This window comes from Gouania willdenowi, chromosome 6 (assembly GCF_900634775.1).
Source record: "Gouania willdenowi chromosome 6, fGouWil2.1, whole genome shotgun sequence".
NCBI classification, from domain to species: Eukaryota; Metazoa; Chordata; class Actinopteri; order Blenniiformes; family Gobiesocidae; genus Gouania; species Gouania willdenowi.
The window spans coordinates 18,235,717-18,524,074 of NC_041049.1; the positions used below are offsets into that span (position 1 = coordinate 18,235,717).

General features: G+C 38.1%; 1 protein-coding gene across 3 annotated transcripts; it reads right to left on the minus strand.

Moving 5' to 3' along the window:
* Positions 1 to 5,665: 5,665 nt before the first annotated feature.
* LOC114466100 (protein FAM19A5-like) lies at positions 5,666 to 238,101 on the minus strand. 3 transcript variants are annotated; one of them, XM_028451567.1, is made up of 6 exons: positions 237,428 to 238,101; positions 107,752 to 107,901; positions 39,068 to 39,195; positions 23,404 to 23,611; positions 15,888 to 16,398; positions 5,666 to 5,676 (listed from the first exon to the last, which is right to left on the minus strand). In XM_028451567.1, exons 1-4 carry the CDS (start codon positions 237,537 to 237,539, stop codon positions 23,603 to 23,605), a joined length of 399 nt encoding a protein of 132 aa, XP_028307368.1. In that variant the 5' UTR covers positions 237,540 to 238,101; the 3' UTR covers positions 5,666 to 5,676; positions 15,888 to 16,398; positions 23,404 to 23,602. The 3 variants fall into 3 exon arrangements, with proteins under 3 accessions (XP_028307368.1, XP_028307367.1, XP_028307369.1); XM_028451566.1 differs by lacking the exon at positions 5,666 to 5,676 and having other exon boundaries at positions 15,062 to 16,398; XM_028451568.1 differs by lacking the exons at positions 5,666 to 5,676; positions 237,428 to 238,101 and adding an exon at positions 160,414 to 161,009 and having other exon boundaries at positions 15,062 to 16,398.
* Between the last annotated feature and the right edge of the window lie 50,257 nt (positions 238,102 to 288,358).

A 288,358-nucleotide genomic window follows, 5' to 3' on the forward strand; every position in this document is an offset into this window, starting at 1 on the left:
GCTGATGCATTTTGCTCTGACAGTTGAACTAAAAATTGTCTACCAGTGAGAACATCCTTTATTCCCACATTCATCACAAACAGCCAGGCTTTGAAAGAGTGTAAGAAAGTGATCAAGAAGTGACTGAGCAGAGAAAAGAATGTCAAATACGACCACTTTAAGCAATTCTGCAACTTGTTTGTCCTCTGAACTGAATGAACAAAATGGTCATAATGATTTAACAATCGTTTGACATCATGGCCCAGTCCGCCTCCTTTGCTTCAGACCACCATCATTGACAGACTACGTGCTTTTGGTTGATTTACGCACGGTGAGCGTGTCAGGAACCTGGACTGGAGAATACGCGCAGGAGAGAGGCGCGTAACTGCATGTCCTTAAAAAAGCGCTTACGTCCAGACAGGAGAACGGGGCCCTAGATGAATACATGGCCTCATTGATCTTCAATATAACCACTCAATTTATTGATGATGATTAGCTTGACACCATTTTTATCCTAGTTCATCCCCTTGTATTCCACATGTTATCACACCGCCCCCAAATAAACATCCACCATTGTTTTGCCCCAACTTTCATTCCGTCAAAACACCAGAAATGTATTGGAAAGTCACTTTGGCAGGGAAATCACTATGCAACCGTGTACGAGACTCCACATCCCACAATGCAATGCGCAGAATTTTTCTGACGATGTAAGAAAGAGAGTGTTTACAGTGTAGAACAAAACAAACTCTCGAGTTGTAAATTTAACCTTTTACATATTTTGTCCGAGCAAATGATCTTCCATTAATTGATCTACGAGGCCTACACTGTGGATGAATATGATTTTAAAAATGGTTTCTTGCAGCTTTACGATACTTGAAATTTTCCTACCAATGTCATTATATCATAGCTTAACGAAGACCATTGTATGATGCATTTACTAATGGGTTACATTTCGCTTCCATTAAGAACATAAAGCTACATTTATCCTGGAAGGACCTTCCGATGAAACAAACACCAATTCAGAATTGTTTTTTTTTTTTAATCGTTTTTATGATGCAATGGCAAAATTGTTGACTTGTTGTTGTACCTTAACTAACATTAGCGGTAAAACGCATTCAGGTACTGATAATGAGAAGTATTTGGCTGCTTTTCCAAAGTGTCAAACCAGGACCAAACGAAACAAAACAAAAATACCCCTAGGGTGGTGCACATAATCTGCATGTGAACTGCTTTAAATATATTGAACAATAAAAATAACTAAACTGACATTACACTACTGAGTCTGATTTCAATTTCAGTATATTTGTCTTGGGAAAAATGCAATTAGATACATAACTCATGTAATGCAACAGGGTTTTATAACTGCTTTTTATAATAGAGCTTAACCTTTTCAATAACTGTGCATTACTATTTTTAATTAAATAATATATAAACAATTCAACTACTGGCAGATCTTCACATATTTACTGTAAGAAAAAGTCTTGTCCTGGGTTTGTTTTTTTAATGTTTTTGACACCAATACGATTAAAACATGGCCAAAGTTAAAGACTGCAGTAAAGTTGCACTAATATTTGGGTGAAAAGATGCTGACTCTGCAGACAATTGATTTTTTTAAAACCCAGGGGCCTTTAGAAATACAAAGAGAAATGCTGAATCACATCATGACATCATGCCCCATCATTTCCTGCATTTTTTACAAACAGACACAGTTACATTCACAGTTCCCCGATACAGCTCAATAAAAGGACATCCCACCTGTGTTTTAAATCTGTATCTGTTGTTTTTGAGCGTCATTGCCAAATGATCTTTAAAGAACTGGAGATTTAAAAGGCCAGGCACCGACACATCAGTAAATCCATCACAATATGACAACCATTTTTCGGATGTGACAGAGTTGACAAACTTTTCCTGTTTGAATCATGTGTGTTCTTTAGATTAATTAATTTAAACTTATACATTTTAGATAATTTCAGGGGTGGACTGGCCATCTGACATACCGGGTCCGATCTGATCCGCTACGTTTTGTTTTGTTTTTTTGACGAGCGAGCGGAGGCAGATATGGTAACAGGTGGCCAAAAACGGGCCAAAAGTGGCAAAAAGTGAGTGAAAAGTGACTAAAGTGGGCCAAAAGCAGTCAAGAGTGGCCAAATAGAAAGGAACCAGGTATTATGTAATGGCAAAGGGTTGCTTAAATGGGCAAAATGTGGCAAGCAATAGTGAAAAAGGGAAAAAATGTGGAACAAAAAAGGAAATAAAAAAGGAAACAAGTTGTATGTATTTGTCAAAAATGTGCTTATTTTGATGAAAAGTGGCCAAAAAATTAAAGAATGGCCAAAATTCGATGAAAGTGTCAAAAAGAACTTGCAAAAATGGACAAAAATAGGAAAAAGGGGATATTTATTTGCAAAAGGTAGTTAAAGTCTGAAGAAAGTGTTGGACAAAATGGCCAAAGGAAATAGGTAAAAAGAGGTTAAAAAGTTTCCTCCTTTTAAGGTTTTCTGGGAGAATAATAATTCAAATGAAGACATAAAGAGCCACATGATATCATTACTGACTTAATAACGCCAGGAATGAATTTTTGTTTATATCAAGTTGATGTGTAATCTTACAATGATGTGCAACTCTGGAACCTACAAACACAGTTAAAGGCCCATCTAAATGTATAACAGGACTTGTGTGGAAAAAAGAAAACACTCGTTGGGAGGTTAGGATAGTTACTCCATCTGGAGGGTCCCTCAGGGACAGAAAGAAGTATCACCAATGCGCGCTCGCCCCATGTAGCCCATTGTTAGTCTAATAAACAGACAGAAGTTGATTAAAACATTTCAAACATCATTTGGCCGCTACGCGAAGCCAGGCGACCCCCTACCAAGCACACTTAACACCCTGATGATCTGAGGCGAGAGTCTTCTTAGCCCCGCTCAAAGGTGATCCCACAAATCAGCGTAATGCATTCAGCAGGGGTCTCTCGTCGTCTCGGTTTCCCACCCTTCTTCTCCTCACCACTTGCAACGCTCATCGTTAAAAATTCATTAGACGCTGTTTGTATCGCCTCCTCAAGGATGTCACCCCGATGGCCGACTGTGTTGGAGGAGAAAGCTTCGGTAGGCCGGAGGGAATTGATGAAGCTCCTGGTGAGCGCTGAGGTACTCCTGTTGACTTTGATGTATGTGTTGGATCACAATGGTACAGACATGCTCTGATTGGGAATGAGCCGGGAGGGAGATTTAGCGCACGGCCAACGACTGTGACCCCCTGCGAGCTCAGAGCTATGAAAACATTTGTGATCTGTTCCATCTATTAATGAGTTACAATATATTGATGGCTGTTGAAAAATGAATTTTAAATGAGAAAGGAAATCTAGTAAGAAACAAGGTATACAGGAGGAGGAAGAGCCTTTAAATAACTGTGTTAACAAACCAAGTGATGCAATGTGTGCATATAGGTTGCAGGCAGGCAGTGTTTTTTTTAAGTCTGGCACTTACCTTCATACTTTCTGGCTTTGCTCACCGGTGCAATGTTTTTAAATTATGGTCATAGAAAATCTCTCATCCGTTTTAGACTGCAAGATTCCACACTACCTAAATGTATGAATTTAGGGAAATATATACAAGATCCCAGATAATTACAACTAACCAACACCACCAGTGCTTTTCATAAAATATTTGCAAAATATGGTCACCTTTCCTAAACTCATTAAACTTAAACTTTTATTAGGAAAGCTCAAACAACACTCTGCCTGTTAGCATGTACACATCTAGTGGTAATCAAATATAGTTATAGGTCTTGAGCATGTCTGGATACCGAGTCTTTATGCACGTTTTTGGTTATTTACACTTCCTTTGTCTAATTGTTGGTTTCATGTCAGGCATGGGCGAGCCTCTCTGCTGACTGGCCTTCTTGTGTTAGGGGCCGCGGCTGCTCTGGAGGGCCTTGGTCTATGATGCATTCTTGCCGCTGAACCCGCATGGACTCCAACAATGCTGGTGGGGCAGTCCACTGGACCTTTCCCTATACTCCTCCCTGTCCATCCCCCTTCCTGCCCTCCTGCCTTGTTTCTGTAGGGTTGGTGATGAATTCACCTGCATGGTGTAAAGGTTGCAGCATTGAGAGAGCTCATCTATAGGTACACGTTTCTACTAAAAGGTGGTAAAAATTAACGATATATGGTGGAGTTTTTTTTTTATCCCCGAAAGGTTCTATGTTCCGCCAGATTTATTTCTAAGTGAGCCTAGGTTTTGTTCTTTTTGGACCTGATGCGTACAGTGATTGTAGTTAGGAAGAAAAGTAGGGTTTCATTATTTAATAACCACCGCTAAAGCACACTAAAGGTAAAGCAAAAAAGATGAGGAAAAGCAGGAACAGAGTAGCCAGAAACCTTGACACCGGAGAATCAGGAGTCCATTGGACCGGTGAGCTGGGTCAGGCTGATAACAGGTTGGCCGCCACGGCCTTTGCTCACGGACTCAGTCCTGTCCTCTAGCCGTGGTGGAGGTCCCCGACCGTAATGGAAACTGACAGAATGTAAATGAGTTTTTAAAAGAGCTGGTTAAAGCCAGTCATTTTTCTCATTTAGGGGTCCCCAGCTGTCACCATGCTTCCCTGCCTTTCCGCAGCTACACTAAGAGGCAGCCGAAGACTTGGACCATGTAAGGTGGGTGATACAATTCACAATCACCAAGACCTCTTTTTAACTTCATTCTGCTGCTGCATTTTGTTCAAATTTGACCAAGCTAATTAAAATTATTTTGTAAAATTTCTGCTTATTTATGGAACTTTTTAACAGTTTTTAACAAAGAGCATCGTCATCTCCACCAAGAACTTAAACTTAGATAGTTAGCACTAACCCGGGGTTTCCACTGGATACGTCTCCGCTGCGCCACGGCACGATCCGGTTTTTCACCGCTGTCCGTTAATCCACACCGGTTGCGTTTTGAGTGCGCCGCAGTGGACTCCGGTTGAACGACTGTGACGTGCGAGAACGCAGTTAAATGTATGTGTTATAAACGCAACAATAAACAGATAAACAGGTCAGTGTTCCTAAAGGAGAACAAAAAGGTTGGACTCTCTAGATTTGTCAAAGCCACATTTTTTAGCAACAGCCAACAGAGAAGAGATAAAGCTGCACCATTAAAACATGAACTAAATCAAAGTTGCTGCAGTTTACAGTGTAGTTACAGTATGAGAGGAATCAATATAGTGGATGTGAATTTGTTTTTAAACATTATGACGTTTTGGTGATGTAGTTACTTGAAATATAATCTGAAGTGTTTTATTTTGAAAAGTAACCCGATATTTTATTGCGGAGTACGTTCTTAATTTCCTGTTTAGCGTCATTTGCTCTGTGCTGATTGATGCGTCGTGCTCCGGTGTCCGCCAGAAATTGAAGCCCTGCGTATATCTGGCGGAGGGCACCAGACTACCACATCTGGGAAGGAGCAAACACGCACCGCAGTGGACCCGGTGGAAATTAACGCATAGAATAAAGTGGAAACCTATCAGCTCCGGTGATGCGGTGGTGACGTAACGCAGCGGAGCCGCATCCAGTGGAAATTGGGGGTCAGACTCACAGCAATTATTTAAGTTGACAACTGGAATCATTCTATGTGGCGACTGCCCACATAGATTGATTTAGTTTTAGTTATAGTTTGTTGACTAAAATGCAACTTCATTATAGTAAAAATGTAGTCATCAGGACTATTTTAGTAATAGTCTTGTTTTAGTCCTATAAATGACATTTAGATTTTAGTCGACTAAAATATAAAACATAAAAGTTTATGCATTTTTCAAAGATTCAATTACAATTTATCAACCTCATATGGAATGGTTTTAACATTTGTTAATACACACAGATTTGATGTCATCAATGGAGTCATCTCCTGTCCGTTTACTTTGTTTTTGATCACTTACCGGCTTGTTCCGCTTTACACGCAAAAAAAGTAGTTTTTATTGGATATGTTGAGGTTTCGTTGTCTTAATAAACGAAACTTCAAATTAACATACTGTTCAAAAAGTAGACAAAATGAATCTCGCTGGAACTATTACATGAAAGTCAAGTGAAACTTCAAAGGAACCATCATAGGCGATCAACAGAACTCCTCTGACGAAGACTAGCAGTTGACAGTTGAAACATGTCGGGAGATAAAAATTCCTGAAGAACCTTATCTGAATAATTGAAACCTCAACTTAACATACTTTTAAAAAAAAAAAAGACAAAATTAATTCACTGGAACTATTTGATTGGATACAGTATCTTCCAAAAAAACAAACTGAATTCGAATTGGATTTCATTCCATGTGAACGAGTTTCATTATCATACTTTCACATGTATTTAGTCTCATTACTGTCACTGGAGACTACCTGTTCTTCTGTTCGGTTTCCTCGGGTACTCTTGCTTGTATGTACTGTATATTGTCTATAGAAGTTAATTTGTGTGTCTCTATATTGATGGACTGGTGTCTGGTCCAGGGTTAACAACAAAGCTCTGGACAGGCTGAAATCCAAGGGTTCTCACCTGCACCAAAGTCTGGCAGCTCATCAAACCCCCCTCGTCCATCTCCACTGGCTCCCGCTCTCAGGTCTCAAATCAAATACAAATGTCTCCTCATTACCTACAACTTACAAGTCCATCAACACCCATGCCATTCGGTGCGTGTCCAATCTTCTCCCCCCCTACACTTCATCCTGAACCCTACACTCATCTGATTCTGGTCTTCTCTTGATCCTACACCTTTCATCTCCTTTGCTTCGCAAGACTGTGCTTTCTCTTTCGCTGCCCCCACACTCTGGACCTGTCTCCTTGCATTATCTGTAAGGCTGCTTGACTGTACACATTTAAAACCTCCCTGAATACTCATGTAGTCAAACTGGCCTTTGATCTTTAACTTCGCCACATCTCCCGCTCTCATTATTACTGCCTTTTACTGTATGTGTTTGTGTGGTTCTGTTCGGTCTGTGTTGCGGTTGCGTTTGCTATAGCTGTTAAGTGGCCATCAGCTCCCTGAAGAGCTCTTTATTATTAATATCAAAGCTTCGATACGTAGAATCATTCTACTAGGGTTGGTGTCAATTTTTTTTGTACTAGCGTAATTGATAATTAATTACAATTAGGGCAAAATTATAATGTAATTGTAATTTTAAAAATATGTTGCTGCCGTAATTGTAATTAAATTGTAATTGAGTTATGAAAATGTATTTTGAAATTGTAATTGTCATGAAAATTCTCTGAAAATTGTCAAATATAATTTAACGCTAAACAGGGTTACCATGTTACAGTTCTATGTACAGTTCTACACATGTGTAGTTTAATTATTAAAATATATCTAGGAGTATACTGGCAGACAAAAGATTCATTGATAAGGAATCCTAACAATGTAATCAATAGATAAGAAATACATTAGATGATATATATTGTTTTTAGTGTTTTTTACAGCTGATTTATGATCCGCTATCATAAGAGACGCTAACAGAAAGCTAACACAAGAGGAAGGTTAACTTTTATTTGGTTATTTATTTCAGGCTTAATATTTGCAATTAATTGTAATTGAACTTTAGTAATTGATAACATAATTGTAATTGAACTTTAGTAATTGATAACATAATTGTAATTGACTTTCTGAGGATAAAAAATAATTGTAATTTAATTGTAATTGAAAAAATGCTAGTCGCTGTAATCGTAATTGAACATGGGTAATTAAAAACATAATTGTAACTGAAAAGCCACAACTCTGGTAGAATTTAGCGATCTAAATGTCAGTGTGAGCTTTCATTGTAACGGATTAGCTTTTTCAATGAAAGGATCAATTAAAATGGTGAGTTCTTTTTCACTGATTTGTTAAACCTAAATTCCCTAAAGTCCCTCTAAGCTGGAGGCGTTAATTGTCAGGCTGTGAACATTTTCTTTACAGTGTTCTGTTAAGATAAAAGAAAAAGCCACAGCTCTTAAAGATGAATACAGGTGTGTGTATTATATTTTAGGAATAGGCTTATACTATTCATTACATAACAATAGAAGATCCGTGGTAAGTATGTAGCACCTGTATGGTTCTTACACTTGCTTTAACGTGGTGCAGACACCACACTGTGGGCTTCTCAGCAGCAACACTGCAGGATTAATTAGCAGCCATGATGGCTAAAGGCAGTTAGTCTGTGTTAAATGGAGCTTTAACACCCAACTGACAACGGAGCTTCTACCATGCCGAGGTTGGAGGCTGTAAAGGCAGAGCTCTCAGGCCTGAAGCTCTGGAGCTTAACCTCAGACTTCACCTGTCAAACTGCAAGCAGTGGAAACACAGAGCATGGTGCTACTACAGTAAGATACAGGCTAATTAAGGCAAAGAGTTTGTGCTGGTACGCTGCAGATGAAGCTAACTGCATAGCTCACCCTATCTATACATACACCACCCATATATTTTAAAGGTCCAGTATTATGCTCTTTTTTCACACGTTTGTTCTAAGAGCCCCAACAACATAGTGTTTGAGGTTTATTTTCCCAAACTCGCCTGTTTTCTGGAGCTTTAGCCCTCTAAAAAGTCCCTTTCATGACGCTTCTAAAAACAGGCTGTTTTGAGGCCTTCAGCATATGCATGAGTAGACGTGTTTGTAGACACAATCTTAATGCCTTGCTCTTGGAAAGGGTGATCACTATAGCAATTTTCTTTTGCGATTCACACGCTCTTGTTATTGTTTTCAGCCAAAAAATTGCACATTATAGTAAAACGCATGGCTATTTAAGTGGCTATTGTGATTGTGACAAATGCCGCTTCAGCGTGTGTGTTTATCACGGCAGCAGCGACGTCAGTCAGCTGTTTCAAACACTCAGCGGAGCTGCTACGTCACTTCCTTCTCCTCCTCACCTGTGATAGTCCACTGTTTTGTCCAATCGCTGCGTCACATTGGGTCACAAACACGTCAGATCATGTCAAAGGCGATACAAGGCGATATAACGGCTACTAAAAATGAAACTGATTGTGAGCGCTCACACTGTGCTTGGGATTTTCAAAATAGTGTATGATATATATAATGAACGTAAATGTTATCTGTGGATAAAGGGACTAGTGGTTAAGGGAGCTTGTAATCATAGGCTCACTGGTTCTAATCTCCCTGGTCCATCACCTTATATTAACCCTAACTGCTCCCTGGGTGCTACACCGTGGCTGCCCACTGCTCCTCAGGGAGGGGTTAAACGCAGAGAACACATTTCGTGTATGTAGTTTTATACATATCACAATAAAGTACAACATTGTATATTTTGTATTAAACCGCAGTTTGTTCTACCTGTGAGGTAGTTTGAGAGGGAGGAGCTCACATTCTTAAGTAGGGTAGGAGGAGCCAGGACTGTTAGGAGGAGGAATTTCCACCTTATGACGTATTATTGGGGGGAAAATCCAACTCGCCGGTTTGGAGCTGACTTTTTACAAAATGACGAATAACAAGGGAGGGAGGAAACAGAACTTTTCCAACTCTGGCCCTCTGTAGCTAAACCATTATAAAGTGATTTTTTCATAATACTGCCCCTTTAATAGTTCTGTTAAAAAATGTTTGCAGGACTTCTACATTAAAGTATTAAACCTAGTAAAATCTCCTCACACTGAGAGAAATAAATTCCTGATAAGGTCTAGCCACGAGGTCAAGGTGCTGATTCAATCTTTTTCCCACATCGCCAACATGTCACCCACTGAGGTAATGTTTTGTCTCTTGTTGCTCCAACCTTGACAGATTATTGGTCGTGCTGAGAAAGCCCAAACCGTTTTATAGTTTGAAATATGTGCGCGATGGCAAGCATCCCTGTGCAGTGAGCAGCTGTGCTGGCCATATTGTGTATCGATCCAGCTTGTGCAATGATGGCTACACTTGATTAGATTTATATTGTAAACAAAGACTCACAGTATGAAATCTGAATTAGCAGGTATGATATCCATCAAAGCAAGTTCTGATATTTTGTGCTGTGTGATGCATTATTGGTATTTGGAATGCAAAATGAAGCTGAATCTTCCTTCTTCAGGGTGTCGCTGCAGGATGCAAAGCACCATAAAGCTTGCACGCTCCATAGCTTGGCATGGATGGAGGCGCTTGCTGGGAGACCCGTTAACTGACAATTAAACAGAAATATGCAGAAATGCAAACATGCTGGCATGTGTTCCCGATTTATCCCTTTGAATGAGCAAAATGTGGATAGAAATTTGGTGCAACAAGAAAACAGAGAAAGGAAAGGGTTGGGTCTAATCACCTCACGCTATAACGTTACCCTTAATTGGACTCCCAAATTACATTTTTATATTTCCTACTCAGCAGGGCTTCTTTAGTGTCACTGCTGCAGGAAAGCCCATGTTGCTTTGTTCTAATCAAATTAAAACATGTCGAGGCATGACTCCGAATACTGTCAGAGAAAGCTCAAGGATATGCAGCAGATTATTGGAATTCAATCTCATATAATTGAAACCCACCCCTCAATCCCCACCCCGCACACGTACACAAGCAAACAATGAATTGGAAGAAGACAAATCTTCAAGGTTTCATCTCCAGCCTCACATATTCCTTTGTGCGGTGACTCATGGTGGGAGGTGCAGAGGATGATCCTCCATGGATCCCCATGTTAGCTCTAGGAATAAAAGTCAAGTACGGAGGAGTAAATTGGTTCAAACTGCGGTTTTACCAGTGAAGCGAGGGTTAAGACCTTTGTTTCTGTGTTTATCTTGGAATCGAAGACTTGGTTTCCTGCGTTGGGCTTCAACCAATTCCAGTGGGTAGCAACTATGTGTTAGAAGAGGATCACGTATGGTGTTGATTTCTAAAGAATGGGAACTGTAGGCTCTAATGCGTACCTGGAGGAACACTGTCTCTGGGAGTAGCTGTCGTCACCCCTTTTTCCTCAAGCGTGTATGTCCAAACATCAGATATGGCTCTGACTAGGGTTTGGGTCAATTCATTGTAATTGTAATCGCGTAATGAATTACAATTATGACATCATTTTAACTGTAATTTTGAAAATCTGTTGCTGTCGTAATGGTAATGAAATTGTAATTGAGTTTAGATAATTGATTTCATAATTGTATTTGCCATGAAAATACTATAAAAAATTATCAATTATAATTTATTGCAAAACTGGGGAACCATGTTGCAGTTCTACACATATGTATTTAACCTTTATCAAAATATATTCATTATCAAGTTTTCCCACATTTTACCATTAAAAAAAAAATAAAATTGACCCTAAAAAGGCTCAGATGTCTACGCCGAAAATAATAAAACCTATATATTAATTGATTAGGAAGCCTAACAAGGTAACCAAGGCATAGGAAAGAAATTAAATGACATAAATATTTGTTTTCATGTATTTTACAGCTGATTTAGGACCCAAATATATGTATATATATATTTACACACACATAAAAGATGCTAAGAGAAAGCTAACACAAGAGGAAGGTTAACTTTCAATAGGTTATTTATGTCAGGCTCAGTAATTCTGATGAATTTTAATTGAAATCTAGTCATTGAGAGCGTAATTTTGTAATTGACTTTCTGAGGATAATAAAACAATTGAAATTTAATTGGAATTGTAAAAAAGGCTGGTTACTGTAATCGTAATTGAACATGGGTAATTGAGAACGTAATTGTAACTGAAAAATGTAAATGTTGACCCCAACCCTGGCTCTGACGTGTTATCAGCTTCTTCATTTGGTTGATAAAAAAGACGTCCTGTGCACAGCAGGGTTTGTCTTTAGGTGATGTGTTAATCACAGGGGGGCAAAAGGTTAGCTGCACATTATTAAACCCAATAAGCTCAATACTAACCCCTGTAAAAAATTGACTATTTTTATATTTTATACACTTTTTTGTGTTTTGACCATGTGAGAATCCAAGCAACATCTTCTTATTAAAGTGTACGTGAAAGAGCAAGAAACCGCACAAGACAGAAATATCAGCATAGTAGTTTTTCAGTCCTAAAGAGACGATTACACTAAGAAATCGTAGCAGACTTTGTCCTGCAAAGCTCTAGCCCTTTTTATTTTTATCATAAATGCTTTTGGTTGTTAGAGCTTCTATAACAGCATCGCTATTCATAACACAGAAGCCTGGACAGCATTACTGACAAGCACCACTTCACACAGTGCTATCAGTTATAGAGTAGTATGATACAGAAAAGCTGCATCAGAGCACTGCTCTGAATCCGTTCATGTAACGTCAATGCCTATTATAGAAATAAAAAATCTACATTTTATGTTCTTAAATTGAAGTTAATCAATGCAAGGCATGAGTTGAAATGCACAACACTCACTAAAAATCAGAGTTGGTTACCCTTAAAACCTTAATCGGCTTTGTAGGTTTTTTTTTTTTTTTTTAAACTGACTTTCACTATGTTTGAATACAAGTTTTAAATGAAGTGGTATAATTTCATTTTTCAGTTCCGTCAGCCGCCTTTAAAACCATATAAAAATTGCTGTGCTCAGAGTTCAGAGTCATTTACGAGTCAATCTTTCAAAATCCTAACCTTTTCAAACATAACTTCACCAAGCCATTTCTTAGTCTAATCTTTTTCTATTACTTCATTTTTCTGGCCTTCATAAGGCATTTATTCCCTCAATATTTCAGAGAAGACATTAACCTTTTGTGTTGTATATGACTTATAATCAATAATTTTTGTAGAAGAACTCAGCAGTTTTTTTTTTTAAAGTTCTATATGCATTGTTCCAAAATTACACTTAAAAGCACACCGTAGACTGTTTGAGCTAAAGAGTTGACCCATGTGAGTTATGTTAAATGATACCTCAGGCCAATATACAGCGCTTGACAGTATCAATGCTCTGAGCAGGGTTTCCCTTTGAAATACAGACTATGTAAGTTTGAAGGAGATGGACCGTCTGTCACCAGGTCATGTGAACTGAAGAATGTTTCACTTTACAGCAGTCACGTGACCACAGGCTTGGAAATACATAGTTCCCATGTAACGTCACAACATATGGGCATTTCCCGACCCGACGCCATTGTTGTGGACAGCTGAAACAAGTTAGTCTCTGTTTATGGCCAAAAGAGCACAATATGGTAGTTTCATGTAATGGTGCACTAATCGCTGAGATAGTTCAGTTAAAAGTGGATTATTTAGTAAGGGAAGTTGGCAAGTCAGATCTGTAACTTCAGGATAAGGATTGGCTCTAAGGGCTAGGGTGCGAACGCCTCACTCTTCTCCCCACTGCCGGAGACTCGGAACTTGGCCTGCCTCGCCGCATTAGTGGTGCTCCCCCCCACTCCCTGGTCTCGCGGACGTTGTCGGCCCCCTTCGCCGGGGTTCGAAGGGGATGGTTACAGGTGAACTACTGTCTGCATACACAATGAAAAGACAAGGCAGGCTGGCCCGACTGACTGTTTGTTGATTTTTGCTACAGTGCTGTGGCGCTTGTGGCCACTGGGGGCGCATGCGTGAAAGTTACCATTCTAGCGCTCCGAGTGGCCAAAAGTTACACAGTGTGCCTTTAAATGTTAGCAATTACATTGAAACAATAAAATCAAACTTTCTATCGTTGACTTTCTGGAGTATTATATCCCTTAAACCCAACCATTTTTACAGTTCCATTTTGTTTTGATTAGTGTAATTACACATATGAGGATTTGAAATTATCCATTTCAAACCAAGTCATTCCCAGCAGTTACTTCCTGACAGGTTTCATAATGTAATGTTACTTGTGTAGTTTTACCTTTGGCCACTTGAACAGTAACAGTCTGTCACTGTGCTGTGCAATAATAGACTAGAAGTTTGTATCATTATAATGGGTTTATCTTTTCCACTATTATACTGCCTCATCAATATAATAGAGCTCTGTCTTTGTGCAACAGGTACATTTTGTCACAATGCTCCCCCTTCCCGACAAAGGACAACAAACTTATTTTATCTCATCTGTTTTATGAGATTATTCTGTGGTTTGAGGTGTGTTAAAAGTCAATTTTTCTCCCACAATAATCATCTCAGAAATGGATAACTAGAAAAACCCTTATGTGTGTACCCTGCTTGAGCATGAACACTGCTGTTAGAATCTAATCACCTTCTGCAGTTTAGAAATTGGTGGTATTTTAATCCATTGGATCCTTGTAGGAAGGATGTAGCCTCCAGCTAGGTAAAAATACAAGTCAAGTGAGATGTTAACCAAAACAGTGAAAAATGGTCTGATGCTACAATTATATTTCATGAACATTAATGTGCAGCAAAAAAAGTTAAGTTTAGATTCTTGATCTGAGCCCAACCCGAGTTTAGGCCGGGCTCGGCCTCATTTTCCCGCTCAGCTGTCGGGCTTTTTTTTTTAAAAATCTCTATTACATTAATATTATATTTTAATGAACACAAAACACTTCTATGTTGTTGGATTTTTTGGGCCCGATCTAACCTCTAATGCTATACTCACCTGTCGGTGCTAACATTTGTTAGAAAGATTAATAATTAACAGTTTAATGGTAAATCTACCTAATTTAGATGATTTGACTGTGTTGTTTGTTGTTTTTTTACTGAAGTGATTGAATCAGTTTTAACAGTCTTTTGTGTTCATATACATATTTTACTCTGTTTATCCACTTATCGTGAACAAGACAGGTTAGTTTTCCCAACAAACAATGCATTGTTGCAATAGTGAGCCATTCGCTAGTTGCGTTCAAACCTTCTTTATCCACATTGGGTGGCGGTGGCTGGAGATCCAGGTTGTCTGACAGCTATTCCAAGTCGTACTGGGGATCTTTAGTTTTTTTTTTTAATTGACCATCCTAACCAGACTGCTGATCCAACTCCACTGTTTTCTTTTTATTTGTTATTTTGTTGCTTTGTGGCAAACTAAATCTGCTTCTTTAAAACACTTTTATATATAAATCCCACCTCAATAGCTGTGAAAAAACAGAAAAACTCTCTTATTTACTGTTAGAAACAACAAGTATTAAGGTACTGTAAGACTGGAATATGGTTATATTAAATTCACCGTCAGATGACTTTGTACTCCCAAACTGTCTACATTTTCACGGGACGTTTCTTTTCATGTATTTAATTTATTCTTAAAATATTTCATGATAAAAAAGTATGTCAATGACTCTAAAGACTTCTGCCATTTTTCCTCTTCACTTTCTCCTTGCCCATATTCATCCCCACAGGACAGAGGCTGGATTTGTGCAAACAGACACAAGCACAAAAATAAATTAGGAGATCAAAAACCAATAGAGAGGAAATGAGTCAGTATTCCACACTGTGTACATTACAATACCATAGCAAATTAGCAGGTTTCAATGGCTTCCACTGACTACCATAGATTTACAATGTTTAGTTGGCTGCAGATCAGTCCTTTATAAATCATGTCACTCTCCTTTGTTCACATTAATGACCGTGTTTTGTAGATGACTATGAAAAAAATGCGGATACAGGGGTGAGAAAGAAAAACCGGCAACTGCAAGCCAGCAGTAATGGGAACAACAGCGTTTGTTCACACACTACTAAACTCCCACAATTTAAGTCCAATAAGCTTCTCTACAAAGCTACAACATATAAAAATGTTAAATATATAACTTTTTCGGGCCTTTCAAAATACAATTAACGTCATTTCATTCACACTCAAAAGCATTTACACTCCATAGATCATTTCTTTGATATGATTTGAACTTCGTATCCTTGACACACCCCAAAATGTCTTCCTGCAAGCCGTCCTAACTGAAGCTACTGAAAAATGCAAATCATTTTTTCTTTTTTTGATACACAGTAATACATATGTAGTACCTATATCTCTAGTTCCAAAATACAGTGGTGGGCTTAGTCTGGAAAAAAAAAAAAAAAAAACATGTTGAAGTTTTTAAAAGTACTTCTTTGATTGTGTTCGTATACGTATGCCACCAGTTCCAAAGACTTTGTGTCCCATGTCTGTGAGCAGTTCTTAGTGTCCAATGACACAATAGGAGTTTTGTAGTTTTTGCTCTTTGGTCTATAAAAATTTGGGAGCATTACTCCAGCGGTAGGCCTATTCACAGCAGAGAGCATTCAGTACGGTTGGTGCGGCCTCGACATGATGCAAGAAGCAAAGGTTATGTCTGCAAAGACCTCCGTCGGTGCTCTGGAGCTCCTGCACTGGAAATGTGGGAGATCCTGTGTTGTATGCAGTTTTCAGACTTCCAATGAAGCAACCAGCAATCCTTTGAGGGATTCCAATGGAGTTGGATCCTCCCCTTGCACGAGCGATGCTGCTTTTTTTGTCGTGGACCAGGCGGACGCAGAGGAGAGGTCGACAAAACAAGTTGACCCGATGACAGGCAGCAGGAGGGAGCAGTGAGGAACCTGGAGGGTCACAGAGTGTCACAGCAGATATGGAGGCGTTTAATACGAGTGGTCCAGTTTTCAGCAGGAGAGCTCACTCCTTCAACAGTCACTCCTTGGTTGGATCATCTGTGAGTGCGTTATGAGACCTGTGAATTAAAAACACAACAACAAAGCGATTATGAGATGAAATGAACAAAGATAATTGGAAAATGTGACTTACAGTGTTCAGTGAATAATTATAATTAAACACATTTGATCACAACCTTTTTTCTGTCTTTTCAGTTTTCAGTTGTTAAGACCGTAATATACCATTACTTTGTTACATCAGCTATTGTCCTAAAGCGTCTACTACAGATGTACTTTACTGTCTGTGCTTTCTGTCAGTAGCTCAACTATGACACCTTCAACAATTTGAGGCAAAAGGTAACACCTAAACATTCTTAGTCCAGTCCCTCTGCCGCTAATTTCTATTGATTCACTCATAGAAAACTGATTTTCAATCATAATTAATTAATTAAAATCAAAAAGTTGCAATATTGATTTTTGTGTTGAGAATCTATGTACCCATCGTTCTTTGGTTATTTCGTTTCAAAACCAAATGAAAAAAAATATATATTTTTTTTAATTAATTTAAAACCAGAAACAGGAAAACGGAAAAACCAAAAATCAAACAAGCAGCGTTTTGCTGTTCAATTAAAGTTTGTGTGATATTTAGATATTTATGGGGAAACAAGGGCGAGAGGTTCATGTTTTAATCTCACCACACAGAGGGGACACACAGACGGACTTTTACAGTACTGCGTTTGATAAAAAATTATCTTGTAGCATGTTTTCTACCTCACACCGATGGCAGAGGTGTAATTTGTGTGCTGATGATGTTTCGTTAAAGAGTTATTGATTCTGGAAGTACGAACATTGTTCGTCCAAATGGTATCCAGATAAAATAGTGACTGGGCGGACTTTTGCTCCCATTACTGGTGAATTGAAACGTTATTAATACATAAATAAATCAAAACCAATAAATGGATGTTATGTAAAACATGCACATGATCTGTGGAACCAGAGGTGGTGTAATGAATCTACTGGTGCTCCTCGTTTCTTATCTATCAACTTCCATGTGTGTTGACGGCTGCTGTTAGCGGTATTTATAACGTGCAAAATAAACATTTTCCTGCCCTCAAAAAAGCTTTAATTGTTTTTGCAAAAGTGTCAAATCGTAGAAGTTCTAACATCTTTTGTTCTAAATCAGCAAAACTAAAAATTCACACTGTTTATTAATGGAATAACCAAAGAACAAAGGGTACATGGATTGTTGAGGTTAAAAAGGCATTAAATACAACACCCTACAACAAAGGTAAGGCATTATTAGTAAGGCATAAAATAAATTCTAGTGCAAATACTGTATAATGAACACACTTAAACAGAGGTGAGACTACATAAAGGATAAAAAAAAAAAGACATATCTGATTAACACCTAAAATTGGAAGTAAGGATTTAGTAAGGCTATAGTACAGCATAAAAATGGAAAAGAAAAAAGATAAGGCTATAGTAATACCCTAAAGTCTAGTGCAAATATGATAAACACACTTAAAATGGGGCGAGACTACAGTAAGGCATAAAAATGGCAAAAGTTGTACAAAAATGTTTTTTAAGTAAGACTATAGTAGCATATAAAGTCTCTTTAAATCACAGTAACTATGACAAGCACCCTATAACAGAGTTAAGGCTATATAGTAAGGCATAAAAATGTCAAGATCGGGAGATCATGTTTTTTTATTTAAGAAAAAGGCCAAGGGTGATGTTAAGGAATTCATAGTTGTGGTCATGCAATTCTGGTAGATTCGAACCTCAACCATCAAGCTCCCCATTTCTCTTCACTAAGCACTAGGCAGTAGGCCATAAAAAATGCAGTGTGACAAAATTAGAGGTATGGCATAAAAAAAAGCAGAATTTGGAAAACAAATAGGGGGTTGTTCAGGGACCCATGGTGGTGGCAATGCTTACAGTCTAGGAGATTCAAATCTAAACCGTCACACTCTTTAGTAGGTAAGACTACTGTAAGGCATAAGAAATGACAATTAGAAATTGTTAGTACTGTAATCATGATGAACACCCTAGAACAAGTTGTCCTATAGTAAGTCAGAAAAAAATTGTAAAACGATGATTAACACCCTAAAATGAATGTATGAAAACATTGTGAGTTGAGTCTACATCTGACAAGACACTAAAAACCAGTTTTTCAGTTTTCAGGTAGGTTTTTTTTTAAGCCTACAACACACCAGTACTTTGTTACATCTGATGTTCTAAAACATCCACTATGGATGTACTCTACTGATTGTACCCTCTGTCAGCATCTCGACTATGGCACCTTCAAAAGTTTAGGGCATAAGGAAGCACCCATTTAATTTTCTTTGATATCTTTGATCATTTTTAATTCATTTTCCCAATCAAACATAATCCCTAAAATCCATAATCCACTTTTGTATTTTAGCCCCACTTGTTATGTACCTTAGGATACAACATTTTCAAAATGACAGCCCTTAGCAGAAAAAGAAGATTAGTTCTGCATTCGGGTTCTATTGTAATTCTTCAATACATGTCACACTTTTTTTAGGTTATTATTTGGTGTTATCCAATATGAAAGCCAGTCTATTCGAGCACAGAGTGACAGTCTTCCTCACCTGCAGGGCCTTCCGATTCACACTTATCCTTACAACGGAGCTACCACCTTCAGAGATTTGTCGTTGAAGCTGAACTCATGATAATAAGAGTGCAAATTACCATGAAAGGGGCAGGTGTTGGGAACACTACTATCTTGTAACGCAGATGACAATGCCTAATGCTCTGGGAATAATAAACATATCAATGTTTTCAGGCTTTATTAGACATAATGTTGTGGTTTTCTTGGAGGCAAGCGTGAAATGACCCAAAGGAGGAACAGCTCAGTGCAGAAGCTGTGACCGTGACCTACCAGCTTGACTGTGACCACTGCCCAAACAGGTGTTAAATCCCTGCGAGAACATGGGTTTCCATTCTTATTACTCCCTCTACTGGTCGCGACTGCACTGTAATAGCAGAGGATGATTATAAGCCACGTAACTCGAAACAGATTTTAGAAATAGTTGCAAAGAATCACTGCTGCCAAAGAATGAAAATGCAAAGTATAAACAGCCACCATCTTTCTACCATGTCAATTTCCTTTTATTCACTTGATGTTCTTTCGCTTTCCCTCCCCCTCCTCCTACACTGTGTCAAATGATCCTCCATAAATCTCACATACAAATCTCATCTCAGGGAATCACAAGCCTCTTATTAAAAAAAAGGAACAAATGTCAGACGTGAATAAGATGAATTTTCCCTATGAAAATAATTTACTGGATTTAGGTGATGATTACCTTGAGATTTTCAGAAAACGACAGCATGACTCTATATGTTATACGAGTAGGCAAATATTCTACATTCAAGAGACTGAGGAATCCAAAGGGAAATCCACTTTCAAGGCCTCCAACAGACGAAGAATTAGACCTTTCAGTGAGACCGATAACCGCTGGAGGTGTGGCAGTAACAGGAGGGAACGTCATGTACAGAATCAATCTGCGTTGATGTGTAAATTGCACAGGCTTTTCTTGTTATGGAGCAAGCACGCAAACCACTCAATGCATATCAATAAGTACCCAGCAGCATTCGATCGAGAACAAGGAAAACATTTGGTTTTTTGTGGCGTTAAGCAGAGCTTCCTGCCTCCGGGCCAACATGAAGCGCTTTGATGTATTAATAAGCAGGCGCATGCATTTGTGTTTGCTTCCCATTTGCATTTGGTGTGTTCATTCAAGTGATGGGACATGCATCTGTTCAAGCTAAAGAACACTATATTTACAATACATATGGACTTTCTATCCAGCTGGGAGTTAGAGGCGTGAAAGCAAATGCACCCGAACATATGGTCCCGGCGTGACATTTCCTCTCCGTGTGAACTCACTCAGACTCCCCTTCAAAATGTCACAATGTGACCCACGGTGAACGTGTGAATGACTCGCATGAAAGACTGTTGTTCCACTTTACCTCTCCACACTCCTAATGGTACATACAGAACAAGCATATTCCCAATAATTTTTATAAGCACTTTTTTCCTAAAATGTATGCCTCTAATTAGATCCAGCCAGCTGGTAAATTTCTAAACAACCACTAAAAAGACAAAAACCAATAACCATATTTCTGGATAAAAAAAAGGGGTGAATGGCTTTAGTTACAGTTGCTCTACACACAGGAAAGAGTTCTGTAGCGCTTGCAGACACATATAAGCTACCCGTTCCACACATGGTTTAATTGCACAACAAAAGGCTGATTGGGAACACAAAAGCAGAGCCTTTTCTAGCTTTGTGGGGGCTCTATTTAAGATACTGTTTGGGGGGGCCCTAATTCATAAAACCGTATGGAGAGATTCCTAGTCCATTAACTCATTTAGTGCCATTGACGAGATATCTCATCATTTCAAATCCAAACGCTCAGTGCCATTGACGAGATATCTCGTCATTTGCATTTTTTCATGGGGATTACTAGAAAACACCCTGGTGGAGGTCCCTCATCAATACCTAAGCTGTGGGGTGTTGTAGTGACCAACTGTGTCCAGAAGATGGCAGCAGTGCACCTTTAGATGAGAGATTAGCCACTGATGCTACCCAGCAAAGCAGGAAGAAGCAGGAAGGAGTGAGATTATGGCGCTACGGAGTGATATTGATAATGGATTCATGGATAATGTGGCAATTGTGAGATAAAACCATAAAAAACAGCGCAAGCAGTGACACTCTGTATGTCCGGGAGGAAGAGGAAGTTATGTGTGTGCTGACTGACGGGAGAGAAAGTTGGAGGAATGCCAAAATACAGTAAGAAATCAATTCAACTCTGACCCAGATAGATAAATAATAATAATTTTGCCATCAAAAGCCCGGTCTGTGGTTTTTTTTTTTTGTTTTATATCAGGAAACAATGTTCAGATGTTAGAGTTGTCATTAAAGCAAAAAAATAGCTTTAAAGTCACTGACAGGGTTTTTTTTACAAAAAGGCTTTTTTCTCAGCTTTTTGCTCTGAAACTGAAGATTTGTGTAAAACTTGCTCTATTCAACGGCTGATTACAAAAGAATGAAACGAGCCAGAAACAAATGTTTTTTTTTTTGATGAAAGTAGAGACTTCAATCTTTCAAAATCTTGTGTCAGATTTCGGATAGTCATAGTAGAAAATATTCTGTGGGTCTTTAAAATCAAAGTCAAAATGCTCAAAAATGGCTGGCACTGAGGGGGGTAGAAAATCTGAGACTGGCTGGCACCGAATGAGTTAAATGGTCCATAAAGTGCTAAATCATCGGGTTGTAGCCAACCCCCTACTTCTGAACCTTATTGTATACCCATCACATTGCTCACACTGCTTACACACTATTTACACCGCTATCCACCCCAAACTCATACTCATTCTCATTCTACTGTATTCCTGTATTATGTTTTTCTTCAGTCTGTGCCTTCTCCTTCTCTCTCTGCTCTGTTTCAGGTGTCGTGAAGATGGAGTTGACAGTTCCTGATCTGTGGTTCACAGCTCAACTAGTCTGGGACACTCTGATGTTCTATCTCTCTATCCTGTTCTGTTGGTCCTCCTGTTCACCCCAACCCCAACCAGTCAAAGCATGGCTGCCACCTTTAAACCTCGTTCTGCTGGAGATTTCTTCTTGGGAGTTGTTTCTTCCCGCTGTCGCTAAAAGCCTGTTCATTTGGATCTTGTTGGGTTTTTTCCTTCTTATAATGAATTTTATATTTTGACTTTGACTTTGTTGTAATTTGCGCTACATAAATAAAGTTGAATTGAATTGAATTGAACAAGGTGTGACGTGGCTCAAAAATCAATGCTATTTTTTGTTTGAGATCGTGTAATCGAGCAGGGAATAGATGATTATTCATGAGTCAACTAGTCGGTTAGAAATAATCCAACGGTTAATAGAAGATGGGAAATTGCTCATTACATGCAGTGAAGTTGGATAAGGCCTGAAGCAGATGCTGAGATCAAAATACATGAACATGTATGCATGGGCCTCCAGACAGTCGGCCCCATTGCACTGTAAGAGTGAGTTCAAAGCTATCTTGGGTGTTAAGTCGTTATCAGTCTTTAAAAAGGCATTTCTTCACAACATCAAAGCCAACATAATTCACTATCTGCATCCTACAATATGATCAGAACCCAATGCTCAGGAGGGAACATTAGAGCCGATTTAACCACTATGGCGTCAGATGGAGAGCAGAATGTCCCTGATTTGTTTTAGATGTAAGTATCTTGTCTACAATGTTGTCAGCCATATCTCTCCATACACTGTAAAGCAAAGATAAGATCTGCACATGCTGTATTGCATTCCAAAGTATGAAATCAAATAACCGCACGCAATTTGGTATAGTCTCTCTCCTATATACTTACTTTAGGGGATCATATGTCTGAATCCAATCTGGGAATGTCTTCTCTTGGGGTAAATTGATAATAATCCTCAATTTGATGCACTGTGTGTGGCTTTGAGTTCATTGTTTGCATTCCCTCCTGTGTCTATTTATAGTTTCAAATCTACTGAAGACTTGCTGTCTGTGCTGAAGAGCCTTAAATGCTGAAAATATTGAGCGACTGAAGGACCCTGGTTTTAGAAATCTCTATGAGAGAGGGCATTTTATGACACTGGCCTCATCCCTTTTATTGCACTGTACGTTAAATTTACTACATGGCTACTGTCTGTTTCCTTATAACATGCCATAAAATTGGAGCCTGTCTGGCGCCGTGATTCTCTTAAGCGCAAAGACACCATCGAGCATGTGCCTTTAAAGACAAGGGATGCCGATAAAGCAGGCTGAGGATGAACTGAAGGGTTTTACTGGTTTCCAGCACACATTGACTTTTCCTGTTTAAACACACTAGGTAAATGGTGGGCTTGTAAAAATATGAGCATATACCAAATAAATAAATCAAACAAGCCATACAATTGTTTCCGTGTATGTCAATTGATTCCTAGACAATATTGCTGTTGTAAATCTTCTTTTGTTCACTTTGAAAGACAATTGGACATGAGTAATGCAAGGTGTATCAATTCCTCATTGTGGAACATCCTTTGGGGGCCCTTGTGTTGTACCTTGCTGCTTCTGCGAGGCCCTTGGTGCTCTGCTTGTGATGATTCCTGCCTTTGTGGGACCAAGGTGTGGGTGGGATGAGCCTTTCATGGTGGGAAAAGTGGTGAAGGTGGTTGTGGTGGTGGTAGTGGGTGGACTTTCTGTCAAGGGGTCATCATTGTTCTCCATATTGCAAGAATGTCGAGGGGGATCCTTGTCGCGTCATAGAGCCTGAGGGGAGAGAGGGGTATAGTCATCATATAGTCATTATTCATTTTCAGGTTGGTCATCCCGATTTAGACACAGTCACACCACTACCACCATTATTATTAGAAAGGTCTTGTTTGTGTGTCTTGGAAACAAGTGCATTTACTGTGACTAGCAAAGTTATGTTTCGAGTGTCGCTGTGAAATTGAATGTTTCCTGTAATAACTGTGTAGAACGGTGAGTGGGAATGTGTTAACAGCAGAACACAAAGAGCTCCGTATCAAACATTTCTAAGTGTTATGAGATGAATAACATGTTATTTAAATAATTTGCTGTTCCATAATAAATGAATAATAATTACATCCTACATTAAGGTCATTTTCAAGTGAAATATGTATTTTTGCTTGGCATACTGTTGTTTAGTCAGTTTGCTGCTGACAGTATAGCAGAATGTCAGTCTCCAGAGGGCAGAACCTGCTGACCTTATAAAGTTAATGAAATGTAACTTGGCTTAATTTTAACCAGTGTTGATAAATGAGTAATATAGATGAACAATTTCTGAAATCAAGACTTAATAATAGCCAACAAAATTCACAGTTTTTTTAAATTTATTTAAAAACATGATCATAAATAGAAAGATCACATGTATTACTTTTATAACCCCCTTCTGGGTAATACGGTAAGCACAGTTCATTTTGGTTTATTGGTGTCGCTATCTTGGCCTAAATTTTGTGGATATTGCTATTGTTCTATTGAGTAACAATGGAGTATTTTGTTTCGATTTGCAAGGCATAACACATTACCTTTCAGGTTGATGTCCTACTAGGTTGTACCCTTGAAAATGCAGACCCAATCATTCATTCATTTTGGAACAGGGTTGTACAAAGTGCCTATCCAAGCTCACATTGAGATACACCTTGGATAGGACACCATTTAGTGGCATGGGGTAACAGAAACACAGGTGCACTTAAAAAAAACTATTTACTTCAAAGGGCAATATAGAGGGAACCAGAGTATATAATAAAACTCAGGCAAGCACAGGGATGGCAAGTAATGTCAACACTGAAAAGTCCCAGGTTCTATAAGGAACTATATTATAAGGATAACTAAATAATAATTTTTCAACCTGCATTTCATGAACAAACAGTGCAGAAACATCTTCACTAAAAGCATACAGAGAAGCAAACATATTTAATCTTAACACTATAATTATGTAATAAATGTTGTGGATCGAACATTTTTACTGTTTGAATCACCATTGAATAGCACTGATGTTAGTTCTCCCTTTAAAATCAGTGACAACATAATTCGCAAGGTATAATATTTAGCAACCAAGGAAGGTCCTGGAAAATTACATTTTGGGTAAATATAATCTATCTATAAAGCAAATAATTTATCTCTGTCTTTGTGTGTGTCTGTGGCTCAAATATATCTGCTGTTCAGGGATAGTCAGAGCTGATACTGTCAACATGGTTGCAGCTTGGTTCAAAGGTGTGCAACATCGAATTTGTTTGGAATGCAATGGTACTGTTAATAAATGATTTCATAAAAACTGTTGTTCATCATCCGCCAGAGCCATTACAGTCATGTGCACCACATCCAATCACTGCTCACCGTAGTCACATGTGTGCACCACATCCAATCACTGACGAGCTGGAGTAGCCATGTGCCACGTGTAGAGCCGCGGACCGAGACGGACTAGAACCTAGACGGACTAAAAGTGCCAGAGTTTTATTTCCTTTCATGGCTGCAGCACACGTGAAGCACCGAACGGAGTCAAAAGGTGTGTGTTTTCTGTTATTAACACAACCCAGTGCTCCAGCAGGCAGCACACACACACAAATATCCATCCATCTATCTATCCATCCATTAATCCATTGTCAGACTCGCTTTGTCAGCACACAAGCACACGTCACAAAGATTTCCTCACTCTCTTCCGTATTACTCCCACATCATTCGTCTATTTCACTCCTCTCTCTTCCTCAAACTGTTCACATGGCCAGCCAGGACCGCACATCCATGACTGCTCTATGTTTCACCTGCTCATACATTTACATTTTTACACATGATACATCCTGACCAGAAAGTTACCGGTGACATGAGGCCTCTGAGCACTGACAGGTGTGAGAAAGCAAAACATAGGAAGAAGGACCAAATATTTGACGTGACGACGCAACTATCAGTGACGGGCAGCGGAGCAGTCAAACAACGAGCAACAAGCACACGCACACATGAACACACACAGTGCTCATCCACATGTACAGTACATACACGTCACAAACATTTCCACACTGATTGTGTTCATGGGTCATTTTTAATCATTATTAATTACGTTTCTGGGGGGATTGTTTGAGGATTTCCTTTGGAAAATGCATTTTTCTGACAGAAGTCGATGGAGGCTGAAGAATTCTGTCCAATAGGCGACCGACAGTTTGGTGCGCTTGGTAAAGAGCATGTGTGACTGGACCAAATTAAAATGCGACAATGTTGCAGATTTACCGCCTGAACCGCACCGAGTCCACCGGACTATATGTGTGAAAGCACTCTTAACGTGTCAGAGTTTTATCATTTCCATTCATGGCTGCAGCACATGTGAAGCACCACCAAACGGAGTCAAAAAGTGTGTGTTTTCTGTTAATATCTCTACTCTGCCTCATCTCTGTACCTACTGTGTGTGTGTGTGTGTTTCATTAACAGTAAACAATGACCAACATGCTGTGGGGCTGCCAGAGGAGCAGACGTGACGTTATGTTTAAAGCGATCTTTACAGTGCTGTTAAACCCCCTCCCACAATTCAGAGGCTGACTATTCATTTATCCACCTTTACTAAACCTGCCAGCCCCTATAATAGAAAGATATGAATGAGCAGATGGAGGAGGTGAGAGAGGGGAAGACAGGGTCTCATAACCACCAGAGAAGTCCCATACCCACCCCCCCACCCCGCTGCCCAAGGCAGCGTGGCGCCACACCAAATTGCGGCCAGTTTCTGAGCAGACGGTAGGAGAGCACGCCCCGAGAGGCCCAACCTAAAGATCCAACCCTGAGACATCCCAGCCCCGGCATGGCGCCCACGGGGCCTGGCGCACCCAGCCACTCCCGACGCGGATCAGCCAGGCCAAAAGCCACAGGCCGCACCCCCACACACCGCGACCCTAGGGGAGGCCCCGGCACAGACAAGGTCCCAAAGTACCGCCAACGACGTTGCACACGCCACACATTGGCCCACGAGGTCCCCCATGTGAACCCGATCTGATCCACCACGCCATCGACATCCCCTATGAAGGTGCGCCCCAGGGGACAAAGCCAAAGCACCTAGACGAGCCGGCGGAGCAATCCACAGCAACCCCCGGCTACCCAGGACACAAGTGCCGCCCCCGAGCAGCAGCTTCCCCCAGAGCCACCCTCATCCACAACTCCCCTGGCCCCGAGCCACGAACCCCACCACCCCAGCAGTGCCTGCACCCCAATCGAGAGCCACAGCCACCCCACCAGCACCCTGGACTGAGAGGAGCCCCCACCACCCAACCCACCAGGAGAGCAAGAGCAAACGAGGAGGGGGGAGGACGTGACAGGGAGACAGAGAGCAAGAGGAAAGAGCGGCAGAGAAACACGCAGACCACCAGCCCCAGGGACCACCCACATCTGCACGGAGGGGGCAGGATTGATGTAGTTGTATTGTAGAAATACTAATCTCTGCATGGATCTAATGGATGAATCGATACATCCTTAGTTATAATGGTTAATATAGCTGGTTGACTATTCTCTCTTTCCCCTCTGTTGCAAGTACCACACAATTTTTTTACTTCCCAAAGTGCAAAGGCTAATGTTTTTCAAGCTAACTAAGGTGGTGACTTTGTTCTCACTTGAAGGGAGTTAACAGACAGAACCAATGATAACCAATACAAATGTTTATTTCTCTTTTTTTCAGCCTATCAGGGGTAGCCAAACAGCTGTCCTCTTACTGGTGATTCTGTTCAACCCGATGCTGGATGTATGTGGAGGACCCAGAGGGATCAATTACTTTAGCCGATATCTACCCGGAACCACAGGGGTGGGGGATTGGGGGGGGGGGGCATAGTTTGGTTGGGACCACTGGGGGAATGTCTTCAAGCTCAGCATGAGCTAAATCCACAGAGAAATAGAGAAGAAGAAAGACAAAAGGAAGCACTAGTAGTGGGGGGGATCAGAACACTGGTTTACAGACCCCTGATCAAACTAGCACAGACACATGCTGTCACTGGCACAAGTATTAATGTGCAGATACAGTAGAAGCTTAAAGGGAGTTGCATGGGAACAGTCTACATCTAACTGCCTCCTTTGTGGAAAAAGCAATGTTTACAGGGGATGGAGGGCAGCCATTATCACCATGCATGTGCAGATAAATCACACTATCTACAACACAGCTGCTGCAGAAACATGTATATACTGTGAATCAACTCATTATATCCTAGCTGCTGTTATTTTACATGGACAGGTTATTTTAGGACTTGAGTTTGATCAGAAACTCTCTTAAAACTGCTGGAGATGATCCTTTTTTTTCCCCAAATATCAGATGAAGACAAAAGATGGTCTAGGCCTCATTGATCCATCAATCAAAGATCATTTAAGATAACCTTTATTATTACCACAAAGAGGACATTTGCATTGTTTTAGACTAAACAGTGGATACAAAAAAGGATCAAAAAGTAAAGAAACATTGGCAACACTGTACTTGAAGTTTTATACACAAGGCTGACATTACGCTGTCACTGTCTGTCATCAGCATGAATAAGGTGCCATGAAGGCTGTATCGTTGATGATGACACCCTTGGAGCTATGTTGTCATTTTTAGGGTTAGATGGAGGAATCTAGTAGGGTTAGGGGTTACATTAACGAACGACAATTACCGACAGCCTTCATGAAACCTTAGTTCTGCTAATGACAGGTGTAATGTCAGCCTCATGGATAAAATTTCAAGTAAAGTGTTACCAAAATATAAATAAGAAATAACAGCATGGAAAATATAGAGACCTGCATACAGTACAGAGGAAAAAGAGGGAAGACATTGGTGCAAAAAGCACATTGCATGAAATAATAAAACATAATATATTATACAGTTGCAATAAAATAGTTGACTGTTGTCTGTGAATAAACTATGCAATGTTCTGGTTAAAAATTCTGACAGCTGCAGGCAGGAAGGAGCAGCAGAATCGCTCTTTCACACAGCGCGGGTGTAAAAGTCTGTCACAGTGCTGTCAGGGTGTCCTGTAGGGGGTGGGCAGGAAAGCCCAGCATGGGTGACAGCTTAGCCACCATCCGCCTGTCGCCCACTGTATCTATGGAGTCCAGGGAGCAGCACAGGACAGAGCTGGCCCTCCTTACCAGTTTGTCAGCCTCTTTTTGTTCCAGGCAAACGCCTCCAACCCAGCAGACCACTTCACAGAAAATGACAGATAAAAGAAGTTCTTAAGGGGTATCCCATTTTCACAGAAGGACCTCAGCCTCCAGAGCAGGAAGTGTATTGTTTATGTGGACACCCAGGTATTTGTAGTTCTTGGTTTTCCCAATGTTGATCTGGAGTTGGTTTAGCTGGCACCATTTCACAAAGTCCTACGTCAGTTCTCTGTACTCCTGGACCTCTACATCAGTGATGAGGCAGACAAACGTCAGAGAACTTCTACAGGTGACCGGTAGTGGTGCTGTAGCCAAAGTCCACTGTGTAGAGTGTGAACCAGAAAGGATTCAGAACAGTTCCATGTGGTTCCCCGGTGCTGAGGAGAAACATGTCAAACTTAGTCTTGTGTTCTTAAGTACTGTAGTAGGTATGTGAGGTAATATGTAATCCAAGATGTAAGGGGATGGGCCACTCCAGCATAATCCATTTTGTTCTTGAGTAGATTGGGCTGGAACGTGTTGAAAGCACTGGAGAAATAAAAAAATGTGATCCTCCTCTACACACCAGTGATGTGTGGAGGAGGTGGATGATGGCGTCCTCCACTCCGATGCCAGGCTGATAAACAAACTAAAGTAGGTCCATTGAGGTCCATAGCCTATAACTGTTGAGCTCCTTGGGGTGGGGGTCTGGCACAGGGACCAGGCAAGACGTTTTGCATAGCTTCAGGTTCATGGTTGAACATGTGCATAAAGATATAAAAGGTTGAAATTGCCACTTGGATGTTTGTTCCAATCTCTACTGCAAACACTTGGTTAATAGACATAGTCCGAAAGGTTTCACCCATTGCATTGTGGGCTGTGCAGTCCCCTAAACTGATTATATAAAGGTTTTTAAGTTATTCTCATGGTTATTTCTTGTTTGCCCACCAAAATCCTGCCAATGTGACTTCCAAACACATTTCTGATGTTTTATGGACTGAATGTTTTGGCAAACAATGGCAGATGTTTATTTTGGGGGTTAAGCGAAAAGATCCAAATCCAACCAAAATTAAATGTCTCGCAAATGAGGTGATATCACGGGGAATACTGGGAACAAACTAGAACAAAAGTAGTGTCAGGCGGATCACTGTCCTCCTTGTTTGGCAAAGAAAAAATAAATCACGATAAGAATGAAGTAAAAACATTCGGTATCCGTCTACGGGACTCCACATCCTAGCTACAATGCAATGTGCGTGAAACGTTTCCGACAATGTCAATAAGAGAATATTTTTGAGCAGAAATTTTTTTTTCCAGCAAATAATCTTTGATGTATTGCTGATTTGACTGTTTGAAACCTGCTCACGTACTTTCCTTCACATGCTCTTGTTTCCTCGTGCAGAGCACCTTCTCCCTGTGTTTTGAATTGTCCATTTTATCAGGCTGTCAAAAAAGCTGCAAGGATAACCTAAAGTGATTCTGCTTTTAGCCTGTGTAAGATCGCACTCACTCTTGTGCTTACTCTCTCTCTTCTAACTGAGCTCCATGCATCGGCACACAGAAAGAAAGAGAGAGAGGGAGAGATGGATCCTTGAGCTTTTTCATCTGCCAGTCTAAAATGGTGGAGGGCACAAAGCAGAGCATCCTCCTCTCTGGAGAGACAGCACTAAGCCTTTCAGTGAGAGGAAGAGCAGTAGGAGATGACTGCTGAGACTACATGTTCAGCTAAAAACATGCACCTTTTAGAGCTGAAAAAGAAGCATTAGACTAGTGTAACCATAATATGTGGTAGGTTTAGCTTTAGATATATTGCGGTATCAAAGTATTTTTTGCCTGCGGGTTTTTGCTGTAGGACTTTCCACAGATTAAGGTTAAACTCTTTCCAGATGCTTCTGACACCTCACAACAACTATGTTTTTGCAGCTTTGTATTCAATTTACATTATTTTCTCTTAGTGGTTTGAAACAATGGTTTTACATTAGGTCAAAGTGAATTTCCTGGACAAAAGAAAAGGAAATTAGTTTTTTATTTTGAAAGGCAGTCGTTGCGGTAAAAAAATTGTTATCTAATTAGTTAAAAACAATGTTTTACATTTTAACATGACTAGAAAATATTTATTGAGGGCATGGGTATAGGAATATGACTCATTCAAAGAAAAAATGTAAGCATTTATTCTAAAAGTATTAAGTAAATACATGAAGTATTTTATTTCATGTAAAGAATAATTATGCTAGGGCTTTCTAAGGCGTTGGTCCGAAACCCTTGGCAGTGGACCAGTAACGGTCTGTGGACCATTTGATGTCCGAATACAAAGAAAGAAAATATTTTTTTTTAAATTAAGTGGATTTTATCCAATTTAGAATATTACGGGTATTTCACTCAAAAGAATTGTCAATCCAATTAACTTCGTGACTAAAACCTTTAAGTACATTTTTTCAATTTTTGTGTTTTATTATCACTTTGAGACCCTGTGTGACCCAAGTAATAGGTTCCAGTAGACCTAACTGAGATAAGTCGGTATAAAAGTTCGATAAACATGTGGATGGGAGATCACTAATGTCTGCTTTGGATGAACAGAATCTTAACTAATGTGGAAATATATCAAAAGGTAAGAAAGTAAGTTAAAAAAAAAAGGCTAAATATATACATCAACTATTGTCTATTGTCTCATATACCAATAAGATACAATCTTAACGGCACCATCATTATTATTATTATTATTGTTGCTGGCTTGTTTCTTTGTTTTTTGTTCCGCGCACCGACAACCAAGTCAAATTCCTTGTGCTGACTCTAAAACTGTACTTGGCAAATAAAATATTTCTGATTTCTGATTTATGGATGCTAGAGCCAATCCCAGCTATAGGACACCAGTCCGTCACTGGGTTATTACACAAAGGCAGAAAAGTTGGTGCCATTGGCATGTACTAAACCCAGAGGCTCTACACAAAAAGGCTTGGCCATTGACATGATTATTGCACTACCAAGTGCTAATATTTGTGTGAACTGTTAGGACCCAAAATACAACAAAATGTATTCCTTGGCACTTTACTGTGCATTCTGAGTTTTTATCCAACGTACTAGTGAGTAAGGAACAACCCAACCAACTAAAATGTATTTAGTTGCCATGAATATAAGAATGACGTCCCACAGATCCATATTCTTTCTAATGAAGCTTCACTAGAGAAAACAATTGCCAATAAACAGATGACATATGGTGAACAGAGTGAGATTGAATGTTTGTACACCCTGGGCATTACTGCTCAGGTTTAATTAGAAAATGACTGTTTATCTAGAGGATGTGAGTTGAATCTGTAAGCATGGACTCAACTGCATGATTACCCAGTTTTATTTTAATTACCACCTTCATACAGATTGGTGTACGTGTCAAGCAATCAGCCAATGAAGAGAAATTCTAATGTGGTTCTTATATTTGCAGTTAAGTTTTGCACTGCCTTTTTTAGTTCCAATGATTCAGATAAGAAGCAAACAGCCGTTGGGTAATTTTTCAAGTTAGAAATTGTTATGGCTCATTTAAAGACTTTAATCTTGTATTAGGTTAATCCCTCAGAGGACGTGTCTAACTTTCAGTGAGCCAGACACTAAATCAAATCAAAAGCTTTGGCGTCACTTTTGCAAAAATATGCGTCCTTTAAAGCTGTAGCTGTTGTGAGCTCCTACTAACAGTAACCTTACTCAAAAGATCCCTGTCAACATTAGGCAATGGACATATCAGTCTTCATTTATTTCTCCTGGAGCTGGCCTTGAAGAAATCTATACTGTGCTTTTCTATTGACAGGAACAACTATTCTCTCCTGAAAGTAGGGTCAGACTAAGATAAATGCCCTGAGAGAAAAAAAGTGAGAGACAAGGAGATGGAGAAGGAGAAAATGTGAGAAAATGACGGACAGGAAAGGTCTAAAGATGAAAGAAAACAAGTATGCAAAAAAAAAGTCATTTCTTGCAGAGGAAGCATTAAAGCAGGAACCATGACATTGGGGGACACTCTGTAGGTTGATGGAGGCTGCAATGGGTACGTCTAATCTGTTTCAATACTCTCACTGAGCTCTGTTGCCAAATAGACAAAAGGTCAGTGGTGTCATCCTGAACAATCTCATCTCCTTTGGACAGACAGAACACAAACTCTGAAGCCTTTGACCAACACACGCAAAGCACCTCTGACATTTGTCCAAAATAACCCTTTATGGAGCAATGGGCCTGAGTCAAATTGGCTTTGCTTAGTTAAACGGCCCGAGGGGCATCTCTGTTTGTCCGCATTGATGTTTTCTCGCAAACACCTGACAGACAGGTCGGGCATGCTTACTGGAGTGTGCATAGCCAGCAGTCATCCTTAGGCGAATAAAGAGGAGACTGCAGTCTGGTCTTAACCTTGAAAGGCCTGAGGGAAGAGGCCCTTTACTTAAAGTTAACCAGAGGTTGTTTGGATTGTGGTGGTTGTTTCTTCTTTAGATCTGCAAATAAAAAAGGATTTGTGTCATTTTTACTCACAGGGATCATCCTTGACTCTTAGGGGCGGATTCACTAAAGGTTTAGGGCAGGGGTGCCGGACTCCAGTCCTCAAAGGCCTGATTCCTGAGACTTTTAGATGTGTCCCTGCTCCAACACATCTGGTTGACACCAATGTGTTGTCATCAAGCTCTGCAGAAGCATGATAACGAGCCGTTCATTTGATTCAGGTGTGTTGGAGCAGGGACACATCTAAAAGTCTCAGGAATCCGGCACCCCCGGTTTAGGGGCATTAAAACATGTACAAACTTAGCCGTACAAACCCCAGGGAAACAGAGGTTCGTGGCTGCTGCGCGTCGCAATGCGCTCTTAATCCCTGTAGCGCGTTCGCCTCTAATGAATATGTATAGTAGGCGGAGCTCACAAGGGGAGCAAAAAAATGGGAGGAAAAAATGCAAATAAACGAATGCAGGGGAAACAATACAATTCATCAAAGCTGGACTTCCATGCTGCCTCTGTTTTTCCGTAAACATTTAGCACGGCCCACAACCAGGTGGTAACTGTCAAAGCTTTTTGCGCAGTGATGGCAGCAGCAATAGCTCACTCTCACACACACGCGCGCACATCAGCCGTGCGCATGCACCCACTCCATCACTCACATCCACGCACATTTCCCCACTGGGGGATGAATTAAGAATCTATCTATCTATCTATCTATCTATCTATCTATCTATCTATCTATCTATCTATCTATCTATCTATCTATCTATCTATCTATCTACTGTATCTATCTATCTATGTCTTTGCTTTAACTCATCCATTTTTTATTGGCTTCCTCTACTAACACCTCCAATTCTTCTGCTTAAAATTCATTTTTTTGCTTCCGTGCACATAGCTCTCCTTCACGCTCCATGTTCAACATAACACGTACAAAACGCTCATTTAAATAGGGCGGTCTCCACCACTTCTGCACTTGCACTAATTATTGCTGCAATCTTAGTGAATTCCTTGTAGCAGGTGAGAAAACTGTCATTAAAGGATTTAGGGAAGCAACTGGTTTACCATCCTTTATTTCAGATATTAGTGAATCCACCCCTTAATGCATTCTGGTGATTTTACAGTTTTTATGAATTTCTTTAACTTTGCAGTCAAATTATGCGAAATCATCCATCAAATAAACGACTCATTAAAAAGACCATTAAACAGTGAATAGACTACATATGGTTGCCACTTATTAGGCACTTTGATAGTGAAAGCTCCTTAAACAGACACATACCACACTCCTGGACATATACAGATAAGCGCACCTTACCATTTGACTGCCTGTCATTTAGAAATACTTGTCATAGCCAATGTGTTGTCACTGTGGCTACACTCACTAGCGTCCTTGGCAAGGTATTAATGTACATGAAGGCCACAGCGTACAAGGCCACAGTTGTAATAATGCAAACACTAGGAATACATACCAACTTTTACATGTCGGAACACACAGGCATTAAATCTTTTCGCCTATAAATGCCCAACATATATTAGATTTGCTCAACAGCTGGGAACACACATTCTAGCTTCTAACTCCCATCAGGTGTAATAAAGGAGTCCAGCCACAAGCAATGGTTCTAAAGAGTACATGTAAGGGGTTTATTGTTTTGTTTTGGGGATTTTTTTAATGACTGGAGCTCAGATTAGATAAAACATATAGTGGGTCTCACCATCACCAGGTTTAAATTCAGGTTTGTACATCAGATTCAAATAAGATTTTTATAATATATTTAAATGATATTTGCAAAGTGTCCCAAATTTTGAAGTTAATCATGTTTGCTGATGACACAAATGTATTTTGTTTTGAAAACAAATTGATGAAATTAGAAAAATGGATTAAGGAAAAACAAACTTTCTTTAAACGAAAAGAAAACAAAAGGGATGTGTTTTGGATTGTGTAAGACAGATTGTACTTTAAAATTGGGTCTAAACGGAACAGAAATTGATTGTGTCTATGAGACCAAGTTCTTGGCCATCATCATAGATCATGAGCTTTGCTGGAAGAAAAAAAAAAAAAAAAAACTAAAACTATTGTTACTCTACATAGAACAAAAAGGATATTAAATAGAGATTGTCTGAAGTTGCTTTATTCATCACTTATATTGCCTTACCTGGCCTATGGCTCAGAAAGCTGGGGTAATACATCCATTAATCCATTAATCAAATAAAAAAAAGAAATCATTAAGATTAATACGTAAAGTGGAATTCTGGGCACCTACTAACAAACTGTTTTAAAAAAATCTAGAACATAGAGCATAGAACATAGAATGTCTGATTTTTTAAAGAAATATTTGAATTTCAATTTGATTTGCAATTTTTTTTTTTTTTTAAAGCACTTAAAAAAGACTGCGGACATCAGATATATTGTCAACATTTTCAAGCTTTAACCCAGGTTTAAGGAAAAAAAAAAAAAAAAAATAAGCACACTTCACTGTAGCTTTAATTATCTAATTAAGAAATCAGATAACTACATATTTTATAACATATAACATTACAATTAAAACAATTATAAACTCTTCCCTCAACATAGTGCCAATAAAAAATTGCACATGCCTGTGGCGCACATGTAGCCTACTCAAAGGGTAAAACACATGTAAACAAAGAGCTGGCTGGCTCACATTGGAACGCGAAAAAGTCAGAAAAAACTGTCGTGAAAAAAAAAAAAGAAAAAAGTCTTTTTTTTTTGTTGTTTTTTAAACTCAAATTTGCAAAATAAAAATCGTTGTTATCTACAAATTTGATTAATCGATGAAATCGATTTTTTTGCCCAACCCTACTAGAACTAAACTTCTGGATTTAGTCAAGTTAAAAGTGTTAGAGAATTTATTCTGAGTGAATAATAAAAGCCATCCTTTGGGTATTATATCACTTCTTAAACAAAGAAAAGGATTTAAGAGGGATTTTTGGTTGTAAAAACAAATGTTTATTCTTTGTATTGTATGGCATATGTTGAAAAACAGCCAAGAACAAATCAATCAATCAATCAATGAAATGGTGAGAACATGGACGCAGACGTTACCACGTAAGAAACCGTATCACCTGGGTTCAGTGTATCTGCAGTGTGTTTTTTCCGCAGTCTATTTTTGTGTATTTGTCTTTCAGCAGAAAGCAAAAACAAGTTAGTCAGCTGATGACTACATGATGACAGCTGTGTTAATGATGCCCCACTGGTCTTTAGCGCTCACCCCTTGACATTCACAGATAGGGCAGGGTGTGTGTGTGTGTTTTGTGTAGCAGATTTCCTGACCAATATATCTTACAATGCTACAGTGTAGGGTCTTTGTGTACAAGGCTGAGAGCAACAGTGTGTTTACGTCGTGTAGAGTGGACACGGTGGTGGAGTTAACATGGGGATTGAAACTGTCTTGGTAAAGAGCGAACAGGGAGAATGGAAAAGGCTTTGTTGGTGAGCAGTGGGGTTACGTGAGGTTTTCTAGCCAATATAAACCATAGATTGCTCTCTGCAGGCATTATTAGCAAAAATAGTATCTTTTAAATTTTAGATAATTTCTTGTTTGATGAGGAAGCAAACAAAAAAGCAATCAACAACCTCCTATTTTGGAGATGGAGAGGCAGTTTAGCTTGCTACTTGCACAAGGATTTGCATGTATAAAGCATTCATAGAGCTGCACTGAAATGCTCAATTGGAAAGACTTTGTTATTCGAGAAGAAAATGTGCAACAAAATGAACCCCCAGTTTAGCTTAGCTAATAGCCTATAAGCTAACACTAGCTATCGCTGTGGTATTAACTGAAAGTAGCAGTAGCTAGGTTTCCGTTACAGATTTTCGCAAAATAAAAGCGATATTTCTAAATATCTAAATGTCCATTGAACGTTGTTTTGGGCAGGAGCCTCGTAACTCCTGTGAAATCTCATCCCGCGAGACTTCGCTGCAGAAAGATGGACGCTCCGAACCTCCTTATAACAGTATTCTTTTGTTGTTTCACCTCTAATGTGGCAGTAATAATTTTAAAGTATACCGCTAAGAAATCTTCTGTTTACACATACTGCGCCATGTATTCTCGGAGAGAAGTGGTCATGTGACCATGTACCTCACGTCATGTGATCAGGTATGTCCCGTTCTGTGACGTGTATTTGCGGGAAAAGTGTTTCCATGGCGCTTTTGCGACACATTTCAATATCGAAACGTCTGAAATTCCTCCTCATGAAAGCGTTAAAACCTTTTAGTGATATTTGAGTATTTTTTCAAAAATCAGGCGTTTCCATCACCAGTTTTTATTGGGCTTTTTAGATTTTGCGCATTTCCAAGGGTAATGGAAACCCAGCAATTGACAGCATTTTTCTATTTAATTTGAATCTACTGCTAGGATATATTAGCACATTTAACAATGAGACTGACTATCTTTTTCATGATGGCAATGAAATACTACTAAAATACATTGGCCAGCAAGAGTTCACTTTGTTCTTAAAGTTAACTCAGGGAAAAATGGGCTACTTTTGTGATTTTGACAGTTTGGAAAGAGTCAAATTGTGATGTCTTGATAAATGGGTCAGAGCATCAGTGTGGGGTGTTACTGGTCTGCTGTAGCCAGTATGGATCAATAGAGATCCAAGGAAGGAAAAGCAGTGACCCAGAGACAAAGATCAAGAGCAGTCATGAATCATCAAAGTGGCGTCATCGATGGCGAGCATGATTCCACAGACAAACTATCAAACTATCGCATACAATTCTGCGACATTTTTGCCTGTTCCTATAGGAATACACAGAATATCACTCTTTGTGTCATTCGAGCCTGTTGATCCCTGGGCTCTGTTTTAAACTTCAACAATGAACGTACGCATTTCATTCGGTACTGCAAAACATTTTAGAAAATGACCTTGTGTGGTACAAAACAAATGGTCGCAAATATAATATATACAGTATAACCGATATAAGGTAGAAATAATATACCATATAACACTATCTACTACCTATACCAGGTGTGTCAAATCCCATTTTAGCTCATGCACAAAATCTAAAGTAGTTTGATCGTAAGTAGGCCACTAATTTTAGGCAAATTTGCACTTTGACGTATAAATGATAAATAAGGTATGTAAGGCGCCAACAATATCCAAGGAATAAGTGACAGATATCAGTCCCTGTAGAAGTTTTTCTTTTTCATTTCATTGATTTTGTGATTTTGTTAATTTTGGGAAACTATGAAAAATAAAGGTGATTTTGTTGTCGTTTTTGCGTGTTTTTGGTGTCATTTGGTTGTTTCTTATGTCGTTTCTCTGTTATTTATGTGTATTTTATAGTGATCTTGTGTGTTTTTCTATCAGTTAGTGTGTCTTTGTTGTTGTTAGGTGTGTTGCAGGCAAAAGTACTTTTCTCTCTTAGAGTGTGTGTTTTTGGTATGATTTTGTTGTTTCTCTAATCTTTTAATTATTCTGTATATTTTTGTCTTAATTTGTGTGTTTTTGTTGTCATTTTGTGAGTTGAGAAGCACTGGTCTAAGGGGCCGGATTTGGCCACATTGCCTTAAGTTTGACACGTGACTTACGAAATCAACTAAATTGTTATCTTTGGATTTAAAATAGGTTGAAATACACTTATTTCTGTAATCCCCTAACATCAGATAGTTATTACTCATTGGCTCAAGATGGTATAAGTGATCCTAAACTCACCGTGGTAGTTTTGACTCGGCCTCCAGGCTGTGTACAAGTCCAGCCAGATTTATTGACTAACAGGTCGCAGCCTTCATCCTCCAAACATGGCACCATCTCACACCACTGCTTTTTCCGAACAATGCCAGCTGCAGAAGAGACAGACAGAAAGGGGGGAAAAAAAAAAAATGATTTGAGAGGCTGGTGAAAAAATTAGATAAGATAGAGGACGATGCTGTGATCGAACGATTAAAATGATTAATCTTGGTCGGAGGCAGATAATAAAAGGCACGAAACGATGGCAAAAAAAAGAGAAAAATATGATCAATGTGCAGCGAAGGCACATAAACTAGGTAAAAAAGGATGGCGTGATGGAGAGCGAAGGTTTGAAAGAGTTATGGATTATGCAGGTAGATGAAGAGCAATGGAGTAACAAAACAATGAAGAAGTTGGACAGCGGGGAGGGACAGTGAGATATGAGAGAAAGATGAGGACAATCAGACAGATGGGTAGAAATATGGATGTATGTGAGTCAATTAAATGAAAACGAACATCACAGCATCCATTTGGAGAAATATACGCCCGTGTTTAACATTCTAAACAAAATGCAAGAAATTGTTAAAGCAGTCAATGAGAATTAACAACATGGGAGGCCATTTACATGGAGAAATTACACTTGAATGCAGGTAAAAAATCTGCATTTTACATAGTTTTTTACTCAATGCGTGCTGAAATACACTGTATTTGTATTTCTCTGTGTTGTTGCATATAACCTGCTCGACTTTATTAAAGCCTTACATTTTTGTGCCATGTCCCCTGAAAGCCCCAGGCTTCATCGCATCACACTGCACTGACAGTGTAACCTTCACATATAGCTGGAGATATAACAGCCCTGCTAATAGTGACAGCCAAACTGGTTTCTGTCAATTCAAATAAAGTGCTGCAACTGTAGCGTCATCTCGCTTTGTTTCTGTTGTTGTTGTCAGCCTTTTCCAGGCGGTAAACTGTTTCTCTGAGTTTTTAGCTCCATTTCTGACATCCAAATGCTGTTACAGGAAACCTATTGCATTCTTGTTGGTGATGCTTTCAGATGGGTCCCCATTCTCACCATCAAATACAAAAACATATTACACATTGTTACGGGTCTACCATTGAAATATTTTAGTTTAGGCATGAGATAGCTGGCAGTTCTGTTATCGTCGTAATGCATAAAGATACAAAATGTGTAAAAACTTAGTAGGTGTGTATGCACTCACTCTGATTTCTTTTTTTAAAATACTATTTACTGAATTACTTCTGTCACTAAACTTTTTCAACCCATTTTAACTTTTTTCAACCTTATTGCCAATGTTCAGCTATGACTAGGTTAATGTTTAGCTAATACTAGGTTCGTTCTAATGCTAGGTTAGTGCTAATGCTCGGTTAATGCCAATGTTAGGCCAATGCTATTGCTAGGTGAATGCTAATGCTAGTCTATTGCTAATGCTAGGTTAATGATATTTCTAGGTTAATGCTAACACTATGCTAATACTAAAGTTATTGCCAGCTACTGCTCGATAATGCGAATGTTAGTTAATGCTAATGCTAGCTAATGCTAATGCAAATTCATGTTAATGCTCAGCTCATGCTAAGTTAATGCTAATGCTAGTTTAGTGCTAATGCTAGGTTAATGCCAATGTTAGGCCAATGCTATTGCTAGGTTACTGCTATGCTAATGCTAGTTTAATGTTCATGCCAGGGTTATGATATATATATATATATATAGGATATTTATTTATTTATTTATTTGTTTTTAAAGCAATTACTAGACTTTTCAGGCAATGCCAATGAAACTCCAGGCGGCTCCAAGGTTGAAAAACACTGCTGTAGGGTTACAGTTTTGTCTTTTTGCAGTTTAATCAAAGTTTACCAATAAGAAAAAACGACAGCAGCTGAAAGTGTGGGACCATTACACACTGAACAAATTCATAACAATGTGTGGTAAGTTTATTGCAATTGCATTTTCACAGCAGCACTTCATGTAACAGCAGCTCGACAGGAGGATCTATTTAAAGCAACGGACTTGTCAAAAGGTAACCACAGGTCAGGTTTGATACTTTTCTATGCAAAACACTTTTATTCTAACTTATGGCAGAGATATACCCGTACATATTGGTTGAAAACCGTAAGTCTGTAATTTTAATTGCTTATAAAAATTAAATTCAATTAAATTCAGTTTAATTTATATGGCGCAAATTACAACAAAGTCATCTCAGTGCGTTTAACAAAATATAAAGTCCATAGTAGGAAAGAAAAAACCCAACAAGATCCACATGAACAAGCATTTAGCAACAGTGGGAAGAAACAACTCCCTTTTAACAGGAAGAAATCTCCAGCAGAACCAGGTTCAGAGGTGGCAGCCATCTGCCTCAACTGGTTGGGGTTAGTGGACAGAAGGACCAACAGAATAGGATAGAGAGATAGAACATCAGAGTGTCCCAGACTAATTGAGCCGCAAACCACTGATTAGGAACTGCCAGTTTTAGCATCAAGACACCTGAAACAGAAAAGAGAGAAAAGGGCGAGGAGAAGGCACAGACTGCAGAAAAACATGATACAGCACTAGCAGGTCTGCCTGCATGGTTTTGGGCTTAGTTCCTTGTGGTTAGGTTAAGGTCCAACGTCTTGCAACATCTGCCATGGTCTGAAACGCTACCACGACAGTGCACGAAATAATCTAAGCAATAATTACAGACAAGACCCTGTCCGCTTTAAGTTAACGCTATTATCCGGTACTGTATATGCTTTAGCAAATAAGTAGGTTTTGAGTTTAACGGTCACACGTAATGGTCTGAGGTGTTGACTACTGTGCGTAATGATCAGTGACTACTACAAACGAGACCACGTCCGTTTCAGGTTAATGCTATTATACGATACGCTTTAGCAAATAAAGCTCTCCGAGGCATAGAATCACGTGTAACATCATGTAATTTAAAACATTTCTCAATACAATATTTTATATATTGATATGTTAACACATTGACTGCATTGATGTCTATAGACGTTATTTGGTTTAGTAACGGTGACTGCAGATGACGTCTGGTAATGCACTTTTTGATTCTAAACTGTATAAACTGTATAAATTGTGCACTTTTTGATTTTAAGCTGTGTTGTGAAGCACTTACTTACTATAGACGTCAATTATGTTTTTCAGTGGGAGCGGGTGCAGTAAAGCCTTTTACAACTTCCATGGAAAGATCTTACTTGTAGACAATATTTCACTGAGCCAGCAGATGGCAACAGTGCTCTTTGGATGCCCGATCACAGGTAGCAAAAGTCGAAACCGCGGCTACTTCCTACTTCCTACCATATTCCAGGAGAAGATCAAGAGAGAATGGCGAAACGTGGAAAATCAGATAAGTAAACATACAGGCAACTTACACTTGAACAGGTTTTGGTTAGCGGTGGTTCTTGTAGTAAGAGTGTTGGAGGAGGTGATGGTGATCGTGGTGAAGTAGGAGTATCAAGGAAGCAGACAGGTGTTCCACCTCAAAAAGCCAAGGACAAGCACGCTAAGGATGCTAACCCCCCGACAGAGCTGCTGGTTGCAGGTAACAATGAATGTTTTGCCATCAAATGCCCTTTCTCAGTGTTGTTTTTGCTGTTTTATAGAAGGGAACCACTGCTCAGTTGTTTGAGGTGTCACTATAGCAAAAAATATTAGCGTCAAAGTCACTGTTCTGCTTGACAAAAAGTAATACCTATTTAGAATGTTGTGTAAGAATATTTTTTCACATTGTTGTACGTTTGTTTTAATAGTAAAAACTCATCACATAAATCTGTTAGCTTTGGAATAAGATCATGAAGTACTAAAATTGCAAAACGTGATTTTCTTTTCTTATATGATTAATCGATTAATTGTTTAAAAAATTATTATACTGATCTGTTACTAAAATAATCATTTACTGCAGTTCTAAAATAGATATTAAACATTGAAACTCACAGTGTTGGTGTTTAATGGGGAAAAACAGTCTCAAAAAAAATACATAAACAAGTTTTCGAAACAGACAAAAAAATGTGATATGTGTGATTACCTTGCACATCAAGCCCTCTGCCAGGAAAATAGAAACCATCATTTCCAGTCACATCTCTGTGACCAAATGTAAGGTTATATTTTCACAAAACGCTCAGAACAGTTTGCAAATCTCAGGTTTAAATTCAATCAACTCATGTCAGAGTGTGACAAGCTCAGAATGTGAATAAAAACAACCAAGAGATCAGAGATTGAGATGAAAGTGAGCAGTGTGAAAGTTTAGATAACTTTGCTGTGCAGCATGGAATATGGGTCATACAACCATAGGGGCAACCATCAACTCATGTGCATATATATGCATTTATGAATTTTGCATAGCACTCTGTAGTGCTTAGAATTGATTATGAGACGCATCCCCTTTGGCCTCTGCTTTATGTCTTGTAAAACATCTGGGAATCATGCTTAATGTCATATCAATGTATACATTTCAACTCAAGGCAGCTGCTACCAGCAAGTTCATAAGATCACCGTTAATAACTGAACACTGAACATTAATAATCATATTGTACCTTAAGCTAGGGCACTAGCATCATCTTCATACAAAAAAAAAATGTAAAAAAGGTATTAGCTTAATGCTGATAGTAGGGGTTGAACAGACTAGTTGACTAGTCGACTTTAGTGTTGTCTCGCTACTCTGTCTACGTGACCTTGACTAGTCGCAGTACCTCACTTTTGTCCAAGATGGTGGTGCAACACAGCAAACAAGGGTCCTAGTACCCCTGCATGGCAAGGCAGCACAACATCAAGTGTTTCTCGCTCCTTCCTGGTTTGTGCTCAAACTGCAGCTGGTAGGCAGCTACTACAGCTAATATACATGCTAACGTTAGCTGTAGTGGTAACATGTCTGTGTATTAAAGAGCTCTGGAAAACATCAGCAGCAGGAGAGAGGCTCCGTTAGCGTGGGAAAACCACTGCTGTGCCAAAATCTGTGACCCGAAAAAATCTGTGGCCGGAGGTGGCGACAGTTCCAACCCCTGCAGCTTCTGGGCGGACATTTACTCCCCCTTAAACACGTTTGTAATTCTTCTCCAGTCTGCATTTACTTCACCCACCGGAGCATCATAAGAAGGAGTATATAGCTCCTTAATAGCTACGAAGAGGTTTAGCACTCTTCTTCTCTACCGCCGAGAAGCAGCAACGGTCACAGATTTTTTCGGGTCACAAACTTTGACATAAAACCAGCTTCGGTGAAGGAAGCCGAAGCTACCGTAAAAACAGCCCAAACAAAGTCTAAACGCCCGGCTGTGCGGAAGCGTCGGGGCTTAACAGTTACCGTAGACTCACAGTAGGCAAAGCAGCAGTGTTCCTGGGTTTACATAGCTTCTTTGGCATGTCCCGTGTCCCAGGGGCTGGCGGTGTTGTGCCAAAGTCTGTCACCCGAAAAAATCTGTGACCGCTGCGGTAGAGAAGAAGAGTACTAAAAATCTTTGTAGCAATTAAGGAGGTATTTACTCCCCCTTAAACGTGATGCTCCAGTGGGTGAAGTAAATGCAGACTGGAGAAGAATTAAAAACGTATTTAAGGGGGAGTAAATGTCCTCCGAGAAGCCGCAGGGGTTGGAACTGTCGCCACCTGTGGTCACAGATTTTTTTGGGTGACAGATCTTGGCACAACACCGGCACATGGCTAGGCTTCGGCTCTTGGTGACGTCTTCGACTAGTCGACGTCGACTGGACTAGTGTGCACATAAAGTTGACCTTTAAAATTATGTAGTCATTCAACCCCTAGCTGTAAGTATTAAATGTGTTTTATGCCTGTTTGAGTGACTTCCTGTAGTTACTGCAATCAAGCAGAACACAACACGATCACAATTTGTATGCTATATTGCGCATGCAATATTTTTCATAGTGCTTTACCTAAATAAATAAAATATGCAGTTTATTATAGCTTTAAATAACTATGTGACTGCTTTACTGCTTATCCAAAGATCAGTTGGATAAGCAGTCAAATTATTAAGTTATTACAGCAAGAGAAGTGAGTATTTTTCATTGTCATTTATCTTGTAAAGTATGTTGTTTAGGGTGACCATATTTTGATTTCCAAAAAACAGGATACTTGGGCTGACCTCAGCATACTCAAAAAGTACTCAACGTTTACTTGAATCTACCTTGTAACGGCGATATAGTAGATAAATTAGTTGTATTGCAACTCCATAGCTTTGAAAAACTGTGTTTTAAACTTACGTGTTCCCCGAGATGCGTTCAGGGTCCCTAGGAAACCTGGACAAATTGATTAATTTATAAAAGATCCCAGAGTAAAACCGGACATGGTCACCCTGCCTTGTTGGCATCGCAGATGGTGGCAAATACAGAGCTTTTTTTGCTCCGTTGTAAACAAGGGGCATTCAACAACCGTCAAAATATTGATTTTTATTTTTTATTTTTTTTTAATTAAATTTAGGGCTAATTAAACAATATGTGGGGCTTTACCCCCGAATTGGAACTGCCTCGTGACACCACTGGTGAATACTAATTTTTGTTACAAATTTGAGTAATTTATATACATTTTTAGCCTTTCAATACAAGTAATAGCCATTTATATGCAGGGATCAATAATGATACTCTCCTCTACTCTATTATCCTCAAATATTACTAACACATTTTACCCTTAGGGTCAATCTGACCCCAGGGATATTTGCCTCCAAATGATTTTCAGAAAATTGATGAGCAGGTTTTTGTGTAACACCAATGGGTGCAATGAGTTCAGCACATTGAAAAAAAAAAAATCATCATCATAGTTTTATGATTAATCAATTGTACCCATCAAATTAGGAAAAATCATGAAATATGAAAAATAAAAACAAAGTCAACTATATATTTTTTGAATGGTAAACATTGAATGGGGTCAAATTGACCCCAAGGATGATAGGAGGGTTAATACAAATCATTGTTTTTCTACCACTGTGACCCAGTGACGTGCAGTCAGGGTAGGCAAGGTAGGCAGTGCCTACCCAAGGGTGAATTGATATTTTGATTATTTGTTCTAATTCTAATATAATTATACATTTTCTATTTTTCCATTTACGATAGCCTACAGTACCTATAAGTTTGAAAGTGTCAGCATTTTGTGCTTTTCATAGCCCAAATGACTAAACATCACTATTTCCTGGTACGGCTGCACAGTCTCACTCTGCTGTAAGGCAGGAGGAGGCCACACCCCCTCTCAAAAGCACATTGCTGCTCTGCCTCTGTTTCCATAGCGTGTTTTTATGTGTTTGTGCATGCACAGTCAGTTCCCCAAGATAACAACCATTTACGTGAAAAGGCAGCTCTCTACGCTGCCTTTGGACGTAACCGTGCTATGCTAAATACTATACGTAAGTTCACAGTGCATTAGTGAATTGTTAGAGCGTGGTCGCTGCTACGTTCTCTAGTTAGTGGACGGGATAACACTACAGGCAGTATGACAGCGCTAGAGATGACAAAAAGAAACTTTCTTTTGAGAAAACACAACAACTTTTAAAAGATGGGAGACCAACACCTGAGCTACCAGACCTTCAGCAAAGGTAAGGTCAGAATATTGTTTGTATTTTCTACAGTGAATGGTACAAAAGGAAGGATTAGCTTTGTGGATGCGCCTCACTGAGTCTGTTCCGAGTTGTTGTTGTTGTCATTTTCTCCGTGTTTCTGTGTTTCCAACACAAACAACAGATGCACTGCCATGTCATAAGATAAATTATGTTGGGAGAGTATGGAGGCTATATTGAATAATTGTTTATGTTTCTTTAATGGTGCTTAACGACACTGATTTTGTTAGATTAACACTTGCCAGCAGAAACATATGGAATTGTCATTGGTGTTGACATTGGTGGTCTCGATTTGCAACGTCCTGCCTACCCAAGCCTAGTGTTCACGGCACGTCACTGCTGTGACCAGTGTGGTAATATAATTGCAATTATTCTACTGGATACAAATTATATTATATTATTAACATTGATAAGGTGGCTAATACTCTTCAAGATCAGTAAGTGTCAGTATATGGTAGGTGTATGGTGTAAAGTGCGGTAAAGTTGCATTGTTGTGTGAAAATGACATTATTATTCAAATTAATAATTCTATTGAACTTTAAATCTAATTTAAAACAATATTTGAAACCTGAACAGGGTTTATGAAATAGGACGCTCATATGCTTATAAACAGTGTGCTCGTCTGGATAGGTTTAACTTAGGTATGTTTGTCACTGAATAAGAGAACTGTAGTACTTTATTTAAATTTTTATACAGAAGACTGACATTACACTGTCCTTATCTGTCATTAGCATGAATAAGGTGTCATGAAGGCTGTCATTAAGTCTCGCTAAATTATGACACCTTTCACTAAAGTATGACACCTTTAGAGCTATGTTGGCATTTTTTGGGTTAGGTGGAGGGATCTAGTGGGGTTAGGTATAGGGTTAGAGGTAAGGTTATCAAGTAAAGTGTTACCAAAAAAACAATAGTGCAGTTTATGGTATGTCAAAAAAAACAACAAAACAACAAAAAAACAAAACAATAATGACATTTTGTACAATTTACATTAAACAAAGGATTTTTTTAGAATGCATTTTCAAACTGTGAATGCACATGTGCCTGATGCAAATACAACGAGTGAACTTGCACTCTCTAAACAAGATCAACATCAAAATGTATTTATGCGATATGTATCTGTAGTGAAGCCCTGCTTGGGCAGATAATGTATGTACCCTGAACACTGTGTCAGCACAGGACAAAGCCAGCCTGAAATTGACACCAAAGTGAAGCATTATTATTGTTAGGTGCATTTTGCTGACATGTTATTTGGGCCTGAATTACTGAGTGCTGCTGCAGTTTGCCTCCAGGCCAGCTGCATCCAAACACAATAAAGGCGTTTTAACTTGAATATTCTCCGTCTTCGGGGACAAAGCCACACAAGGGGAAGAAGGCAATTTCAAACAGCTCAACAATATGAAAACTATTAAGAGCTGTCAGCATATATACATAACCATATTCCCTCGCTGCTTCCTGGCAGATACATTTCAAAAGTTATTGTCGCAGGTTGCCCATTAAACAGCTTACAGACCAACCATTACTACATGCTAAGTGAGTGTCTGATCAGACCTTTAGCTCCATTTTTGCTCTTCTCGAGACCCCCTGAGTTTGCATCCCTCAGGAGTTTTGCTTTTACCATAAACTGCTTGTCACTTTGTTGAATTGTATTGAATTCCCACTTGCCCAACACTTCTCTGATCTCCTAAACTGTCATCAGAACTGTTAGTATTTTATACTTGGTGGTAAAAACACAAATGAAAAGTCACATCGATTGTTGGTTCAAAATTATCAAAGGAAGATAATTTTAATAGAAGTGAAATAAACCTTCAGATAAAATATATCATGTGTTACATAATTTGAGTTTGAACAGTAGTTTATTTAGCCTTCCCCCTGGGTGTTGTCTTTCTTTTTTAAATGCGGCCTCTTTTATGTTTTTATGTTCTGATTTGAGAATTAGGCTATAAAAAAAGAAAACATCAAAATGAGTTTAATTCAACGTTGGCAGACTAAACTTAAAAAATATATGAGGTATTTTACTTTCATAGTTGGTTTTTCACCATTAGATCCCCGAGTCCCTGTGCAGAATAAATCAGCTACAGACCTATGAGTGAATAATAATAATAATAATAATAATAATAATAATAATAATAATAATAATAATGTATTGAATTTTATATAGTGCTTTTTCCTAGAAACAAAGCAATTTACATTGATTGCATTATTCTTTCACAACACACAGTGGTGGTAAGCTACTATTGGAGCCACAGCTGCCCTGGGGCAGACTGACAGAAGCGAGGCAGCCATTGTGCGCCATATATATATATATATATAGTAATATTGTAATTGTCTATAGCACTGATTATCAATTACTATGTTTGAATGACGATGCATCGTCTAGTCTTAACTAATACAAAAACCAAAGTATTTTCAAACGCAAGCTCTAAAGGATGGTGGAGGCACTCCGATTTCAGGTATATTTAGGGCATTAGCCATGTTGCAACGAGTTAACTTTGCAGTCCCACTGAATATGGGAGGCGCAGCTTAGTGGATCTGAGCTCGATGATGCAGCCTGAGGCAGATTAGTCGAGCGCAGAATCACTGAGTTTTAAGCACAGAGCGTGTGGTCAGAAAAAGAAGAAAAAAAAACTGCGTATTGTTTAATTCAAAGCGTAACAAACCGAGAGCACGAGAGTCACATATTTTTGCACCCTTACACTTAATAAGAGATTTAACACCATAATAGCAGTGTGAGTTGACCAATATGAGATGAGCTTGTATCTTTTAGAAATAATGAAATTGTCCCATTATTGTACATGTGCTATATTACACTACAATGTGTTATAGACGTTTTTTGGTTCTTTTTTCAGACAGAAGGTAAAGAGCAACATCTACTCTTCCCCTAATGTCTGAAAAAAGAACCAAAAAACATCTACAGTAGTAAGGAGACATAATGAACGCAATTGAGCTACAATGTGTTATTTTGCAGCTTTTGTTACCGGTCTCAAATAGAATGTGTACGAGCTTATCTCCTGTTTTCATTATGTAAATCTAATCCTTGATTTGTCCTGCACTGCACATTTGAGAAGGAACTTCAATCAAGTTTGGGAACATTTGAAGCGTCGCAGGTCCCATATTATTTGTACACAACAAGTTACACCAAAGTCAAATGTATTTGATTTATTGTAATGTATTTCCAAAGTTTGCAAATAAAAGTCACACAAAAATGTGTCGTAACTCACTTTAACCTTTGCAGCTTTTTTCTAAAATACTTGTCGGAACATTTTTCAATGTGTTACTGCTAATTTATTTATCAGGGCCACACACACACACACACACACACACAAAATCTCCATTATATGCAAATTGAAAGAAAAATAAATGGTTTCCTCTCCTGCATCTTTAAACAGATCTACCTCTGCAGTGGTAAGTGCAGCAGAGCAAGACAGCAGAAGTGAAAATTAAGGGACTTTTTTTTTTTTTTTTGCAAATGAACTAGTTTGTGAGGAGAGAAAGAAACTGTTTTTATTGTTATTCTTCCTCTTTTTTTAAAAAAAAATTCCAAGGCTTTAAATGTACATAATGAATATTGTCAGCTAGTTAACCTCCATAATTCCCACTTTGGGTATTTGTTTGAAGCAGGATTACTGTAGATTGAGGGGACTTATTTCTCATAGAGCCATACAAAGATGGGTCTTTTCCACATGTGTGTTACAAATGTCCATTTTCACAGAGAATGTGATAAACCAGTCTCATAAATGATGACATTTGAGGGATATGTTATTACGGTTGTGTCAGAGGAATGATGTAACATTTAATAATGGAGGACTACAGATGTTTCAGGTTGACATAACAGGTTTCTGAAACAGGGAAGATTAATGGGTTCATTTTTAACAGAGTACCAAAGATTGTATTGAAATGTTGATTTTAGCGATGGCTTTGACAATACTATGATGTGTCATTTGGATTTAGATACTATAGGAAGTTGTATAAAATGACCAGAAGTCAGTGCAGGTTAGGGCTAGGCCACATGTCAATATAGCCATATACGTACACACAGTTTCGTTATTTTGTTTTTTTTTTTAATAATTGTTGAACCACAATTCAAAAGCAATGTCTGATCCTAATTAGTACATTTTCAGTAATTAAAAAAAAACAAAATATATATATTATTATTACATTTGTCAGATTTAACTTTCAGTGACCATCGTGTGTTTTTCTTTGCTTTTTTTAAAGCTTATTTTGTGCTAAAATAATATTTGTCCAAATGATTTATAAAGCACTTCCAAAAGGGTTGCAGAAAAGATTTTTAGAGAGAGAAGGGGAATATTGATTAAGAGAAAAACTATATTTCATGATCCAATATGCTAGAACAACATTGAAAAAGATGAGTATAACAATAGCAGGGGTTAAATTATGGAACTGCCTACAGGATGAAATAAAAGTAAACACCGACATGAACCAGTTTAAGAAGCTTTTTAAATTATATATTGTTAGTAAGTATATGAAACAATTTTACATAGGACAGCAATAATATATAATACTGTATGTATATAATGGTATAAAATATATTAATATTTAAACATAACAAAAGGTTTTTTTAATTCATTTATGTATTGCCACTCTAAATTGAATTGATGTAATTGGTGTCGTAAATATGAAATAGTATAATATTAATATTATGTACATTCCATTTACATTCATGTGTATGTATGTATATGTGTGTACGTAAGTATATATGTTTAATGTGAACATATAAACTGTATATATAAAACGTGTGCATATTTATTATTAATTGTTTTTATATTCCTACATTTTTATTATTGATTCCCTTCATATTTCCACATGTATTTCCTTTTAATTTTGGCACTCCTGTGATTCCATACAAGCACCACTAATGTCCTCCACCTGCAACAGAACAACACAAATAGTGAGTTCAACTGAGTGCTTCAACCCAAAATGTGAAATCTATCCAGGGTCACTCACACATGCTGTCCCTTTTCAAGAGAAAAAAGTCAAAAGTAGGAACACATAAGGGTCTGTGTGTCATTTTGCACTACTGACATTGCCACAAAAATGTCTTTCTGTTAAGACTGCATTAGGAAAATGTATTGATATACACTATTCTACTCATAAGTTTTAATACACCCATATAGTCCTACTGGTGTTACCATTTAGTTTGAAAACAAAAGGCTTTAAATAAAATGTTCAGTGGAAAACATAAGCTAATTGAACCAAATGATAGTACCATCACATTTATTTATAGTAAATGGTTCACGTGATTGTACAGTAGTTGGTTTTCTACCAACTAAACTCACAACAAAATCTCTAGCTATTTATGCAAAAAAAAAAAAATCTTACTAATAGCCAACACATAATTATAATGAAATTTACAATAGCGTCCACAGGAATGAGGCGAACACCCTTAATGTTAAGTTTTTCCTGGAATTGCAAAAAAAATGTAAATAAACAAAACGAAAAAAAAATCAAGGATATTAAAAAAGACAGGAGAACATTTTTAATTCAAACTTTTTACTCTTTCATTTTCTAAAAGATTGATTGGTTTTCTTAACATCTCTTCAGATGGTATAGCCAACCACGTCATTGGCTCTACATCACTATACATCACTATATATGGAAACCAATTCCATAACCCCATAATGACTCAAAAAAGATGATTGTATTTAATGTTGTGGTTATTCACTGTTGACGAGCTCAATAACAGCAATTTATCGTAAAAAAGCAATCAAAAACTGTACAGATGAGTTAGAGCCCCCCTGATCCGTCACATTTGGACTCGCATCACTAACCAAACTCATCTCCCTGCAACATCTCAGCTCTCAGGGACACTATCCCTTACTATTTGACCATATCACAGCTTTGCTGCTGGTGCGAGGGCAGTGGCTTATGTTGAAACTTATTAGATTAGAGGGTGATATGAGATGAAAAGCCAAGCATAGACGGGGCAAACACACACTCTCACACACACACACACACACACACACAAGTTGAAAGCTATGAGAGAGTATCAGTCTTGGTTTCATCTACAGAAGATAAGGAGCAGAGAGGGAGAGAACATTATTAAACCCTCCATGGTACACTTATCTTCCCACCAAATGGTAGATCCCACTCATCTCTTGTCAACAACCTGCATCTTGGCCTAATAAATTCAGTCTAATGCCATGCCAAGCCAGGGATGGCAGGAGAAAGATGAACCTGTGTGTGTGTAGTGGCGGTGGTGGGGTGTGAAAAATAGATGAGTGAAGGAATGAAAACCAGTAGAAATTCGACCCAATGACAAAACAGTGTGAGGATAACGAATGCACTACCTCCGCATTTAAAGCTGAGATAAAAAGTCGTGCTAAGATAATTACAAAATCTCACATGTGACCTGAGCTGGAAATAGAATCAGCAGCAGTAAAAAAATAAAAACATAAAACATGCTAATGTTGGGACTTGCAAATCTGACGTCATTTGGAGCCAGAGTCTGCGCAGTAGGGTCCGGTGGGTGGAGCCCTGGTAACAAGCGCCGCCCATTTAGGGTACTGCCCTAATGAGTAACACAACCCAGCTACACCAAGAACTTAAGTATCTTTCCCACTGGAAATTCTACCAACGGCTTGTTCAGATGATCAGATCACAGAGGTTAGCACTAGTAGCTCAAAAAACTGAACGTAAAAGTTTAATGGCGTCTCAGCTTTCCTTCACAACGTAACTGCTATTCATAAAGAGAGCTATGCAAGACCCGCATCTGTCCATCATCGTCATATATGACATAAAATCCTGTTTTTCAACCTCAAATAACTCATTTAAAACAAACTTCACGGAAAAATGAGCACTTGGACACAATGTAGGGTGATAATAACTAATGATCACAGCAGAGTTTAGGTTTAGAAAAAAATTATGTGGCGAGTATTTTAACTTTACAGTTTGGCAAACATCCCATCTGTTATCATTGAGGAGGTGGGGTTTATGACCTATACTGCAGCCAGTCAGCAGGGGGAGCTCTAAAAATAAAAGCTTCACTTCCCCGTGAGCGTGCGTCATTCATTCTTTTTACAGTCTATGGTTGGGATTCAGGTACAGCTGGTACCCGTTGTTACGTTAGACCACCAGTAGACCACCACTAAGTCACTGGTAGAAATGTCTGTTGCTTGTGCTTCGAGGTCAGCCCCTCTGTCATGTGGTGTCCCTCAAGGATCAGTATGAGGTACAATTCTGTTCACCCATGCTACCTCTCGGAAACATGACCAGCGGCTAAAACCAGGGCTTCTCAACCTGGGGGTCGTGAGACACTGGGAAGAGGTTGTCAGATGCCCTTAAGAAACTAAGAATATTTTCTCAACAATTTGAGCTCGTTTCTGCTTATTTTTACCCTATTCCTGCAATTACACCAAACTTGCCATATTTGAACCTGTTTCCATCACTTTTTCTTGCCATATTGTTGCTCCTTTTCATGCATTTTTGCTACATTACTCCCATTTCTGCCACTTCTTCACTTATAAACTCTTTCCACCACTTTTCCCACTTAATGTCACATGTGTTGACTCATTATTGTCACTTTTAACCTCTTTTCACCATATTTCATGCTTAATTTTGTAAATTTAACCACATTCACAATTTTTCATGCCCATTGTTTGCTAGTTTAAACTTATTGTTTCAATATTGACACTTTGAACCCTTTTTACTACTTTTTCTCTCTATTTGGCCACTCTAAATCTTCCCATTTTAACCAATGTTTTTGTAATAAATATGAATTTTGTGAGATTGTTTGTGAGAAATTGCAGGAATCTAGAAATATCTAGAGCACTTTCAACAATTATTGGTTAGAAATGACTGCAGTCATGTGATACAGCCATAGGAAAACTACGAGCCCCTGCAAATATGAATATATATATATATAATTTTTTTTTTTTTGAAAGGACTTAAATATCTACTACAATTTATTTTGTAATTTATAAAGTTTTTATTTTCTCCAGCAGGCCAAATTGGATGCTCGAAAAGGCCGATTTTGTCCTCCGGGCCTTAAGTTTGACACACGTGTTCTATGACATCACTTGTTTCGGTATTTTTCTGTAGCTGAGGTTACAAATTGTTCACATATTTAGATTGGTTCTATACGTAACTATCATGTGCACAGTTTTAGCTTAAAAATATATTACAGTAAAAAGGTTGAAATGATGCTCACATCTGTTTGTTTCATCATCAAAATGCACAGTTTTGTTATTTTGTGTCAGACTAATCCACTGTCTTCCCTAAACAACTGTGTGAATGTGTGACAGAAACAAACACACATCACTCCTGATTCGCTACAATGAGCAATCTGCAAACGTGTTTGCGCACAAGCACACACAAACATACCAACACTCATTTCCAGTCTGCTATTTTGTCAACTCATGCTGCTCCTGCTGCCCAGTGTCCAGTGATCATGAGTCAAAAAATCAAATTCACCGTGTCTTCATTTCACAGGGGAATGATCAAAAACACTGATTTGTCTCTGAAAGTGTGCTGGCACCATCACTTGGCACCGACCTTAATGTAGGATATGGAAGACCAAACCTGCTAAAAATAGAAACAAATGAATAACTAAATAAACGGGAAAAATAACAAAAAGAAAAATTGAAAGTTAATAAATAAACATAAGTGGAAAAAAATCCAAATGTTAAAAAATGCAATTACACAGACCTACCTAATCGTGCTCTGCACTCACATTTCGATCAACCAATATAATAGGCGAACAGTTTAACTCACAGACACACTTAGGACAGCCCCCTCATTTACATTTATATTTTGTTGAGACCCAAACCTAAAAATAATGAATAAAAGTAAATACAAAAACACAACAAAACTAAAAAGATTTACTGTTTTACTTGAATAATTAAATTAATGAATAAAAGTAAATAAATACAATAAAAATAAATCATATTTGTATTTCCTTTTTTATTTCCACTTTATTTATCAATCTATATTTCATTTTTGGACAGTACATTTAATCTTTGGACAATACATTTAATTTTTGGACAACATATTTAATTTTTGCATTTTTTTAACAATGTATTCATATTTTTATTTTGTCTTTTGATTTTTTTTTTACCACTTATATTTATTTATTTATGTTAAATTTGCAGTTTTGCTTTTTTCCCCCACGTTTATTTATTTATTTAGTCATTCATTTCATTTCGGCAGGTTTTGGCCCTCCATAGTAGGAGGGTGGGAATTGAACACACACGCACACACACAGACAAAATGTCATTAAGTCTGTAAGATTTGCTGTCATCATGGACATCCCCTCCTATGTCTGCTTTTACAGTGGATCTGCTATCTGGATAATTAACTGTACTATGTGACCTGCCGCAGTTGTCAAGCCAAGCAGGAATTAGGCAGAGGCTCAGTGGAATGAGATGGGAAAAAAATCCAACCCAAAGAAATAAATCCCTGTGCTTTGTAATTAGTCGCCACCCTTCTGTCCACGCTCTCCCACCCTGGGCTCATCTCCTCTCAGCTAATTTTCTCATCTTTTTTTTTTTCCTCTCTCTCGCATGAGTTTCTTCCTCACAACATTCCCCACACACTTTTATTTCTCATCTCCTCTGTTTCTCTCTCTGTGTGACGTTCGCTCTTCTCCAGCCTTTCTGATTCTCCACTCGTTTGCTGGCCTGGATCAGTATCTGCACACTAAAGGCTATCAAGACCCTTATAGAAAATTTTCTCCATTTTTTTTTTCTCGTCCCAAATAGCTCCTCCACCCCCTCATGAAAGTTCCAGAGGCAGAAATAATGAGTAATGAGACAGCATGCTGACTGACATTTGCAGACCTCGACCCTGCGTCTGTAGTTATGTGTGTGTGTGCTTGTGTGGGTGTCTGGATGTGTGCATGCATCCCTTAATAACCTAAATACTACGACTAATTGAACATCTGCATTGCAGTCACCGTAAATTAATTATGTGTAATTTGGGGATTCACCTTCTTGATATTTCAAGCTAATCAATTCTTACTTAAGAAAGAAAGAAAAAAGCAAAGCACATGTGACAGTTCATGCTACATTACGCAGCTCTATCTTGCATGATGAGAGGTGTACTGATAGGTTCTTTTGTAAATGGTAACCTTTTAAACCTTTGATGTGCTGTTTTGTCAAGCATAGTTTGTGTGAACTCCATTTGAGCCAGGATGGGACGTGTGAATGTTGTTGAGTTTAATTTGTGTTTAATTATTGTTTGTTGTTCTTATTGTTGTATTTTTTTCTTCTGTTTTTCTTTTGTGTATGTTTAAAAGAAAGAAAAAAGATGGAAAACTGCAATGTATGATCGTATTTTGTCAACTGATATATCTTCCAATAAACATATTTTGCAAAAAAAAAAAAAAAAAAATCAAGCCCTTGGATGAATATGGTTGCACAGTGTCTCTTGATTTGATTAATTCTTACTTGGTGTGAAAACCTATCATAGAGCAACAGTGAACACAATAATCACACAAACATTTACTCCTACACCTAATTCATGTTCTGACTCCAAAATTAAAATTAAAATTAAAAAATATATATCCCATTCATTTTCACATCCACATTGTGGAACTTTCAGAGTCAACAGCTCAATGTTGACAGGTAGTCATGGTAACACAGCTCAATGTTGACAGGTAGTCATGGTAATCCTGAGTTTACCACGTCACGGCTGAGGAGCTTTAGCTAAGCTTGAGCTGCTTGGCGGAGGTCTGCGCTCTCAGTTATTTTCTAGTTATTATTATTATTATTATTATTAATTAATTTTTTCTCTCATAGAAAGGTGAGGTATAAGCCTGTATAAACCTGATGGCTTCTAATTGAATTTTGTTTAATTCTTCAATGTCTGTTAAACAAAAAAAAAATAAAACTGACTAAAAATTACAAATACATTCAATTAAAAAACAGTAAATTGAATAGTAAAACATTCATAAACTGAATGTAATACAAAATATCACAATTTTGCCAATGTATTTTCATAATAAATACATTGTGTTGATAGGTAAAAAGGTTTCCAGAGAACGTTAAAACCTTGGTTACTGGTGTCAACATGTCCCATTGTTGACACGCTGCTGCTTGCTGGTACATCCTTGTATCTCCGCTCACTGTTCCCATGCATTGGGTTGTGTAACTGGCAGGTTTCATTGTGAGCCACCGCTCCAGGCCTGTTTTCTGCAGTGTTTGCAGCGGTTGTGTAGGTGAGTGCACACTGGCCACCAGGTACTGCTGATATCGTTTTTTCACAGATGTGCCCTGACATTTCCTCACAGCACAACGCCAGCAGCTACCTCTATTTGTGGACATGCGCACAAGCATGTGTGCATTCAGCAAACACACAGGCAGACAGACAAAGGAAAGGAGCCCAAAGGCCTCGTAAGCCAGAGGAGGAAATGTCACTGTGAACAGGAGTCTGTGGGAAAGATCCTTTAAAGTCTGTGTAAAGCCAATTCAGCCATTTCCTTCTAAACACATTAAATAGGCCATAAATGTATTCCTTAAAGGTGCAGTCCGCAACTCTTATAAAAGTGACTTTTTGTCATATTTGCTAAAGCTGTCACTATGTAAGGACAGTTTTACATCAAACTAGTAGTTTGTGTAAAAAAAACAGGCTCATTGAGTCCCCTGCATTATTTTGCACCATATTCATTTTATTAACTTTTAAAACTGGGACTGAAATGATGTCATCGGTGATGTGATTTGCCCCTTTTAATCCATTAAGTTCTATGGGAGGTAAAGCATTTAGGATCATTTAGCAGCTTTAAGTTGATGTAAACCTCTGTTGTTTACTGAGAGATGATAAATTAAAACCGAGACCCAAAAGAATCTGTGGCCACAGAGGGCGGCAATTTCCACTCTGTTGTTTCGTAGACGCTATTAGGGAGAGAAGAAGAGCTTGTGTACATGTAAATAAAGGCAACCAGGATTCACTGCTGCTCATTAGAATCAGCAGTGAATCCACTGCTGTGTTGAGCAGCAGTGGGATGGAGCTCTTCTTCTCTCCTTAATGGCGTCTACGCCCAGTGGTCGAGTAGCGCTTTGCATGGCAGCTCAGTCCCATTGGTATGTGAGTGTGAATGGTTGAATTAACTGATATGTAAAGCGCTTTGGGACTACTTCAGTGTAGGGATACATTTAGTGGGTGGAAAAACAGCAGCAAATGACTGCACAGTATTAAACACTGTAGCAGTTTTTTTCATGCATGAGCATTAATCTGTACAAGCATATTATAAGAAACATTTAACAATCAACATTTTATATTGTGTGAATGATCAATTTATACATGTTTTAATTTTTTTTTTTCAATTATTATTTTTTGCAGGAATAAAGTAAATGAGACAAACAAAAGAGTAGTTGCAGTTACTAGTGACAGGCCAACAATTGATATACATCACTTTGTTTAAGTGTAGTTGTTATGATGATCTTAAATGTAGTTATTAGTACATGTAAGTGCTAAAGCTTTTGAATTCATTTGTTCATCGTCTGACCTGCTTATTCATGTTGAGTGTTGTGGTGGTCTACTAATGCCCATTTCCAGCTCCCAATGGGCCCTAGGTTCGGGGTCAGGTGGAGAGCGTGCCAGGGCAAACACAAATAGACAGACATCCACTTACTCCTATGGACATGATTCATTTAACCTAACCCAAAGACGTGCAGAAAGGACCCAAATGTCCACCAACAGACTTAAACGCAAAAGCTTCATGCTAACCTCACCACAATGTCACCATACTACTGCTTAGCTACCTAGCACATGTAGGGGTGAGTATTGGCTAGGATGTGGCTTATATATGTTCATCAGAAGATATTGATCATTCAGAAGACAAATTGAGTCAAAACTATTTATTATTAGTGTTTTTGCACATTTTCATTTAAAAAAAAGAAAACAGTGTTACACACTGCCATCATAGAATAAAGTGCAACAAGTTTCTTTTCACTGAAACTACTGTGTAGAAGTCTCAAAGTAACCATGACAACATAATGACGGCATTGTAACAACTGTAAGTGAGAACATTAAGGATGAATCACCCTGAGTTACTGACAATGCACAAAAATAAGAAAAAAATAATGTATCCTATTGATCTGAACAGATTATATGAAAATAAAATGTCTGTGCATACATAAATATTGCAGGCATTACACACTGCCATCAAGTGCATCAAATAACCATTGCAACACATTGAAAGCTTTGTAACCACTGAAATATTGCACAAATACACAAAAGTATTGATTAAATATTAAAAAATAAATAAATAAATAAATAAATTTTAAAATCGGCACCCAAAAAATCGCGATATATCGTGTAATCAATTTTTTTTCACACCCCTAATCATATGTTAGAATTTTAGATGACATATTCACAACTGAATGAAACAGGGTCGACAGATACAAAGTATGCTGCTAAAAATCTGTTATTGAATGTTGTGACTACTCTTACCAGGTTTTGCTAATCCATTTATTAGCACAGTACAGTTGACACACAAGCTTGTTACACGGCTTAAATAGATTTCCCCACCATATCAAACAGACAATGAAGCAATAGCGATTAGCAATACATATTGTCTGCTATCTTAATTTTTTGGTTTTTACAATTCATTCCTTGCCTGCTGATTCAAAGCCAACCATGAACTGCTGTCTGCAAGACTAAACCCAACACTTGGTGGAAGTAAATACCACTGTTTGCCTTTCCGAACATTAGCAGCAGCTGAGTGAACAAGTCATAAACAATGCTCGGAGCAGAAAGGTGTGACAAATATGGAACAACGGGGTTTTATACTGTCATAATGATGGGTTACAGTGACGGTTGTGATCACAATGTAGCTAAAGGTAATGACAGTGACGAGAATGATGAAGGTGATAACGATTGGCACGGTGACACATATAGCTATAGATTAAAGTAGAACAACGGCTTGAGGCTGCAAACAGAAATAAACACAGTGGTATAATTAGCTTCTACGCATATAGCACACCTTCTGTTCATCGCTTAATGTATGAATAATGTGCGCTAGAGTGTGTTATTTTAAGTTTCCGAACACTATAAGAAGCATGTGAAAACCACTTAGAGCCAGTTGATATGAGTTCGTACAGCTGCTGGAGGGCTAGACCCTCAAACCCCTCCTTCCCTCATTCTACTTTCATGGATGTTGATGATTCTTGTCTATTTAGCCTTATTGACCTCTACATCCAAACTAATCCGCCTTCAATTATGCATAACCTTTTACTTGGCAGAGCTCCCCATAAATCTGCTTATTCCCTATTTGCTGCCTTACAACGCATGCTAAACAAATTCCAATTAAGCGAAACAGCGATACAGCATGCATGATAATTCAAATTAGGAAAGTCCCCAAAGCGGATAAAAGCATAATTATGGCTGTTTAGTGTAGGGCATCTCAGGAAGGACCGTTAGATTTCCCATGAATCTGGTTATTTCTTAATAGTTTAAGGTCATTTGGTGGTTGTGCAATGGTATACACTTTTTGTGCCGTTATGCCAGTGATTGAATACTTGCATTGCATGCTGTTTCGTACTGTACATAAGTGCACACTGAAGTAGATGCCAGTCAATTGTAGAAATAACACACAGAGAAAAAAGGGTCTTAGCCTCTCCTTTCATAACAGAATGAAAAACCCAAATTATAATCAATTGAAGTCAATGCTGACAAATAATACATTTATTTTCCATTTTTATTCTATCATTTTCATTATTTCTTTGTTAAAATGTGTGGAAATTTAATATTTCTTGTTTAAATAGAAATCCATGCACTGTGAGGCAGTTCACAGCAATCCTTAATGAGCTTTGCTGCATGATATGAAGTTGGCCCAAGTTACTGTGTATGTCTCTGTTTTAAACACATTTATTATAGAAAGAGTCTATTTGTACGATTGCCGTACAAACAACCCACAGTGCTATTGGTACAATTATCAAAATACAAGCACGTAGCGTCTTAGGGTTAGGTAACTAGGGGTATCCCAATGCTATATCTATATCGGCCCGATATTAGTCTGAAAACGAATATCGGATATCGGATTGAAATTTCCAAATTTTGCAAATTTTTTAAAATTTTTTATTCAATTCATTTTTTATTTATTTTATTCAATTGTAGAAAACTGTAGATGTTATGTTCAAGGTTAAAATGTATGTAACCAATTGTTTAATAATAAATAGGTCAGTTTTTCTCATACCTACTGTTGCTGACTATTGTTCTCTGTTTGAGTGACATCACTTGATCAAACCTTTTCTAACATTCCACACTACAAAATAGGTCATTATTATTTTTTTTATTAAAGAAAAGAGAGAGAGAAAAAAATAAATAAATAAAAAGTATGTATGATTCACGCTGATATTGGATCAATATCAGTATCGGCCGATACGCAAGGCTGCAATATCGTATCAGAAATTAAAGAGTTGGGGACATCCCTATAGGTTATTACCCAATATCGCAACAATTTTCAGGGTTATGTTTAGGGTAAGGTTTAGTCTTAGTCACGTGACCTAAACTGGCCAATGACTGACCTATTACGTGACCTAAACTGGGCAAATAGGGGCGCTGCGTACGGCTAGAATGTCGGTGTATTGATACTGTAACCATACGGATAGCCACTGCCTTTAATACTGTATATGCACTGTTTTCAAAGTCTAGCTCAGGGGTCTCCTACCTTTCTGAAACTGTGAGCTACTTCATAGGTACTGTAATAGTCCAAAGAGCTAGCAGTTAAATGCTACATTTTCACAGTTTCACTTTAACTAGAGGGTAAGATAATAATAAAGGCCAGCAGGCACTTAAAAAGGTAAAAAATGTTTAAGTTTCAACATGTAACACTTTATTTAACCAAAGGTATTCAATTGTTTCATTTTCTACATTAAAAAGAAAATCCCCATGTCACTATTTTACTAACATACAACTTTTAACTAATCGTAAAACATGTGAAATTTGTAAAATCCACCTTGCATTTAAAAAAATATATATATATTTTATTTATATCATATTATTATATATAACATACCACAACCCATACTCAAATCTGCAGCATTTAAAACATTTGTCACAATGTTTCAGTGAAAATAAATACATTTAAAGAAACTTGATCACGTGCAGCAGTATTGAACTTTACTAAGTAATAACTACATCTGTATTTATCTCTGTGAGTGTGAATCCTGATCAGATTTTAGATTGAGCTCATTGGTGACTAGAGCTCCTGAGGGGCCCTGACATGGTCCACGAGGGCTACCTGGTGTCCACGGGCACCATGTTGGTGACCATTGATCTAGCTGATTTATAAGATACATGTCTGTATTGTGTTTAGTCTCACTGATCAATCATAAAGCTGCAGTGAAAAGGCACAATGTGAGGCAGCCTGCACTCCTAAAGGGGGCGCTCATCAGCCCAAAACATACTTTTAATACAGCCCAGTCTCACTGGGATCACGAAACTGTCACAAAAATGAATTATGAATGTGTCAACATTTCCTAAAAATGTTTTGTGCTGCTGGGAATTGTTTTTTTTTGTTTTTTTTTTTACTGAAGCTTGGCACAAATTTACATGATTTATCTCTGTGCTGCGTGGCACAAATTTGTGCCGAGCTGCTTGGAATGAATTGCAAGCGAAAGTACGTCAAAGGGATTTATCGCCATAACCCGAACCCTAACCCTGAATAAAATGTTCTGACAAGTTGTAAATGCACGAGTTAGAAAGTCGTGTTCAGCAGCACGATAAAAATGCGAAAATCGTGTTGGCACGCACAGAAATAGAAGCATTTATTTTCGTTACAGTGTTATATATATCCCCGTGAGATCATGTTGTTTAATACTGTACAGCCTCTCATTAAAGGACAGCGAGCAAGTGCTTGGTCAAGTGCAGCCATCCATCCATCCATTTTCAGACACGTTTTGTCCTATTTCAGGGTCACGGTGGTCTGCCGGTGCCTATTTCCGGCCCACACTGGGTGCTAGGCGGGGGTACACCCTGGACACGGCGCCAGTTCCACCTACACTCACATTCACTCCTACGGGCAATTTAAACACTCCAATTAACCTATCAGTCATGTTTTTGGATTGCGGGAGGAAACCGGAGTACCCGGAGGGAACCCACGCAGCATGGGGAGAACATGCAAAGGACACAGAGAAAGGACCTAAGTGTGCACCCCAGAGCTTATACCCAGGACTTTCTTTCTAGGAGCCGGACATGCTAACCAGTAATCCACCGCGCGCCCTCAAGTGCAGCCATTCATTTATCTTTCAATTACAAGAAACGACTGAAAACGTTTTTTTTATTTATTTTTTATTTAACCAATGAAAAGGTGAATAAGCTATGGTACTCTGTTGGGTTCATAAATTTGTACGTCTGATTCTGAAAAAGTCAGTGACTCAACTTCACCAAACAACACAATACTCTATCAATGACTTGTAATAAATAGCTACTTCAGACTTATTCAGAACATGACGAGTTCCTCTATCTGCACTTATGATTTGTATGAAGACTTCTTCTGTTTTCTTGATCCGAAGATGCAAAAGCACAAGAATCGCAAGAAAAATTGTCAATGCGAGTCAGATATTTGTACGATACATTTTATGCTGATATTAAAGGTGCAGTCCGCAATGTTGGAAATCTAGCATGATTTAAGCTATAGCAAGACCACCTCTAAGCTTTGTTTATTGATCTATTTTTCAAGAATAGAATGAGTGTGAAGATCGCAAATGACAGTTCCATCAAAACATTCAATAATTTAGTCGGTGAGGTCTGAACAAGGAAAGAAGAAGTACTTTTAATACTCTACAGACAGATAAATATAGTCATTACATCACCTTAAAAAAGCTTATTTCTTTAAAATACTTCACAAATATAAAATTCCATTAAATATGTGAATGCCAGTAAATGTGTAGCGGCACAGAGACTACATGTGCAAAGTATTTACTCTACCATTGAAAATGAGTTAGTCTATGGTTGATATTTTGCCATTGTTTTTTCTTGATAATTCAGCTTATCCAGGGCACAGGATTTTAACAATTCCAGTAAGAAAACAAAATGAAATTATAATGAAAGAGTTCATATTTGATGCCTAAAAACTCTCCTGGTTAAGATAAAGGGAACTTTTCAATCTCAAGGCTTAGAGAAATGCCAAAAGGAGCAATGAATTTTATCTGGGTGATAATAATGAAACTGTAACTGCTTGAGAAAGGCATTTTACATCTCAAATGTGTTTGCCTGATGAAGAAAGATCACATCATAAGATATTTTTTCTGTCTATTTTTTTACGTGTATACAAAGAGTTTTTCTCTTATTTTACTGATTGCTGATTTATTGTCAAAGAGCATTTGCTGCCATGATTTTATATCCTCCTTAACCTTTTCCATTTTTTTTTTGTTCTTTTTTGAGGATGGTAAATTACCTGTATTATCCAAAACTCGCTGCTTTAGAGAAAAACACTTTTTCTGAGCTTCTGCAATGGTTATCCGATTTATTTAACGATGCCTCAGTGAGTATTCTTTCATGTTGTTTCGATGATTAATTCCTTTTTCTTCAAAGGTGCTTCTCCTCTTTTAACAACAAAGACTAATCAGACTGTTTTATTCAAACTGTCTTTAGATATTTCTTTCCTCTATTTATCTTTTCAGTGCAGTGAAAAAGTTGTTTTATTTAGACAAAAACGGGATCATTTAAGGACTTCTGTTTGCACCATTTGGTTTATATTTCAATGAAGGACCTGTCCTCTACTATCTGCCAGATCATTTTAAAGGTGTTGCACAAAATGTTTGTTAATGGATGTGGAAAATCAATTATAAGGCAAAGAGTGACAAAACAAAATCCCAATGAACAAAATCCCAACCGATTTTAGTTCAAAATGCTTATTTTGTACATTGTGATTCTTTTACATTGGGGTTTGTTGCGATTTTTGTCTGTTGAGATTCTTGTCCATCGGGATTCCATTGGCATTTTTTGGTTGGTAGAATTTTTGGACATCGGGGTATTTATATGTTAATATTATTGTTCGTTGGGAACTTTGCTTGTTAGGATTTCTGTATGATTGAATTATTGTACATTGGGGTTTAGTTTGTTGAGATTCTTATCCATTCCTGCCCCTGCCTCCATCCCCCCTCCGCCTCCTTCCACCCTCTGTCCTCAGTTCTCTACCCTCCTTCACCCCTCTGCCCCCTCTGCCCTCCTCCCCCCCCCCTTCATCCTGCCACAGTCTGCCCCTACAGGCCCTGGCATTACCCCCCTCCACCTCCACCCCCCGCGTGCTCCACTAATTCACGCACCCTAAACTCTGCACAGCCGTCATTGTATTGTTATGCTATTTGTACTATTTGCACACTACCTCACTTTTTAACTTCGTAATTTAATCTGCACTCTGTTTATATTATTAATACTGTAATTTATTTATATTCTACCTCATAGTAATTTATCCACATTCTACCTCATAGGGGAACACTCACAAGTGCCTTGTCTGTCGATTGTCTGTTGTTCGTTATTTGTTGTCCGAATGTCTTTAGTTAAGTTATTTGTTGTATAGTATTGCTAGTTGTTTTTTTGTGTGTTTGTTGTGTGTTTTTGTGTTTTAAGTGCTCTTTTTATGCACTGCAGGTTTGCACTGGGGGTTGGGGGGGGATTGCAATTTCATCTGTGCTGTATGTTTAACATGGTGCATATTTGACAATAAAGAACCTTGAACTTGAACTTGAACTTGAATTTTTGTTTAATATACTTCATGTACATTGTGATTTTTCTTTGTTGAGATTTCTGTATGTGTGAATTAGAGATGTAACAATTCACTGAACTCTCACGATACGGTTCTCTCACAATTTATTTTACAAAATGGTACTGTAAACAAATGATGACTGAAAAATATTCCCTTTTTTATTGGGAAAAAAACTAGAAAATACTGTACTATTTTCCTTTTATTTTTCATTGTCAAAATAATCCTCTGATAAACTATTCAAAACAATGCAATTTAACTAAAAATAAATCTTGAATAAAATAAATAAAGGGATAATACAAATGAAGACGAAGCCTATTAATTTAAATTATGGTTCTATAGTAAACAATGCAAAATTTCATGATAGTTCCTTTTCTTTTTAAAAGTGCAACTAAAAATGTTTTTTGTGCCTTAACAATTGGACTTGGAAAAAAAAACAGTCATTGCATTGTATTTACGTCAGATATTTGTTTGGACCAGCAGAGGGCGCTGGTAACCCAGTGGTCGTTGGCATGCAGCTATTCTGTGCAGTGAAGAAAAGATGCTCTGCTAGCAGACAGAGCTAATAGAAAAACGTGACTTTTACAGATATTCATGTAATATTACAGATATTCTTTCAGTGCTAAAGGGGTAAGGAATCATTCATGAACTTGTTTAAGAGTAGAAGGCAGCCAGAAAGAGAGTAGTAGCAGATTCCGCCCGCCGCCAACACTTTTAAACAAGAGAATGATAAATATTGTTTAAAAAAAGTACTGCGATTAAATTTTCAGAATATCGATGTGAACCGTGATACCTATGAATCGATTTTTAACTGCCTTACAATTAATCGTTACATCCCTAGTGATAATTCTTGTCCACTGGGATATCAGTTTGTTGTCCATTGGGATTTTTTGTACTTTGGGATATTTATATATTAATATTATTGTTCATTGGGATCTTAGCTTGTTTGGATTTCTGTATGTTTGGATTATTGTACATTGTGGTTTCAGTTTGTTGCGATTTTTGTCCGTTGAGATTCTTGTCCATTGGGATTCCATTGGGATTTTTTGGTTGGGAGAATTTTTGTACATTGGGGTATTTGTATGTTAATTTTATTGTTTGTTGGGATTTTTTTTCATCTGGAATTTGTCATGGATTGCTTCAAAAAGAGCATGTTGACCACAGCTGGTCTAACATGCACTGTTCTTCTCTCAGCTGCATGTTGATCATTTCAAAGGATAAATACACCATCCCGGTACTCTAAAACAGCGCTGTCCATTAAGTGTGAGTGATGGCAAGGCCCCAGCTGTGCTTTTTTAGCCACCGCTGCTCTTCCCAAGACAGCACAAGATAAAAAGGAGGAATGGTTAGACCTTCTCCCCTAGCCTAGTGGTTCTGACCTAGTTAAAACTATTCTGTGATTGATAACTGATGGAGATCCATCAGGCAGGCTTTATTGAGCCAATGAATTGGCCGTGACTCTGATAGCACCACTAGGAACATTAACAATGTACGTTAGAAAGCTGCCTGGCTGAGCCCTGTGTCCATCCTTCCTTATCATTTCCTTTATCTGTCCATTCATCCCATTCTTTTGTCTTTGCTGATGTCATTTCCTCTCTACCTGGCATCACAGCTACGCCGTGAAGCAATCTGCTTTCCACTCCCACGCTAAACCTCCACCCCCTCTCGCTCTCATCATTCTATGCCAAAAAAGTGCTGAGTTTCCGGATCAAAATCAGACCAATCTGCCTCCCGCTTGATTCAATCTTTCTTTCTGTCGTTTTTTCTGTATATTAAACTGCCAAGTTTAGATTAACACACTCTTTCCCATTTCAACTTCTTATTGTTTCTGTCATTGTTTCTGTGCTGCAGGTAGGTTCAAGGTAGAAAGTGATAACTGTGATGATCCATGTTTGGGACACAAACTTTATATTAGATGCCAAACATGAGTGGCCAACGTTCCTGAATAAATTATTAAACAGAAAACACACAATCCTGCATCCACTGGGTTATGTTTGGGGGATTTTGGGTTCATTTTGGGACAAAAACATGGGTGATATTTATAAATAGATTTCTCTATTAAATCAATAATCAATAGGTGGACCGTGGCTCAGGTGGGTCGTCTTCTGATCGAGAGGTTGGGGGTTCGATCCCAGTACCTGACTATGTGTCGAAGTGTCCTTGGGAAAGACACTGAACTAAGTTGCTCCCAGTGGTCGACTAGCACCTTGCATGGCAGTCCTGTCCCATTGGTGTGTGAATGTGAGAGTGATTGGGTGAATGAGCTGATATGTAAAGCGCTTTGAGACTGCTTCAGTGTGGTGATAAAGCGCTATATAAATTAAGTCCAAGTCCAATATTTTATAGTACAGAATTTACAAAGAACAAAATAACAAAACCAGTTCAAAATCAAATCTACATGAGCTAAAGTCAAAGTGACTCATGGCATTAACGTGGACATAAATAGTAACAAAATATTAGCTGCTAAAACACATCAAGAATTCCCATTTAGACCTGATATTAAAAAAAATAAAAAAATAATAATAATAATGTTCTCAATGAGCTTAATACTGTTTCAGTTTCCTTCTGTAATTCTGTAAAATATGTTTTCTCAGTATTAGAACTGGCTTCTGTCTTTCTCAAACTCACAAACCCATTCTGCCACTTTAGCAATAACACCTTACCTATTATCTGAAAATACTGTAAGTCACCGTCTCTGAAACGCAATATATTGACCAGCCGTAGACATACACACATACCCTATTTCAGTGACCTAAAGCTCAGCTTTGTGCTACGTTCTGATCACTGCGCCTCATTTCAGAAAACACTTTTGCTCCCTGCACTGTTGTAGGAGATTTTAAGGCCCAGTTTTGTTGGAGCACAGCACGGCGCGCCATGCGTTATGATGCAAAAGTCCCAGTATGGTCCATGTGCTGGAAAAAAACTTCCAGTACACTGTGGGGTAAAATTTAAAAGTGCCGTTACTGTGTGATATGTGATAAAGAGATTCTTTAATCACATATCACTGTGCACTTAAGCCCACTTAGCACTGGCTGCAGGTGAAAGCTAGAGACGGCGTGGACGAGAGAATGTCTGCATGTTCACTTTAAGAGACTTACAACTATTTAATGAAAGAAATGCATTGCACACAAGCTGCTGGGAATTGTGCAGATGTCTGTTTATTAGACCAAAACATATCAATATTTTTTTTTAAATTTTATAGCTTATTTTGTATCAAAATACTTGTTTTAGGAGTCGCTGCTTTTGCTACTTCTCAGAACAGCATGGAAAGGACAGTTAGATGGATTGCATAGTGCGTCCTAACCCAGACCCTCCTCTTAACAAGCAACACTACAGAACTCACTCACACGTGCTGTCTCTTAAAGGAGAAAAAGCCAAAAGTGGCACATAATGTACAGCTGTTTGTTAATAAATGTGCCCCGGTGGTTTTTTTAATCAGCAAATTTAACCCAGAATTGTCTTTCTGTTTTATTGAGTTAAAAAATATTGAGATTTACATAGTATATCGCCATTGTGAGAAGAAATATTGAGATATGAGTTTTGGTCCATAACGCCCAGCCCTAGCCTCACCAGTCATAAATTGTAGGAAAATAAAGTGATACTGCAAAATTGCAAGCCATTTGTTTTGCATGTAAAACAAAACATCTTTTAGGAGGCTCTGCAGTTTAGGTATGAGCTGATTCTAAATCACAGTTCCTTTCCAATTTTTACATTGAAATATATTCAATGTTGCTCTGAAGCTTGAAATTAGTAGATAAACCCTTTGTCTATCCTCCACGACTCACACACACTGAATCTGTCTTTCTGTAGTGTTGATCTGCACACACACACACACACAAACACTCAACACAACTATTTAAGCTGTCCTATTGTGCAGCGGTTAATAAAGTTCTTTCCAAAAAGCTCACTGATGATGATGAAGTGCAGTTTGAAGACATGGAAGAATACCCGGCTGATTGCGAGGCCTGTGCATTCATTTAAGCAGATACACAATATACCATTAACTACGTTAATCAAAAACACTTGACACAAAATTACACCCTAAAATCATATTTCACTGTGAGGCTAAGTTAAAAGTCTCTTGTGTTTTCTTTCTGCTGTAATAGCACACGCTTCGTGTCATGTTTGTGAGTGGGTGATGTGCTTAGTGAGCAAGGGCTGTGTGGAGGTTTTTTTTTATTTGACATTTCCAAGGATCAGTAAGGATCAATAGGAAAGGTCATGAAAACAATAACCTCCAAAGCTCAGAACAGGAAGTCAGCCTACGAATGGAATGTTGATCGCCTGATGCTTTTACAGTACATCCTCCATCTGGATCGATCGCGGATCGGCTACATTTGGCAGCAACAGATGCGAGTGAGGACAGGTTGAGTCGGACATCTATGTTGTTTTATTTAAAAAGGAGGTCAGTAAGCAGCACCACAGGGTTTCTCAGGCACGTTGATGAGCCTAATTAGACTCAAGTCACATATTTTAAGTGATTTTCCTCCCTTCATCTATTGGCTATTGCCCATCTCTCCCCTAGTATCTTCTGTCAACACATTCCTGCTTACAGAAAAATATGTCAGTGGAAAAAAAAAAAAGACATAGCCATATATATACACCGATATGTAAAAAGTAAAATACATTTTAAAAAAAAAATATCCAAGTAGCATTAAAACCAGATTTAATCTCTACCACAAATAGCATGTAATTGTTGTTCTGATTTTGTTTCAGTTTAATTTGAGTCTGAATTTACAAATCACTTAAAATTGGTTTAATTTACATTTACTGAACAATTTTCTTTTCCATTAAGCCCAACAAAGAATGATCACATATTACCTTGAATTAGCTTATTTAAATTCATTCCGCAACACTAAAATGTAAATGTGATAGGATAAGAATTTGGCGTCAGTTTGGCTCACACACATTATTTAAAAATGGCTGATGTGGAAATTAAAACTATTTAGATCACCTAGGTCTCAAACTGGATATTACAAATCATTACTTAAATAATTTTGTATTTTATTTATCAGTGGGCTACACACTGTTTAAAATGTATTTTAAGAAAAACATTTTAAAAATGTGTCGTTTGGCGGATTATTTGGAATAGTCAGAGCAAACAAGACTAATGGATAGCGTAGCCCCTCACCCTGTGTGTCGCTATAAACATCTCAAAACACCCCAATGTTAAGTCTTGTTCCAACAAAAAGAAGAAAAAAAAACAAGGTGTCTGCAACTCTTTCAAAACACAACATGCAAAAATCTCAAATCTTGACAAATTTCTTTATCCAAAAAATGAACCCTTGTATGTATTTAAAAGCCACTGATAAGTAGGGATGGGAATTGATAAGAATTTAGCGGTTCTGATTCCATTATCAATACTGCTTATCAATTTGATTCCTTACCTATTCTCTTATCGATTCTCATTGGGTGAGGAAATTAAATAATACAAATGGATTTGTTTGCTTTAACTCTTTATTATATTATTTTTGTTTTTTTAATTTCCTGCAAGGACGTCAGCTCTCTTTTAATCCACCAGATTGTTTTCACTGGATAATATTATATACAAAAGCGCTATATAAAATTGATGAATTATTATTATTATTATTATTATTATTATTATTATTATTATTATTATTACAACATATAACACATTTTGGCTACAAACATTTGAGAATATTTACAGTGCTGCTTTTGAAGTTGAACAACTTGATCTAAAACTAATTCAGATGAGAAACTAATAATTATTCTGTAAAAAAGAACATATTAACCATAAGTACAGCTGCACATATTGTTATGTATTTAAATGGTAAAGCTTTAGTTTAGCCTTTGTTTACATTTCTATAAATGGACCTTCAGAGACGCCGTCCCCGTTGTTACATGTGATGTCATTAGCCGGTGTGTGTGTGTGTGTGTGTGTGTGTGTGTGTGTGTGTGTGTGTGTGTGTGTGTGTGTGAACGTGTGAACGTGTGAAAGAGCATGAGGACAAACTGGTGATGAGGTGTGTGTTCTTGTGGAAGTTTGTTGTTTTCGGAAGAAAAGTCCGTGCAAGAAGCAACTTTAGCGCGGGTGTACAGAAACCAGAAGTGAGTAGCGTAGCAACAGAGACGCTACAAACACAGCACGGAGGACAGTACAGCTGCGGGTGGAGGAAGTGGATTGTCCGCGATGGACAGCAAACAACTATATGGTGGAAGGAGCTCTACTTGGTGCTAGCATAAACACAATATACAGGACCTGGAGGAGTTTATCGTTACGCATTTGCAACGTAAGAGGAACCGATAAGCGGAATTGACAGGCAAGCAAACAATTCCTAGGAATTACATTACTCCAGCATGCCGGAGCTCTCTGCAGCAAATATGTAGCCCTTATATTTTTGCCGGATGCCAGAGCTGTGCTGCAGCAACTCAACAAAGATAAGCCTGTGCGGGATAGGAAGTAGTGCACAGTCACAGAATAATACATCTGGTTTATTTTCTAAATAAAATGTGTTCAAGGCGGATCGTATTTCTATCCATTTACTGACCTGCTTGCTCCTTCAGGGTTACGGGGTTTTGCTGCATTTTGCTACGGTTGGACCACAATAATATCCACAAAAGTGGAAGATCTAGAGGGCAGGACTGAGTGGATTTCCTTTTGCTCCTCTCCAGGGACACAGGAACTGTTTGTTTGGCTTTGTGGTTCTATTTGTATTGACTAGAACTCGCGCAATTACATACAAATTAGCAGGATCAGTCCTTGCAGCAAAAACGGATCCGGTAGGGATTGAAGGATTGCAAATTGCGCAGCAGTTTGGGAGCAGTTACGGATCCTGTGTAAGAACCACGATCGACACCCAATGCCTCCGGTCAATCTTGGATGACATATAGGGCAACCCTGGTTTTGAGAAAAGTTATTGTTAGATATATGTGCGTCTGTTATTGTATGTGGAGATGATTGAGTGTTGAGTTCTTGTCCTAACAATAGGCTTTCACATACAGTACGATGGTGAGCGTTTTGTTGCTTGGAGAACTGCTGGTTAAAGGAAAGTGACTGCTGTAAGCCTCAGAGACCTGGCCATTATGAGGTTCATCATGCCCGCTGAGGGGCCTTCATGCACCCCAGATTGTAAACAACAAATCAATAGCTCATTTGTCATTTGGGTTGGAAGGAAACAAGTTTTTTGGAGGTGGAGAGATCCACTTTTCCAATCCAAATGAACCAATCAATCTGTGCTTTCTCCTGGGGCCTCCTCCGCCAGTGAGCCAGGTGGTGAAAGCGCGGCTCTGTTTTCTCACTCATTTCTTCCCCCGACATCTTATTTCCTTTCTTTGCTCATCTCTCTTCCACTCTCACTAATACCCAGCCAGCCTCTGAAGCATCTTTCTGTCTGTTTTCCCTCTCACAGTGCGCCTGTTTCACCCGTCTTTCTTTGCAACCACCCACGTTCTCGTGGTGCATTTGTAATCTAGAGAGGCGAAGAAGAGGTGGAGACAAAAGGAGTGAAGGGAAAGCGTTCTACCGTTCCGCACTGATTGTATTTTGTGTTTAAGTGGGGGGGCAGAATGTTCCTGCCAGAGTGCTGCTGATGCTGAACGGGACTGGCAGGTGGATTATACCTTATGTTGCTTTGTCCCTGGACAAATTTACCGGCGCCCTACAACCACGCACCATGGGAGAAGGACGGAACAATGGAGGCATACCGTGTCTTTTTCTCTTCCTCTCTTTTCTTTCACTTTTTCCCAAAGCTGTTCAACTTCTAGTACATGTCCTGTAGTGGTTATATTTTCTCCCACACAGCATAAAAGAAATAATTTCACTTGAAACTTTTAGTTACTTTAATTATTCAAGCAAAATTGCTGACATGAAACCAAACAGCGTTTCCCTCTCAACCCTGTTCTGAGCTGCTATTGCCTGTCTACACAAGAGCTTGTGGGGGGCAAGATCAAGTGGGTGAGTGTGAACATGATAGTGACTGCAAAGATAAGCCGAAACGCTCTCAACGCTCTTCAGACAAAACGGCCGCTCTCCAACAATTACAATGATACTCAGGAACGCTGGCAGATGGATTAAACCACAGCTGTTTTGCCACTGGGTTTTTAGTGATAAGTATGTGAGTCTTCTATCGAAGTATCCGAGAAAAACTGACCTTTCATTTGCAACACACATGAATAGTTTTCATTTCTTTCATTTAATGAATATGGGAATTCACTTTAATGATCCGAGACAAACAACAGTTGCAACAGTTATTGTTTTCCTGACTTCAATAACCAGTTGCACTACTGCCCCCATCGTTCTGAGGCTGTTCTTTGCTGGAGGCAGTAAAACAGACGTCACCATGGTAACCACAGGTAGAAATCTTTAATCCTAATCACTTTTGAAACAAACCTAAAAAGTATTTAACGTTTTTTTATTCGTATATTTTTCCACTACTTTTCTTTTGTGACTTGGTAGAAAATTGCAATACAGTAATGTGAATACCTGCAGTTTGTCTGTAATGCCTTTCCAAAATCTCGTCAACTAACCACATCACGCCACCATCAGCTCTAATGGCTCCTGCTCAACCCTAAAATGAACCCCGATATTGTCCTTCTCATATTCAAAATCATCCACAACCTTCTCACAAATGACACTACCTCCTCTCACTTTGATCCTCTGCTTCTTTTCATGCCTCTGATTTCTACAGAGCAGAATATTCTACCCATTACCCAACTCTATAACGTGTTAACAGATGGTCATCATGTTTAGATATATTTTCACACAGTTATATTCCTTTATATCAATCTATCCTATACCTTCCTATCCTGTAAACCCTAGGTTCCCAAAGTAGGGTACGCGTACCCCTGGGGTTACGTGGATAAAAAAATTAAAACAACCTCCATGCTTTTGCGTTTGTAATACTGTTCTCTAGTGGAGAGCAAATTCATTACATGGCCAGTCGCCCTGCTCTCGCAAACATTTACGTAAATCTAATTGATTGATTTACACCTGTGAGTGACTTGTGCTCATTTCATAGTGCGCGGCGAACGGTTGAAAATGAAGAAGTGGTTTAAAGACATCAATTGTCCTTCCATGTCAACTATCACTACTTCAACTAGTCGGCCGACAGTTAGGCGTCACCTGACAGCGATAGAAAGACCAAATATTCACAGTGTCCAGCGGACCAAGATGTTAGCAGCAGTACACCTGTGGTCTGTGGCTAGCTCAGCTAGCATGGATATGGAGAAGGGTGAGGAGTCGGAGGCTGAGCCCCTTCATGCAGCCTCAGACGGAGACGCAATCACAGCAACAAAAAAAATGCAAATTCGATGAGAGCTACATTGCTATGGGGTTCATATATATATATAATTGTACAGGTGGAGTTACTCGGCCACAGTGTGTTGCGCTAAAGTTGGAAAAGATACTAAAACCAGGAAACGTCCGGAAACATTTCGAAGACAGAGAAAACTCTGCCCTGTACTACAAGCACAAGCTGTAATATCAACACGTTTATCATTGTACCAGTTGCTAGAGCTACTATCTTTACCAGGGAGCAAATATTTATTCCTGGTTGATGATTTACACAGTTTAATAGGGCTTTATTTAATGGTGAGTAGTTTCTACTGCATATTTACAAATATTATTTCATTATTGTGCATGGTTCCTGTTTAAATGAGGTGACCATTGAAATAATAATCTAAAAAAAAAAATAAAAAAATAAAAAATAAAAAATAAAATAAAAAAAATAATAATAATAATAATAATAATAATAATAATGATACAACTGGTTTATAAGGGTTGACGAGCAGTGGGAATTAAGTTGTTTGCATCCCATCAACCTCACCCTTCCCATTAAAGTTGCATTTCAGAGTTTCATGATGATAAATATTTTTCATTACTGTTATATGTTAAATAAATGAAAACATTCTGGAGATTTATTTTTCTGAAAAGAGAGCATTGTTTCAATGCCAGTTGGCTAAAAATTTTAATAAATCGAAAAGTTATAAATCTGAATAAATTATTTTCTTGTGTATTTACAGATTATTATTTTTTTTTCTTATATATTATTCCTCAACAGGATAGGTACAATTCAGGGACACATTTCATAGTAGGACTATGTTGGATATGACTGTTTTATGAGTGTGCAGGAGTAGGGGGGGTACATGGCTTCAGGTTGAAGGTCTGAATCGGTACGGGACTGTGAATGGTTTATGGTAGGTCGTGACACTGGGTACACCAGTCACATAATGCCTGGGAAACACACACATATGTACAAACACACACACAAACACAGATATGGTTAACTTGAACAATTCCATGTCATATTTCAAAAATGCATGCAGAAGAAACAATGTATTTATATAGTATCTCAAATTTCCTCTAAATGTCAGTGACCTCAAAACAACAATACATTTACAAAATTTCAAAAATACATATTAATCATAATTAATTTTTTTTTAATAAATAAATAAATAAAATAAAATCTAAAATAACTTGTTTTCCTATAGGTTATCTAAATATTGTATTTCCTGATAAATTATCTAAATATTTAAAATTTTTGTTATTAAAATATTTAACCCACATAGAGCTGTTTTGTGGTACACCCTTTTTCTCTCTTTAAAAAAAATAAATAAAAAATAGCTTCAAACACTGATTCAATATATGACAAGTATAAACACCTGAAAATAGTAAAGCAGAAACAAAGGAGCAAAGGCCACAGGTGTTAGAGCCAGCACATCTCTCTGCCTTCTACCACATACACACACCTACACACACTTGCTGTGAATCTTTATCATTCACTGTACGTCTGGCCTCTAGTGGCTCGCTCCCAGCAGACTTTGTATAAGTCCCCATATTGACTTTGTCCTCTCTCAGGAGATGATCGCATATCCCCGAGGAATCACACTTCCTCTACACGTGCACATTTTCCCCACATATGACAAAAGAGATTATTTTATGTATTGTACCTACTGTACAGTGATAACCCTCAATGATAATTTTTTGATTAAATTATATGAGAATAAATGTATAAGTTAATGATCCCACACAGAGCAATAGTCTGGGTAATAGTTTTCAGTTTGAGACGCATTTTCTTGGGTGAAGTCCGACTAGAATGCAGCATTCTAGAAATGTGAGATTTTATTTGAGTTGAGCTCTCCATTGACACATTTAATGATGTATAGAGAGAACCGGAAGTTGGTTGCAGTGTGGGTTGCAGTTAAAAAAAAGCCCATAAAATGTTTATGTGGCCCAGGGGTTGTGATCTAAAAATCACATGGTGATAAAGCTTGCCATTTAAAGTGCTCGTACGACCTGAGAATTAAATTCAAGTATGAATTCCAGCTCTTAAACCAAATGCTATGCACCAACGATGAGAGACGGTGCCAGTGTTTATGTTGCATTCGATTGCACTAGCAACCCGGAAAGATCCAGGTTGTCAATTTAAACTCCGAGGTAAATGCGTCTAATTCAGAAAACGTGACTGATCAGTGGTCACACTGGGATGACGTTCGTTTTTATATTTTTTGAGAAATACAGTATGTTAGCTCCTTGAGAGTAAGAGAGAGAGAGAAACATTATTATGTATGACTTGAACGCAGCAGCGAGGGGAATCCTGCATGTGTCACTGAACCATAGAAAAGAATGAACTATACGGGTATCACTACTTATGCAAAGCAATGTTCAAATGAACAGAGTGGGAATGGAAATGCCACTACATAGATATTCTGCCCTTTTATTAACACACATGCTAAAATAGACGTCACGTAGTGAAAGTTGAGGAGAAAGTGACTATTTACAGCGAACAGTGTGTGTTTTGCTAAAACGTCATTCCGATCGATTCGGGCTGCTTTTTATTGCACTTTTCGGATTCATTCCGAGTGCAATCGAATGCAGCATAAGACCCAAACATACTTGGGTGGAATGTAAAGGATTGTGAGAAATGTAGGATTTCATTGAAAACTACGTGGCAGTGCGCTCTAATGAGCGTGATGGACATTCCGCACGGACTGCGCTTCCCCAACGTTTCCCTCCAATGATGTTTGGGCTTTTAAGCTATCTGGTCATTTCACGAAGGCTTATGGAAGCCACTATCACAAGCCTTTTTAAGAACACTCCTGGCATTTAAATTTAAATGAAAACTGCACATACATTTGGAGCATCATTACTGAAATGGGAGATCAGCACTGTTTCCTTTAACTGCAGGGTTCCAATCCTTAAAAAAAAAAATCTGATTTCTAGCTATAGTGCTTTCTGTAGTGTATCAAATTGGGTTTTCTCATAATCTATAGAAGTCTCTATTTCTATTCTGTATGACTGTGTTTTCCGCTAGCCGGTCTCTTTTTTGCAAGCCTTGTGATTGACCCTGCGTACAGCATGAAAAAAAATTAGTCCGCTGGGCTTACTTCCTGCTCCCTGTGGCTGTAGTCAGACTGATGAAGGTGAAAAAGCTGTATCGAATTGCAATGACTTCATTTACACTTGAAGGAAGCATTGTTTCAGTGATTTGCAAATAGACAACGGTTGCCTGAGCTTAAGCTAGGCTGGAGTATATCAGGGGTGGTCTGTCACCTATCACTAGTGCAAGAGAGTCTATCTAAAAGCCATCGTGGATATGCTCATTAAGTGGTTTGGGAAAAGCTAGCAAGCAACTTGCTAATAGACACAGGAAAGCCCAGCAACGTTATTGTCAATCACAATCATCCTGTCTCCTCTCAGCTGTTTGGCAGATTTCCTCCTTCCATTTGTGCACCATTCTATTCAACACACTGTTAAGGGTAAAATAAATTACTTCGAACATTCAAACTTAGTAACCATCATGTGATAATCCTTTGTCTGAAGCAGCTTTTATGCTGACAGAAGAAGCTAAGTGAAAGTGACTGGTGCTACAAAGCCAAAAACACCAACAGCACAATTTAGATGACTATGAATATCCTTTAAGGCTAGCACAGCTCAATCAAAAAAACTTTATTTAAAAAAAAAAAATAAAATAAAATGCCATCTTAAAGATCTGTAACTTAACTGTAAAATACAATTGTGTGTATTTTTGAGATAGTATTTGCACAATTTCCCTATCTCAAAGAAATGCAGCAGAAGTGAAACTACTTATTGTCATTCAAATGAAGCCGTGCAACTAGTGTATTTTGGAGTAGAAGCTACTTATCGCATCCTTGTTTGGTATTTGGCTGTACTCAGGTTTCTTTAAGAATGTATGACCTATAAACCAACATATCTTTGAGTTTGTTATTGGTAATAAACAATAATTGCTAATAACAAAGGAAAAATGGTTTAAACCATGTGGCGCAAACCGTAAATTATTTCTGCGTTCATAATAGGAGTGTAAAAAGAAACAAATGGTCCAGAACAAAGGTTAGTTTTGCCATTGGCTAGTTGGCTATTGCCACAATCATGTCCAATGTTTCTCCAAATAATGAGATAAACAATTCTAAAGAACGTCTTCAAGCATCAAACTTAAAGTCCAGTTGCATCAACTATGCAATGAGAATCAATATGACGGACTCTAATTATAATTCTTAGAATAGTTCAATTCTAATCGTTTCCATGTTACTGGTTAATCGTCATATTTAACTAATTTGATTACCTTGTTACCACTAAATAGAAGAAGAGTTTATGCACAGCCATGTTTTAATGAGAGGTTTCAAGATGTGCGATCCTTACATTTCAGTCTGTTTTTCCCCTGACATTCCAAGGCACTGAAAATGTGGACAGATTCTATATTGGCAAGTAAATTTACTGTCCTGCCACCTTAGTTTTATGATAATAACAACATTTTATTCATCCTTGAGTACTAGAAATGTTTACATCAATTGTGGTTTATGTATTACCAATAAACCAAAGATGTGCACTTTAAAAAAAAATAATGCTAAAACTAAACACATTTAAAGTAACATTTTTGTAATAGAAAATAAAATCCATGAGAAGTAGCCCTTTTAGGCTTCATGTGAGAAACATTTTCTGGCTAAACCTCAAGTAACATCACCTTTTGTTTGGGCTTGCAGTTAAAATTCACTACAGGTACCTTTTAATGGATTCAAACATAATAAAAATTAAAAACACATGCTTGAAGACGTTTTAAGGTCAGGAAGTTCGAGATATTTTCCGAAGAAGTCTGCACTCTTGAACAAATAGCATGTTGTATGGTAACAGTCCTACAAAAGTCCACACAGGAAAACACATTAAAACCATGAATAAACTGGATTCAAATATAAAAAGAAAGTATTTCAATAAATATTCAGTTGCACACATCAATATATTGTTTCTCTGATCATTTCTTATCCAACAAAGAACATCAAAATAAGCATTTAGTGAAAACTTATCTTTGACAACTATGTGTTTGAACAAAAATGGCCTTTAAGTGCTAGATAATAAATACAAAGTGCCACTCAAGACCAAACCTCTGGCCTTGGTTTATACTCAGAGAAATTTGCCACTCAGTTCCCTTTAGGGTGCACGTTCAATAGCAACTCGCTCCCTGAAATCAGTCCAACCTGCTCCCATTACAACCCAGTTCAGCCATTCCATAGAGCAGGGGTGAGCAACTCCAGTCCTCGAAGGCCGGATTCCTGAGACTTTTCAATAGTATCAAGCTACAGCTCCTGATTGGAGGCCCCTGATGAGACACAAGCCTCTGGCTGGACAGAACCCTAACCCTAGCTATTTTTTAATGCAACAAACCTCAAATTTAGCCAAAAAGTGGAGGCGGTAGCAGTTAGTATTAGGGTTTGAGGTTAGGGTTAGTAAAAAAAGAAAGGTAAGTATACCCAGGAGGTGGTAGCGGTTAGGGTTAGGGTTTGGGGTTAGGGTTAGTAAAAAAAGAAAGGTAAGTATACCCAGGAAGCGGAGGCGGTAGCAGTTAGTATTAGGGTTTGAGGTTAGGGTTAGTAAAAAAAGAAAGGTAAGTATACCCAGGAGGTGGTAGCGGTTAGGGTTAGGGTTTAGGGTTAGGGTTAGTAAAAAAGAAAGGTAGCATAGCCAGGAGGAGGTAGCGGTTAGGGTTAATAAAAAAGGAAGGTAAGTATAGCCAGGAGGCGGTAGCGGTTAGGGTTAGGGTTTGGGGTTAGGGTTAGTAAAAAAGAAAGGTAGTATAGCCAGGAGGAGGTAGCGGTTAGGGTTAATAAAAAAGGAAGGTAAGTATAGCCAGGAAGTGGAGGCAGTAGCGGTTAGGTTTAGGGTTTGTAAAAAAGAAAGGTAAGTATAGCCAGGAAGCGGAGGCGGTAGCGGTTAGGGTTAGGGGATAGGGTTAATAAAAATGGAGGATAAGTATAGCCAGGAAGCGGAGGGGGTAGCGGTTAGGGTTAGGGTTGGGGTTAGTAAAAAAGAAAGGTAAGTATTGCAAAGTTGCCAGAACAGTGGATAGGGTTACTGGTATTCTACATCACTTCCGCCCAGCCAGAGGCTTGTGTCCCGTCAGAGGCTTCCGCTCTGGGGCTGTAGCTGGATACTACTCAGACTTTTAGATGTGTCTCTGCTCCAACACACCTGAATCAAATGAATGGCTCATTATCATGTTTCTGCAGAACTCGATGACAACACATTGGTTTCAACCAGGTGTGTTGGAGCAGGGAGAGCTCTAAAAGTCTCAGGAATCCGGCCCTCGAGGACTGGAGTTGCCCACCCCTGCTATAGAGGGAGGTAAATAACAGTTGCAGTTTTTATGTATTTTGGATGAAATAGTTCAAAACTTTGTTTGTTATTCCAAACCTTGGGGAGGAAAAAAATATTTGAATATTTGAGTCTTAGGGTTAGGGTGCCTGTCAGTAGGCAAAGTGCTCCATCTGTTATCAACACCATCTCAGTTGATCTCTACTACGTGTACGAGCGAGCTCGGCTTCACGACCACATGTTGTTCATGGCCTTTCTTGCCTTTCCTTTTATGGCCGTTTCAAAAGTTATCACACTTTTTGAAATACTCTATGGTAAAAACCAATGTTCATTTCAAAACGTTTCAAAAGGTCATTTTTCCTAATTGTTTTTACTGCCTACTAGAGAGTGCTCTGAAAATGAAACTTCCTCAGCACATTAAAGTGTTCTGAAGTTGAAGTTGTTCTGGGACCTTTCTGTGCGGAGTTTACATCTTCTCCCTGTAATTGCCTCGGAAATTGCCAGTAGGACTGGATGACCGTGTAAATGATTGTTTGTCTAAATGTGTCACTGCTACAGACTGACATTTAGTAGACCCTCACAACTCTTAGTGCCAAAAGAAGAATTATAGACTAGAGTACTCAGAAAGTGCAAATCGCCACCATATATCCGCTTGGCCAGATATGTACAGTTATCTAGATCAGTGATCCTAATCATGGTACCATTAAATGTACCAAGAATCTGTGAAGAAATTAGTGTAGTATAACTGCAAGCTTCCGAAAAAACTAAATATTTTTGTGTCAAAATTAACCCAAACTTCATCTGAATCCAGCTCCTTGGGTATTAGAAATATAGCAAATATGTTAACATACTACAGATGTGACAACAACTCAGCTATCAAATGGTGTTTGTTAAAAATGTGTATCCCCATTTTGCATTGAAATCTGCCATCCAGATTCCATATGGATGAAAGTCAAAGAGGAACCAACCTTAAAGCTGATATCCGGAGTTTCTGAGATATCTACAGTATGTTTATAAATGATTCTTTTGAAATGCGAAGAAAATACCAAACTAGTCTTTTACTATGGTCTACTGCTGGTGATCAGTAATATAATTAATGTATATAAGCCCCTCCTTAGTCCTATAAACCCCTATACATATGGAAACGATCGTCGAGTGCGTCCAGCCAATAGACTTCGACTTCCTGTTTTTGAGACTGTCAATCAAAGTGAATGTGGAACTGTGCACGAAACATGGCCACGCAAACAGGTAAATATGATTTTGGCTCTTACCTGACCCATAGACCTATATCAATGCAACCTGATGTAACCTTGCTATGTTCCGCGATGCGCGTGCAGAAGAGTAGAGGCGTGGCTTCTGGTAGATTGGGAGAGGCAGTGGGAGGAAGTGGAACTGTTTAGGGTGGGACATTGAGACATTTCTCAGAAACTTTGAATAGCAGCTTTAAGTCAAATTTAATAAAGATTTAGTCAATAACAAACCAAGATATGAATTTTATGAAATTTTGATTATGTCTTTATCATTGGAACTGAATCTAGAATCAGTAGATTGATCTGAACCCCTCCAAAATGTAATGGAGTCTTCCATGGCATAAGGTCTATCTTTGGTTAAAATTTTGTCAAAATTCATTTGGTAATTTTAGCAATCCTGCTGAAATACAAATAAAGAAACCTTGGTGAAAACAGAAATTGGTTTCAATTAAACAGAAAAGCACTACTTTACAAGTGTAAATGCACTGCTTTAGCTTGAGGGCTCTTCAGCAGGTGCTTAAGTTTGGAGAGGCTTATCGGTGTGTTTTTCTCTCAGCCTTCTGCATTTCTTCACTGGAACACACACACTGGCTGTAGTTCAGCGTGTAAATACCTCTGCACTCCCCTCTCACCTCTGAGCGACTTATTAATACAGAAGGACACTTTGTGGCAAACTTAATCAGATGGAGTGAGAGAGAGAGTGAGTGAGAGAGAGAGGGGAAGATGAGAGTGTGTCTGGGCAAATGGTGAAAGTAACCATTGGAGCTGAGAGAGAGCACACTGCATTAGTGCCTGTATGATGTATTTGCCCCTCTAGGTGAAGGAGACACTATTTGTATTCATTTGGCTTCATTTTTTTTATTTTTTTTTATCCCAGATTCATCTTTCCCTCACATGCCTGTCACCGCCATACTAATATTATTTTGGCCTTGTGATGTCCAATAACTGGCTCTTATAAAAATTGCTCCATGACAGCAGGGAAAGACACAGAGGGACAGGACGGTAGAGGATTTATTCTTACTCCATTTTTATGATTGTGCTGCATAGTGTTTAGTGTAGGGTTAACTTCAATAGGAAGCTGATATCAGAGGTGAAAGTAATGAATTACAAATACTTGTGTTACTGTAACTGAGTTGCTTTCATGGGTACTTGTACTTTTTTGAGTATATTTCTAAATCAGAATCAAAAAATACTTTATTAAACCCCGAAGGGTAATTAGAACGACAAAGAGCGTTCTAATCAGTAGTTTTACTTGTACTTAAGTATATTTTAAAAGAAGTAAAGTAATTCATTACATTTCTAAACCCAACCGTTACTGAGTAAATTATTATTTTTTTCTTTTAAAAATGATCAACGGACATTGTGAAACTACAAAAAATGAAATGACCAGACAAAATTCAAATGCATAACATCATAGCCGACCAACCAGATTAAACATAATGCACCGCGCCAAAACAGCAACGGTTATTTCAGCCTGATACAGTATATATGTTTTTGTTTTGAACTGAATTCATTATTGTTATTTTATTTGAAAAACCTTTTATGTCACACAAATGCCTGTGTGGAAAAAATAAATGAAGTTCCAGTTGTGCATGATTAAATCTCTTCCTTTTTAAGTTTAAACATGAGTTGTTGTATGCAAATGAACAGTGGCAAGATTTATTACAAAAAAGAAACATTGGAGTGTGAAAGTAACCATTAACTTTTACTTTGAGTACCTTTTAATTGAGCTACTTTTTACTTGTACTACAATTTAAATCAAGTAACAGTACTCCTACTTTAGTAGAAACAGGACTGAATCACAACATAACCAAGGCCAAGACAGGCTGACTTGATAATAATGTATTATGTATTTCTGCAGTCAGTGCCTTCTCCTCTCCCTTCTCTGTCTTCTCCGTTTCAGGTGTCGTGAAGCTGATGATGGCAGTTCCTGATCTGTGGTTCAACTATTCTGGGACACTCTGATGTTCCATCTCTCTATCCTGTTCTGTTGGTCCTTCTGTCCACTAACCCCAACCAGTCACAGCAGATGGATGTCACCTCTGAACCTGGTTCTGCTGGAGATTTCTTCCTGTTAAAAGGGAGTTGTTTCTTCCCACTGTCGCTAAATGCTTGTTCATGTGGATCTTGTTGGGTTTTTTCTTTCTTATTATGAATTTTATATTGTGATAAGCACATTGAAATTACTTTGTTGTAAATTGCGCTATACAAATAAAGTTGAAATGAATTGAAGTTGAATTAAAGTAGGATATATCCTCTTTAAACCTTTGGTTGAGACTAAAGAAGCAAGTCCTTATTTTCAGGGTAAAATCCAAAAACCTGTGTATTTGCATCTGCACTTATTTGTATGCCTGGGCTTTTTTGTTTTTCATTGTCACCAAGGTGAGTCAGTGGTGCTCCATCCCAAGGACAAAGACAAATGTCACCAACATCATCCTCACGGGCTTTGCAGAAGTATTAGATGAAAGTGTACAACAACTGCAGTTTGGTCTCATGGTGGAAGAAAAAACAAGGGCTACAATCAAATCCAAAGAAAGCATACATTTGCATTCTTTTCATGGAGTTTAGCACTATACTTGAAGTGCAGTGCAAGAAGTAATATGCCTTTAAACTTTTATTGTGTGTGTGTGTGTGTTTGTAAGCCACAACCAATCAGGAAACCAGCAGGGACTCTGGGATGTTAACGGTCCGCACCAAAAAGTTGTCAGAGCCACAACCCTCCTGTGACACAATATGTTGCAATTTTTATAAAGTGACTCAGTATAAATGATACAAACAAGATATAATGTGTTTATTAGTGGGCTTAAGAGGGGAAGGTAGCCAGTTTTTTTATTTTTTATTACTATTGTTCAGGACAAGGCTTGCATGCTGGGAGAAGTTGGCTGCCTTGGAAATGTTACCTTTGTGGGTAGAAATTTATTCATCCACAGCTACATTTTCTCCTAGACTGGTTACAAGTTGGTCCCTATTTATCGTACCACTTACAATACATCAGTATAAAATGCTGTGGCTGGTGTTTATACATAAACAGTAACTCCCGTGTGGAGCAGGTAATTTGTTTTGTCTGAGTTATGGGGGGATTTATCCAAATTCTAGTTAAATAAAGCAACCTAAAGCTGCCACAAGATCCCATTCAGACAAAGGGAGCAGCATTGGCATGCAGAATGGTTATGGTCCAGGTTTAAACATTAGACAAGAGAATTTGGAGAAGCACCGGGTTCATCTCGAGAACATTTTCAGAAGAAATGAAAAAAGAAAAGACCCAAAAACTTCCCACAAAATCTATGTAACATCTAGTCTGTCCCTATTCCAGCAACAGAAAGTCAAATCAAGAATAATGTCCATGGTCTTGGAACCAGCTAAACCAACACATCCACGCTGGTTGACTCATGATATACCTCAAGGTTGATAAAACCACTTAGGAAAATACTGTGACATCCGACACTATAGTGTACGTATAGTCTGACACTAAAACTGGGTTTCAGAAAGTAGTTGAAACACTAAGCTGTGGTAGCCTATCTGAGGTTGGATTGGACACTACAGAGTGTAACTATTGCTAGTGGAAAACATGTCTCCCTTGAAATGGTGTTATAGTATTCTAAATTCATGCGTAGCAGTCCATCCCACGTATACCTGCCTGCCTAACTTTCATTAAACTTCCCTAATTTAGGTAGTTAAGTGTAGTGGCAGGTGTGGCGTGAGTGAAGCTGCAGTAATCAGGCACACTTCACTATGTAGCACCGTCTGCGTGACATGTAAACACTTGGAAAAAATTGTTAGGCGCTTACGTGCACAGGCGTGTACACGCGCACACGTCTGTAAGTGTGTGTGAGTGTTGAGTGTTGTATCCTGTCCAATCATAGCAACGATCTAACTCAGAGCGTAACACTACAGTCACTACCACTCTATGGACGGGTGTCGTGAGACGGTAACCGGACTAAATGGTGGAATATACCTGCACGCGCGTACACACCTGAGTGCGTAACAATTTTTTTTTAGTGTTTACATGTCACGTAGACGGTGATCGATAGTGAAGGGCACCTGATAGCTATAGCTTCATACACGCCACACCTGCATCGACGTGTGACTATTTATGTTTGTTAGGTGCACATCCAGGTGTTGGGTATGTGTGCAGACACTTTAATGTCTATGCAAACGTGTTAACACACATGCGGACTTGACTTGTGCATCGTGCCCGTGTATCCATTCTAAGTTGATGGAAAATGTAGGACAGACGTTCAGGCGCAGGATACACGTTTTTTGGACCGGTGCGCATGAATTTAGAATGGATTCACCCCCCATAGCGTGCGTGCGTGGTTGTTTTGTTTATTTTTTGGTTGTTTTTGTTTTTTTAAATTGTGTTGTTTTTTGTTTTTGGAGAAAAAAAAAGTATATTTGTGTTGCCATTTTGTGTATGTCTCTGTAGTTTTGTAAGGTTTTTGGGCTTTTTGTTGTCATTTTTTAAATAATGTAGCCATTTTGTGCATTTTTGTTGTCCTGTGTATCTTTCTGTCATTTTGTGTGTATTTGGAGCAATTTTGTGCATTTTTGTTGAAGGTTTGTATTTTTTGGAGTCAATTTGTGCAAGTTTGTGTTTACTTTTTTCTATGGTTTTATCAATTTGTAAGTTTTAGGAGTATTTTTTAATTTAGTTTTTCGTGATTTTTGTGTGTTTTTGGAGTCATTTTGTGCATGTATTTTGGGGGCCTGCACAAAATTAACCTGAGGGCCGCATGTGGCAACTGCAACGTATCCCAGCTGATGTACTACGAAGAGCATCATTTTGAAACATAAAGCTTCCTTTTTTTTTTTGTGTAGTCTTTGTTTTCTTTGTCTTTCACACCATGAGCTTTCTTTCAGCTGGTGCATCCATCCAGGCGAGTGCACCCAGCTGCACAGCAATTACAGGTGTGGTTTGGAACGATATGAAACAACGTGATGCATGCATTATTAAATGAACCCGTGTTCAAATGAAATTGCTAAGCCAGCCAATAAAAGTAAATTACCAAAGACAAAAAACGCAGCAGCGAAGAAGAGCGAGAGAGAATTGCAGTGCATTAGTGAACAACATCCGTTTCTGCAAATGGAGGAAAACAAAGAGTTGCACCTATCAGTGCAAGATAAAGTGACGGGGATAGAAAGAGAGAGAGTGAGATGAATACAACATTGACTACCTAATTATGCATTTTATCATTTTAGTCACAATACGGTGACTTTTCTTCAGTCGCCCGGTCGACCCGTGCAGCTGTTCCTCTACTGCTTTAATGAGGAAGATAAATAATAATCACAGTCGTGGTGTGTTTACGTCCACTGACCACTGAATTGATAACAGTGCTGTTTTTGGCAGCCATCTTAGTTCTAGTCTTAGTCTTAGTCATAAGGACAAAAATGCTAGTATTAGTCTTTAGTCTCAACAAATGACTGATGACCACTAAGGCTGCACAATTAAATGATATAAAATCAAAATATGATTATTTATTGAGGTTTTTTTTCTTTTTTTCTTTTTTTTTAAAAAAAGACAAAATGGTAAAATCAGTTTTCCCATTTAATCATGTGGAATCACAACAAGAGTCTCTCTCCCTTTACAAACTGTAGAAAAAACATGTTTCAAACACATGTTAATGTGATAAAGCCCCGTTTCATATTCTTCTTTTTTTTAAGGTGAATTCCGTGTGAGGTTTTTTTCTAATGCAAGGTTCACTGAAGGATTCATTTTTGGTTGGGAAAGTTGTTATTTTATCAAACCCACAGCGGATTTAACATTCTTTGTTAAAGCTTTGAAGTTGCACTTTATTCTCAATATGGAAATTGTTTTCACTTTTTCAATTAAAAGAAAAAATACTGAATTTTGAATTTTTTTGTTTAGTCTCGTCAACAAAAACTGAACCATGTATCGTCATGTTTTAGTCATAAAAGAACCATGTTTAGCTCATCATGGTCTCGTTACCGTCAACAAAATAATTTAGTCACAAAAACAACACTGACCGATAGCAACTATTGCATCAAACATTCCCAACCTTCTCCTCAGACACGACACCTAGAAAGCAAATGTTTTTATTTGTATTACAGATTTTCGCAAAATAAAAGCAATATTTCAAAATGTCGACAAAGTATAATTGCGCTTTGAACGTGTTTCCATTGAAGGTTGTTTTGAGCAGCAGCCTCGTAACTCCCGTGAAATCTCATCCCACGAGACTTTGCTGCAGGAAGATGGACGCTCCAAACCTCCTTATAACACTTAGTATTCCTTTGTTGTTTCACATCTAATGTGGCAGCAATAATTTTAAAGTACAATGCTAAGAAATATCATGGTCTGCTCTTCTCTCTAAACGTGCCATGTTTTCTCAGAGAGAAGTGGTCATGTGACCATGTACGTCACGTTCTACAACGTGTATTTGCGGAAAAAGTTTTTTTCCGCATTTCAATATCGAAACGTCCGAAATTCCTCCGCATTAAAGCGTAAAAACCTTTTACCTTTTAAGTTGTTTTTTCCTGAAATTCAGGTGTTTCCATTACTAGTTTTTCTTGCGCTATTTAGATTTTTCATATTCCCAAGGGTAATGAAAACCATAAATAAAACACAACAGCTTATATATGGTTTCCACGCAGTAGGAATGAACTTGTATATAAATGCAGTGATAATACCGTGACCACTAGGGTTGGGTAGACACTTTGCAAATCGAGACCACCAATGACAATTCCATATGTTTCTACTGGCAAGTGTTAATCAAGCAAAACAACACCGTAAAACACCATTAAAGAAACAAACAATTATTTACTAGAAAACACCCTCGCGAAGGTCCCTCATCAATATCTAAGCCAGGGGTCTGCAACCTTTACTCTCAAAGGAGCCATTTTGCCTAATCTCGCCGGGATTGAAGTCCTTCCAGAGCCGTAAAAAATACCTTCTCAAGGAAAACAATACAGTGTATAAAATGCTATGCAGTTAAAATAATATCGAATAATTTTTAGTTAATGGATTTGAAGAGCTACAAAAAATTACTTGATCATGTCGGTCAACACATGCTAATTGCTAATTTCTTGCAGCATATCAAGCATACATAATAAACTGGCCTGTTGGGAATGAAATAAATCTTTCCCCACACAAATACAATCTCTATTTTCTTTCAGAATAGTCTTTTTGTTAGTTTAGTTATCTTAAAAGGAATTTAAAACCTAGGTTAGCCACAGGGGCAATGAAAGTTGATGGTCTGTAGTGGATGTCATTTATTTTTAGGTTAAACAACTGTTTTATCAGATTTTTATTTCAAAATACAGTAAGAAATCCATTCAACTCTGACCCAGATAGATAAATAATAATAAGTTTGCCATCAAAAGCCTCAGCCATCAAAAGTTTTTTTTTTTTTTTTATATAAGGAAACAATGTTCAGATGTTAGAGTTGTCACTAAAGCAAAAAAATATATATCTTTAAAGTCACATTGACAGGGTTTTTTAGAAAAAGGCTGTTTTCTCAGCTTTTTGCTCTGAAACTGAAGATTTGTGTAAAACTTGCTCTATTCAACGGCTGATTACAAAACAACAAAACGAGCCAGAAACATTTTTTTTTTTTTTTTATGAAAGTAATGGCTTCAATCTTTCAGAATCTGATGTCAGATAGTCATAGTAGAAAATATTCTGTGGGTCTTGAAAATCAGTCAAAATGCTCAAAAACGGCTGGCACTGGCGGGTAGAAAATCTGAAAATGGCTGGCACTGAATGAGTTAATATAGCCTCCATACTCTCCCAACAAGATATAGCTCATGAAACGGTAGCGCATCCGTTGTTTGTGTTGGAAACATAAAAACACGGAGAAAACGACATCAACTACAACAACTCGGAACAGCCTCAGTGAGGACCATCCACAAAGCCAATCCTTCCTTTTGTACCATTCACTGTGAAAAGTATGAAAGATTTTCTGACCTTATCTTTACTGAAGGTCTGGTAGCTCAGGTGTTGGTCCCCAAATTTTAAAAGCTGTAGTTTTTCCTCAAAAGAAAGTCTCTTTATCGTCTCTAGCGCTGTCATCCTGCCTGTAGTGTTATCCCACCCACTAGCTAGAAAACGTAGCAGCAGCGGCCACGCTTTATCAATTCACTAATGCACTGTGAACTTACGTATAGCACAGTTATGTCCAAAGGCAGCGTAGAGAGCTGCCTTTGGACGTACATGGTTTTCATCTTAGGGAACTGACTGCGCATGCATAAACATAAAAACACAATATGGGAACAGAGGCAGAGCAGCAATGTGTTTTTGGAAGAGGGTGTGGCCTCCTCCTGCCTTACAGTAGAGTAAAACTGTGCAACGTCTCTGCCGTACCAGGAAATAGTGATGTTTAGTAATTTTGTCTATGAAACACACAAAATGCTGACACTTTCACTCTTATAAGTACTGTAGGGAATCGGAAATTGAAAAATAAATCATATATAATTATATTATGATTAAAACAAATAATCAAAATATCAATTCACCCTTGGGTAGGATCTGCCTACCCTGCCTACCCTGACTGCACGTCACTGTATATATGACCTCTCCTTCTACTTCCTCTCTTGACTTTCCCCTCACGTGCCGAAGCAGTCAAAGCTAGTGCAGGGTCCTGACTCCCAGGAGAGCTGTAATATCATGGGACTGATTCTTCAAAAATGCATTCGTCCACCTATACATGTATAACTATGACGACAACCATCGCATCCCTCTTTGGAAGTGAATAAGGAAGTAACTGTAATCCGAAGGTTGAGATGAAAATGATGTGTGGGTGCTGGAGAATGGAAAACATGTACAGTGTGAATCCCTGCCGCCCATCATATTGAATCAGCACCTTATGAGTAATGGGGGTTAAAAAGGGAAAAGCGCCTTCTCTCTCTGAGCCAGATGGGCTCATGCAAGTTGGATTGGTAGAGCAAGTAAGCAAGCGAGCTAGTGAGTGAATGAGTGAGTGAGCACTTACAGCATTTCTTGGCAGCCCCCCTCCATTGACAGCAGAAATCAAAAAGCATAGGGGAGAGCCGGAGAGATGATTGGCTCACCACATCTGAGCTGCCATTATCAAGAAGTGGCAGGAAAAGCTGCTTTACCATACAATACAAGCGTCTCGTGGAGGTTGTTACAGGCTTTGGTTTAGAGACAAACCACTGGAGCTACTGAGGAACACGCAATAACCTTCCGTATCACATCGTTGTGTTAGCCGCGAGCAAGGAGAATTACCTCTGTGTGTGGTCGATTCAGACTTTATGGTGTCCTTGATCATGTTTGTGATTCTTGAGTTTATGAGAACCATTATTTATCAAGGAGAGGGTTGGAAAACCAAAAACGGAGTATCACACTGCTTAGGTTAGCTTTAACACGTTAATGCTTATATTTATTTATTATTTATTTCTTTTTTTTTTTTGCTGAGAAACAGATGCTGGATAAGAAGTGTCTGACTCAAATCCAGCCTGTCAAGCATCCTAACCAGCCTTTTAGAAGAAGTAAAAAATATTTTCCTAAATTTGTAATCTTTGTCCTCTGTAAATGTAATCTCAACGCATGGCTAAGAAGTGCCAATCACATTTTAATGAAGGGGCCAGTTCGAAGCACTGGATCCAATCCCAGTTTACCTATAAGCCTACAACAAACAGAAATTGACAATCACAAGTGTTTACTTATACTGTCAATTGCGTTATTTCACTTTACTTACAGACTTTTCTAATTCAGGAAGCCAGAATGGAAATGAACACACGTTCAGACATAGGGATTGACAACTTCAGGTTAAACATTTTGTATTTTTCTGCTTATACTGACTACGAATACAACAAATAAAAGCTAATATGCATTTAATAGATGTATTAAAGGTGTAAATACTTGACCATGATGTTATACTGTGTGAACAAGATTTATTTATTTATTTATTTTTTCAGGATGTGGAGAACATTACCAATAGTATCCATTTATGACACTGGATTTTAAAAATAAAACACAATATATACAAAATAAATAAAAAAAAAAAAATATTATACCACTTGATAAAGGTGTAATGTAATAATTGGTTAATTTTATGATAAAAAAAATAATTAATGACTACATTTAGGTAGGTGTTCTCCAAGTTTTTTTTGCCTGAGACGGTTGAGCAGCTTTGGTTACAGATGCTCAGTCTAAGTCATATGTATCAAACTCAAGGCCCGGGGTCCAAATTCGGCCCTTTAGCTCATCCAAATCGGCCCACAGGAAAAAGAAAACATGAATCATTGCATAAATTACCAAAATATCTAAGTTGTAGCTATTTTTCTTCCTCCAAACAAACAAATTTCATAAAATGACAGAATATTTGTATGGGCTTTTGTACCTATATCACATGACTGCAGTCTTATCTTATAAAGAAAATATAGAAATAAAAATAATAATTTCTGAATTCCAAACATTTTTCCTTTTTTTTTTTCCTTGTCTGCACATGCTGTCAAAGGTCAACACTTCAATAAGTGCAATCATTATGAGACAGCAATGCATGTTTTGTTATTGCAATAAAATAAATTGATTTATTTTATTACATAATTGTGACCATCACCAGCCCTCCCTAAGGAAGGGTAAGAAATCTTTTATTATAGGGAGGATATAAAAAGAGAGAGCAGTGTTACACCAAAGTGGAGGGGGGGAGGGAGCAGGAAGGAGAGACTCAAGGTAGGAAATAGAAAGGGTGGGGAAGAATAGATTATTTTACAGTGAGGGTGAGATGTGAAGTTGTAGAACATATTGTGCTTATTATGTTGTGTAATCAAGCCAGTATAGTGACAAGTGTGAAGCTTAGCTATAATTATGGTGGCTGTGAACAGGGGGAATGAGTGAGTGGTAGTACCTAAAGCAGGTATTTGGGATTAACGTATCTAAAGTTAAGCCCAGTATGAGTTCTATCCCACATCCCAAGGCGTGCCAGTGCATCGTAGACCAGTATATGTGAAAAAAACTCTACCGCAAACCCAGGAACTGCCCCAGGCCCGCAGATATACTTTATTTTTAACTAATGTGTGTGTTCGGCCCCTGAGCGACAATGAGTTTGACACCCCTGGTCTAAGTAACCTGAACAAGACACTGATAATAAATGGCACGTGTCCCAAATATGAAATTTGCTAATTATAATTTATTGTTATATTTATGTTGCAATGAAGGTAAAGAAATAATTGTACAGTAAAAAATACAGCACTGAGACATCTGTGAAATAAAGAACTAACACCTGTAAAAGGTTGAGAACATACAGCATTTCTAAAGCATGTACAAAACACCCCTCAGATGAAAGCTGTAACACATTGTTAAGTAACAACATTTTCACAGTTGTTAGGACTACAGACTCAATGACTCCCCCCCTCCTGCTGTAAACTGTGGCTTGAGCGCCTGAGCAGGTCCGTAGAGGCGGTAATTATTTGTTAATTGTTCATTGCCCATGGCGTAGTGAATAGACAGAGCCCTTCGGACGTGCCTTCACAGCCAAGGCGAACTTTTCTCTTCCAATTAGGCCAGTGAGGTGGAGATGGTGAGAGCACGGACCATCAACCACGACAGTGCCTGTGAACAGACTCGTGGGAGATGTAAAGGACGGGCAGCAGGCGTTAAGTAAGGCACGCTGCGGTGCATGCAGCCAAATGGCTGCTGCGATGTCCTCGCCACTCTCCGACGCCGGCGGGGGTGGTGTCATAGAAGGAGAAATAACAAGATAGGAAAACGTGCTTTTTTCCCTAATGTATTCATACATGCAGATTCATTTCATGTGGCTGCTTTTATGTATAAATGAATATAGTATATGTGGGGTCTCATTTGGTAGTCTGTGTTATGTGTGTGTTCTGAGATGGTGCATGAGACAAGGTGCGCGTCAGTGACAGTGGAAGCTAAGATCTCCGAGCTACTGGAGATTTATACAGCAGTGATGCTAGCAGGTCTCTGATTGGCTCACAGATTGATTGGTAGGACTCCCAGTATATGACGAGCTCCATAATACTCAAACACAAGAGTCTGATGGCTCATTCGAACACCAGACAGATCACATGAAGCGAAGCATCCAAGGCAATGTAACTACTTCTATTCAGAGTACAGTAACTGGTGACACAGTGTTGGTGGTGAAGGTACTGGAACCCATCCCAGTACTCCACACTTTGAGTTCACCAAACTCCTTCCTCATTAGGGGTGTGAAAAAAAATCGATTACACAATATATCGCAATTTTTTGGGTGCCGATTTCAAATAATTTTTTTTTTTTCCACTTTATTTTCCTCGTACTTTTCAGGTGAGTGTGTTCAGTGACACAGAGCACATATGCAATATGTATGCACAGGCATTTTATTTTCATATGATCTGTTCAGATCAGTGTTCAAACTGACACAATAGGATACATTTTTACTTATTTTTGTGCATTGTCAGTAACTCAGGGTGATTGATCCTTTATGTTCTCACTTACAGTGGTTACAATGTTTTTAATGTGTTGCAATGGTTACTTGTTGTGCTTTATTTGTAGTGTGTAAAACTGAATTTTCTTTTTTTCAGTGAAAATGTGCAAAAACACTAATAATAAATAATAAATAGGATGCTTTGAAGCAAATAGTTTTGACTCAATTTGTCCTTTGAATGATCAATATCATCTGATGAACATGGGAACTTCTCTGGTCTTTTGGAGAGAGCAGAAGTGTTTTCACTCACTCTGATAACACGACCTTGGCTACAGCTGGCTACAGCTACAGCTGAACAGCCTGAAAAATTGGGCCCAAGACGAAAAGAAAAATGGTTAAGAAACCGCATGGAGGCCCTCCAGAACCTGATCCGGGTTTGGAAGAGGTCAAGGAGATGATACGCGAGGGTCTACGAAACCTCAAAGACGGTCTATCTGCCGTGATAAAGTCGTTGGAAAAGACGCTGGAAAAATCACTGGAAAACCTTCAAAGTGAAGCAAAGGTACTGAAACAACAGAATGAGAGGAATGCTGAAGAGATAAAACTGTTGAACGCGAGGGTTGAAGAGCTGGAACAAAAGGAAAGAGAGAAAGATGTCATCATCACAGGCCTAAAGATAATACCCAGGAGTTACGCGAGTGACGAAGAAACAAAATCGATTGAACAACAGGTCATTGACTACTTGGAGTCGAAGGACATTGTCCCGAACCCTGACAACATCAACTCCAAAGAGAAATGATAACAGAGCTGTAAAAATCACCTTCACGAATATGAAATTTAAAGGAGAACTACTGAAGCAAGGCAAAAAACTGAAGGAAACGAAGGTATTTATTAATGAAAACTTGACAAAACGAAACGCAAGCATTGCATGGAAGGCACGCCAAATAAAAAAAGGAGGAAAGATTCTAAAGACGTGGACGAGAAACTGCAGGATTTATATCACACCACTGGGAGAAGAGAACGAAAAACCAATATTCATCAAAACGATGGAAGACTTGGGAAAATACGAAGGACCCACCTAAACAACAACATTACTGATGGTAATCACGGACATGGACCCAAATCTATATAAACACTGGAAACAAGACTCAGACTGTGATCATTACTGACACTGAATTCAATGTGGAAACCAAGAGTAAAAAAGGTCTGTCACTTATTCATTTCAATTGCTAGGTGGTGGGGTGATTAAGGATTACATTACTACCTTGCTTATGAACTAAGACATAGTAATGTGTTTATACAAGAAAGGGTTCAATCAAACAGTGGAAAATACAACACTGCCAATAGAACTAACAACAGCTGGAATAACCTTGATGTAGAGACAAAACAAGCTGCAAACTTGTGTGTCCAAGAGAGACATTCCTGAGTTGTGACGTCATGGATGGAAAGGGAAAAACCTTTCGAACAACTTCGAAAGAAGATGAACTTTTCTTGAACTGGAGGAACGCAAACAACGTCTGGCAGGGAACAAGGCCGACACGAACAACGATAGAGAGCAGGAGGAATAAAAAAAAAGACAACGCTGACTACAAATGAGAATAAATCCTACACAAAAAAGGACTGTTCAGAACAACCTAAGAATGTTTGACCAGAGAGACAAGCTTTGATGTAAATTTTTGGTGTACAAAACAGGGGACGGGACCAAGATAAGCAAACTGCTTCTCTCGTCTCCTTTTTCGGCATGTACAAAAACAAAAAAAAAAATGTAAATAAAAGTGAATGTAACCATGTCGGAAATAATCTGAATAAATTAAAAAAAAAAAAAAAAAATGACATATACAGCAACTTGATTTTTCATCTCTACGTTTAATTTTGATATTTACTGGGTAGAATATTGTGATATATATCGTAATATTGCAATAACGTGATAATATCGTATCGTGACATGTATCATATTGCAACATCCTAGCCAATACTCACACCTATTCCTCATTGCATGTGAACTTAGTTTTTAAAGCCCAAAATAAATGAGACATGCTTTAGGACAAATAAATTACATTTAATAACAGTGAATGTGCTTGAAGTAGGCCATGTTTGTATAAATAGTGTAATAGCATATCCAAATTCATAAATAGCTGGTGGAATAGGTAAAATAAAATAAAACAGAGGTTAACTTTAACTTAAATTTACTTAACCAGAGATTACTTTAAGTTTAACCAAACATCTTCTTGATTTTACAGTGTAGTTGATAGATGCTTCACTATACTATACTTGTATTTATCTGTATTACATGTGTAAACCTGTATTATATCGTGTGTGGCATGCACTTGTATTTAATAATTTTGAGTTATACTCAAAGTAATTCAGTATCACTTGTTTTATACAAATATAGAAAACAAATATGAAAAGAAAAATCAATAACAAAATTAAAAACCGAAAAAAAAGAAGAAAAAAAAAGATACAGGGCCTTTCAAGACCATAGCTTCTCTTAGAGTTAAGGAGGTAGACATATCTACTTATTGTACATAACTGCGAGAGATTCAAAAATTAGTTAATTAAAATTTGGTGGGGGGGTGCAATTTGGCACCCCGACAGCAGATGGCCGCCCTAGGCGGCCGCCTGTGTTGCCTGTCGGGAAAGGCCGGCCCTGGCTTTGACTTATGGATGCATGTTATCTTTTCCAAAGGTAAGCTAGACAACATTTGTTTTAACCATTGGGAGGCACTAGGTCTGTTCATTACATCTCTTTGCTATCAATAAGCTGAAATCAATAAAATGACTTCCTGCTTTACTAAATTTATGTTTATCTGGATTTAATTCATGTTTAATTAACAATCCTCTATTTAATTATGTATGTTTTCTTTTTTGTTCCTTTCTTTTCTATGTTTTAGTGTTTCTTCTTTTAATTTGAAATATTTCTGGGGCATCTGTAAAAAAAAAAAACCCATTTCCCCCTGTGATAAATAAACTATATCTGATTCTGATTAGAAAGGACATAACTGAGGAGTAAAACTACTTTAAACTAACAACTTATTTAAATGGACTATCAGCTTCTAGTATTTATAGATTTAAATGTTATTTTAAACATTATGTTTTATTAGATCAAATTATAGTGTATCCTCATAGTTATTCATTATTCATCAACATCATTTACTCCAAAAAAAAAAAGGAAAACGGTTCAAATTGCCCACTTTAAAGTTGTTTTCATCTCTCCTTTAAACACTCCGTTTGTTGACACTTTTGCACATTGCATTGTGGGATGTTTTTTCCTTTTCTTGAGTTTCTCTGCTAGACAAGGAGGAGAGTTATTCTCTTGACACTTTTGTTGTCGTGTGTTTCCCGGTATTCCCCTGGTATCAAAATCAAATAAAAACACTTGCACATGCACATGTTTTTGTGACTCCACATCCCACAATGCAATGTGTTGAAAATGTCAACAAACGGAGTGTTTAACAGTGGAGATACATTTATTTCGAGCAAATGATCTTTGATTTATTGATCTATGTGGCCTACACTTTGACTTTATCTAATAAAATATCCTTTTTATTTTTTTTAAAGAACTTGTGTGACCTCTTCCTAATTCAACCTTGATTGATTGCAAAGAATGCAAAGCGCAAGATGCACAACAATTGGAGCATCAATATAGCCCTTGACATTATCAAGATCTCCAAAGCTTGGTACACCTGGGTACACTTCATCACATTGCTTCAGTAGATTGATGAAGGCAGAGAGCAATGGGTCCTGGGCAGAAAGGATAAGTGGGTAATGCAGATTCATTAGGAGAGAGCATAAAGACTTGCCTGAATGCATTATGGTGTATGAATGAGTTATATCATCTGGGATATTAAATATTTACAGTCAATGTATGCATCTGGTGGACTACTTCTTCACGTTTGGCTGCATTAACATCAATCATGTGAGCGAGCAAAAGAAGACAAGGCAGTAATCTGTTTCATAGAAATGATGGGGGGGCGTCGAAGGAACATATGATGAAATACTCATTTAAAGCTGACGCTGGCAACAAGGCGACGACTTAGAGGATTGCATAAGTCTGATTGATGATTCATGCAAAAAGGGACCCCTGCCTTTTCCTTTGTGTTTATCTTACTATTCAGTGCAGATAAAAGGTTAATCAATTCCTTCCATTGTGGCAATTGGCTTGTGACATTCAAAGCAACACATTAGAAGAAAGGTAAAAAAAGATAAGAAAAGTTAATGTAACTTTTCCATGGAATAATAGCCAGATGGCATGACACTTGCATTTTCGGCAAATGCCAATCGTCCATTGTATTAGCTTTCTTTGTGTACATACATAATGAATAGAGACAAAACCGTTTAGTTATAAGAAATAAGCTAAGATTTTTGAAACAATAACTTTTTAAACTTTTATTTTTTATTTATTTATTCTTTTAATTCAGGCTTCTTTAGAGCGAGTGGGCTGTGAAGTGACATGGTGACTCATCACATTAAAATTAATAAAAAAAAAGTCAAACTACCTTTGACATTACTGTAAAGAGTGAACCCTTTAACACCTGAAATATTATATAATATATCTCTGCCTATTTAAAATAATATTTTGAATTGCTTATTGTGTCTATAAAAAGTGATTTTAGTCTTTTTCCATAACAACACTTTAGACATTCAATATATGGCAGGGTTTTTTTATTTTTGTTTTTTATTTTATTTATTTTTTTTACAATTTATTACATGCTCTACCAATGTAATATGAGTTTAAAATGAAGAAAAACACAAAAACAAAATACATTTTTTTGAGATTTTCAACAAATGTATACAATTTAGAATTAATAAAACTATTTAAAATTTAAAAAAAAAATGTTTTTCCATCTTTCTAAATGTGCACAAACGGGCCATTTTATGTCAACTATTATACTCGCAAGCCGAAGCGATTTCTTTGCGGGCTTTCTACGATGGAGGGAACGTGATTATCGTAATTTTTGTAGGTTGTCGGTAAAGCGCAATGTTAGCATTCAGAAACAGTTAGATTTTTTCCAATAGAGTGAGTTTTAAGAGTTAGGGTATATTTAATGTATGCATACCAGGATGTGTCGCCAGCGACGCGATAGGCGTTAAAGGGTTAAAGAGCTATACTGTTTTTAAACTGTTTTTTTTTTGGTTGGATATTTAGTAGCATGAGATGGTCTCATCACAGACCCTGGTTAAAGTTATTTTAAAGGCTAAAACTGTGTAAGGAATTTTAGGTCAGGATGCTAAACTCCCCTAGTTCTTGTTTTTTCCAAAAACAAATCCATAAAACAAGTATTAGAAATAAAAACCTCCCTAAAAGTGATATATATGTATTTATTTTTAAAGAATTTTTTTTAGATGTGTACATAAAAAAAAACACATGTAACACTTTCTAATGATTAAACATATCTCAGTTTTAGCAGTGTACATGCCATGATTAAAATGTAATCTCTGAAACGCAAAACACATTTTTACCAAATCCAACTAATTTGGGTAATAATAAACAGATTTTTTCAAACCGTACATAGCAGACGGCTGTCAGCCACCATATGTTTTTTGTCTTTATTTTAAAGATAATGTAAACCTTTTATGCCTTATTTCCTGGCTGTCAGTTTTTCTTTCTACATCAACCGTCACATAAATGTCCATAATTATGTGGAGTTGTTTGCTTTGTGCGTTGCAGAAAATTGCAAGCTTTAAGATGCTGATAGATGCCTCACAATGTATGGCCACTTTTAATGACACAGGACAGATAAAGGCTATACAGATGTCTGGAGATAAAAAAAAAAAAAAAAAAAACATAACATAAAAAGTATAAAAAGGATAACAGGGAGAGCAGCTACACATGAGATAGAACAATTTTGAAAGATACAGTGATAGATCACACCTATATCTATATATATATATATATATATTGTTAATATCCCATGTCATAATTAAGATTTATGAAACCCTGTTTGGTCAAATATATATTACAGTGAAAGAAAATATCATATTAAAAAGGTTTTTTAGAAAGAAACATGAATGATAAAAAGGGAGCATTTCAATTATCATACATGAAAATGTGCATTCTAATAGTAGATTTTAATTAATCCCCCCATCCAAAAAAAAAAAAAAAAAAAGATTTAATATGCCTGACTGGAAAATAATAAGGATGAGTTTAACAATGTTTGGCATTTCACATGACATTTAGCTTTTTGCATGGAGAAAGGCAAAGCTTAAAATAAAAGACAACGAGGGAGATATTTTTCCTGGGTCTAGAGATTACTTTAATTTATGATTTAGTTCGTCTCCCACTCAAGTTAGTGAACACAGCCAAGGAGAACCCCACAACCCCAGGCTGTGACGCCCATCTCCAGCTGCTTCCACTGCCATACTCCACTTCTTCTTTTTTTCTGGTGCACGTGCCAGGCTATGATCATTACTCTTTACTTTGCGTATGCTAATTTCTAATATCCAAAAAGGGTCAAGGAGAGGAGACAACGGAGAGAAGGTTTGACATCAGAGATTTTAACACAGAAACACTTTCCTCCTGTCCCAGTTCCCTCTGGATGACACAGCGTTAGCAGCTAGGTTGTCAACTTGCTAATAGAAGAGACGTTCCCAAAGGACTGAAGCTTCCTATCTTTTCCACTTTGAATCAAATCAAACCTGAGGGCTGATGCTTTATGATTGGAGAGCTGGTGTTGTCACATAGACACAATCTGACACAAAACATTCTCAAATGAACATGTGACGGACTAATGGAGAAACCACAAAGAGATGTGCACTGCTTAGGAATGGTCATTTGTTTTAGTTATAGATTTATATAGATTTTAGGAGATACATGACAACACTATAACAATAAGACTTGCCAGCATTTCCCCTTCCAATTAGCGATGTACCAAAATTTCGTTTTGGTAAAGTTGTGTTTTCATGAGAACATTTTTAATTTCACTCTCCGCCAGCAGCTCAGTCAGTTGTAGGCCTGTATAATATTATTCAAAGGGCCCATGTTCTGTTTTCTGTGCTTTAAACATGATAAAAGTGCTATTTGGGCTTCATACACATCACAATCATTAGTTAGAGGGTGATTTGCTCCTTTCTACTGCAGGGTGAGCCCAAACACCTCGCTCCAATTTGATGACGCATTCCCACTTTGATGACGAATTCGACGCGACACAGAGAGATGGAGAAGCCGCACCTCCGGGAAGTTATCTGCCGTGATTGACATGTAAACAAAACACGCCCACGAAGGTGAACATTTCAGCATCCTTCGTGCAGTGCTTTGTATATAATTTCTACAGTCTATGTACGTATCGGTGAACGCCCCGCCTCCACGCTCTGTCCTGTGTTTATAAAGCAGCATGAGCTCGGCTATATTGGGCAGGCCGTCCTCTGGCCCTACGTCAGTGTCCCGTCTATAGACACGCCCACTCATGAATATGCATAAATAGGCCGCAAATCAGCCTGTTTGTGTAGTTACTCAGAAAGTGACTTTTCAGAGGCTAAAACTCTGGAAAACAGGAAAATAAACCTCAAATACCATGTTTTTGGGGTTCTTAGAACAAATGGAGATGGGTGAAAAATAGCATGATATCGGACCTTTAATGTATGAGTGGGGTCAGGTTAAACACTTAATTTTTTTATTTTATATTGTGCATTGTTGGAATGTCAGTGAAAAATAAAAAACAATTTATATTTTAATGGATCTATTCTTTGAAGGATTAATATTAATTTATACAATTGCAATGTTTTAATTTTAGCGAGGTTAGCACACATTCAGAGCCATAAATGCAATAGGACTAATAATTTGCATAATAATGTAGTTCGGTGTTTTGGTGTTAACCAAACAAGTATCTTCTTAGATTGACGGTATAAGATAATATATATATTCACTGCTTAGGAATTTGATATGATATATATATATATATATCATATCAAATTCCTAAGCAGCGAAATAGCCAAAATTCAGAATTTATCACAGTTAATGGATGTGGTTATTTTTGCAATACTGGCATCTATAGTCCTAAAAGTCCTACAAAACATGTCTTTTATACAAACACAAAAACAAAAACAAAAAAAACCAGAAGTTTAAACAACAAACATCCACCCCAGGCTGTGAGTCCCTGCAGCGCTGCCACTGCCACACATTTAGTGACCCACAACAGACCAGCTACTTCTACAGCTCCATCACTCCCACAGCCAGAACAAGTGTGTCATTCTTCTTCTCTCTAATAGGCTCTTTTGCTCCCTTACCCTCCTAATAATCATCAAGACCAGCTCTTTGAAAAGTAATTGAGCACAGATGTAAAAACGCTCAAGTGGCTGAGATTGCGAGTACTGCAGGGTGTACTTGTTGTGCAACACTGGAGCCTAATGCAGGCCTTCTATCCGCAGTGAATACAGTGAGAAATCTAGGACAGAGGTTTTTGCATTTAAAAGAGAAGGGATAAAATATAAAAAAAAGAACGACCTATAGTGACAGAAAAGGTCGGGAAAACAAAAGCTGGAAATGCTCCACCAGATGACTGAATAGATGAATGAATAGACATTTTGCCTTCGCTCTGTTTTCATTAGCGGCCGCCGTCCTGTGAACCATGTGCTGCTGCTGATGGAGCTCTGAATTATCCTATGTTCTGGGGACGAGCGACGTGAACAACGTCTGATGCATGAAGGACGAGGATTGTGTCATCCAAGGCAAAGGCGCATTACAACAGAGAGCAGACCTCAAGGACTCCAGTAGATTAAAGCTGATTGAAATCCCATTTGTGGGGTTTGAGGTCTTTTCTGTCAGCCTGCTCACCCCATGTACTTTTCCTCTAATGTTCCCACAGTGAGTCAGAGTAAACAAACACAAGAGCATATCAGATTTCCACGAGTATGATATCAAGCTGTGGGTTTTTGTAATAAGAACAATAATGAAAGCTGAAGTGTGTTTTTATGGAACTTGTACATTACTTGGTTAACTGACAAGGTGAAGGGAAATAAATACTGTCGCCTGCAAGTATAACCATATTTTTACACTCGTATGAAAGCACATCTACTACAAAGGAAAAAAATGAATAAAAGTGACATATAATAATTAATTGTGATGTCTGAGCAATCGCATTGTAGAATCATCTCTGTGCGTGTGTGTGTGTGTGCTGCTTCCATCTCTGTCATTGGGTCATTCAACGCCTCACCTTACAAACACAACATCTTAAAGGAGCATAGGGCAGGATCAAGAAATAAGACTCCATAGTGACACAACGGCCGTTAGTCTATCTGCTGTCTGTATCTGTGTGTGAACTCTTCATATCAGAGCAGCTGATTGTCATCGTGTCAGCCTCCATCCGGGTTTTTCAGTCAGCTGTCTGTCTTTGTCTTTAAGTTTAGGCATCTGAGTGACAGGCAATCTGATGTGGATGCCTGGTCACTGTGGTGTGTGTGGATCCTGGTCTTTGTGTGTGTTTCCTCATCTGTCCACAATGCTGTCTGTGCGCATCTCCCTGTTATTTTATGTCTCCTGGTCCGTTTTTGGTCTGTGTGCGTCTCCCTGTCTGTCGCTGCGTGTCTCCATGTGTGCAGTTCTGTCTCTTGTCTGTTTCCTGCGTGTGCGGCTCTGTGTAGTGTGTGTTTGTGTGGATGCTGCGTGAGTATGTTCATGCGACTGAGTGGACTGGAACGCACGGTTGGGCGTTGCTTGCGTTCCGTGGTCGGAGGTGTAGAAGCATTGTGTGAAGGTTGGATGTGTGTGGATTTGGGGTCGTATGTGTGTGTGTGCGCACTAGTTTTTGGGGTAATCTGATGAGGGTATGGATGTCCCGATACAACTTTTTTCACTTCCGATATGACACCAAAATTGATTCGATACGATATCAGCACAAATCATACATACTTTTATGACTTATTTTGTAGTGCTGGAGCGAAACATTTTATCGGAGAGCTTACAGTGTATCTGTGATTTTAGACGCAGTCCGATAAAAGCCGATATTTGTTTTCAAGCTGATATCGGACCAATATCCTACATTAATATCGGATCGGGACACCTCTAGATGAGGGTATTGTTTAAATAAATTTGGAGGTGTGCTTGTTAAGCGTGTGCCATACGGGTGGTGCAGTCTGTGCACACGGGCAGCGGATCAGTGATTATGAGCCTTTACCATTCCGCGACTGACAGGCGGAGGTGTTGGTTTGTTTTCAGTGTTGCTGCAAGTTCCTGGTTGAAAGTTTAGGCTGCTGTCGGCTTCCACGTCTGTACGGGGCCACACCTCCATGTGAGTGCGCTGTCAAAATTGCGCATTAAGCGTCATTTGACGTTACGTCCGGATGACTGCACGGGAAATTTGGGCCCGGAATGGCACTATAAAACATCACACAGCCTGTTCAAGGCAATAGAGAGAAATATGTGAGGGCTCATTTTGTTTGGTTTTGAACACTTCATCACCCATTAGCATTAAAATACTTAAAATGAATGTTTATTTTTTCACAAATTCTGCCCTATGCTCCTTTAAAGAGTGTTGATCAGTTAAATTTTTTGACAATAAATAACACAATTGCAGCTTCACTAATCTTTTATCAAACCAAAATTTTAACCAATAATAATTTTGTAGAGGAAACCTTAAAGTCTCCTTCTTTTCTTCCCTCTGTTGGTATTTTATACCTTGCCCTGGTCGCATAGAGCCAGTAGATTTAAGATTAAGCTTCCTTCAACCCAGAGGAATAACTCGCTCATACAAAATGCCTTTGTGGACAATGGAGTGTCCTTTCTGCTCAACAAATCTTGATAGTGGCCTATTTTTTGCAGCAGCAGATTTAGGGAACATATATTCTACTTATTGAGAACCAAAAGTAACACCTTGGTGAGTGGGTTCATGTTTACAAGATTGTATTCAGCTGTCTTTACCAAGCTGTAAGGTTAAACAACAACATCGCTTTTCAGTTGGAAAGTTGGACCAACTCTATACGCTATAATCATAATAAATAATAATAATAATAATAATAATAATAATAATAATAATAATAATAATACATTTTATTTAAAAGCGCCGTTCAAAACACCCAAGGATACTGTAAAAGCGAGTCATAAAAGCAATAAAAACAGGTGCAACAGAATAAAACGGCATTGACATGGTGAGTGTGTGACCAGATGGTGTAGGTCTGTCTGAACAGGTGAGTTTTGAGTTTGGATTTGAACAGTGGCTGCGAGTCTATGGTGCGGAGGTCAGAATGGAGAGCGTTCCAAAGCTGGGGAGCAGAGCGGCTGAATGCCCCATCACCATGGGGCACGGAGGAAAACACAACAGAGATAAACAAAAATACACATAATGACTCCAAAAAACAAACATAACAGAAAAATACACCATACAAAAAAAATATATAAAAATGATTAAAAAAACAACAACAAACACATTTATCATGTGCATGTCCCATAGAATTAAACGAGGGAAATCGTACAGGCTATTTTACTTTGCACCCGCAAATATACACCTTTATAACACTACAGAGTACTATAGAGTATGTACACCTCTTTGTATATCACACCTTCAAACACATACTCATTTGGTCATAATTAACACTACTTAAGCTCCCACTATATGAATACATACTTTTGACGGGCAATGTACTGGTATGTGAAAGCACAGAGTAAACCAGAAGAGAAAATCCAAGTCATGGAGCACATTCTCACATCATAGCTGCCCTTAAAGGCACAGGTAATGAATAAGGTACAGAGCCATATGAAATGATGATGATGATGATAAAACAATGTTAATATACAATATTAGAGTGTAAAGTGGTGTACATTGTTAAATTATATCATCATCATTCTACCATTACCATAAGTCCAGAAATAGATAAAGATAGATAAAGTATAAAAGTCAGAATAAGAGTCAAAACATTAAAAAAACAGGATCAGAATAGTTACAGCACTTTTGGTGCTCTGCTCAGCATAAGCTGCTTTTTAAGTCAGGGATTTAAAGCCACCCGCTGGGGCTGCTATTCAGGTGATTCAAGTGTAAATACATTTTGGTTCTGGTTTTGCTAACACTGAGACCTCGCTGTGATCGACTTTGCTCCACATTGAAGGTTTATCCACCTTAAGCCCCTGCTAAAGAACAGACACACCTCCTAGCTGCCATAAAAACTTGTTGAAAGCCGTATTTTCACACTAAACTATGACTTAATGGTACATTTCTTTTTACTGTACGCTTCAAAATTGGAATATAAAATCAATTCACCTTGCAACTCCATTTATGGAATGTGGTAATGTTTGAGTGATTTCTGCTAAAGGACTCTGAAAAATAAAAAGAACAGGCACTTCCCGACACCTCTTCCTCCTCTTACCGTCCACACAGGCAGGTCTGGCTCTTGTAGTTCCAGCGATCTGGCCTTTCTTGCAGGCGCAGCGGGCCGTCTGCCTGGCGATGGTCCGCCGAGGTTGGCTGCTGTCCCTGTCCAGCGTCACAATCTCACATGTTCCCGCTGCCAGCTGGCCTGGAAGTGACATGACAGCACAGGATGCGAGGTCAGAGCCATGAAATCATAAACACGGCAAAATAAAAGAAGTCTGTCATGTTTTCGAAATGTGTATTTGATCAGATGCTCTAATGTGTAGCCACAGCCACCATTTACTAAACTGTATTCAACTGAAGCACACTTGCACTGTCAGGATAGTACGGTACATAACACTTTTACAAACTCCACAACAAATTTACAATTTTGAAAATACATTTACATAGTTAGCTAAAAAAATCGCAAAACACTTTTACACATTTTGAAATAAATTTACAATGGTACATTGAAAGTGTAAAAGTGTTTCCATATTTGTTCATTTGTTTTGACCTTTGTTAAAAGTGTTGTGGTCTGTTGGGTGAAATCATACGTAAAGAAAGGGTCCGAGACGCCGAAAGAAGACGGCTAGCTGTAAAGATGCTATTGTAAATCTGTTACTACATTTGAAAAATTGTTATGCTATTGTCATTTATTTTAGCTAATTGTGTACATTTGTGTTCAAAATTGTAAATTTGTTGTGGAATTTGAAAAAGGGATTTGCAATTTGTATTTCTTTTAGATAATTGTGTGTATTTGTTTTCAAATCTGTAAATTTGTTGTGGCATTTGTAAAAGTGTTTTGCTATTATTATTATTTTTTTTTTAGATAATTATGTGCATTTGTTTTAAAAAATGTGAATTTGTTATGAAATTTGTAAGTGTTTTGCACTTCTCAGCCACCGTAATATAATGATGAAAGGCATAACAAGTTGCTTTTATTGTGTCTCTGAAAGAAAATAGTTGTTTTTGCTTGCAGAAGCTTTAAAAATCTACTTGAGTAAACAACTTAGAGCTGTAATAAATAAATAAATAAATAAATAAAATAAAATTAAATTGCCTTGAACGATGACTGACTTTACTATTTCCATTCGAGGAAATGAACCCAACTGGCAAAGAGTTTGCGAGTCACAGGCATTAAAAGGCCAGAGACCTTCAGCCCTGAACAGCTCAGGTTTTAGTCGGGTAACTAAACTGTGCATCAACTGAAATGCAAACAGGTGTGAAAAGACTTTAAAAATCAAAAGTATCTGAAGACGCACCATGAGCCATTTCCACTTCCAATCAGAACAACTCTTTGAAGGTAATATCACCATTTGCCATGAATGAAACACATGAATACTGATGAACCTTGTAATTGCTACACACACACACACACACACACACACACACACACACGGCTCCACGTGCACACACATCCCTCAATGTATTCAACCAGGTGACCTTTGGCCTTGTAGCTGGACCCTTGCTGCTCAGCAAATTAACCTTTGTCTCCATGTGGAGGCCCTAAGGTGGAATCCTGCAGAGGCTTATTGGGAACTAATTGTGATTGGCAAGAGGCTGTAAGTTGTGATTAAATGTGGACTTCAGTCCCGAACACTTGGACAGCCGGCTTAATGAACTGAACAGGGAGGGGTCACACCCAGGATAATGGGGATCCATCAAGATTCATCCGACTATACTTATGGGTGGCCCAGTTCGAAAACACTCCTAAATGGACAAAGAGTCTAAGTGTGAAATAGTTCATCCATTTTCCAACCCGTTTACTCTTTTTCAGGGTCTATTACAATAATGTCTGCAGTAAATGTATTAATAAAATAAAACAATAAATGTTGCAGCTTTTGGGAAACAGAGATCTTAAGCATTTGAACAATTAAGACATAAAAGTATATACAAATTGAAAAGTCATTTAACATTTAAGGGGGCAGCATTATGAAAAATTTATTTTATAATGGTTTTGCTACAGTGATATACATTCCTTTGGCCTCATTCAGAGGGCTAAAATTAAAAAGGTTATGTTTCCTCCCTCCCTTGTTATTCCATATTTTGTAAAAAAAAAAGTCAGCTCCAAACAGGTGAGTTGGATTTTTCTCGCCTTATGACTCATAAGGCAGAAACCCCTCCTCTTGACAATCCTGGCTCCTCCTACCCTTTTAGAATGTTAGCTCCTCCCTCTCAAACTACCTCACAGGTAAAACAAACTTAGCAAAAGCAGGTTGTTATCACAGTTAATATCTTTACGTTCAGTATATAGATAATCCAGTATATAGATAATCCAGTATATGGATAATCCAGTATATGGATAATCGAATATATCCATAGCGCTCACAAGCAGTTCCATTTTTAGTAGCAGTTATACCACCTTGCATCGCCTTTATGGGATGATCTGATGTGTTTATGATCTAATGCGATGCAACAAAAGGACAAAACAATGGACAATCGTCTTAAATGAACTATTTCTGAAGAGGTGAGAAGAGGTGAGGAGGAGAAGGAAGTGACTGTGGAAGTTTGTTTTCATCTCCTCCCTAAACACTCCATTTGTTGACATTTTTACATATTATATTGAGGGATGTGGAGTAAATGGATGCATAGAAGTTTACTTGAACTTTTATACATAAGACTGACGTTATCTTTCATTAGCATGAATAAGGTGCCATGAAGGCTGCCATTAAGTGTTGTTCGCTAAATTTTGACACATTTGGAGCTATGTTAGCATTTTTTGGGTTAGGTGGAGGGATGTAGTGGGGTTAGGTAGAGATAGGGGTTAGGGTAACGATCTAGACTTAATGACAGCCTTCATGATACCTTATTCATGCTAATGACAGGTGTCACGTCATAATAATGTCAGTGTAATGTATGCCTATATGTATAAAACTTCAAGTAAAGTGTTACTGTTTTATCTAAAAGAAATGATTGAGGTAGCAGTTTTAACTTTGTTTTATTGCTTTTATTTCCAAATCTGGTAAAGATTGGTAAAGCTCGGGTTTAAATAACAATGCATCAATGCTTTGACAAAAGAAAAACGACTGGCTGAAGGTGGCAAACAATTACCGTAGCATATCCATGTATTCAGTTGTCAAGAATGTGGCCTGTGTGTATCTATAAATATAACAGCTGAGAAAATGGAGGAGTGATTAGAGGGATTTGCAGAGAGATGATTCAATATAGGGTGCCTCTGTTCAAATATGCATGCCAACAAAATTCCATCTTTCATGCCTTTTTGCACTTGAGAGATCAAGGATCCCTCCCAAACCCACACTCAGCCTTTCTCCTGTCTTCTTTATGACTTTTCGCTCTGCTCTCCACCTTCTTCTACAGACTCTTCTGTCTTCTGCGGGAGATGCTGGATAATGACTTGTCATGTAAACTTTTGCATGTGTATCTCGATCAATCCGCATCCTATGCCCAACCCCCCTCCTCTCTGCCTTCTTCCTGCTTCCTCTTTTAGAACGTCTATCTTTTCGGAAGGTTGGACAGCCTGTTCGAATGCCTTATGTAATCTTAAGAGTCACTGTAGCGCTGAGGTACTTTTGAGTAAAGTCAACAAACTCATAAGACTGTGGCTGAATTGACACTGCGGCGCTTTGGGTGTTTTTCTACCCTGAGTCGATGGAGCTCATTAATTGAAGACGTTTCATCAAACAGAGGCATTGCTCGTGCTTCCCCAGCCATGGCTGCCAGAATCAGAATTAATTTCTGTTTCATGTTGTCTTCTAGCATCAACTTTATTGCCCTTTAAAAAGCTGCACTGACTATATTGGCAAATATAAAGCATGGTGTATTTTATTTTTTAAAAATCAGCATAAAACAGTAAAAAACAGGTTGTTGTTTCTTTTTTACTTGTATTGCAATAAAGTTGCGTTTGTGGCGACAAGGAAAACAGGCATGAAAACGAATCAGGTTTAAATGATTAGCAATTAAAACCTGTTAAAGTCATTGCCATTGTGTCTATGGCAAAGACATTTTACCAACAAAGGCATAGCTGTACTAAATGGTTTGCGTAAAGGCTGGACGGCATCACCAAAAATGTATATCACGGTATTTTTCAAAATTCTAACGATTTCACTGTATGTGACGGGGTTATTTTCTAATGCATAATCATGTGTTTACAGCATTTTCTACTGGTTGAGAGAGAAATTACTGCAGTAGATTGACTTAGGATGGTCTATTTTACTGTCATGATGAGTGAATATTGTAGAATAATTCCACACTAGTAGTAATACAAGTTTGCAACAGCAGCCCAATGGCTCTTTGCCTTGCTAGCTTAGCTTAGCATTAGCTTGATTTCTAGCTTCAAATGCTGCATACTCAGTGGTGTGGTGGTTTATTATGGTGAATAAAGTAACGTTTTGTTTGCAGCTCCACCAGGACTTATTTCCACATTATAAGAAATACAAATTGCGATCCTTTGCTCTCTTTGTTTGCGTATTACTGCCAAGCTGCTGACATGCTAAGCTAACCGTGCTTCTGTGCCCTTGAGTGTTGTTCTCCTGTAGCAGAGGCATGCGCACGGTCTGAAACGCGGCACAGCGTAGCATTCCAAAAGTTGTGTAATCAAATACACCGGTATGGCGGTGTATTAAAAATTCATATCCTAAGAAAAATATATACCGGTATTCGGAATGAACCAGTATACCGCCCAACTCTAGTTTGCGTGCATTAAATGCATCTATCCATCCACTTTCAGACCCACTTCTTCCTAATTTTCAGGGTCGCGAGGTGGTTTTCATACATAAAACCGTGTGCTAATTCGACAACTTATGCCAACAAATGTTGCAGTTGATCTACCAAGGATTGCATCCGAAACGGGCAAAATAACACAAGAAAACTATTTAGCACAATTGCATCCAATGAATGTGTAATCTGGGCACAAACAGTATAAATTTTGAAACCTTGAACTGATTTCTGTGGCTAATTTTGTGTATTTATTTAGCATGTTAAAAGGCAGGTTGTAACTGTCACAGCTTTACTCACAGATGGCAGGAGGTATTCTTGGGATAAGAAGAGAAAGGCAAACATAAAGTGATGACGAGTACAGATCATTTCAAACAACATATCCAAAACAAATTAATCAAAACTAATTACAACATTTGTTATATATATATATATATATATTTTTTTTTTTTCACATTTTCACCAGAGATATTTTCAATATTTTGTTTCTGCTGCTTATATTCACATTTGTTTCCTGTATTTCAAGAATGTGTTATATATAGAAAATTAGCTTCTTCGTCAAACCTGCAAATTTTTATTTAGTTTTTGCAACCAATCCAAACAATCTCTAGGTTGCACAGTATGCAAGACCTTTCATTACATGGGGCGGTATTCACCACTTTTTCACCCTTTGTAATTTTTGCAGCTAATATTAATAAATCACCCGCAACAGGCAGACAGACACGTGCAATCTATTTGTGGGTGCACCCAATTCAGTGCTCGTATTTGATCTCTCAGTAAATCCACCTCTAAGTACCTTATTATCCTGATTATCGGCTCAACTTTGAGTGCAATAAATAAACAAAACACTGACAAAAGAAAATGTCATCTTTGTTTAAACAGCGAGCACAAAATGAAGTACAATTAGTTACAAACATGAAATCAGCAATAATCTTAAACGTATTTTACAGCATAATTTCATGTATTGTGAAAAATAGCTATAACAACTAACTAAATAATTTTAGAATAAACATTTATTATTAACCAAAATGTTATTTACAAGTTTTTTAATCACATCAAAAATAAATAAATAAATATCCTAGTCCCTGCCTGTTAATATGTATGTCTATATTATTTATACTTTATATATTATTTTTTCTATTCATATTTATATATATCCTCTATTATTGTATTTTTTTTTATTGTTTTATGTCCTTCATTGCACAATGTTTTGGGTGTCTTGGGTCTTCTGTGTGTTGCCTAATGTTGTCTTTTTTCTTGCACTTTATCTGAGCTGTAATGACAGTAAATTTCCCCACTGTGGGATCAATAAAGCTACCATACTCTGCAATGTTACAAAAACATTAATCAGTGACATAAATTATTTGAAAGACAATAACAGAGCAAGATGTGGTAAATTATATTTTTTTAAATGAATGAATGAAATGTTACAAAACCATTAATCAGTGATTAAATATTATGATTTAGTAAATTATTAGAAAGACAATAACAGAGCAAGATTTAAAAAAATAAAAAAATAAACATGTATAAGCAGGAATCAGAATGTAGCATTTTCCAAAATGTAAATAAAGCAGAATTTTGTTTGCTTTTTACATCTGGTCGAATATACCAGAAAAAATCTTGAAGATCATTTACATATGCAGTCCCTTGGCAGAGTTGCTAGCAGTCTGTCATCATGCTAGCAACTCTTAGATCACACCTTAGCTACAACCAAAGAAAGAAAATCCAGAAATGACCCGAAAGCAAAAGCAATAAGAATAAGTTTGACTTCTTTCCAGAGTTCGTCTTTGTTGTGTTGCTTTAGTTTATTGATACCCTGGGGCCGCTGAACTCGAGAATTCCTTTTAAGAGAGCATTAGTCTGATCAAAGTTACAATATGCCAGAGCTATCACGGCTCACTCACAGTGTAAGGAAGTGTAGAGCAAATCTAATATTGACTCTTACTTCCCATTGTGTCCCTGTGAAAATAACCTTCCGATGTAAGACTCAAGTATTCAGTCCGCAGGGTAAAACAAACCAGGAATAGAGCTTAGACAAGTCACTTATAGCTCAGAGCATTCCAGATTTTCGCTTTCTTTCTTTCTTTTTTTTCTAATTCTGAAATATTGCGAGAGATCCTGAAGAAGAGCTGGTCTCAGTTCCCCTAGTAATGAGGGAGTTGACTTTGTTACTCTTTTCCTAAAACAAATTGCTCCAAGCATGCCTTTCGCTTAGCCTCCAGAGCAAAACGCCAAGGATAGCACCAACACTGGCAAAAGAATAAAAAAAAAAAACATCCTAACAATACAAGATAGTCTTCCTCCTGCTACTGGCCTGGAGGCATCTGCAGGAAATATTATAGGATACACATCTCTAATAAGGCAGTTTTAGGACACGCTGACTACACACACAATTTCTGCATTCCTGCTCTGCAATAAAGCCAAAAAAAAGTATCATTTATTCACTGTTATTACACACGGAGGGACCATTTCTAATAAAGAAATTGGAAAAGGAAAAGAGAAAACCGTAATCCTGTTTTCTGGAGTAGTGTCATAAATAGTAGGAAGAATCGTCACAAACGAACCCAAAACTTGCACCAGAAGCAGAATGATTTATCACCACCTTTATCGGCTTCTGTTGTTGAGCAGTTGTCAGCTTGGCCAGCCAAATGGCTGATTAAAATGTATGTGTGGCCACTCTAGAGTGAAATGAAAGCTCCGACTGTGGTAGAAGATGGATTCATGTGGCAGAGCACATGGTTTAATACAGCGTAATGTTATTGACATGCTCCTATGCTTTATTATTTCTCTGCTCCTTCTTCGGCGTGATATACAATTGCGTTTTCCACACATATGGCAATTTGACAAATGTCCGACATAGAAATGACACAAATGGCATGTCATTTTTTATATCTTCAACATGCGATGTAGATTTTTACACCCTTGTGCACTTTGTCATCTTAAATATATTCTATTCAATAGGGATGTAACGATTAATCATAAGGCAGTTAAAAATCGATTCATAGGTATCACGGTTGATATCAAATTTCTGAAAATTGAATCGCAGTACTTTTTTATCCACAAGTGTAGGCGGCGGGCGGAGTCTGCTAATACTTTCTTTCTGGCCGCCTTCTACACTTAAATATGTTAATAAATGATTCCTTACCCCTTTAGCACCAAAAGAATATCTGTAAAATTACTTGAATATCTGTAAAAGTCACGTTTTTCTATTAGCTCTGTCTGCTAGCATAGCTTCTCTTCTTCACTGCAAGATATCTGCATGCCAACCGACCACTGTGTTACCAGCGCCCTCTGATGGTCCAAACAAATATGACGTAAATCAGTGTAATCACGTTTTTTTTTTTTTAAAGTCCAATTGTTAAGGCACAAAATACATTTTCAGTTGCACTTTTAAAAGAAAAAGAACTATTATGCAGTTTTGCATTGTTTATTATGGAACCAGAATTTAAATTAATAGGCTTCATTTTCATTTGTATTATTCCTTTATTTATTTCATTCAAGATTTATTTTTAGTTAAATTGCATTGTTTTGAATAGTTTATCAAGGAATTCTTTTGACAATGAAAAATAAAAGGAAAATAATACAGTATTTTCTAGTTTTTCAAAAATTGTCTACAGTCCCATTTTGTAAAATAAATCGTGAGAGAATCGTATCGTGAACCCAGTATCGTGAATCGAATCGTATTGGGAGTTGAGTGAATCGTTACATCCCTACTATTCAACGTCGCGCTGGAAACATGCAGATGCTTTCTGGAGGCTCAAACAGCTGAGTCACTTAAATCTATGAAATGAGCGGCTTTATTTGATGATGTTTCTGTACCGTTTCCAGACATTCAAAAAAAAAACAAAAACATGATATATTAACTTACAGAATAAATTACTGTTCTAACAGTTGGCTGCAAAACAAACACTGGTTCAATCGTATTTTCTAGCAGCCCAAAAAATGCTTCCCGCTGCTGAATCTGAACCACAGAACACAATTCTTATTCAGAAGGAATAATGAGAACTAATTTCACTCCAACATGAGTAATATTCTTTGCCGCTAAATGACATTTGCAATTTAAGAAATGATTTACGGCCATACGTAGATATGAATCTTATTAAGGCTATGAGGTTTAAATATGGACCAATCCTAATCAATCCTTATCTTAAATCAGTCACTTAAAACACAGTTCCCCTAATGTAGGGGTTACAAAAGTTGGGATTCAAGACAGTTTCAGTGTTAAGGGTTTGTGTTGATGTTTTCTTTCCAAATATAGCCTTTAATTTTGACCGGGAATCAAAGACAAAACACAACACAGCCCAATTACCCAGGTTAACAACATTTGACATACAATAGACCAGGAATGGGATAATTTAATTAAAGTGGTGGGCCTCAAAAATGTGAGCGTATGATCTGAGGGACACATAATTAATAGGTCAATGGCCATATAAAGGACCTTATTTGGGGAGATAGTATGATTTATAAAAAGTAAGAAAACTATTCTTGTGTTCGCTGGAATTGGTGGCAGGAGTGTTTTTGAGCACATTTTAGTGATGTACCCCGAGGAAAAATTTGCGATTTATCAAAAACACATAATGTAATTGTCAAATAAATTCAGATGACAAAAAGTAACAAATTAACAGTCAAAAACATTTTGATGTCGCAATTAATTTTGCGCAAGATTGTCTAAAACATCATCAATATACGAGGCAGAGTATTATTTATGGTCTTAAAATCATCCTAGTCCATTCCCCAAGCTCATAAAATAATATTTTTGGCAAAAAGAAACAATTATTGCGTGAATATAGTCCCCTAAATAACATTAACCCCTAATTTTATGACAAAATAGAAATTTGGAATGGACTTGGATGATTTCAAGACCTTAAATAATACTCTGCCTTGTATATTGACAATGTTATGAACAATCTAATGTTTTTGACTGTTAATTTGTCACTTTTTGTCATCTGATGGCCAAAATAGATTGCAAAGTGACTCAAATTGTTTTAATGAAGATGTGTCTCATTCTTCTTGACATTTTGATATCAAATATGACATAAACATTTTATTTGGTAATTACCGGTAAGTGTTTTGGATAAATCACAGAAATCGTCATTAGGGTACATCACTCAAATGAACTCGAAAACACCCCTGCCACCAATTCCAGAAGAAAAATTTTCTCACTTCTTATATACTGTATCATATACTGTATACATACATTTAAAAAAATACAGTTGTGTTTTGTTCTACCATGGGGGGAAGTATCCGATTATTTTCTTGTGCTGGCCACAGAGATATAACATTCTAGTTATGATTTTGAAAAGAGACCAGTCTGAGCATTAATACAGCAAAGAATAAAGGGTTTCTGTGTAAAAAAATGTGTGAAAAAATGAAAATCACTGATTTCTCAGAATATTAAGGTTTTTGTCGTTTTTCTCTTTGTCTCAAGGCGACTCTTTTCTGCTTTTGTCATGGAAAATGGCACATCACATTTTTCTGTAATTTAGTAAGTCTTTATTGAGTTATTATGAGTTATTTTAGGGGTCGCTGTCACAGAGTGAGCCGTGACGCTCACACTACAGGTAGTGAGCACACTCAGCTAATGCCGGCAGCTTAACATCTGTTGACTTGTTGCTACTGCCATCATCATTCCATTCATCTGTCTGTTATCACTGGTCTGGTTCCTGGTTTCAGTATGCTTGTGCATCCTCTTCAATAACCATGTTACCAGTTAAACTACTTCCACTGTGCAGGGAAAGGCCTACCAGCATTTGTGTTGTTTGTTTGTTAGCAGCTAACTCACCACCATTTTGACAGCAGCACTTTCAGGTTTGCAGGAAACCAGAGGGACTAAACCAAATCATGTAAATAGGGGTGTTTGGTGGCCTGACGTCATCGTCAACAAAGACTCTGATTGGCTTTCGTCATGTGAAACAGTCGCAGCAGTTCAATATTTTCAATTCTTGCGGATATGCATAAAATCGGGAGCGCGCTCGCACGGCCAACGTGCTTGACGTGCGGATCGGACCACAGGAAAGATTTTGTATCTGTGACACATCTATCATTGACTTTATATGTAATCTGGACGTACGGACAATTCGGGTTGAATGCAGCATTACAGGTATTAACTGCCTATAAATGACGGCCCAGCCTCAGTTGGAGAGAGGAACGCTGAGCGAGCAGAACTGATAAAGCTGACAGCAAATCAAACTGAGGGTAAAGTAGATATGTTCAGGATTTGCAAAATGTAGCCTGGCATCCAAATGCCCTTTGCTTTTGTGCTTGCTCAGTTTCTAGTTTACTGTTTTGGGGATTGACTGTAAATACGTTACACCAGCCAAAGAAGAAAAATAAATAGAAAAAGTTTAAACTGAATTGTGCTCTCAGGTCTGTCTGTTCCCTCCGCTGCTGGTCATCCTACTACAGCCGCTTTAAGTTATTCCGAAAGCCGCATGGGTTCCCCGGGCTACCAGTTGTCCATGTCTGCGATAGGCCTAATGTGTTTTCATAGTACAAAGCAAACATTTGTTGGTAATTCCTCATATTACTATTCACGATACATTTATTTGGGCCAATATTGAAAAAACATATCAATATTACAACTATCTCCAACACAGTATTAGCATACTTTCACAGCTCTTTTTTTCCTACACTGGGGTCTTAGCGCCGGATATTAGCTTCTATGCAACACTGCTCCCTCAGACACTTTAAAATGGGCACGTCTATGCTACCATGGGAACCATCGTATGCCTTTAACCTCTTAAAACCAGTTGAAGTTACATGTCACTACTTCGCAGTTTGTCAAACATGTCAACCTTCACAAGCGTGTGTTGGAAGTGCTTTTAATTCTATATGCAGCTTGTATTTTGCCTCTCATTCCTACTACTAACTATTACATAGTCTTAGTTGAGCTGCCATTGTCATTTAGGTTGAGTATCCCTCTAGGTTTACCAGGAAAGATTAAATGTTTTTACATATTCATTTCCAATATAACCTAAAGTCAACTAATGCTAGCGTTGTTGCAAATTAGCACAGAGTGTTTCCATATGAGTGTGTGTGTGTGTGTGTGTGTGTGTACGTGATGTTGAATGAAAACTACATCTTTCCAGATTGCTACAGCTGTTTAGACTGTGAGTGAAGAGTGCAGTGCCAAGACTGTGAGTCTGAAAAGCCATTTCGCATCCAAACACTGCATTAGCAAAACCTTGATGCCATCCATCTACCCCGAGGCCTGACGACTATTCATTTATTTATTTTTTTATTTATTATAAAATGAATCCTTTTAACAACCCTAATCAGAGACTGCAAGAGCCAACTGAACAGCATGTGGTGTGACAGGAAGTAGAGCGAAGCAGATGAAATTAGAGCTTTAGGTAAAAGAGCAGGAGGATGATGTAAGATGACATTCCCATAGCAAAACTGCATTTTTTTGGGCTGTTGGTGAGGCACAAAAACAAAGAAGATAAACACTCTTATTGGAGAGCAGGTACTTTAAAGGTCCCATATGATGCTATTTTTCACCAATCTCCATTTGTTTTAAGAACCCCAAAAACATAGTATTTGAGGTTTATTTTTCCAGAGTTTTAGCCTCTTAAAAGTCACTTTCTGATTAACTCTACACAAACAGGGTGATTTGTGGCCTACTTATGCATATTCATGAGGGGCGTGTCTATAAACGGGACGCTGACTCCCTCCTCCCCACACAGTGACGTAGGGCCAGTGGACGGCACGCCCTAATCCCACCCACTCCGTAGCCGAGCTCAGGCTACTTTTTAAATACGAGTCAGAGCGTGGGGGTGGGGCATTCACCTGTACATACATAGACTGTAGAAAATACATACATAGCACTGCGTGAAGGACGCTGAAATGCTCACCTTCGTAGGCGTGTCTGTTTACATGTCAATCATGGCAGAGAGCTTCCTGGAGGCGTGGCTTCTCCAGCTCAGTGCCGCGTCAAATTTGTTATCAAAGTGGGAACATGTCATCAAATTGGAGTGAGGTGTTTGGGCTCACCCTGCAGTAAGAAAGGAGCAAATCACCCTCTAACTAACGATTGAGGGAATCAATGAAAAAAACAACACTTTGTGCATGTGTATGAAGCCCTATTAGCACTTTATGATGTTTAAAGCACAGTAAAGTCAATTTAACATGGACCCTTTAAAGTTGGAAGAGTGAAAAAAGTTTTACTATATAATGATGAACATGATCAATCTTGTCAATGTATAATGACAGCATGATTGATCACTTCCCCCCCACACCAATTTTGGTGTATGACTTGGCTATATTTATCTGAAACTCAGATGAAAAGACTGATAACACTCCTTCAACATTAAGTGAAGTTGTTAGAAAGAAGTGAACTCCCATAAAACTACTTTGATTTACAGTAGGCATTAATTTCCTGCCCTTCACACTGATCCAGTGACCAAAAACTCATCAAAAAGCAAGCCTTGACATTATTAATACCCCTCTCGCCAATGCTGCCATGAGTCAGAGAAAGTTCTGGAGACAATACTTTGCGGGAGCACTCGCATTGTGATAAAAGAGAGAGAACTGTGGCCTGGCTGATCTATTTTGGAACAAGCTTGGATGAGCGCGTCACTCCCTCAGTGAGCTAGTGATCTGATTTTTTTTCTCTGCTGCATTTTTCGCTACAATGCTTGGGCGAGCATCCAAAGGAGCAACGTACTGTCTCAAACACAAGATAACACGATGACAGAATTCAAGCTTAAGCAATATAGTTTACCAAATACACCCACAAAATAGATATATGCGTCTTTCTTATATGGTTCACACACAAGTGCATTCGTATAATGGTTAGGAAGATGTTGCTATGCAACCAGTGCTACGGCTTAACTCGAGAAGATAGTTTTCTGCATAAAACTGACATCTTTAAAGCCTAGAGCAAAATGCAGAGCATACACACATCACACTTGCTGAACATTAGCTACTAGCAAACTTACAAATTAGGGAGGTAGCTCCATGTTAGCTTCCTAATGTCTCTTTACTACAGCATAATAAATGCCAAGAGGGGGGCATTAGCTCATATTTTATGTTATTTCTTCAAAGTGATGGGTAAAACCCTTGGCGTTTGTGCCCAAAGGCCAACCATTGGCTGGTCTGTGGTTAACAATGAATATTTATAAGGTTATAGATTTGACACAAAAAAGCACATGTATTGCTTAAAGATACACCACCAAGTGTATGAAGGAAAGATGGGGGTTATTTCATGAAAATACAAAAATGTATAGTGTAATATTATTTGATATTTAGTACTTTCATGACATTCTTTAACACAGAGCCATATAATGTGCTTTGTGGGGGCCCAATGCACTGACATGGAGTGATTCCTAATCTATTAAATGGTACTGCTACACTCTATTACACTCAACCAGTTTAACAGGCTAGAGTTATTACTAGGGATGTCCCAATACAACTTTTTCACTTCCGATATGATACCGATATTGCAGCTTTGCCAATACCAATATGGATTCGATGTGATATCAGCACGAATCACACACACTTTTATTGCTTATTTTGTAGTGTGGAATGTTAGAAAAGGCTTGATCAAGCAATATTACTCAAACAGAGAACAATAGTCAACATAATAACTAAAGTGTTCTACAATTGAATAAAAGAAATAAAAAACGAATTAGGAAAATAAATAAATAAAATCGGAAAATCTGGAAATTTGAATCCGATATTCATTTTCAGGCTAATATCGGACCTATATCCAATATCGATATTGGATCGGAACATCCATGAGACAAAATATACAAAACACATTAATGTAATGTACTTTCATTCATGTTCATATCCAGAAGACAAACATAAAAGCTTCAGCCTCTACAGATGCATGTGCAATTACAGATTTGAAGATGATTATCTCTATAGTTAAAGACAGTCAGTTCTAGTAAAGCTTCTCTTGGTTTTCTGAATGAAGTTGTGGCCCTTGTTTTCCTACTGTGACCTTGTGTAAAGCATGTAAAGAATGGTGCTTTCCCAGGAGACGCCTTTGTTCCCCCAGTCCTGGTGTTCTACAATAATAGACTCAGCTTAATTACAGGCTATCTGCGTGAAACAACCAATGATCATCAATTAAAACAGTGGGGGGAGAGAGAAAACAAATGACCTCCCTCACCCTTGCTAACACACAGTGTGCACGTAGACATGCAGGTTCTATGAAGCACCCTTTCCCCTGAGGATGGATCACACCGAGGTAAAGTTCCTAAAATGTTGCTATTATTTCGCAGACTAAAGTCCCCTGGGTGAACTTGAGGAAGTCTAATCTTTTTTCCCTTTTTCTGCACCCTTGGGCGATGGAAGCACAGCGTGTCAGACAGTGTTAGGATCCTGATCAGGGCTGGCCAGGAGTGAATGTGTGAATATCTATACCAGGTCATCTCAAACTGGGGTATGTGTGGTTCAATGTGGAATCCAAACTTAAATACAGATATAAGCAATAATGCAGATGTTTTTTGTGCTTCTGTTACTTGAACATATTCTTCTGCCTTCAACATCCTCTATTCATACCTAACCTGTATATAACCTCTCCAACTTTGCACCAAAACAAAGCATTTTTTTAAATGGAATATGTTTCTCCTGCACCTTGGGAAACTTCACATATTCTGAGATTTTGTGGATGTTGTTAAAAAAAAACAACCAGTTTTTGAACGTGATGAGAAAATGAATACAGAGCTTCAGCAAAATGCCCCAAGGAAACCAAACCAACCTGGGAAGTCAAAGCCACTGACACACACACAGCCTAATGGATTTGTGTTTTGTGCATCGGGGTGTTACAGATGCTGTTGGAGGCGTAGCTTAGAGCTACAAAGGCTATGGAGATTGCAAAAAGTGTACAAAGACTACAGTGAACTTATAAAAGTTGCAACCTTATTGTGAGTTTTGCACAATAAGAAGTGGAGGTTTTCTATTTCTTAAGGGAAAAATAAGCCAATTTCCAACATTGGATATTGCAGGGAGAATTATTTTCTGTGGTGGTCTTCCTCCAACACAACAAAGAACAGTTAGTGATGGAATTCCTGCCATAATCAGGTGTTATTTATAAAGAAGAAGCATGTGTTTCTATAATAGGGATGAGGCTGACACTGTACGAAATGATTAAAGCGGTAAAGTATCAATCAGGGGGAAAAAGAGGCATCAATACTTCTTATTTAAAAACATAAAACTTAAACACAAGTGGGGAATACATGTGTTGTTATAGTATTCATGGATGTATGAATACAAACAAACAAACAAACAAACAAACTTGTGCTTAGTTAACTAATGCTATTTATATTAGAGTCCAGCAGTAGTCAATATTCAGAAAATGATAGATGGGTATATGGGGATAGATGGGACTAATTATTCATGGATAAAAATTAGGGCTGGGCATTTTATGGAGTTTTCTATTTTGGCGATATAGAAAATTACAATATTGTCTATATATTGCTTTCGCTACTTCTCAGAACAGCAAGAAAATCACAATAAGATGGATTTCTGAGTGCGTCCTAACCCAGACCTTCCCCTAAACAAACCACAATACAGAACTCACTCACAAGTGCTGTCCCTTACAGGAGAAAAAGCAAAAGTGGAACATATTGTGCAGCCTGTGTGGCATTTTGCAACAGCACATTTAACCCAAAATTGTCTTTCTGTTAAGACTTTGAGTTGAAAATATTTAGATTGTTATTTCTTTTTTCATAAAAAATAAATAAACATTGAGATTCATATTGTCTATCGCCAATTTGAGAAAAAAAATATTGAGATATACGTTTTGGTCCATATCGTCCAGTACCTCTTTCTATATCTGGATTATTTTAAATGTATTAAAACATGTTCTTTAGAAAACTACAATATCAACAAATTTCAATTCTTAGACCTTCAAGAGTGATGGATGGATGGATGGATGGATGGATGGATGGATGGATGGATGGATGGATGGATGGATGGATGGATGGACGAATGGATATCGAAAACTATACCCACTAAAATTAAACATAAATCTAAGTGGGTGACATAATAATAATAATAATAATAATAATAATAATAATAATAATAATAATAATAATATCAATATCACCTGATTAATTAAATTATTGACAGTAGTTGCTGTAATTAAGGATGCACCAATTTTCACCTTTAAAATAGCTGTTCAATATTTAAATTGTTTAAATTAATTACATATTTCAATTGCCTGTCCATACCACACAATGTGATCATTTGGTTAAATCATTATTGTATTTCTAGGTCTGTATGCTGCACATATAACATAATGCATATTTCACTTCCATAACACAAATTGACTGAGATCATTGATGTGAGCTGATCTATCCAAAAAGCATATATTATGACAGCACAAGTGCATAGTGTGCACAGTTGTGTATGGGAGTGGCAGAGTGCATGGCTCCTTTCACTGCAGCTTAATCAGCATGCAGGCGGAGGTGTGAGGCAGAGCTGTGATTGAATACAGAGGCTGCGGGCCTCGGCACTGCCTTTAATCTCCCCTCCCCATTTAACTTGGCCTCTGTGCTGCTGCTCCGACGCGGCTCAGCTGGGGCATAAAGGCACCCACACATACACACACTCGGCCACTTCAGCCAGGCTTCTCCCAGTCGTATCCGTCTTCTGATGTGTTTGTCCTTCTGCTGGTTTGTCCTCGCCGCTCTGTCTTTCTCCACTTGTTTTTTTCCCTTATCTTTCTTTCATCCAATATCACTTTGTTTGTACTCTGCCTGCATAATTTACCCTTCGAATAGATTTGGGGGAAGAAAAACTATGTATATAATTGTGGCTACACGAGCATCTAACTGTTATTGATTCCTCGGTGAAGTTTTTCTTTAAAGATACATGCAGCTTTAGAGTGTGTCAGCACTAATTTAAATGTGCAATTTATCTTTCTTTCCCCACAAAAAGCAGGACATAATAGATTGCATATAATGAATGGGTGTTATCCATGGCAACTGTTTGGGATTAGGGTGCAGAAGCGTTTATCTGGAGCTCTAAAGCCTTTAGGAGGATTTGTGGCCATCCTATTGCAGTATCAGCCTCATCCTTTTGTAGGACTTTGAGATAAACTCTGTAGTGGTGCAGTCATTCCATTGAAAATTCTGTTTTAGACATTTTGGGAGATGTGAGGACGTCAGGAGGGTGGTGCCATTATTCTACCAATTGAAAACCTGAGATGTTAGTTTAACCCTCCTATTATCCGTAATTTGTCCCCATTCAATGATTGTCATTCAAACAACGATAGATACCTTTTTTTTTTTATATACGTATTTCATGACTTTTCATAATTTGGTGGGTACAATTGATTAAGCAGAACATTATCATGACGATATTTTTTCAATATGCTAAAGACATCTTGCACGCATTGGTGTTCCTCTGGGGTCGATTTGACCACAAGCTGTTTTAGCTGTGTAAAACATGTTTTTTTAGGTGTGTGACCTTACATCCCAACACCTGCAGGCGCAAAGTTGACACTTTTGAGTTGATACATGACACGGGGAAAGGAAGGTTCACTGTCGATGAGGTTTTGGAACAGCTCTTTCACAGTAAAAGTGACGTAGTGTCTGAGAAAGAGGACTTTATAATGAATAACCCCAAATATGATACAAAAACAGGGATAAATGTGTGATTGTGTGAATGTGACCCCAAATTACAAAATATATTTGGATGAAAATTTGGATGAAATATTTTGAGAAGATTTAGATGAAAACTGATAAATTAAATATATATATAATAAATATATAATAAATATATATATTTATTAAATAAATATAATAAATTAATTATAATGAAAAAATAACAGGTCAATGTTTCATTATCAAGGAGTTATTTATGTATTCAACAAAGTGCCTGACACCAAAAACTCTGTCAACAATTTTCTGAAAATCATTTTCTGGAGGCAAATATCCCTGGGGCCAAATTGACCCCAAGGGTAAAATGTGTTGAGGATAATAGGAAGATTAAGTAAAGGAGGTACACATGTGTTCATATGTTAGATGTTTTGCATTTCAGATGATCAATAACCTGCACCAAAAACACTCCCAAGATGCAATCCAAAGCAGACATCATGATGGACAAACTGCGCTGTTGGATGCAGGAAGTATAGGCATCGACAAAAGGTAATATTTCTCTCTAAAGGGAATAAAAGTCTGTCAGCCCAACTTGGGATAAAAGAGATAAAAAAAGAGAGCAGCAACACATCACAGCCTCTACTCTTCCTGATGACTCTTGATTTTTTGGCTGCTCTTCAGGTGAGCCGTTCCTGCAGGAAAATGCATCAATAAGTAATAAAACTCGAAAGCGGCATAAAAAATGTCCAATGGCATGTCATTTTTGGCATTTGCTCTCAAATGTGAAGGACAATCTGTACGAAAAAGCCCTGGTTTTATGCATGAGCAACTTACTAATGGAAGATAATAAACTAATGCTTGTCATTTACTGCACCCAAATCTTTCAAAAAAGTACATCAGAATGACTAAAATAAGAGTTTAATCAGTAAATTGAAGTCCTGTGAATCCATCATTTTAACTATCCTCTCCAATGTGTGAAGGTTGCATGTAAGGCCTTCATTTTCTGTGGTCGTCATGGCAAAACGAACCAGATAAAATGTAATTTACGTTCTGAAGCAAAAAAAAATTAATCCAACGTCTCTCATTTTTGTCCTCTCTTTGTTTAAAATGTGGCCCAAAACATGACAGGGAAATGCCTCACATGAATGTTTTGGGGCAATATCACGCATATACACGCTGTTTTTCATCAGAAAACGGGTGATTGAATGTTTAGAAAGTGTGACAAAGGACAAATCTATTTTCAAATCTCTCGCTATATGTAATAGATTGAATAGTTACCATGCAATCCTGTGACTGAAAATGAATTCAGAGCTTAATCTGAAGTGTGTTTTAATGTATTGGGATGATCAAGCATTTCAGATCATTATGACAGGTTTAGCTCATTATGTATTAGTATAATTGGTGCACAATTCATATTCATTCATATGAGGCAATGTGGACAAAATGCCTTGCCCAAGGACACAACGACAATGACTTGAATAAAGCAGGATTCGAACCGCCAACCCTTTGGTTATTGGACGACTACTCTACCACTGATTGCTTCAATTTTAGTGTAGAACATCTGAAGCATATAAAATGGTACATTAAAACATGTACTGTAGTTAATTCTTAACCCTATTTAGCATGTTTGGTATAATTTATGGAAGTTTAATAACTAGTAATGTCAACTAAACAGGGAAATGGAAATAAAATGTAAAAGCGTAACGTGACGCAGAAATGAGTAAATCCTGAAACAGAATTTGGCAAATTTTGAAATGTTCTCAAAACTGCATTAGTTTGCCCCTTGAATTCAATTCAACTTTATTTATATAGCGCAAATTACAACAAAAGTCATATCAAAGCGGTAAATGTGTTAGGGTTGTAGGTTGAAAATAGGTTACAACCACTTTTTACTTTGTACAAATGCAAAATTGATGAATACAAACTAAATTGAAACAAACATAGCAGAATGCATGCACAACTAAACACTACTGTGTATGGACAGAGAAATCTAGGGTAGAATATGCATATTCCACTACACATTGTGGGCCATAGGTAACTCAGACCTAGTGTCTTTGTCTCATGTTTTGGTGAAAAAAAACAAGGTTTTTGAGCCCAAAATCATCTTTCTGTGCTTGATTAGAGTGTCAAAGCATCAAAAGGAACACATACAGTGAAGAAGTCGACAGATGCTATTTTACACAAAATTTGCATTTTTTTTCTTTTTCGTCCCTGTCTGTCAAAGTCTCGAGTAGAAATACAGAAGTAATGGAGATCAGTAGAGGGTCTGTAAGAGACAGAGAGCAAATCCAGTGGTTGGAAATGAGAGAGCGCAATCAGGCAAAAAGACAAAGAGAGACAGAAATCCATAGAAAAACAAGTGAGGGAGGTCGCACGGTGACACAAGTCATCAAGTCAAATTCATCAGCCCTCTCCTGTCGCCCTGCGCTCCTTTGTAGACGAGCTGAAATGATTCCACCATCTGAACAAAAGCACTTTGTTCGAATGGTGAACAAAATCCACCATCTGAACAGGGCAATGGTCGCTGCTGACAGCTGCCTGACAATGAGACAACTACATCCAACAGGAAGCACGCAGCTCATCTCGTGTTCCACTGTTGTTAAACAGCATTCACTCATGTACACACACAAATGACGGAGAGGCGTTCGGCTGCTTGGAAAGTGGGATACACACAATCAGGAATGTAATCGGATTAAACAAATATACACAAAAAGCGAGAGAAAAGGGGAATTTATCCCTGTACGGTTTACGATTTCAAGGTTTATTTTTCAATGGGATAATTCTGTGTCTGCATGAAGTCTGCTGGAGGGAAAGCAGTTCTACCAACTGTATATGCTGATATCCTTGCTCTACATTTTTTGTTTTCTATGAAGTTCTGTGTTGAATTAGATAATGCAAACCCTGTTACGGGAGTAAAACACAAAACAAATAAAACAATGATGAATTTACTTAGAAGACGACACTTTTGTGCATTGCACCAATTGCCTGCAATACCACAGAGGATTCTACGTGCAGTGCAGTTTTGCATTAAAAGCCCAGTGAAAAAAAGCTTACTTAGTAACCAATAGTAGCTAAAACACCTCCCTTAAAACATATTACAATAATGCAATTATCCATTGTGATTCATTAACATGATGCACGACTGTGTAGTACACAATGCAGGCTATCTTTGAAGCTGAAATGAAAAGAAAGCCCAAGAACTAGAACTCTCACAGCATATTAACCACCAATGGGAAAGAGAGCATTAATAGATGTATTCCCCAAAGGCCTTTTCTTTTCTATGTAATTGGGTTACTTAGCAGTTACTCCAATCTTTTAAGCGTAGCCATTTTATTCTGCTAAGCTTGAGACATCAGGCTTGTTAAAAGCTGCTCATTTATCAATATCCAGGACACAACTCCACCACATGTTGGACGCAATAGGAAAGCACAAGGCGAGCGTGATGGTAAAGGAAAGAAAATGGCAAATGATTGAGAGAGGAATATAAAGGTTAAAAAGTAGATAGCTGGTTGAGAGAATGTGTTTAAATGCCAGATGAGTGATTTTCTTTAGTGGTATTTGAATATCTATGGGTTTAAGGCAAGCTTTTAAATATTCTTGCAAATTCTGATAATCTAACCCACGCCCGCTTGAGGTGACATTTTTGATGCGTGTAAACCGTGTCAGACTAATTATGAGATTAGCAGAACTTTGCGAGTTCTTTCCTTATTTTTGTCTTCACAGTGCCACAACAATGCAGGGATGCTAATGTGCTCCTAAGAAGAATCTGCAGAAAAACCATTATGAGCTAGAGGAGAAAGAAATACAGGATAGGATAGAAAGAAAAATAAAAAAAACATGACACAAATCGAACACAAAGAAGATCACAAGAAAAGAAAAAATCAGAAAGTAGACAATGTCATCAACCTAAACTGTCTGATTCAACGCATATCTCGCACTCATATCTGAGAACTGCCTTTTATTTATTGGGTTCACTTTCATTTGATTGTCAGAGCATCAATCACAACGACACTTTCCATTGAGTAGAGTGTAACTGGGGGTTTCCACTGGATACGTCTCCGCTGCGCCACGGCACCGATACGGTTTTGCTCCGCTGTCCGCCGGTTGCGCTTTGAGTACGCCACGGTGCACTCCGGTTGGACGACTGTGACGTCACAAGACAGACGAGTTCTCACGATATTTATATAATCATGCGAGAACGCAGTTAAATGTATGTGTTATAAACGCAACAATAAACAGGTCAGTGTTCCTAACGTAGGACAACAAGAAGGTCGGACTCTCTGGATTTGTCAAAGCCACATTTTTTAGCAACAGCCAACAGAGAAGAGATAAAGCTGCACCATTAAAACATGAACTAAATCAAAGTTGCTGCAGTTTACAGTGCAGTTACAGTATGAGAGGAAACAATATAGTGAATGTGATCTTGTTTTTACACTTTATGATGCTTTGGCGATGTAGTTACTTGAAATATAGTCTGAAGTGTTTTATTTTGAAAAGTATTTATTGCAGAGTACATGCTTAATTTCCTGTTTAGCGTCATTTGCTCTGTGCTGATTGATGCGTCGTGGTCTGGTGTCCACCAGAAATAGAAGACCTGCGTATATATCTGGCAGAGGGCACCGGACTGTCGCAGCTGGGAAGGAGCAGACACGCACCGCAGCGTACCCGGTGGAAATTAACACGTAGACTAAAGTGGAAACCTATCAGCTCCAGTGGCGCGGCGGAGACGTAACGCAGCGGAGCCGCATCCAGTAGAAATTGGGAGTAAAACTATAGAACTACATATACAGGAAAACTAAAACTTTGCAGACGGATGAAATTCAAAAATAAATGCCCACACTTTTCTTTTAGTTTTGTGAATATCAAAGGAATAAAGGGCACATGATGTTGATTGAAAAGCTGCTTTTTAAAGTTGAAATATCTTTAAGTAACACAGCTCTGTTAAAAATCTCAAATTAATCATCGAAGCTCTAAATTACTCATTGCAACAGTTAAGTGTACCTGGCTTGTTTGAAATTAAATGAAATAGCTTGCAATCCATCTTTTTTTTTTTTGCTTTGCAGAATGTGATTAATCGTTCTAAGTGTGATATCTATCTAATCTCTCTAAAGAAAAACATTCAAAATTGTTGCAGTGCTCATTTTTCATTTTTAATGACAAACCTCTGAACAAGATTTTTTTTTTTTCAAGAGAATAACTCGAGGGAACTACCTGAGAGAAGTCCCCCACATAGTTAAAGGTAAACTTCCATACCCATAATTCTCCTTGAGACAAGCACCAACATGCATATACATCATTTCCCCCCAAAAGCTGCTCACTTCTTGCTACTTCAGCGCAAATAAGCTCATAAAAAGGCAAACTGTGTGTTATATTTCACTTTTCTGATGGGGGAAGCTGTTTGGCTAGACATTTGCTCATGCATATTTAGGATGGCATCTTTGAATATGCATCAGGATGCCAGAGCTGTGCTATCAGCACAGATTTATGAGCTGGTATAGGAGATAGTGATAAAGGAGGAGATAACCTTGTTTGATATGACAAACAAATGCACAAAGCAAAACAGATGGAACAGGGAACACGTGTAACCAAAATCTGAACCTCTTGATGCCAAAGTGCGGTGTAAAACATGACATTGCACTCTGTCGATTGTTGTTAAGATCTCAGTGGAACAGGAGTTAGCATTAACAATTCTACTGAATAGATAAAACATCTTGTGTTCAAGCCAGTAACTTTAAAATGAATAACTTACAGTAGATGTTTCTTACCTGATTATCTCATTTGTTGTAAAGAATATCAGCATCAACATTAACATTAACGTAAGAAATAGAAAAGTCAATGTTAGCCCTGTAATATAATGACCTGACTTACATACTGACTTGATCCTGTTTAATGCCCTCTGTAGAATGGGGATGAGCTTCAGCACCTCACAACCATAAAGTGATGGATGGATGGGTGGGCTTTGTGTTGGATGGATGGGGTTTGTGTTTGATGGATGAATGAATGGATGGATTGTTAGGGGTTGGGTTTTTTTTTGGATGGATGGATGGATGGATAGATGGATGGATGAACTTTGGGTTCGATGGATGGGGTTTGTGTTGGATGGATGAATGATTAGGGGTGGAGCTTTGTTTGGATAGATGGATGATTAGGGGAGGGGTATGTTTTATTGATGGATGAGGTATGTTTGGATGGATGGATGATTAGGGGTGGGGTTTGTTTGGATGGATGGATGGATGGGCTTTGGGTTGGATGGATGGATGGTAAGGGGTGGGGTTTTGTTTGTATGGAAGGATGGGTGGATGAACGGATGGACAGACAGACAGGCTTTGGGTTGCATGGATGGATGGATGGTTAGGGGTGGGTTTCTGATGGGTGGATGGGGTTTGTGTTGGATGAATCGATTGTTAGGGATGGGGTTTTTTAGGATGGTTGGATGGATGGACAAGCATTGGGCTGGTTAGATGGATGGATGGATGGATGGATGGGGTTTATGTTGGATGGATGGATAGATGGCAGTTCTTTAAATGCTAACAGTAAACCCTGAGTGAGCAGAGCAGACACACTAACAGCCTAATGTGAGCTGGCTCGTAGAATGTGTGACTGTGTGTTTGTGTCTCCAGAGGAAAAGGAGGAGGCGTGTATCACATCCATGTCTTATCTTAGCAGTGGTGCCTGCATGTGTGTAACATTTGTGGATGTGTTTTAAAAGCGTGTCAGCAGCAGTGATGATGTGTTGTACTTCTAACAACATACAAGAACCGTAGGAGTACAAACAAGTATGGGAATAAAGTAGAGTCATCTGGCTTTGGATAATTCCCAGCAATGGACGAGGTGACGATTGGCACCAACACTGTGTTGGTAAACTAAGACATGACTTATTTGGTATTAGCCAATAAATTCAATGCATGAGTGACAGCAAAGCGAGGTGGGTAATTTCAATAAAATGGTAACATAACAAATCTCTGAATGAGAAAACGTTGGCTTTTATATAAGAAGCTCTATCAAGCTTTATCAATACATCCAATTCCATATTTATCAATTTGGATCCCCTCCATAGAACGATGCTTTGAATCGCAGCAGAACTCTGTGACGACGCTAATTAAAACACTTGCCATGTCTGGGTAGTAGAAAGTGTGCCACTTCGTTTCTCATGCTTGTGAGTCACTGTGAAATTATTTTACTTGGTTTATCTAACGTAGTTTGAGGCGGCTGTTGTGACCCTCCTCCAAAATGTCACAGGAATTAAAATTTGACTTTCAAAAAAGCCCAATCTTAAGAAAGGCAGCTGATCAAACATGACAGCCATGCTAAATAACATCTTATTAGGAAGCACATTAGTGGTGACATTAAAGAATCACTTTAGCGCATTATTTTGATTATCACAGACGTGCGTGTCTTTGGAAGGTCTTAGTCTCAGCCATCAGTTATAGTTATTGGGCTTCTTCCAAATCTCTCTTTAAAACAACTTTTGTGTTTTACATTAAAAACATATATATATATATATATATATATATATATATATATATATATATATATATATATATCAAATAAAATCACAAGTTGTATCACCAATGATTTCATCCAGGATAAAGATGTTCCTGCTATAGCAATAAATAGCATTTTAGAAAATATTGGAACAAACAGCTAAAATAGGTCACCCAGTTACTGATAAAAATGCAGTAGAGTGAAAATGCTTTATATTAATTAACAAGAAAATTTACCAACACAAAATTAGCCACGAACTGGATGAAATAAGTCAAGGTTCAGATTTGTATTCAATCGCGTTATTGTTTTATTTTTTTATGTCATACCTCTGATTGTATTTTACTCAGATTAGCTGTTGCAAAAGCATTTCAACAGGCTATGTTTTTTTATTTTATGGCAATGTGTTTATGATCCTATTTATTCTTATCCATGTGCCAATGTTGCTCTTGATGGAAAATTAGTGCTTTTATGGCAGCAGTTTTTTTTTTTCATCTCTGTGTGATAATGGCTGATACAATAAAGGGCTGTGGAAGTACTTAACAGGTGATAAAAGTGTAGTTTGAGATGACTATTTAAATTTCAAAGGTATTTCTATAGGCTGGTTGAATACTCTGATGGGTCACACTTGCCAAAACACTGGTGCTACGTATATGAAAAAAACACAAAGATACAGGTAAAATACACACTAGGACAAAAATGACACCAAAAAACAAACAAGAACACAACAAAAATATACAAAATATCAGAAAAATATACTAAACAATCGACATAAACCCTGTGATAGACTGGCATCCTATCCAAGGGGATGTACATTGCCTTATGCCCTATGTCTGCTAGGATAGGCCCCAGCATCCCATGTGACTCTTTACAGCAGAGGTGTCAAACTCATTTTAGTTTAGGGGCCAAATATGAAACAATTTGATCTTAAGTGAGAGATTTTTTTTTGCGAGAAAACAAGTAATTTCAACATCATTTTACCAGCGTTTACACTTCTATATACACATAAAATACAAAATACACAGTATAAGAAACTGATATCCAAGCAATAAGTGATAGATATCGGTCCCAACAGAATCTTCACTTTAATGCTACGTTCACACCGGATGCATCACAAAATGTCTGTACGTCGAGATTACATATGACGTCAATGAGTAGATGCTTCCCAGATGCAAAATTTTTCCAGTGCGGCAGAGCGGTGCGATCCACACGTCAAGTGCATTGGCTGTGCGAGCGCGCTCCCGATTTTACGCATATCCGCACACCCACACATTCACAAGAGTTGAAAATATTGAACTCCTGCGACTGTTTCACATGATGAAAGCCAGAGTCTTTGTTGACGATGACGTCAGGCCGTCAACGCGGACACCGGTCTGTTCACCCATTCAACCATGGAGTAGAAGCTGTGTGTGACCACCTGGAGCTGTATGACACGGCCTTTATAACCGGGACTGGACTAGGAATGATTTGGCGTGGAGGAGAATCAGCGAGGAGGTGGTAGTAGCAGGTAAAAGTTCTCTCTGTAGTTTTCATCTTTGAAAGTCAGCATCGAGCTAGGATTGCATTAGCCGCTGATCTCACCGGCTTTTTTCACTGGTGGTTTATGTTTATGAGAGGAGAAAAAGGAGCTTCAGCAGGCAGTGAAACTCACCGAGTTGGCTGTGTTGCTGGTGGGTGGGGCTTTGCTTCAGACGTGTGTATGATGAATGGGACCATTTTTTGATCTTGCGGACCCCGCAGAAGACGCATTTGATGTGAACGCAGCATACGATTCCTAGATTTTGTGACCAACTTCTATTTAAATAAGGGAAATGTGTCATAATTTGAAGGAGTTATAAAGGGGTATATTTGTGGGCTCAAAGTAAAATAGCGTGTGCAATATCACTGGTTTAATTCTAAGGTAAATGCGCTTGATAAATGTGTTTGTTGTTTTATTTTTTTTTTCATTTGGTGTATTTTTCTGTAATATGTGTATTTTGGAGTCAATATGTGTATTTTTGTATCTTTTAAAAGTAAAATAAATGCATTTTTTTTTTTTCCGACTGCAATCTTTATTGCTTTTTCCTATCCAAAAAATATTACATCGTTAGTGCGAGCCCATTACCTTTTACTGTATCGAAGACAGTGTAACTTCCCAATAAAAGCTTTAAAATTTGATTAATTAAATAAATATGGAAACTAGTCATAGTCATCTTTAATTGTCAACATGTGTTGGACATACAGAAAGAAAAAAAATGTTGTTTAACAATTATTAGCGCTTATGGACAGTTAGCTAGGTGGCTAACAGCAGCCCATTTACGATAAGTGAAGAGGTGCAGGTGTGTCAGCAGAATACAGTGAAACTTTGTTTTATACTTTGATAGCGCTATGACTTTTGTTGTAATTTGCGCGATATAAATAAAGTTGAATTGAACTGAATTGCTAATCATGGAGAACATGACAGGGCTAAAGCATGCCTGACTCATGGCAATGCCGTATGATGATTGGCACCTTTTTTCACTAATAGTGCACCACTATTGGATAAAAAAGGTGTCAATCAGCATTGAAACCCAATTAAAAGCAGTCCAAACGTTGGATATGCAAGTTATTGGCTAGACCGACTTATCTGTACATTTCTTGAAAAGCAACCGTTATAAAGGTACAATCTATGGTTGGTAAATGGACACATGAAACACCACCATCCACATATGACTTACTTTAAACCAAAAATATGCTTTATAAAGACTACAATCTGGACTTTTCAGAACTTTGAGGGAAAGGTAACTTGTAGGTGAATGCAAGACCAATGAAACCAAGGTTTGAGGTCCTTTCCAATTAAAAATAAAAAAGTGCCTATTATGTACTGTACCTAGACTGAGTCATATCTCATTTATGAGCCTGAGTACCTTTATAAGGACACCATTTCAATAGGTTTTCATCTGACTGAATGCAGTTAAATGGTTAGTTTCAAATTGGTTTACAGGTTTGATTATCAGACAAAAATGAATTACTTATATAAAAGAAATGGAGTGTAAAAAGTATTCACAGGTAGGTGGGGGGTGTAATGTGTTTTAGAATTAGACATCACTGGGACTAGCAGGCTTGTTTGTATCAGACTGTCACTCAGAAAGGTTCCGTTAAATCACCTACCCTGGAGAAAAGGCAGCAAAAGGAAAAGTGAGTGAATGAGAGAAAGATGCGACGTGGGCCAAATGTGTTGTGAATCACTGCAAGTGACGACACCTCATCAGCACTTTGGGAGTTAAGGAGTACACACCGCTGCCTTTATCTGGACTCTTCAGTATAAGCTGGAGCACATCGCCCCTCTTGGCTTTTTTTTTTCTTTAAGTTCATCACAACCTACACTCACATCCTGAACAGTCTTTCACCAACAGAGGAAGCCACAGAACAAGCTCGAGTGATGGCATTTCAGTAACCAAACAGAGGAAGAGCTGTGAGCACGTCAAGTACGGAGAGGAAGATGTCTTTTGATGAGGATGGAGTGTGCATGTCCACACGTGTGTACATTAGTCATAAAGCCTAAGGGGCCAGAAATGGAGCACAGACAGTCAATGTGCTTTAATGGAGGCTATATATGCTCACTGCGGCAGAGCGTAATTGATGAATTATTCATTGCTTACAACACTATCATCAGGCCTCACCTATCATTACCAGCCCATGGTGGACTGTTGCGCTTGGTAAATACAGAATTTCACTTCCTAAAAACAATCCTGGACACACCTTGGTATCGTGAAACTAAAGTTTTCCATCCTTCTGGTTGTCACAGATTCTCACACGCACACGCACACACACACACACACAAATGTAATTATATCTGTTTCGAGGGCCACATGATCAACATTCATGTCAGCATTTAGAATAATCACCAATCAGAGCATTTATAAAAAAAAAGGGTTTTGTCTTTTTCTGTGGTTTTGATGTTTTGCCAGTTTTTAGTCATTTTGTGTTTGTTATTTTTTGTGTTGATGTAATTTTGCGTTTTTTTCTGTCATTTTCTACATTGTTACTGTTGATTTGTGAGTTTTTGGGGTCACTTTCTGTATTTTCGTGGTTGTTTTCTGTATTTTCCTGTCGTTTGTGTGTCTTTGGAGCTATTCTGTGTTGTGTGTTGTTGTTTTGTGTGTTTCTGTCATCATTCTGTTCATTTAAGTGGTTGTTGTGTCTGTTTTTGTTGTCATTTCATATTTTGTGTTATTTTGGAATTTTAATGTTGGTGTTGTAATTTTGTGTATTTTTCGGTCATTTTCTACCTCGTTGTTGTCGATTTGTGAGTTTCTGGGGTCACCTTCTGTATTTTTGTTGTCGTTTTCTGTATTTTCCTGCTATTTTGTGTCATTTCTTTAACAGCTGGTGTGTCTTTGGAGCTATTCTGTCATGTGATGTTGTTTTGAGTATTTTTTTCTCATAATTTTGTTTATTTAAGTGGTTGTTGTGTCCGTCTTTGTTGTCATTTTATGTTTTGTGAGTCATATAGTGTTTGGTTTTTGTGTACTTTGTGCATTTTGCTGCCAATTTGTGCATTTTGGGAGTTTTTTTTGTTTATTAAGTTCATATTCATATACTTCATATTCCTTCCAGATTTGTGGGGGCCACAAAAAATTATTTACGTGGTCAGCTATATGTATTTTTCATTCCTCTGACCTTACATTTATCTATTACTCCGTCCCAGGATGTATGTCCCTTTCTGTCCAACTACAGGTTTGTTTTGTTTTTTTTTTTAATAATGCTTCTACAACCCCTATTTCTGTCTATGGCCAGTGGAGTAGGTGCCATGGCGGTGTAATTGGTATTCAGCCACTGTCAGAGCCAATGCAGAGCCCTGTTAGCAGACTAAGAGAGAAAACATCCTTATCTGGGTTTCCACAGTATAACCAGAGGCTAGGAGGGGGCGTTTAGACTTGGTGGTGTGTTTTAGCCATAGTGGATGCTCTTATTATTGCTATTATTTGATTGTTATTTCTGTGAGGATGTATTATGTGTTGTGCATTCTTCTTCCTGTGTTGTAGTCACCAAAAGAACATGCACATTGATTACCGTTTGCAATATTGACACATCTCACATCGTCGGCACTCGAGAAAAGTGCACAGGAACACCTGCCTGCGAGCGTGCACGCACAATACTCGCAAAGACATTGCACAACCATGTTCAGCGCCCCTTGGCGCAGCTTACTCACTCATCTGCATTGCACACACACACACACACACAATCCCACACGCTTTGCGTTCCAGAGGGCTTTGCTACAAGACACAAACTCACACAGCATTGATCTTAAGTCTTCATGTCTTTCTGCATAATGTAATATATGACAGTGCTTTAAATATGAGTTTAAAAGGAACCGTTTAAGCAACAGGTTTTCAAGATGGAGCTAAAATTAGCAAAAGCACAAAGTGCAGTCGTGACGTGAATCGGGGAAAACTAGGTGCTAATTTTAGTAAACATGTAAATAGAAAGATTTAATCAAACAAGTCAATTCAATTCAAAATAATTCATTGGCCTGAGAAACAAGTGTACATTGCCAAAGCAAGTGTGACATAGAACAATGTACACACAAAAAGGATACATTTTTTTAAAAAATAGCAACATTTGTGATGTGCAAAACAATAAAATAAAAATAGGGTTTCACGATATATATGTAGAAAAAAAATGTACAATTAAGTTATATAAGTGTCATGTACAACTATCTATATAATATCAGAACTGCCAACTCTTACGCTTTCGCCAAAAAAATATTTTAAATACATTTTTGAAAGTAAATTGCAACATGATACTGAATAGACCCTCACATGCATGTTTTGGGACTATTTCACCCATTTACAGACATATTTTCACCGTAAACAGGTGGGAAAAAAATACAGAAATGTCAATTCTCATGCAAAATATGATGCATTATGACAAATGGAATTGAGGCTATTCCCTGAAATGAAAATATTCTGAATTTCCTGAAATGAAAATATAACCTTACTGACATATTTTAGGAAAATCTCACGTGATTTGCACATACGTTGGAGAAAAAGTGATTTTTTTTTTAACAAAGGTTAACTCAATTAACCATATAAAGCATGCTTAATGCTTTATTTTGGGAAGTTTAATAGTGAGTAATGACATTTAACTCGGAAAAGCAGATGTAACAGAAACTAAACAGAAAAGGGTAAATTGATGTGGAAATGAATTAACTCTGAAATGGAATTAGCAAAATGGTGAAACAGAAAATCAAAGCTTCTACACCAGTTCATGGAAAGATAAGATCAGTCATGACTCATGAGCAAATGGATGCAAATGGTGATTTTAGACGGCAATGAAGCTAACATGCAGCAGTTTTTGCTTTAAAAACCAGAGTAAACTCAATCACATTAGGCAAACAGCACACAGGAAGACCATGAACATGCAATGCAAAACTACTCCTTTTGTAAAAAGTCATTATTCTTTTGTAAACACAACCGAAATAGCAGGCAATGAGCTTTTGAGCTAATCATTACAAACCCAGAGTGCTGCAATTCAACAAATGAAAGGAGCATATTTTACCTGCAAAAAAAAAAACCCCAACAAATATTAAGTATTTTTCATTTTAAGAATTAATCCATTCCAAACTTGTATAACTCATATTCCGACAAAAAAAATGATGTAAAGTAATAATCCAAAGCAGCAGTTTAGTACTTCACATACTGTATTAAAAGCCCAGAGTGTTTGACTGGGAGCAAATGAAAACACACAGTACAAGGCCAGGGAACAGTGACAGAAGAGAACTCAGCTGAACGCTTGTAATTATGTGATATGTCATCTTTCTGCCCAAAACAGCCACTGTGAAGCTGAGAGAAGAAAAACTACAGCGATAAAAGAGGTTGGACCCTTCTTTTGACTAATTCCTCGTAGCGCTGGTTTCACAAATTGTTGGAAACATTGATGATATCATATAACTATGACAACAGCGCGTTATCAAGGTGAGCGTTGTGACACGCAGAGTCATCCTGCTGGGCGTAACCATCAGAGCACTGCAGGCGTAAATTATCACAGATAATAGTGAAAACTAGGGCTGAACGATTATTGGGAAATGCTCTAATTGCAATTTCTTTCCTCATTATGGCGATTATTTTTTCAATCTGTTTCATAATAAACAATTTCAGATTTATTTAAACTTTAAACAAATATAAAATATACATTTTAAAGCACAGATTACGACAATAATGTAAACAAATCTGTGGCTTTACCTCTTCAACATATCTAACTAACTTCACGTTTCATGGACAGCACTTCTTAAACACTTAACAGGACAGTACAAGACAGGACAAGAATTATTTATTTTTTTTTTTTTAATTGCAGCCTTCGCAATTAAAAAAAATTGCGTTTTATGATATCGCAATAATATCGCAAATGCAATTAATCGTTCAGCCTTAGTGAAAACTCTGAAGGAGAGTTTAAATAAAGCAATATGGGTTAAAAGTGTTCCAAGACGGTATATAATGAAATATTCACGCTGTATACTATTAATGGCACTAACACAGAACAAAAACACAGATATAGTATATCTGTACATTGATGATATATTGTTTTATTTAGAACAAATGCAATATTACAATGAAAAATATTACAATTAACACAAGATTTGATGCAGATGGCTTCCCTTCAGAAACAAAACAATAATTACATATATTACTACATACACATGCTTATTGTGTTGGTATGGGAGTGGGTGGAAATAGAAACGTATTCGTTTCACCACTTTTCTTACATTACAGTAACAATTAATCCAAGTAATTTTCAGCATCCTGTTTTCCAACCATGGCTGCTGTTAATAAATTCATTTGGTCTTTGATCTTTATATGATTTTGTTTAAATTTACACAAAAAAAAAAACCCATTATACACACTTTCAAAATTGTCATACAACATAAAAATATGTTCTTTACATTTTCTTTTTAAATTGCTTGATATCTGTACACTACACATCGTATCAAGAGAAATAACAGGAGGGATTCTGGGTAAGTTTGAAATGTAACTGCGTTGTGAATTCAGAGATGCACTTCAGCTAACGTCTATAGGAGTTACAGCTGCTCCACTGATGTATCCATTATCCTTTATCCATTAACCTCTGACTTAAACTACAGTTATTGAACTGAAGAGATCTTTCTCTTTTTCAAACCTCTGTAAATTGCATAATAACAAATGAGAGCACTCAGACAGCGCAAACCTCCACCAAGCTCCACATCTCCTCTTTACCTTTATGTGGATCAGTGATCCTGATCATGGTACCATGATCATTCACACTTAGTGACGATACAGTAGGTCCAAATGTATGGGCACCCCCATAAAAATAATTAATAAAATAAATAAAAAAATAGCAAAGAAATCCGGGTGCAATCCGGATTAAATTTATTTGGGTAATTAGGGACAAAACAGAGTCTAATTTCATAAAAATCGTTCAATTACGAACCGAGATATGAATTTTTGAAATTTCACCAATGATGAGATACAAAGATTTTTCAGTATATTGATCCGGATACCCTCCAAAAATGTAATGGAATCTTCCATGGTGTAAGGTAGGAGTATGATATCACTAAATATCGACTTTTATTTTTTATTTCTATTTTTTACCTTTTTTGCTTTTTCACTAAAATGTGCAGGTACGTCTTCACAGAAATGTTGTCACTGTTTGTTGAAGGAACCAATATATTGTTTACTGGAATATTGCACTATAATGGTGTCACTGGTAAGAAAGACCCTATTTTTTGTTTACAGAAAGCACTATTAGAGATACTTATTCGTTTACATTGGTATGTTGACACTTTTTTACAGAAATGTTGCACTGAAATAGTGTCACTGTTCATAGGACACTTTTTTAATTTATTGTCTTTGTAAAATGTAAAATAAAAACTGTATTTTTTCCACTTAATCTTTTTTTTTTCTTGTTATGTCATAGATTATCGTAGATTGATTTCTGACCAATATATTGATAATCGCAGCATCGTCATATCGTGAGCTACGTATCGTATCGTATCGTGAGGTACCCAGAGGTTCCCAAAACAAACAAATAAACAAACAAATATTACCTGAAGAAGTTGAGCTGATATTTTTAAATAACGCTTTTATTTTTTATGATGATGATGATTATTATTACTACTACTATTTCTGTTTTTATGTTCATCCTATTTTGATGAAATGATGAGTATTTTTAGAAAAAGCCACTTAGATAATAATTTCTTACCTTTATTGTTAGTAATGTTACTTAAAAACTTTTTTACAGCTTTCACTTCCATTTCATTTATTTGAACGTCTGGAAATCCAGAAAGGAAGTGAAATTCAATTTCAATGAGAACTGTTTTTTAGTTAACTAGCATTCTCTGCACATGACTGAAAATAGCAACATGCCTCATTAAGATATGCATTACTGTGTAAATGTGAGTGAAATAGTGAATTGCAAATACTGAGTCCAACCTGAAGTAATCACAATGTGGTTGTAAAATCGCCCGGAAGGAAAGACTGTCACTATACCGACCAGATTTGGATAATATGCATTTGCTCTTTTCTCATTACTAGCGTAGGTTACCAGCAGAACCAATCCCTGTCTGACGATACCTGAGTTGCCATGGCTACCCTCCCCCAAAAAGAATTTATTTCAGGAAGCAACCCATCGGCAACAACCTGTGACTCCGTCTCTCTCTCTCATTCCCTCGCATCCTTCCCTCCTCCTCCTCCTCCTCCATCGTCAACATGATTCCACTCTTTGTATTTGAGCTCACACCTCAGTCTAGAACTGTGTCCTCACACTGTGTCCTCTCCGTCCTCTCACCTTCTCGTCATCTGCCGTCCCTCTACGCCTCATTTGCCGTCACAGTGCGTCCATATTCACCCACTAGCTCAGTTCATTTGAAGCAACAACCAAAAGGGAATCAGGCTTCGGCACAAATGTGAGGTAGCAGTACAAGTCCATCAATTAAAGGGCCAATTTTCTAAGTGGCTCCACCAGGGCCAAAGAGCAAAACGGGCGTCTGTGTTCTAGAAAAACACGTTGTTGTCTAGTCAGAGCTTTCAAACACGGTTTCCTAAAATACGACATTTGCACGACTCATCTGAGACTAAACATTGACACAACACAGAGTTGTTTGTGCGTACATGTTTTTTTTTTTTTTTTTTTTGTAGGTTTTTGCAGCAAATTTCTGTTTATACAAGAAAATATGATCTTAACAGCCCTTACAAGACTTGTTTTATAGGCAACAGTCAGCCGTAATATTATGACCACCTGCCTTGTATTTTACAGCCAGAAAAGCACTCAGCCACTAAGGTAGGGACTTAACTAGACCTCTAAAGCTGTGCTGTGGTAACTGTCACCGAGGCGTTGCAGCACATTTTAAATTGGGGGTCTCAAAAGATTGGATTTTTTCTTTTTCTTTCGACAGATGTGTGAATATAATGAAAAATGTGGACACAGGTGACAAGGGTTATTAGGTGAAGTCTCACATTTAGTCAAAGTAGTACTGTTTTAGCTTCAGCTAGACACTAAAGGCCATTAAAAATATACATTGTACCCCCATTTGTGTTGCTTGCTGTCATCTACTGACAAGGAGGCGTAACTCAACTGATTTGCGAAAGAATGGTTAGTGCACTGACAAATAACTTTAGTTAAAAATAGGGTCGTGCATTGCCAAGACTCTGACGACACATTATAATTCACGATTTGCATATCACGATACGATATATCCCGATATATCTCATTACTTAATCGTCAGTGGCTATCCGTACGGTTGCCGTATCAATATACTGACATTCTATCCATACGCAGCGCCCCTCATTGGCCAGTTTAGGCCAAGACTAAATCTAAGCGTAAACCTAACCCTTAAAATTGTTGCGATATAGAGTTATAACCTAACCCTAAACCTAATCCTAACCCTAAGACGCTATGTATGTGTACTTCGGTAAACGTACCAATAGCACCGGGGGTTGTTCATACAGCAACCATACAAATAGACACTTTCTACTTAATACAATATACATCACAATATATTGAGATATTCATAATTAGAAATTTCAGCTATTCACCTGTTGACACTTAGTGACCAGGCGTTTACATGCGATGCATATGTTAGCGCAATTAAATTGATTTTAATTTGTAAAAAAACATGATTAAAAAAAATAATTGGACATTTTTTGGATCAATATGATAATCGGGCAGTGAAATATCACAATATATCACAGAATCAATTTTTTTCTTACACACTCAAATGTTCATACTTTGGCCACTTGTTAAGTACGGTAAAAGTGGAAGCATTACACATCTGAAGCTCATACGACACATTATTGTACGATACAGGTTCAAAAATCATTGCATCCACAAAAACAGAAACTGCAGTATCATGATTTTAGTGACTTTTTCTCTTAACTTACTTTTTTCCCCCTTTTTTTCTAATATGTTGTGCATAATAGCTGTTAGATAAAATGTTGGCTTGTTCATCAAAATGCTACAAATGTAGCCTAAATGAAACTAGTAAAGTGTTTACCAAACCTGCTCAAGAAAAGGTTCAATCCACCCGTCAAAAATGGCATTTTGTTTCAACGCAAATTATAATTCATCAATCCAAATGGAAACTTTTTCACATGAAAAATATTGCACCTCTAAATCTGCAACCACTGAACTAGCAGGCTTTACCAGTCAACGACAAGTATGTGAAGTTTGAAATGCATTTGTGGAAAATGAATTGGAATTTTCAGTGTTTCTTTGCAGGGGGTGCATATTTATAATGCAAAGGAGTGAAATCTATGTCAGTTTTACTCCTTGTCTCTTAGAAAAGAAAATGTTCTCCTTTCGTCTGAGGTTTAACAAGGTGAGTGTGAGCTTATGTGTAGCTTAGGGAAGAGATTATGTCAAGTGTCCAGATGAAAACAGGAGCGCTCTGTATCTGCCAATGCGTTGCAACCCAATGACAGATGATGCTGCCATTCTGCTGGTTAGTATATATGCATATGTGTGTGTGTGTGTGTTTGTGTGTGTGTGCGCGCGTACATGTTATGTGACAGTTTATCAAACTGCTGACGTACAGACAAAGTGACAGATGCTTTTTCCGTTGACTCTCATCTTTATCTTTGACAAGGTTGCATCAGTGATCCCTCAAATCTTGTGTGTATGCGTTGTTTTTCAGTGCGCCGTGTGGCCTCTGCAGCCGCACGTCTTTGTTCCCCGAGTCCAAACTGGCTTTACCGTACCACATAAGCCTCATGATACAATATAGTCACAATACGATAGAAACAAAATTTAAAGAACTGCCCAATAAAAATCGGTAAAATACATTTTTGTTCATGAAAAACTATTTGACGGCAGAAATACATATAATAATACAACATATAGGAAAAGAAACATAGAAACATAGAAAGAAACAGTGAATTTCTTCAACATAAAAATGAAATTCTTCTGACTCCAAATGCACAAACTAAATTCAGATCTCTTAGTTTATTACAATTATACCAATGTTAGCATGTCTTTGTGATAGCGTTGTAAATGGTAGATCATGTTCATCTCCACATTGTCCTCCATCTTCCAAACACAACAGCTGCTACGGTGGGTGTGAGGTTCAAATCTTTTTCTTTTTTTTACTTAGTTTGATTTGGTGCATCTTTGAATTCACATTTTCAATTTTTTTCAAACACTAAATGCTGTTACAGCCCTAATATCGACTAGCGTTAAGTGAAAGTACACCCTCAGGTTTTTGCTGACCTACCACTAGGGGGAAATTCAAAAAAATGCCTTGATCATGGGCGAGTCACAGCAGTCCCGCCCCCACAGCGCTGCACAGTTACTCATGGAGCTGTCAATCAATGCTCACTGAGGGCTGTGAAAGGAGGAAACCAGTCCCTCCTACATCTTATAGAGGAGGGGCGGGGCCAACACTGACAGTTAGTGACATCATTAATCTAATCTCAGCCAATAGCAAAATTAAATTGTAATAGCCGGCATTTAACCTGACATTTTACATCTAAAAACAAAAAATGTTAATACTTAGACTAAAATGTGAAGAGTGGGACTAGGATCAATAAACTACATGACTTTATCCCTAATCATATATGTATACAGAAGAAAAAAGTGGGTGTACTTACACTTTAAGTTAAAAATGTGTAATTACATTGCATACAAACTCACAGCTGTGGCTTAAGTTGTTGCTTACCTCCACCTAGGGCTGGGCAATATGGACTAAAATTCATATATCAATATTTTTTTTCCCAAAATGGCAATATATGATATAAATTTAGATATTTTTAACTCAATAAAGGCTGACCAAAAAGACAATTCTGGTTGAAATGTGCTGATGAAACACGCCACACAGTCACATTTATTAAATTATTAACAAACAGCTGATCAATATGTGCCATTTTTGTCTTTTCCTCCTCTAAGGGACAGCACGTGTGAGTAAGTTCTGTAGTGTGCAGGGCGGCACAATTAATCAAATTTGAATCATGATCACAATTTTGGTTGCCATGATTAAATTAATCTGATCGTCGGCAACATTTACATTTAAAATATGGGCTTTACAATTTCAATACTTGGTTGTTGTTTTTTTTTAAATTATAATTGCATTTTAAAACTTGATTTTGCACTGGAAACAGTATACATATTGTTTGTTTAAAAGTAGTGCAATAAAAACATCTTTTTCCCTAATATGATAAATAAATGTGATTATAATCATGACTACAATATTGATTAAAATAATCGTGCAGCTCCTGTAGTGTGGCTTGTTCAGGGGAAAATCATTCAGTAATCCATCGAACTGTGCTTTTCATGCTGTTCTGAGAAGTAGTGAAAGCAGCAAAATCCTAAAACTAGTATTTTAATTTAAAATAAGCTATGTAATAAAATATATCAGTATATCAATATAGACAATGTTGTCAATTTCACCAAAATAGAAAACTCAATATATCTTCAATCTCGATATATTGCCTAGGCTGTATACCTCCACCAAAATGATCATGGTGTAAAAAAAAATAATAATAATGGTTCTTTTGAAGTGATGTAGGTTTCTACCAAAGTCGTAAATAAACCCAAGCCAATAACTCTACTTGCAGGATTGTGTGTGTGTGTGTGTGTGTGTGTGTGCACGTGTAAGCATTTGCCCGCATTTGATTGTGAATGCATCCCCGCTTGTTGATTCAACCTGTGCAGACGCCCGTGGCCTCGACATTTATCTGCAGGGAACGGGGAGCCCGCCGTGTTTACATGCCAACTTCATTGTACAGATGTGCTCTGAGGCTCACCGGCATGAGCAAGCAGGACGTTCATCGCACCGACAGGCCATGCATGTCGATGATTCTTTGTCCCTGACGTTTGATTCAAACAAGGGCATTCTGTTCCCTGCACCAACAAAAACCCTCTTTTCCGTCCTCATTCGCTGTCGTATTATCCATGGGCTTATGGAGTAAAGCACAAGAAATAATTTATTGTCAGTTCAGCAAAGCAAATGTGCAAACATGGCATATTTCATTTTGTCTACATGTTAATTTTTTTCCCACCTTTTTTTTGGTGTGTGTGTGTGTGTGTGTGTGTGTGTGTGTGTGTGTGTGTGTGTGTGTGTGTGTGTGTGTGTGTGTGTGTGTGTGCGCGTGTGTGTGTGTGTGTGTGTGTGTGTGTTTCACGCAGAAAGCTGAGATGCTATCAAGGGTATATCTGACTCGTGGCCTATACTGTCAATTTCTCAGCGATAATAATAATAATAACCCCAAACACAGAACGCTGCGCATGAGGAGAAAGGCCAGTTATGTCAGTGCTGTGAAAAAGACGAGTGCTGAAGTCAGTCATATCAATGCACGGAGCAATGCAGAGTGAATAGAAAAATGTGCCACGCATTCGGAGATGATGAAACACTGGTTTTTTTTTTTTTTTTTTTCTGGGGGGGGGGGGGGGGGGGCAGTGACTTCCCTGCTTCCATTTGAGCTCCTGCATTCCCGTAGTAAACACGGATCCTGGATGTAAATGACTGTGTCTACTATACAGTGTTACTTTTAACTGAAAAATGTGGCACTGCAAAGAAACAGTGTCTCTGTATTCATGAGTTTGGTTTTAACGGTCCCTGCAGGTACAATAATGAAGTTCCTCTCCCCCATGTGGAATGAACCGTAATGATTATGATGAAACCGAACCACTCGCTGTTTTTCTCTCCTCTGCTTTTTTCCCTCCCTCCCTCCCTCCCTCCCTCCGTGCTGTTGTATCGACAGCGCAGTAAACATAAAGCTGTACGTAGAGACGATGTCACCATTAAAACAAAAGCCAAAAACACACGAGGGCGAGGAGGCGACGAGACAAAGTGACAAATGAAAATGGAAAGTCAGAGGCAGAGGGTTGCCTTGATTCCTCACAGGCAGACGTGCATGTCAGGTTGGTGTATTGTCTGTACTTGTAACTCTGTACAGAAGAAGGTTACATAGTTGTCATGTTCACCAGTGCAAATATTGATAAAAGTGTTAGAAAGCAATAAGCGTGGTGTAAAGTGTCAGGGAGGCTCGAATGGAGAATAACTTGTTTTCTGTGTAGGGACTCCCATTTTTCATCATCACAGAAAATGGAAGGAAAACACAAAATTTACATTTTGAAATCACTTGATGTTTTGAGATCAAATCACGCATTTCAACAGTATTTTTTTCCTGTAAAACAGAGTGTAGCAAATGGGCAGAGATCTAAAAATTACTGTTACTGTATAGCCCACTCAAGCTGAAGTACTGTTACTTGATTGAAGTTGTACTGCTGTAAAAGTTACTAATTACTTTTGCCCCCCAACGTTAATTATTGGTAATAAATGTTGCCACGGTTCCCTTGCATACAGTAAACATCTCATGTATAAACATAAAAAGGAAGAGACCAAATCTAGCACAATTGGAACTTAAATTTTCCACAAAGGCATTTGTATAAAATTTAAATAAAAATAACACCAATCAATTCAATTCAAGTTTTGCTAAATTTATGAACAAAAACTAAGAAAATAACTGGCATCCAATGCTGTTTTGGCAACGTGCATTACCTTTAATGTGATTGGTCGGCAATGATGTGATGCACTTGATTGTTGTCTGTTCATTTTTATTTTTTGTAGTTTCACAATGTCCGTTGATCATTTTATAACCAAAAATAATAATTGACTCAGTAACAGTTGGGTGTAGAAATGTAACAAATGACTTTACTTTTTTGAAATGTAATTAAGTACAAGTAAAATTATAGATTTAGAAATATACTCAAAAGCTACTCAATTACAGTAATGTGATGACTTAATTCAGCATAACCATCCCAGGTTCCGTGAGTCATCTGAAGCACATACAATAAAATTAATAACAGTAGTTGAATCTATTAACCATAATTAGCATGTTTGGTACAATTTTAGGATATTTAATACCAAGTAAAGTCATTTAAATAGGGAAAGACAATGAAACAGAAAATTGGTAAACGGATGCAAAAACCCTAAAAGACATTTTTAAGTGGATTAAATTGGAGTTTCTATCAGCTCTTCCATCATTGTAACGTCGTAAAATTCTGATTTTAAGGCCCTATAATCTCAGTCCCTCCACAGTCAAATAAAGATACTTTCTAATACTGTATATGCAGTGGCTTCATATGTTCCTGTGTCTTTATTACACAAATGCTGTCATATTTTGTTACAAATTGTTGCAGGAACTGGAATTTTTCTTAACCTCTGCATTTTTTCACAAATATTCCCACAAAATTTCTGTTACATTACAATTCTAGCTTTGAAAGAATTTGTTGCAGAATGACAGAACTTTGAAGTCAATATTCCAGAAGTACTGATATCTAGGATATTACTTAAGTACATCATTCATACATGGCAAAGTAATGAGGGAATTGTTCTTTAATAAAATCCAACTTAGTTTTATATGGCCCCAAAACAAAAATAAGTTTAACACCCCTAGTTAGCAACAATTGGTTGAACAAATTTGAATAAATAGAAATTATTTTATTTATGTTTATTGTTACTGACCATGCTCAATATTAAACTATTCAATCACTTTTTACACTATTGACCTTTAAGCGCTTGTATACATACAGTTTATCATCTTTTTTATCATCTATTATGTGCTTTAGGTTACTTTTAGAATTAAAAAAAAAATGACAATGCACTTAACCACAATCAATTATGAATTAATCACAAAACGTTATGCAAATAAATGTTATTATTATTATTATTTTTTTTTTAAACGTGGAGGTGTAAGTTAGTCTTTTGCACATTTGCGATACATGTTTTCCCTTAGAGTGAATAATTTTCATTCAGGTCTGTACTTTAACAGTTTTTAAACATGAATAACCATTTAAATTAGCTCTGAATATGTTCAGCCTAGTTTTTTTTTTTTTTTTTTTTTTTTTAATAAAGTAAGAATGAACATGTAAAATAGAAAATAAAACTACGGTACCTGTTTAACCAAGCCTGCTCCCAGCAGATCACAAAACACACCCACAAAAAGGACAATTCACTCCTACCTCTTGTGTGCAATAATAATATCATAAGATGTCATCATCGTCACCTGATGTTATTTGTATTTTTTTATTTTCATTTGCATTCCAATAATATTTTATGGGACCACTTGTGCAATAACATGCCCATCCTTATATGCACTGTGTGTGTGATAGCGTTCATACAGTGTATACAGACTTACATCTCGAAGTTACTGGCTCTTTTTAACTATTTTTTGATGTTATTTTTTTTTTAATATATATATATATATATATATATATATATATATACATATTTTTTTATGTAATTTAATTTTGCACTGTATGATTTTCTTCTGCTACCCTGCTTTGCTGCTGTAACACTGTAAATTTCTCCATTTGCGAGAAGAATAAAGGACTCATCTTATCTAATATCAAATTAGTGTTCACTCATAAATAGCTGGTTTTTGGAAATACTATGATTTAGACATCAATCTGCACTTAATTAACATTAAGCATTTGGCATTTTAAGACATTTGATGTGGAGAAAAAGGGACATTTTTCATTGCATTCCTTTTGCATGAAATGTGACGCTCTGACATAAAAGACAGTAATGAATTTCATATCAACAATGCTTTGTTTTGTTGTTTTTTGTCGGGAATGCGTAACAAGTTCCTTTTGTTTTTTCGACGTGAGGCTCCCATGAGTAAACAAAATCATGCACGCACACTCGCTTGAAACTTGTGTATTCAAGCAACCTGTTGGATTAAGATTCGACTGTGCTACAACAATTATGTCAATGATGATCAGTGCAACAGCAGCACACTAATGAGTTATCTCGCTTTGTCGCATGACTAACACCCATGTCAGCACCTTGCCCTCCACACACCGTAATGCCATTAGGGGATAAATGAGTGGCATTGGTTGTTATGACCTATAATGATACGGCTCATCCTTTACAGTGCGCTAAACCCATTTTCTTTTTACTGTGTTGGATGGAGGATAGAAATTGGAACCTCGCATGCAATCTATTCAGGGGTGCAAAAAGCTAAAGGGATGTGACGTGCCAATGTTTTTTACTGATTTTCATTATGTGTCATTTTATTCTAATTCATTTTCAATTGGACCATAAGAGCTTTTGCCGTAAGCGAGAAAGAAAGAAAGAAAAAAGAAAAAAAAGAAAAAAAAAGAAAAAAGGCAGACACGAACGAAGGAAAATCTTGTTTAGCTGCAAGACATCCCGAGAAGGAAAATAATGATCTTTATGAAATTGCTTTAGACACAATCTGACAGCCGAGACAAAGCAAGTAGCTGGCCTTGTTCGAATCGATAAAGCTGCCATTAGTTTTCTAAAGAGTTACATGCAATTGGTTTCAGTGAAGCAGTGTAGCATCCGTAATATTTACTCAACGAAGATAATGCAGCACAGCCGGCCTTCTGTTGGAGGGAGGAAAGGGGAAAAAAACTTCATTGAATTCATAATGTATGAGCATCACACACACACACACACACACACACACACACACACTAGCGTCACTGAGAACTGGGGGTCGGGATTGCGTGCAGATGAAAACACCTTCTTCTCCCTAGTTTCAATTTAAATGACCATGATCTCACGCACGCAGAAGATCAAACTTCTTAAGTAGCTATTGATCAGGAAGATGAACAGAGACACGGCGATTGATTGATTGCCGCGATGACCTCATCTCTACCTTTGACACAGCAGGAAAGCACAAATTGAAAGCACCGAGGGGTAAGCACACTTCTCGGCCATCATTTCCCCAACAATGAGTGGATGTCTCACCCCTCAAGCACATCCATGGTCACTGAATCAATACGGTGGAGAGCCTATGAATAAAAGCATGGGCTCCCTTTCCTAAATCAGCACTCTTTGAGCTTGTATATCTTGATCAATCCACCATAAGCTCAGGTTGGATGATCCGAAGGGAGGCGCGGGGCTTCTCTTTGAGAGATGGTCATGATAGACATGTTGCCAGTGTTGCAAGAACGGCCCCAAAGGAATCCGCCTTTCCTTGGGAGGAAAATGCTGATCTGAGAGGATCGTACTGGCAGCGTTTGACAGTGCGATAGACAAATGACTGCTGCTCTCTACATTCTCTAACTAAAGGCCCGCCTTCTGCTTGTCCTGCTCCTCTGTGTTAGCATTGTCTTCCAACTGCTCCTCCTCTTTGACTCAGCCTTGTAAGAGAATGTGCGTACCACCCACATAACTAATTTATACAGTGTGGTGTGGGATCTCAGTGACCAAACGCCATCCTGCACTGTTGAATTATTTGATTAGATTTTTTAAAGATGCGGCTGCAGTGTTGGAATTTGCTTAATCCTTCATGTTATTTTTTGTTTTTTTGTTTTTATCTTTTGTCCAAGGACAACATGAGCTAGCTTGCTGATCTCTGTTAAAATTGACATGTTTTACACACTTTATATGCATTTATATTCAATACCCCGAGTTTTTTGAAGCGTTGTCTGGATGATTGAAGGTTTTAGTTGATTCATTTAAATCTATGTCTTAAGTCTGCCTCTGGGAGTTGTGTGACACCTAGGGCCGGGACAATGCTTTGACGTAATCAATGACATCAACGCAAAAAACATGTGTTTTTAGCCGTGGCTATTGATACGGAAAAGTATCATAGACTGTCAGTCTATTCATACGCAGCGCCCCTCATCGGCCAGTTTAGGTGACGTAATAGGTGCACCACGTGACTTAAAGTTCTGTCAGTTTCATTTTATCTCATATTTATTTTTAGCTATACCACCAACCTTTTTATTTTAACCCGAACCCTATCCTTAACCCAGGAAATACCCTAAAATGTACATTTTTTTGTATATGTATTTAAAGGTGGAATTTGCCGTGTTAAATATGTTAAAATTAAAAAATATAATTGACAAAAGCAGGATTCGAACCCATGGCATGCAGCGGAAGGAAGAATTCTATTATGTAGAAAATGTCCGGAAAACATACCCATAGGTTTATAGATACATTTTTCGATATCAATACACAGACACTTACTTTTTTTCATTTTAGATATGTAAATCGACATATATAAAAAACTTTTAGTCAATTACTGGGGAGATAATCAATAATCAAATTGAGTCGAACTGAATCAAACTGGAAAAATAAATCGTTAGATTAATCGTTTAAAAAATAATCGTTTAGCCCAGCCCTAATGACACCCTGTAATGCATGGAAGGATGAGAAAAGGATTTTGTCTTTGTTTTTGAAATAATATGTCGTTTAGGTTTTGTTCAGGAAATTTGATCTACTGATATGTTTCGAAGAAATCTTAGGTACACATGAAAGCCGTCAGTGAATGCTTTGATGTTTTCCTCATGAATTAACTCAAAGGGACACATCAAAGCAATCACCTCTGAGGAAGACTGACAGTTGGCAGTCAAAACATGTGAACAGGTGATCAAATTTCCTGAAACCTAAACATATCATAAGATGAGAGTCTAGTGAAAATAAGCCTCCCATTTTTTGTGATTGTGAAAAATCAATCCAACACAGAAATTGCAATTCCACCCATTTCTTTTTTTTCTTTCTCTCTCTCGCTCTCTCTATTTAAAATTGGACCCCAACATGAAAAGAAAATGCCTCACATGCATGTTTTGGGAGAGTATCACACATTTACACATTATTTTGAACCCGAAAATGGGTGATTGGATGTCTAGAAAGTGTGACAAATGAAAAAAGATGTCCAATTCCACCCATTATCCCGTGTAACAGATCAACAAGTGACCGTGTAATCCTGTGATTGAAAATAAATGCAGAGCTTCATTCGAAGTGTGTTTTTAATGTTACCCCTGATGAAGACCATGCTTGGTCAAAACATGTTGGCTTTTTAATAATTTGGCCATTACAATAAAGGTTTTTTACTAACTCATTTTGATTTTTTTTTTTTTTTCAATTTTGGAGTGCTTGGTGCCTGTTTTTCCAACAAATTTCTTCCAACTATTTTTCCAAGAACACCCAAAACTGCTGTTCTTTAAATAATAAGAGTGTTTTAAGATTATAATGACTGCATTCAAATATGAAAAAGCTCTGGTACAAACACAGGTATAGCTGATGATGTATTTGCTGAACTGGTGATCATTATACCTACAATCACACTGTTGTGCGGAGTTTCATTGGCTGTAAATAATAATGCTTTGGGACCATATCCCAGATTTCCGTTGTATTTTACCCATGAAACCTGTGACTGAGCAGGTGTGGCTAACAATTCTCTTGCGACGTGTGTTTTCAGGGTAACCATCCCATTTTTGTAAATCGTCTGAACCATATAAAATGTCAAATTATGAACTGTAGTTGACTCTATTTTGCATGTTTGGTACAATATCTGGAGGTTTATTAGCCAGTATATTTATTTTAAAGAAAGAATGAAATGGGAGAGTGTAAACATGACGCAGACGTGACGCCAAAGAAAAGGTCCGGAAAACGTACCCATAGCCCCGGGGTCTATGGATATGTTTCCGTATCATATAGACACTTCCTTTTTTTCATTTGAAATAAGTAAATCAACATGTATAAATTGCTTTTAGTCAATAAATGGGGAGATAATCGATAATCGAATCAAACTGGAAAAATGAATCGTTAGATGAATTGATGCATCAAAAAATTGTTTATCCCAGCCCTAATGACACCATGTACTGCATTTAAGGATGATAGTCTATTCCAGCATTCATTTTGTCTTCCTTTTTGAAATAATATGTTGTTCATGCAAAATGTGAGATTTGTGGGTTGGCTGTAAATAATAATAATTTGGGACCATATCACAGATTTCTGTTGTATTTTACACATGAAACCTTTGACTGAGCAGGTGTCGCTAATGATTCTCTTGCGACGTGTGTTTTCAACGTAACCATCCCATTTTTGTAAATCGTCTAAAGTTAATAACTGTAGTTCACTCTATTTTGCATGTTTGGTACAATATCTGGAAGGTTATTAGCCAGTATATTTATATGAAAAGGGAAAGGTGATGAAACGTAAGTGAATAAACATGACGCCGAGACAGGTAAACCCTGAAACAGAGCTTGGGAAATCTGAGGCCCTACTGAAGTCTATCCCACATCAATATTTCCAAAGGCAACATCATAGTGTTTGTTCTGTTAAAGCTGGAACCCGGAGAGGCTCCTCACAGCCAGCAATTCATTAGAATCTAACTCCCAACCACTGTCCTTTTTATTGTCCCACCGCACTGCCAAAGTGCAATCAATAGGACTTTGGGAAAACTCTGTGTAATCGCGCACACTTTTTCACTGCCCCGCAATCAATCGTAACCATTGAAAAACTGTGCAAAATATGTGCACAACCCCCCCACACACACACACACACACACACACACACACACACACACTACACTACACTACATACCCCTGGGGGCTGGACACAAGGAGGTCCAGTCGTAGATTAGCTTGAAAAAGCAGCCCGGCTTTCAACCGCAACTGTGATTGATTCATCGAAGGGAATTAATTAACAACACCTTTACCTAATGAAACCATTAGGTAACTGATTAATGCACATTGCCCTCATGGGTTACAGCTGATACTGACCATTAAAGATAAATTGTACTTAATTTGAAGCAGTTTACTGCAGATTATATGCAGGAATTGCTCTGCTTACCGATGTGCATCATTGCTATAAAATCACTGAGGATTTGCCACTAATTGTGAGACACCTTCTGTGTGCTAAAATAGTATTAGTGCACCATTAAATACATGCATGTCATCTTTATTGCACTTCGGCCTGACACTTTGCTTCACAGCTGAATATCCTAAAAATCCCTCCTATTTGCTAATTCATAAATAACACTGAAAAAGGATAAAATGCTATAAATACCAGTCAGAGCTCCTACTAACATCGACTATAATCAAGCTATCTGCATGTTTTAGATGGCTGGCTAACAAGCACAACTTTCCTTCTGAAGCCTGTATGCAGAGTATATTGAGTATTCTGCATCTGTAGCACAAAATAAATTAATATTCTCATTGGAAAATGAAGCACAGCCTTCACAGATGGTGCAATAAAATCTGCTGAAATTACTGCAGCAAGAACAAGAAGCAGCAAAACAAAACAGACTTGCTTTAAAAAGAAAAGTGATGATTGGGAGAATGTTGGTGTCTCAGAACGACAAAGTCCGTGACATCTCTGAAGCTTGGTCATAAAGAGTTTTGGAATCTATTGAACTTTGGAGCAGCTACAGAAGAAAACAATCTTGGTAAATTGAAGGCGATTACAGAATCAAGTGGTCTTTCTCTCTACAGTGACTTGTGCTTTGAGCTGAAGGGCCTCTTAAGTAAAAGTGCCTTTGATCATTTGTCCAGTTAGTGGATGGAGGGAATTCTCCTCATCTCGGGCCCCCTATTGACCAGTGGCCCCACCCGCTGCTCACCTGTTGGTGTGTCGCGCCTAAAAACTTCTTCATCTAAATCTAAACTTCCTTATCCAGTTCAGGGCAGCAGGTTATGTGATTCTGAGTGCCTATCATTTTAAACACCCGAATATGACTTTACTTCAATTTTCCAACACCACTCGTCATTTCTGACTTTTTGACTGAAATCTGCCTGAGGCTTCTTCTCCGAGCAGAGCTTCTACCCTGCAGCAGGTCCTTCAGATCCACATATTTCCATTTACAGATGTGTTTTTTTTTTTTCCGTCTCTAGTAGAAAAAACATCATTTTTAAACCTCAATGTCAGAGGTAGATCTCTATCACTTTGACCTATTATGGCCAACCCTGTGGTTTTACTAAAAGATCAATATCCGCAGTCTCTAAGCAGACTAGTCTCTCTATTGGGAAGGCGGGGGATGCAGAGGCCACAGGGTGTGAAGACAGCAGCTTTATGAGCAGTGCACCAGTTGTTCCTGTCATTGTTGAAGAGGTGAATATGTTTTTTTTTTTTTTTTTGACAAATTGAGCTATTTGGGACACATTTATGGCTTATACATGTAGTTAAAAATGTCTTGGTCTGAATATTAAATGCAAATATGACAATCCATGAGTATATTTAGGTCACTGGTTAAAAGTCAAACCGTGTTTTTCCTTTATTTGAATTTCAACACAAATAAAGCCTTTCATAAATGCTCCGAGTGACTTTATCAGACCAAGCTACATCAAATGTTTCCATTGAATCTCTTATTTCTACCTATTTTCCTGGTGTCCCAATTAGACCATCTTGCCATCCTGTCAAGATTTCCAATTGCCATGTGACAAATATCTTAGCCAATGTAGAGCAAAATGGGATCCGCTCCATTGCCTTAAATTATTGAAGTGGACACTGTGGGAAATTTATGACAGAAAATTCATCCACTTTCCCAATGCATAATATTTAAATAGGTTCCCTCGATCCTAGCCTCTCTCTGCATCCTCATTTCTCTGTGCACACGATCCATTGTCACACAGAAGGGTTGACGCAACCAAGTGTAAAACTACTACACTGCATCACCAACGGGGAAAAAAATGAAAAAAATACACACGAGCCAAATGAACCAACGGAGGGGGTGACGTTTGGGGAGTGACGTTTGATTATAGCGTTGAGTGTTCCCAGTGCCAGAATTCTAAATCTCAAGGCTGATGGTGTGAACATAAAAATTTCCAATACCACCTGACATGCTCATCCCTACCACTAAAAATAACACACGCCACGTCACCACACACCCACATGCATGACAATCAGCAGAAGCTAAAATACACGTCTCCTCCTTTAGTTGAAAATCACCGCGGTGATGGTTCTGTGATGTTCCAAATTCAAATAAAAGAGACATGACTTAAGGAGGTCTGCGCTCTATTCTGCCCCTCGTGAACGCCTTTCATTATCCTCGTTCCCAGCCGACTGGCACTAATGCAGTCCTTTGAATTCATTTTATCAGTTCGTATTATTAGGCCTTACAGCTGGCTTTGACCTTGGCCTTTTTTGTAACCTGACATATTCCTCATTCTCCCAAGTGAGATTCTCTCTCTCTCTCTCTCTCTCTCTCTCTGTCTCTCTCTCTCTCTCTCTCTCTCTCATACTGTAGCAGATTTCTATAAGTGCCTGAAAAAAGACAGAATGAACTTCCGTGTGCAGCTTTAGCCACAGAGTGACCCACAGCTTTCGAGCAACTTGGGTGTGAAAAACATTGAAAAAATGCAGGCGTGGGTGTATAAGCACAACATGATACACACAAGCGAGTCAGGCGGCGAAGGTCAAAAATATTACATTGCCATTCAATATGGACAACAAAGCTGATGGTCTGAGTCTAATGGGAGTTGCTCGCATGGGTGCAGATTTGAGCAGCACATTTTCTGCCGAGCTCGGTGACCACACAGTGTTGTTTCTGACCTCAGGGGCAAAAAAAAAAAAAAAAAAAAAAAAAAAAAAAAAAAAAAAAAAAAAAAAAAAAAAAAAAAACAAATCTGAAACATAGCGAAAACACAGTGACAGAAGTTATGAGTCCTCTGAGCTGCTTTTGGGCATGTGCCAGTGAAAAGCGCTCTCCAGTTTGGATTTGAAAGACTTTTTTCTCTCTCGCTCTCTCTCTCTCTCTCTTCCTATCCGCTCCCTTCCTTTTCAGTGAGGCTGGACTTCCTGCAACTCTTCAGTAGTTATGGACTCACCACTGAGAGGACAAAGTGTTTGCCACTGCTTGTCCTGAATATTTGGCTGAGGGCTGGAGGCAGAGGAGAGACAGGCAGCCATTCCATGCCTGGCCTTAACAAAGCCATGAAAGCAGTGACAGTTCCTAAGTGCCAAACCATCTCTGCTCACCCCAGGGTGTACATGTAGAGTATGAGGAATCGGACCCATGAATGGAACATTTCAGACTTTAAAAAGGCTCCTATTTGAAGCGATTCTGCTTTAAATTAAATTTCCCTTCTTGTTTTATTTTTTATTTTTACAATGCTGCATTGTGAGGGGGACATTTATGTCCCACTGAAGGCATAATCTGCCACACTGAGCATTTATTGTCACCTAAAAACTCAGGCAATAATCCCTTAAATCTGAGCCAAGCGGATCCACACACAGGCTGTGCCGTCCAGACAGCATGGCAGCCACAAAACAGGGATGGCGGCACTAAAGCACTGATCCTCCACTGTGACTGCTCTACACACCATAGAAAAATAAAAAAAAAAGGGTCAGGAAACACAATAGAAGGAGGATGGATCCACGTTGGAACAGATTGACCTGGATGTTACCCCTAAAGCAAGACTCTAGTGCCATCTATTGAAAACGTTTACTGCAAATCAGCATCTCCACACAAACAGTGAGTGAGCAGCTTCCATGAACATCATCTGATTCTCTCATAGCTGCAGAATGCTGATCAAATTGATCATCCTCGGGCATGTGACTTGTTGATGAGGATAGATGCAGGTGAGGTTCAACCAAATCTCAACATGGAATTTATAATCAGATCCTAATTTGAGTGATTGAAGAATCAAGGAATTGAATTGTATAATGCGCATTGGAAAGTTTATGTATCCACAAAATATGGGACGGAGGTGTGAGTGGCTAAAGGGGGAGTTGGGGGAGTGTGGGTAGAGGGAGTGGAGGGTGTTTAGGGAGAGATTACCTTCTTTAAGCAGGCGGGAGTGAAGAAGGAGCAGCAGAAAGCAGCAGATCGCCGCGCCGGTGAGAGCCCACGCAACTCTGAGTATCTGCATCCTGGCGTAGGAAGGTTTCTGTGGCGCACCGAGACAACCGTGAGACACTCCACCTCACTGAATCATTCTCTGCTGCCCAGAGAAGTCAGCATTCATCCAAAACATGCAAAAAGGAATGATTAAAAAAAAAAAAAAAAAAAAAAAAAGAAAGCACAAACAATCCCAGTATAGTCCGCTTCAGTCGCCAAAATCCGTCAAAATATTGTTTGAAAAGGGGAACGCGCGCCAGTGGCCAGTGCGTCAGAGCCTCCGAACATGAGTGGAGATTAATATCCAATCATCATCATCATCATCATCACAGGAGATGGCATGCTGATGCTCTCTCCCCGCACTTTTCCTTCCTCAGCCGTGTTTCACTGATGGACTGCTTAGGGAAAGTGGTGAGCCTCCCTCCGTCCTCCGGTGCGCTCTCCGCGGCATGTTACGCACATAATCTCCCGCTGCCGGAGAGGCTGAGGCAAACACTGACAACCAGACTCCCATCTGCCTTTCTCTCTCCCTCTGTAGCTCTCCCTCCCTCTCCTTCTTCACTCCATAGCTGTGTTTCTCTCTCTCTCTCTCTCTCTCCTCTCTCTCTCCTCTCTCCTCTCTCTCTCTCTCTCTCTCTCTCTCCTCTCTCTCCTCTCTCTCATCTCTCTCTCTCTCTCTCTCTCTCTCTCTCTCTCTCTCTCTCTCGCCACATCAGGCTGAAATTTACGCGCATCCCTGCGTTGATGCTGCGTTCTGTGCGTCTGGCAACTTGGAAATGGATGCAAATTACATCGATTTTCATAGATTATTTTTAGTGGCGTTATTATTGTCGAACTCATTTGGTATCGAGATTAAGATATATTGCGTTTAATATTTTGATGATATAGAAATTGACAATATCGCACAGTGTACAGTCAAACAGTGCCCTTTGCAATTTTTCCATATTTCTAAGATATATATTTTATAGCTTATTTTGAATTAAAAAGACTTGTTTTTAGGAATCACTGCTTTTGTTACTTCTCAGAACAGCATAAAAAGCACAGTTTGATGCATTTCTGAGTGTGTTCTAACCCAGAGCTTCCCCTAAACAAGCCACACTACAGAACTCACTCACACATGCTGTCCTTTAGAGGAGAACAATCCAAAAGTAGAACATATTGATCAGCTGTTTGTTAATAAATGTGTCTATGTGGGATTTTACATCAGCAAATTATATTGTGTATCACCTTTTTGTGGGAAAAAAATCGAGATATGAGATTGGTCATATTTCCCAGCCCTACCGCGGCAGAGGTGGGGAATTGAACAATTTCAATATTAATGCTACTTTGTATTTCCATGTATACATAATATTAAAGTATGTCGTACTGTATGTAAGGTACAGTCAATATCCAAGCAATATGTGACAGGTAGTTACTATATTTACTGTATAAATCTTGTCAAATATTTTGGGGATTGGAGAAATTTGGTTTCTTTCAACAATTTGAGACTAGAAATAACTTCTATCATGTTACAAGCATTGGGAAAACTGCCAACTCCTGCAAATATTGCAGTTTCTTTGAATTTTAAGTGAATCTCAACTTGAATAATTGTAAAGCTCTACTTTTAAATAATTGTTGAAATGTTGTGTTGTGCCAGATATTATACGCCCCTTTGCAACCCTACTGAGATATCCACAACTAAACTTTTGCCTTGAGTTTGACACGTGTGGCTTAAAGGTTCATAGAGGCCTAATCCACATTAATCATTTGACAAACAGCACGCAGTATTACAGTATTATAAATTATTGAATTATGACTAAAAGTTTTTATATCATGTGTACGCATACCAAGTTTGGAAATGAAACTGATTCCAACCTAATCCATGTTTTTATTGAAGCGATAACATTTCCGATGCAGTTTGCTAAATGTGTAATGGTTTTTTTTTTTGGGGGGGGGGGGTAGGTTTGCTGTTGTTTTGAGCAGTGTATGTACACTCCAGATATAAACTCTTAAAACCAGTGGAAAAAATGGCAATAATTTGCATTATTAACAGTCGGATGTTAAGAAGATTCTAAGCTTCAAAATGCAAAGAGAAGAAATGGGAGCAAGAGAAAACATTTTGAGCAGGCAATTTATTGAAAATAGAATTTAAATTTAAATGTGCTTTTGTCAGCTGATCAAAAGTTCAACACCAACCCTGAATGCTGGAGCTACTCATTACTTAGTCATCTAATGAGACGTCTTTCTGTTTGAAGGTGAATTTCAGTTGTTTTTTTTTAGCCGTGGTCTTACACTTTTGATGAGCCGATGAACCATTTACAGTATTTCACTTTAAACTCTAGTTTTCAATAAATTGCTAACGGAAAATATTTTGTCTCTTGCTCCTAATTCTTCTTTCTGCATTGTGAAGCTTTACTTAGCCCCAGTACAAATAAAAAGCTAATTCATAAGTGTTACTGACACGATCAACAGGATTTTGGTTTGGCCACATGTGTTAAACTCATGGCACGGGGGCCAAATCTGGCCCTTTGGAGCATCTAAAACATGAATCATTGTGTAAATGAAACTCAACAAGTGCTTATAATATATCACATGATTGCAGTCATTTGTAATGTAAAGCAGTTTCTTACAAGATCCTTCAATTTTCCTCAGATTACAAGATAATGTTTCCCTTAATTAAATAGAAATTGGTCATAAAATCAATTCCATTTAAAGGTAGGGTAGGCGATATTCGAAAGCTATCATGATTTTGAATGTACAGTAGTCTCCCTGATGGCTCCGCCTTTACCCCCCTTGCCCCTCCCTTCTGGTCTCTGTCTCACTCACATGCATGCGCACAGCTGCTGCAGAAGAGGAGCTCAGCTTCCCTGTTGGGAATGATATCTATCATTTATTGCTTGGATATTGTCAGTTTCTTACATATTTTTTCATTTATTTATATGTAGAAATGCAAACTTGGGCACAATAATGTTGAAATTACTTTCAACATTATTGTATTGCATATTGCATAAAAAGTGTGGCCCACTTGAGATCAAACTGCTCCGTATTTGGCTCCTGAACTAAAATGAGTTTGACATCCCTGGGTTAGGCCAGCCTAAGACTCGACTCACTGAATGATCCTCCCTCTCTCAAACCTATTACAGCCGTAGCTAAGATTTCATCCAAGCATAGATGCAAAGCCCTGATGCTGTTGCACATGCAGTAAACGCTCTGCAAATGCTCCGCTCACTGTCGATCCAACTGGAGGAGGAACAATATTGAATAAGGAAACAATGGCACATAATCCTCTATCCCTCCCCACTCCACTGATGAGCACAGCTATTGTTTCCCCTTCATCTATATCTGCACTGTGTCACATGGCTGAGATGTGGCGATAGATAGAAACATTCATTCATTCATTTATTTATCCAGACACAGAATCCATTGAGTCTTTTATAAAGACTGGCCACTTTGCAGGCTGTAACCAATACAGACCCTTAGCTGTTACTGAGTTCTTGATTCCCTCCTCGGGGGGTACTTGTGGGTTATTGCCTGCTTCTTTGCATTTATAATTAAATCAGAATGACATGATTCGAGGACTATTGGTGTCACTCAAACCAGAAAACTGTCATTGTAGCGTCAATAAGGTCATCCACTCACAGCCATTGGGGCTAATTAGCTGATGACAGCCTCCGCTGGGTGGGAGACTTGCCTACCGTAATTCTGTCTGTGCTGGAATCCAAAGCTTCACATTTGTTTGGATGTAGTGCACGTGTGTGTTTCCCCTCGCAAGCACTTCTCTAAAGCTGCAACCCATCCATCTCCTGCATTAAAAGCAATTAACAGAGACTTGACCTCTACAACAATTTGGAATGGATGGAGGATTGTGTGTATGCGAGTCTGCCATTCCAACATCCTCATCTGCTATCTTTGGATGAGGAGCAAAGAGCTGAATAGGAAACACATTACATCTAAACTTGCTTTGCCATTGGAACCAATTACAACTGCACAATGTTTTGCCACATGTTAGAGAAGTCTCACCTCAAACACGTGAAAAAGTAGTCTCACGGAAGCTAACACCCATGCAATGTGTTAGAAACATCAGCTTTTACCACAGAGGTGACAACGACAAATTGTGTAGCTGAGAGTAAATATTTGGAGCATGAGAAGTACCTGGCTTCTCAGCTACCACACATTCTGATAATTAGGCTATTGTGTAAAGTTATTCAAAGAGTGGGAAATCACCACAATCTGTCATGTGCAGCTGATACTGGAGCTCAGCTTGGAACGGAACAAGCTGTGCAAGCAGAGCGTGAAGAAAAAAAAACTAAACCACGGCTGAGAGAGAGGTTACGTAGGAAGTCTGATGAGTCCTTTCACACATTCAACCCTTTTTCTCCTTAAGCCTTGTATGATCACCAGTGTCATCTGCTGGACACAAATGTAGCTTTTTATCTCCTCATTCAAGTGAGTAAATAATCAATACCCACTAGGGATGCAACAATACAGTCAGCCCACGGTTCAATACGTGGTTGACGGTTCGGTTCAGTTCTGATGGTTAAAGTGTTTTAAGTACATTTTAAATAACAGCCAGAGATCATTTCAAACCATTTAATTGCAAAAAAACAAAGTTCATACATATTCATATGTATGGTGTATATTGTATGATACAAAATAAAAACTTAGTAAAATACATATAAAACAAAAACAACACTTCCAAAGGACAAGTCCTTAACCCTGACAGCCTATATACACACTAGGGAAATATTCATTTAAAAATAAAATTATATATATATATATATATATATATATATAAAAGTGAAGTATGTCCTAACGAAGCCACTGGGAGGGACTGTGTTACCTGTTGATCACCCTGCTTCAGACAATGAATGCACTGCAGATGTGAAGTCAAGTTGGAAGTGTTTCCATTAATCACTGTTTTCTCTTCCTTGTCATTAGATTGGACAATGAAAGTGAAATGTTCCACATTGCTGACTTTAAAGACTGTGGCACTTTTATTTATTTCTTAAATAAAGACTGTGGCGCTTCCTTGCAGCCGTAACTGCTGCTCATTGCTAACCATGCTAACCATGGTAAAAGTAAATAATGTTGTCGGCGTCACCAAACTTTAGCGTGTTGTGATTGGCTTATTAACTCAACTGGTGGGATCTCATAATTCCTGCACTGCAACTCACAGGCACACTCAGGCACACAGGCAAAAGAAAGACATACATTGCACAGAGCCTATACGCCAAACCGTATAAACCGCGGTTTACAAGTCAGTATTGAACCATGGATGTCGTACCGAACGGTTCAATATATTATTGAGAATTTTTGCATGCCTAATACCCACCCAATTCGTGGAGGCACTTCTATATTGAATTTATGGGCACAACTTCCTGTAATAGGTCATTCCAGAATTTACGATGTTGCGATTACAACTATTGATGCAAATTCAGCAGATCTCCACAAATGTTGTGTGGCACCACAATTATGTGCAATCACTGCAACATCTTCGTAAATTTTGACCAATCTGATGAAGCCAAGAGTGTATCACAATAGTCACCGCGACTCAACAAAGAGTTGTTTAGACAAAGTCCATGACCAAATGAAAAGTGATTCCGATCGACCCGGTGGCACAAAGTGGCTGAAGTTCGCGACTAAACACAGATTCCAGCTGCCTTGTGTAAGCCGTCCACCTTCAGCTGGCGGCTAATGGTGACTCCACTGCGATCGGAACCACCATTTAGTTTGGTCACAGACTGTGTCATAACAGCCACTATGAGTGTTCTGAGTTTAATTATCTCCTGGCTGCACGAGAATAACTTTTAAAGAAAATTACTCTGATTTCTTGCATTTCCCCCCCAAAAATACTCTGCCAGTGACGTCCTAATACATTTTTCGTGTTATCAAGGACTGAAAATTGTGGCAAAACAGTTTTGGATGTTTATTTTGGGGCTGATGCAGAAAGAGGTCCTGAATACTAGAAGTGTGCCAATACATCGATTATTAGATCAATCGTGATTCGACACATGATGATTTGATAACTATTCATAAATGTTCAAAATCGATTGTTTTTCATAATAACTAAATGACAGGAACATAACCGCTGCTCGCGGAATGAAAGTTAAAGTCGCGGATGCCGCCCAGACACCTGAAGGAACGGACCAGGAGAAGATGGTAATGGCGGCAGCTAACTCTTAAATTTCAAACTTATTTGGGCGAATATCCCCAAAGCAGACACCGCGCGAAGTCCGTCTGGAGTCCGACAGTCCAATTAAGTGCAAAACTCAGATTTTACGATTGCGCTGACTTGTGCGCTCTGCGGAATGTCCACCCGAGTGTGTTTGAGCAAGCCGGTACAATTACTGAGCGTGAGATTCACTCATCCGAAATCAAAACTAGCGTTTGAAAGAATCAAGTGCTGTATCCTTTTCAAAGTTGGCTACGGAGGTATCTGTGCAATCCTGGCACCAGTGTCTCTGTGGAGAGAATGTTCTCTACTGCAGGAGACGTTCTCACACAAGACTGCAATGGTGATGAGTAGCTGCACATTTGTTCCTTCATCCATCCACCTTTTTTAAAAAGACCCCAAATGTCAACAAGTGTTATGAGAGCTGATGTTGTAGGTTTTATGTTTTTAAAGCTGCTTTGATTGTGCAGAGCAAAATATTTTGTTTTTGTGGGATTTATGCAGCTCGTTGAGGATTTTTGTTTGGTAGTCTTTATCTATTTTTACTGAATAATGGCTTTTGAGATGAAAAAGCGAATATTTTTGTTTTGTAATGATGATTCCTGTTGGATTTGGTTGATTTGACATGAATAAATGATAACGGAGATACATTTGTTTAATCACTTTAATTAATGGATACCGTCATACCGACAGATACCTTGCTTAAAAGTATGAAGTAGCAACAAAGTGAGGGACAAAAAAACAGGTGCATCAAAAATCTTCCTAATCATTAATATCGTAGTAATTGTTGAATAATCTCAACGTAGCATCCTGAATTGTAATCGAATCGGATAGTGAGGTTCCTTCGTTGGCACACCCTGACCGAAAACCAGCAAAAATTGAATGTCTCGCGGAGTGAGGCGATATCACGGAGAATACTGGGAACAAATTATAGAACAAAAATGGTGTAAAGCAAATCACTGTCCTTGTCTGGTGAAGAAACAACAAATTAAGGTAAGAATGAAGTATAAACACTTCTATACATCCGTCTACAGGTTTCCACATCCCACAATGCAATATGCTAAACTTTTCCAACATGTCAACAAACTGAGTTTTTAAAATGTAAATCAAACCAGATATTGAGCAGCAATTTCAAGCTTTGTTTGTTTTTGAGTAAATAATCTTAGATTTATAGATCTGTGAGGCCTATACTATGTTTTTTATCTGTCAAAAAAATATTGTCTCCAGCAGCTCTAACTGTATGCACTTTATGTGTGAATATATTCCTACCCTTACGCTTAAGCCAAGTAAACAAGGTCTTATTTTTAGTTGCTGCCTTGAAGACCAACTGTTCTGTCTAGACACAAATATCAATCTCTTTCTAATGTCGTTAAAATACAAAGACACAGAAAAAAGATTTAAAGTTTCCTTTGAAACACATTGCCTTTTTAAAAGTGATAAAAGTCTTTTCTCCCTATTTCTTCGAACCAACAACCCTCACTGCTGCTGTGTCTCCTTTCATGTGGCATTCTCAGCCAAGCCCCTCACTGCTCTGCTTTTCCTTGCCAGGAGCCAGGAGAGGCGTTACTTGCTTTGTCCTCTGTGCAGGTCACTGGCTGTGTGCCAGACAAAGCCCATGCCAATAAAAGCCATGAGTAATGACCTAAAACTTCTACATTCGCTGTGTTTCCCATTATTTCCCACAGCCGATAAATCTGAAGAAGGGCTTAATCAAAAAGAAAAGCTCCAACATACTGCCTGTGTCCAGTAGAGTGTCCAGTATCTAGATTCGGGCAGTTTAATCAGAGATAAAAGTTGAGATGGTTGGCAACAGTTTGTCTTTGCCTGTGACCCAACATGTCCTCTGACAGGTGGAGCCATCGCTGCTGTCGTGTAATAAAAGCTGCCCCTGGGCCTCTGAACTTACTATACTAATTTGCTCAAAGAGGTGATCATGCACTCCATACATCCAGATGTGTCTCTGGCCCTGGATAGGTACAAGCAGACACACTGCCATGGCTAGACTACAATGAAATTAAATGTATCATGGAGAAAAAGATCTTTGCTCAGGAAAAAACCTGAACTAGTTGGAATTGAATCCCTGTCTGAGAGTCCAACGATTCCATTTACTTTAAAGGAGCATAGGGCAGGATTTGAGAAAAAAATAAACATGCATTTTAAGTTTTTTTTTATGCTAATGGGTAATGAAGCGCTCTAACCCAAAGAGAATGAGTCCACACATATTTCTACCTATTGCCTTGAACAGATTGTGTGATACATTTTGTACTGCTGTTACGAGTACGAGCAGCAGTACAGTGACGTCAAATGACGCTGGTGCGCGTTCTCGACGGCTTGGAGAGGCAGTCCAAATAACCCGGAAATAAAAAAGAATGAGAAGAAGACGGCTTGGAAACTGAAAGAAGACAAGCACAGTGGACTAAACTACTGTTTGCTTCCACAGATGCATGCATGTGCACAGGTCTTGCAGTAAAAAGTTACATGAACTGGGAGTAAATAAAAGTGTGAATCGGGCCGCATTTTCTCGTCCGAGTCCGACCCGACAGTGTAAACCTCTTTTTTTCTCTCAAAAAATGACATACGTACGTTTATTTTTGTGGTATGCACCAATTTTTATTAACAAACAACTGTTAATGTTGACATCAGATCAGCGCACGGGTAACAAGCGAAAGTGAAACACAAACAACAGACACCCAAGAGATCCATCGGATCTATTTACATAATCCATTTATCAAAGATAAGGATAATCCATGTTGTTGTGCAATAAAAGGAATGTTCCAATGGTGTATTCCGTTAAAATTGTCCTCTGCCCCGTTCTCCTTGCCCCATGGATCACAGCTCTCACTGTGCATTCTTCAGAACTACGTAGTTGTGACTGCTACTGCACTCACTTCAGACTGCGCGCAAACGACACTATGTGACCGAACCCGACCCGTCCAGTGCCGTTGGATCCCGTCAGTGTTCGGTCAGGTATCCATCCTCTATCCACAGTGTCAGCTCCGGTGATGATGGCTGCAGTTACACTAACCACCGTGGTATCACTATGGAGTCTGATTTTTAGATGCTGCCCTATGCTCCTTTAAGTACAAAACAACAGAAAAAAATTAAGAACAAAACATGTTATTTAAAAGTTAGCGGTCAAGATGGCAGAAGTAAAATAGTTACAACACAAACAAACACATAAAATACAAACAGTCATGCTACAAAAGGAAGAAAGAGTGACGATACACTTTGTCCATGTGTTGCAGAAAGTAGTAGAAAGATATCTAACCACTATGAATCAAACAAAAATAAATCTCTTTACCCTTGTATTTTTTAATTGTACAAGCAAATGTCAGAACAGCTCATGCTGCGGGCTAACTGTTTAGCATGCTGCCGGGATGCAAAGTCATATATTTTGGACTTTTGTTGTTATAAAACAATTAAAAAGCATTATTTATTAGCCTTTTAGCATTAATCAGAAAGTAAGACCTTGAATTTGAACCTTTTTTTGTCTGTGTTTGATTGCAGTGGTAAGTCACTTTAGTATTCTGTCTGCTTTCAGTCCAGCTCTCAGATCTTTTTCAATTCACACTTTGTTTAAAGAGGCCAAAAACTTTAGCCAATATTGTTTTCCCCATTTGATCTAGCAGCTCGCTTCTCTGCTTCTTCCGTTGGAATGTGGACAGACTAGACGGTGGAGAACCATCTGGTTGGTGGGCTTGCCAATTTTAGACAATAGTTAGCAAAATTATCCAAATCATGTGTATTTTCTTAGTTACTTTTGGATGTTTCCAATGAAAATATGGAAGTGAGATCCCTAATAGACAGTGTATTCTGTATTCTAAACACAGAAATGACCATTTACATCTAAAGACAGATGTTTAGCCATGTGGGGGCTCTATTCAATAAAGTTTGAGAGCAAGAGCACAATCGAAAGACACAAGCCACAGCTTATGATAGTCGTTCATTTTATTGCTATATCCAACATTTATTGTTAAGGATATTAGGGATAAAAACAGGTACATTTCATTCTCTTCAGATGAGGCCAATGACACAGCTTTAGGCTGCCCTTATTTTGTCCCCTAAGCAATTTCATAATCCGTATATAGCCAGAAACGGCTCGGACTAAAGAGAAGAACCAGAATAAATGACTGATCTTAGAGATTGTACATGTTATGTGATAATAGGTTGCTTTCACGTGACGTCACATTGCTGCATCGCAAAAGCACAAAATTCAGATGGAGGGCACCGTGTATCTGCCGTCTGAAATAATCAAAATGCCCATGTTTTGTGAAGTTTACGGCTGCTCCAATCGCTCTAACCAAGATAAGGAAAAGAGTACCGAAGATTGTCATTCTTTGTGAATGAGAACTATAAAAATCTCACAGAACAACGCCGTAAAAGGTGGATTTTAAACTGACGTTTGCAGTCGGGAGGAGCAGAGTCTGCTGATGCCCGTGTCTGTAGCGACCACTTGATCAGAGGTATGTTAGCGAGCTAACTTTGCTTTTGTGGCTGTGTTTATATAGCATTAGGTTGTTGTTAAATGCTCATTTACTATATTATTCACCTTTTTTCTTTCACCCCTGCTGTACACTGTGCACACAGTAAAAGCTGAACACCCAAATGCCATTTCACTACATGTCACAAAGTACTATTCAGTAGTAATATATATGTATGTGACAAACAAACCTCAGGTTACATTATAGCCGTTACTGCTCGCTGCTAGCATCTTAACACATAAAATAATAAGAACAAACTTCACCCTGACGAAGACCAAACGATAATTATCATAGATCCATTTGGTACCGAGGTTGTGGAGCCACCCACTCACAAAACAGTTATATTCCTCCATAATTTTATAGACTTTCATCTGCTGTTTGGTGTTGTAGGATGTCTGAAAGACCAGATAGTTGGTGATATCAAAAGCCTCGATGGTCAGCAAATCTTTAGATTCTGTTGAAATCGCTCTCATCTGGATCAAACTGGATCTAAATCAGTACAATATGGACTCTGCTATGGTTTCCTCCATAGGCGTATTCCCCATTTTTACTTCCTGCCCTCCATCTGAAATTACGCCCCTTCACGCATTATCATAACCACGTGACTGAAACCCAGCTATTTCAACAAAACATATTACCGGAAAAAAAACACAATATGTATTATACTTATAAACACAAAGCATGTATTTATCCTAAACACATTCTCAAATGTCTTTGTTTTTATCACAATCACAACAATAAACACCATCACACACAAAGATGTGTGTGATGTTTGCGCTTTGTCTTTCTGTCAATGAAATGAAAGCATGTCGTCTCATTTTACTGTCATCACTTGACATCCACAGAAAACAAAAACAAGCATCTGCCAGAAATGATTCTATCAAACGCATATCACTTCAGACATCTCTGACATTTATAGTTGTCGCACAATCAATAACAAAATAATAGTTTCATTTCCACATTATGAGGTGTGTGTTCTTTTCTATAAAATTGTGTTAAGCTTTGATTATAATGCTTAACAAAGGAAAAGCCAAAGACTTCTAAGGATGATGATCATGATCAAATAGATTATTGGCTTTAAGTGAAAGATTTAGCTGCTAACCAATTATTGCCCTGCTTAAAATTTATAAATTGGTTTTATCCTTCCAGTTGAATCAAAATTAAACTTTTTGGGATTGGTCCCTATTTTGCATTTAACAATCGTAAGGAATCCAATAATAAATGAGTTAATGTTTTGCTGTTCATAGGGTTTTATCATACATAAACTCTTACCTTAAAGTATAAATCATTGCCTCATGTTACCGTCGAATATCAAGACATAAAATTGAACTGGTTTAAGACAAACTTCAATCACTCAATACTAATTATCACTTCGCTCAAGTTGGTGACCTACTACTACTAAATGAACTGTGCTTGTATCCTCCCAACTCTGTGAGATCTGGCAACATCACTGGCAGGAGGTCTATCGATTTACCGGTGTGTGAAGTGAAGTGTATTATAGTTGCTTAATTGGCCTAGTAATCTTTTTTTTATGATTATTTATTTTTTGGGTAGCAGCTGTCAACGCTTCAGGTGGTACACTCATACAGCAGGGTCACAGAAAACTGCTCATACCCATGATTTCATTCTATTGATTTGACTGAATTTCATATCATGGAATTGTGCACACGTGTACGTTAATAACAATGCTTTCTGTGATTCATGCAAACTTCAAAACTTCATTGTAAATGGCAATAAAGATATAGGCTGCTTTATGGTGCAGCGACATGCTAACACTTGCAAGCTCATTAGTCACCATCAACAGATACCCTGCAGTTATATAAAATGGACCCCCATGACCTTGTATAGAAACGCTGATGGGAGAGAAGATTAATGAATACGCTAAAATACAGTGTGAGAAAAGTTAACAATGTATCAAGCAACTGTAAATTTAATGATGATGCCCAATTACTGTCCCAAAAGACATTTCTTGGTGTTCAGCCCCTCAGTGTGCTCATATAACTACCGCTGTGGCAGATAACCATTAAAATGGCAACATCCATTTCCAACTGAAAACAAGATCATGATCATATGCTGCTAATGGAGGAAGTTCAGAACCAACAGGACTCTTTCTAGAGCTACCCGGCCGTCTAAACTGAGTGATCGGGGTGAAGGGCCTTAGTCAGGGAGGTGACTCTGTCAGAGCGCCAGCATTCCTCTGTGGAGAGAGGAGAACCTTCTAGAAGGATAACCATCTCTGCAGCAATCCACCAAGCATGCCTATATGGTAGAGTGGCCTGAAAAAAACACTCCTTATTAAAAGCCACATGACAGCCCATCTGGAGTTTGGTAAAAGAAACCTAAAAGACTCTCAGACCATGAGAAACAAAATTCTCTGGTCTGATGAGACAAAGATTGAACTCATGGCGTGAATGCCAGGCATAATTTTTGGACAAAACCAGGCACCACTCATCACCAGGCCAATAACATCCCTATAGTGAAGCATGGTGATGGCGGCATAATGTTATGGCAATGTTTTTCAGCAGCAGGAACTGGCAGACTAGTCAGGATAGAGGGGAAGATGAATGCACCAAAGTACAGAGACATCCTGGATGAAAACCTGCTCCAGAGCACTCTTGACCTTAGACTGGGGCAACAGTTAATTTTTCAGCAAGACATGATTAATTAATTAAATACTACAAATTAAACAAACCAATTTAAAGAATAGTTTAAGGAGGATTTAAATTTTATTCTGAATTAAAGGGGAATTAAAGCTCCCATGTAAACGTGGCCAATGACCCAAAGCACAGAGCCAAGATTTCAAAGGAGTGGCTTCAGAACCCCTTTATGAATGTCCTGGCGTGGCCCAGTCAGAGTCCAGAATCGAATCCCATTGAACATCTCTGGAGAGATCTGAAAATGACTGTACTGACGTCTCCCATCCAACCTGATGGAGTACTGCAAAGAAGAATAGGCCAAACTCTCTAAGAATTGGTGTGCTAAGCTTGTGGCATCACAGTCAAAAAGACTTGAGGCTGTTATTGCTGACAAAGGTGGATCAACAAAGTATTGAGCAAAGGCTGTGAATTCTTGGATGTTTCTGATTTCTTAGTTTTCTGTTTTTCACAAATTTGCAAAATTGAGAGATTCATTTAATATTATTTGGAATGAGGCTGTAACATAACAAAATGTTGAAAAAGTGAAGCACTGTGAATAATTTCCATATACATACATTAGTTGTAAGAAACTTTGCAATACTAACTTTGTTTTAATTTCATGTTAATGTTACAGCAAAACTGGCTGATCAGCTAATTTCAGCCCATCCTTTACCCAAGCCTGGATTAGAAAGTCACAGTCTAAATGAAGGAAAGCTGACTCCGTCTAATAAATATTGATCAAGTTTGTAATGAGAATGTCATATTCAATTTATTAGGACATAATTAAAAATCTATATTCTATCAGCATTAAATTTACCACTTTTTCTTCCAGTCAGGATCGACTGACTTGTGTTATTGAGTTGCGTCTCAATTTTCATTCTAACTTTCAGTGTGCAGTGTGTTCACTGGTTATGAATGAGGTTTGGATATCCTGTTCTTTGGAAGACATGCAACAAATATACACGTTTGTGAGCTTGCAGCAAATGCAAGCGATCAAGGCAGTACAAATATGAGTGTATTATGCAAATATAAAGGTAGATAATCAAACATTTCTATGCAGTAGAAATTCATTTGGTTGGTCCTTGTTCAAGGCTTTGTTGGAAAGTACTTGATAACTTGTTAAACCACATTAAACCAGTCGGATACACAATCAAGGCAAGATATTCACAATATGGAGGTTTATCTTCCCTCTTATGGGAAAATTTAATTGCAACCTTTTTATTTGGCAAAATTTAGCATAAATGAAAAGTAGCTAAAGTAACTAGGTTAGCTTCTACATAAATCCAGCTATTTAAGTTGTATGAATTCTTGTTCTTTAGTTTTTCTTTGTGCGAAATACAAAATTCAGTATATAGTTCAGTAGATTACAATACACCTCAATAAAAAAGGCTATTTATAACATTGATAACAGAACTAACTTAACTAACTCACGGTTGCTGACGTGTATGTAGATTTCATCTTACTCACCACTGTGTTGGACGGCATGCTATGTGCTATAAAGTTTTAATTTTAAAGGGGGGTATCATGTAAAAATCACTTTTCCAAGCTTTATATCATGTTAGTGTCATTACCTCCTGAAAAACATACCTTCAGTGTTTCTCAAATTGATTCACGTATTTTTGAGTAATCTTTAAATCTCCTGCCAGCAGCCATTTTCATGCTGTTATGCACGAGGGGACGAGGCTCCGCCTTGGGGACGTAGCCCCTCCCCCTCCTATGTTTTCTTCTTTAGTTCAACCCACAGATCCCGCCTCTGCAGATTTAGCTTTCAATTTCGGCAAACAGCTGAGCAATAACTGCGTGTTGATCGGTCTACTCTGCTCATCGTAGTAGCTGCCTGCCTTTAGTTTTTAAAAATGCCTTCAGCGAAAAAATTTTTTTGGATGTGAAGAAAACAGCCCTCGTCATTGAAACAATTGCTCAACCATGGTTGGAGTTCATCTTTGGAAGCAGCCCTCTGCTGTTTGTTCCAGGCACTTTTCAGATGACTGCTTTAAAACAAGAGCTTATTTGAAAGTGGATTCATAAGTACACTGACACTTCTGTCCCCGAGTAAGACAGCGCTGTGATGAACTACAATCACACACACACAATCCCCACATGAAGTTGTACTCATGCACACTACACACACACAACACCACAGACGCTATCACTAAAAAGCCTCTTACACACACACATACTGTACAGACAGAAAGACGCACACGCGACAATAACTACATGCACGTTCGCGCACACGCTAAAATACACGGGAATACACACATGATGTGTCTGTACATGCACATATAGCTTGTTGAACCCTCTGATTAGCGCAGAATCTGCTCTTTATACAAGCACAGAGTCACAGACATCACAGCAGTTGAGCAAGCTGCTCCCTGTGCATTGTAGAGCTGTGATTGGAGGAAACCCTCCTCCCTCTTCTCAGCTTTTATAGGAGGGGCGGGGCCAACAGTCATAGTTGACGCGCAAGAATCCGTGTCAGCCAATAGCAAAATTAAATTGTAATAGCCAGCGGTCAACTCTTAGAGGCCAGTATATCTGACATTTTACAACTAAAAACGCAAAATTAAAATATTTCTACTAAAATATTAAAAGTTGGACTAGGATCAATCAACAGCACTACTTCATACCCAATAAATATGTATTCAGCAGAAAAAAGTTGGTTTGGGGTTTAGTTACACTTTAAAAAAAAAAGAAAGAAAAAAAAAAGCTAGGGGATCAAAAAAGCACTAGCTTATGTGCTATAATTGCTAAATCAGCAACATCAGTCAGCAAGATAAGTTTCAAGTACAGCAGCAATTGAATCAATGACAACTACGATGATCTACGGTTCTACAATTTAATTTCGCAGATGCTTTTATCCAAAGTAACATACAGTACAACACAAGCAAGAATTTAGACTGGAAGAAAAACCCTTAGTAAGTGTAGCAAGTGCTTTACGATTGATTTGCTGCAAGTGCTCCCATCTCGTACTAGAATATATATATATATATATATATATATATATATATATATATATATATATATATATATATATACTGTATATATATAACATAATGTAACCACAAATAACAATTCAACGATGTCGTTCAACATTCAACAACCCTCAACATTTTCAGTGCTAATAATCCACTAAGAGCTGGGTGGTAGATGATCTGACTCACCCCTAAAGATTACAAGATTACAATTAAGCAATATCACACAAGAGGGAGATATGTCGTGCTGAAATATCAGCACTGGTGTGATTCGGTCATCATAGATAATCACACCAGTGCTGATATTTCAGCACAACCTTGAGTATGATATTGCTTTTATACAACAGTTCTACAATCGCGTTTTATTAGTTAACAGTAATAAGAGATTATGATTTGTTTGTCTATTTAATCATTTGGCTTAGACAACAAAAAAGGTCCACAAGTGGAGAGCACACACGCTACGTTCACATTGCAGGCAAATGTGACCCAAATCCGATCTTTTTGCCTTTCCGTGACCTGTATCCGATCTGTTACTGACAGTTTGAACAACACAATTCAGATTTTTCCAATTCCGACCCAGGCTACTTTCATATGTGGTCCTAAATCTGATACGTATCCAACTTTTTGCAATGTGACTGCAGCCGAGCCGCTTTCTATCCGACTCCTACATCATCACATCCAAACACTCAGCTGTACAGATGTAGTAGCCATCACAGCAATCGGCTAGAGCGATAAACCTGGCTCTGTTCTTTTTCACTCTCCGTAAAGTTATGAAGTGCTGACTTCTGTTGGAAAGAACATTTCTCAGCATGACACACAGTCCTACACAGGACGCCTCCATATTTACTTCTGTAAACACCGCAGGTGTCACCTTAGCACCTCTTCTGTGCATGCGCGTCACTTCAGGGTTGTATTCCGTTCATATTCCAAACTGATGAAGATGCATTTAATATGTAATATAAATGATCACAAACACATGCATTAAGACCTGCAGTGCAAATGTAGTGACAGTCTACTACTGTGGTGTAGTTTCCCCAAGATGTAACAGTGATTAAGGTTATTTAGATCAGCTGTACAGCGGAGTGATATGATCCATAAGAAGTCCCGGTGCTGTTGTTGCTCTATATCAGCACTCTTGGAATGTCTGTTGTCCAATCAAATCACTTGGTCAGAACAAACTGCTGTACAATTTCAATTAGCAGATGCTTTTATCCAAAGCGACGTACAGTACGAGTAGTTAGGGTTAAGGGACTTGCTCAACATCCCACAGTGATGGCCCAGGTTGGTTCCAAACCAGTGACGCTCCGATAACAAGACCCCTTCCTTAACCATTACACCACCATCCAGGTGGTGACAGGAAAAAGGGAAAAGAAGAGGAAGGATCGAGTGCCTAACTATTCCCTGAACAGTAAAGTCTTCAGACATTTCTTGAAAGTAAAAAAGAACTATGCAGATCGAACAATGTTGAGAAATTAATTTCACTATTTGGCAATAACAGGGAAGAAGAGTCTATCTAGAGTTCTAGAGCCATGCTGTGCGTAGTGCGTAGTGCGCGAGAGGGAGTGTAGATCTGGATGAGATAGTCCAGGAAGGCAGTAGCCTCTCTTGTCAGCACTGAATGACAAAATAAAAGAAATGTGTTTTGATATATATCGGCGTACAACTGCTGCTGAATGAAGGGTAAGGAAAAACCTTAAAAGATGAAATAACTATAAAGACAAAACTATGGCCTCTTGAAACAAAACAATGTCACTTGTCAAAAACTCTATTTGGAACCAGGTTTCTCTGACACATGGACAATGAATACAAAAATGTATGCCTTTCTTGTCTCCTGCAACCTTGAATCACCATGACAGATCTGTATGCAGTTGTGGATAGGGGAAAAGGCATTTCAACAGAATTGTGAGCTGTTTTTTTTTTTTTGTTTTTTTGTTTTTTTTTACAATAAAATTAAGAGAAAAGAGCAAACAAAGACTCAGAGAAAAAGAGAGAAGTGAGACAGATATAGAAAGGGTAGGGAGGGGAGATGTTGAGTCAGTATAAAATCTGAACTTTCATCTGTCAGGGCACAAGGAAGACAGCAGCTAAAACGCAAAGCATGACATCAACTACAAGACTAATTAAAATTCTGCAGCAACACTTTACCATTAGGGTAGACACAAACACAGTGAGTCTGTCACCACAGGCTGTTGATGGACACATTATCAAATCCATGCACAGCCTCTCAGCTCAGCTGCAGTTCTTCACTGAAGACACAAGGCGTTCAGCATAACCCTCAGCTAGACGCGTCTCACCCGTGGGGGATGCGGGGACACTTTCATAAAAACAAAAATGCTTCCCCCTCACTTTTTACAGAGAGATTCATTGTTAAAATCATATTGGTCCAGTTAGATTGATTGAATGGTGATCAAGCCAATCACAGCCAGCCATTTGACAAAGCTGCTGTTCCAAGAAGTTAAACAGAGTTAACAGCGATGAGAAAAGTGTAATGCTGAACGATTAACATTAATTGCATCAATATTGAGGTTTTCACTATAACCTAACCTCAGATGCTGAGGTTTTTTCTTCCATCTCCATCATTTGAGTAATATATATGTTCACCAATCAGAATCACAGATAACCGCCTGTCTGGGCTGTTGGCCAATCAGAGATGGTTACAGGACACATGTTTGTATGTGCTGCAGCGAGTCTCAATTACCACTCAGTTGAGTGTGCTAACAACAACTCCACCAGAGCCCTATAAAATCCACGTTAACGGAATCACGGACGGAATCGACCAATGAAAATCGGAATCGACCGTTGAACGCGGAAATGGACAGAATCGGGTTGAAACGCCGTCACCGTGAGGAAAAGGATGTTTTATATGGGAAATTTATCCTTTATTCTCTATCTATCCTTTATTTGTCCCTCATCCTTTATATTTATCATTATTATTATTGTTGCTGGGTTGTTTGTTTTTTTTTTGTTTTTTTTTTGTTTGTTTTGTGCACCAACTACCAAGACAAATTCCTTGTACTGTCCTTAAAACTGTACATGGCCATTAAAAACATTTCTGATTCTGATTCTGAAATGTTTCGGGGACCCCCCTGATGCATCCTTGCGTCCATTTGTTTTTGTTTAATCATTGTGGTCTGGGCTGATGTCATCAGGATCATTGAAATTAGGTTAATTTAAACTAAGTTGATCAAAACTTAATCAATAAACCTGATCAGATTCAGTAAACCATTGATCCCTGAGGGGAAACTGGGTGACATTAATGCTGCTCTTTATATGACATGAATAATTCAAAAGGAGCAGTCAGAATAATCAATGTCAGTACAACTTATATCTACCTTTTAATTGTATCTTACTCATTATTTTAAATTACATTTTTATTTTTGACATACATTTTTGTTTTAATTATATTTTTATTTTTATTAGTATTTATTTAGTTTCTTCACATTACAACTTTAATCTACCTTTTAATTGTATCTTACTTTATTTTTGACATACATTTTTGTTTAATTATGGGTTTTTTATTTATTAGTATTTATTTTATTTCCTCACAGGAGTTAAAAACTAATATCTTCTGAAAAAATTGATCATTATATATTTTTTTAAATTGAATTTTTAAAAAATGTATATGAAAAATACGTAACTTGATAAAAATAAAATAAAAAGGAATTTGGAAAAAATAAAACGCATGCATTTTAGAAATCGAATCGCAATCGCAATATCATTAGAATCGCAAAGTGTCAAAAACTGGCAAAAATGTGTCAAGAAAAGAGTGGAAGTGACTAAAATGAGCCAAAAGCAGTCAAAAGGAGCAAAAAAACATGACAAAAAAGGAAACAGGTGGTATGTAACGGCAAAAGGTAGCTTAAATGAGTAAAATGTGGCAAACAATAGTGAAAAAGGGCAAAATGTAGGCAAAAAAAAGGAAACAGGTGTTATTTGTTGGGCAAAATTAAACTTATTTGGATGAAAAGTGGCAAAAAAAAATTATTAATGAATCGACAAAAATTGATAGAAGTGTAATAAAGAACTTTTAAACAATGATTTTTAAATAACAATACAACATGTTAAATTCCATCTGAGAATCCTGTTTAAATTTTCATCGTGGTTATGGGGTTTTTTTCTATTTGCTGTCTAGAACTACACACAGGTTTTTTTTTTTTTATTTATGGAATTGTATTTTTTTTCAAGCAGGGCCACATTTTCCTGTTTCTTTAAAAATAAAAACAAGATCCTCCTAGAACAGGGTCCTTTATTCCTGGTCCTGTGTGTTTTAGATGACGCTTCAACACACCTGAAACTGATAAATATTTCATCAGCAGGGAAAACCTGGTGAAGAGCTTATCATTTACAGGTGTGTTGAAGCAGAGACACATAAAATATGCAGGACAGTGGTTCTCCTGGACATGAGCGAGTCGCCCTCCCATAGTATTATGTTTTCACATTCCAGGTGGCTCCATAAATTCTTTATCACGCTTAAGATTTCTGTGTTACAATGTCATATTGAGGGTAGCGGGTCGCAATGAACTGCTTTACAAGTTGTTTTACAGTGATTTTTGAAAGCTTTTTCATTCAGCTGCCACTTTAGCCATTTTTATACAACATATTTGATTTAACTCTATCTTACAGTGAGCAACTTTCTATGAATGTCTCTAAAGTCTCAAAATACGTTTTATGTCACAATTTTAATTTCATAAAATAGACATTATCGGGCAAGGTTTGCAGGAATATTATGATGGAAATAAAAACAGAAATACTTACACAGGACTATAATGTAAGTCAAATAGGGCAAAAAATACATTTGAATAGATTTAGAGGAATTTTAAAGTGTTTTCAAAACAGCAGTCATGGCCAGACAGTCGAACCACATGATATTTTGAAGCTTTGAATAACAGAATAAGTAATTTAGTAAGTAACATTTAAATCAAGGCAAGCACATACAGTATATACTAAGTTACAACATATTTGGTATCTTTTTATGGATTTAAACCTTTTTTAACCAAAAGATATGCAGTTGGACAGAATAATTATTATGTTCCTGTATGTAGTACCTCACAATTGTAGCCGAGAATTGAAAACATTCATCACATCTTTGCATTTAAAACACCACCTGCTTCACCAAGATACAGCTGAGAAGTTAAAACAGTGAAGTTGTAATAATTTATTGATGAATGCTCACAGTGAAGCTGATGGGAACTCCAGATTCAGGTGAATAAATAGAATATTCACTGAACACTAGATGTAGCATTTAGCGACGCTGCTTACCAACGAGAGTGATATGAATTCAAGCTCATGTCTCCCTAAGCATGAATCACATTACTTGATAAAGAACAATGGAGATTCATATATTTTTGAGAACTCAGCTATTCTTTAACAAGTCTGGGTGTGCTTGCTTCATCCATACAGACTCTTTGTTTTCTCAACTTAAAAAAAGGTGTCAAAATTGCCTAAAAACTGTATATTTTTTGTTTTGTTTTTTTTTTAGAATTTTCCTTTATACATGAATGAGATTTCGTAAAAGTAGCATGAATTTGCATTAAATGTGTGAAATACGGCTGAGTTAAAATAGCAATAAAATTGCACGCTAGCTAGTTACCATGAAAATGATCAGAGATGTTGTTTACACATAATGATGAAGGGTGGCAAAATTGTGCCCTTGTAGATTAAAAATTACTGTTTAAAAAACGATCTATATGTGAAGATTCTTTCCCAAATGATGAGTCCAGCCTAATTTATCAACTGTGGGAAAATTAACCATCAGAAGGGAAGAAATTTTAAAAAAGTATTTAAAGGGGCAGTATTGGGAAAAATTCACTTTATAATGGTTTTGCTACAGTGATACACATTCCTTTAGCCTCATTCAGAGGGCCAAAGTTGAAAAACTACTGTTTCCTCCCTCCCTTGTTATTCTACATTTTGTAAAAAGGCAGCTCCAAACAGGCAAGTTGGATGTTTGTCCCCTTATGAGTCACAAGGCGGAAACTCCTCCTCCTACCCTACATAGAGCTCCTCCCTCTCAAACTACCTCACAGGTAAAAAAAACAAGGCGAAGGCTGGTTGATGCTACAGTCAATATCTTTACGTTCAGTATATAAATAAACCAAAATACAGCGTGAGTCCTCACAATCAGTTTCACTTTTAGAAGCCATATACCTCCTCATATCGCCTTTGACATGATCTGACGTGTTTGTAACCCAATGTGACGCAGTGGTAGGACAAAACAATGAACCATCATCTTAAATTGACCATTCCTGTGGTCAGAAGAGGTGAGGAAAGTGACATAGCAGCTCCGGTAAGTGTTTGAAACCGCTGCTGCTCCTCCCTCTAAAACTACCTAACAGGTAAAACAAACACGGCAAAAGCAGAACATCGTCACTGTGATTTATCCACAGTTGAAACAGCTGACTGTTAATGATTGACTGATGCTGCTGATGTGATAAATACACACGCTGAAGCAGTGTTTGTCGGACTCACAATCACAATAGCCGCTTAAACAGCCATGTGTTTTCTTGTAATGTGCAATTTTTTGGCTAAGAACAATAACAAGAGTGTGTGGATAGCAAAAGAAAATCGCTATGGTAATCAGCTCTTGGAATCCCACTCACTGTGCGTCTACACTTATAATGTAAGTATAGACGCACTTATATTTTAAGTGGGTCTACAGACACGCCTACTCATCCATTTGCACGGAGGCCCAAAACGTCCTGTTTTTAGAAGTGGTCCTGAAAGTGACTTTTCAGAGGGCTAAAAGGGGAGTTTGGGAAAATAAACCTCAAATACTATGTTGTTGGTGTTCTTAGAACAATTGGAGATGGGTGAAAATAGCATAATACATAAATGGACCTGTAGGGAGAAAAATCATGCCAACAGCAACATGGAAAATGAAATAAAAACAAAGAAAGGGAGGGAATATTAGAAAAAGACAAACACTCTAGAGACAGAACACCATCCCTTGGCCTCTTCAGGGCTCAAGCTCCCACTGACAGAGCTGAAAAGACAGGGGATCAACCCTGATTCCAACCAGGCTTTGTCTCTTTACACTGTGAAAATATGGCCTGGAATCCCATTATCCCTGGCTATAGAGATGTAACGGCTCCAGCTTCATCTCTTATTCCAGAGCACAGAGGCTATGGCACCACCTGCACTGTATATTGAAGCTCTATCCTTAAAAAAAAAAAAAAAAAAAATATGCCCCCGCCCATTCTCATAGGCTCAAGAGGCTCTTTAGTTGAAGGGCAAATGGAGCTGAGGCAAAGAATGGATGACACTCATTTTGAGCAGTAGCCATATTCACAGTCCTCTATAACCTGGACGAATACCTTAAAGTCAATTTTCACACGAGTAATGGAGTAGCACAGAAACAAACACTGGCGGTCAGTCCCACGTGTATTTTATGTCCATTGCCCCACACACACACACACACACACAGATTACTCTGAGAATTGAGTTGGTGACAAGAGCTAGATTTGATTTTATCCATGCACTCTCTGCCTTCTGCCTCTGCTTAGGCTTGTCACACAAACAATCTCCCAGCAGCAAAAAGCTGAAATGAGATTAGTTTTTGTCGGGTGTTGGCAAGTGCAGCATGTTTGCTCACTGGCCTGCCACCCCTCATAACCTACAACGTGCATAGAGAGGAGGACGTACACAAGATTGCATTCTGTAGGAGTTCATCTATAACATATTCATCATCGCGTCTGTAGTTTTAATTTTAGAAACACACGTCATAAGACACGTCACTACAATCCCTGATAATCACCAGCGTGTAAAGAGTACTGATATATCCCACTCAAGCAGAAGCACTTGATTGAAGTCATACATAAGATACTCAAGTACAAGTAGCTCAATTAAATAGTACTCAAAGTATAAGTTACTGGATACTATCACCCCCCACATTTATTTTTGGTAATAAATCTTGCCACGGTTCCCTTGCATACAGTAAACACCTCATATATAAATTTAATAAGAAAGAGACCATTGGAATTTCATTTATTTTCCAAAAAGGCATCTGTAAAAAAAATGTTTTAAATAAAATAACACCAATGAATTCCATCAAAAATTAAAAAGAATGGTCAAGCTCTAAGTAGAGCTACATTTATTAATTCTAAAAGTGAGAAAATAACCAGCATTCAATGCTGTTTTGATGCGGTACATTACCTTTAATCTGGTTGGTCGGCTATGATGTGATGCATTTGATTGTTGTCTGATCATTTCATTTTTTTCTAGTTTCATAATGTACTTTGATCATTTTAAAACAAAAAACAACAATTTACTCAGTAACATTTTGGTGTAGAAATGTGACAAATTACTTTACTTCTTTTAAAACGTACTTAAAGCTGATATCCGGAGTTTCTGACAAACGTCTCGATGTCTCGCCCTCAACAGCTCCACTTCCTCCCCACTGCCTCTGCCAATCTACCAGAAGCCACGCCTCTACTTTTCTGCACGCGCATCGAGGAACGTAACAAGGTCGGATGGGGTCACATTGATAAAAGTCTATGGGTCAGGTAAGAGCCAAAATCATATTTATCTGTTTGCTGTTGTGACGCGCGGCCTTGTTTCCGTGCACAGTTCCACATTCACTTTGATTGAAAATCTCAAAAACACATAGTTGAAGCCTATTGGCTGGGTGCGATCGGCAATCGTTTCCATTTGTATTGGGGTCTATAGCAGTGTTTCTCAACTGGAAGGTCGGGACCCAAAAGTGGGTCGCAGACCTGTACTGGGTGGTCAAACGTAAATAAATACTTGAGGTCTCTCACGTTGGACTTGTCTTTTAAATGAACTTTTATTTTGAAAGGCATGCTGTGGAATGCATGTTGCATAGGAAAATAAATATATTTATGTTTTAAAAAGAAAAAAGATTATGTATGTGTGTTTTCAACAGCTATTTTGGAAAAACTAACTTTGGTTGGTAGAACTTAAAAGAAAAAAAAAAGTGGGTCACGATTTAAAGACCGTGGCAAAATGTGGGTTACAGTGTGAGACCAGTTGAGAACCACTGGTCTATAGGACGAAGGGGGCACTTATATACATTAATGTATATGAATGACCACCAACAGTAGACCACAGTAAAAGATTAGTTAGTTTTTTCTCATTTCAAAAAAAATCATACATAAACACAGATTCCTCAGAAACTCCGGATATCAGCTTTAAGTACAAGTAAAATGACTTTGGTATCCATAGAAGCAACTCATTTACAGTAAAGTGGGTACTTGTATACCATTACTTTCACCTCTAATAATAATCTTTGCTTTGGATGTAGATCTGTGCCTGTGTGCACTGATGAGTTTGATGCATGAAGGAGACAAGGTGGAGTCACATGCTTTCTTTAACTTTGAACAGACTCAAATATACAAACTAGCATGTGAAGGTGTTAGTTTTACATGATCAACAGGGGTGATAATAGCATCATGCCGTTAGTGTGACAATAACCCGATAAAGGAAAGATTTGCTAATTGAAAGTATGAGCGTGATAATTACAGGAATAAGGCAGGAAGGATAAAGTGGGAGGAAAGAATTGATAAGAGAGAAGAATGAAGAAAAAGTGTAAATAGAAGAAAGTAGTTTGGAAAAAAAAAAAAAAAACAGTTCCAAAGTGGAAAGAAACAGCCTTGTTCCTGAAAATAACAATTTGTGAGATCGAGGACACAATAGTACTCATTTGCATGTTCCCCGGCAAGTGTTTCCAGCAACAACTGATGCTTTTATGTAAAATAAAGGTAATCAAAAAGCAAAAAATCGTCAAAATCTGTCCTACATAAAGGTTAGAGAATTGGACTTTGTATTTTGTCCCTCCTATTGTCGTACCAACCAAATAAATTTATTGATTCTTGCATTTTACAAAAAACTTTAAGCCAAAGCAACATATTTTCAGTTTTCTTGTTTTGGTTTCTTTGTTTTTCTCTTATTTGTCTCATCAGGATGGAGTTTACAGTGTGATAGTAAAACAAATCTGAAGATACTGATGGTATTTCTTAAAAACAACAAAAAAAACACGTAATCAGTGACTATATTAAATTATATCCTGCTTGGTCTCCAAAGTAGATTTTTTATCATTTATTGTTTTTTGATATCAGACTGTTAGTACAGTAACTAATTGCAGCTAAAACAGTGCAGGATCAGTTATGGGTGTAAATAACAAGGAAATAAAAGCAATTGTAATGCACAACTAAACAAATTTGTAAAAATGAAAAAGATAAAAACAAAAAAAAGACCAAAAATGCTTAGAAGGTAGAAGTAATTATTTGGGTCATAACATACTTTACCTCTGACAATATTCCACTCACAAAAGGTTCTTTCCCATACGTGTTTGCTTTATTCATCAATTGATTTTAGTGCTGGATGTGTGGAAAAATGCATAAAAATGAGCTGAGGCTTGAGTTTTCTCTTCTTTATGCACAAACAACTGAGAAATTCAATGTTCACTGTAGTGTTTATTTTGTGTTCTACAAACATTACTAAATTCACAATGATATTTTTAGGCTGGGCGATTTTGCCTAAAAAAAAAAAAAAAAAAAATCTCAGATTTTTTTATAGAAAAATTTGAGTTTCGATATGATTTTAGAATACTTTTATTTGAATGGACTTAAAAATGATTGCGGACATCGAATATGTTGTCAAAAGTGCAACTTTATTGCTGTGATTGTCCTCAAGAGTTAAAATGCAGAGAACAATTCCAAAATAAAAAGTAAATGAGGCTCTGTCATTCAACAACTTCAAGCTTTAACCCACATTTAAGCAACTTCATTTTCTGATTCAGAAATCAGATAACTACATATTTTATAAAACATAACATTACGGTTAAAAAAAAATAAACTTAGCATAGTGCAAATAAAAAAATTAAACATGCCTGTGGCACACATATCTACTCAAAGGGTAAACAAATGTAAACAAAGAGTGGGCTGGCTGGTAACCCACAAGGACGAAAGTTCGAAAAAACTGTGGTGGGAAAAGAAAACATGTATTTGTATTTTTTTTTAATTACATTTTTTTTTTTTTTTAACTTGAATTAGCAAAATGAAAATCATTATTTTATCTACAATATCGATTAATCGATTAAATCAATACATTTGCCCAGCCCTATGATATTTCCATTGGACTGATTTGGGGTGTGGACTCGACTTGATTGTTAGTCTTAGCAGTAGCCATCCATACATACATACATTTATTCTCACATTTTCCCAGTTGCCGCAACCCTCTCCATCATCTTCTTTTATCCACACCATTTTCTACAGTAGCCATATGAGGTCCAACTGTCCACTTGGCTGCAAATGACACATGATCAGAAAAATACTGATTACATGGATGGATGGCTTGCCCTGAATTCATAGGATAGCAAGTATCTGGCTGTTGGCTCCTTTAAGACAAGCGGGATCTCATGGAAAGACTAAAAACTACAAAGAAACAAGTTGTTTTGTCTTTTTACAATATACATTGCACTGCACTGTCAACACCAACCTCATAGAACTGAAATTATTATTACAGTGTCTCACTAGGCTAGGGTTGCCACCTTTTAGAAATGAAAAAATGGCCACTCACCACTGCTACTTGGGGCCATGGCAGCCTGACTCCTGTGTGGTGGGGCTCCCGCAGCAGTGTTATGTTTTATTTTGTGAGTGTTTTTTAGCTAAGGGGTGGTCACAAAAGCATGAGCCATACTCGAAGTAATTTTATATAATGATCACTCAGCACTGTATTCCTCAACAATATAAACATGACAAAGAATACACAGAAAGCTTTACAAACATTTTTATTCTGTATCTTCAAAAAATATATTTATTTTATTTAATATGCTTGATTTCTTGATATAAATGTGCGTCAAGGAGCACATGCAGAGTTCTTACTGCAAACCCGATTGGATTCATATACCTGTACCTCTGACATTGGCAACCCTTGAACTAATTTTGTGTGGCCTCCAAAGTATACACACAAAATTACTTAAAACAAAACACATACACCCAATGATACGACAAAGATACACAAAATGACTCATAACACACTAAACAACAAAAACGACCACAATTACAGCGCACAAAATGACTTTAAAACACACAAGAAAACAAACATACACAAAACAACAGAAATGCACAAAATGAGAAAAAAAAATACACAAAGCAACCACAAAATGACAAAAAAAAAAAAAAACTCACGAAACAAGAGCAAAATAATCACAAAAAACCTTTGTTCTTTCCTGTATTAATGCTCAGGTTGGTCAGTATTCTAAATGCTGACATTAATGTTCACAACACATTAAACCCTCCCCATTTTAATCGTGATATGATTTTATGTATCTCATTATTGCAATAATATTGCTGAACTGTTCTCATATATTTGTACGTGTTCAAAAACTATACTCACATGAGGCAATAACCAAGCAATATGAAGCCAAGTGATGTAATGGAAAACCCAATATAGGCAAGCCAAACACTTAACACATGTTTTATGAATGATTAATACCTGCAGATAGGAGAGAGTGGGAAACTGTTCCGGGACGCAAGCTCAGGCTTGATCACCCTGTAGTTGGCCACCTTTGATGAGGGCGTCTCGTGTTAAAAGGCTGAAACATCCCCTGATTCATAAAACACCACTGATGATACATTCCAAATTTTACATCCCATATCTGAGATACAGCTCCCACACCACTTTCAAATGGTAAACCTCATATGACTACCATCTTTTGGCACAAAGAATGGTCAACACGTCCCACGTTTAATGAATCATCTCGAATCAAACTTTAGCCAAAACCCAATCTCAAACTTTTTGAAGTACCTAAACTTCAGATGAATTAGAGACTTATATAGACTACATGTTAAAAAAGCACATCGAAATACTTTTATTTTAGATCAGACTAGAAAAATCTTACACAATAATTATCTCTTGGTTTTAGTCTGAAGTGGACAGGGCTTAGATGGATTATCTGAGAATATATCGTGGCAACAAGCTTCAAGTCACAGACTAATGCATTAGAATCATTCCACAGGCCTAATTGAAGGCATTGAAGAATCCATATTTAACCCACAGACCTAGATAGAACAGACAACAGACCTGACCATCAGGTCATCAATTCTAAGGTCCTTCTGAGCAATGTGTGAAAATCCATCTAATGTTACATACGAAAGTGAAAACTTGTTCTTCAGGTAAAAGGTCAGGATTCTAACTCAGAGTTTGATAGGTAAGATCAAGTTTAAATCCTTTCATCTCTAAAAACACGAGTTACCTTGGAAGGAAATTGAATAACATTACCTGACTGACTGTTATTTATAATTCATGGCACAAGCTTGTCTTAAAGCCTGTCAAGCTGTTCCTCTGGGTTCCTGCCGAGGGTCCATAATCAAAGTAACTAACCTGTGATTTACTGAACCCTTGGGTAAACATCTGGTGCCTGTCATGTGAACTGCTTACAAGACAAGACAATTTACATTCTTTAAACCAGCGGCGGAGCTCTTGGAAAAAAAATAAAATAAAAAGTGCAAGAAGGATTTGTGAGTTCTCAGCAGTTCTTCCAGTGCCAACGTCATCACCACACCATCAGTGGGATGTAGGAGAGGTGAAACTAACGAGGAGGGAGAGAGGCCGATGAGAGAAGGCTTTTGGTACATTACCCTTCATCCACTCCCTCCTCGTTCTCCTCCTGTGCATCATGCCACTCAATCACTTCACAGGATGAGTTGAACAAAAAGCAAAAAAATGGCAATATCGGAGGAAATGACTTGGAATGAAAGATGAAGCATGAGGGAACAGAAAATTGTTAAATTAAAGGGAGAGCTGTATTGGTTGTGTAATATTTCAAGGAAAAAGACGACTAAGAAAAAAAAAACAATGGCAAAATATTTTCTACGGCTTCTTGTTAGTGACCTTTGGAAAATACAAATGGACTTCAGTGTTGAAAAGAACGTGGATGTTGTTGTTATTTCATGAGAAAAATACCTCCCCCCCCCAAAAAAAAAGAGGAGAGGCTAAAATGTAGGGTTACAAAGGGGCAGAAAACTTCTGGTAAATTTACACTGGAACTTAGTCTCTGGAATTTTGGGGAATATTAAAAAATAATAACTTTTAATAGTAATTATGTATTTGAATCAACCGGAAATTGGGAGAAATTTTAAATAACTGATGCTGATATTTTAAATGATGCTGAAATATATTTTCCCATCTATAATCAACACCGTTGTTGAGGGCTAACCTTTAATTTTGTAAAATCCCCTTTAATTCACATGGAAAGTTTCTAACTTTACTTTTTATGTTTTATGGCTGACATTACATTGTCATTATTTGTCATTAGCATGAATAAGGTGTCATTAAGTATCGTTCGCTAAATTATGACACCTTTGGAGCTATGTTTGCGTTTTTAACAGGAATCCCCCAAAAGAGCATCAAACAGCTACAGCTGGTTCAGAACGCTGCAGCTCGGGTCTTAACCAGAACAAAGAGGTCAGAACACAATACTCCAGTTTTAAAGTCTTTACACTGGCTCCCAGTCAGCCTCAGAAAAGACTTTAAAGTTCTGCTGCTAGTGTATAAATCTGTGAATGGGTTTGGTCCAGAATACATCAGTGACATGTTAGTCAGGTATGAACCCATACCTGGGTTCATACCTGGTATCTGATCTGAGGACATAGATCTGTGTCCTCAGATCTATGGACACAGGTCAGATAATGGAGCCCAGAGTTCACAGTAAACATGGTGACACACTGCTTTTACTTGTTGTGCTGCAAAGAAGTGGAACAAACTGCCAGCAGAGCTGAAGTCAGCATCTATTGTGAACATTTTTAAATCAAAGCTAAAGGCACTGTTTTTCTCTACTGCGTATTGAGAGGGTGATTTTTGTTCATGTTGTTGATGATGTCATGTGTTTGTTGCTGATTTTAAAGGTTTTTGTTGATTATTTTAAAGGTTTTTACTACTTATTTTACTGTTGAATGTTTTCTGTTGCACTTTTTGATCATGTAAAGCACATTGAGTTGCCTTGTGTATAAAATGTGCTATACAAATAAATTTGCCTTGCCTCGGCGGGAAATTCAAAAAATGCCTTGATTATGGACAGGGCTCCTGAAGCAGTTAAGACACGCCCACTCTATACTATGAAATCTCCAATGAACAATCTATGCTATGCTAACTAGCTACTCATTACTAAATATACCTCACTATTTACTCTTCTCTCAATCCAACCTACTCACCACAGATTGTAGAGCCCACATGTGGTAGTTTTTATAAAAGGGGCGGGGCTAACAGTGCGCGTTTGTGATAGTCCCAAAACATCACATGATCTTGTTCTCAGCCAATAGCAAAAATAAAGTGCAATAGCAACTCTAATATGTAAGTAAAGCTTTGCTGTATATAGTGAATAACAACACATTGTTAGTTACAAGGTTAGGTCTTGCAACATAAAACTGTGTCAGCTACTTTTTTGTTATTACCAAATCAAAATTGCTGCTAACTCACAATCAGAGACTTGACTGCATCATCACAAGCTCCATTACACCAAAAATGCCTGATTTGATCAACATCTTATTGTTTGAAAATGAAAAAAAAAAGGAAAAAAGAAAGAAAACCTCACATCAGTTGTTCAACCCTTTCATTCACAAAGTTAATAGTGATGGATGGAATGACGGAGAGCTGCCACAAGCTAATCAATAATAGGCAACCCCTTCAATATTACCATTGCTACTGCCAACTGCTGGCTAATGGCGCGAGCCGCTACAGTCAACAGGAAGAAGGGAGGCGGCTCAGGGGAGGGGGAGCCATTTTGATGAAGTCCCTTTCAAAGCTCCACGCAGAGTTGAAAGCCTCTCTCTTCATTGATTCACTTTTGATTTCTACCCGAACTCGTCCCCCTCCACCACTCCCCACCTCTCTCATAACCCCCCTTTTCTTTGCATTTACCTTTCCTGCACTTCTGAAGCCACTCTCCTGCAAAGCTTTGTCTTTATTTATGCCTCTGTCTTTGCCTCTCTCTCTTAATCTCTCCAACCACTTGGAGAGTAATCAATCTCCGTCCCTGCCATTGATGTGCATTACAAACACCTATCAGTTTGTAAGCTGATGAGAGGTGCAACACATTTAGAAAGAATGTGCAGTCTAGTGACAAATTCAACCAACAATCCATAACCGGCAGAGCTATATGAGCAGAGGAACTTCAGCCCTTAGATAGAAAATTTTAATCAATAAGTCGAAAAAAATGATCAAATTACAAATTAAATGAACTCCCATAAAATGTTCTCAAATCATTAGTTTTCTTCACTCTCGGCAAATCCAACGACTCCAGTTGTCAATTTGCTCATTTACACAAGAAGTTTGAAACACTTGATAGCAAAAGCAATTTATTTAAATTATAGCAATTATTTTTTGTAAGACATCTTGGTTAAGAAATTGGTCTGTGTGCAGCACGAGTCCCTTTAAGCAAGTAATGCAACAGTGTGGAAGTAAACAGGGCGGAGAAATTAATTATGTAGCCTGGTTATTTCCTCGACTTCTTCTGCTAATGGGTTTGGATCTCTTTATTTTCTTTAAGATAAAGTCCCTTTTTTTCGTTTTTTTTTTTATGCAATTTTATCGTGAAGAATAACTTTTTTATATTTATAGATAAAGAACCAGACAGTTTATCAATGCCATACAATGAATCCAAGGAAGATTCAGCATCTACAGTATGTACTCCTGTCATTACAGCATATAACACATCTGTAGACCTCTCATCTCACTAATAGGCTGCAGCTATGCCTGGAGCAATATATACTGGTGTGCGAGGTAAAGAGAAAAACATCTAATTGCAAGGATCAAAGTTGTTAGTGAAAATCTAAAACCGAGTCTAAGGTCAAGGAACACAAGATGAGCGATAGCAAATTTAGAATGCAGACAACAAAGGGGTGGGAGGAAGGATCTCATGAATAATACTGACTCACTACAGACGAAGAAGAGAGTCAATAACCAGGAACACCAATAACTGGTCCGGGTACGTATTTTACTATTGTGGCAAAGGTGGACCAAAGGGCTAGTGTGCAAATCCCTGTGCACTACAGATTAGGGCAAGGTCTGTGTTAGACGGAGCCACTGGGATGGCCAATGGAGACTCTTTTTAAACCAATGTAATTAGATGTCAAACTGACATATTTAAACTAAGGACTGACATATTTAAATTGAAAGTTCATTCCATAACCTTAAACCTTACCTTAACTAACACTTGGCATTTTCTACAGCCCTAACCCTAACCAACTCTTTCCTTTTAGCTGTAACACATCATTTTCTATAAGGCCACCATCTTTCCCAGGAGCAGCAGGGGTAAGTGTCCCAGCCTGAGTTTTACCCAATTGAAGCATATTTCATACCAAGCAGCACGAAAGAAAAATTAATTCCGAGTAGTACGAAAAAATTAGGAAATCATGTTGCCAAGCATGAAACACTTAAGTAGGTTAGTAGGACATAGGGCTGAATAACTACCTTAGCTTATAAGATATTGTTGATAAAACACCAGGATGGCCTCAGACATACGCAAGCACCCATAAACAGAAGCCAACTCAATAGATAGTAACACCATAAAAGTAAAAAAAAAAAAAAAACTAAACACATAAAACATGCAACTTTTACATAAAAAGGTTTTGTAGCGGTAGACTACATTTCCCACAATGCACCGCTTCGGGTTTGAGGGTGTTTCCTGTTATGTAAATAAACAGAGAGCTGACGTGAGTCCACCGTGTCCCGGTTCCGTGATTATACAGGTTTAACTTGCAGTCCTGGGAACTGAACAGAGGATGTTCTTCATTAAGAAAAGTAATTTGTAGAAATAGTCAACAAAGGTTTAGTTGTTAAAGAAGAGTTCAGTTCACTTACAGTGGGATATCAAACTTTAGATTTATGTGTTTCTTTTTGTTTGACTTGAACATCAAGTGATTCATAAGAGACTCCTAGGGACCTCAGCGGTGGTTATACACGTGTTAGACATTGGTTATATATACCAGTACTTTTGTTGTCTTTTCTCACTTGCACTCACAAGACAGTTAAATTGCCTTTAAGGCCAAAATTGTATGGAATGATGACTAAAAATGATGGATTTAAAAGCTTTTTCAGACACAGTAATTTTAGTCTTAAAGCTGCTATCCGGAGTTTCTGAGAGAACGTCTCGATGTCCCGCCCTCAACGGCTCTACTTCCTCCCCTGCCATCTACCAGAAGCTACGCCTCTACGTTTGTGCACACGCATTGCAAAACATAACAAATTTGATAACTACAAAAAGTGCACATTTATTGTTAGAGTGCCATAACTTTTGATTAAAACATGTTTATTACCTGTCCATGAGAAATGTCGCCAAATTCTGATCCGTTCGGAATCCTTTTAAAAGCAGCAAGTCCCTCCACCTTTGTAAAGCAGCTCTGAGATAAATCCTGTTGCGGTCACAAGGACATTTATGCACAAGCTTTGTACCCAGACTTTTATTTTCTTTTTCAGTATAAGCTTTATACGTTGGCAATCGCGGAAGGGGTAACTGGAGTTTCGAAGCGCTCCTCCATGACGCTATGCTGCTCACTGATACCGGTTTGCTGTTGTGACAATACACGTGCATTCACTTTGATTGACAGTGGCCCGCTCCAGGAAGTCGAAGCCTATTGGCAGGGCGAAGCCTTCTTGCATTTTTATAGGGGTCTATAGGACGAAGGCGGGACTTATATACATTAATGTATATGAATGACCACCGGCAGTAGACCATAGTAAAAGACTAGTTAGGTATTTTTTTGCATTTCAAAAGAATCATACATAAACATAGATTTCTCAGGAACTCCGTATATCGCTTTAATATAATTTTTCAAATTCAGTATGCTAGTAATTTATTTTGGAAATTTAGATAACAGCCAACCTGAATTGGTGAAAATAGTATTTACATAAAATAAACACATTAATAAGGGAAATGGGAGTTTGGTGTTTCAGTTTTTTTAGCAGATTATTCCCCCTCTTCCCTCTTCCTGTCAGTCAGTCCCACCCAACTTTTCTTGGCATGTCCCTGGACACAGGCTGGGAGCCGTGACCTGCTCCTTTATCAACACAGAGCCAGATGCACTCTGGGAGCTCCCTGCTACCCCTTTATCGTTGTGGGCTGCAGAGATGCAAGTGTGGTTAGATGTAATGCTTCGTGCAAGTTATTTGCCGGACCCAGAGGTCGATAATATTTTTCGGGGCTGGAGGTAGTCGTGGGAGATTATGTGTGAATGTGAATTCACAATAATGTGTATTTGTGTTCCAGAAAAAAAAAATGTGAGTGTTAAAAAAAAAGTAGAATCACATCCAGAAGCTTCTCCCACAGGAATCAGTGGCCCTGTCACATCAAAGAGCAGAACTGGCTGGCTATCCCATCCTGCCCAACCAAGGGGAGAAATCCTGTTAATATGCTTTGGTCCACCTAAGCCCAGAGCTTGGACAGACTTCCACAACCTCATGCAAGATGAAACCAAACTGATAGCAGCTACCACATACTGATGCTTTTCATATTATATCAACTTCTCAATCCTACTCAATGCTACTACGGTTATCAGATATGACATAGAATTAAGAGCCCATTTAAAACCCTTAGTATGTGCCAAAGAAAGAGAGAGAGGGGGAAAAAAAGCCATGTCTTTAAAGTGGCTGACTGGGGTGGGAAACTGCTTTGCCCTAAAAAAACATTTGAAACGTTTTTTTCTCATCTGGCTCATCTGATCACAAAGAAAATTGATCTGTACCATCCAAAAAAAAAAGGTTTCTCAAAGCACTTTGTGCTCCTCAGTGATTTGCCTGACAGGCGTCCACTGAGAGACTGAGCTTGAAGAGGATTTCTGGTGAGGTCGATTCGATACTGATGTGGTGTTAATGTGTTGGACTGGTTTGAGGTTGTGCATGTGTGTGCATTTGAGAATTAATGGAATAAGAGACATATTATGTATAGTATGTTCTCCAATACTGAATATAGTCCTAACAAAGCATTGGTCGAAAAGATTCCAAGTATCAGATCAGCAACAATGTTGGTTTTAGCTTCATTAGATTACATTTCATTATAGAGTCCAAGCCGTTAGATCTGTACAGTGTGAAAGAGTCCACCAGAACCCTGGGACCCAATAGAACTTAATTCTCTATGAGGAAATATCAGTGATAGAACAAGAAATGGTAAGAAAAATGTATCAACTTTGCAGGCACAGAGCAGTTTCTGGTTATATGCAGCCATGTAATTGCATACGGCCCCATAAGCTACGAGGGGACCCCAAAGCTGACCTAGGCCATTATCAGAGGATAGTGAACTTGACCTGTATTTAGCCATGACTTACTTTAAAACAAATGTAGTATGCAAGAAGAAAATTAGCCATTAATATTTGAAAAAAACACTTTTAAAGTTAGTTTGCAAAAACAAGTTTTTCTGATTTAGTTCGAGTGACAGGAGTGAAATTGTAGGTTTTTTCTTAACAATTTTATAATTTGTGATGAGTGCTATGAGATGACTAAGGCACCATTAGTCATCACACCAACGGATCCTAGAGCTTTTGAAACACTCTAGGATGACGCCTAAACGCACATCAGCTTGGCGTTTATCTGCTCTTTATAATGTTTATTTTAAAGAAAGGCTTTAATGATTGCAGCTTGTTTAGCTGGTAGAATGTAATAGATTGTATACATTTGTGGAGCATTTAGTGGAAATTAGAGTCTATCCATGCAGCTTGGCAAATTGAGGCCCCAAAAAGCTAGCAACAGCTCCGTGCATGGCTTTAAAAGTATTAAGAAAAACGTTCTTGAGCAAAGAAGTGACTTCATTAGCCATGCAAGGGTCCTATTGACCCATTCATGTTTGACAAATACAAAGTAATTCCTTAACTAAACTGGCAGTCGTTGCATAATTTCCAAAGAGAAGAAAGCAACAACGCTATGAAGCCCCCTGTGGTGTATATTAATAGTGTGACCCAGTAATGTCATGTAGGGACTTGGAGTCGAAGGTGCAGTAGAAAGAACAGCCATATTCTTCAGGGGGAAACCAAAGCATCTGGTAGAAATCTGAAAATGAAATGACGGCACCGCCCTCAAACATAATCAATCATCAAGTCACGAAGTCAAAGTAAAGAGAGATGGTAAACTCACCCAGCTAATACACTTAAATAAAAGATAGTACCTGGATGATTACTCTTTTACTGCCAGAGGGGTCAATTGGGAATTACTCTTAGTCTTTCCTCTGATTTCCAACCCATGCTCTTATACTGTCATACATATGCAAAGCACACAAGGACACTCTCAAGGCAAAAACCATGAAATGAAGCCGTTCCTATTTTCTCTCGTCTTCTGCAATGCCGTGTCCTCCTTGACCCAATGTGAGCCACCGCATTGTCTCAGGGACACCAATACTACAAGTGTGACAGCTCATAAATGACCAGGCAAACACAATGTCCATAGTGATCTCTTATTTAGAGGCGGGTGAGGGGGTGTATTACCATTACCAACAGACACATTTTTGCAGCCGCCTAATGGTACAATGATCATTCACACTATTCTGCTCCTTCGTGAAGGCGGTTGCATTTTGCTCTCCTCCCTATCTACCCTTGCTGCCAGAACGTTGGGTCTGTTTCTGTCGCAATGTTGCTGAAGAGTTTTTTTCATGATCCCAAACTCTGCCCCTCTCTACAAGGGCCTAGTTTTTTTAAAGTTTTTTTTTTTTACCTCTTCTTCTTTCCCATTGTTCTTATCCCACTTCTCATCTAAACATGATGGCGCCAAAAATGGCAGCCTCGGTGTGTTCTTTCCGCTGCAGCTACCAAGTGATAAACTCCTTGTACTGTTCTAAACTGTAGCTGGCGAATAAAATCCTTTCTAATTCTGATTCTGATTAGAAAGAAATTTCTATCCCCATAAACAACAATACAGTAGGTCCAAATGTGTGAGCAGTTGGGCTCCCTCATTTATTTATTTTAATGCACAATCCATCCAGATGAAACATGGCGGGGTAACTGAAGAAGCAATCTAACATAACTGAGTCTATTTTATAAAGATTAATCAATTACGAACTGAGATTTGAATTTTTTAAACTTCGCCAAAGATGACATACTGAATACGGATGGTTTGATTATTGAAACTGATCCAGAATCAGTATAATGATCCGGATCCCCTCCAACATTTAATGGATTCTTTCATGTCATAAGGTCTGTCTTTGTTAAAATAAAATACCAACGTTAGAGCAACTACCCCTGCTTTCTCCTGACCTGCCATTAGGAAGGACGTTCAAAAAAAGGCTTGATTATGGGCGTGGCTCCAGGAGCAGTAAAGACATGCCCAGTCTATACTATAAAATCTCCAATAAACAATCTATGCTATGTTATCTAGCTATTCATTACTCAATATACCTCTCTATTCACTCTTCTCTCAATCCAATCTACTCACTACAGATTGTAGAGCCCTCAGCAGAGCCGTATAGAGAGAGAGTTGCAATAATTCCGTTTTTTTTACAGCAATGGCGGCTCATGGAGCCTCACATTTTGTCCCGATGAGACCATTTGTGATGCACTTTTGAACTTTAAGACGTTTAAATAATCATATTGGATATTGATATCAATATTATCAGCGTATCTAAAGCCATTAATGTGTGGTGTTTTTTAATTACGCCTTTTTTAAGAAAATTAAAGAAAATTCAAAGCAATACATACTGTATACAATACATATTAACACATTCTTTAACCAAATTATTGCTGGCCTTAACCACGTCAAAAAAGCAAATAAGCTAGCTTCTATAGTGAGGAATCCAGATATTGAAAAAAAATAAAATAATTGAGAACAGTTACAAAAGAAAGGTGCATTTCATTTCAGGCTGTTGGAATATGAAACAATCGAAATGATGACATCAATTTTTAAGCTCCCTTAAATACACAGACAACTTGACTCAAAGAAATTCACAAAATAACAACAAACACACCGAAAATGACTCCAAAAACTCACAAAAATAAGAACAAATGCACTTAAAATAATTCCAAAAACAAATGCAAAATAAGGAAATACCAAAAACACAGAAAATGACTCCAAAAACACACAAAAAACAACAGAAACAGAAAATAATTCCAAAAACACATAAAAATAGGGCGTTATTTTTTTTAAGAAAAGGGGCGGTTTGTGAAGCTTGATGGTCCCAAAATGTCACATGGCTTTGTTCTCAGTCAATAGCAAAAATCAATTGTAATGGCCGGGTTTCAACCCATAGAGGGCAGTCACACTGACATTTTCCTACTAAATATGCAAAATTGAAATACTTTGAATGAAATGTTGAGAGTTGAACCAGGATCAATTAGCAGCACTACTTTATACCCAATACATTTTTATTCAGCAGAAAAAAGTGGGGTTTACCTACTCTTTAAGTAAATAAATCCATTTAGATCCCGGTGAAAATATGACCTCCTTGGGAAATTCATTATCATGTGTAAAAAGCACTGGGCTTTTTTAATATGTAGTCTTTATTAGCAAAAATAAATAACAAATGAAGGCGGCTTGATTACATGTGCATTTTATCTACATATATAATCACCACATTCATCTTCAAGACCTGCTTATTGTTCAAGGTTACAGGGAAGTGTTGTTAAAACCAGCTCATTCAGGCCATAATCAAGTGTGAATGCTTTTCTCTGCGTGACCAAATTGACCCACAGATTCAGTGCCATTGAAATTGTAAATAGACTTGAAAGGACTTAATCAATACAGTGCTTTTATCACCACTTTAGTTGTTAACATGTTATCAACCACTTTAACTTATTCACAATCACACCAAAAAGGAGGACACTTGACAAAGCCAAGGAAGTACTGAAAAAAATAGCTGTACACTTTAAGTTTAAGACATTCACAATCAAAACTAAAACCTTGTTAAAGAAAAAACAAAACTGTGCCCATCTGTAATTAGTGTGTATAATGTGTGGGAGATTGAGTAAGTGAGTAAGTGTTTCATATATAAATTGAATATTGGATTACTGGATTGTATGGTATAGTCTTATTAATTGACGTATATTTTACATTGTACTACAATGTTGTGGAAAAGCCCAACCAAGGAATGGAGTTGAGAATTAGCAATAGTTATAATAATCTCTATATGTGACACTTCAGCTGTAAACTTGAACTATGTTTGACTGCATTCCCTGTCAAATAAATAAATAAACACAGTCAGTGTATCAGGTACAATGGGCTCTATTCTCCCATATGCATATGTCCAAAAAGACGTCTTCATCCCAGTTACGCGCTGTGGGTGTAGCGTCCCTGAAATGTGGGTGTTCCCATTCAAATCTGGCTTTACGCGCATTCTCCGGTGTGGACTTAGTTACATTTGAAGCCACACGGACTCGTGCATCGTGCAGCAACAGCTGTGATCACTCAGCTGCTGCTGCGCGATCAATTAAAACTCTGACAGACACAGACTTCTGTCCACAGTGGTCACAGTGATTCAACTATTTTCATACTATGTCCAACGTAAAGTCACAGTTTGATCCACTACAGAGTGAAACAAGCTGTCATATGCAGATGAGGATGGAACACAAACTGTTCCCACACATATTTTAATGAGGCTCAGCTCAGGTTGCTTTAAACAATTTATATTTAAAACTGCGTATTACGAAAGACAATAGTTCTGTTTCACTGTAAACATTCCTCTGTATTAAAGCAGGACGCTCTGTGACCGGGTTTGTTCCTCATATGTCCACATGTCGGTCACGCTTTACAGCGATGATGATGATGATGATCAAGATCCGGGAGAGAGATTTTAACTGTGACTCGGACAGAATGCGGCCGATCCTCAGTCACACTACAATAATCTGATCAATAATCTGATCAAATCAATCTGTTACATTGTTTATCAATGAAGGCGTTTCAAATTAAAAGTGAACTTTATCATTTTCACAAATTTCAATGACATTTGCAAGCGTTGGGAAAATTCCATGTTCCGTGATTTCTAGACAGCCCGCCTTCATTCACACACTCATACGCGCGGTGGGCGTGTCAGCAGCCTGGACCGGAGAATAAGCGTAGGAGAGAAGCGCGTGACTGCAGGCGCGCAAAAAAGCGCTTAAGTCCAGATGGGAGAATAGAGCCCAATATTTTTAAGTGTTACTACAATTTGCTCTGCTGAAAATATTTATCCAAAAATATTGAATCAACTATTTGTTTCAGTATATGCAATACCTCATGAAAACAGAGCGCTCATTTATCATATCCAACACTTTAATCTGACCAGCAAGTGCTAAATAAACTATTTAATAAGTGAAAAAATTGAGCAGTTTCTGCTTTCTCTGTTTATCCCCCACTTCCTATAAACAATGTGTTGGTGTAAAAAGAACTTCACTCACGTAGCCATCTGCTCTGCGTTGCCAGATAAAGATAGCAATTCCACTCAAACTGTTAAAAACACACCAAAGTGTAGCGTGCACCGCCTTCGCTGAGAAATTCTAAACACCGTCTGTCAACTCTGCTGTTTTGTTACTTTTCTCACTTACGTTCATCATTATTTTTCCCTGTAAAGGGCAATAAACCCACGTTTGTGTGTTTTGTTTAAAGATGTATTTTTTATTCTGGCTCATATATTTTTGATTACATGTATTTAGATTAAATGGCAAAGAGGGACTGTCTTAAAAGGAGAACAAATGAGTGTCAACAAGATGGACTGGCGCTTAAAAAAAAACAACCTGGCCCAATGGCCACCCCTACAACTCGCACAATGTCATTGTGCAAACAATAATCTAAAGTTTTTCAAGATGTCCAATAATATTATAGGCTTCACCATGCCTTTCAATGCAAATCCATGTAATGTCAGCCCTAAATTTTATACTATAATCTGGGTGGAAAAACATGACGAGAGTTAAGACACATAATAATGAAATAATATTGTATTACCTTACTTTCAACATGCACTAACAGTGAAAAACTAAGCTCATTGAGTTCACTAACCAAACGTGAGAGAAGTCTTGAATAAATAATCCTTGTGCTAGATGTATTGTTGGACTCTGGGGAATTCTTGACAAACTCCTAACGCATCATATTAAATCCATCCAGGCGTTTTTTCTGCTGGATGTAGTTGGTTTGTTTACACCAATAGTGCACCAAAAGCACCACATATATGACAGATAGACATATTTTCTCTCTTGTCTCTGGCTTCCATTCACATTAAAAGGTGAATAAAGTATTGACAATGACAGTAGACTAAAGTTCCCTTAGCAAGAGAGAGACAGGGAGAGAACAGTTGTAATTGTCTTGTGGTGCATTAACTTCAAAATTGCAGCTTGTGACAGAAACGGATGTTCTGAACTGCAATTGTGCCATTTTAACTGCATGAGTAGGCAAAACTGTCACTGAGTTTTGTTGGGGTCAGAAGCCCCGCTGTAAAATAACACACTTTATTGCCTTGTGGCTGCTACCGGTGAAGCCTGATAAACACACTGGGAGAGCAGTGACAAGGAGAGAAGAAGGAGACACATTATGTAAAAAGGAGTTGCTATTAGAAGTATAATAAATATCAGGGATAAAATGTGGGGGATAGAAGTGTATATATATATTTCTTAGTATCTTCCTGACAAACTTATCCTGTACGCTCTATCAGAGTTAGTTTTTGGCACCTTTTTCATAAAGGCTTCCTCCCACTGAATAAAAGCAAGGCCTATTAGAACTCAATAGCCTCAGAGTGAAATGACTGAGTTCACCTCACACTTCAGAAGGGCTCCTATATGTTCCACCTACACACTCTCAATGGAAAAGGAATCTTTTTCTCAAAGCAATCCTGTGAAACTCGTGTGTATAGTTATTTTTTTCTGTGTGTCTTCTGTAAAGGCAAAAAAAAAAAAAAAAAAAACTGTGCGTACACATTGGTTAGAGTTTAGGCTAAGGTGTGTTTCCTATAAGTGCGTGGAGTGTAGGTTGTAATATGTCACTGAGTGACGGTCACACAAGAGTCAGTTCATCAACTCATCCATGGCTGTCAAGTAGTGTTGTGGTAGTCGAGACCGGTCTTGGTCTCGAGACCGGTTTCCAGACCAAATTTTAAAGGTCTTGGTCTCGTCTCGGACTCTGAAGCATTTTGACTCGGTCTTGTCTCGGACTCGGGATTTTCTCTCAAGACCGTTCGAGACCAGCACTAATTCCTGCTATTTTTAAACTTTTTTATAATGTGATAATAACACAGAGAAGAACGGGATAAAACAATCTTTTATTCATTTCTTTAATCCACCCCGTATAATGAACTCAACCTTCCCTAATGAGACTGAGTGACGTGTGCGACACACTCGTGTGTGACACACTCGTGCATGTCTGGCTACGGTGTCAGTTTGGACCGTGGAGCAGAAGGAGAAATGAACTAATCACTGGTAAAAATCCCAGTAAAACTCCAGAAAACAATCATCAGTAATAAATATTATCTCCCTGGTAAATACAGTAGCTCTAACAACAGGAAAAATGATAAACTGATGATATTACAGCCTGTGAATGCAGTACAGGGGACGCACTTACTCTGCCTCTGGGTCATAGTGACAGCCGGCTGGTGAAGCATGTTCTGTTTACCGAGGTCCATGTGTGTTTAATAAGTCCGTGTGTGTCCGTGTGTGTCAGCAGGTTTATGCCTCTGTCCATCCACTCTTTTCATTATATCCATGTCTTTTAAGGCTTTTATTACATAGTATCGGCTGTAGTCCGGGTCGCCGCCATCTTGGATTATGTCGTCACCAGCGCGTCATCAACACAAGTTGCACTAGTGCAGAATGAGTCAAATAACTGCAAAGAGGTCTTATATTAGTCTATTATCTTTTTAAAGTGGTGTTTTTTTGTGGCTTTAGACTCCAATTACATTTATGTATATAATATGTTCCCCACAATATAAACAGGTTCAAAATATAATTATTTTTTATATTATTTTTCTGCTTCCACTGTATCCAGAATAATAATAATAATTCTCAACAATTATTTAGTTTCACATCTACCTGTAGCTCTATGTTTTTTAGATTGATGACAACTTGTTTGTAGTTTTATTTCAGAAAGTTTCACTTTTACAGTTACAGCTGGAAACCTTTGTTAATTGAATATCCTAGTTACATTACAGCAACCAAATTAAACTATATCAACTAAGTGGATTAATAAAAATGGCCTGTGTAAAGGCTTTTTCAAACTGAAAAATTATCTTGTGAAATCTGTGACCGGTTGACCTGCACAACTCAAAGAATCAGAATCATTATTTCTTGGCAGAAATGCTTTTAAACACTTGCTGTACATTCAGCTGACATAAAAATATTGTTTTCAAATATGTAGAATAATGCTACTTGCGCAATTATTGAGCTGGTATCAAAGTACAGCTGAATGTGGCGGACCATTTATTTAATTCAGTCACATTTTTGGTCTTACGGTAGCCATGCAGGACTTTTGATCTTTGCCAATTAACAAAACGTGTTTCATGAAAACTGTGGAGCAGCTCAGGCAAATATTCAGTCGGTTCAGTGAAGTGAGCAATCACTGGCTAAATAAAGGCTTTCTGTGATCTGAGGAGTGCATATAAGCTTTACTTTGGTCCAGGGCTTTGCCAGCTTAACAGTCCTTCTCCTTCCTTTTATTGTAATGCAGTTTTTGACATGTACTAAAAAGCATGACTTTTATACTGGACCCTATCACGGCATATTGCATTCACTTGAAAGAAAAGTATGTTTTTTCTGAATAATTTCTTTTTTTTGGTTTGTTTTTCGGGCTATTTTTTTCTGTTTTTCGGACTGATTATTTTTTCTTCTGTTTTTCAGAGTAGTTTTTCGGAGTAATCCAGTATTTTTAGTAGTCCCTTGATCGTATCTTAAATAACCACGTAGCCCAGCCTCAATGCACTCCGAATGCATCATTTTCAGGGATGTAACAAATCACTCAACTCCCGATACGATTCAATTCACGATACTGGGTTCACGATATGATTCTCTCACGATTTATTTTACAAAATGAGACTGTAGACAAATGATGACTGAAAAATATTCCTTTTTTTTCTTTGAAAAAAATAAATGAAAAAAATACTGTACTATTTTGTTTTATCATTCATTGTCAAAAAATCCCTTGATAAACTATACAAAAGAATGCAATTTAATTAAAAACAAATCTTGAATGAAAGACGTAAAGAAATAGTACAAATGAAGAAGAAACCTATTCATTTAAATTCTGGATCTACAGATCAACAATGCAAAACTGCATAATAGTTCCTTTTCTTTTTAAAAGTGTAAATGAAAATGTATTTTGTGCCTCAACAATTGGACTTTAAAACAAATCCCATATCAATGAAATAATATAAATAAACTTGTTCCTCTCTTTGGATTTCACATGTTCTTTCTTTCTCACCTCTTTCATTTTGTCTTGGGGAAGCCAAGATGCTTCCACACTTCTGATTTAAAACACGGTGGTACGTCCTGAATTTCAAATTCTAAATAGATAGCGCCCTCTGCTGTTAAACGATTTAAAAGTACTGTGATTCAATTTCAGAGTAACGATGTGAACCGTGACACCTCTGAATCCATTTTTCACTCTCTAACAATTCATCTTTACATCCCTAATCATTTTATATCCATGGAACGTGCCATAGCTGTCCAACTGATGTTGGAGAAACGTCGCTATGTCCCGCAGATCTGAATGGGTTTTCTTTCTGAACATTTCTATTAAAGATAGAACCATCTCTCATCACTTAAACCAAGATGAAAGTAAATTCTTAAAAATTTAAACAAGTTGCCATGTTTGCTCTCAATAAAGAAATAAATGCATCTGTTGTTTCAAATGCCCTCTAAGCTCAGAAAAGACAAAAAAAAAATAGTCTGAAAAACAGGGAAAAAATTAGCACGAAAAACTGAAAAAAATTGGTCTGAAAAAAATGTGCATGAAAAACAGAAAAAAATGACTCCAAAAAACAGAAGGAAAAAAATTGGTCCAAAAAACAAACCAAAAAATAAAAAAAAATTATTCAGAAATACATGATTTTATTTTATTTTTTAAGTGAATGCAATACGCTTTCATACAATATAACCTCCACTCCCAGTTTCCTGAAAAAAAGAAAAGAAAAAAAAACTTCAGGGCACTCTAAGGAATAGGATAGAAAATATATTTCAGTTAGTGTGCATAGTGAAAAAAACAAAAAAAAAACAGGGCTATTTTAATGGGGTCTGTATTCTTCCCAAACTAGGCCTTAATGTTCACACACCCATTCAGATACACTGTAAAAGCAGTAAGTAAGTGTGGCACTGCATGTTAGCATCTCTTGTTGAATTATGTGGCTTATAAGCGTGTACTAGAAAGGTGAAGAGAGGCAGTCTGATTCACAGTGCATGTCCTCATACAAAAGGTCACTGCTTTCCTCGGAGTGCATTCATGACTCCCAGATAAGTCCATAAAATGTCAGTTTAGGGGCGGACTTCAAAATGTTCAGAGAATAAACCAAAGTGCAGGCTATTATTGTGAAAATCCAGCTATGGCTTGTTGTTGTAATGACACGGCTTAAAAAAAGAAGAGAAATGAGAAGAAAGGGCACATGGTTTAAAACTGACGAACTCAAGGAAAACATTTCCTCCTTGTGGTTTAAATGAAGTAGAAAATCTGTTATGTGCCCATAGACCAGACTTTTAATTAAGCCTGGCCCCCTCAACCACTTTTTTTCCTATTTGAAAGCCGGCATAATCATTTCATATATGCTCTGATATCATCTGCTTAATGTGCAATTTTACCATACAGTTAAACCAGGGCGATAAATCTAACCGTGCTCTCCATTAATAGATGCAGGGCTTTGCTGAATAATGTGTGCATTAGATTAGAAGCTCTACAGAAGTGAACCACCGCGGAGAGAGAAATACTTCAAGTTAATCTCTCTTTGAGGTTCCCAAAGGAGAGCAACTCAGTGGCCCTTCCTGTGGCTGGAGGTGTAACGCAGAGGCAAGTGTTTGTACGCCTGCAAATGGGACACAAAGAGATGATAAAATACAGAGCGCACAGCGAGCGTGAGTGCCTTCAAAGATGCGTTCAATCTTCAGCGTCTGATAATTCATTTCGACCACATAATGCATGCGCTTCCTCCTGAGCGCGCATCACAAAGCTTTCACAAAACAGGCTTTAACTGCATCTCAGCAGGACAATTCATGCTCCTCAAAAACCAGCCATCAGAGTAAAACCTCCATGTGCAGGTTACTTCTGCCACGAACAACACATTTCTAACATTGAAGTGGTCCCATTTGGATGGCAATCAACAAAAGGAGGTTATGAAATGAAGATGAAATGAAATTAGATTTCCAGCCTCGTAAAAATTCCTCTTTGTTTTCAATAGCGGAATAGGGTTCTTGTTATTCAGAGCTAACCCTCCATAATCTTTGGAATACACTCTGCATATGTGAAATAACGTGCACATACTGTATCTCCGTCACTGTGAAGATAAAAACTAGGAGTGTCCCAATACAATATTGATATTGGAAATTGGTCTGATATCAGCAATTATTTTGAATTCAGTTTATTCTATTCAATTGGAGAATATTATGTTTAAGGTAAACTATACTTTAAAAATATATGCTTTTTGTTATTATTAGATTTATTAATTTTCTTTATTTACATTATTTTAGTTTTTTTTTTTTTTTCAATTGTTGAATATTCTTATGTTTACAGTTCAAATATATGTTTTGTAACCCATTAGTTAACAATAAAATGGTCAATTTTTCTCATACCAATTGTTGCTAACTATTGTTATCATTGAATCAAGCCTTTTTGAACATTCATCACTATAATATGAACAATAAAGGTATAAATGATTTGGGCAGTTGCATCAGATTAATATAGGTATTGTATCGCAAGTGTAAAAGTTGTATAGGGACACCCGTAACAAAAACAATGGTTGAAAAGAGTTTGTATTGCCTCATTTTGCATCTTTATGATACTGTGGCTATTGTGTATTGACTTCAAGGCTATGCTGTATGTTACTCATTTTGCTCTTTTTATGTTTAACATTTAAAGCTGCAGTTTGTAACTTTTTTTTGGGCATCATTTGGTCAAAAATCCATAATCGTCTTTGAGCATATTGTATTCAAAGTGTTCTGAGTGGACCATGAAGCTATTCTCCTTCTCTTGGCTCTGTATAATGACATTTATAAATCCAGGAGCGTGACGCTGGACTTCAGCCAATCAGAGGTCTTTCTACAAACAATTGTGTCCCATGAGCTGTTTTTGGCGTCACTATTGGCTGCCCGACTGAAGTCAAGGGGCGTTCAGGTACCCTCGGTAGTTAAAGTGTAATGACAGACGTCCCAGCAAAAGTCTCCATAACAGCGTTAGACACAACAGTTACACAGCAAATCAACAGAAAAAAGGCAGAGAAGCAACAGTTTAAAGCCACAAACACTGAGGAAGAACGAATCACTTTGTGTCATCATGGATCCACGTGACTGTGCAGAGTCCGCCACACACACACACACACACACACACACACACACACACACACACACACACACACACAGGTGTCAGAGAGAGAGTGTGAGAACAGACGCATGTAAACCAAGATAAGCTTATTCAAGATGAATTAATTCTATAGTCTGAAAGCGGAGTAATGGTTGTCAGTGTGTTCAGAGTGGCAGACAGCAGGGATCACAGCCGCCTCAGTGTGCTCTTTGGTGGGGACGAGCTGACGGCAGCAGCAGCGTTGCTCCGGACAGAGTGATACGTGCGTTCATGTTGCAGTCTCCAAAACAGCAGAAAAATCTCCAATAACACAAGATAAAGTTGATACATTTGTCACTAGTCTATATTGAGAAAAGAGCTTTCAGAAAATATATCGGTAAGGTAGTTCAGTTTCAATTTCAAAACGGAGCGGAGAGAGGATTCTACGGACTGCAGCTTTAAGGAGTAACTAAACCCCAGGTTTTGGCTGAAGTGCCACTAGGGGAAATTCACAAAAATGGCTTGATCATGGGAGCGGCTCCATGTCTCAGGTAAGACACGTCCAGTCGATACTATAAAATCTCTAAAGAACAATCTATGCTATGCTAACAACCTACTGAATACTCATAATACCTCTCTATTCACAATTATCTTAATCCAAGCAACTCGCTACAGAGTCAACAGGTGCTAGTTTTTATTGGAGGGGCGGGGCCAACAGTGCTGGTTTGTGATGTGAGAAACCACCAAAACATCACAAACTGCTATTGTAATATATATATTACAATTACAATATAATATATTGTAAAAAATGATTTATGGGTTTAGTTACTCTAGTATCGCGACTAAACAACAACATGCATTCTGTTTGCAAACAAAACAATGTGTTGTGACTTCACTCAATTGGCAATAGCAGTGAAATATGAATGGTAAAACCATTATTAATACATACAAAGTGGGACTAAAGATTAAAACATTGTACATAGAAGTCCAGTCTTGAAGAGCTTCTCTCCAGCATGTTAAAAATGCTCTACCACACCTGAATCTAATGATTATGCAACTAAAAAATACTGAGATTAGATTTCAATCCTGTACGCTGAATAAATAGTAACATTACAGCCTGCTTTATTTTAGCATCAACATGGCAATGTAAGTATCACAATTTAAACTATTTTTGTAATTTAATGTTGACTTTAATTCTCATCACTTTGATTCAATGTGTGATTTTTTTTTTCTATTTCCACTGCATTTAGTTACCATGCTAACAAAATAGCAACTGTTTTTTGTAAAAGATATGTAATTAACTTCTCTTTGCCTTTCGTAGCACTGTAAGAGCTTTGGGACTTTTATTCATATGATGAGACAAATTCTGACCTTGATTGTTTAATGTCCTTTATTTTAACCTTATAATAGGATGTATTTATTACACCGTTTTTCAGTCTTTCTGAGGAGAGTTTGCATGTTTTCATCAGTTTGTCTACTCACTCGTTTTTTTTCTCATCAATCCTACAGTGATCACTCAATCGATTTGAAAAGGTGGAGCTTGCAATGCTGCACCTCTTGGCGGGACAGTGGTGTAATGGTTAGCATTTTGACCTCCCAGCAAAAAAGTTGGTCACATGTGCTTCTTTACCCCACTTTCAAAAACAAGCCTTGTAAAGATATTGATATTGACTGATATAGCTACAAACCAATACGTCTTAGCATGTTAGCTTTTGTGAGAGAATTACTGGGCTTTGTGTATTTCTCTTATTACTATGCATTTCTTCATTCTTCCCTCCTTCCTGGCACAGTATGTTAAACTTTTTTAAGGTCTTGAGACTATTTATTGATATTTTGCCTATTTTACACAACAGAATCTTACTCGGGGTTAGATCTTTAGTGATTGTGCTACATATCCTTCTGACTCGTGTTAAATGTCACTGCATTGTAGAGTTTACATACTTATTATCACGTTACTTAGACTGCATTGTTATTTATAAAAAAATGCTTTATTGATGAATTCGATTTCATTGCAATTATAACATCATCATGCAATTGTAATTGTATTTTATTCTATCTGTCAATTGTTACTGATAATTTTTAAGTTTTTTTTTTTTTTTTTTTTTTAACCTTGTATCCCTATCTTGTATTTTTAGTTCAGTTTACCTGCCCTGGGACTGCAGATAGAAATTAGCTATTTGCTAACTCTGGTGCAATTGACAATTGCACAATGTTCCTGTTAAATAAACAAATACAAGAAATGGAAAAAATGTTTGATTCATTCAGGGCACAATTTTTGAACATATTCATACTGTTGAATAAACAAAAGAGGGGGAAAGTATATAAATCGTGAAATATTCATCTTTAAATTGAGCTCAAAACAGGGATTTAAGCACCTCTGTGTGCCACTAATCAAACATATTAAGGGCTCTGCTGATTTAACACTCCTCTGATGCAAAAATGTTGAAACACTCTGTTAATTTGATCTGATTTATCAAAGCGATAAATTAAATCCTGTGTGTTGCTGCACATTAAACATCAGCTGCTGATGGGAGGTGATGACACAGCGACTCAACAGGAAATAGAAAACGAGTCACCCCATCTCCCCTCTGCCCCGGTGTCTCACTTTGGTTTCTCTCCTGTGTCGCTCCAACGTCAGGGGATTTGGCGGCGCTGCTTTATCACAAAGAAGGAGGTGAACGCTGGTGCACAGAAACAGACGCACACAGGGGCCACATGCTTGTGTATTGATATGCCGATTGTGTATCATCCAACTAAGGCATCGCCTCCCTTTTCCTCCTGTAGCCTCTAAACGCAAAGACACGCTCGACATCGCCTGAGGATTTGTTAATTAGCTTGCTAACATCTGTCTCCTTAATGCAAGGGATTTGAAAACAAGAAAGAAAAAAAGATATCGCCCTCGTGGTATGATCACCACCCTTTTGCAGCATCCAGATGTCAGCCACACTCTACCCCTTCCTAAGAGGGGCAGCCATGTGATTCTTGTGTAATCGATGTTAGCACGTCGCTAAATAATGCATTCCTGCTTTTATACAACAATGCCAGGGAATCCTGTCTTTGATGTGAACTCATATCCTATTTGCACCGTCCTCTTCGGGCCAAGGGGAATTGATAAAATAATGAGTTGTTGCTCTTACATAGTGATTATAGCTGTGATTAAGCAGTATGGAGCAGACCCTACAGGAGATAAAGCTGGGGGTCCCTCCATACATTTCTTCACTGGGAGCATTGGGCACATGGAGCTGTATGTGTGTATCCGTATACTTCCCCCCCCCCACCACCCAAGACGTTGACGAATGAAGTAATTACATTTATGTGAGGGTGTAAGATTGATTCATCAAGCCAAGCCGTGCTACCAAACGCTTGTGATTTAATTGGGTAACTGGTGTCACATGCATCTTCCAGTATACGGAAAGATCATTATTTATCAAAATTAAATCCCCTCCCCATGTAAAGTAAGGAGTTCAGCCGATGACATACAAATTGGTGTATATTAAACTCTAGAGCAATAACTCAGAGTTTGAGAGCTATACAAGAAACATGCTTGCATCTTTTATAATTAGAGAAAAAGAATGTGTGGAAATATTTCATCATTGATTTTTTTTTCAGCGATTACAGAATGTGTGTACACACAAGGCAACAACACTGCGAGGCAATCGCTGATGACATTGCTTCTTTGATTTTTTCTCTTGTGACACTTGATTTAAATGATAACATGAGCAACTTTTTTGGGATCAGAGATAAATAAATGTCCTTTGATTCTCTTTTGCGAAGTACTAATATCACCCGTGCTATGAATAGCAATTCTTCATGTGAAAATGTTATTGTACAACTTCATTTAGTCGACACTTTTATTAAAAGCAACATACAACATGAGCAGACAGGGTTCAGGGACTTGCTCAACATCCCACAGCCTACCGGCCCATCCAGAACCTCCCATTTCTCTTAGTTTTAGTTTAGTTTATTTGTTTATTTGAGCAGTTAAAGTTCTGCTCAAAAGGAGTGGGCCGAAGCAAGAGCTTATAAGCGCCCACCCCCGAGATCACTACAATGAAAATAACATATCACACAGTACAAGGGAACAAATTACAAGGAATAAAGTACAAGAGCATAGGAACACATGCACACAACACACAACATATCTGTTTGTGATTTAAACTTATACATTATCAATGATACATTTAGCACATCATATTTTGATTGTGATTTTACCTCTTTAGCAAAAGAGAACCCGTTACACATCAAAGTGGCTGTTTTACCACGGACTACACTTACAGAGCACTGTTTGAAATGTTCATATAATTAACAGAAATGAACAGAAGCGAAGCACAACTACAACAACGGTCTCATTTCATGTACGATGTCTGTTACAAGGCAAGTGACAAAAGGCGATCATTTCTTACTTACAGATGGTTGTCAATCAATGCCAAACATAGTGAACATTCCTGAAAGTCACTAGTTATGTGTTAAAGGAACATTAATATACATATTATCCGTGATCTTGCTACTTCCCAATTGTCATTTCCATCCTTGATATGGTATTGATTTGTGTACAATTTTGCTTTCTTTTTTTTTTTTTAATGTACGATGAGTTATGTAATATGTAAGCCCTGCATAGTGTAGTGCGTTAAAAAGCCAGGGTGTAGAGCGGGTCCATTGAAGAGGGCAGTAGCTCCTTATCAACAAACAAACCCCCACCCAGCTGCCCTAACTAGCTGATTTGGTAGATGAGTCCATTGCGAGGATCCCTCTCAACAGATTTGTAACTCACCTACTCTAAATCTCTATTTGCTATTTTGAGCAATAGAATGACAACCGTTAAGAGCAACAACACTCTTCCTAAATTAATGGAATACAAATTGATCCTACTGCTCCCCCTAGTGACAACGCGTTTCTTCTTCTCTGTACTTTTAAAAAGCCTTTTGTTTGTATTTATATTTGAACAGGTTGATGTTTGGACATTGTTTCATCTCCATCTCCAAATTATTCCACAATTGTACCCCGTTAACTGTCGGGCTAAAACTTTTCAAAGTTGAGCTATGTTTTTGAATCCTAAAGTTCAATTCATCACGTAATTCATAACGACCAGTACGTTCTTGGAACCTTCTTTGTATTTGGCCTGGTAACAATTTGTATCTTGCTTTGTATAACATCTGTACAGTCTGGAACTCAACAATGTCGCAAAACTTCATGATCTTTGATCTTAAAATTAATGAGTTTGTGTGTTCTCTCCAAGGTCATTGAAAAAATTATTGTCACCCAAATCCATAACCACCTACACACACACGGTCTTTACAAAAAAATTCAGTCAAGTTCCCGTTCCGCCCATAGTACAGAGACAGCCCTGGTCAGGGTCACAAGCGATCTGCTTGTGGCTGCCGCCTTCGACACTGTTGATCATACCATCCTTCTTCACCGTCTGCAACACTTTACTGGCATTTCACACACAGCACTTCAATGGTTTTGATCCTACCTGACTGATAGAGTTGAGTATGTGGCCCTGGTGGGAGCCAGGTCGAGACCTCACACCGTCACCTGTGGAGTGTCTCAAGGTTCGGTCCTTCTGTAGTGTTGTGTTTTCTATCGCTCAAAGTCATCAGAATGTCACTTCAAGACATGCATTAACGTTCCCAGTAATAATGTTCAGAAAATTTAGTGTTTTGTTTTTGAAATTTTTATGAAGTCTAATGAAATTGCGTCCAAGGTGTTTGCCTCTTCAGTGAGTCAGATGAGCAGCCAGATTGGGTGGTTTCCAACATTTTGATTGGTTTTGAGCTCTATTTTGCATTCAAAATATAATTCTCCAGATATTAAATTCAGCTTCAAAAAATAAATAAATATTGGGTTTTTTCATGGTTTTTGGGGTTTGAAAATCATTAATTAAGAGGGAAAATAAGGACAACAAGGCCACCAAGGCATTAGCCTGCGCTAACAGCAGGCTGCTAGTTTAAAATGTGTAAACGTCAGGTGAATAATGAGTCAGGTGTTGTTGACGGAGGAAAAGATGATGACAGAGCAGGAGAAGTTCCAAACTCAACGTCCCTTTAAACCAAACAATACCTACCTTAAATCAAAGCAAAAATAATCAAAAATACTAAACCAACAGATTGACCGACTGGAAACAGAACAGTGGACTACCAGCAGAACAAAGTGGGGATGACAATACAATAAACCAGCAAACATTCTGTGTTCAAACACTGCTCAAGTAGACAATCAGGAGAAGAGACACACATGTGCGGAGATAAAAGAAAGGACTTCTTAAATGCTTTGCAACAAGAATGGATTCTGAACCAAAACCCGACAATGAGAAAACCAGATGAATAACATGTTAATGATCAGAATTAAACCAGAACAAACTACAGCACATAAACTACAACAGACAAAGAGTCCAAAACCAAGACCTTCAACTAACCGACTGGAACCCCAGTCAAATGTGCCACTAAGAAACTTTCATCTGAACATGAAACGTAAACATTTCATTTACCCACAAACCCCATTTGTGACAGTTAATGTATTGCATTCATGAAAACAACCCCAGTCGAGGGGCCAAATTCATTTTGCAGCAGATTATAAGCGGGAAAACAAGCAATTTCAATATTTTGGTGGTCTAGCTATGCTACCATGTATAAATTACATAAAGAGTGTAATGAACCAACAATATTCAAACAATTTGTGACAGATCTCAGTCCTTGCCGGGTCTTTTATGTACATTTCCTTGATTTTGAGACCAATTTCTAAATATTTTGGGAAATTTCTGTGGAATATTTTGAGGAAAATTGCAGAATTTAGAAGAAAAAAAAGACTGCCATCATGTGATATAAGCACCAGACAACAGTGAGCCTTGGTAAATATAGAGTTTCATTGAATTTGTATATTTGGTGGTGCTGAGATATGTTCCACTGAATTAGTTGGTAATTTACACACTCTAAAAGGCCAGATTTGGTCCATGGGCTTTGAGTTTGACACGTGCTTTAACTATTCAATTTCCATTATTTGCTCAAGTCATTACTCTATGCATTTGTGCATTAATTTTACATAGCTGTAGCTAATTAACATGGAACTAATTTCAAACATTTATACACAGGCCAGAGGCTGATTTAAGTTATTCTATCTGCCTGAAGGTTTAACCTTCTCCCTAGGGCTTTCACTGCATTTCTAATGGTTGTCAAAGCAATTAAAATTTAAGAATATCAACATTTTCTGGATGATTCCAGCTGACATTCACAAAATGGCAAAAGCACCCCAGCAGTGAGGGGTTAATTTCTGAAAACTGATTTTGGTTAACACTACATTTCTTTTTTTAACCACCATTTTTTTTTAACTCTTAGGATGACATACTAAGAGAAAATTAGTTTAATTATCTAGTTTAATTTAAGCGAAAATATCCCCTCCTTGAACCTTGCTTTCCTCTTCTCTGCATCAAATTCTATGTTAGCCATCTTTACAATTGGCAGCACATTTAATAGTAAGGTGTATCCCCTGAAGACATTGGATGTGATAAAAACTGACAGAAATTGTTAAAGGAAAAAGAGGGATGGCATTTTACTTGAACACAGATCGAGTAATGTGGGTTTAAATCTTTTTTTATGAGAAAGAGAGCATTACTGAGATGATCTGTGAATTTCATTATTCGTGTCAGTTCCCGTACAGTATTGTTGCCTATAGCATCCCTGCTGGGAAGTCATAATGAGCTCCTCTACACTAAAGAGGCAGGCATAATAACTCGCATGTTCTGCCATCACTGTAACAATGGGAGGATTTTTCTGTGGCAAAGTCTTGAGGAGAGAAACTGTCAGTGAAGGTGACAAGGGAGTGAAAGGGTGAAAGGAAATAATGATGTGTTGAGGAAAAGAAGGGAAAAAAGACAGAAAGACTGGGATCGTGAGAACGCATGAAAACGAAATTGAGAATTCCTCCTTGAGCATGCTATAAATGCATATCCAAGGCATGTTTCACCATGTTGAGGAGTATCAGCTGGAATTATACAGCAACAGCTCGCTGAGCAGTCGCAGTCAACCACTGGATCCCTCAGAGCAGTGCTAACCTTCTGTCCCACCGCTTCACTCTCACACTCTTCTTTCTCTCTGTTTCTTTTGGCATATCTCTCTCTGAATATGTGTCACCAGGGCCAACACATGCACACACTAACACAAAGAATGCAGACATGGATTTTTCTCAAACAGCCTCAGAGATGACGAACGAGGGAAAATACAATACATTTTCCATTATGTATTATAATGTCATATATTTATAAGAAAAAAGTTATTTGGAAAACAGTAGGGGGAAAAAAAAACATTGACTGCTGTTCTGTCCAATGTAAATACCATCAAACACCAAAATGTTAAATGTTCTGAGGAATTGGCAGTGTTACATTAAAGCTGCTATCCAGAGTTTCTGAGAGGATGTCTCGATGTTCCGCCCTCAACAGCTCCACTTCCTCCCCTTGCCTCTGCCAATCTACCAGAGGCCACGCCTCTACTTTTCTGCACGCGCATCGCGGAACTTAACAAGGTCGCATCGGATCGCATTGATATAGGTCTATGGGTCAGGTAAGAGCCATTGTCTTCAACAATTATACACTATATATTAGAAGCAACTTGAATTTCACCAAAATGGGCTTTTAGGATCCCGGACAAGCCCCCAGGTGCCACAAACTGGCCTAGAGTAGGCAACAAAAACAGGGCAACAACACCCAAAAAATATACAACTTGATTTATTTTTTTATCTCCAATCAAAACCACAGACATGACATGAAGAGCTAAGGAGAGAGAGATACTGGATGTTGTGGCTGTTACTGTCATCTTATTGCATTAAAGTTGAAACTTCACCAAAAGCCAGAATAGATTCATACAATTCCATGCATTTCTTCACAATTGCAATGGTAATGATGAGAAAATGTATTCAAAACATGTTCATTTTTCTGCAGTTAAGAAAAAAAAAAGGAAATAAATAAAAAAAATCTCTCAAGAATCTCCAGCAGCAGGAGTTGAGCTCAGATACTAAATATATCTGGCGGCCTCATCTTTTCCCAGACAGAAACATCCTCCTGTTTTCCAGTCATGCCATTTGTCTTTCCTGCTGCTCCAGAGAAGGATCTGACTCATCCAATTAAATGTTTTTAAATCTTGACACATTTTCTAACCACCTAGTAGAGAGAAAAAATTAGGATGGCAACATTTGAGATGTTTTAAGATGTGCAAAATGCTTTACTTGGCCCTTGTTGTCTTCTAAAATAACTACCACTGATTGGGGTTTGGAATCATGTTAAAATCAGATTATATACCCTATGTAACTTTATATTGATACGATATAAATACCTAGACATACAATATTACATATGCATCCATTCCTTCATCTTCTCACCCACTTTTTGGGTTCAGGCTCTGCTGGTGCCCATGTCCACCCCATAGGGTACACCCTGAAGAGGACAACAACTCACAAATACCCATTTATACCAATGGGCTAGTGGTTGTGTGATATGGAGAAATTTTGATATCACGATACAGGTAGATGTATATCCTGATAACGATAGCTATCCCGATATAGTAATTCTTCCTTAAAATTACATGAAATTAAAGGAAAATTGCTCTTCATTATATTTATATATAAAAATTAAGGATGTCCCGATACAATTTTTTCACTTCTGATATGATACTGCTATTGGAGCCTTGCGTATTGGTCGATACCGATATCATCCCAATCTGGCCAAAAAAAGCAGTGTTTCACCTCTGCATACCACAGTATCCATTTTTTGCATCTTTATCACACTAAACTAAACTCTTATCGCTTGTGTTCGAGCACGGCCCGGCCTGGTGGTTGACAGTTGTTATATCGCACAGCATTACATGGGAAATACAGTATAAAGATTCCAGCTGGAGTGAATGAATGATAGATTTTTGCATATAAACTTTCTGCACTAATTCATAGAGCTCTGTATTTAGATTTTGAAAATAGTCCATCCATACGTGAGGGTTTTTTTTTTTTTAACTGCATTGAATGTAAGTGAGGAAGCTTATATGGCGCCTCACTGACTTCCTCTCCAGGGCAAACTGAAAACTACTTTAACTTGTTTACGCTTGCTTTTTTTCAAATTGAATCCTTTACCCTGAATAAATTTTGCTCACTGGTGCAGCAGTTGTGAATAGGTTTATTGTTTCTCCAAAACAAAAATGTTGCTGGGGCAAAAAAAAACCAACAACAAAGAACCAATGCTACAAGATAAATGAGGCCAAGCACATTGTAATTTCTATACCAATCACTGATGGTGCATTGGGGTAAGGAGAGGAAGAAAAAGGATGCACAAACACACAAAGGAAAACTATAAAAGCTTTTGTTAAAGAATGTAATCTGGTTATTTTTAGAAAAAGCTATTTCAAAGTGAGGGTAAAGAATGCACCATGAAGCACAGGTATCGCGTTGATAACTGATGATCCTTGAGGCTCTTTCTTGTCTGAATCTTACCCGTCACTGGCATGTGGGTGCAGACAGAGTGTAGCTGTCATTTAGGCAATAAATGTCCAGCAGATTTATCTTCCACTGACATTAACATTGAATCGCGGCTGTCAGCATGTACAGTATGTCTCAGGCAGCATCTGACAAACTAACAGAAGAAGGACAGGAAGATAATCTAAGGCAGGGTTTCTCAAATGGGGGTACGCGATGGCACTACATGGTGTACTTGAGAGAGAAATAGAGAGAGGAAAATTAACAAATAAAGTGTCAGTCTTGGTCTCACCCCAGGCGTGAGATGACCGGAAATGATAAAAACTATAGAATTAAATCTATTCCGGAGCCACTAAATTTGTGTTTTTCAACCATGTGGGGTTGCTTGGAGTTTAAATGGGGTTGCCTGAATTTCTGAAAAGTTCAAATAGATTTTATTTTTAACATTTTTTAATTATTATTCTTTCTTTTTGTTTTATTAAAACAACACACAATCTTAAACAACTGTATTTCTATATTTTCACCTTGTAAATCTAGTTAAACTAAAATGCAGTAAAAAACAACAAAACAAAAACATATATATATATATATATATATAAACATGATCAAAAACTAATTCCAGAAAAAAGGTCTTTGGGGTCGCCAGAAATTCTTGATATCAAAATGGGGTCACGATCCCAAAAAGGCTGGGAACCACTGCACTAAATACTATTTCTTTCCATTTATTTACAAAATTAGATTCTTTAAAATGTGTGTTATCACTCGTTTATTCCATCATTATGTTCTATAGTTGTTTTTAAATAGTTTTCTACGCAAAATGTTGTAGTCGGACAACAGGGGTACTTGGATTTAGAAGTAAGAGAAAGGGGGTACTTTATGGGGCCATTATTGTAACGAAACAATCTGTGTGTCTGTACCTTGATCGCTGTGTGTGTTTCAATCTGTGTGTGTAGAATTAGGATCTGTAAACAAAGTTGTCTGTGTGTAATCCAATCTGTGTGTCTGTATTAACATTCTTATGCATGAGTCATCAAACCGGGACACTCTATTGGCTGTCTCTGTGCACGGGACTTTTGGAAGACATTCGGCGAATGCGATCTGTAACTTTTTAATACTTGTATCTTGTGCAATACCGCTAGAAACCAGCAGTTGTCGCTGGTACCAAGTGACAAACCCTCCAACGGAAAGACTCAAGGCTTGTTAACAAGCACTCTGAAATTTAGGACGGTGAAACTGTTACAATGTTAACAGCAAAGTTGACTTCAGGACAGTTTCCTCCTGGTGGTGTCATGTATAAACCAGGTCACAGGCTGCCATATTCTCCAGCTTAAATACACCTCACTGTGACAAATGCTTTCTGTCTCATCTAATGGAAGATTTCTTTCTACTTCTGAGAGCCTCAGCTTGGCTTCTCTACAGCAAGTATTTCTGCGGACTGCTTCATTGTGTTTGCTGACTGTATTCCCCGACTGCTGTCAATTGGTGGAACGTCTGAGTGTTCTCATCTGTCTGTCTTGTGTCTCATTGCCTGCTCTGTCCATTTTCGTCTTCTCCCAAGTACTTTTTAATGCTCCCTCGCCATTCCGCAGTCTCCCTTATGTGCCGTCTGTCGTCTATCTTCCTTCTCATCTTTGGTTCTCATTGCCGTCCATGCTTACCTTCTTGTCCCTCCTCCCTCCCTGCTTTACTCTAGCACAATGTCTCTGCTCCAGATGCTAGCTGTCTCAGCGTCGTGGGCTCTGTCTCAGTGATGGGCCCCTTCAGGAATTCAAAGCACCATTCTGGCATTTTCGTCCAAGCAATTGCTATTTGCAGTAGTAAAGGGGGAGTAGCTTTAGCATCTCTCTTTGAATGGGCTCACTGGCCTGAAGCAAAACAAGCACAAGAGCACATCCGTGAATTCTCCTGAGGCAGAGGCACACCGCTAGTGTCTGTCCAGACTTGGAACCAATTAAACTGTCTTTACCATTACGTACATTTTCTGTCAAAAATAAATAAAAAATCCAAAAGTGGCTACTAAAATGCTAAGTCCACAGCTCATTTTTACTTTCGCTGGAACACCAACCTCAATCAACTTTTGCACACCATATCTAATCCGCTTTTATGAAAATCCTAATTTAAGTCTAACCTTCTAAACCCCATGGCAATACTTTAGAAAATATGACATGTTGATATTAAACATGCAGTTTTAATGGTAATTAAAGTCACATTGACATATAATTAATTCATAAAATGACACAGAGCATTTAAGGTGCAATTAGCCATGGAGACAGCCACAGAGATACTTAGCCTGACTGAAAACATTTTGCAATTTGTTTTCACATTAAGTAAATGTCACACTATATTAACAAACTATCATATTTTTCCCTTTTTTTTTTCTTTACAACATGGCGGGCTTTGGTTTCTAACATGAAGGAGAGTTTGATGCTACCTTTTAGGTTTGCATGCCTGGGCTAGTTAAAACTACATTGAATATGAGAAAACTAGGATTATAACAGATTTATTCATGATTTTATGTATTTGTTTTGAAGTTTCTAAATTTGGTCTGCAAATGTTTTTATCCTATAGTTACTCTTCTGACGAGGTAATATTTTCACCACCGTATATCTATGTGTTTGTTTGTCTGCAGGATTAAGTCAAAGGCACTTTTTTTGACAAAACTTTAACCAAACATAGATTTTACACCAAGCAGATTGGGATCAATTTACTGATGCTGGATCAGTTTGAAAAGTCCCTATCTTTATCATTGGCAACATTTTAAAAAGATGTTATATCGGTTTGTAATTGATTGAAATTTGACTCAGTTATGTTCAATTGGTTCCTCAATTACCCAAAATAGTTTAATCGGAATCAGATTTAAGCATTTCATCGCGATTTCTTTTAAAAATGTTTAAGTGATCTTGATCATGGTACCACTGATTTACATAACTGTGAAAATCTGGCAAAGAGGATATGTGGCACTTATTGGAGGTTTGTGCTTGGATCTCTGAGTGCTCTTGTTGCTAATGAAATGAATTTAGTTCTTCAGAAAGTACCTCTGATGAAGATCGATCTTTTTCCAACATTTATTGAGGTTAACCTATTCTTTATATTTTGGGTAAATTTACGTGAGCGAGTCATTTGTCTTGGGCTTGTGTTTATAGATACGGTTGCATTCTTCAAATCTGGCAACGCTGTCATCAATCAAACCCTCCCCATGCAGAACGCAAAGCTCCGTCAATGGCCACGGTTACATATGTTTTTTAAATCGGAATTAGTTATTCCAAATTAAATTATTCGAAATGAAAGTGTAAATAGTAATTACGAATTGAGGTTAACATGGAAAACAGGTTGATTCAGCTTTATTCAATTGTTTTAGGTCTGGAGGTTGGGACGGGTTTTGATTGGACGGGGAGAATGTGACAAATCACGTCTATTGGGAAAAAACACAACAAACCTTTTATTCTTGGCTAAAACAAAGATGACCACATAAGAACTGTTTTCACTTTTATTTTGATTGTAGTTTTAAAGCAGCAGCTGGACAATAACATACTATTTCACTTTGGTAATCTGAGCGGGAGAAGGGAGATAGGAACTAATCGCCAGTAAATAAAGCCCAGTAAAACTCCGGAAACCAATCACCAGGAATAAATATTTGCTCCCAGGTAAAGATAGTAGCTCTAACAACCGGTACAATGATAAACTTTGATATTACAGCCTGTGTGTGCAGTACAGACACGCATTTACTCCGTTTCCGGGTTTTAGTAACACACGTCCGATGAAGCCTATTTCGTTTGCCGTAGTCTGTGTGTGTTAATAAGTCCATGTGTCTGCGTGAATATCTATATGTTTATGCTTCCGTCCATCAATTCTCTTTCCATTATATTCATGTCTTCGAAGGCTCTTATTACATAAATAGTCTCTGCTTGAGTCCGGGCAGCCATCTTGGATAATGTCATCATTGCCCTTCATCGTGAGGTGTATTGACTGCTTCATATGATTATTATTAATTTATTGCAATGTACCTTTTTTTTTTACCCTAGATTTGAGTGTTGGTCTTTTGCATGCTTGAACACATGTTTTCACAGATAAACCCAGCCACCACAGAAGCACTGTTGCTAGAGTGTTGTATTGACTTACGAAAAGGAGAAGTTACTTGGTCCCAGACTAGCCACGGCTGTATGTTATAAAAGTGTCCGATTCCAGCTCCAGTTCTTTGACAAATGGGATTTTTACCGCCTTTAGGTTCACAGTAAACATTTGTTGCTTCCTCTCTTTGTGCCAAAGCTAAAGCCTTATTCAGACATTGTGTTGGTTTCAGGTTTCTCGTCAGAACATATATGTGTTCTCTTTCCTGTTTTCCTTTAGAGTAGCGTTTGGCTTTGCTGCTCTCAGACCTTACCATGGAGGGTCTAATTCGAACACTGATCTTCACTTTGTATGAATAAAATGTTATGTTTAAATCAAGATGGTGTCTGCGGAAAATTCCTCACATCATCAGATCAACATTTAGATAAAGGGAAACCCACCAGAATTGTGACTGGCCAAGCATGCACAGGACGACTGGAATTAACTAAAAGTGGATTTAAACGTTTACAAGATAGAGGAATTATTTAATTTGGAATTACAATCACAATAAACCAGCCACCTAAATCAGATTTAGGTTTGATTTGAAATTGCATTTTCATTCGAAATTAAGTGCTTACAAGGTGAGTTTAAAGAGGATTTCACTTTTAATCTGAATTAAAGCTCTCGCATAAACGTGGCTATTGATTCTCACCTGCAGCTTTATAAACAATAAGAAACATGAAATGCAGCATTGCTAACCTCACAACCACCAGGCAGCCCTGTGATACTTCAATCTGGGTTTAAGTATTGATTTAACAAATGTTATACACTGCAATTAAGCTCTTTATAGTCACAGAGCAACAATCGCTGATCCAATTCAATTGTTTAAAAAGTCCCTTGTAGTGTTTTTTTTAATCATTTCCATAAGACATATAAAAAGAGGATGGATTATCATTGTCCCACAGAGCACCAGAAACACATAATCATGAGAGATGGAAGTTTTGAGTTTGATTACATCTGTGCTCTACAAAACATGGAAATATTACTGCTCGGCTGCCATAGCCCACTCAACGTGGCAAAGGATCCTACACACAACTGTCCCTGTGCTGCTAAATATTTCACAAAACCCGTCACAATTTTTTTCCAATTTATCCCCATGCTTAACTAAACTTGATGCTTCCCATCTGTAGCACAGTCATATTATAACAGAAAGTGCCACCCTTTCAACTTCATTCAACTAACACTCATCTTGCTCTTTAAATATTGCAGAGCTGCTTTTTTGAAACGCTGTTTGAATATGCAAGTGATCCCTGCCCTCATTTCTGGGTGTCCATAATGTGGTTCTTTGTTTTCTCTATGGAAATGTTCAACAAGTTGGCTCCTTTTTTTGAATTTACATCCCCAGGCCATCGACGTTGCTTCCTGAAAGCAGCTCTCTCTCTCTGCAGTCGGTGGCTTCCGGCTGTACTGGAAATAGGATGATATTCAAATATGTGCATGTTTGCAGACAAGTTTTTCTGTTTTATAAGGGCACACAATTTTCATTTTGCTTAACTAGTGCGTGAGCACAGTGATGGTCTCCAGCATTAACAACAGATATAGAAGATAGGTGAATTACATAATACTAGTACAGTGCCCATCGGAGGTATGTATTCATATTGACATTAACAGGAGTTCCACAGTGTGGATTGAATGGGATGCCTTGGCAACAGCGAGGAAGGTCCAGCTGTGTTTCTTGGTAACAGTCAACAGTTTATCGGCTTGGCAAACATAAATATACAGAGGATGGTGAACAAACAAGTAGAGACAAGGTGACTTGATGGGAAGCGTTTTAAATGACCACTGAGAGCTTTTGTTCACACTTATAGAGCCTTCTAGACACTTGTGGAGAAGAAATGTCAATGCGAGTAGGTGTTCCTTTTTTCAACCCAAACAAGATGCTACAAGGACTTTACATTCTGTTGACACCATTGTGACCCTTCAGGATTACATATGAGAGCAGACAATTGGGTGAGAATATAAGTTTTCAGCAAGACGTCAAACTACTACTGTTCCTTTCCTTTTTGACAGTAAAGAAAATACTTTTTTTAGTCGTACCTTGAGAAAAAGTAGAGCAGGGGACAAATTATCGACCATGAACTAGAAGATCTTTATAAAACATATTCTCCTTAAATGTACAAGTTTAAACCAGAGATGGCAAGAAACAGAGTAAAAATACTCCACTGTGGTACATACTGAAAGTACGTTATTCTACATCCACTAATACTTGTACTTTTTGCTTAAAGCTTCTGGATAGGAATGTTTAGGCCTCATATATCAATAAATCAAAGATTAAAAAAAAAAAAAAACGGGTATAAAAGGGTGGAATTGCCACTCAAAAAATATATTTTTTTTTTTCACTGTAAATATTCTATTAACATTTATAGAATAGCTTCACATGTTGCATTGTGGGATGTGGAGTCTTGTTGACCAGAGGCAGGACCCCATTTGGGGTCACAAGACACTGGGAGGGGCTCGTCAGATGCCTTCAAGAAACTAAAAATATTTTTTGAATATTTGAGTCAATTTCTGCTTATTTTTACCCTTTTTCTGCAACTACAACAAACTTGCCATATTTTAACATGACATTTTGCATCACTTTTTCTTGCCATTATTTTTGCTCCTTTTAATGCATTTTTGCTACATTTTCTGCCACTTCTCTATATCTTTAGTCACTTTTAACCATATTTCATGCTTATTTTTTACCAATTTAACCACATTCTTTTGAGCCAATATTGACATTTTGAACCCTTTTTACCACTTTTTCTGTCCTGTTTAGGCTACTTCAATTTAGAACTTTTAACCCATTTCTTTGGTTTTTAAAATCCCATTTCACCACCTTTTCCATCACTTTCATGTCTATGTTCAACCACCTTCAGGTACAGTGAAGGTCCCTGGCCTCTGGCACCTTTATTTTGGGGGGTCACAGATGCATAGAAGTGTTTTTCCTTCATTCTTACAGTGATTTCTTGTGTCTTTCAGACAAGGACAGTGATTTGCTTGACACAATTTTAATTCGAGTTTGTTCCCCGTGATAGCAAAATGAAGTAAAATCCCGTTTATGCATCCGCACACACAAAACCTTTCCAACAATGTCAATAAACAGTGGATCTCAAAACAAACTTGTGTGATAAGTTCAACATTTTCCTTTTTTTATTTGACAAATGACCTACTGTATGTGGCCAATATTATTGATTTATCTGGCAAAGCAGTTTCCTTTCCAACTCTCATTACTTTCTTTACTTTTATGGAGAACTTAAGAGTAAAAACACGGAGCGGAAAAAGGAAAGTTAACCGCGGCAGAAGCTGTATTTGAAGCAAGCGGTTTCAGCTCTTTTGGTGGATTTTTTACCGTTTCCAAGGGGGAAATAACAAACCATATCTGGCAATACATGTATTGATTTGGGGTCACCCCCCTCGTTGCAGAATAAGATCCCTGCAAGCAGATTCTTGATGGGCATACATCGACTTGTTGAAAATATGGTGACTGATGACTCCTTTTCCCATACACCTGTAGATTAGTGCCTCCAGTTGTTCTACGACTTCGCCATCCATCTATGAAATAAGAGGTTTAAGCAATGCAACCATCTGTGCATTTTCTATAGCCACTTCAAACTGAATTGGGTCATAGGGTCTTGGAGAAGAACACAAAGAATTCAAAGTGAAACAGGATGAAACCTTACAGGAAAAGCAATAAAGGTTGACTGATTACATTTTTTTTCAAAACTTCATAAAGGGGGACCCCACTGCTTGAAAGAGTTCACCAATCACTCTGACTCCTCTCTGTGTAAGGATTTGAATGGTGTTTTCAATGTGCTTTCCGTTGTTCAAGCACACTGTCAAACCAAAATAATGTCCCCCCTTGCTGGTAGGGTCTTAGAACTGGGTGTGGTACATTGGCATAAGTTGCAAAGTCTGACAACACTACGGAGCTCGCAAGAAAATTACAAGATAACTTACCTAATCAATGATATCATCCTTCTCCTTTTATATTATGAAAAATTATAATTTCCATTTATTTTTACACATTGTTCTTTATCATTCCTCCTACACATGCACAACCTGAATTTCCTTATCACTCGCTTTGTTTGCAGGTGTTGTCAACCATGCAATAGACCTTTATCACACCAGAAGTGGTGTGTAACAACTTCCTGTGGCTACAGCTTTAGCGTTAGACAGTGACAAAAACGCTCATTCTCAGCGTGGTTGCTCTTGTTCTGTTCCTGGTTGCTGTTGTGGGGCAATAAAATAGCCACACCTGTCTAACTACACTTTTTCAACGGACCCAGACCAAAGGAAGCAGTGGATCTAAGCCGTTAGGAGGGATGAGGGTCCGGAATCTGTATTGTACACTACACTGGTACTTCATTTCATTTTGTCAGTGGATCCAGTCACCATCAGATGCCTTAAAAGTGGAGCTGTTCCATCTCTCTTTCCCTGGAATAATTTTATCGCACCACCGTAGAGCGAGTCTGCCTTTGAGAGGGCTCAGAAACAACAGCGTGTCCTCTCACAACAAGCTAGCTATGCTAAAACTATGGAGCTGCTCCGTCACATCCACCCACAGGTAAATAAGAAAAAAACACATATCAGAATGTTAAAATATAATTTAAAGGTCTATAACGTGCCTCTCTTTAAACATTCTGAATATTTTAGCAGACTAAATTAGGTTTCTTTATTACAATATTTATACTTCATATGTTGTAGATAGCGGTTCATTCACAAAGCTACTTCTTTTCTTATCTTGATAGCTGTTGATATAATCTTCATGGAAGAACTTATACCCCTTATCAAGTTTATTTGTTCGAGTATTCGCCGCTGCGATTGCCTCCTCATCAGCGAACAATAAAGCTGGCAAGTTGAGCAACTCTGTTGAAAAAATAAGTGCCATTTTCCCATAGACCCGCAATAACCGGAAGTTACTCGCAACCAGGAGGCGCTACTTCTGGTTGTCGTGAAAAAGGTCTATTGTTTGTAGATCACAAGCAAAACACAGGAAATATGCAAGCTGTTGGGCTACATCAAACCTTTAGGGCCTGTACTACGAAACTGGATAAGTATATCCGGGATATCTCTCTGTTAGTCAGCTTCACCTCACCAAACATTCCCCATCAGAGAGCAGCTGAACTATGAAGCAGGATATACTTAAAGCTGCAGTATGTAACTTTTTTTGGCATTATTTGGTCTAAAATTCAGAATCATCTTTGAGCATATTGTAATCCAAAGTGTTTTGAGTGGACAGTGAATCTATTGTCCTTCTCCTGGCCCTGCAAAAGACATTTATAAATCCAGGAGCGTGACACTGGATGTCAGCCAATCAGAGATCTTTCTACACGTGTGCTTCATGAGCTGTTTTGGGCTTTTCTATTAGCTGCTCGACTAAAGTTAGGTGCGTCCACGTACCGTCGATAGTAAAAGTGTAAAGACGGACGTCCAAGCAAAAGTCTCCGTTGTGGCGTTAGACACAACAGTTACACAGAAAATCAAGAGGAAAAAGGCAGACCGAGGTGGAGAAGCAACAGTTTAAAGTCACTAACACTGAGGAGGAACAAACCGCTTTTGCTTTGTGTCCACAAGGCCCTCCGTGACTGTGGAAATCCGCTGCACACACACTGGTGTAAGAGGGAGGGCAAGAACAGGTAAATTGCGTGTAAAGAAAAGAAAAGCTTATTAAATGTGAATTCATTTTACAGTATGAATGCGGCTGTCGCTCAGAGCAGCCGAGATCATAGCCTCCTCTGTGTGTGCTTGTGGGGGATATGAGCCAATGGCAGCAGCCGCTGCTCAGGACAGTAACTATAGTGATACGTATATTCTTGTCAGAGACTCTAAAACACCAGAAAAATCTCCAATAACACAAGATAACTTCCATACACTTGTCAATATGTCTCTTTTGAGAAAAAAGTCGTTAAGAGCGTTCACAAAGACACCGGCAAGGGAGGTTGAGTTTCGGTTTCAAAATGGAGCGGAGAGAGGATTCTACAAACTGCAGCTTTAAGCCAGGTGATTTCAGGCTGCCTACGTGCGTGCTCTTGCGACAGGAGTGGAGATTGCAGCGTCAGACCAATCACAATCACAGACAAACTGTGTATAGTAACTTACGACACAATTGAGGAATCCATCCATTTTCAGACCTGCTTGGTCCGGTTTTCAAGGTCGCAGGGACAACTGAGGAATAATTATTTAAAAATATAAAGAATTAAAATCTATAACTCATACAAAGAACAAAAAAACTATTACGGAGAGTGCTCAACACATGCTTCATCAGCTGACTGTAGATCAGTCCATCAGATGTAAATCTATATCTACTCAACTGGCTGTCCGTGGGCCAAAACCGGCCCACTCCTAAAACTCAACCGGCCCCTGGGTCATTTATCCATAGTTAGTGAATGAATTGTTTAATGTCCGCTAAAAACCGTACTTTGCAACACTTTGCGACACTTCACGGCACTCTGTGACAGTTTGCGGCACTTTATGACGTTTTCCGGCACTGCTGCAGCGCCTATTATGACAATGGGTCTGTTGCATATTATGGAAAGGCGCTTGAGATAAACAGAAGGGATGTCACATTCAAAGGAAAAGTGACAATGTCCGACGGCACTTCAAGACGCCCCACGCCACCTGTGACAACGGCTATCCACCGGGTTCAGATGCTCAGCAAACAAAACTGAAAACACTTGCTTTAAACTTCCAACAAACTCGGCACTCTTCTCCCGCACTAGCACGCTGCAGCAGAAGGCAACCAATGCTCCTCTCCGAGTAGCATGGATACTCACGAAAAAGAAACCATAATTCACCGATGCGGAAAAGGTGAATTAATGCATAATTATCATTGTCGATGAGGTGGCAACAGACAACAAAGTGAAACAACAGGTAATATCTTCTACTAAGGGAATTCCTCTGTCGGATACGACAACAGCGAGACGGGTGTATGTTTTAGCCACAGGCGTTTTCAGTTTACTTATTTCTTGCACTTTTTAACCATCAGGTGCTGTCATTATTATTTAATTAAACTTGAAGCTGCTTGTGTTATTTATTACTTGTACAAAAAAGGGAGATACTAATACCCGGAGACATTCGTAAACATTTCAGAGACATACCAGAGTGAGTAAATTCTGCCCCGTACTACATGCACAGGCTGTAATATGACCAAGTTTATCATTGTACCGGTTGTTAGAGCTACTATCTTTTCCAGGGAGCAACTATTTATTCCTGGTTATTGTTTTTTGGAGTTTAGTATGGTTTTATCTACAAGTTTAGACATACTGTATAATATATTATTCTGCATAATTCCTGTTATTAACATATATAGTATGTAGGCTACATCTGTATGAGGTAACCTTTTAAATAATAACATAAATAATAAATAAATAAGAAAAAAATATAACTGGTTTCCTGGTGCTGTGATTATTATTCAATTAAACTTGAAGCTGCTTGTATTTTTTATTACTTGTACAAAAATCCAACTGGTGTTGTCTATAGAATTTAAAGAGTTCAATAAAAATATTGAAAACGTAATAGTGCTTTGCGTCAGTTCATTACGACAGCAACTGTACCAGGAATGTCCGGCCCACAATTCATAGCCTTCCGACAATTTGGCCCACAGCAAGGTGTAGTTGAATAGCCCTGATCAATGCCTTTGCTCAAGAATGTCATCGGTAAATGAAAGGATTGCATTTACCCATTAATAATCGTTCTTTCCTAAGGGCAACTGTCAAATCCGCACACAAACCAGGCTCTTGGAGGAGGTCATTTTCCAAGAAAACTGATTGGTCAGGAGGCGGGACTTTTGTATTTGCTCAGATCTTACCCACTTCATAACTTGGTCCCGACCAGGTTAGGTGTTCATCCTAAGTTACCATGGTGATTTAGCTCGTTGAGATGTTAGCCAGCGTCCTAGTACAGGACACAGGACACACCAAATAAAAGCCAGAAGTTAGCGTGATAAGAAATCTCTGATTTTTTTTAAAAAAAAATTGAGTTTCGTTTCGTTTCTATTCGATTTTTGATTTTTTTTCTTCAATGCACTTAAAAATGACTGCAGACATCAGATACTGTATATTGTCAAAAGGGCAAATTTATTGCTGTGATTGTCCTCAAAAGTTAAAATGCAAAATAAACAGTAAATGAGGCTCTGTCATTCAATAATTTCAAGCTTTAACCAAAATTTAAGCAAAAGTGCAACAGCAACTTCGCAGTAGCTTAAATGTTCTGATAAAGAAATCAGATAACTACATATTTTATAACATATAATATTACAATTAAAAATAATAAACTCTTCCCTTAGCATCTCAGCATATCATGCTAAGGTAACCCACAAGGACTGTGTTGGGGAAAAAAAAAAAAACAATTTGTCGTACATGACGTGAATGTAGAACTATTGTAAACACAATAAATAGAAATTACTTTTTTTGAGTCAATTTTTTTGGTAAGTCACTGATGGGCGGTGTTCATTTTGACAGCAAATTTTGATTAAGTTTTAGTCATAGTCGTTTGACTAAAATACAATGTAGTTATAGTCTAGTTTTAGGAAACTAAACAACATTATGATGTAAGAGGACTACATCTATTACAGATATAGTCGACTAAAGTACAAAGCTTGAGAGTTTATGTATTTTTTTTAAAAAAGATTAAATTGACCTAACATGAGATGGTATTATTGTTTGAAAATACACACGGATATTTGATGCAACAGCATGATCTGAGTTCTATAGTTTTTTTTCTTTTGGTTTTTTTTTTGACGAAAACATCATTATATTTTTTTCACATGTATTTTTCCTGCGTAGTCATGTTTGTCACTTAAAAAAGGTAGTCATAGGAAACTATGACGTAAATTTGTAGTCGACTAAATTACCACTGTTGATGGGAGCCACAGCAGAGGTATAAAACTGCCATGGATGAGCAACTTAGACGCACAGGACAACAGTAAGCAATGAAGTGAGTATGAATCAGCACACAGTGGCTATAAAGCCAGATAAGGTTGCTTTAAGAGAAGAATGGTATGACCTCTTTCCCCTTTTTTCACTGCACTCACAGTTCAGTCAGAGGAACCAACGCTGCACCACATTCCTCTGCTATTCCGAGCTAACATTAGCATACTGATTAGCTAGCATAGTGGGATATCTCATTCACCTTCCTCAGAGCACACATGCAAAGCGACAGACTCATGAATACATAATTGCACCTTCAGCAAACAAACGCATGGCTCAGAGCTTCCAGAGGAGGGAGCCAGCGCTCATAATACAATGTTTTTATTTTCTTCTTTGGAGCATAATCAGCGGGTACTGAAGCATTCTTCTGTGATTACACTTTTGGTTGTCGGCTCTCTATCATTTATCTGCCTCTCACTGCTCGGAGCTTATCTATATTGGTTTGTTGTTTTCTCTCCCTTTCTTTCTTAGCAGCACTTCATCCCTTTTCTTCTTCTGTTGACCTTTTTTTCTACATCAATGCCATCCCTCTCTTCCACACAACACATCTCCCTGTCACCACTCTGTTTTTTATCTATATTTCCCTATGAAAGTGCTCGTGAGTAAATCCAGAGGTGAAAGTAACGGATTACAAGTACTCACATGACTGTAACTGAGTTGCTTTTATGTACTTTTTTTTAGGTAATATTTCTGAATCATTCATTTTACTTGAACTTAAATACGTTTTAAAAGAAGTAAAGCAATTCATTACATTTTTGCACCCAACCGTTACTGGGTAAATTATTACTATTTTTGTATTAAAATGATCAACGGACATTGCGAAAATAGAAAAAAATGACCAGACAACATTCGACGCATCACATCATAGCCGACCAATCACATTCAAGGTAATGCATGATGCCAAAACAGCATTAAATACCAGTTATTTTCTTAGTTTTAGATTTTATTAATGTAGCTATACTTAGAGCCTGAAAATTTTATTATTAACATAAACATGGGGGTGAAAGTAACTAGTAACTTTTGCTTTGAGTACTTTTTTTTACTTGTACCTGTGTATTTTATGTACAGTATGACTTACTTTTACTCATACTTGAGTACAATTTCAATCATGTAACAGTACTTCTACTTGAGTAGAGTATAGCAGTACTCTTTATACCTCACTTTTTAATGTTTTATTTTGTGAACTCGTATGTTTCAATATTTGATGATTGTCTCCTCATCAAATACAGATTTAAATAATAATAATAATAATAATAATAATAATAATATGTAAATAGAAGTGTGATATGTTAATATGTAGTTACATTTTTCACTGTATATTTTATTGAGTATTTCCTGTAATTTATATTATTTTGAGGTGACATTTGAACATTCTGTCCAGGGACTACAGATAAAAAATAGCCATCTGGCTAAATCTGGATGGATATTAATATAAACTGTCCCTGTTAAATAAAGCAATTAATAAATAAATAAAAATAAACTATTTCACTGCTTTACCCCCCACCTGCATCTCTTTCTGTCTCTCTTCCTCCTCCTCAGAAGGGTTTGAGCAAAGAAGGCAGATTGTGTGAAGTGAGATGCTGATTCTAGATGACAGGCACCATATGAGTCATAGACATAATCACAGTAACCCCCCCCCCTCTCTCCTTCAGCTGAACAACAACAGTAGCCTCGCAACGAAAATTGCCCGTTGCGCAAACAATCGGTCGTTCAGTACGGCGCATTCTGCATGTAAATGTCTAATAAGTATTGCATTTTTACACATTTGAAGGATGGCTACTCCAGAGAAACCATTACTTGGGTCTCCTGTGTGCACTAGCTTGCACATTAGCATCAGGGCCAACAAATGTGTGGTATGGTTTGAAAGCCTAAACAATAAATCATTTTGCATCCGTATGAAAGCATAAAAGTGACACAAGCATGTGTGATTTCTTGTTTTAATGGACGACTTAATAGCCCATTCACCCTATATGGATTTTTTCCACAAGCTAGCAAAACCATTATGTCATTTAAACTAAAAGAAGGCAACAAATAATACATGTATCGAGGGATACGCATTATGCAAAGAGTGTTGGTTGTTTTTAAGAAAAATGTAATTATTCCAATATCCCCAATGGGAACTTCAAGAGAAAGAAGTGAGATTAAAATACAAATCAGGCTGTGATTAAACTAGAAATAAAGCAGAGGAATGGATGACATTATAAAAGGAAAAAGAATAATCAAACGTGCCTGCAGGAAGTCATCAGAGAAAAAACGCTATCAGGAAATCATTAAACAACAATGAAAAGCAGAGCATGAAGCAAAAAAAAGATGACTAGAAAAAAAACATATAAAAGGCCCCGAAGTTGTGCTGACTTGGATATTCAAGGGCAGAAAAGAGTAAGCAGAAGGTGAGAGACAGACAAAAAGCAGAGATGAAATAGAGAAGTAGAGCACAGACGAGGGCGGGCAAATGTGTCGGAAACGGTAAAAGAAGAAAGACAAAGCTAACAATGAAGAGAGTTCTTAGATGGATCCACTGGAGCACTAGTTCAAATGTTGGGTGGTTTGTCTGCTGGGTGCTGGGAGGAGACACAGCAGACAATGGAGGCTCTGTTGCTTCAGCTGAACAGATGGATACTGGTAGGAATAAAAAAGGAGAGCCACGCACAGGTGGTGGGAATATCCTGGACAGTTGAATAAACAGATTCTCAATTGAAGAGCAGTCACCATTAGTGAGATACATAAAGTCCATGGGTAGAGCTGTTACTACTGTATGCATGACTCCTGGCTAAAACAGACAACCAAGCTTATGACAGTGCAGTTTATTTAGCACAGCCTTGGGATCAAAGGACGGCACGGCAGAAGGCCTTCTTGGCTTTGATTCCACAAACCTATGTTTCTCCATCTGATTAACCCTGTGTCAGTGTGATTATCAGGTTCACTCTATATTTACAGTCAGACGAGGAACGGACTGAAGGAAGCAATGGTTTTATAACAAGATGGTTGGAATCAAACCAGTCACTCGCCCATAAATAATATTGGACTTTTTTCTTGGGCTCTTTGAACTCCTTTTTTTTTTTTTTTTTGTTTTTTTTTTTACTGTATATGTGGGATCATGTTTTCTGTCTCATTGTGCCATGTTGCTTAACTGTATGTTACGTTTTATTGTTCAACTGTATGTTATTATATCACATGTTTTCCTGCCTTAAAACAACGAATTAAATTGAGCTATTGTGCTAACTCTGGCATATTTATGAAGACGTTTTTTGCTGACACATGGATTAATATGTAATGTCCTAATTCAAATAAATAAATAAATAAGCGTGGTTACATTAGCTGTGGCTGTTTTTATTATTGCCTATATCACAGCCCAGACTCTGACGCACAGATTGATTTTTCTCTATAGACCAGGGGTGTCAAACTTACTTTAATTCAGGGGACAAATATGAAGTCACAGAATTATCAGGTGGAAATTTAAGTAATTTTGACATCATTGAGCACTAGTTAGCTCTTCCACATTTAGGTGATTTATAAAGAATGTAAGGCACTTTTAACTTCCTTGATTTTGTGGCCTTTTTCTTTTTAATTTGGGAAAATGTGTGTAATGGTTTAAGAAAAATTACAGAATTTGGGAAAAATTGAGCATTCTTTCACAATTCTAAATGAAAAATGACAAATGCAGTCAAGTGATACAAACACGGAAAAACTGTGAACATCTGCAAATATGATAGGTTTCATCCAAATTGTGTATTTAGCGCTGGGTTGTCAAACTAATTTTAGTTCAGAGGCCAAATATAGACCAATGTGACCACAAGTGGGCCATTGATTTTAGGTGAGTGGAAAAAAAGAACAACTTCAACATTATTCTGCTCTAGTTTTCAATATCAGTTCAATTCTCTTCAAAAATTCAGAATTTTGCTGCCAATTTTTGCGTAACTCAGAGAAATGCGGTGGAATTGTTTGTGAGAAATTGCAACATTTGTGGTAACATTCAGAGTTCTTTCCACAATTTGCAAATAAAAATGGCTGCATTATTGTGATATAAACAAAGAAAAAAATGCAATTCCCTAAAAATATTGTGAGGCTAGTGAATTTGAGATATCTACAACTGGATTATTTGGTAATTTACACAGTAATTTATGATTTCTGTGTCATTTTTACTTGCTCCTGCGGGCCGAACTGGGTGCTCCAATGGGCCGGATTTGGCCCCTGGACCTTGAGTTTGATACATGTGATTTAGAGGAACTGAGTTCTGAATTATTTGACAATTTACACATTTAAATTCACGTTTTCTCTGTCATGTTTACTTTTCTCTGGGGGCCAAATTGAATGCTCCAAAGGGAAGGATTTGGCCCCTGGATCCTATAATATGACACGTGTGCTATCGATGATTCAGATCTTTAGGGGAGAAAGGGTGTGAGAGGAATGAAACATCCACACATATCTGGAGAGGAGGCGTGTGTGTGTGTGTGTGTGTGTGTGTGTGTGTGTGTGTGTGTGTGTGTGTGTGTGTGTGTGTGTGTGTGTGTGTGTGTGTGTGTGTGTGTGTGTGTGTGTGTGTGTGTGTGTAATAAGGCCATCTCCAGGCAGGGCTTGAAGGATAGTCCTTTAAACTAAACCAAACTAATCTCCACCTACCAGTAGGTGTAATGGGGTTGTTGTGGTAAAGTGGGGTCCAATGTAAAAAAAAATAATAAATAAAAAACGTGTACCTGACATACTGAGCCACTATCATCATCCCTTTCTGCATAAGCAGGGACAGGAAAAACGCACTGACGGAGTGCGTAAAACGGATGCGGCGCACATCATTGGTCCCAAGAGAGCGGGATGAAAAAAAGAAAGACAACAACCGGGATCAATGCGTACATGACATCTGTCGTGTTCTTCCGTGGACCCCCATTGCACCACTTACCGCAGTAGAGAACCAGCAGCGCCGTCAGCAGCACCACAGCCCAGAAAGTTGACGACATCCTCGGCCACCGACTGGCATATGTGCGTCTTGCCAACCTGGACACTGAAGCCATTTGAGGAACCAGTGATTTAAAAAAATATATATTTGTTTCTCTCACAGGGGACAAATAAAAATGCTCACAATTCACAATCCAGCTGGGTTTACAATGCTCATAACTCCACGCGTAAATCCAAAAAAAGACATGACTGTGTGAACACAAGTGATGGAGGAAAAAGCGCAGTTTCCTTCGGTGCGCCAGGAAGAAATGATCACATTTTTCTTGTAGAAAAGCGAGTAGGATCGAGTGCACAAGTTGGCTGATGCTCCTTTAGTTGTCCCAAAGTGAGTTGATGTTAAATCCCAACGGGAGGCAAACATAGAGCTTTAAGTTACCGCTTCAAGTGTTCAACCATCTGCGCCGCAGCGTCGCTGGTGAAGCTGGTTCCACCTGAGCAGAGCTTCTCCTCTTCCTCCTCCCGCCTCAGCATCAGCCCAGCACACCCCCACCAGGAGACCAACCGCAGTCCCACTAAAACCCAATCGATCAGAGATGGAGTGAATGAAAAAACGATCGGTCACAGAAATGAAAAAGTCCTCCAGGATGAGAAGATCAGAGCTGGGCTGCAGGAGCGAACAGAGGAAGGATGGAAGGATGAATGGATCCAGGCTCAGAGGATGTGAGGGAGGAAAAGTGCGTACTGTGCGTCTCCTTTTTTTTTTTTTGTCCAAAGTAAAAAAATTCAAATCATCGATATTACGTCATCAGTAAGCTTCTTTAAGTTTGCGTTTCACAGAAATAACAACACATTGATGGAACCACGCTGAAAATCATTTCACGTCGTTTAGTCAGCATAAAACCCAGTGGGTAATGGTAATGCATTGATTTCATGTAGTTTACATTGTGCACATTGGATTTTTCAGTCGATTTGACAGAGGGATGTTTTCCCCCATGAGTAATTAGCTCAATCACATATGCAGGGCCAGGTACTTTATTTTATTTTCATTTGGTCTACATTAAAACAATATTACACAAGTCTTTTGAAATTATTTTTACATTTTATCTGAAAAGCAACATGTACTGAGCGCTCAGCAGTTTCTAGCTGTGACAAACATGTGGCACGTTGGCCCAAACTAGGCCTCCAAAAAGGCTTTGCACAGGCCAAAGTTTATACTTACTGTATAAATAAATAAGATATATATATATATATCATTGGTTCCCATACTTTTCACAGTCCCATACCCCTTCAGACATTCAACCTGAATGAAGCCATGTACCGCCTAATCACTTAAAAATCTATTTGAAATTTGTCTCTTTCCTGTAAAGGGATAATATTTTTTTTTCAAACCATCCATCAATTCACATTCCTTGCATTGTTTTAAACTCTACTTGGCAAATAAAAGTATTCTGATTCTGATTCTAATAATTAAAAAAAAAAAATCTGTAAGCACACAAGAAAACATCTTATTCAGAATTATCACTTGTTTGCTTTATTTAATTACTTAGTCTACTGGCATTTTCAGTGAGAAACCAATCTGTTTTTTCTTTTTTTGTTTTTTTTGGGGGGGGGGATAAATCTATCAAACATTTGTTAACCTATACCAGCAACACATTTTATCACCCTGAAACTGTGAAATACAACTCGCTACAACTTCAATGCGAAGAGTGAGGTTGAGAGGATGCACATAACTCAACCTGCAATCTTTAACTGATTTTTTTTTATTATTTGTGCTTTTTTGATGAGATTGTTTCTGTCTGAGGCTGCATGAGGGGGCTCTGCATCTGACTCCTCACTGCTGTCCATGGCCATGCTAGTAGCTCAGCTATCCACATGTACTGCTGCAAGCATCTTGGTTCACCTTCAATATTGAGTGTTGCTGTCGCTGGCAGGCGAAGCTTCAACTGTGGACTGACTAGTGGGTAGCAGTCAATGTGCTCTAACCGCTTATTCGTTTTCATCACTTAGCTGTGCACAATGGAATGAGTGACAATTAGTCACAGGTGCAAAATCTAAGTAATGATATCTAAGTAATGCTACGTTTACAACAAACGCGTTTCGGGCGCCAAACTCGTTCCTCACGCCCGTAGTTGGACGCTTAGTGCTCATTGAATCAGACGCTTTTCACCAGCATCTAAGACGCTCTGGACGAGCGTCCAAACGAGTTGGGAAGAGAGTGTGATTAGGGGTGGGGCTTCTCTGTTGCCTGTGGTGTTCATACAATGGATGATATTGTGGCGATTAGTTACGTTCATAATTCACCCAGCGACTGTGAAGTGGTGGGGAACATTATTGTGTTGGAAAGCGGTGTTTCCGGTCGGATGTATTCTGGTGTGACTGTGCACTGTGATGTTAGAGGGTTGGAGAGAAGTGTGGTTGAACACCCCGCCTCCGACTCCTGTTCATTGGCTCTACATTATTGAGAGAGTGGCTTGGCTTTATTTGCGCCTCGGCACTGTTTCTGGATTCATCAGAGCTGCGCTCGGACAAGAGTTGCTTTCAGCGCTACTTCTGTCTCTCCCATGCCCAGTTTGACGACCTGCTGACCCTCATCAGCGCTCGCATCTCCTACCAAGACACCAACTACAGGCGCTCTATTCCAGCAGAAGAGTGCCTGTCCATCAGTCTTCAGTTATTGTTTTTTTTTTGTCATTCTGAATTCGTCACAGCTGGGAAAAGCTCCTGATTGGTCGACACGCCGTGATATGCCCCAAAAGTTCAACAGCTGCAACTCCAGCGTCAGCCACTTTTGAGGCGACCGGACGCACGTCAAAAGCTTGAAATCTCAAAAGCTTCAGTACGCAGTGGAGAAATGTAAGTGGAAGTGACTGTAAGTGATGGATGGGTGTGTGCGTGCGGCAAATCGTGTGCGTAAGACAGTGACCCGCGGAGGAGAGATGGACATACGTCCAGCTCTCACACACACACACACGCACACACACACACACACACACACACACACACACACACACACGCACACACACACACACACACCTGGTGCCTTTTTTCTGTCCACATTTACTGCAGCGATGATCTCTGCGTGTATGTTTGCACCTGCTTTTCAGTCCTACTATTTTCTGGTCCTAAAACTATCACAGCAAACAGTTCCAGATTTCATGAATTGCACTGCTCCCCCTCTATACATTTACCGCATTTGCATTTCCTCCTCCCATATTTTTGCTCCCCCTGGGAGAACTGCCTACTATGCATATTCATTAGAGAGAAACGTACTAAATGATTGAGGGCACATTGGGAAGCACAGCGTCGGCGCACACCTGATTCCCTTGGTTTTGTACTCCTTATTAGCGCATGGAGTGATGTTTGCTCACATTTTAATACCACTAAACTTTTAGTGAATCTGCTCCTCGGTGTTCAAACACCCCTTAAGTAGTGGAGGGAGGCAATAAAGTTGTTAAGCACACCTGTGTAGAGACATGATCCAAGAACAACAAACAAAACTAGGCTAAGAATTAATGGAATGCATCACTAAATTAATTGATAAAGTTTTACAGATCTAAACTAAACATACACACAAAAAATAAAGCCATAACACAGACCCCAGATTGTGACAGTAATCGCCTTCAATGTCATTGTAATCAAATAGAAACAAACAATGATGGCCCACAGACATTTCAGACCTCTACATCTTAGTTTATAATCAATTAATGTTGCTTATTTTAAATATTAAGCAGATACATTGACTGATAATATCTTTATTCATGCTGAATCAAAATGATTGGATAAAATAAACAACTTTATTTTACTTTCAGAAGGTATAGGAATTTTTAACAACCATGACAAAGAGGTTTCACTATAATGTTTTGTATTTACTGCTTTTAAACATTGTAAGTATACAATTAAAGCACTCAGAAATGACATCAACTTCGACCCGCGGGGGGTTTTATTGCCACCAAGGGTTACCAACACTCATCAAACCCCTTCAAAGCAAAGCAATTATTGTCCCGCAGAGATCAATACTCAGTTTGTGAGTTCTGCGCAGGGAGGGAAGCAGTTGTGGTCGCCAGTTCTCAGTTCAGGTAGAGAATCACAGTTAAACAACAGTATTGCAGTAAAGTTTTGCTTTAAAGTTTCCACCATGAACATGTTCTGGGAGGTAAGAGAAATTATTTAAAATTTTTTATCTGGAATTTAAAAATGTGTGTTTTGTCCTTAAAAAATATATACACTGATTAAAACACCAGTAGGTAGTCTTACAAGCATATAGAACATGACATCACCAGCAGTTCTCCATAGCCACTTCACCATTTGCGGTTGAAGTGGCTATAGAGAACATGTGGCCCCAGCACTGCCAGTTGCCCAACTCTGCTTTAAATATTAACAGTATATTTCAGTACCTCATAACACTGCCTTCATCATTGGCCTTCAGTACCTTGGCCAGAGCTTCATACAGCAAGAAAGCAGGTCTCGTGGTTGAGTACCAAGGATAGCACCCACAGCTGCTCTGCATTGCAATGAAGATCTGTATTGGATTGTGCTGCTTTTTGGTAGTTACTCAGCATATAGAAATATATATGACTGCTCACCCAAACAGCAGCTGGTCTGATTACAGCTTATCCCACAAATGTTGCCCAGTTCCCAGTATATTTTTCAATATCAAATAGACCGACAGTACAGGTATGGTTAGTCCTCAAATGACATGGATTTACCCTAGGTATTTGTTCGGCTTGGGTCAGAGTTCGGCCACTATGGAGTCTATACCTCACAGCAAGAAGGTCCTGGGTTCAAACTTGGGGTTGGGAACTTAAGTCAGACCCAGCATAGATAACGACAGGTATGACCCATTTAAAGCACTTTTCAGACAAGGCAAAGAAACATGAACAAACTTGGAAAAAACTAAATTTGATGATTTAAAATCTTGAATATGTCCACATTTTGTAAACTAGGTCTAAAATTATATTTTGTCAGGTCTTAAATTATGTATATTCATTTACCACTTCGTTTTTTAACACAATTTCTTATTTAATTACTTGTTAAACTAACTTAAAAATATATATATAAAATCTCAAAAACCAAATTAAAATAAAAAGTAATTACATTTCGAAAAGTACAATAACCCTGACACACACTAACTCACTCCATTGTACAGTATATACTACATTTGTTCTTGCTTGTTTATGAATTCTGTGGCAATAACTTTAGTTAGTTTTAAAGGAGACATATCATGGTTTTAAATACTTCCTTTTTACATATAAATCATACAGTTGTGGTCTGTATAAAGCAGAACTGCAATGCTTGGGTCTGAATTCCTCATTATTATAGCTCCACAGGCCCCTTTTCTGATGTGCTTCTGAGAACAACTCATTTTGGTGCTGTCTCTTTAAATGCAAATGAGACACTTCATACCCCGCCCCCTCTCCAGGTTGCAGAGGTGACACTCGGTTCAACTCCACCCTGTTCGGCCATTTTTGTAGTTTGATAGAAGAGATACGATTATTTAGCGGTGCAGAAACTTTTTATTCACACGTTATTTACAAAATGTCAACAACAGAAGACTTGTCCATCCAGCCTTACATGTTTGAGCCAGAGTCGGACCGAGATGAAAATGAAGCGAGCACACAGCGCCAACATATGAAGACGGTGCAACTGCTAATGCTAACAAAACAATGACAGGGACGTCTTATCATCACACTTTTTAGCGTTATTTACAGCTTACCGAAGTGCTCTGTTTATCGTCTCCAAAGATAGAAGGAATTGAACCCTCAATCAGACAAAGTCTTTCGGCAAATCCTTCTTTATACTGGTGGAGGTTGCTGAAGCAGTCATCCTTGAAGTGCTTTGCACACAAAAATGACCTTACCCACACATGTGGGTACATTTCTGTGAAAAATAAAACTCAATCAGGCACTTTGAAAAGGTTCTGATGCTGAGAGACGGTGTAATGAAACGTGTGGGTTACTACATCCAACAACCGAACATTTTGACTTATCCTCTCGTAACTTCGGCATCCTTGAGCTTGGACTACAAAATAAAAGCGAGGAATAAAAATGGCGGATTGCTCGAAGTGTTGGACCTGGAGTCGATGTCCTAATTTGGCAGTTCCGCTGCAAATACTGACGTTATTGTTCAAAAAACGTAATAGAGAATAGAAAAATCAAAACAGATTGAAAAATATGACCAAAACAGATTGAAAAATATGACCAAAACAGAATATAAAGATATCAACGGAGCACCTGAAGAGACTAATTTGAACTTTTCTGTACTTCTAAACATTTAAGGGCTAAAAAAGTGGATTTAACATGATACAGTATGTCCCCTTTAAAGCAGTTCTGTGACTGCAATTTTCCTACATATTTTTTCAAAGCTGTACAAACCCTGTTTTTGGTGTATGTCTATTTTGGAGTTGTCGCTCTCCCTGGAGAAAAATGCACCAGCCGCCACTGATAGCATCCAAAACAGACGACAACTGATATACTCAGGTTAAACTGAACAGATCAAGAACCAAACAACATACTGAGTATTTCAGTTTTCTTTGTTTACTTGAGGCTTAATGAGGCCTTTCAAAAGATAATGCTTTCAATGTCAGCAGTCAAGCTTGAATAAACTAATACCTCCAATGCTTTATTTATTACACAGAGAAAGAAAATTAAGCGATTTTCACTACTATATTTATTCTAATTTGATGTTACTAAAGGTGAATTTTTTTTGTTCCAACACAATCATTAAAGGCATTCTTTTAATTAAAAAAGGCATGGATTCTCTTATTAATTTTTCATGAAGCAGAAACCTCATCCTGAAAAGGATTTAGAGGTGAAGGCCATCTGCCTTGGCTGCTGGTGGTCGGCCTGTTCATCCACTTTAATACCCACCTAATCCACATGAGGTCATGATGACTGGATATCCCAATCTTCCAGCATGGCCCTAGATCACCCCCACACAGCTAGTTTAGGGGTTTAGATAAGTAAAGGTTGTAGGCTGGTGGATTTCAAGAACCAGGGAAATAACATGATGTCTTAAGTTAAGGCCACTTGAAGAGTAAATCTACACCATCATGCCTATACAAACACAATTTTACCTCTAGCCTTGTTAGGGCAATTGTTCTCAATCTTTTCAGGCAGTGACCTCTAAAAAAGAGGTGCCAGAGACCGGGGATGTAAATCCTTGTTTTAATCAGAAATTTAAAAAAATGGGTTAAAAGTGACCAAATATGGTAGAAAATGTGGTGAAATGGGATTTTAAAAACCACCGAAATTGGTTAAAAGCTGCAAATTAGAGTGTGCAAAAAATGGACAGAATAAGTAGCAAAAAGGGTTCTTGGAACTTGATGTGGAAGTGGCAAAAATGAAAATAATGTAACAAATGTATCAAAAGGTGAAAATATGGCAAGTTTGGTGTAGCTGATAAGTAAAAATGGGCTCAAATTGTTCAAAAAATATTCTTAGTTTCTTAAAGGAATCCAGTGATTCCCTCCCAGTGCCTCGCGACCCCAAGGTTGAGAACCCCTGTGTTTCATGTGCTAAATGGAAACAGATATTTATCAATACAATGGTTTGAAGTCTGGGCTTTAAATAAAAAGACTTGGCTAAAACATATTACTAGTTTTGGACTTTTTATACTTTATCAGAGAAAGGATCTCTATGAACAAATACCATAATTTGTGTGTAGGAACCCCACAACCAGTGGTTGCTCTTAAACTAGATAAATATTAAAGATGCTAAAAACTATTCCTGCATGTTTTGATTTAAGACTAATATCTTAGTCATGCTAACCAAGCTGTTGTGTAAAATACCTTAAAAAAGAATCTTTTTATTCACTTGCAGATGGCCTTCGTCTTTCAGTCTTCAATGATTGATCACTTTGAGTAGGCTATTATCAACTCTTCTTTCATTGTGAACACAGGCATTGATTGTAACCCGTTACTTTAAATTAAAGTGTTACAGCTATAGGATTCTTAATGGATGTTGTAGATCAGTGGTTCTTAATCTGGGCTCACTCGGACCCCAGGGGTTCATTGAGTCAGACTCAGGGGTTCATTGAATCAGATTCAGGGGTTTGACAGGGGTAATGACACACACAGTAAAAACGTGTTACACAAAATACATTTCCATGATAGTTTATTAAAAGATGATTGATTTTTTCATCATAATATTTGTAAATATCAATATATAAAAGTAGAAATTAAAATGTGTGTTTGACAGGCTTCTAATTTCAAGGGTTTTGGTGAATGCACAAAACCTTTATTTAACCAATAAGGTTAAGAACCGTTGTTGTACATAGAGGCAATTCATTTGAAAGAGGTTTCTCAAATTTCAAGGAACTAATTCTTGACTTATTTCTCAACTCTCTGTGTTTGCACTCAACCCAGTCTCAGAGAGATCGTGAAACTCTCACGTTAATAAATCGATTGTTTCGTGTGTTCCAACACAATTTCCTTCTTCTTTTTGTGCTGCTTTGTACAACTTTTTTCACACTTCTTCAAACAAAAATATGCTTCAGACGGAACAAGAACCCCTGCTGGCTCTGTTAAAGACAGAGATAATGACCACTGCGCGTACTTAATCTATAGAAAATGATGTGCTACAGCTAATAATAAGGGGTTGGATAGGGGGGTCGGGAGGGTTCAGGGTTAGGGGTAACAGTTAGAAAAATAGCTTCCAATTTAAATACTGTACATCTGTTTGAAATTGCTTCCATGCAGCACATAAAAAAATGTGCACAAAAGATATGAGGAAACTGTGTTTGCATGCAAACAATAGATTAATTATTTTTTTGTCACAGTTTAATGGTCTATGGTGATACTATGCTGTAGCACTACAAAGGACTGCCTGGAATCAACCCTATTCAGCAACTTTTTTTTTAACCAATTGAGTTTATTTGAACTGGACACAATCTTTAAGGAATCACGCCTAGCATTCTGGCTAGCACTCACATATATACGACACATGGTGCAACATCATCATCAGTCTGTGGTTGCATCAGTGTGAAGGAGAACAAGCCTAAAACCATGGCTCACACGTTAATGGCTTTTTTGAGTCCTTTTGCGCATACGTGCTATGCCACCTCCACGCAATGCCAGCTAAAGCTTGCTATTTCCAAGCACAGTCCAGTTCCACTCTTCCACACTAGCCAAACATTGTTGACTTCAGAAATAGTTTTAAAAGGTAATAAATCAATAACGCATTGGATGTAAGCGCGGCAGACTTTAAATTATATTATTATACTTTATACGACACAGTTGACTTTGTCGACTGTTAGTGACGTCACGCGGCAAGTACCAGCAGACAATAACAAAACGGAGAAGCTGGCGAGCAGGAAAATCATCAACCCACCTTTGGGTCCAGTGTGTGGAAACACTTTGGCTTTTGCACTGGCAGAGATATTCTAAAGGAGACGCTCACTGTGTTGACCGTCAACCACCAGGCCCTTCTGGCATCAGCACATGTAGCCTTAGCTTGTTAGCATTAGCATTAGCTCTGCAGAAGCTCTGTTTAACCTCTGCTCATTTAACCTGAACAGATCTTGGTTACACTTTTTATAATAATATTGTATTGTAAACAAAGCAAAAGAGTCAAGTTATTTACTCAAAATAAAAAGTGAATATATTTGCCATTTATTTGTTTGGTCATGCCTTTAATTAATGTACAGATGATTCCCTTTCAAGAAACATCCGGAATCTATGAAACCTCACCTGTACTTTCCAGTATTCAGGTATTTGTTTCAGTCACACTGGTTGAATTATTATTTTGGATAAAAGGTTACTGAACCACTGAATCGTTTCAGAATGAATTATTCTAAATGAACCAATATCGTCCTTGAATCGAACCAGCGACAGTGAATTGTGATTCGAATTGAATTGTTGTTAAAAGCTTATCGTTACACTTCTAGAAATAACTAGGGGTGTGTATTGCCTGGCATCTGGCGATACAATTCGTATCCCGATACATACTGTAGGTCACAATACGATACAATATATCCCAATATTAAAGTACCAGGATTGCGATTTTTTTTTATTATATGACTTAAGAAACAACTAATCTGTAAATGTGTACACCTTCATAAGAACATTATGCATGAAATGTATTTTATTCAACATATTTTACACTCTAGACATTGGCTTTAACATGCCATGTGCCAACAACTTAAAATAAAAAATAAAAAAACATACATTCTGCCTGTGACTTTTACACCTGAGGTATATGCCTAGAACAGGGGTTCTCAACTGGTCTAACCCTGGCACCCACATTTTTCCACGGCCATTAAATCACGACCCACGTTTTTCCAGAATAGCTGTTGAAAACAAACATTTTCTTTTTTTTAAAACAAAAATCTATATATTTTCCTGTGCAACATGCATTTCACAGCATGCCTGTCAAAAGAAAAGTTTATTTCAAAATAAAAGACAAGTCCAACATGAGAGACTTTTAAGTGTTAATTTATTTTTCACCAGCTGTTCGCGACCCACTCAATACAGATCCGCGACCCACTTTTGGGTCCCGACCCACCAGTTGAGAATCCCTGGCCTGGAACAACAAATAAATGCAGAAAGTTAGTACTTTCTTTTTAGGTTTTATTGATAAAACACAAGCTGGTCAACATGCCCAGGTTGCAGAGCACTTCTTTGTGCAGTTACAACATATCCTGCAGTGGAAAAGACTTTCCTGGTTAAATAAAAGTTAAAAAATGAAAAAAAATAAAATATATAATAAAATTGATATGGACGCATTTAGAATCGATCCAAGAATTGCGCGACGTAATATCGCGATATATCGCCGAATTGATTTTTTTCAACACCCCTAGAAATGACCCTTTCCGGGGATCAAGAAGCAGGTTGGATCAAAAGCCAGGCTTGAAACAATTGATTTTCCATTTCATCTTGTAATATTTTTTGTAATGACTCCAGCCTGTTGTGCAAAACAACAATCACCTAGCATGAGGCTGGGAGCAGTCACTGGAGCAGAAAAGAAAACCCGTAGGAAGCTCATTCTGACAGAGCAGCTCTGAGCGCTTCACTGTGGGAGCGTCTGAAACCTGACCTTTTCTCTCCGCTCCTTCCCTTTGATCCGTTCACACACAGGCTATACTTCCTCTTTATTCTGCCACCGAGGAGGGCTTAGAACTCAGTGATTTACGTGAACAAAGTCTCTTCATTGGAGCCGCAGCAGGGCCCGTCTCACTGTTCATGGATGAAAATCAAGCATTTCAACTTCCAGAAAATCGACAGCAGTTTGCCATGAAGAGCGAGAAATAATTAGCTCTTCAACCTGTCAAATGGATTTATTATATCAGAACAAAGACAATTTTAGCAATGCATTTTAACCTTTAACAGCAGTGATAGCCTCTCATTCATCCATACATAATATCAGCAAGGCCTAAAAGCTTCAGAGTGAAGGGAAACACATCAAGGTGACAACCTGCCAACAGGTTTATTTATCGCAGAAAGAATTCACGTGCACTCTTAACAAATCAGGTTAGATCTTTTTATCGTCATCCTTAAAAGATGTATTTGTCTTTAAAGAGTGTAAAACTCTTTGTTTTGCTCCTCTTAACAGCTAGCTGTGGGTTTACTTGACACAGCAGTTCTCAGAGTTCATTGCTAACATCAGCACATCTTTCTGCTCACAGTGATAATATGCTGCATTTGTGCAACTCTGGGAGAGCGAGATGAGCATGTTTCCCCTGCATGGTCGTATTAATGTCTTATTTAAAGGGTACCTGTAGTAAATTTTAATTGCAAGCTGTGTTGAAAGATTATATATATAATAAAGGTTTAGTTGGAGTAGTTTCTTTAAAAGTCCTTGTAGAGCAGCAGGAGTAGAAAAAAACCTGGTTGTCGTGGAGACATCGTTGCACCAGGATTTTGACTGTGGGTGGGCCTCAAGAAAACTGGATGGGCCAGTTAAAAAAAGCCCCGAAAAATAATATGTTTCAGTGCTTTTCACTGTAAACGTGGATGTTAAAAGTAATTAAATAGATTAAGTAGTTTATACTCAGTTATAGAAAACGTTCTACTAACTTCCTTATGTCAAGTTCAGTCACTTTAATTAATATTTTTTGAGTAAATGGAAGTACAGTATAAGCATAACTTAAAAACACAACTAAAGAACAACTTAATAGAATTAAGTAATTGCATGCTAGGAATGATAAAGTCCTGTTATTTCAAATATGGATTATTTAGAGGATAAAAAACGTAATTCATATAGCACTTTAATTGAATTGTTATCAAAAAGTACAAGTAACCAGCCATCCAACCTTTTTAAAAAAAACTAAAAACTAAAAACATTTTAAATGAATTTTCAATAATAAAAAACAGCAACATGGATAAAGCCTGCATTATGGTATTCCACAACAGTGGTAAGTAATTTGTGAACATAGTGAACGTAGTGAATATTGTATATTATTTCCTAAAGTTTTTGGCATTAAAATGCTTTTAATCACTGTTTTACCTCCAACATATGGCTCTGCACGGTGCCATCATTGTTATGAGACGTCAGACAAATGATTTTTAGAGTAAGCTTTGACTCCAGGAGGCGACCCCCTGTCGATAAAACCACAGTTCTGAGTCGCAGCATGAGGACAGCAACTTCCTGGTGACAATGCAGCCAGTGGGCGGGCTTAAGAGTCCACATGGGGGGTGCAAACCACTGATTGGCTGAAAACCTTTCACTCAAGATTTAGTTGGACTGGTTATTTGATGAACAGCACCTGGGTGGGCCTTGATTAAAATAGGTGGGCCGGGCACACCTGTGGTGATGTGTTGCAGTTAGCGCTGCTGGTTACCATGCCAACAGGTACTTCTCGAGAGGATTTTCTTCCTCTAAATCCTTTTTATGTCCTCCCTGACTCAACCTCCACTGAATCCACTTTCTCTCTGCTACTCACTCGTGTCACGCAGAGCGATCTGGGCAGGGTTGAAGTAGTAACTTCTACTTTGGGGATACTTTTTACTGGTACTTGACTATTTTATGTATGACTTACATGTACTTGATTACAATTCAAACCAGTAACAGTATTTCTACTTGAGTAGAATATATCAGTACTTTTTACACCTCTGTAAACATCTCTGGTTAATACCCAGAATCCTTCACAGAGTAACCATGTGTGATCTATGTACAGTAAATGTATGCGTCCCATGGTGCACTAGAATCTTCTCTCCCATGCATGCTAAACAATCTGAAAATGACTACATGGATGGCGGCACACACAAGTGACAACCACCCACATGAGATAAATGCTGTGACCCTTAGTCAAAGCTCTGCCTTTAGAGCGAGTACCTGACAAACCCTTCTCACTGCTTTTCTCCTCACGTAGCCACAACTGAGCTTTCCCACCCACGTCTGAAGAGCGTAAACAGAGCTAGGGGGTTACACACCTTCCAGAAACACAGGTAGGTGTTGATCATGGACGCTCATACAACATGAACAGTGGCCCACCTCTTTCTCACAACATGTGTCTTTGCTGTCACGGACAAATCAGTATCAGCTGTATTTTCTTGTAATGCCTTGCGACTTGGCATCCAGCCCAAAGCCAGGGGAAAACTAACAAGAGAAAAGCAACAGATTTGCCAGATCCCTTATGTAACAAAAAAGCGGAAAGCCAGGAGCAAAATCCAATGTAGCATTTCAATGTTCCACCTAATGAACATTTCCATTGTTGCCTTGGCTTTTTAGTGTTTTTTCCCCCAACAGGTGGAGATTAGCTGTAATTGTTTCAGTTGTCAATGTTTTCTGGTTTTGACATCAATCATTTAACATTCTAAGGTCAAAGAAAGCACAACAAATGTCCAAAGTAGTACAGAAAACAACACAATTTAGACAGAGGTTGTGCTCTCTCTTCCATCTCCTGTTATGCTTTTCCCCTGTAACACCTTCTCTCTCTTTCATCCTTCTTCCTCTCTTTTCTGTTCCAATTTTTCTCCTCTTTCCTCGTCATGTGTTTGTCTGCTTGCTGCAGAGACCCTCATCGGCTTAGGATGCTCGGTTGAAGACGAGCATGTGGTCTAAAAACGAGACTAGTGTGCAAAGAAATAGCTCAATGTTTTAACTACAGTTTATCTACTACATCCGCCAAATAGGTAATATTTTAACTTATTTGTTTCTGTTAGCAGGACTACGTCAAAAGTACTTTGACAAAACTTGGCGACAGGACATTGGAATGAATATCACTGAATCTCAATGAACTGAGGCTCAAGACGACGTCCACTCATCTTCAGTCTGTCCTTGTCATGGACTGCTCCAATTCAAAGTTCTGCACAGGATACATCTCTCCAAAGAACGGCTTTTCAAAATGTTCCATAGGGTGAACACAGCTTGTGACCGGTGTGGCCAGGAACAGGTTTCACTAGCTTACACTTTTTGGAACTGTCCTAACATAACTTTTTGAATTGATGTCTGATATTTTTGGAACGCAGTTACATCCTGACCCTGTGCTTGAACTTTTTGGAGTACCCCCAGTAACTGCTAATCTTAATAACAAGCAGAAAACTGTTATCAAATTTATCTCAGTGCTATCTAGAAGACTGGTATTACTAAATTGGAATAATAAAAAAAAACCCTCCAACCTATATTAATTTGTTACATGATGTTATGAAACACGTTTAATTGGGGAAAAAAAATCAAATTTTAATTAAAAGCGAAGATGGATGATGGATTATTTTCATTTGACGTGGGATGCGTTTCTGGGATGCATTGGAAGGTTCAAGCAAGCAAATGTGTGAATGGAATTGATTGAATGGCCTGTCCACTGTGCAATGCGTAGACTTCCTATGCATACGCCTCTGAGGGTATCTAAATTCTACGAGTCTACAAGTGTTTTCTATGGGGCATACGTCAGGTCACGTGACGACCTTGCCATCCCATTTCAGACAAGAACATTATGGCTGACATTCGTTCAACTTTCACTGGAAATTGCAATATGTTAAAAGAAAGTGTGGCTTTAGCTTCGTTTTGATGGAATTTCAAGTGAGAAATGTACCTTTAACTACTCTAGTATCCATTTGGTTTATACATATGATCCAAAATGAGACCACCATTATAAGATAATGGTTCTGAGAGATCTCAGAGTTCAAGTTTTAGGTCCGTATCTCCAGTTGATCCTTAGAAGAGCAAAAGAGCATCAGGTTCAAAAGAACAACAGGCTTCATGTAACGCTAGGCCTCACAGGGCTAAGTGAGCTCTTTGGATCTCTAAACATTTGTCTTTGTTCCCGTCAAGTCGACGCCTTGACACGTAAGCTAGGGCTGTGATTTGTCCGCTCCAAACCTCAGCCCCGGTCACTGCATTTTCCAGTCACACCGCCATGTTTTAACTTTTTGTGTAGCGATACAAGAGTTGTTTCTACAGTCGATTGAGTCACAGAGAGAACCGAGACGGATTAAAAGTGCCAGAGTTTCATTATTTCCTTTCATGGTTGCAGCACGTGAAGCACCTTCAAATGGAGTCAATCACAGACAAAAGGTGTGTGTTTACTGTTATTATCACTACTACTGTCTCGTCTCTGTACCTACAGTATGTGTGTGTGTGTGTGTGTTTCATTAACAGTAAATAATGGCCAATATGCTGTGGAAGATGCCAGAGGAGCAGACATGACGTTATGTTCAAAGCGATATTTACAGCACTGTCCCGCTCCAACTCCCCACTTCCCGGGACCGTGGACCCAATCCCTCGTTGCTCTCTCTCCGCTCTACGGCGGGGTCAGGGCCCCCTCACCCCCGGTGTGACTGTTGACCGGAGCAATCGATAGGCTGCTCGATACACTTTCATACTTGTTTACGAGTTGCCTATGTTTATATTGAATAATAAAGTGCAGGTTTTGAAACCATTGTTTTCATGTTTGTGTCCAACAAAACACACATGGTTTGGTACAGTTGGTAAGTAATAATCCAGAAAAAATTCCATTTTAAGATGCTTAAAAAACATAAAACATTTTTCTGTGACCGGAAGATAAACAAGGGCTTTTTGATGCTTATTTGTAACAACAACAACACAGTCACAACTCCCTAGCGGCTGGGCGGCCAATCACATAGCGAGGTGTTCCCTCCACGCAGAAGTAAAAGGACCAACCTCCGCGTCACGTTGATGGCATGCCCCCGGCGTAGGTCTTGACGCTGAACCTTACACCAGGCTTAACAGAATGAGCAAGAAAAAATATATACCCTTTGTCTTGTGGAGCATTTTCATGCATTTAGGACCAACTGTTTGGTGGTCACATGACCTGACGTATGTCCCATAAAAAACAATAAGCAAATGACACAGAGTTTATACACCCTAAGAGGCGTATGCGTAGGAAGTCTACGCATTGCACAGTGGACAAGCATAGTCATTCCACGCTTTGGAGTGAGACTGGGTTGTGGTACCATGATCAGGATCACTGATCCACACAACTGCCAATACCTGGCAAAAGGGTATTGGTGCTTGTTGGATGTTTGCCCTCTCTGAGTGCTCCTATTCATTTCCCTTCTTCCTATTTATGCCTTTTGTTAGTACGAGTTTATCTTTTTCAATCTTGCCCTTTTCTTTTTCTTTACCCTTTTCTTTTTTTTTCATTAGCTTTGTCTTCACTGAAGTCCCACATTTTTAACATAGGAAACCATGAAGCTGATTGGAGCAGACAGCCTTTAGTAAACAGATTAGCAATCATATTTTCAATAACTTATATTTGTTTAGTCAAAGCAACTTGCATTTGAAATAATTCAAATCCATCAGATTAAACTAAGACTCAAAACACTGCAGTGCATGAGTTAGTGAACCTTCAGAATAATTGTTTGTTGAGCTGGATAATACACAACACGCATTCCCTGATAGTAACTGCTTGCCGAGTTTACAACTTGAGAGGAATCTTAATTAACTGATTGCTCATCACTTTTACTGACTGCTTCCTTCCACATGAGAAATGCTTACTTAGTTTCCATCATAAAGTATTTACAGCCCCACCTTTCTTCAAGTCTTTACATATTTATAGTCTTCCAATCCTCTGTATGTAAATCTTTAGGCGTTTCGTCTCTTTTACATTCTTCTGTTACGCACTAAGTCGGATTTCAACATCCATCCGCTGTAGCTAGGCTCTGCAGGTACCCTATTTAACTCTATTGTTACAAAATGGTAATTGAATGGGTGGTTCTCAGAAATCATGTTGAAAATCATCATGTGTTGCTTTGTTGCGAGTGTCACTGCATTCATTGTAGATGAAAGAGGTTTTATCATCCTATTATAGAGTCTATGTCACAGCAAAACAATGCTTCCCTCTTCCTCTTAATGCAATGTTTTACTAGAGGGAGGACTCTCTAATAGGATCCCCACAATGACAATTATCTACAGGCAGTTCTCTTTCTGCTGAATGGGGTCCCATTAATTGCATTTACAGAGTCTGAATTGAAGTATGTCGAATGCTTTAACTCGACGACTCCTAAACTAATTTGCATGCTAATGATTATATTTCTCTGGGAAAGTGAAATGATCCCATATGAGCGTTTTAGAAACAGTGCTATGAGATACTTGGAAGCAAAAGTCTGGGAATAGGGAGTTAACATAAATGAGGCTCTAATCAAAACCATTGTGTGTAAATTGCTATTAGTGTAAACCCCCATGGCGTAAATGAAAGCTTGTATGAAGTCCATATAAGTATAAGTGTGCCTTGGTATGGATACCTGACCCAAAAGACTGCTTCAGCACAATAGAAATGTGTCCCAGAGAGAAGGAGAATCTTAACTTCAATAGATGATTCATTTCATCAGGGCAAGGCCAATTTATTTCTATAGCACATTTCAAACACAAGGCAACTCAATGCGCTTTACATGATCAAAAAGTGCAACAGAAAACATTCAACAGCTAAACATTAAACACATTAAATTCAGCAGAAAAAAAACATTTAAAATCAACAGTGAAAACATTTAATATCAGCAACAAACTCATTACATCAACAACAACATGACCAAAAATCACCCTCTCAATACGCAGTAGAGAAAAACAGTGCCTTTAGCTTTGATTTAAAAATGTTCACATTAGATGCTGACTTCAGCTCTGCTGGCAGTTTGTTCCACTTCTTTGCAGCACAACAAGTAAAAGCAGTGTGTCACCATGTTTACTGTGAACTCTGGGCTCCATTATCTGACCTGTATCCATAGATCTGAGAGACCTGCTGGGTTCATACCTGACTAACATCTCACTGACGTATTCTGGACCAAACCCATTCACAGATTTATACACCAGCAGCAGAACTTTAAAGTTTATTCTGAGGCTGACTGGGAGCCAGTGTAAAGACTTTAAAACTGGAGTAATGTGTTCTGACCTCTTTGTTCTGGTTAAGACCCGAGCTGCAGCGTTCTGAACCAGCTGTAGCTGTTTGATGCTCTTTAGGGGGATTCCTGTCAGAAGACCAATACAATAGTCCAGTCTGCTGGAGATAAAAGCATGGACCAGTTTCTCCTGATCTTGTTATTAAACCTTTCACTCTGGAGATGTTCTTTAGGTGGTAGAAGTTGTTTTTGTGATAGATTTGATCTGACTGCTGAATGACAGATCTGAGTCAATCAGAACACCAAGGTTTTGGAATTGGTCTTTAGCTTTTAAAGATACTTACTGACAGCAGTCATTTTTGCCTTGTTACCTACATCTTGTCATGATTTAGTTGAAGGAAGTTTTGACGTGGCTGTAAAATGATCAATCATTTGGCTTTTATTACTCAAGACAAAAACATTTGGCTCCAAAACTAAGCCCATTTATTGCAGTTTAACCATGTAGTGTTAATAAGTGCCAGTGCCAACAATTAAATAACAATACAGTTAAGTCAACTATCTATGAACAAATAATATATTATTTCTCGGGTGAGTCTATTTGCTATGGTAACCTAGAATTCTGTATGTGTATGTGTTTGACAGACACTGGAAATATGTTTTCTGAGAAAATGAATTTATCTCGGGCTTAATGAAGTATTGCTATTCTAAATCAAAATATTGTGCTGCTGACATTATTAGAATTGTCACAATAATGATCAGAGACAGTGTTTAAAATCCACAACACTTCAGAGCACAGGCACTGAGGCGTACCACAATATTTAATTCTACAATGTATCAAATTGAATGCCCTTTTTCTCAAATGTAAAGCTATTCAGGCCTTAAATTTAGCTACATCTAATTACCTTTTAATGGATTTAAAGACCGTCTACCCTGGTTTGTGTGTTCACGCATGCCGTGCGTGCTTCCGATCACACCGCTGACGTCTCCTCCGCTGGCGGACACCGCTGGTAGGAGGCTCCGCTGCTACACAGGCCGCTGGGTGTAGCCGCTGTAGCAATCTGAAGCTAGAGTTGCTACATCTACCGGACTACAACTGTTTGATTTACCTAAATCTATGATTGCCTGGCTGTACTAATTTAGAGTAATTACGCTGCAGGTTCACTGAGAAGTTATTAGAACTGACTGAGTTATCTGCTGTTTTATATTCGTTGCTAACGCTAACCTCGGCAGCCGCAGCCGACAGGAGCGCAGCCAAATACACATGCATAAGTCAATATATCAATGATGGAAAACCTCCGCATTCAATTTAATTTATCGTCTGGGTAATGTGTTTATTTATTGATTATCGGACCAGGTCTAAACTAGCGCTACATTACCGTGTTCCAGCGACGCTTGTTGAAACAGCACGTGGATGCTTTCGGTTCAGATGCTGCATCATTGAAGTCGTACTGCTGTGGTATGCAAGGTATTGTTTGCAGTAAACACATGATTGCACCTTGTTTTCTTTCTGGCGCTTACTGACGCCATGGTGCCAACTAAATGCAGAATGTTTGTCTTGCATTGATGATGCGCAAGTGGTGTGCGGTCCCTGCGCGTATAGTGCACATCATATGAATAAAACAATGCTTCGAGGCATAATTTTTAAAACAAAGAATTTTTGTAATCGAGTTAATCGAGTAACTCGATGAATCGTTTCAGCCCTAGTTTTCACTCATCCATCAGTTAACCTTTTCTAAGCAGTCACACAACATGTGTCCTAAAGGAAGCATATAAAGGCTAAACAGGAGTACAAGAACAGAGCCCTGAGGAACCTCACAGGACATTATGGGTTAACTCAGGAGTCACCAACCTTTCTGAAACTGTGAGCTAATTCAAAGGTCCTAAATAATCCGTGCTACCTATATACACTTCTGAAGTACTAAAATGTCTGTTGTTTGATGTTTGTACAACTTACTTGTGTAAGAATTTACAAAAATCCACATTCCATTATTTATTGAATATATCTTATCACAATCGAAACACCAAATCTGCAACATCTTATCAAAATTCTACCTAAACACATTTATTTGCCACTATGTTTCAGTGAAAATAAACATATAGATGGTTTATTTGATACTACAACTTGTCAACTGCAGCAGTATTTAACTCTACTGTGAGGTTAAAGCCAGGCTAAGCACTCTCTTTCGAGGCCTGAGGCTACCTCACGTTTTCAATGCGGGTTCAGTGTTGGCGACCCTTGGGTTACAAGGGTATAAACAAATACTCATGCCTTTGTGTTAAATCCTGTTTTTTGCTTTGCAATCCTTCTTTTTGTCCATATTTGGTCAGCAATGGCCACTTTGTAATGATAGGCTCAATCTCTGATAAGTAGATGTCGAATCTTGTGTTAGCTATTTCCTCCTAGCTAGTGCTTCCCAATTAAACTCTGCCCTTTTTTTCATTTGAACTGGTAAAAATAAATAGATTTTTTTTTTTATTGTGACTAGAATACCACTACACCTAAGATTTAACCCATTCAAATCTCAACCACGATAGCAACTTTTGCATCTTAGATCGTTTGACACAGAATTATGTTTCACAATTTTTTCTCAACGAAAGCCACAATAATAGAATATAAATTTTGTCGAGACAAGTCGTATCCACTGGTAAAGTGTAGGAAATTGAAGCCTTGCTCATAAATAAAGCTAGCTTGGCATTCAAATGAATCTTAAAATAGATTCTTAGCTGAGCAATGAATTGTTAACATTAATTCCTCCTTGGTTGTCAAACAAAAGTCTTGTACATGCATCCATCTTCCATACATACATCTACACATCCAGCCATTCACATGCAGTGCTCACTTATATTGATGGATAACAACTGGAAAAATTCCACTTACTAGCAGGAAAGTTATCTGGCGACTGCTCTAAGGATTGTGAGTACTCACAACTTACCTACACACATTTGAGGAAAACATTATTCTTTCACTCCACTCTTAGTGGTGGTAAGCTACTATTGTAGTCACAGCTGCCCTGGGGCAGACTGACGGAAACAAGGCTGCCATAGTGTGCCATCCGTCCCTCCGACCACCAACAACACTCACTCACACACTACATTCATACTAGGCAATGTGGGTGAAGTGTCTTGCCCAAGGGCACAATGACAGATACCACTGGAGCGACTGTCCCCCACTGTGGCACCTGGAATTTTCAGTGGTCTGACATTCAACTACTAACCAGGACCAGACCTGCTTAGCTTCCGAGACCTCACAAGATCGGTCCACAATGTTCAAAGATGTGTTTGGCATCCTTCCATTTGGCAATTTCATGTACACAACAAACATCATTCAGGTATGAGATAAGCTGACTCAATGAGGGATAGTGTAGCCAGGCCAAAAAGAGAATTTGCAAATTTCTCTCTTGACAGCAGACTTTAATTGATTATGAGCTGTGATTGAATTAATAAAATCGTCACAGGCTGCACTGGATGCATCAAACTTGGTATGACAATGTTAGTTAAAACTCCTAGTTTTCTCCTCTAGCTTTCAGCCTCAGCAAGAGTTTTATTTGCATATTGGAGATTATTGCCGTGTCATTCCTTTGCCTCCTCTTGACACGACATTTTTAACCCTCTCCTTCTGCCAACTCTTACACCAAACATTACCTTCAACCCATTTCACTTTGTGATTCCTTGCAGCTCCCTTCAGCATTTTAATATCCTCACTTCCCTCTTTGCTCTAAGGCTTAGGCTGCTCCACTATGCATTCTGTCATACAGGTTTTCTTTCCCCATTACCCTCCCGATCTTTTTAGCCAGACACCATTCTGGTGTCTTATCAAACAAGTAGCCCTCTTAAGTTCACAAAACCAGTTCTGTCTACATTTTGTCTCTATCTTTTTCCCTCTCTATCACTGACACCAAGGAATAGAGGAGAAACCATGAAGGACAGGAATCAGTATTCTCAGAGAAAAAAAAAAAAAAAAAAAAACTAAAACACAAATTGACAGGCCTGAATCCTCGGGGCAGCTTTGTGGATTCTTGGCACCGCGCTGAGCAAAACGCTCATGCAGCCATGCGAGACCAGCCACTAGAAGGCGAAATATAAAATAACCCTGAAAGAGATCCAGGGATATGGGATATGTGTCTGTGCTATCTAACAATCTCAGGCAGCTAGAATAGCGATAAACAGTAAACTCGAGGGATAAACACACACAGGAGGGATCGGAGGGGATTTCTTACCTATCAGTGTCCATGTTGCAATGATTGGAAAGCTTACATGTGGAAGTGAATCCTTGTCATTTTGTGACGGAAAGGTCACCTTGCTAAGTCAGAGCTCATACTAATTTTTATACTGTAAATGTAAACTTATGAATAAAACAACTGGAGCACAAGCTGGGAAGCTCTCTGGTGACTTATCTAAAAGGTGCAAGCAATGCTATAGACCGCGTGTGCGTGTGTGTGTGTGTGTGTGTGTGTGTGTGTGTAAAGCTCATGGGAAGCAACTGTTAACATTCACAGCAACTGTTAAACACAGGTTATAATAGACCTCAGACTCAAAGACGGGCGGTGCTAAAGCGGTGGCCTCTAGAACACGATCGACCATCTCAGGTGCCAGCACAGATGATTGACTGGTCAATACATGTGGTGCTGAAACATACAGAGATATACAAGTTAAACTGATTAACATCACTATTATACTGTATATAAAGACCCCATATAACTATGTAACTAATGCAATACCATGTTAAACAGTACATAGAATCAGATAAGTGAAAGAAAATGTCATTGCTCTCCTCTTCTAACACCTCCACAGCCTCAATGTGGTCTCTGCTCACTCGTGGCAATAATCTCTATTCAGGATCCGATGCCGCCATCATACCGCCGTTGTAGATCTCACTAGTGTCCGCTCGTAACTACAAACTGTCGCTTCTGCTGGATGTTCCTGGGTAGCAAGATTGATGGCTGCTCATGATATGCTAGATACCAATGTTCTTTGATCACTTCTGAGTACCAGCAATCGGTTGACTGTGACTGGTTTTTGTCCTGGAGGTAGTGCAATGAGGGTTGGAGGCCCACCAGACTGCGTCCTGTGTACCAACACTGTTGTAATATCACTGAGTGTAAGTGTACCACTTGTTAAGTACCTGCTGTCTTTGTCATTATGACTTTTGGTCAACAAGATGAAGAACGGTCTCTTTTAGGTCTCCACCCAAACCAAGGACACTAACTGCAGCTTCCACTGCATTTCTCACCAATGGAAATCTTGATTGTACTACCCCTGTCTTCTCTTGACTCCCCAAAGATACCCTTTACTTTACCATTGCTAAGTAAAGGGTCAGTCCAATTTTCCGGATAATCATCTTTAACATGTGGTTGTCCTCCGTAGGACTCAGATTCGACCAAATTCCCATTGTTCCATGGCTGACAACCACCATTCCATCCAGCTTTTTGTCTTTTTTTTGCCTTTCATTAAAGGGTAATCGAACCACACCACAGGGCTTCACATTAATGCTTGGTTGCTTACCACTGGTAAGTTAGAGTTATAGTGCGACAAGCTAGTATTACTAACTCTTAACTTGCTACACATGGCAAGTCAAACGAAAACCACACAGCTATCTGTTCACCAAGCTCACCAGCTGTGACAGCAGGTGTGTTGGACCAATAAATCAGTGGTGTGTGGAGCTGCTTGTTTTGTAGCTTTGGATGATAATCGAGAGTGTGTTCTGCAAACATACTTGTGGACTAAAGCAGTGATCCTCAACCTTCTGTGCCATGGACCACTTTTACATTGGTCACTTTTCCTGCACACAGATGGGAGGATTTGAGTCAAGAGTGGATCAAAGTGTGCTTCCATACACGTTCTCCATCATATTGGCTATTTCTGTGTGTAGACAGGTCGGGGGTGGGGTTACACGCCGGAGAGGGTGCGTGAGTCTCACCTCCACAATGCATCTGCTATGGATTCAAGTGCTGAAGTGAAGCCGGCTTTTATACTGGTAATTTGTTGTTTTTTGTATGGACTGAGGGTTTCAGCAAGTGCACAAACCAATACCAATCCAGGCACAGTGGTAAGAGACCAGCGAACTGAAGCATTTTATTTTGTTTGATTTTGATCAATGACTTCAGTGATAATTTGTGACTAATCAGTTGCATGAAGAGAAAAAGTTATGTTATCCACAGTTCTTTCTGAATAGATTGTAACATAAAAAAAAACATTTTCATCTATTTTAAAGGACACTTTTAGAATTGATTCGTTTCTACTTGGAAAATTGGTGGAGCATATTCTTGTCAGTTAGGTTACTCTCTCATCACCAGCAATTAATACACAATCCATCACATAGTGGCAGGGTATAAGATGCAGGCATAATGTGCCCAGTATGGACTGGAAGCTCCTAAATCCTGATAGGATAGCTCTGGAATCTACTCTGATGAAAAAGTGTAAACAGTGATGCAAACAGAGAGAGAGACCATAGATAGCTGATGTCTACTTGGGAGGTAATTAGAGGAGGATGCAATGTTGAGTGCTCTTGTTGGCATGTTTTTCTATCCAACAGAGGCCCAGTTTACTGTCAAATTACCAGCCAGCGCCATCACAACAATGCACTGGCAAAGCTGGGAGAAAGAGATGGAAGCGGCATCAGAGTGATTATTATAACCACAGTGCCAAGAGACTACAATGGAAGCCAGAAGGTCATTCAAAGTCATACGTTTGACTTTCCTACTCAAAGAAATGACAACAGTATAACTGAACAATGCTCTAATATAATCAAGAGAGGGTTTATTTCCTATCTTTTTATTTCTTTATTTTTTAAATGACACTCGTCAAAAGTTTTTATAGCATAAATTATTTTATAGCTGGAAGCTGTGAAGTTTGTTGTGGATTTTTCAGATGTTTGGATGATTGACTTTTATGCTGTGTATATTTAGCTTTTTTAATCCCCTCATAACTCTGAGTATCCTGTGAGTGATGATATGCTGTGGAAAACAACTCAACTTTTTCTTTTTTTACGTGTGAAAACTGGCTGATCTTTATGTAGCAGCTACCTGCTGTTCAACTTTGCAACATTTGTGCAGTTTTAATTTTATAGAGCTTTGCTGAAAATCATCCAAAAGGTGTATTTTGCAGTCTTTTACAAATGTACAGTATGTAGGTTTACTTGTCATAAAGGAATGCAGTGAATATATAATACTAGAAGGTTTGTTGGGTTATTTTCTTTAAAAGTTTCTTTAAGAGCAGCCAGGATCTCATTAAACATGTAATTTCCTCAGACATGCTAAGCGCATTGTTTTCACAGTCGTACAAGATGATGTGACACAATCTGTGACCTGACTAAATGGTCATTCCGGTCACTTCAATGGAGACACCATCAGCGGCTGATGGTGGCTTTCAAAAGTTGGTCGAAGTTTACAGATAAATGCAGACTTTAGCCATTGGAAAGACCAGAACCACAGTTTAGTGGTCACTGTATTTTCCAGTACCACCTCTACGAGTTGTAAAGTAGGTGAATATGTGAAAATAACCTGACAAAATCTCGAGTATTATACATGTATTTTGCAAATGAAATATGTTTAAATACTCTATGAGATTACATAACATTACCTACATCAAGAAGGCAATATTTTTACCGTTAGCAGGATTACGCCTAAAGTGCTTCATGGATTTTCTAACTTCATGTCATGAAATATACCATTCAATTTTAATGGGGATTCGCATTAATATACTGATTCTGGATTAGTTTTGAAATATTGAGAAATCTCATCATTGGCAAAATTTTAGAAATTCACATCTCGGATGACCCATCTTCATGTAATTTTAATCAGTTATGTCAAGTTGGTTGTTCAATTTACAGATCTGGATAGTGTATTTTATTACAATTTTTCAAAAAACCTACTGTATCATTATAATGGTGGTAGGAATGTTTTTTAAGCCTTTGAAGTGTGATCTTGATGGTACCATGATCAGGATGAATGATCCAGATAACCACCAATATCTGTCAAAGAGGATATTTTGTGCTTGGTGGAGGTTTGCATTCTCTTTATGAAATGGATGAAGCCTAATTTCGTCTGTTGAAAATAAACAGGAAGTAGTTTTATAAGAGCAAAAACAGACAAACAGCTAAATTACACAACTTTAGCCTAAGTAGCACTCTAGTGATGATGAGTGACAGGTGGAAATGATTAAAATATGTCTTTCAGTGCCTGAGGTAGTTTTTTTTTTTTTTATTTTGGCTACGTTTGCAAATGCATTAAAAAGGTACTGTACATAACAAAATCACCAAGGTAGCGCAAGCATAATCTTTACGCAACTGACATACAGTAAATTCAGCATGTGCAACACTCAAAAGTGGCCTACTTATTCTCTGAATAGAGGAGATGTCAGTGATGCTCAATAATACAAGCTTACAATTCACCAACATTTGTTCCTCAAGGCCTTTAGTAACCAGTAAACAAGGTTTGCACGGTTTTGTGACTGGTTGTTTTCCCAGAGCCTGTCACAGTATTCACACACATTCATTTTGAGCTTTGTGTCACTTTGCATTCAGGTATAAGATGATGTATTTCTCCTTTCCTTAAATGTGCAACTATGAGCTGTTTCGAATAACTGTAGTTCAAGAATCGTAAGATAAACAAAAGCTATAAAAACACATTAATTCAGATTTAGAAAATCATTTCAAAGCCACGCTTCAAAGTATTAAACAGGGTAAATATAAGAATCAGGCTGCTTGTTGCACAATACGCAAATGAAACTCGTCATTCATTTAATGTGGTGTTTATCATTTCAAAATGTCAAAATCCACAATGGAGCACCTAATTACACGCAGTCACAAAAACAGTTCCCCGCTTCCTGTCCATTCATTGTTTTCATGTCACTGAGATATTAGTCCCCTGAGAGGTGTCATTTCCTTTCTGACATTTGATTCAACAGTTCATTTATTCCTTCGGGGTTTGAGGTTCAGTTGGGTAAACTTTGTTTTTTAGTGTAACATGACCTCAGAAAGTTGAGTTGAAAATCATTTAAAGAATGCCTTGTTCATTCAGATGGATGGTAATGTAGGTAATGAGCTGCCCGGAGCAACACATCATTTAAACAATCACACTTTAAAGGTGGAAAGCAAAAATGATTCCCTGTAGCCATGAAAGATCGAGTATGTTCTGAAATCTCTATATATATATACACACATATATACTGTATATATATATATATACATATTTCTATACATATACATATATACATATATATATATATACATATATACATATATACATATATGTATATACATATATACATATATACATATACATATATATATATATATATATATACATATATACATATACATATATATATACATATATATATATACATATATATATACATATATATATACACACACATATATATACACACACACATATATATATATATATATATTTTTTTACTATAAAAGCACTAAAAACTGTGGCAAGATATAAAATAAAGTAAAAAGATTTATCACAATATTCACAATGATATAAATAATGACTGCATATACACGTGCAAATAAAAACTTTATGTGCCACATTAAGATGTTAATGTCATCACAAATTTGGAACTTAAAAGCTTACATTGATAAAGTGGCGGTTAATAAAAATAAATCAAAATTGGACAGCCACATTTTCTGCTGCAGTGCTGGTCTGAGTGGCAGCACTCAGCTGGCACTCAGTTTCTTAGATTTGTAAAAATCTATCATGAGGGCACATACAGTAACATGGTACAGATCTGGTTTTCAGCCAACATACGTGTCCACAGCCTCACTACAGCTGGGATTTATGTTTTCTCACTCTTTGCAATGTACAACCCATATGGAATTTAAAAAAAACCTCTAACAAGTCTGGACCGACCAACACAATATGGACGTGATCTGGAGGTCCAGTGGACATTGGATGTTTAGTGGGTTACTCTTTGTTGTCTAAATAGAGTTCACAATATGTGAATGAACAAGTGACGTGCAGTCAGGGTAGGCAAGGTCGGAAGTGCCTACCCAAGGGTGAATTGATATTTTGATTATTTGTTTTAATTATAATATAATTATACATTATTTATTTTTCCATTTCCGATAGCCTACAGTACCTATAAGTTTGAAAGTGTCAGCATTTTGTGCTTTTCATAGCCTAAATGACTAAACATAACTATTTCCTGGTACGGCAGAGGGTTAGGGTTAGGGTTAGGGTTACAGTCTCACTCTGCTGTAAGGCAGGAGGTGGCCACACCCCCTCTCAAAAGCACATTGCTGCTCTGTCTCTGTTTCCATAGCGTGTTTTTGTGTTTATGCATGCGCAGTCAGTTCCCCAAGATGACGTAAAAAGGCAGCTCTCCACGCTGCCTTTGGACATAATCCGTCTATGCTAAATGCTATACATACGTTCAAAGTGCATTAGTGAAATGATAAAGCATGGCTGCTGCTGCTCTCTAACTAGTGGGCGGGATAACACTACAGGCAGGAAAAGGAAACTTTCTTTTACCAGACCTTCAGCAAAGGTAAGGTCAGAAAATTGTTCGCACTTTTCACAGTAAATGGTACAAAAGGAATGATTGGCTTTGTGGATGCGCCTCACTGAGGCTGTTCCGAGTTGTTGTCATTTTCTCCATGTTTCTGTGTTTCCAACATAAACAACGGATGTGCTGCGGTGTCATGAGATATATCTTGTTGGGAGAGTATGGAGGCTATATTAAATAATTGTTTATGTTTCTTTAAGGGTGTTTTACTATGTTGATTTTGTTAGATTAACACTTGCCAGCAGAAACACATGGAATTATCATTGTTGTTGACATTGGTGGTCTCGATTTGCAACGTCCTGCCTACCCAAGCCTAGTGCTCACGGCACGTCACTGGAATGAACATATTAGTGCAAAAAATAATTCAAATGTTTATTGTCTTATTTTTGACAGTTGTTGATGCAACAAGAAACTAATTAACATTCACACTTTGTCAAACTTTGTGTATTGCCATCGTAAAATGTTCCTTAGATTACAAACTATAAAACACTAGCCCAGGTAGTGACTTGTGTGAATGTGTTTTTCCTCCCTCTGTAGGTGGACAATTGAATAGATTCCTCTTCCACCTGTCGTGGCCCCTTGTGTGCGTGGGTTCTTTTATGTGTGCATCCATCAGCATGCCTGTGCTGATGAGCTCACATTGTGCATACCCAACATCATGCTTCTATACACCTTTTGCTAGGATGTGTCGTCGTCGTCTCCCCCACCCCTCCCCCGAGTGTGTTAGTTTCGACTTTGTGCATGGCTGTCAGACCGTGGATAGCTGGCGGGACAGTCTCCAGGCTGACAGCCCACAGTGGGAGCTGTTTGGGGGCAAATGCTGCAGAGGTGTAAAGCTTCAAGCAGAAGATGTAAAGTGAAGAGCTGAAGCTGTCAAATCTGTGGTTTTTTTTTTTTAATGCTACCACTCTAAATTTGTCTCCACACCTCGTCTTTGGCATGGCGCCTAGCTGAATCTGCAATAGGAGCTGCCTCCCCAGATTTGTCTCCTCTCTAAATGTGATTGAATGTATTGTATAGATTTCGTGACGAGTGTAAACGTGACAATTCCCTTCCCAGCTAACAAGCACAGTGCGATCACAAAGGTCTTCAAAACAGGGCTCCATGCCTTCAAATCAATAGGTTTGAAAAAAAAAAAATCCTCAAATTAAAGATGGCAGTCCCCAGCAATTTCTGTCATTTCACATCCAAAATAATAAGAACAAGTCTCAGTACTTGAAAAGCCAAAGCATTTGAATTCCACCTGGATCCCATGGAATATTTCTCTCTATATTTTTTCCACTGTATTTTCTTCACTCACATATAATAGGCTCAACCTATCTTTTAGTCAGCTGCTGTTCCATCCTTACCTCCCATCGCCGTATCTGATAAACCCCAGCAGATGATTGTTACCTCAGAAAAAATGGTCTCCATGAAAGAAAACACCATCTTTTCCAATTTTCTCACAAGGTCCATGAATGCACTGAAAACTTAATTCTGCTCAGCCTAATGAAAAATAATGACCAAACTGTGTTTGTGTTAGAAATGATCTCATAAGGATCCAAATGTCACCTGCATTTCGCCGTCTGTCTGTTAATTAGTTCTGAACGGACTTAAAAGAAATTTGGTGAGCTGAAATATATTGGCACAAATATATATATATACATGCATACATACAATATACGTCACATTTACTCCGTTACATGTACTTGAGTATTTTTTTTTGATAAATTGTACTTTCAGGAGTAGTTATTTTGCAGAATACTTTTACTCTGAAGTAAATTTGTGAGAAAATATATGTACTTTTATTCCGTTACTTTGGGCTACATGCATGCGTTACATCAATTTGTCTATAAATAAGTTCAGACGAGCTCAGACGCAGCTCTGCCGCTCTCTGTCAGAGACATTATTAACCAATCACAGCAGCAAGAGGGAGCTGTAGCCCCGCCCCTTACACACCCTCCCGTCACCTCACTGTAGTTCAAGAAATACTGGCATCTCCTCCAGAAAATGTGCAGTTACACCCTGTTTGCCTTTCAAATATAATGCACTTCCTACTTTGTCAACCCAAAACAGTGGAAATCTTGACTTTTAAGAATTCCACTTAAAAACTGAGAAAACCTGATGGTAAGTAGGCTGAAATGTTACTCATGACAGCAAAAGCTAACTATCTGATATGGAGTGAGGTAAAACATATATACAAAATATTAACTCTACGAGTACTGCTGCACAACCCACCTCCCCTTTTATTGCTTCAGAGACTGGAAAATATTTTTGAGATTAAAGAAATGGCACTAGGTTGGTTTAAATTCTACTTATCAGACAGAACCCACTTTGTTCATGTTAATAATCTCTCCTCGGCACACACCAGAGTTAATCATGGAGTTCCATAACTCCAGAGAGAAAATAATATAAATTTCCTTTCCTATGCCGATGATACACACCTCTATTTGTCAATGAAATCAGATGAAACTCACCTGTTATTAAAACTCCAGGCTTGTATTAAAGACATCACATCCTGAATGAGCTGTAGCTTTCTCCTTCTTAACCAAGATAAAACTGAAGTGATTTTGTTTGGTCTAAAACACCTCAGAGAAAAATTATCAGAGCAAATAATGTATCTGGATGGCCTTACTCTGTCACCCAGCACTACAGTAAAAAACTTGGGCTTTATCTTTGATACTGACTTATCCTTTAACTCTCATATTAAACAAATCTCAAGGATAGCCTTCTTCCACCTCCATAATATCTCTAAAATCAGGATTATTTTAGCCCAGAGTGATGCTGAAAAACAAATCCATGCATTTGTTACATCTAGATTAGATTATTGTAACTCTCTACTCTCAGGATGTCTCAATAACTCATTGAAAAGTCTCCACTTAATTCAGAATGCTGCAGCCCGATTGTTAACAGGTACAAACAGGAGAGAGCATATTTCTCCAGTATTGGCTTCCTGTAAAATTTAAAATAATCCTGTTAGCATACAAATCTCTACATGATCAAGCTCCTGCATATCTTAACTCATTGGCTGCCAGCCATTTTCAGAGCAGCCAACCCCATATTGCCAGGCGTTTTAGATGAGTTACGCTGATCTTTCAAGAACCGCAGAATATTGTGTGCTATTGTAACTATATTGTAAACACAGAAATCACCAAAAGAAAGATTAGACTCTCTTCTATCATAAGGATTCTTTTTTATTTCCACCTTTTTACATTCTTTAGTTATTAACAGTATAACAAAGACTGGTTTCACCAAAAACAGCTGTTTCTGACCAAAAAACAGAGAAAACAAGCTTTTTGTAAAAAAAAAACATATCAAGCAGATGACACTAATATTTTTTGCTTCAGTGACACCTCAAACATCTGAGCAGTGGTTCCCTTCTATAAAATAGCAAAAACAACACTGAGAAAGGGCATTTGAAAGAAAAATAATATTTTTTTCCTGCAACAAGCAGCTCTGTCGGGGGGTTAGCATCCTTAGCATGCTTGTCTGTGTCTTTTTTAGGTGGAACACCTGTCTGCTTCCTTGATACTCCTACTCCACCACGATCACTATCTTTTCCTCCAACAGTCTTACTACAAGAACCACCGCTAACCAAAACCTGTTCAGGTGTAAGTTGCCTGTATTTTTCCTTATCTGATTTTCCATGTTTTGCCATTCTCTCTTGATCTTCTCCTGCTCTCGTCGCCATCGTCTTACCCTCGTCTGAGTTAAAGACTTTTTTGTGCTCTATTGTCTGAGCAGAACACTCCTTTCTCAGTTTGCTGGTCTTCTGGAAGGTACTAAAGTGTCTAGAAGTAGAACCAGGCTCCTCGCCTTTGGAGCCAGCTCCCAGTCTTAGTACGGGAGGCTGCTACTCTCTCCACCATTAAAAATAAATTCAAAAACTACTTATTTGCTAAAGCTTATATTGTATAATAGCAATAATCTAAAACTCAGCTGTAATGGTCACAATCACAGACAATTACACGTAATGGTCAATACCTCGGACCATTACGTACAACCATTGAACTCAAAACCTACTTATTTGCTGAAGCGTATACCGTATAATAGCGTTAACTTAAAGCGGACAGGGTCAGTAATGGTCACAATCACAGGCCATTATGTGCGCCCAGTACAAGACGAAGTCTCGTCTGTACTCGTAGCATTCCAGACTATGGCAGACGCCGCAAGATGGTGGACGGTAACCTAACCACTAAGAACGAAGCCCAAAACCATTCAGGCGGACCTGCTACTAGTGTATCATGTTTTTCTGCAGTCTGTGCCTTTTCCTCGCCCTTTTCTTTTTTTTCTGATTCAGGTTTCTTGATGTCGAAGCTTGTAGTTCCTGATCAATTGTTCACGACTCAACTAGTCTGGGACACTCTGATGGTCTATCTCCCTGGCCTATCCTGTTCTGTTCGTCCTTCTGTCCACTAACCTTAATCCTCTGAACCTGGTTCTGCTGGAGATTTCTTTCCACTGTCACTAAATGCTTGTTCATGTGCATCTTGTTAGGTTCTTTCTTTCTTACTATGAACTTCAATATTTTGTTAAGCGCCTTGAGATGACTTTGTTGTAATTTGCACTATATAAATAAAGTTTAGTTGAAAATGAATTGAATGAAACTTACCAGTCTTCTTGTGAATGATTGCGTGAACGTGCACACTGTGGAATTTTTTGTGTTTTTTTCGTAGAGACTAGTGACAAATGTAGGGACTTTATCTTGTGTTATTGGAAAGTTTTCTGATGTTTTAGAGACATGAAAGCACATATCACTCGCTGCTGTGAGGATAGTAAGAGGCTCACAGTCAGATCCTCACACAAGCAGCTGCAGCCAGAAGCGGATCGCGAGCAGTCCGCAGCACATACCGAGTCAGAGGGACCTCTGACTGTTCCTCTCGAGCACGTTAATGCCTTTAGCCTGTTGCTTCTCCACCTCGGTCTTACTTTTTCCTCTTGCTTTACCGTGTAACTGCTGTGCCAAAAGCCGCAATGGAGACTTCTGCTGGCATATCCGCCATTACTTTCAATAGTAACGCCCAAAACAGCTCATGGATCTCTCTTTTGGTAGAAATATCTCTGATTGGCTGAAGTCCAGCGTCACGGTCCTGTATTTCAAAAGCTCATTTACAGAGCCAGTAGAAGGAAAATATTTACTGTCCACTCAGAACACTTGGGATTACAATATGCTCAGAGATGATTATGGATTTTTTGACAAAATTATGCCAAAAAAAAAATAAAAAACTTACACACTGCAGCTTTAAAGAAATGTATTTGAATGGGTGAATAGAGTTAAAATAGGCTGAAATGCAATCGATTAATCGATTAAATGTGGCGTATGCGGTCTGTGGAATGACCTTGTTCCTGTAGTTGTGTTTTTGTAAATGACTGAAAAACTATTATTGCACTTTTGTTTTTCGTTAACTTTTGAATTCTAGTCACAGTTCAAGTTTCATTGCTCCTCTCACCATAAAGTTGCTGTCCATTTAATATTTAAAATTTAAACTGTAACTGAAACGAAGATATACTCACAAATGATCATTTGGGGCTTCACAACAGAAGCTTAATGACAGCCTATGCTGGCTTTCCACTTCTTCACCAGACTGCATATTAGGATCATTATTGTTGCAAAGTCGTCCCTTCCAGCCAACGGTAGCAGCAGCACGATAACAGTGTAGTGATCAAAATGATTAATTTTTTGTTGACAATAGAACAAACACAGCTTTACTCAAGTCATGGCAGTGTTCCTTCTGATTTTCAGGCTGGCTTCTCTCAAAGTGAGAACCAATCTGTGAACACTCAACAGCTGTGAAAAGGTGCCTGGAGCAGGTGAGAGAGAAAAAAACCCCAAAAAACACAGTCGTCGGAAAGCTAACACAGGTGCATGACTGTATTAGCATTGGGGAGCTGGAGGCGGCTCTACAGGTAAGGCTAATTGCATGGATAAAGAGTGATTAGTACTCTGGTACTATAGAGGTTAGTGAGAAGAGTAGTAGCTCTAGGCTAGCTTGATTAGATAAAATGAATGAGGAAGGTTTTTCCACACAGACTCAAGCTAATTGGCTATTGAATGGAAAACAGCCACAAGGCTAATAGGTGAAACAACAGGAAGGGGTTATTAATCAGGATTGTTTGGTGTTATCATAGATGATCACACTGAAAGCTTAGAATTTATAAAGTGTGGGATGTATCAATAATGTGACACAAAATGTCATGAGAAATCCATATCACGCATTGGCTAGTTTTCATCATGTCTATCATATAGCAGTACACAGTGTGTTAGCCTATGATAAATTCACATTTGAGTCATTTACCCTTAAATGCAGGTTATAAACCCTACAAATGTTCAGAGATGCTGAGAACTTTGCAAATCACCACATAACCTACAATATTTTGCCTTATTTGTATTCGTGCATTTTGGAGTTATGGACACATGAGAGTAGTTTTGTGTGGCCCAAAAAAAAAAAAAAAACTAATGAGAAAAATGCACATAAGAAGTACAAAAACACAAAATGATTGCAAAACAACACAAACTTTTGCAAAATGACTAAAGAAAATAAAATTACAACAGAAAAATGACTTCTGAACAGAAAATAAATAAAAAATAGCCCACAATCACATTTGTGACCCCGCTGTTACACAATGTACACTTCATATTAGCTTTGTGAAGTTTTTGTGAAATTGATTACGTTTGACATAAAAGTTGGATTATTTCAGGTTCTTATGATGGAAATAATTTATTGACAAATTAATACATACTAACATTGCTCTAATACATTTTTACATGATAACAATGATAATACTTGGCCAATAAATTCTACATAAATATTTTTACTTCATCTTCACAAAACCATTCACTCAAACTCTAGTCACAGTAAGTTGCAAAGATCAGGATTGCAAATGCTTTTCTTTATTCCCCAAGACAATATCAGACAACAACCAGAGTAAACCAGTAAATCATAACTTCAGTGCATTCTCTGTGTCCTATCCTACATTATGTTGCAGCTTTTCCTACACCTGGTATTCTGAAACAGCAGATCTGAGCATTTCACCCTGGTGATAACAGCAACAAAAAGTGTCTGCATTCACATTTAGACACAAACCCTCCTTTAACAAACTGGGGTTTATCAGAGGCAAACTGCAGGGACGTTGCAGGGTAATGGAACAATCTATCTCCAGTTACTGCACGCTGCTGTGTGGTCTTAGTCAAAGATACCCACCCATTGAGACATAAAAAGTAGTAATGTGGAGTTTGTGATTGAGAGACATGGGGTGATAACTGTTAAGTGTGATGGCATAAATCCTTACCAAAATCCCATTGCTGGGTTAAACTGCTGTGTGTAAGCATGAGTATGTTTTACAGCCTTTAAAATAAATGTTATTGTCCCAGTTTTAAAAGAATCACATCATGCCTATAATCACTTTTCTTAATTTAGTTATTTTCAAACTTTAGAAACTTTATCATCATTTTGGTCTTACATGCTGAGTCAGCAACTAACTATTGTTAGGGCTGTTTGAGTTGGAGCTTGTTTGAAGCACAGAAAATAGTTATTTATAAAATTATATAAAATAAAAAAATCAAGGAATAGGAAGCGGGATTGTAATCGGAGGGTCACCGGTTCAAATCTCACCCGGGTCATCACTGTGGGATGTTGAGCATTCCCTTAACCCCCAACTGCAACCTGGGCAGCCACACCAGTGGCTACCAAATTCACACTGAATGGAGGAGGATAATTCTAAAGACAAATGGTTGATTACCTACCAATTGTATCAATAACTACCAAGTTTCTATCTATCAAGTTGATTCCTTCATTAAAGCTTCTGAGAAACGTCTCAATGTCCCATCCTAACTAAACAAGCTCACTTCCTCCCACTGCCTCTCCCAATCTACCAGAAGCCACGCCTCTCCTTTTCTGCATGCGTATCACGGAACATAACAAGGTTGCATCAGGTCACATTGATATATGTCTATGGGTAATGTAAGAGCCAAAATCATATTTACCTGTTTGCTGTTGTGATGCACGGCCTTGTTTCCGTGCACAGCACCACATTCACTTTGTTTGACAAGCCAATATACAGAACTTGACAGTATCAGTGCTCCGAGCGGGGCTTCCCTCTTGAAGTAAGTTTGGAGAGACGGACCGTCTTTCACCAGGTCATGTGACCTGGAGAACGTATCACTTTACAGCAGTCACGTGACCACAGGCTCGGATATACTCATTGGGCTAAGGCTTTTGCTTGTATTTTTCCGCCTGTTCGACTCCTGGCCGTGGCAAAGGCAAGCAAAAATTTCAAAAGTGTTTCTGAGGAGGCTAAAAAGACACCTCCTCCGAGACCTGGCCCCATCCTCCGTCTGCCCCGGCCGCCGCGCTGACCCTCGGCAAAGGGGGCCGGTAACAGCAGCGAGGCCAGGGAGCTGCAGCGCGAGCCCAGCCCCGCTTCGCACCCCAGTCCAACCGACCCAGCCCTTAGAGCCAATCCTTATCCCAAAGTTACAGGTCAACTACTGTCTGCATAAAAGACAAGGGAGGCTGACCCAACTGACTCACTGTTGATTTTTGTGACAGTTCTGCGGCACTTGGGGTGCTTGACGTGAAAGTTACAGGTCTAGCGCCCCTAGTGGTCAAAAGTTACACAGTGTGCCTTTAAGTTAGAGATTTACTATTTATTTTTATTACATATTTTCTTTTAATTTATCATGCTCACTAATGTAGTTCTCTGGTATTCACTAATGACTTATACACATTTGTTGCAGAATTTACATTTTTTAACACTTTTTTGGAAGGAGTGTATATTTGTTGCGCTTGTGCTTGGCTGATTTTTCATGCTGACTTACGTCGTTCCTTCCCTCGTGGGAGACAGAATGTGTAACTATGACACATCCAGCTCCTCTTTAAGGAAGGCAAACTCTCTGTCCCATTTTCCAAGGTATTTACATGAGTTCTTTGTATTTTTCTTACATCCATCCATCTCTCTTCTTAGTTGTTTCCCCCTGTCAACACTAATCTAATCTAATCTCGCGAGAACTGCCACCCAGGCCACATCAAGTGGCAGTTCTCGCGAGGCTAGTGACAGCGTTTAGTTTAGAGAGGCAGAGGAATGTTTTTATTTATTTATCTTTTAATTATTATTACATTATAAAAGAGGATATTTAAGGGATTATATTAATACAGGAGGATGGTGGGAAAAAGCAGTGAAATATGGGAGTTTGACGGATATGTATCAGTTCAATAAACATTTTAATTTTATCTTTAATAATATTCAAAACATTCATTTGAATTGAATGGGAGTCAAAATAGGAGTGAATTAATAAAGAAACTATAGGAACATTTAAATGTGATAGTAGCAATAGCTTTATTTTGGTAACTGGCGATAAAAGTTAATTTAAAAGTAATATGAACAATAGTTACACTACAGTACTAAAACATATTTGGAAACAGATTTATAAAGACTATCATCTTGGAAGAAACAAATCAGAGCTAAAAGCATAAATATTGAATAATGAGCTTAGGGCTTCAGGAAGCCACGTGAGAGGAAAAAACCTGGTTGACATTTCATAAGACCGATATTTCATGCTTTTCCAATGTTAAAATTAGTCTCCTTTTAAATCATCATTAATCAGAAAGCTCAAAAGTAGTAGATTTGGTTGTAGTGATTGTAAGGTTATCTTCCAAAGTGCACGTGCTCCTGGGCAACTGAAGGTAAGTCTGATCTACTGATGGCTCGATCCAATTCAATCAAGACCTATTGAAGCCTATGTGCTGGAGACATGTGGCCAAATTACCAGAGAAAATTTAATTAGACTGGATTTAATGGAACTCCATAAGGCAATGAAGAGACCCATCATGAAAACAGCCCTCTTTCCATTGTTTGACTGGAGACAGGTGATCAACAGAGACATGACCCCTACACACAATGAATAAGAATCAGTTGAGATTCAAAGAAATTGTGGGCACAAAGGAGCTCATTTCATTTTCAAGACAAATAAGGAAATATTGAAATCAATGTAGTGCATGCACATCAGACCGGACAAACAAGCACAGCGTAAAGGTCATACATGCTCTCACTGTGCTGTCACAGTGTATGCATATACTGGAAGACACTGTAAAAAGAACAAAGTGCAGATACACACACACACACACACATACACACACGCGCACACACACACACACACACAAAAGCAGCTCCCACACACTGATCTCACCCTCTTTACGCATTCATGCCACGAATGGCAAGATCGATTCCTAACCCAGGGATTCAATAGTAACCACATTAATCCACCACTGGGCACAGTCGGCATGTCTACCAGACAGTCGCTCAGTCAGCCACGGTGCTGCCTGGGATCACTATTGGCTTTCTGAGGGGCTCTGAGGAAGAGCCAGGGAGAAATGAGGATGAATGAAGGACTGCGAGGCTCTTAAAATGTCACTATGTCCACATTGGCTGCCCTTTGCAGAAATGGCCAAGTCAAACTACTGCATGAGGCAAAGTTCATGGTGTTAGAACAATGTGTATGCATAGTGTATTTGTCTTGAAAAACATCCACATAAAATCAACCAGAAGCATCTCCTGTTTGATGAGTCACCCTCCACATACACACACACCCTCTAATAAGAGGTAAGCCTTTATTTTGCCAGTCACTCTGAAAATGCAGGCGGTTCATGTCAATGATGGCAAATTTTCGCAGAATGAAAGATACATCTTTTATTTTAATTTTATTTTATTTATTCAGTTCATTTCCGACATGGTTGCATTCACAGAAATTCATTTGACATTCAGAGCAAAATCACATCATTGTTTTTTTTTGTCCTTTTTTAGTCCTTTTTCATGCCGGAAAGGGCGACGGAAAAAAGCATTATGCTTATCCAGATCCGTCCCCTAATTTGAACACAGATAATTTTACATCCAACCTCGTTTCTTCCCTTTTTTTTTTTTTTTTTTTGTGATGTGTTCTCGTCTGCAGTCATTGTTCCTGTTGTTACTCCTCTTCACTGTCCTTTTCCTCCGTATTTCTCTGGAAACTAATGTCATTTAAAAATAACAAATTTAAAGCAGGCCGCACACAGGGAAAATCCAGAACAGATTTTTTACCCTGCCCAGAAAAAAATTAGAATTTGGTCTTACCAAAATTTTTTGATATTTCAGGACTGTTCCTGGATGGTTTGCTGTAGTGTGGGACCGCTCCGGACCGATTCATGTTGTATTTTGAAATGTATTTCTGGAAAGCCCCTTGAGATGCCACATCTTGTTTTCGAGAGGTAACATTTCACATACAGCAAATTACAAAACACAAAACTACCAATACTGACAAAAAGACAATTTTGCTCACAATCCACAATCTCCCGCCACCCCACATCTCAGGGTAAATATATACATATTAGGGGTGTAAAAAAAATCACGGTTCGATACGTACCTCGGTTTTGAGGTCACGGTTTGGTTCATCTTTGGTAGAGTATGGAACAAAATTCAAAACATAAATTGGCTTGTTGTTTATTCAAAACATTAGTAAACCTACAATGTATTCATCATTATACAGAATATGAAAATAAAGTAAAAAAAAAAAAAAAAAAATAGAATACTTGTAAAGTGCTGCCTGGTAATAATATTCTCAAACAAAAAATACATAAAATATTATTAAAAAAAAAAAAAAAGGCAGTTATAGCTTTGGCCAGTCAGCTGCGTTTGCACTAAGGACGTTTTCTTTCTTGTCGCAGTGATATTCGCACTCGGGTGGTGCCGTTTCAAGTGAGTTAGCATGTTCGTCGTGGTCCTGGAAACATACCCGATCTCAGCTGAACAATGTTGGCACACTGCCCTCGTTTTATCCACTGTTTTTTCCCCGTTATAGTATTTCCCTCGGAAGCCGAAGTGTTCCCAAGCAGGAGACTTTAGCGACAGGGGAGGGTCCTCCAGCTCTGGTTTCTCACTAGCGTTAGATGAGATGTACACAGGCTGCACATCATACCTGTCAAGTATCCCGTTTTGGCCCGGAAACTCCCGTATTTTACCCCTCTTTCCTGCCATCTTCCCGTATTATTATTTTCCCGTAAATATCCCGTATTTTAATGTAATAATAATTCAAAGATACCTTACTGAACTGAATGGCGTCACTAGCCTCACCAGATCTTCCACCTGAAATGGCCTGGCTTGGTGGCAGCTCTCGCGTGATTAGTGCCGACAGCGGCACCAAACCCGCAAACAACTCAGAAGAGAAATGATGAATGAAGACGTTCCAGGGAAAAAACAAAGAACTGGTGTAAATACATTGTAAAATGAGACACAGAGTTTATCTTCCTAAAGAGCAGCAGGATGGGACACAGTTACACGTTCTGTAAAATTAGTAACTGAGATTTTAGCGTTTCGCACGGGGAAGGAACCACGTAAGTCACCATGAAAAATCAGCCAATCACAAGCGCCACAAATATACACTGCTTTTCTAAAAACAAATTTTTACAGCGTATGAACGCGAATTGTATTCTGCGTCCTGATTGGCTAAGGGAGAACCCGCACATTGTGTTACACACCCTGATTGGCTGCTGTGTTTACACCGGATGCATCACGAAATGTCCATACATCCAGATTACAAACAAAGTCAATGGATAGACGCAGCCCAGATGCGAAATCTTTCCTGTGCGGTGGTGCGGTCCGATCCGCGCGTCATTTGTTGACAATGACGTCAGGCCGTCAACACGGACAACGGTCTGTTCACTCATTCAACCATGGAGTAGAAGCTGTGTGTGAACACCTGGAGCTGTATGACACGGCCTTTATAACCAGGATTGGACTAGGAGAATCAGCGTGCAGAAGAATCAGTGAGGAGGTGGTAGTAGCAGGTAAAAGTTCTCTCTGTAGCACTGAGCTAGGATAGCATTAGCCGCTAACCACACCAGCTTTTTTCACCAGAAAAATATTGTTTATGAGGGGACAAAAAGGAGCACAGCTCCTCGCTTCAGCAGGCAATGAAACGCACCAAGTTGGACGTGTCATATGAAGCGAATGGGGACATTCTTTGATCCTGCCCACTCTGAAGTGCTGTATGTTTGCAAGTTTTCTCCCCGACAAAACCCACAATGTTGACGTCTGTCTGAGAAAAGTGTATAAAGTGTGTGGGGAGGCGTTTTTACAGCCATAAAACATGTATAATACTTGTAAAAAATAAAGCCGACTACTTTGCAGATTTTGGCTTTTGCTGGTTATTTTTAGAACGTAACCTCCGCGATAAACGAGGGACTACTGTAAACAGGATTGTGTTTCCTGTCAGGACTCATTCTTACGAGCAAGTTATCAAAAATAAGCCTACATTTTCCCATGTGTTGTTCATTAACTGTATGCTTTGTATTACTAGCAACTTTAGGGGAAAAGCAACCTCTACTACCTTACTTTTATTTAACTTTGAAGCCATATTTGGCAATAGGTGGGTTTGTTTGGCTTCATATTTCGATGAAGCTGTTTGTGCCACCTGGCCTGCCGCTGCCGACGTACCAAGTGTGCTCGCTCACTCTTCCCGATGAAAAGAAACTCCAATGGAATTCAATATAAAAAGGGCAATGTGAACAGCCAGCCTGCTGGCAAACTTCTTATTGGAGCTATTACAGCCAAAACTCATTTCCCTGACTGAATTCAAAGAAAGCTCACTTTCCTGGAGAGCTTAGTCCTCCACCTCTCTCTGCACTCATTTAGATCAAGTTTGTTTTCACGGAGAAGGTCCAATGGTTCAGTGAAAAAAAAGGAAGGTGTGAAGCTGGTGGCCTTATATAACCTGGAAAACACCCACTGGCTTAAGTCGAAGCTGTTGTTCATACATCAACTGCTTTCAAAAAGCGTTAGCCTTCAAACTAAATGGGGAGGAAAAAACAGTTGTTATCATCTTAGCATTAAAAGGATTGAGTGCTGTGGAGTAGCTAGTGTTACAGCTCTATTTTTGTACATTGAGGGTTACTCTATTGTCACAATATTGGAAAATGAAACATGTTGCACCATAGCAATGGTTTTCTTAAACATCAATTTTGTAGTTGAGAGAATGATATATCATTTCCTTTTATCTGACACCCATTGACCGTCTACTTGATTAATGTGCCAGGGCTGGAATCTATGAATTAATTAGCATGTTTTTCTTGTTTTTAAGAGTTAATGTCAGCATTTATTCAGCTGATCTACTATTCAACAGTAATTAATGCTCAATTTATGCTTTTTAGACTTGGAAAGTATTTTATGGCTAATTCTGTTCCTGCCGCAACCAGAATCTTATTTCCTCACTACCTTTCTTAAATAGTCCTCAGGGATTTTTCTATTATTGATTTGAATAAACAGACTTCAAAACACTGTTAAGTGGAGTTTGATCAAAGCATAAATTTAGGAAATTTGAAGACATTAGCGAATCAGATGTTTGTTAGGCATTATTTCTTGGAATAATTAGCTTCACTAATAACCTATAAGCACCAACTTTTACAAGGATTATGTGTTACCCGAGATGCCCCCATCTCTGCTACAACTACAGTTTATTTTAACACAACGCCTGCTTCACTTCAATCTTGCTAAAGGCTTGTGTGTGTTAAAAACATGCAGTAACTTGACTGGATTGCATCTGTCAAATGGGCAAAATAACACAAGTAATCAGTTATTGTGTTTGCCTATAATGACTTCGCAATCTTGGTGTGTTTGCTAGAAAGCACAAAATATTAGGAAAAGGAGATTTAAAGGTCCAGTGCTATGCTATTTTTCCCGCTTCTCCATTTGTTCTCAGAACCCCAACAACATACTATTTGAGGTTTATTTTCCCAAAGTCGTCTGTTTAAGCCATCTGAAAAGTCACGTTCATGACGCTTCTAAAAACAGGCTGTTTTGGGGCCTTCATGCATATGCATGAGTGGGCGTGTCTATAGACGCAGACTTCATGCCTTGCTCTCGGAAAGGGTGATCACCATAGCAATTTTCTTTTGCTATCCACACACATTGTTTTCAGCCAAAAACTGCACATTACAGTAAAACACATGGCAATTTAAGCGGCCATTGTGACTGTGAGTCCGACAAACGCAGCTTCAGTGCGTGTGTGTGCGGAGTCAGTCAGCTCACCAGAGCTGTTACATCACTGTCTTGTCGTGCTCATGTATTCCGACCACAGGAATAGTCCATTTAAGACGATAGTCCACTGTTTTGTCCAACCGCTGTCATGTCAAAGGCGATATGAGACGGTATAACGGCTACTAAAAGTGGAACTGATTTTGGGCTCTTGCACTGTGCTTCGGATTATCTATATACTGAACACAAATATAATATATGTGGATAAAGGGACTAGTGGTTAAAGGAACAGGCTTGTAATTGTAGGATCACTGGTTTTATTCTCCCTGGTCCATCACAGTGGGATGTTGATCAGTCCCTTATATTAACACTAACTGACAGACATTTCAACAGAACCCAAGGTAATAGCTGATGCCTTTAACAACTACTTTATTGATTCTGTAGCAGAAATCTCTGGGAACTTTACAGTAAAACAAAAAAAGAATACTCATTGTCTGCAACACAGTCTTTTTTCATATCAAACATCACCGAGACCAAAGTCATTAACATAATTAAAACCCTCAAACCATCTAAGGCCAGGGATGTGTTTGGAATGGACACGAACATGCTCAAAGATTTGGGATCCGCTCTGGCTACTCCCGTTGCTTCTATCATTAATCTTTCAATTTCCAGGGGTCACTTTCCAAAGGCCTGGAAATCTGCTATTGTTACACCAGTTTTTAAATCTGGTGTTTCAACTTCTCTAAATAACTACCGACCCATAAGCATTATTCCAGCCATTTCCAAAGTTGCAGAAAAATGGGTGGCTGAGCAGATTGTCCAGAACTTAAACTGTAGCTCCCCCTCTTTCTACACCATGCAGTTTGGCTTCAGATCCAAACACTCCACTGAAACGGCTACATGCCTTTTTATTGAGAAAATAAAATCTTCTCTTGACAAGGGTGGAGTAGTAGGGCCGGTATTCTTAGATCTCAGGAAAGCTTTCGACACAGTAAACCACTCTGTTCTACTTTCTAAGCTCTCACAATTTAATTTCTCTCGTGACACTGTGAGTCTGTGAATCATACCTGCATGATCGTACTCAATCTGTATTAATTAACAACAGCAAGTCTGAGTCTCTTAGGCTAACCACCGGGGTTCCTCAGGGCTCAATATTAGGGCCCCTCTTATTTAGCCTTTATATTAATGATTTTCCAACTGTCTGCTCTGAAGTTGAATGTTTGATGTATGCAGATGACACCGTTGTATTTGTTCACGGTCGCTCCAAGGACATTGTTGCAGATAAACTTACCAAAGCAATGACTCTTGTCACATCCTGGCTGCAGGAGAACTGCCTGCAGCTAAATACTTCGAAAAACTGTAGTTGTATGTTTTTCAGTAAAACCAATAGAGCCTCATCTAATCCTGACATACTAGTTGCTGGAGAAAAATTACAAATTGTAAATCAATACAAATACCTTGGGTTAGTAATAGATTCTCACTTCTCCTTTAAAGCCCATATCGAAGCTGCAATAATTTTTCTACATTCCATGATTTTCAGCCACTTTAACTACTGCCTAACAAGTTGGTCTCAGGCAAGTCAGAGTGCAAAAAGATCTATCGAAACATTATACAAACAAGCCATTAAAGTCTTGGATAGAAAACCAAGGCACTATCATCACTGTGCAATCCTAAAAAAGTACAACCTTTTAAATTGGGACAGTCTCCATAGATTTGCAGATCTGAGTCTCATATACAAAGTAACACATGATTTGGCCCCAGCTCCTCTGGTAGAGTTCGTCAGCCAAAGAAACAGCTCTGAGCGCGTCACTCGAGGCTCTTTAAGAGGCGATTATGTCATCCCTCTGCGCAGGAGTGCTTTCAGTCGCTTGGCCTGGTCAGTTAGGGGCGCTGCTGAGTGGAACTCAATACCTGAGGCGGTTAAACAGCTAACCACTTACAAGGCCTTTACAAAAAAAAAAAATTTGTCTTATTAACATGTACGTCTGCCAACATTAAAAGTCGAGCATGTTGTGCTGCATTGTATTGTATTAGATAACGTAGCCTTTTGAACACGTGTTTTTTGTGTGTTTTAATATTGTAACAGGTTTTTTGTGCGTTTTAATATTGTAACAGGTACTGTTATTGTTGTTATTGTCATGCTTGTATTTTAATGCCTTTTTACATCTTGGCCAGGGGACTACAGATGAAAAATAGCCTTCTGGCTAATTCTGGGTTTTTTTAACCGTTTGTTCATGTGTTATATGAAATTGCACTGTCCCTTTCAAACAAACCAATAAAAAAAAATTAAAAAAAACTTCTCCCCGGCGCTACACCGTGGCTTCCCACTGCTCCTCAGGGAGGGGTTACATGCACTGAACAAATTTTGTTTATGTATCTTTACATACATGACAATACAGTATAATGTATATTCTATATTAAACTGCAGTGTTTGTTTTACCTGTGAGGTAGTCTGAGAAGGAGGAGCTCACATTCTTATAAGATAGGAGGAGCTAGGATTGTCAGGAGTAGTTTCCGCATTGTGATGTCACAACGCGAGAAAAATCTGACTTTTCACAAAAAGTGGAATAACAAGGGAAGGAGGAAAATACCTTTTTCAACTTTGGCTCTCTGAATGAGGCTAAAGGGATATACTGTGTATCACTGTAGCAAAACCAATATACAGTAAAGTGATTTTTTTCATAATATTGCCCCTTTAAATAAATTCATTTAGAAGATGCAATGGGATTTATCAAATTTAATACTTATTCTGTTGGCTGTTTTTCAAGTACTGTAAAACGTTTTGTGTGGAACAGATTCACAGTTGCATTTGTGGATTTCATTCCTGTGGATATGAATCACCTTCCTGTGGATACAAATCTGACACGACAAATTACTGTTAAAATTATGTCCCAGAGTCAAAGATATTATGTGTCAATTATAAATCTGCAATGTACCGCTGTTTACCACAGGATATAGAAGAAGAATTGGGACATGGCACCAAAATGTCACATAGCGAACATAATCAGGTTAAGTTAATCTCTCTCTACTTTCATGTGACTACATGCTTATTGCACAATATTATATTATTATGGCATCTATCCATGTATTTACCATCACCCCTGGTTAAAACTAGGAACGCAGTATTTGCATTGCTGATCTTACAGCTTGCAGACATGATGTCTGTGACCTTGTAACATCATTTGAAAATCAATTCATTGTTTCAGATTTGAATGCACAGGAATAAAATTCACAAATGCAACTTATTTAGGTTCACATATTTTGCATGTGCTCACAAAACATTTGACGGTAACCCTACCCCATAGTTTTAGCATATTTAATTACAGCAATTGACAGGCAGGTCCAAAACTGTCAGAGCTTTACTCACAGATGGCTGCGGTTATTGTTGAAGGAATAACAAAAGGTGACTTAAATAACAGAAAATAAAATTTTTAGAATAATAAATAAAAAACAATTGGTTTTCCTAAAAGACTTGACTTAAATCACCCGCAACAAGTAAACAAACAACACGTCCAATCTATTGGCATGTGCACTATTCTTTAGGATCTTAGTAATTCAGTAATTCTATCTCATGTGATGTGAAAATCGCAGCTGGTTTGCTTAGTGCCATTTCTTCCTAGTTTCCTCACTGATTCTTTCAGTCATTACTGAAGACAAAGTCACAACAACACGACTAATACGGTGTAATTTAGTACACCCTTGAAGCCAAGTAGTGGGTTTGCAGGTGTTGGTAAAGATTAGAAATCAGCTTTCATACTTCAATGCCCTGCAGTCACTTTGAAATTAGATTGAGTAATGAGGCTGCACGCTCTCATATTCACATTCTGTTTTTTAAATCATAAATGATATTGAATAAACAGAGAATGTGAATAATACAAATTATCATCTCTTGGTTCAGGGCTATGAGAATAATCATTACACAGCAGTGGATGTCAGTATCAATTGGTCTATTTCTCCTGTCTGGGTAAAACAATATCCCTAGACTAAATGATGAGCCCTAAAGCCAATTTGTGATTGACACGTAGGAGATTGAAATGGAAAAAATAGTCACTGTTACTAGGGTGGAGCAGCAATTTTAAAGACTGAAATGTTGTAAAAGTATGAAGATAAAATACACATAAGGAACTATTACCTTGTAACCAGGGTTGGGGTCAATAATAATTGTAATTGTGTAATTATAATTGGAATTGTACTTGAAACAAATTGTTGCTGTCATAATTGTAATTGATTTGTAATTGGCATGAAAATTCAATAAAAACTCTATGGCTTACACATATCAGATAGCACTCACTGCTCTAGGCCAGCGACCAACAAGTCTCTTTAAACTAGGCCAAGAAGGACTGGTTGGAATTTAACACTTACACAAGCCTCACAATGGACCCCCAAAAGGCCTCCTATGGTTTCACACATGCATGACCTGGCCCAGCCTGGGCTTGTGAGTACACCCTTAAAGTCACTGACCTATTGTATTTCTTGGAATCCTTGTTCCCAACATGTTAATCAGGGTTGGTTGTTGCATTCTATAGGTGTGCATTCCTCAGATGCCTTGATGCATAATACCTTGTGAATCTTCACACCCATAGAGGTACAGTTGTTCAGCATGAATCATGGTCTGCTGTACCTCGTAAAGGGCAGTTTTTTGTTTGTTTTTTTTATCATGAATTGGCTATTATGAGCTATGTTATGAAGATAATTTTACCATTTAAAAAAATAATAAATCAAGGCATATAGCCTCAATTTGAGCCTAACAAGGTAACCAAGAGATGAGAAACAAATTGGCAGATAATTGTTTTAGTCTATTTTACAGCTTATTTAAGACATGAGAACGTAATTGACTTTCAGGTAGGAAAAAAATCATCATAATTTAATTGTAATTAAAAAAAATAATGCTGGTCAACGTAATCGTAATTGAACTGTAGTTGAATACGGATAATTGAAGACATAATTGTAACTGAAAAATGTATTTGACCCCAAGCCTGCTTGTAACGTCATTGACTCAAAGTAAAAAAGCCAATAAAAAACAAAACAAAAAACAAGCCAACATAATAATCACAATGTTGTCAATTTTTAAGTGTTTTTAATGTGTCTATACATTTAAATGACAAATTACTTAAACAGAGGATGCAAACAGCATTTGTCATTATGTGGTAAATGTCATGACCATACTTAACTTATGCAATGGATCATGGGAGGTGAGATGAGTTGGAAACAATTATCCAGATAATTTTTATTTGTACTTTAAATTATTTTAGTCGCCAAAACACAGGTGATGATTTAGCAAGCATGCTAATGTTAACATGGATTCTGGATAATTGTTGGCATGCCAGAAAGATACACCACCCGTAGGTCACAAACGACTGGCACTGTCTGCAAGCTGATGAATAGGGATGCATTTTTAAGCTTGTTGGGGTGATGTACAGTATGAGGGCTAAACAGGCTTTGTATGTCATAGTAAATTGACAGTTTACTGTCTTCGTAAAACCTTAACTGGAATATAACTAAAACTAATGCCAAAACTACAAAAACCACATCCACCATTCCATTCAAAGCCTAAGTCATTACAGAGCTTCCAATTTAAAAAAAACAACGTGCCTGTTTAAGTTCCAAACCTGACATACAGTATTTCAGGCTAGTTGTGAAGTGACACAATTTTCAACATCAAGAAGTTTTCCACCATCCACTTATATTGACAAGAATCCATCAGCACTAAGTTTTAATTTATTTTCTGGCTTGGTGTCATAGCTGTGTAAATAAACCAGTTACAAATAGACTTTTCTCCATTGACTAAGTAGAAACGAGTCAAATATGAAAACCAATTAGCTGGACTGTAAATAAAATATAAAGTAATCACCTTTTATGTGGCCCAGTGCTTTATGAGGATATTATTTCACGATAGAGCGTGAAAGCCAATGTATGCTTATTTTGATTCTTAATAAGACAACAGCTGAAGATCAGACTTTATGATAATACCCCCTTCAATTAACCAAGAAGATTTCTTGTCATTGGCCCTGCTTTACATCACAATGTTAGTATTGTCACTGTGGGCTTGTTTACATGTTGACATTTCGTCAGTGAGTGCTGCTGTTCTGCAGTACGGCAAGTGGTTGTGTTAAAAAGAAGAGAGAGAGAGATAAAACCTGAGGGGTATTCCAGAAAGCGGGTTATGTTCAAACTGAGTATGTTCAGGCGAAAATGAGGGAAGCTCTGAGTATCCCATTCCTGAAGGCGAGGTATGTTCTTATCTGAGTATGTCACTGTGGCAATATTCTTCGTGAACTGAACCTGCTTGCTGGCAGGTTTTGTCCAAGAAACCCTGGGTTTCTTTTTTTTTTTCATCATCACCAGCCCTCCCTAAGAAAGGGTATGAAACTTTATTATAGGGACGATATAAAAAGAGAGGGCAGTGTTACACCTAGGTGAGGGGGAAGGGAGCAAGGTGTCAGGGTAGGACATCTAGGTGGGGGGAAGGAAACAGGAAGGAGGGAATCAGGGTAGGAAATGGAAAAGGTGGGGAAAAATTAACTGCTTCATAGTGAGTGTGAGATGTGATGTTATAGTTGTGCATAATTGTGTTGTGTAATCCATTCAGCCAGTCTGGTGGCAAGAGTGGAGTAGGGCTGGGCGGTATACCAGTTCATACCAAATATTGGTATGTATTTTTGTTAGGATATACATTTTTAACATACCACCTTACTGGTGTATTTAATGACACAACCTTCGGAACGCTATGCTGCCCCGTGTTTCAGACCGGACCCTTTTCAACGTTTCACTTCTAAATAGGAATGTCAACAGTAGCGCTCTGGTGTTAGTTGTGGTGTAAATCATACGTGTAAATGGATAAGAGGGCATCACCCAAGCAGGGGCCATATCACGCCACATCTTCTTTCAATTAATGATGTTTTTTAATAGTGGTCGTGCACGTAAGTAACTTAAGGTTTACATACTCAGGGTTGATTGACCCACTTCATACCAGCTGTAATGTAATCAGATACCCAGAGTTCCCCATTGCGGGGTATGTTGACCCAGAGTTTATGGATAGACTCAGGGTTTGTTAAACCTCCTTTCAGCCTAAAGCATATATGCATGAAATGAGGGGGGAGGTAAATAATGTAAATTGTAATTGGGCACATAATGTAAGATTTCTATTTTCTTGTTTATTTTAGCTATATGTCATCTTAAAATACCTCCTTAAATTGAGATAAGCAGTAAAATGCA

Bases quoted from the DNA above. Each gene is read 5' to 3' on its own strand.
- LOC114466100 (XM_028451567.1), bottom strand. From the start codon at position 237,539: ATGGCTTCAGTGTCCAGGTTGGCAAGACGCACATATGCCAGTCGGTGG. The intron at 107,902-237,427 runs GTAAGTGGTGCA...TGTCACTTCCAG, and splicing joins GCTGCTGGTTCTCTACTGCG to GCCAGCTGGCAGCGGGAACA. The intron at 39,196-107,751 runs GTAAGAGGAGGA...TCTCTTCTGCAG, and splicing joins CAGACCTGCCTGTGTGGACG to CTGGCATTGTTCGGAAAAAG.